At 45.1% G+C, this 219,550-nt stretch overlaps 4 protein-coding genes and 1 pseudogene across 14 annotated transcripts; 1 reads left to right on the top strand and 4 right to left on the bottom strand.

Moving 5' to 3' along the window:
• Positions 1-29,784: 29,784 nt before the first annotated feature.
• On the bottom strand, positions 29,785-115,364 carry LOC125644954 (UDP-glucuronosyltransferase 1A6-like). Of its 4 annotated transcripts, none has more exons than XM_048869787.2 (5): positions 114,462-115,364; positions 40,486-40,617; positions 40,058-40,145; positions 36,412-36,631; positions 29,785-31,054 (listed from the first exon to the last, which is right to left on the bottom strand). In XM_048869787.2, exons 1-5 carry the CDS (start codon positions 115,320-115,322, stop codon positions 30,757-30,759), a joined length of 1,599 nt encoding a protein of 532 aa, XP_048725744.1. In that variant the 5' UTR covers positions 115,323-115,364; the 3' UTR covers positions 29,785-30,756. The 4 variants fall into 4 exon arrangements, with proteins under 4 accessions (XP_048725744.1, XP_048725742.2, XP_048725743.2 ...); XM_048869785.2 differs by lacking the exon at positions 114,462-115,364 and adding an exon at positions 66,884-67,928; XM_048869786.2 differs by lacking the exon at positions 114,462-115,364 and adding an exon at positions 53,903-54,822.
• Positions 40,665-43,548, bottom strand: LOC125644956 (UDP-glucuronosyltransferase 1A1 pseudogene; annotated as a pseudogene).
• Positions 91,142-96,676, bottom strand: LOC142068587 (UDP-glucuronosyltransferase 1A1-like). The gene is made up of 2 exons (XM_075118172.1): positions 95,690-96,676; positions 91,142-91,434 (listed from the first exon to the last, which is right to left on the bottom strand). Exons 1-2 carry the CDS (start codon positions 96,575-96,577, stop codon positions 91,156-91,158), a joined length of 1,167 nt encoding a protein of 388 aa, XP_074974273.1. The 5' UTR covers positions 96,578-96,676; the 3' UTR covers positions 91,142-91,155.
• An 8,962-nt stretch (positions 115,365-124,326) lies between the features above and the next one.
• USP40 (ubiquitin specific peptidase 40) lies at positions 124,327-182,946 on the top strand. Of its 8 annotated transcripts, none has more exons than XM_048869776.2 (32): positions 124,338-124,486; positions 127,196-127,414; positions 128,489-128,556; positions 129,114-129,227; positions 129,906-130,070; positions 130,817-130,963; positions 136,250-136,385; positions 137,704-137,774; positions 138,822-138,926; positions 139,278-139,385; positions 144,670-144,991; positions 145,512-145,593; positions 147,420-147,591; positions 148,470-148,554; positions 151,066-151,136; positions 152,476-152,795; positions 155,553-155,679; positions 156,953-157,010; positions 157,792-157,845; positions 159,172-159,260; positions 159,831-159,917; positions 161,200-161,236; positions 164,784-164,848; positions 165,458-165,532; positions 166,355-166,472; positions 170,632-170,726; positions 171,948-172,066; positions 172,528-172,593; positions 172,863-173,073; positions 175,324-175,419; positions 175,867-175,961; positions 181,604-182,946. In XM_048869776.2, the coding sequence occupies exons 2-32, from the start codon at positions 127,216-127,218 to the stop codon at positions 181,710-181,712; spliced, it is 3,666 nt and encodes a 1,221-aa protein (XP_048725733.1). In that variant the 5' UTR covers positions 124,338-124,486; positions 127,196-127,215; the 3' UTR covers positions 181,713-182,946. The 8 variants fall into 8 exon arrangements, 5 of the variants coding, with proteins under 5 accessions (XP_048725733.1, XP_048725731.1, XP_074974269.1 ...); XM_048869774.2 differs by having other exon boundaries at positions 136,250-136,393; positions 137,646-137,774; XM_075118168.1 differs by lacking the exon at positions 124,338-124,486 and adding an exon at positions 124,778-125,099 and having other exon boundaries at positions 136,250-136,393; positions 137,646-137,774.
• A 13,819-nt stretch (positions 182,947-196,765) lies between these two features.
• Positions 196,766-204,460, bottom strand: LOC125644957 (anterior gradient protein 2 homolog). Its single transcript, XM_048869793.2, has 6 exons — positions 204,322-204,460; positions 201,767-201,830; positions 200,758-200,810; positions 199,073-199,149; positions 198,469-198,532; positions 196,766-196,900 (listed from the first exon to the last, which is right to left on the bottom strand). Exons 1-6 carry the CDS (start codon positions 204,458-204,460, stop codon positions 196,809-196,811), a joined length of 489 nt encoding a protein of 162 aa, XP_048725750.2. The 3' UTR covers positions 196,766-196,808.
• Positions 204,461-219,550: the final 15,090 nt, after the last annotated feature.

Raw genomic sequence — 219,550 nt, 5'->3', positions numbered from 1 at the left:
ATCTACAAAGTGAATAGCCTTACATCAAACCCGCATAAGTTATCCAGCAGCCTGTTTCTTTCTTTGTCTCTCTGTAAATGCTGATTATTATCAATGGAAATGCTTTTTTGCTGGTTTGTGCATGGTGAAATCAACACTTACCAACACTTACTGATTAAAAAATTGAATCCCTCCAAACCTCACCGCGATCTCCCTGTTTCCCAGCAATTGTGTGGCTGCAGGAGTGCCAGCAATGATGCAAAGTCTCGCTCAGGCAGTTTTGCCAGGGGGTTATAAAACCCTGTTCTGTTGAGCAAAGCAGGGCTTCATGACCCAGTGGAAAAAAACCCCGAGGATGGTCTACACTCGCTCTTACCGGAGGGTTTCAAAGCCCATGGGGGTTGGACACTGAATAGGTGCTTTTGAAAATTGCTCCCAATGCTCTAGCTGGTGCTTGGGCAACTGGAAAAGGGACATTGGTTTCTAGTGTAGACAAAGCCTTGTGCACTAGGAACAGTTCAGTTAGGGTAACAAACAGCTGTGTGATAACTTGACACTGCAGAACTGGGCCACACCCATTCCAGCAGCCTGGCAGCTCCTGCCAGTCCCTGAGCTGTCACCCTTTTCTGCTCCCAGGACTTACTCTGCAGGTTCTCCTGGGATGGTTCTTTTCCTTGGCAGAACTTGACTTTGTGACTGGCCCATTTCAGCCCGTTGCTCTCTCCAGATCTCCTCACTTAACTAGAAATAACACTCGTGTCTCTAAATGCATCTGTAGGTGATAATTAATCCCTGCCCTGCGTTCTGCAGCAGACAGTCTGGTTAAGAATATCTCGCTCCCTACTGTCAGGTGCGCCCTCCCAGACAGTCATCCATGCAAACTCAAAGAGCTGTTCTGTTGCACAACCAGTGAAGAGACTTGATGCGGCGCCTACAGTCCTGGGAACTGTATTTCCGGCTTTGCACTTGTGATCATCCTTTGGGTACCGGGACACGTGCAGGCTCTGCAGGTGGAATGCAAGATGCCATGTGGAAAGCTGAAATTCTTACCCATGGAAGTAGACGTGGCCAACTCTTTCATGGCAGTAGCAAGGCCTTTTCACTAGTGTATTGCAGACGTTGGGGCAAGTAGCTGAGAGATTTTTTGTTTTGAGGGGTTAGAAAAAATGCAGCTAATATGATGTGTTGAGTTGTGTCATTGGTCACAGGTCAGATCAACAGTACACACGCTCCCCCTCTGCGATCCACCAAGGGCATCCACCTTGGGATCCCAGCTCCTCAGCCCGCATCTCTCTCCCTCCTGATAGGGGGTCTTCCTGGCTGCCCAGCTCCCTGCCTAAACAGACCAGTATCTGTCCTTGGCTGACTCTTTGAAGGCTTAGAAGAGCTGTAATTCCTGCAATTACATTACCACACAGCTATCTATAAGCAAGCAACTTTATTCTTCTGGTGAAAATATTCCAGAGAAAACACTAAACCCAACAAAAGAACCGACATGCATGATAAAAAGCTTACAAGAGGTCATCCCAACTCCAGCCTCAGGCTCTGGTAGGTGTCAGGCCTTCAAAACCACACCTGGGGTTTCCCCTATGATTCAAGTTGGTAACTGTTTCAGATCCCCCCCGCCTGGTTACACAGAGTCATGGCCCACAACCATACCAAATTCATTTAATACAACGGACCCCTAAAGGTCCTCACACTTCATCCAATGAAGTCTCTCCAGGCCAGGGCCAGATTAATGCAGGGGCTTTAGGGGCTGCAGCCCTGGGCTAAGGGGGTCCACGGCACAGCAGGGCTCAGGCAGGCTGCCTGCATGACGTGGCCCCACGCTGCTGCTGGATGCAGCCGGCTGCTAGAATGTCTCTGTGGCCCCTGGTGGGGGGGAGGGGAGGCAGCTCCGCGCGCTGTCCCCGCCTTCAGCACCGTTCCTGCAGCTTCCATTGGCTGGTTCCCGGCCAATGGGAGCTCTGGCGGCAGCGCTTGTGGGCGTGGGCAGCACACGTTGACACGCTGTCCCCCTCCCCCCAGGGGCGCGCAGAGACGTGCCAGCAGCCGGCCGCTTCCGGGAGTGGCGTGGGACCACGGCATGCAGGCAGCCTGCCTGAGCCCTGCTGCACCATGGGCCGGGAGCCACCTGTGGTAAGTGCCTCCCAGTCAGAGCCTGTGCCTTGCACCCAAACTGCCTCCCAGACCCTGCACCCCAACCCCCTGCCCCAGGTCAGAATCCCCCTCCTGCACCCAAACTGCCTCCCAGAAAGAAACTAATATAGCAGCTGTTCTAAGGTAAGAAGTAGGCTATTTTGAATTAACTTAACTATACTTGACATGTTTTAAGACTGAAATGTAACCACAGACCAGCTTTATGTTAATTAAAAGGCAAGTTTAGTATAGTGTTAATAGCCTCAGTGCCATAATTGTGATCATTTTGCTTCAGATTAGGAAGAAGACTTGTATACAGGGCCCCACAAAATCTAGTCACCTCGGGCCCATGGGAGAGTTAATCTGGCCCTGCTCCAGGCTATGGCAGGAAATTGCCATCTCTGTCACAGTAATGTCTGGAGAGATGAGCACAGGAACCAAGTGGTCTTAAATCCTAATCCTAGCTCTGCCACTGAGTCACTCCATTGCCCTGAGCAAGTTGCTTCACCTTTCTGACCCTACTCTACTTGCGTTATATTGATGACATCTTCATCATCTGGACCCATGGAAAAGAAGCACTTGAGGAATTCCACCATGATTTCAACAATTTCCATCCCACCATCAACCTCAGCCTGGTCCAGTCCACACAAGAGATCCACTTCCTGGACACTACAGTGCTAATAAACGATGGTCACATAAACACCACCCTATACCAGAAACCTACTGACCGCTATTCCTACCTACCTGCCTCCAGCTTTCACCCTGACCACACCACACGATCCATCGTCTACAGCCAAGCTCTGCGATACAACCGCATTTGCTCCAACCCCTCAGACAGAGACAAACACCTACAAGATCTCTATCAAGCATTCTTACAACTACAATACCCACCTGCGGAAGTGAAGAAACAGATTGACAGAGCCAGAAGAGTACCCAGAAGTCACCTACTACAGGACAGGCCTAACAAAGAAAATAACAGAACGCCACTAGCCGTCACCTTCAGCCCCCAACTAAAACCCCTCCAACGCATTATTAAGGATCTACAACCTATCCTGAAGGATGACCCAACACTCTCACAAATCTTGGGAGACAGGCCAGTCCTTGCCTACAGACAGCCCCCCAACCTGAAGCAAATACTCACCAACAACCACACACCACACAACAGAACCACTAACCCAGGAACCTATCCTTGCAACAAAGCCCGTTGCCAACTGTGCCCACATATCTATTCAGGGGACACCATCACAGGGCCTACTAACATCAGCCACACTATCAGAGGCTCGTTCACCTGCACATCCGCCAATGTGATATATGCCATCATGTGCCAGCAATGCCCCTCTGCCATGTACATTGGTCAAACTGGACAGTCTCTACGTAAAAGAATAAATGGACACAAATCAGATGTCAAGAATTAGAACATTCATAAACCAGTCGGAGAACAATCTCTCTGGTCACGCGATTACAGACATGAAAGTCGCTATTTTACAACAAAAAATCTTCAAATCCAGACTCCAGCGAGAAACTGCTGAATTGGAATTCATTTGCAAATTAGATACAATTAACTTAGGCTTGAATAGAGACTGGGAGTGGCTTAGTCATTATGCAAGGTAGCCTATTTCCCCTTGTTTTTTCCTACCCCCCCCCCCCAGACGTTCTTGTTAAACCCTGGATTTGTGTTGGAAATGGCCCACCTTTATTATCATACACATTGTAAGGCGAGTGGTCACTTTAGATAAGCTCTTACCAGCAGGAGAGTGAGTTTGTGTGTGGGGGGGGGGGGGGTGAGAAAAACCTGGATTTGTGCTGGAAATGGCCCAACTTGATTATCATACACATTGTAAGGAGAGTGATCACTTTAGATAAGCTATTACCAGCAGGAGAGTGGGGTGGGAGGAGGTATTTTTTCATGCTTTGTGTGTATATAAGATCTTCTAAACTTTCCACAGTATGCATCCGATGAAGTGAGCTGTAGCTCACGAAAGCTCATGCTCAGATAAATTGGTTAGTCTCTAAGGTGCCACAAGTACTCCTTTTCTTTTTGCGAATACAGACTAACACGGCTGTTACTCTGAAATCTTTCTGACTGTTTCCCAATCTGTAAACTGGGGAGCAGAACGTTTAACCTCCAATTTAGCCAGCATGTTTTACAGATCAATGAGTTAACATCTCAGTGCTCTGTACGTATAAAGTGCTATCAAAATGCCAGGTGTTATAGAAGTATTTGAAACCCCAAACAAAGGGGTACATAGCCCTCTTACTGTTAAATGGTGCAGCATGGGCCAGTTTCTTTAGTAGCTCGAAGGCTGTGCCTCCCGGTTGATTTCAGCAGGGCTACTGGCAATGCGTGAAATTAGCATGTGTCTAGATCTGGGTAGGATCAGGCTCTGACTGTAGAGGACCAGTCCACTAGCAGGAATGTTGGTGGACACCATGAAGATAAATTTCACCATTCTAAATCTGAGAGTTGGGAAGCCAATGAGAACCCAATCTTAGCACAGCTGCCTGTGAGGAGTGTAGAGTCAAAGCAAACACATGTCTCGCCACGTTCAGATATTAACTAGTCCAACAAACATACCACCGGAGAACAATTGGCAGACCCAGCGTTCATCCCTCGAGTTGCCTGGTACCTAATTTTGAATAATGAATAAATCTGACTGAAACTGGATCTTGTTCATAGACAACTCTCAAACCAAAAAGGCAAAATTCACTGATTTGCCCAGAGCTAATGATTATGCAGACTTGGCCATCACCTGGGCTCAGATTTTGCGATTGCCCAGCCAGAGACTCAAGCTAGCATCCTTGCATTTTTAAACATTGGATTAATGGTTTTTATTGTGTTTTGTGTAGCATGCAGTTGTAGGGATTCTTATGATATATGCAAACACATCGCATTTTAACCTCAGTGATGCTTTCACTTTTGGGGCTGTGATGGGAGAGGGAAATGACATGAGTTTGGAGGAGTTTTTCCCTATAAAAGCCCTTCTATCCCGCAGAAGGCGCCAGGGTCTGAGCTGCCCTCCAGCCCTGAGGCGCAGTGAAGGATTCCCAGCCATTTGGCGCTCTAAAGAGGTTATGTTCTGAGTACAGTGAAACTGGTGCCGGTATGGTCACGTGTAAAGGGGCTGTGTCACATGCCAGTCATGGGCTCTTACTCTTTGTGATGCATCTGCGGCTTTTTCCTCCCCAAACATAAAGGGAGAGGGAAATGACTCAGAGCTGTTTGACTAGCAGTGGTTTCTAGACTGCAGGGCTTTTTGTGCGTGTCTCCGGGTGGGGGGCTTCCTATGTAGGGGAAAGGGAAAGAGCAGTTTCTCACTTGCAAATGGTGATCCACCCTCCCCATCAGATATTTATGGGTTTTTGTTGTTGTGAGCAGGGCTGGCCTTACCATGAGGTGAACTGAGGCGGCTGCCTCAGGTGCCAGACTGTGGAGGGGGGAGCCACTAGGACCCAGAGTGTAGAAAATTGTGTCTGCTGCTGGTTCTCTCTGCTCTAGATGCAGAGATGGTGGAGAGCTGTGCTGGAGGAAGGAGGGCACAAGAGACAGAACAGGCAGGCAGGCGAAAAGGTGAAAGGGAATAACAGAAAGCAGCAGGAGCTGCAGGGGGAGAGAGGAGGAGGAGCCTCTTATGTACCTCTCTAGCCCCCCCAGGAGCCTGGACTGATTAACCCCAGCTCTCAGGGCCCTTCCTGTTTCCTGCTGCTTCCCGGAACCCACTTGAGGAGAGCAGGCCGTCTACTGAAGTAGTAGGAGCCAGTTAGGCCCTTCAGACGCTGATCTCTTCCCTCACTCAGGCCCTGCTACCAGCCTGCTTGTTTGTCCCCTTCAACTGAGTGTTGAGAGCCACTCTAGCTGGCACAGAACAGCAGCCATGAGTGAAAGAAGAAAACGCCCTTCTGGGGCAGCATTCAGAAAAAGAAATAAAGCAAAGGAAGCTTTTCTATCTAAGCAGGAAGGAGCACTCCTGAGATACATAGACACAAATGTTCACGGTGGACCTTCCGGCCCCAGGGAGGATGTGAGTGGTGAGGAGATGCCTGATCTTCCACTAGAGTGCAGATGACCTGGCAATTACTGCAGCATCCATATCTCCATCTCAAATGGATGTAACCATGCACATTCCTGAAGAAAAGCATAGATCAGAGAAGAGGTGTGGTGGAGGCAAAAGAAACCGCTGCTGCTGAGTTTAGTTCCTTAAGTCTAGATGATTCAGGACCGTGGATCCACTTGAGCAGTAGCCTGAGGGACTTCCTTGTACTGCATGTACAGCAAGTGAAAAACATCATGTTCCCCAAAGACAATGAAAATAGAAGTTTCCATCCAGCATGTTACTGGTGTGAAATCCCCAATGGTGACAAAGTGGAGAGGCCTGGCTTATGTACTCAAAAACCCAGAATGCTGTATACTGTTTTTGTTGCAAGCTCTTCCAGTCTAATGTTCCAGCCACACTGGGTTCTACAGGAACAAAGGACTGGAAAAATCTGGCTAGAAATCTGGCATGCCATGAGAAGGCAGCAAATCAGCAGAGAGCATTCCATCGGTGGAAAGAGCTTGAGATGAGACTAAGGTTAAAGGTCACCATAGATGATCAGCATCAAGAGAAGATTGTATCAGAGTATCTTTACTGGCAAAATGTTCTGAAAAGGCTCATTGCCATTGTGAGAATGCTTGCGACCCAAACCCTAGCACTGCGTGGCACTTCAGATCCGCTGTATGTGCCAAACAATGGAAACTTCCTTAAAATTGTGGAGCTGATGGCTGAGTTTGATGCTGTACTCCAGGATCATCTAAGAAGGGTCACCACCCAAGAAATGTACACACACCACTACCTTGGAAAAACAATTCAAAATGAGATACAGTTACTGGCAACAAAAGTCAAACAGAAGATTGTGGCAGATCTGAAGTCAGCAAGAGATTCCTCTGTTATTCTGGACTGCACACCGGACATTAATGGTGCGTTTTGTAACAACAACAGAACCGAGTGAAAATGTCCCTGCAATGGTGACTGTCAGAGCATTTTCTAGAATTTATTGACATTAATGATACTGCAGGAGCTGGTATGACAAAAGTGCTTCTTAAAAAGCTGGAAGAGACGGGAATTGCGATAGCTGACATGAGAGGTCAGGGCTACGATAATGGTGCCAACATGAGAGGAAAGAACAGAGGAGAGCAGACATGGATCTGAGAGTTAAACCCTTGTGCTTTTTTTGTCCCATGCTATTCTCATTCATTGAACTTGGTGGTCAGTGCGGCAGCATCAGCTTCTAGTGAGGCTGCTGAATTTTTTAATGTTATTCAAAGCATCAATGTATTTTTCTCTGCATCAACTCATCGATGGCAAATTTTGAAGCAACATCTGGGAACATCCTCTCTGACACTGAAACCACTGAGTGCCACACGATGGGAAAGTTGAGTGGAGGTGATAAAGCCTATCAAACACCAAATTGGGAAGATAGATGATGCCATAGTTGCCATTATGGAGGATAATGCTATGACAGGAACTGTTCATGGGAGAACAGTGGCAGAGGGAAATGGAATCACCAGAAAAATACATAACTTCAAATTTCTGTGTGGCTTAGTGTTGTGGCATAACATACTGTTTGAAATAAATCTTGTAAGCAAGAGACTCTAAGGTGTTGACCTTGATGTATCTGGAGCAATGGAACAACTGGACAAAGTAAAGTCATACCTACAGTCTTACCTGTCAGATGAGGGATTTCAAAATGTTCTGAAGAGTACACAGAAATTGGCAGAGGAACCTCACACTGAAGCTATTTTCCACCCATTCAAGAATACAAGAGTCACTGAAGAAGACATTTTGATTACGAGGCACAGAATAATCCCATAAGAGACCCCAAACAACAATTCAAAGTTGAATTCTTTAACCAGGTGCTAGACTGTGCAATAGTCAGTTGAAGAACATTTCATGCAGCTCAAGGAACACAGCAGTATATTTGGGATGTTGTATGATATTCCAAAACTCCTCAGTATACCTGAAGAAGACCTACACCAGCAATGCAGCGCACTAGAGACAGTGCTGACATGATGACATGCACAATATTGATGCGAGTGATTTAGGTGATGAACTGAAAGCCCTTTCAAGATACATTTCAGCAGGATCAACTCCAAAGGCTGTTCTGGAATATTATGTGCACAAATAAGATGACCACCCTCTTTCCAAATGGTTTTGTTGCTCTGCACATACTTCTAACACTTCCTGTAACAGTTGCCAGTGGAGAATGCAGCTTCTCCAAGCTGAAGTTCATAAAAACACATCTACCCTCCACAATGACACAGGAGAGGCTGGTTGGCCTTGCAACCATCTCAATAGAGCATGAGCTGGCCCAGACTGTGGACCTTCAGCAGGAAGCAGTTCAAATCTTTGCAACCAAGAAGGCATGGAAAGCACCACTTTGATTATTCAAACAGATAAAAATGCCAGTGTGTGCTATGCAGACAAGAAAAGTTACATTTGCTGTTCAGGCGTTTGAAAGTTAAGTGTTACTTACAATTTTTGAACAAGGCATTTTAAGTTGTTACTTCTCCTTTACTGGGGTAGGTAGCAGAGCAGCACCATGAGAGGAGTAGAACAGGAAGAAGGCAGAATTGAGACCTTTCAAAGTTTTGGCCCAAGCAAGGGGGCATCATTTGAGCTCCCAGCCTCAGGTGCCAAAATGTTGTGGGCCGGCCCTCGTTGTGAGTTCAGAAATGTGCTAGATCTGTACCCTTCTCTCCCCTCCCCGGGAAAGGGGCCACTCCCAAGATACGGAGCTGCACTCCCCCCTGCTTTCTCCAAGTGGAGGGGATGACATGAGCTCCAGAGCAGCATCACTCCCTCCCCTCTGCCCCAGCCTGTGGAATGCCCTCCATGCCAGCAAGGAGCTGGGGCTGTGTGGGTTTGTCTGGGGTATACCAAGGCAGTGTTAATGGGAGCTGGAGACTGGCTTCTGCATAGACCCACAGGGTTAGAAGGGCCTGCCAGGGTCAACCCCCTGCCAAGAGGCAGGACTTGTTGTGTCTAAACCATCCAAGACCGATGGCTATCCAGCCTCCTCTTCAAAACATCCAGGGAAGGAGCTTCCACAACCTTCCGAGGCAGTCTGTTCCATTATCTAACTGTTCAGGTATGGTGGCAACAAGAAGAAAGTCAAGGAAAGTGTGGGCCCCTTACTGAATGAGGGAGGCAACCTAGTGACAGAGGATGTGGAAAAAGCTAATGTACTCAATACTTTTTTTGCCTCTGTCTTCACGAACAAGGTCAACTCCCAGACTACTGCACTGGGCAGCACAGCATGGGGAGGAGGTGACCAGCCCTCTGTGGAGAAAGAAGTGGTTCGGGACTATTTAGAAAAGCTGGACGTGTACAAGTCCATGGGGCCGGATGCGTTGCATCCGAGAATGCTAAAGGATTTGGCGGATGTGATTGTGGAACCATTGGCCATTATCTTTGAAATCTCATGGGGATCGGTGGAGGTCCCGGACGACTGGAAAAAGGCTAATGTAGTGCCCATCTTTAAAAAAGGGAAGGAGGAGGATCCTGGGAACTACAGGCCAGTCAGTCTCACCTCAGTCCCTGGAAAAATCATAGAATCATAAAATCATAGAATATAAGGGTTGGAAGGGACCCCAGAAGGTCATCTAGTCCAACCCCCTGCTCGAAGCAGGACCAATTCCCAGTTAAATCATCCCAGCCAGGGCTTTGTCAAGCCTGACCTTAAAAACCTCTAAGGAAGGAGATTCTACCACCTCCCTAGGTAACGCATTCCAGTGTTTCACCACCCTCTTAGTGAAAAAGTTTTTCCTAATATCCAATCTAAACCTCCCCCACTGCAACTTGAGACCATTACTCCTCGTTCTGTCATCTGCTACCATTGAGAACAGTCTAGAGCCATCCTCTTTGGAACCCCCTTTCAGGTAGTTGAAAGCAGCTATGGCTCTAGACTATTCTCAGTGGTAGCAGATGACAGAACGAGGAGGAATGGTCTCAAGCTGCAGTGGGGGAGGTTTAGATTGGATATTAGGAAAAACTTTTTCACTAAGAGGGTGGTGAAACACTGGAATGCATTATCTAGGGAGGTGGTGGAATCTCCTTCCTTCAAAGTTTTTAAGGTCAGGCTTGACAAAGCCCTGGCTGGGATGATTTAAACGGGGATCGGTCATGCTTTGAGCAGGGGGTTGGACTAGATGACCTCCTGAGGTCCCTTCCAACGCTGATACTCTATGATTCTTTTACCTGAGATTTAATCTAAATCTGCTGTGCTGTAGTTTGGACCCATTGCCTCTTGGCCTGCCCTCTATGGCAAAAGAGAACAACTTTTCTTCATCTTTTTTATGGCAGCCTTTCAAGTATCTGAACACCGCTGTCATGTCCCCCCCTTAATCTCCTCTTTTCCAAACTAAACATACCCAGTTCCTTCGGCCTTTGATCATCTGGCTTGTGATCCGTCCCTTTGATCTTCGTCACTCACCTCTGGATCCTTTCCAGCTTCTCTACATCCTTTCTATACAGCGGTGACCAAAATTGGACTCCAGCTGAGGCTTTTCTGTTTTTCATCCTTACCATTGTGACTCTGGATGTTTCTGTTAAAATAACCCAACAGCATTCTCGATTCTTAAGTCGGGGGGAAACAACTGTGAAGAGGCATTAAATGTGCAGTGCAAGTGGTGTGAGTTTTGCAAAATGGAGGCCTATTCTGAGTGAATAATATTTGGAAGTGATGCATTTGCCAAGGAACGTGATGGGATTTTAGCTGCAGAGGGCTTGTTAGGGTGCGTAGAAGCCACATGGCTAACAATCTCACCCTGCCCTTTGGAAACTCAGTCCCCTAAGGGAAGAAGAGAAGTATTCAGTCTGAAGCACTGACAGAATTCATTGCCAGGGCTGGAGCGTGGCTTACGGCCAAAGCAGATCAAGCATAGAAATTACTTCTGCTTAAGTCCTGCAGCCCAAGATCGGTACCTGGGCCTGATCAAACAGGTAAAGCTGCCCCCACTGAGTGAAGCGTGAGATCAATGAGGCATCTGGTGCCTGCTTGCTTCTCTCACACCACTCGTGCATTTGCCTTCAGGGCAGAGCAACAGCCAAACATTTCTTTAGAGGCGGAAAGTCAAAGGTTCGCTGCCTGCAGAGCTCGCAGAAGGCGTCTCGACCCTGCTTCACACACCTTCTGCAGCTCAGGGTTTCCTCCCTGTTCCTGCCTAGACATGAACTCAGGGTTCAGTTTCCCCAGCAACAGCAGATGACAGTGATGCCATGAGCGGCAAGTGCCTGGCTCGGACATTTGTCCTGCCCTTAGCTGTTACCAGGGAACAGGCTGCTGGACGAAGGCGTCGGCAGCTCAGCGAAGGGGTGTTTGGGCTTCAAAGGTTTGGCTTGGCGACATGTTCATGGGCACTTGAGTCATCCCCGCAGAGGCCAGCCCTGTTCACCAACGCTTTCCGTCTGAGGTACAGACCTCAGTGCCTTTGTAGGGAACATAATTACCAACCCGCTCCCTGATTGTCCCTCAGAGCAAAGACCCGAGCTCAGGAAAGGCTCGCTTAGGAGCTGCCTCCCATACCTACCTTGCAGGGGAGTTAAGGGGGCTGGGGAAAGTGTAGGGCACTGCCTCATTCCCCTGTATGGGTTACCTGCTTTGCTGGTCCATGTATGGGGGATGGGGAGGGCTATAGCTGCTACCAGGCAGTGTTGCCTAATGGATCGAGCACAAAAGTGGGACTCAAGAGACCCGACTCTGCCACTGATCTGCTGGGTGACCTTGGGCAAGTGCCTTTACCCCTCAGTGCCTCCGTTTCACCCTCTGTAAAATGGGGCTAATGATACCGTGATCTCCTTTGTAAAGCACTTTGAGAGATGTTGATAAGGACTACCGTAGAATCATAGAACAGCAGGGTTCGAAGGGACCTCAGGAGGTCATCTAGTCCAACCCCCTGATCAAAGCAGGACCAATCCCCAACTAAATCATCCCACCCAGGGCTTTGTCAAGCCTGACCTTAAAACCCTCAAAGGAAGGAGATTCCACCACCTCCCTAGGTAACCCATTCCAGTGCTTCACCACTCTCCTAGTGAAAAAGTTTTTCCTAATATCTAACCTAAATCTCCCCCACTGCAACTTGAGGCCATTACTCCTTGTTCTGTCATCTGCTACCACTGAGAACAGTCTAGATCCATCCTCTTTGGAACCCCCTTTTAGGTAGTTGAAAGCAGCTATCAAATCCCCCCTCATTCTTCTCTTCTGCAGACTAAACAATTCCAGTCCCCTCAGCCTCTCCTCATAAATCATGTGCTCCAGTCCCCTAATCATTTTTGTTGCCCTCCGCTGGACGCTTTCCAATTTTTCACATCCTTCTTGTAGTGTGGGGCCCAAAACTGGACACAGTACTCCAGATGAAGCCTCACCAATGTCGAATAGAGGGGAACGATCACGTCCCTCGATCTGCTGGCAATGCCCCTACATATACATCCCAAAATGCCATTGGCCTTCTTGGCAGCAAGGGCACACTGTTGACTCATATCCAGCTTCTCATCCACTGTAACCCCTAGGTCCTTTTCTGCAGAACTGCTGCCTAGCCATTCGGTCCCTAGTCTGTAGCGGTGCATTGGATTCTTCCGTCCTAAGTGCAGGACTCTGTACTTGTCCTTGTTGAACCTCATCAGATTTCTTTTGACCCAATCCTCCAATTTGTCTAGGTCCCTCTGTATCCTATCCCTACCCTCCAGTGTATCTACCTCTCCTCCCAGTTTAGTGTCATCTGTAAACTTGCTGAGGGTGCAATCCACACCATCCTCCAGATCATTAATGAAGATATTGAACAAAACCGGCCCCGGGACCGACCCTTGGGGTACTCTGCTTGATACCGGCTGCCAACTAGACATGGAGCCATTGATCACTACCCGTTGAGTCCGACGATCTAGCCAGTTTTCTATCCACCTTATCGTCCATTCATCCAGCCCATACTTCTTTAACTTGGTGGCAAGAATACTGTGGGAGACTGTGTCAAAAGCTTTGCTAAAGTCAAGGAACAACACGTCCACTGCTTTCCCCTCATCCACAGAGCCAGTTATCTTGTCATAGAAGGCAATTAGATTAGTCAGGCATGACTTGCCCTTGGTGAATCCATGCTGACTTTTTCTGATCACTTTCCTCTCCTCTAAGTGCTTCGGAATTGATTCCTTGAGGACCTGCTCCATGATTTTTTCGGGGACTGAGGTGAGGCTGACTGGCCTGTAGTTCCCTGGATCCTCCTTCTTCCCTTTTTTAAAGATGGGCACTACATTAGCCTTTTTCCAGTTGTCCGGGACCTCCACCGATCCCCATGAGTTTTCAAAGATAATGGCCAATGGCTCTGCAATCACATCCGCCAACTCCTTTAGCACTCTCGGATGCAGCGCATCCGGCCCCATGGACTTGTGCTCGTCCAGCTTCTCTAAATAGTCCCGAACCACTTCATCCTTCACAGAGGGCTGGTCACCTCCTCCCCATGCTGTGCTGCCCAGTGCAGCAGTCTAGGAGCTGACCTTGTATGTGAAGACAGAGGCAAAAAAAGCATTGAGTACATTAGCTTTTTCCACATCCTGTCACTGGGTTCCCTCCCTCATTCAGTAAGGGGCCCACACTTTCCTTGACTTTCTTCTTGTTGCCAACATACCTGAAGAAACCCTTGTTGTTACTCTTAACATCTCTTGCTAGCTGCAACTCCAGGTGTGATTTGGCCTTCCTGATTTCACTCCTGGAAGCCCGAGCAATATTTTTATACTCTTCCCTGGTCATTTGTCCAATCTTCCACTTCTTGTAAGCTTCTTTTTTGTGTTTAAGATCAGCAAGGATTTCACTGTTAAGCCAAGCTGGTCGCCTGCCATATTTACTATTCTTTCTACACATCGGGATGGTTTGTCCCTGTAACCTCAATAAGGATTCTTTCAAATACAGCCAGCTATCCTGGACTCCTTTCCCCCTCATATCAAAGTATTGTTATTTTTTCATCCTCTTCCCAGGCAGGTGTGTGGACAGTGTGCTGGCCAGGGTGAGGCGTAGGTGGATCCTCGGCTCTGTCCCCTCAGCTTGCCAGCCAGCACGGAGGGGGAAAGCCTCTGCCCTGTTGCAGGTGCTGTACAGCTCCACGCTGACAGCCTGCAAGGTGCCAATCGGCTCTAACAGAACGGGGCTGATCCCTTCACACAGCCACACTGGAAATGTTCCTTGCCCCCTGAACGAGGCTCATAGTTCAGGCCTCTATTCTGCTTGGCCGAGCCACTCAAAGATATTTAAGCCCCTGACTCCCATTGATTCCAGTGGGAGTTTGGCACCTACCTACCTTTGAGGCTCTGGGCCCCAGTGACTTAGGATCTTAGCTCCCCGGGCAAGGGGGGCTGGGGCGTGTGATGGCAGCAGCGTTTTGCTTTGGACCAGAGTCTGAAAACAAGAGTGTCACTCAGCTGAGCGTTGGGAGCATCGGCTGCTTTTAACTCCAGGGACCTGAGGGAGGAAAAGGCTGTGGCAGCCGGGAGAATTGCTGCGTGATCCCAGGCATCGATGTTACTGGAATATGTCAGAAATCTCCTGCAACGCGCCTGAGGAAATGAGTAGCTGGTAGCCTTGGAATCTGAGGCTTTTAACATTGGCCTGACTCTCCCTTCGCAGTCCGAGGTGTTGGCTTCTCTCTAAGCAGCATTGGTGCTGGGTGGCAGGGAGTGTGAAGGAATAAGGAGTTGAGGGGTCAGAGGCCCTGATGGATTGCTGCTGCGGGAACTGCTCCAGAAAACCAAACAGATGAGCGGGGAGAGAGGTTAGGCATCTGGACTGCTAAAACAAGAGCCAGGAAACCTGGTTACTGGAAATACAAGTGTGAGAGACTGAGCAGGGGAGAAGACTGCTTTGTTTCCCCAGACGTTGAAGTAAGTATTTGATCGGTTTATTAAGAAGGCTCAATTAAAGAAACTACCCCAGCTGAAAAATAGCTTGAAAATTCCTTGAGAGAGCCTGGCTGGATTAACAGCTGTACCAATTGATTAACCGTGTATTAAAACATAGTAATCCCGCATTAGCCTTTCACAAACTCTTGAGAAATGGATCCTTAATATAAAATGTGACTGGTTATTTCATAATAGTTCATTTGGTGCCAGCGGAACAAATGGAACAAAGTTTGCCCAGACGCTGTGTGAACAGTCCCGAGCGATGTCATCGCTGGGTTCTAGAACGCAGTCCTGATCCTGCAAAGCCACTCCATCCACAGTTGTGGGGACATGCCCACAGCTATGTCTATGGATATGCCAACACTGCAGTTAGACTCCTGAGGCTGGTCTGTGCCAGCTGGCTCTGGCAGCGGGGCTGTTTAATTGTGGTTTAGACATCCCAGCTCTGGGACTTCCTCACCGCGCAGGGTCCTCGAGCCTGGGTCCCAGCCCGAGGTTCGCTGCAACTAAACAATGCTGTGATTTTGCATCAGCTGGCATGGGCCAGCTGCGGGGTTTTAATTGCACTGTAGACATACCCAGTGGGGCTCCCCCCCAGGATCAGGACACCATCCAGGGAATTGGCCAGCAGATCATGGAGATCAATATTTCCAAACAGGGAGGTTACGCTCCTAGCGGCCTCCTATTTTGCACAGGAATGACTTTGCACTGACACACTGGTCTGGCCCCACTGCTCCTCCATGCTGGTTGTTGGGTTCAGATGCAGGATGATTTCTGGAGGCTTCCTCTCTTGAACCTGAGTTGATTTATATTGCGCAGTTGCCCCCAGGAATGCTTCATCACATTGGAATGTGCATCAACTTCAGACCCAGCCAGATACCTGAGTGGCTGAATCAGCAGCAGATACCAGCCCTTATTGCTTCATGTTGCCATGCAGGGAGGAAAGTAGCTCCATGCCAGCGAAGGTCTTCTGTGGTTCATTATGGTCTGAAAAAAGCCATAATGGCAGAAACCAAGTTATATTTGCTCAGGGGTTGCTACAACAGTTAGTGGAAAGTGTCCAAAGGCTTGGATTAGACCCAGGAATGTCAGATTATTTATCACTAGTATTTGAGTAGAACACAGCTGCCCCAGCCAGGCATCTGTGCAGCACCTCAGCTTGGAGAAATTCTCTGGCCTGGGGGCGGGAGGTTGGTCAGATTAGCTGAACAATGGTCCCTTCTGGCCACGGACGCTTAGTGAGAGGGAGTGCCAAAGAATTTACAATTGACATAGACAAGGTGTGGGGAGAAGATTTTATAGATCCCCATTTTACAGATAGGGAAACTAAGGCCCAGAGTGATGGAGTGACAAATAGTTTTTTCCAGTGGTTATTTGGGATCCTCACTAGGTCTACATGAGTGTGATGTTCAGCGTATGTTTGTCAGGGCTTTCGCCGTGTCAGACTGCATGGAGGAAAGGAGATGGCTCGATGGGAGAATTTCTGAATGGCAGATTTCCATTCTTTATTCCATGTATTCCATTTCTTTAATACATGTTTGTCTTAACTTTTCCATTGTGATTACCAGTGAGTTGGGTGTTTGCTCCTCCCCCTAGATCTTCTCTTCCTATAGAACCCTGCTGCTGCAATGAAGTTATCGGGGAATTTTATTACAACACAGTAACTTGTGTGACTAAAGACTGAAGCCTAAATTTGCCAGAGTGCCTTAGTGATTTTGGCTGCCTCAGGTCAGGGTGCCTAGCTTGAGACATATTGAAGGGCCTGGCTTTCAGAAAGGACAGAGCCCCCTTCCTCTACAAATCTGTCTCCAGCTGGACCCCAAAACACTAGTGTGGAACACTTCAGTCTGAGATCATAAGCAGAGGCACAAGCTTCCCTGCCAGACCCAGCTACCAGAGAGGTTGGGATGGGAGAGTGTGTCTCCTAAAGCTCAGAGATGATTAATAGTGGCACAAGTAAGGTAGGGGGCAAATATTGTCCAGCTAAATCTTTTTCCTATTTCCTTCATTGTGAAAGCTGCCCCCCGAGACAGTCCACACAATAATTCCACTGACCTGGGTGAGTTCTGGAGGATTTCAGGCACTCTTCTGGGTTTGTGGGAGATGGGCAGGGAAGGCAGGTTGTGTCTCTTCCCTCCAGGAAGAGCCCATCTTTACAGATGCAGTGCCATAGCCATGCCACTTGGAGAACTGGTCTCATCTGATCCTGTAGGCTCCTCTGGGCCAAGCCAACTTCTTCAGGTTGTGACCTGGAGGGGAGAACTCCAAGGTAAACCAGAGCTGCTGCCAGCAGCAATGATGGTGAGCCAATGGGCAGCACTCTTTCTCCTGAGTCAGAACGGGACCAACACCCAGGGGGCACTGTGCTGATGAGGGGGTGTAAAACAAGCTTAAACTGGGCAGCTCTGGTGAGGAATCAGTGTCGGGATGAGGAGTTAAAGACTTGATGTTAGAGCTGCCTCGCCTGAGGTGAGCGGCAGTTTGTAAAACTCTTAATGGAGACAAAGCAACAGAACTTTAGCGTGCGCTAAACTAATTGGTTGAAATTACAATGCTACACCGGCGCAGCTGCAGAGGGTCCGTGTTGACCCTCACCGCAGCGGCAGGAGGGGTTCGCCCATCGCCGCAGTTACTCTCTCTCCCTGAGAGGAAGAATTCTTCTATCTCCCTGGAGTTGTCCGCACCGGGGATCAGCATGGCGTAGATCTGTACCTGAGGGGTGGGGATTTTTCTCTCCGGGGCGTAGCTACGCCAGTGTACGTTTTCAGTACAGACAAGCCCTTCAAGTGGAATCTAGCTGGTGCCTCTGTTTCCCCTCTCACCTTTTGTCTGGCTCACCGACTAGGCCTGTCTATGACAATGGGTGAAATCTTGGCCCCATTAATGTCAGTGGGAAAACTCCCATTGGCTGGTCTACACTAGGCACTTGCATTGGCATAGCTACGTCTCTCACAAGGGCGAAAAACCCACACCCCTCAGAGACGTCGCTACGCCCACCTAACCGCCGGTGCGGCCGGCCCCAGGTCGACAGAGGAATTCTTCCATTGACCTAGCTACCACCTCTCAGGGAGGTGATTATCTACGGTAGCCGGAGAACCCCTCCCATCAGCATAGGCAGTGTCTACACTGAAGCACTACAGTGGCACAATGGCGCTGTATCAGGTCAGGTGTAGACGTGCCCCCAGTGTCTGTACAGCACCAGTGCAGTGGGGCCAGGATTTCACTTGGGCGTCCAGGGACTATTGTTATAAAGGTCATAACAAGCTGACCACTTTCCTGATGCTTAGGGCAAGTCTGCACCACAAAATTATGTTGACCTAAGTGACGGTGACTTACAGCCACCGCCGTAATTAAATCGCTTTGCGTGTCCACACCACGCTCCTTTGTCAGTGGTGCGCGTCCTCACCAGGAGCGCTTGCGCCGATTGAAGGGTCAATGTGGGGCATTGTGGGACGGCTTCGGAAAGTCAGTAACAGGGGGTGTTGAGCAGAACAGCATCTACCCCGACACTGGATCAACCTACCTACACCGACCTAAGCACTCCGCCTCTCCCAGAGGTGGAGTTAAGTTGGGGTAGTGGGCAAGTTACTTCAGCAGGAGTGACATTCTAGTGTAGATGCTTACACAGTTAGGACCATGTAAGCTGCCTTACCTCTGTAGTGCAGACCAGGCCTTAGTTAATTACGGATTGCCATGGCTGGGTGACCAGTGCAAGTGCCTGTCTGTTGACACAGCTGTACATCAAGAGAAATTAACCCTTTCAAGAATGCTCATGCAGGAAATCACAGGGCACCTTCAGAGACCCAGCTGGGCTCATGGCCATTGTGGAGGGTGTCCAGTTACCACCCGCTCGGTTCCAGGGAATCTTTCTTGCTCCACCGGCCTGTATTCAATGTCTGCACTAGGGCCCATGACCACTCTGGTGGGAGGGTCAGTGTTCTCAAGTCATCATGGTTGTGCTGTTTGATGATTGCATCTCCCTTGTTTGACAAGAGGCAGGAGCAGGCAGGAGCTGGCTCCTCCAGCATTTGCGCAAGGCTCTGTATCAGCCTACTCCATGTCTGCTCCCCCACATGGCAGGCTCTCAGAGCGTTTGCAATAAATTATCAGGGAGATAAGAGTTTAGTGTCTCCGAAAGTCCTGGGTATTTGCTGAAACTTCCCACAGACAGAAACCAAACCTCTTCCCATTCTCATTGCTGTAATTCCGCCAGCATAGCACGTGACAGGATATGCTCCTGGACTAGGGAGCAGTTGGAACCTATTAATTAACATTTTCTAACACACCTTTTAATCCTGGTCTAGCCAAAGCCTAAGGATTTATCTACATTTGGAAATTTACAAAATTAACTATTCTGGAGTCACTACATTTATTATTTTATTTTATGTATGATTATTCTGGAATAGCTATTTCAGTAAATTTCCAAGTGTAGACAACCCCTTACAGATCTTGACTTTTTCACACCTCTGAGTGACGTAAGCGATCATGTGGACCAGTCCTAAGAGACTAAGACCTCTTAAGATCCTCACATCCCTGCTCAAAGCTATTGTGAAGACGCTCCCGAAACCCATTCACACCATCTACATCAAAGCAACTCATCCAGAAACCTTTGCCCAGACCAGTTCCTGCTAAACCACAGAATTAGTTTTCATTTCTCATTAAAGACAACATTGAAGAGGAAACTTGTGAAAGTGCTCATTGCAACCCTGACTCTTTTTATTTTGGGAGAGGGATAGCTCAGTGGTTTGAGCATTAGCCTGCTAAACCCAGGGTTGTGAATTCAATCCTTGAAGGGGCCATTTAGGGATTGGGAGCAAAAAATTGGGGATTGGTCCTGCTTTGAGCAGGGGGTTGGACTAGATGACCTCCTGAGATCCCTTCCGACCCTGATATTCTATGATGCTATGATTATTAAAGACCAGCAGGTGCTATGTACAAACAATACCCGGCTGAAGCTAATGGAAAGGCTTCCACTGATTTGAGTGGGCTTTGGATCAGAACCTAGCTGAGTTTCCATAGTACAAGACTAGTCTGGCTGCAGTAGTGTGGGTGGGTAGGTGAGAGAGAATTCAGTAGCCCCCAAGTCACACACAATTGAGAAACAAAAGGTATTAGCTATGTGGTTAAACTTGTGTTCACCACAACACAGTGGGCAGCCTCTAAACTAAGTTGTTACTGTGCGGGACACCCAGGGGCATAGGGAATTAGGTCCTGTTCATCCCAGCAGAGACAAAGCCCCAGGGCACAGCATATACACCTCTTCCAAAGCAGCATCCAGCTCCCTGCCGTGCACTTCCCCTACCTCCAGTCTCCCCTCCCCAAACTGGTGGTAGGACTAGGAGGTTCCCTCCTCCCAGACAAACACACAGGCTGGGTCTTTAAAGGAAGAGAGAAAAGAGGTAAGTGACTCTTATCTCCCCTGCCCCAACCCCAAATCAGCAGCTGTAGCATTGCCAATCCTCCTTGAGTCAGACCCTGAAATATCCTGAGACTGGCTTAAAAATCATAGGCTTTTACCAAATAACGGACGTTGCTCATTTTCTTTGTCTTCTGGTGTCTCAGCCTTGCAGGGTCACCTTTTTCAGCTTTTCTCCCAACCATGTGGGCTAAAAAATTATTAAAAAAAAAAAAGGCAAGCTAAATTTCTCCTGCAATAACATGACTCCAGTAGCTGGGAATTCAGCAAAAGCATCAAATATTTTATTAAAGCTAAAGTTAAAAATATATATATATATAATACTTAGGTTGGGGAAAGAGTGTCTGTACATCTGGGTATAGTGCTTAGATTATCCACAAATACAAAGTTAGTTTTTAAAAGTCATAAGATACATAAAGTGCATAATCAGCAATAGCCCAAATTTAGGTGAATAGATTTAACAATACAGTTCAGATATTAGAATCCGAATACTCAGGTACATCACTCATGAAAAGTTGTGCAGAGATTTGGTTGTGGAAAGCAAAATATATCCGTGAGTGGAGATTGTCCCTCAGTAGTTGAGAATTAGGCTGGTTGTCCATTTAGAAAATACAATCCACTGCGCTTCTCATCGGCACTCTGGCTCATCCCTCCTGGTATTGCCAATGTCCGGTGATGTGTTCTACGTAGATGTCCCTCAAGCACCTGATGGAGTCCGACACCATGAGTTGCTACATCAGCCAAGAGTAGCGTTGATTGATTCCGCGTTCTCTCAGCGCTCGCTCCTCGCTGGAGTTCCATGCACCTAAGGCTCTGTGTCTGGACCTGGTAACCCTTAACTCTCAAGGTGTCGGCCAGAGGGGCATATTTTTCTACCCAGGGCTGGTGCAAGGATATTTTGCGCCCTAGGCAAAACTTCCACCTTGCCCCCCCACTCTCCCGACAACCTCCGAAAACTAGTAAACTTAGCATTTTGAACAGCCTGTCAGAACGGTAACGGCTGTTGTAATGTTTCTTTTTTTTACCTTGAAGGCATTTCAATTGTTTGCCATTGCCTCTGATGGTGTCCTATTCAAAGTCTTACTATTGTGCAAAGCTAAACAATTGAGCCTTGCCTTGCATCACCAGCCAGGTTAGGCAGGGTGACAAATCCCCCTTGCCCCAAGGGGACATTATCCCCTGGTGACTAATTTCTATTCCAAGTCTGTAAAGCAGACTTTTAAGGTAAATACGTTATTCCTTCAATATTACCCATGCACACATCTCACAAAGATTCTCACTCTTGACAAGTTACCAGCCTTGTGTAGATCCCTTCCACTTTCCTCTTGGTGGGTAAGTGCCCTGTAAGACACGTGTGGGGCGCAGTAAGTTTGTCAGGCCTGTGGTGACAGCTGTTTGTGAAGATCAGGGGGCCCTTTGCCAAGCGGGCTGGTGTCATAGTGAGCTTGGGGTAGCTGACAGTGTGGGGCAGGGCACACTCACTGGGCTGGGGGGCAAGCAGTGCCGGGATGGGGCAGGGGCAGGTACCTGTCGGTCTCGGCTGGGGCCCCGCACCTGCTGGCCGAGAGCAGCAGGAACCGGGCACCGCTCGGGGGGAGCCAGGTGGCCTGAGCCCAGGGCGGCAGCAGCAGGGGCAGGCGGGGAGCATAGGCGCCCTGGGCTTGGGCTGTCCAGCTCCCCCCCGAGCAGCGCCCGGTTCCTCCTGCTCTCGGCCAACAGGTGCGGGGCCCCAGCCGAGCCCGGCCCCTTGCGTCTCCTCCGCGGCGGCGGCACCCCCCGCCCACGTCCTCCTGGGTGGCCGCAGCAGCAGTGGCCGGGGAGTCTGAGAGGAGGGGTGGCCCTCAGCCGAGCGGTGGAGACTCCGAGGTGAAGAGGCTGCTGGCCATGGCACGGTCCGAGTGCTGGAGACTGACAGGTACCTGCCCCTAAGCAATCATGTGAAAAAAAAATTGGGGAACTGCTTTTTGGTGCCCCCAAATCTTGGTGTCCTAGGCGGCCGCCTAGTTCGCCTAGTGGTTACACCAGCCCTGTCTGTACCTTTCAAGCTCGGGCATCGTGAAAGTCCGGGGATCTGTTCTCGAAGGGCACTGTGACGTCCACCATGATGATCATCTTCTGGTCCTTGTTGGTGATGACGATGTCCAGTCGCATTTGGCTGTTGGTTCCAGGGATGGCTGAGTTTACAGCAACCCTCCGCATGGGTGGCGGGATGGCTCTAGCCAGGCGATCTTGGATGGTGTTGTCGCAGCTGCCAAGCTCTCGAATGAGATTGCAACACTGTGACCATGACTATCCCCATACATTCTTCTGCTTGTAATTCAGGGCTGATGTCTTCCTAGCCTGCAGCTGTAATGAGTGTGCAGAGAACTCCCCGAAGAGCTTAGTCAGGTGACCCCAGAACCTGGGCTGAGCAGGGCTCATAGCTGCCAGAACAGCCCATAGGAGTTTTGGGCAGCCAGGTGAAGTTAGAGACTTTACTCTTCTCTATTTGGGGTGCTGAATCGGTCTGTATCAGCCCCAGTACAGAGGAGACAGTCACCTGTGGGCTTCCCCCTCTGCCCCAGTGCAGAGCTCACCAGAGCACAGCAATGAATCTCAAATATCAACGATGAAGTCTCATTTTGAAGCAGTGTGCCTCAGAGGCCAGAGCACTGGAGTGGGAACCAGGAGACCGGGGTTCTAGTCCCAGCACTGCCTGTCACTTGGGTCAAGTCATTTCACCTCTCTGTGCTTGTTTCCCCTCCCATGCTTGGCCTGTCTTGTCTATGTGTCTGTGAAACATCTAGCACAATGGAACCCCTCTCTCAGCCAGTTCCTGGGTGCGACTATAATACTTTAAAGCTATAGTGTATTAGACCTGCATTTCCTCAGGAGGAGCTGGACAAAGATCAGTGCTTAGATACTACAGCAAAGGGTGCTCCAGGGGAAACCTCAGCTACACAGATAGCAACAGTAATAAGCATCACTTGCATTACAAACCATGGATGTTACGTTTCAATTGCACGGCTGGATTATGATGCTCATGGAGCTTCATCTTCAGTCTGTCCAGGTAACACTTGATTTCCACCACTCCAGGTTTTATTTTGTGGGGAAGGTCTCACTTCCTCATTGCACATACGGCTTTCCTTACTGGGTGAAATTTATTTGCAATGACATTCTGCTCTCTACTGGACATAAACGAAACACTGTACATTCTTAATAGGCCAGTGGAGTGTCGTTCACTCAATCTCTCATGCTCTGAATGGGATTCACCTCCTACATTATAGATTGATTTTTTTTTTTTTTAAATTTCCACACTTCTTTTCCCTGAGTGTGAGAGGTGGGCTGTATTATTTCTGTGTATTCATAATGTCTGCCTGATGAACTCAACCCCTATTGGCTTAAGGGAAACACAAGCTATGGGAGTTAATTATAGAGGGCCTGCATCTCCAGATGGATTTGCTTCAGTGGCTGTGTGGAGCCCCCTTAACTTCATGTCCATGTGCACCAGTTTCAGGGTCAGAATTTTAGTAGCTCCAATGAACTCATCTGTGTTTATATCTATAGTACACACACTCGGACACGAAGGCTGGGCTGACACAGGGAAGTGGTGAGTCTGGCCTGTCATGTTAAGGTGGGTTTTTGAAGGCAACTTATATTTTTGTCCTTAACTTCCTCATTTAAGCATTGGCAAAGTCATGGCCCAGTGCCTTGAGACTAGTTATTTGTTCACTGACATGTGTTCCTACAATGGCTATTGTTTGAGGGGTTTCGTTATTTTAAAGTGACCGTGTTAGATTTTAAAAACTGCTATTTAGAGCCCAGCTGCTTTATGCAAACTCTCAAGTGAGTAAGTCTGTTGAACGTTCCCCCGCATACAGTAAAAGTAGCAGAGGGGCAGTTCAAATCCACGGCATGGGAGTATTAAGCAGGTCGAAGTTATGCTATCAAGGTCAAATCTAAGCTACACTGAAGATGCTGAATCGGGTGATGAGCATTGTAACGCAGCCTTGCCATTGAATTAAACGAAACCTCTGGATGTTGTGATGGGACTGTCATTGCAAATCAAGCCTACTGCTTTCCAAATGGCATCTGAATCGGAGGGCAAAGAGGAATTCGAGGCTGCATGTCACACAGTCACGCAGTCAGGTCATGAAGCTTGTAATATCAAACCATGTACGCTCATTCTACTCCCCTTCCTCTCTTTGAGTAGTCCCCCAATCTGCAAGTAGTCCCACTGATTTCAATGAGGCCTTGTGTGGTGGCGTGTGTACCCCCCACAGGCAAGGGAGAGCTTAAAGTGGGCCTGAGAGACCATTTAACATACCAGACTGTATTGGGGAGGTGGGAGGGGACTATAAACCGCAGAAGCTTAGAACAGAAGGGGATGCAGGGAGAGGAGAGGAGCTCTGTAGTCACTCTGGGGCTAGAGAGTAGCGAGACCCAGAGGATCAAGCAGGAAGCCTGGGGAGAGAGTTGGCCCTGTGACCCTGTCCTGAGTAAAGGAGGAGCCAGATGGGCCTCGGAGCAGCCATTGGACATGGACCAGGCTCCAGTGGTGCACCCTGATAATGGGGCTGGGCCTGGCCTGCCAGGCAGAGAGCCCTGGGAGTGGTTCAGCTGAGGAACCAGAAAGGGATGAAAAGCCAAGCCCAAGGAGGGCAGAAGGAGGTTTACTTTTAGTGTGGGCTTTAGCAGGGAAGAGCCTGGTGTGAATCTTGTCCCCTAGAGAAGGGTGAACCTAGAGAGGTTGTGGGCAGAAGACCTGGTAAAAGGCTGTGGTAGGAATAGGGTTGCCAACCTTCCAGGATTGTCCTGGAGTCTCCAAGAATTAAAGATTAATATTCAATTAAATATTATGTCATGTGATTAAACCTCCAGGAGTACGTCCAGCCGGAATTGGCAACCCTAGGTAGGAAGAAGCCCAGGGAGGCAGCAGGGGAAGGCTGGAATAGGCAGACTTTCCCTGTAGCAAGCAGGCACCTGGTCTGGGACCTGGCGGAGTGGGAGAGCCGAGGTTCCCTACCAGCCACCAGAGAAAGTAGCTTGAAGCCTCCCAAATAAGGTAAGGACATTGGAAAGCCCTGAGCCAAGAGGGTGCAAGGACCATGGTGCTCGTGAGGACCTTTTCGTAAGGACATTTGGACTTTGGACTTTGTTACTCCGAAAGGGGTGGGACTGAATCATGGCCTGGCTGGAAGGCCTAGTTATAGGGAGAGAGACCCGTGGTGAGCTGGAGCAGCCATCCGTCAGCAGGGGGCGCTGGAGAGGAGAGAACTGTTACACTGTGCCCGAAGGCGCGGTAGTGGAGTGGTGACTTGCCTGCATTAGGAAGAGTTTGCCAGTATAGCTTTTCTGGGATAGCTAGACCGGCAAAGTCCCCTCGAGCAGTGGTTCTCAACCTTTTTGGACTCAGGATCTGTTTGAAAATGTTTCTGGCCTGTCACCACGGGTATGTTGTCGGGCAGTGGAAGCCCTGGGGCAGAGCCGTAACTAGGCATTTTTGGGCCCCGGGGTGAGCAAGCAGCTTTGCCCCCGCTGCCACAGGAGATGCTGGAGGGAGCACACAGGGTCACGTTCTCCCCCCCCCCCTAGATTTTTTTGGTTGTGTCCCCCCAGCCCAGAGAGGTTGGGTGGCCTGCTGAGATGAGCTCCCTCCCTGAGCCCTGCACCACCTGTTGTCGCCGGTCCAAGCTGCCCCCATGGCTTTGCACCCTGGGCAGCTGCCCTGCTCACCCCACCCTGGTTATGGCTCTGCCTGAGGTGGCTTCAGTTGGGTCCTGCCTGGCACTCACCCCACAATGGCGGCTCCTGCAGCTCCTGTGCGTGACATCCGGGGCTGGCTGGGCTTGGCTCTCCGCTCCAGGCGTGACATCCGGGGCTACAGTGACACTCCGGTTTGGCCATGCCCCCCCAACTGGATCCAGTGTGTGTGAGTGGAGCTGTGACCTGGCTCATGGGGTTGCAGTGCCATTCACTCACACGTGGCCTACCCCCAGCTCCTGTCGTCATGGCGTCTGGGCCACTCCTGAGTGGCGCTGGGAGCCCAGAGGTCACAGTGCCTGGAGTAGGGAGGCCAGCCCAGCCAGCCCCGGGGGACAGGAGCTGCCACGCCACCCTTTGAAATATTCTGGTGCCCCAGTTTTGGGTCCCGACCGACAGGTTGAGAAACTCTGGCCTAGAGGAGTCTCCTTTTATACAAGCCAAAGAGGTCTTATAGCAGCTCTGTGAATGAGATAAGTGATACTGGCCAAAGGGCTATTTTGATGGTGTAGCTGCATCTCCACTAGGGCTTATGCTGGCATAGCTGTGTTGGCCAGGGAGTGACTTTCCCCCACTCTCCTCACTGACACAGCTATGCTGGCAAACCCTTGAAGTGCAACCCAGGCCTGAGACAGCTGTAGAGTAGGGGATTACTCAGCCGTGAGCGAGGGCCCCAGTGATTAGCTGAGGTGCAAGTAGAGAGGGGAACTGTCTAATCCTCTTGAGCTTTCACAGGAGCTGGTGGGCTGGAAAGTGCCAGTGTTCAGAGGCTTCTTACCTTTGATCATCAGCCTCCAAGCGTCCCCCCACCCGGACAAATGTTGGTAAATCTCTTCACTGTGGTGAGTGGGAGAGCCCTGCTGGTGCACAGGGCTAGCCTCCTTTGCCTAGGCTTTGCTGCACCTTTGTGCAGGCTCCACGGACTCCTGCTGCTCTAAAATGGCAGCTCTGATACACGACCCGCTGGGCCCCACCAGCCAGCTCCGATCAGAGGCTGAGGGAACCCATGGGGGTTCACTGCAGCAGCGCTCAGAAATCCCAGCTGGTGCCCCTGGAAATTGGTAAAAACAGGGCGTTTCACCTCCCAGCATGTGATTAGCAAAGGACTAAGTGAGAGAGAGTGAAGCCACCCAGTACAGACACAGAGGGGAACGTTTTAAGGCATCGTCATGTGAGAATTGACTCTGCAGAAAGAAGCTGCTCGTGATGTCCTGGCGGAATGTGCTTCCTGAGCAGGATATACTTCCTCGGAAACTAATCTGCACCGAAGCGCTCGGCGTTGCATGGCTAATGGTGATGAGCGTGACCGTTCAGTGCGAGTCATTCATCTTTAGCCAGAACTCACTCTGGCCTGGGAGCCTAGGGCAGAAGTCCACTTAGCCATCTATTAAACATCCTTTCTCGGGGCGATACCACATGTTAGCTGTGTCACGCACTCCTGATCCAAGAAAGAAAAAAAAAGAGAGGTTGTCTTTGGTTAAATGCTTCAATCCCACCTTTAGGGCTAGAGTGGAGTGAATTTTTTTGGCTGACTGTTTACCCAAAAATGCAGTTTCAGTCAAGCCAAAACTATTCCCGAATTGGACAGACACTTGCTGATAGTTTGGCCAAATATTTTGTTTCAGGATTTAGGTGCTCTGCAAATAACGGCCGGGGGGGGGGGGGGGGCGGGGGCAGCACTGGCTCCCTCCTCCCCTTTAGCCCAGTGGTTAGGGCACTCCCCTCGGATGTGGGAGAGTGCGGTTCAATTCCCTCTTCTGCCCGATGGGCAGGAGAGATTTGCACTTGGATTTCCCACATCTGGGAGCGAGCCCTAGCCACTGGGCTGGCATATTCTAGGGCAGAGCTTTCCTAAGCTCTCCTGTTGCAGCTGTTCCACTTTGTATAAAATATATGACTAGTCATTGGGCCAGAGCAAACCAGGCTGAGAGTGACTCTATAGCCAGATGGTCAGGGCGTTCATGTGGGGAGCGGGGAGATCTTGCGTTCCTGTCCCTGCTCCAATGACAAGAGGAACTTAGTAAACCATTTCCATTGCACGAGAAGGAACAGAATACAGCCCTGCACGTGCTTTGCCTTGTTAGCTCCTGAAGGGCGCTGTAACATGTATTTCCATCACTAACCTGAGCGCACACAGAGCACTGACTATGCACAGGGAACAGGGGTGATGCGTAAGAAGTGCTGTTTATACGTCATCACCTTTCAGAGTGCCCTTTGAGGTGATGTGAAGGCTGGAAAGACATCACACTAAGCTAAGGGGGAAACCTTTTTACCATCCCAACAAACCGTGGAAAGGCAGGAAAATCTGAGTGAAGGTTAAACTTCATTTCCTTAAATGTATGAAATCATTGAGTTGAAAGATCAAACACAACCTCAACTCTGACCCCCGTTATCACTGGCCAGTGCTGCTTTCCTGTGTAACGGTAGCTGACACTCAGAACACGTACATTGATGGTTCCATGTCTCTTCGAGTCCAGGTTCATCTTTAAGATAAGAAAATGGGAGTTTTGCTATTGAGTTTTGTTATGGGACTTAAGTATCTGCTTTAATAAATGGGAATGGACTTAGGCACACTCCTAAGTGCTTTGCTGGACACGTGGGCCCATACTTTGCCATTTGTTTCCCTGAGGACTTTAAGAAGTCGTTATGTCTGCTGTGGTGTAACAGCAGGGTCTGTGATACCCTCAGATCTGGCAATAACCTCCTAGCAAGTGGTGATTGGAAAGGGTTAAATCTGCTAGGTGTGAAGGAGCAATATGGAAAGACAAAGTGAGTCTGATGGCCTGGAAGGTGGATGAAGTCTAGAAGGTGACGTGTTGGTGTAGCTCTGCCCTCGCAGGAGGGTGAAATGGAGTCAGCGTCCATAATGGAGGTACATATTCACCTGGAGCGTGATGTTAAAGGTGTACACTGACAACAGCACAACTCGGTGGGCATCCCTGGTAGACGTTTCCATGAGCAGCATGTAACCCTTGCTTGTTGTAGGTTATCTCATGAATGGGAGTTGAGATGGTTGGAATAGAAGGGGCAGTGTTCAGCTTTTGTTATGCATCCTAGCTCACGAATATATACATTTGTGGTGTATTGAAAAGTGTTAAAATTGTGATCTATAACTTTAAATTCTCAGAGGTTTCCTGGTCCTGCTTGCAGGCCAGGGGCTCTATAGGGAAGCGTGCAATCAGAAGGAGCCAGCCTGGGGCAAGGTGGGGAAAGCTATACCTCTCTGCCATAGGGAGCAGTCTGCTTTTTCTCTTTGTTTTTGGATTCTTGTGTGTGGTTGTTCTAGATTCTAAGAAATAGTCTTATTACATTGCAGCCTTCCAGCAAGATGATTTATGGCTTTATCTAATTTTTCTGTTCATGCTTTGAAACGTAACACACACAGAACTACGTTGTCTTGGTCTTTCCTGTGGTGAGGACTTCAGGAGCTCTAAGAGCTAGTCTTTATATGTTAACATGGTTTTAATTGAAGATATAGGTCTGTCATGCTCAACCACATCAAGTTTTTCTGTCCTGCTAGTCCTCGGTGCAAAGATTACTGCATGTGAGGTGGTGATCAGGCCCATACATTTCCAATGAAAAAAAAGAGAACTGTTATTAGTTTTCTTGTTTTTATTATTTGGGATTTATTTATACAGATTTTTGTTTGGTTTATTTTTAACAGAATATCCATAACAAAGATCAAATCGGTTGACTACAATGCTCCAAATTCAGTGCTCCAGCTGGGGTGAAACTTGATTGGGTGGTGGTGGCTCAATGATACTTTCAAATGGAAAATGTGTTCACGTTCAGTGTATTTGAAACACAGTTTAGACACTGACAGATTGACTTAGGCAGAACAAATACCATTCTCTATTTCCAATCAACAGGCTGCTAGGATGACATTCTATCCCTCACTTAGAACACCACTTGGTACTTCTGTGACAACTTTCATCCAAAGATCTCAAAGTGCTATCTAAATATGATGCACCAGACACTCTCACACTACAGTGATGGGCACCATAGTAGTACCAAGGTAGAAATCTTATCCCCATTGCACAGATGAGAAAACTGAGGTACAGAGAAGAACCTTGCCCCAAGTCAGATGGTGAGTGAGCAACACAGCAGGAAATAGAAAAGGAGTACTTGTGGCACCTTAGAGACTAACCAATTTATTTGAGCATGGAGCTCACGAAAGCTTATGCTCAAATAAATTGGTTAGTCTCTAAGGTGCCACAAGTACTCCTTTTCTTTTTGCGAATACAGACTAACACGGCTGTTACTCTGAAACACAGTAGGAAATGGAACCCAGAGGTCCCATTAATATTCTGAGCACTACACCATAGCATTATGGCATGAATCATCTGTAACAATCAAACAAGCTTTAAACAAAGCTTTCACAAATATTCTGAATTAATTGGAGACCAAATCAAAACATGGAACAAAAAAACACTTTTCTGCTATTTAAAGGCAATATGCTCTGAATAATTTTTGAGCTCACCGCCATAAGTTACTTACTGGGACTGTGCTCAGGAGAGCCCTACATTCCCTAAGGCCTGGAGCTGCACCCGGTCTCCAACCCCGTAGTTACTCTGCCTTGGATTTGCTCGATTTGCTCACTCTTCCTTTTTTGCAGAAACACTTCCGGCAGCAGGACAGGCAGCACTTCAGAGAGATGAACGCGGTGACGAGCACGACAGCCAGGAGAAAAGCAATGACGTCCAGAGAGTGGTACTGGATCCAGTTGAGATCGTGGGCTGCAGGCCGCAAATGCGGGGCCCCCTTGTGTCTCATCACAAACTCCACCCAGTACACCGCGAGATCAAGGGGATGGATAGGTCTGTCGAGGTGAAGGGCTGAGAGATGCATGATATTTTCTTTATAGCTACAAAGAAAAGAAATAGAATCATAGAATATCAGGGTTGGAAGGGACCCCAGAAGGTCATCTAGTCCAACCCCCTGCTCGAAGCAGGACCAATTCCCAGTTAAATCATCCCAGCCAGGGCTTTGTCAAGCCTGACCTTAAAAACCTCTAAGGAAGGAGATTCTACCACCTCCCTAGGTAACGCATTCCAGTGTTTCACCACCCTCTTAGTGAAAAAGTTTTTCCTAATATCCAATCTAAACCTCCCCCACTGCAACTTGAGACCATTACTCCTCATTCTGTCATCTGCTACCATTGAGAACAGTCTAGAGCCATCCTCTTTGGAACCCCCTTTCAGGTAGTTGAAAGCAGCTATCAAATCCCCCCTCATTCTTCTCTTCTGCAGGCTAAACAATCCCAGCTCCCTCAGCCTCTCCTCATAACTCATGTGTTCCAGACCCCTAATCATTTTTGTTGCCCTTCGCTGGACTCTCTCCAATTTATCCACATCCTTCTTGAAGTGTGGGGCCCAAAACTGGACACAGTACTCCAGATGAGGCCTCACCAATGTCGAATAGAGGGGAATGATCACGTCCCTCGATCAGCTCGCTATGCCCCTACTTATACATCCCAAAATGCCATTGGCCTTCTTGGCAACAAGGGCACACTGCTGACTCATATCCAGCTTCTCGTCCACTGTCACCCCTAGGTCCTTTTCCGCAGAACTGCTGCCTAGCCATTCGGTCCCTAGTCTGTAGCTGTGCATTGGGTTCTTCCGTCCTAAGTGCAGGACCCTGCACTTATCCTTATTGAACCTCATCAGATTTCTTTTGGCCCAATCCTCCAATTTGTCTAGGTCCTTCTGTATCCTATCCCTCCCCTCCAGCGTATCTACCACTCCTCCCAGTTTAGTATCATCCGCAAATTTGCTGAGAGTGCAATCCACACCATCCTCCAGATCATTTATGAAGATATTGAACAAAACCGGCCCCAGGACCGACCCTTGGGGCACTCCACTTGATACCGGCTGCCAACTAGACATGGAGCCATTGATCACTACCCGTTGAGCCCGACAATCTAGCCAGCTTTCTACCCACCTTATAGTGCATTCATCCAGCCCATACTTCCTTAACTTGCTGACAAGAATACTGTGGGAGACCGTGTCAAAAGCTTTGCTAAAGTCAAGAAACAATACATCCACTGCTTTCCCTTCATCCACAGAACCAGTAATCTCATCATAAAAGGCGATTAGATTAGTCAGGCATGACCTTCCCTTGGTGAATCCATGCTGGCTGTTCCTGATCACTTTCCTCTCATGCAAGTGCTTCAGGATTGATTCTTTGAGGACCTGCTCCATGATTTTTCCAGGGACTGAGGTGAGGCTGACTGGCCTGTAGTTCCCAGGATCCTCCTTCTTCCCTTTTTTAAAGATTGGCACTACATTAGCCTTTTTCCAGTCATCCGGGACTTCCCCCGTTCGCCACGAGTTTTCAAAGATAATGGCCAATGGCTCTGCAATCACAGCCGCCAATTCCTTCAGCACTCTTGGATGCAACTCGTCCGGCCCCATGGACTTGTGCACGTCCAGCTTTTCTAAATAGTCCCTAACCACCTCTATCTCCACAGAGGGCTGTCCATCTCTTCCCCATTTTGCGATGCCCAGCGCAGCAGTCTGGGAGCTGACCTTGTTAGTGAAAACAGAGGCAAAAAAAGCATTGAGTACATTAGCTTTTTCCACATCCTCTGTCACTAGGTTGCCTCCCTCATTCATTAAGGGGCCCACACTTTCCTTGGCTTTCTTCTTGTTGCCAACATACCTGAAGAAACCCTTCTTGTTACTCTTGACATCTCTGGCTAGCTGCAGCTCCAGGTGCGATTTGGCCCTCCTGATATCATTCCTACATGCCCGAGCAATATTTTTATACTCTTCCCTGGTCATATGTCCAACCTTCCACTTCTTGTAAGCTTCTTTTTTATGTTTAAGATCCGCTAGGATTTCACCATTAAGCCAAGCTGGTCGCCTGCCATATTTACTATTCTTTCGACTCATCGGGATGGTTTGTCCCTGTAACCTCAACAGGGATTCCTTGAAATACAGCCAGCTCTCCTGGACTCCTTTCCCCTTCAAGTTAGTCCCCCAGGGGATCCTGGCCATCCGTTCCCTGAGGGAGTCGAAGTCTGCTTTCCTGAAGTCCAGGGTCCGTATCCTGCTGCTTACCTTTCTTCCCTGCGTCAGGATCCTGAACTCAACCAACTCATGGTCACTGCCTCCCAGATTCCCATCCACTTTTGCTTCCCCCACTAATTCTACCCGGTTTGTGAGCAGCAGGTCAAGAAAAGCGCCCCCCCTAGTTGGTTCCTCTAGCACTTGCGCCAGGAAATTGTCCCCTACGCTTTCCAAAAACTTCCTGGATTGTCTATGCACCGCTGTATTGCTCTCCCAGCAGATATCAGGAAAATTAAAGTCACCCATGAGAACCAGGGCATGCGATCTAGTAGCTTCCGTGAGCTGCCGGAAGAAAGCCTCATCTACCTCATCCCCCTGGTCCGGTGGTCTATAGCAGACTCCCACCACTACATCACTCTTGTTGCACACACTTCAAAACTTAATCCAGAGACACTCAGGTTTTTCTGCAGTTTCGTACCGGAGCTCTGAGCAGTCATACTGCTCCCTTACATACAGTGCTACTCCCCCACCTTTTCTGCCCTGCCTGTCCTTCCTGAACAGTTTATAACCATCCATGACAGTACTCCAGTCATGTGAGTTATCCCACCAAGTCTCTGTTATTCCGATCACGTCATAGTTCCTTGACATCACCAGGACCTCCAGTTCTCCCCTGCTTGTTTCCAAGGCTTTGTGCATTTGTATATAAGCACTTGAGATAACCTGTTGATCGCCCCTCATTCCCAGTATGAGGCAGGAGCCCTCCCCTCACAGACATTCCTGCCTGTGCTTCCTGCCGGTATCCCGCTTTCCCACTTACCTCAGGGCTTTGGTCTCCTTCCCCCGGTGAACCTAGTTTAAAGCCCTCCTCACTAGGTTAGCCAGCCTGCTGGCAAAGATGGTCTTCCCTCTCTTCAGAAATGTTTTAAATACTTTTTTATTTAGAAAGTTAGAAGATTATTTATATCTACAGAAATAAATTCCACAGAGATTCCATCAGTTAACTTTCTTCTCATGCCATATGCCCTGAGGGCTTTATTCCCCTTCTGTGTCTTAAACCCTGTTAAGAAAAGGGAGACACTTTACTTAGCGTCCAGGCTGTGAACTGAGGCTGGCGGTGTTAACATCGACAAAGAAAGCAGCCAGTAGAGAAGGTTTAAGAGGAAAAATCAGGATCTTCGTTTTGGCTATGTTAAGCTTAAACTTCAGGGGGGCCTCCGGGAAGAGGTATCTCGAGGGCAGGCTGAAATGTGGGACTTGATGGGAGGAGACCAGTCAGGGCGGTTTTAAAATCATCGGCCGAGAGATAGTAGCTGAAGCTATACAAGCAGATAAGGGCACCCAGGGACATGGTGTAGAAGAGAAGGCCAAGGACCAAGCTGTGTGCATTCTGCGGGAGAGAGGCAGAGGAGACTCCTCAAAACTCCCCTTTGTTGGGTTGCCTACACAAAACTGAGAATAGCTAGGTAGTTGGGGCACTCCTTCTTGCGCTGCCTGGAAAGGTCACATTTGTTTCCTTGTCCGTCCCACGTTGCTATCTACCTGCTGTCTCTTGCCTTATATTTGTATTGCAAGCTCATTGGGACAAGACACCATCTTTCTGTTCTGGGTTTGTATACAGCACTTAGCACCGGAGGGTCCTGGCCCATATCTGGGTCTCGGCGCTATGATAATACAAATAATAAAGAGCAATAATGTACTAAGATATCCAAGAGAGACCAGTCCCAAGAAAGCCCAAGGAGAGCAGTGTCCAGTAGAAGGGAATAGCCAATGGCACTGAAACAACAGAAGAATCAAGGAGGATAAGGATGGAGTATTGGCCCCAGATCTGGCCAGCAGGGGGTCACCAGTTGCCTTGGGGAGGGCAGTCTTGAGTGGAGTGGAGAGGGTGGAAGCCAGACTGGCGAGGGATTGGAGGAAAGGAAGTCAAGACAGTAGCTATAAATCTCTGTTAGATAAATTTAGAGGAGAAAGGTGAAGAAAGAGTCAGCACTTGCAGAAATAGACAGGGTCTCTTGGAAGCCTTGAGAGTCCAGGGTGGGCTGCTTAATTATAGACAAACTATTAAAAAATGTCAAGTTCTCCTCACGCTGAAACCAATTGGCTCGTCCGCATTTACCCTGCTGTACCAGACAGCCACTCCAAATGTAACCTAATCTTGTGTGAGACAGCCAGCGTGGCAGGGTGAATCACCTCCACATGGCCCCTGGCAGTGAGTGGATCAGAATCTTTTCCTGGCTCCTTTCTGTACACGTTCCATCTGAGCTACCGTGCAAGCAAAGAGACCTCAATGGCCTGCCTTTCCTGCGTAATGCCCGGCTAAGCAGCGTTTGACTGGGCCTGGTGCTGCTGCTTGCGAACAGATAGAAAGATGAGTTGACAGAAAATTCTGGTCTATGTAGTAGATTAATGCTAGAGTTAGCTTCTATAAAACATGGCAGCTTGGCGATTTTAAGGTAATCCTTTAAGGACGTTCTGCAACAGAACCATAGCTTTGCTCGATAAACGCCAATGTATGGGAGTGACTATACAAATGAGATGACGTAATGGTGATATGGGCAGGACAGTTATTAATGCTTAGCCATCTTCGACGTTCCACAGCGTTTTGCTCATGTTCACTGTACATTACATCAAGTCAAGAAATCAGGCCAACCTCCCTCGAAAAACGTTCCAATAAAGCATTTTTGTTTGAAAACGTTCAGTGGAACCCTTGGGTTTTTTGATGAAAACTTGTGAAATGGAACAAACATTTCTCTTTTTGATTTTTTTTTCTCTTTTCTCTGCTTTTATCTCCCTTTCCTGCCTAGAAAAGGAGGGGAAAAAAGAGGACACCACCACATCTTGATTGCTGTCTTTACATTCTCCAAGAAGCTGGACGCTTTTGGCTTTAATCATGTGATGTACCTTGGAAAATTGCTTTCTTCCACTGTATATATGCCGCACCCACTTGCATCATCTCATTTGCGTACTCAAGCCCCTTCTAGATACCTATAATTAGAGTCCCTGATGAGGAAAGTCCTTTAGTAATGGGAAAAATACTAGCCCCCTGATGCTAATACACTGGTGTATAAATCCTGATTGCTGAGTGATACATAACATCCTTAATATGACAAAGGTAGTGCTTAGTGTTCAATTTAACTGGAAGCCAATGTGCCAGCATTATATTCAATAGCCCTAAAATGAAGATGCCACATTTATATCTCCTGTTACTGACCTTTTATCATTAATCACTGCATTCAATGCATCCGATAGGTCCTTAGAAGTCATTTCAAGTACATTCAGCGTCACTCCCGCACCCCGAGACTCTATCCGCTTAGCATTGTCCATCTGGTCTCCAAATAATGGCATCAGAACCATTGGCACTCCATTGCATATCCCCTCATAGATTCCATGTGAGCCTCCATGGGTGATAAAGGCACGGGCTTTGGGATGAGCTGTGAGGGAAAGGTAGACTTATTACTGTAGTAGACTGCTTGCTCAGACATCTCTGGTTAATTCTTTAAGCTGCAGGAGGCACAGTATTAGATGTGCTTTCTGTACAATGGCATCGGTGGTTATAAATATAGAATACAACAACACTGGAGTGCAGGTCACATAGGAATCGCTCCAGGACAATCTTCAGGATTACAATTATCAGTGATGGAGTGGACCTTCAGCTTAAACTTCAGCGAGACCTCTGGGAAGAGGTATCTCAAGGGCAGGCTGAAATGTGGGACTTGATGGGAGGAGACCAGTCAGGGCGGTTTTAAAATCATCGGCCGAGAGAAGGTAGCTGAAGCTATGCAAGCAGATAAGGGCACCCAGGGACATGGTGTAGAAGAGAAGGCCAAGGACCAAGCTGTGTGCATTCTGCGGGAGAGAGGCGGAGGAGACTCCTTAAAACTCCCCTTTGTTGGGTTGCCTAAACAACCCAACAAAGGGTTGCTTAAAGGTCTCAGAGGTTCCACTAGGTTTTGATAATCTTTGCAAAGCTTGGAATCGTCTGTAAAGCTTTTGAGATCTTGGAGTGAAATCCTGGCCCCACTAGAAATAATGAGAGTTTTGCCATTGACTTCTGTGAGGTCAGGATTTCACCCTTAGCCTTCAAACTTAATCTTTCTGTTCTCACTCAGATCTTTCCTTTCCCTAGACTCATCTCTCTTCCCCCAAGTCCTGTCACCCTTACTCCTCCCCTCAATCTCTAACAAACTTTGGTCATTTTCCTGTTCTCCCTCGCAATTCTCAGACCTCTCACGGGACTCCCCATAAGCTCTGACGTCAAGCAGACCCCTCCCCATTCTGGCTCCTGTTGAGAGGTCTGCAGTCTCTCTCTGGGACCCAGTGCATTCTCCGGTTTGAATTTGGCAGGTCTTGGTGCTTCACCTGTCAGCCACCTCTAGCAGGGACTGTGGACTTCTGGGAAGTGCAAGCGAACACGGGAGCTGCATCGAATAGGACATTGGTTCCAGTGAGACTGTGGGATTTAATGAGATCACCAGAGAGAAGAATGTATTTGAGGTGAGGAAGAGGGTGATTTCCCTAACTAAGGTCTGGGAATGGCTCCGACATAAGGGTGAGTTTATTTTTACAGAATCAATATGTCCACTTCTAGTAAAGATCTAATACAGGGGTTCTCAATGTTTTTCTTTCTGAGGCCCCCCTGAACAGGCTATATAAACTTCCGGACTCAGTGGGGAAGGGGGAGGACTCGGGGCTCCAGGTCAAGGGTGGGCCCTCATGCATAGGCGTAATTTGACTTCTATTGGGGGTGGGGGGGCAGGGGCTGGTGAGGCTTGGACCAGCTCTGCACAGCAGGGTCCAGGGAGGCAGCACCGTCTTCACCCCCTTACTCACCTCAGCAGGCCACCCAGCCTGTCTGGGTTGTGTGTGGTGGAGGTTCAGCTCAAAAAGTTAAAAAACTGGTGAGGGTGCAGGCAGGGGGCAGCTAGGGGCTCTGGGCAGCTCAGGGTGTATGTAGGGGGGAACTAGGGGCTCTGTGTGGGCAGGAGGGTAGCTCAGGGTGCAGGCAGGGGGGTAGCTAGGAGCTGTGTGCGGGTTGGGGGGTAGCTCAGGGTGTAGGCAGGAGGTAGCTAGGGGCTGTGTGGTAGGAAGGCTCCCCTGTGGTCGCTGCTCCCCAAGGGATCTGCCAGCCCCAGTGCGGGGTCACCCTACCTGGGCAGCTCTTACCGGCTGCGTAATCTGAGGAGCAGCCGCAACCCTGGGCACCAGCAGCAGACGGGGAAATGCCAGGGCTGCCTGCTCCATGGCACCAGCCAGAGCAGCAGCTGCCCTGCACTGCCCGACTCCAGCTTCCCATGTCTGACCTGGCCACGGGGTGGGGCCTTGGGGGCGAGAAGAGGAAGTGGGGGACATGGAGCTGCCCCCCGGAGTGCCGCATTCTGGGGGGCAGCCAGTGGGGGTGGCAGCCAGTGCTCGGGGTTTCAGCCCCGCAGTGGGGGGTGCCGGGGCTTGGGGTTTCTGTCACGGAGTCCCACAGCCCCCCTGAAAGGGCTCGTGGACCCCCAGGGGGCCACGGACCCCCGGTTGAGAACCGCTGATCTAATAAACCCTATGTACAGTAGTTACCATGTGAATAAAACAAAGCTCAGTCTATAAGTATCTACCTGGGGGGAAAATGTCATCATCTAGCAGACAAAGGTATAACACGAGGTAATGGCTGGAGGATGAAGCTAATCAAAATTAGAATAGAAATAAGGCAGAGATTTGTAGCAGTGAGGCTAATTAACCAGTGGAACCCAAGGCTGTGTGCAGACAGCCCATAGCTGCTTCGGGGGGGGAGGGGTGCAGAGTGAAGGCAGCTGGCTTCAGCAGTGTTACTGAGCATGCTCAGTACAAGCCAAGCTGCAAAGGGGCGAGGGGTGGGCATATGACCCTGCATGCCCCCGCTCCCCACGCATTGCCTCTGTTGTAGGGGATTCTATGTCACTGGCCATTTTAAAATCAAGACTGGAGGTTTTTCTAAAAGATCTGCTGTGGTTTCAAACAGGGATTAATCTAAGGAAGTCCAGTGTTATACAGGAGTTCAGACTAGATGATCACGATGGTCCCTTATTCGTAGACTTTAAGGCCAGAAAGGACCATCATGATCATCTAGTCTGAGCATCACAGGTCACGGAATCTCACCCGGCCACTCCTGTAACACACCCATAACCTCTGGCTGAGTTACTGAAGTCCTCAAATCATCATGTAAAGGATTCAAATTACAGAGAATCCACCATTTACTCTAGTTTAAAGCATCGAGTGACCCGTGCTACAGAGGAAGGCAAAAAACTCCTAGGTTCTCTGCCAATTGGACCTGGGGGGAAATTCCTTCCGGACCTCAAATATGGCCATCAGTTAGACCCTGAGCATGTGGGCGAGACCCACCAGCCAGACACCTGGGAAACAATTTTCTGCAGTAACACAGAGCCCTCCCCCTCTAGTATTCCATCACCAGCCCTTGGGGATATTTGCTAATAGCAGTCGTAGATGGGCCAAATGGCTTTTTAGGCAATCTTATCACACCATCCTCTCCATAAACTTCTCAAGCTCAGTCTTGAAACCAGTTAGGTTTTTGTCTCTGCTGCTCCCCATGGAAGGCTGTTCCAGATTTTCACTTCTCGGATGGTTAGAAAATTTTGTCTAACGTCAAGCCTTAACTTTGCTGATGACCAGTTTATATCCATCTGTTCTTGGGCCAGCACTAGTGCTTAACTTGAATCCCTCCGTGGTATTTATCCCTCTGCTGTATTATAGAGAGGCCCTTCTGGCCTTGCAATCTACAAACCTATGGTATTTATGACTATTCCCTTAGAGCTTTATCAAATTCAAAGAAACCTACTTAATTGTTGCCAGTAGCGCCCTCTCCTGCCCAGACTTACCAAGTAGATCATTCTGTGGTAGCCATTTGATTAGCTTTGTGTTGTTTGCAAGGTTGGGGGGTGCTTCTCCAGTGTACCTCCAAAGAACCTTTGGGAAATGATAAATGCAGCATTAATATTAAGAACTTGCCTCTTACAGTTCTTCTGCTGTTGCTTCTTCCTGTAAACTGTGCTGTACAGCAGAGCAGATAAGCCCATGACGGACAAAATCTGTTTTGTGAAGGTTTGTGCTGAGCAGCGGAGATGGGGTTTTGTTTTGACATAAGAGGGGAGGGGGCAGGTTTTTGCTTATTGAAGCTATTTGTTGTGTTAAGTGTTATACCACACATAAGTAAAAAAAAATAATCAAATAATACAGAATCGTAACCAGTGACTCTATTCCAATATTGTATTCAACAGCTATGCTAGAGAGATTCTTTTCCTCTTACGGTCTGAGGTATTGTTCCAAAGGCTTCAGCAATCTGCTTGGCTTTCTTCATGGGAATCTCAGAGACCATTGAGCCCAAAGAGAAGACCACAAAGCCGTGTTCCCCAGAGGCATTCACAATGCTTTCAAATTCCTGCAAATACAAAGAAACCTCCAGTCAATGCTTTCCATTCGAATCCATGTCACAGGGCCATAATTCTGGTGCTTTGCAATCAAAGGGATCTCACCTTGACTAGCCTGGAAAGGAAATAATGTTAACAGGCAAAATAATTCACTGTGGTCTGATCCTATAAACATGTATGCATGCGATCGTCCTATGGGACAGCTCCTAAGAGTAAAGATTTTGTGTGCAAGTGTTTGCAGAATTGGGGCATAAAATATGGAAATAATTAAAGGTGTAGTGTACTAAATAAATAAAATATTATGAAAGAATTCAGGTTCTGTTCAGTAAAGGAAGGTGCAATGCAAACCAAGTCATATATTTCCTGGCACCCAAAAGCAGCTAAATGCATTGTTTTCTGTTGACACACCAAAGGTGTCAGGAAATTCAGGCTTAGGTCTGAGGTTTTTCTTTTCAAATCATACAGTTGTGGAAACACGGTTGGTGTTTTTAAAGCTTAATGACATAAACAATGGCTTGAAAAAAGAGGCATTTTTACATTCCTGATTTATCGGTTCTGTCTGGATCTTAAGAATATTGAAAATCCTGTAATTTAATTTTCTTTTAAATAAAAAAAAAGCTTTCACAGTTGCCTAGACATAGACAGGTGGAAGATTTTGAGACTCGTACCGCCCAGAAAGGGCTAAATAGGAATCTGCAACTACCTGTGATGACCTAAACAAAGGATTCTGACCAAGTGAAACGCTAACTGCAAGGGCAAGTGAACCAATAAATGTCCTATTTCTTACCAATGTTTTTTCCTTAAAGCCTGGGGAAGAGGGAATGCCAGAATATTCATTTCAATTCAGACCCCTTTCAAAAGTTTTCCAGGAGGCACTGATGAGTCTTGAAACAACATGGAGCGTGAAAGGCAAACTTGTTAAATAAATATTGTGTATAGTTACGAGTTGCCCTGTCAATCTACTGAGTCTAGCACATTTTTAACCATCTCATTCTCTGTCCCCCATCAGTATTCTGAGTTCCATGCCTCTCTATTACAACTACTTTATGTGAGGATGGTTCTTCATCTCTGAATGTCAGGTGGTTAGTCTGTCAAAATGAGGCTAGTACCCACCTACCTTGTATGAAAGCTGTCAATTAATGTCTGTCCTACTCTTAGCAAATAACTTCATGAAAGGTGCCACTCTAATAGTGCAAATATTATTGTATTATTGTATTATTATATTAAATAAATACCAATATTATTTGGTATGCTGGGTGACCCCACAAGTCTCGTGAAGAAACATATGAAATGAGAATATTCTAGACAGTAAAACACTAGCCTTCCATGTCTCATTTGTGGACAACTGAGGATCTCTCATTATATAAGTGACTACTTATGACTCTAAGAGAGGATGCTTTTCTAAGCCCTTCCATGCTGTCGCTTCCTTACTTTTATTTTGTTTTAACCAATAGAAGCATTATCTAATAGTGGGTGCTAGTAGGATAGTCCAGTTTTAATTGTAAAAAAGAACTAACCTGAGATAATGGTTTCTCCTGGCCACAGTTTACGCCTCCAATTAAAACCATGTTGGGCATCACAGGCCTCGGATACTCAAACACAAAGTCATATCTCAACAGCCAAATAGATGCATGACTTAAAAGCTCTGGCACTGTCAGATCTTGTTGAAGGAACTCCCAGATCAGATCTTCATGGGATGAATAAAGAAGGGAACAACTCAAGAACTCTGCTGAGCTGACTAAGACGTTCCACACACGCTGGGGAAATGCCATGTGGTCTGTATAGCTGGTGAAGAATTTGGGGACATAAGAAGCAGGGTTTGGACACTGGGTGGCCTGAAATTCGAACCCACAGGGAATTCCCCGTGAGAAGTAAACAGAAGGTAGGGACAAATATTCGGCTACTATTTGTCCACATAGAAACATAGGATCCATCAAGACAGCATCAAATGCACTGTCTTTGAGGTAGGTGATCAGCTCTTTGTTGGACAGAAGCTGTTTGCAGGAACTGAGTAAGTGTGCTGTAATATTTCCTATTCTTGCGAATGTTTTCGTGATCTTTTCCAGGAAAGGTTGAGGTGCAAATATATGATGCCCCAGTCTTTTAAATTCGGCTTCCAAGTATTCCTTGGTGTACGGCACAGAGTATGTCTTCACTGTATAATGCTCCGATGGCTGAATCTGAACGCTTGCTTCTGGCACAACCGCTACTATTTCATGTCCTCTCTGCCAAAGCCGCCATACTACTGAGTGCATGCTGAACCAGTGACTGCCATCTAGGGGAATCATCAATAGCTTTCCCCCTTCCGAAAGGCTCCAGAGGGGCAGAACTAGTAGAAGCCAGGCAGGTAGGTGACGAACCCCTTGAAGCAGAGAAGCCATCTCCCTAGATGAAGACTTGTGCTGCAGTCCGTCAAGACAGGTTTTAGATGCATACTCAACTATTCCAGGCAACACAGAAATTGTTTTACTACCGGGCTTCCAACCCTTATTCCTTCATATCTTAAGCTAATGTTTGGTTTCCAATGAACTGTATGTTTACAGGAGCCTGAGTGAGGCATTTTTTAACTTTTAGCTGGTGAAAGGTTGGTTGTGCAATCTGGCTGGACAGCAAAGGAGCAGAAAAAATGGGAGCAATGTAGGGAAATGTTGGTTTCCTGGGTTTGGGCGTAATTTCAACATTAAGATGCTGGTGTGGGATGTTTCATTCCAAGATCTACTAGAATTGAGAATGTGAGAGAACACTTTGCCAGCATTGCATGTGGTTATTAACTTATGGTTAATTATGCATAGAACTGAGCGCATAATTGATTTTTCAGTTTTTTGTTTCCAGGTGTGTTTTTTTTACCCTTGTTTGTTTTTAAATAAATCTAGCTAAATTTCAAAATGAAACATCATTTTGAAATGAAAAATTGAAACAAAACATTTCAACTTTTGGGGGGAATTCCCCCCCCCCTTTTTGTTAGTTTGAAACTATTTGCATATTTCAATCCAAATTCACCAAATTGCATTTGTTGGTGAATAAACTATTCATCCTAAAACTCCCAGCTCTAATTATCCACTCCCTGAGGTGACTCTGTGCAGGTCAATTGGACAACAGACGCACAAAGAAGCTGTACAGCTGCTCAAGGTGTTGGTTTTGTGCTTTCTGCTCCTGCTTTAAACAAAAAGATATTGAAAATCATTAAGATTCACTTGTTTGCTGTCTACCCCATAGTCTGTCAGACTCAGCTCATGGTGGAGTATCTTGGCAATGATCCAACGGATAAGGGTGTTTTGTTGGACCACAAATGATGCTAACTTTGTTACCTGATTATTAGTATCATCCTGACTGTTTGTATTATACTCCCTCTTACTGATTCTGTCATTAGGACACAGCTACGCCACCCCTGGGGAGGAACTCCAGTATTTCAGTTTGAGAGTGGCACATATTCTCATTATGGAGCGACCCTCGTCTCACCTGAGTTAAAGGTGAAACGAGATTTCCATTTATATTCCAGTGCTGATCATGACATGCATCCCCAGTCATTGCCCAAATGAAATACACTTTAAAATGTCACAAATGTGAGCCTGTGCCCAGCTGGTTGCTTTTTCAAAAGTCTGAAACAAAATGAGTGTGCTTCAAAAATGAGGTATTTGTGTTCCCTAGAAATGATCTTCATTGCCTCTGGCTCCTATCTCAGAAATGATTTATTAGGCTATGTCTACATTAGCACTAATTATGGCTGGAACAATCCCCTGGGGGCTATTTTTGCAGCCAAGGATCAACAGAATGCAGCATGTTCCTCTTACATCCCCGACACGTCCCTATCTCCAAGCAGGCATCATAGAAACAGATATTCTGGTTTTGCAGCACTGGGGGAGTCTCTAAATGCCCCTCAGGCAGCTTGAAGTCCCTACAGCCTGTCCCGTTGTGGTAATTCCACATAACCTTTGCACAGATACCTAAAGCACCACATACCATTTTTTAAAATCCCATAATCCAAATGTCACAAGCTAAGCAAATCCCAGAGGGGTGGGGGGAACCCAAAAAACCTAAACTGTTATGACAGAGCTGATATTAGGCACCCGAAGCAGAGGGACGGGCGCAGAAGACTAGAATGCCGTTATTGTAAACAAAGAGTGGAAAGCTCAGATATTCTGGGTTAAAGTTACTCTTTTAACTCGTCCCATATAACCCTTTTGCCTCTTTTGATACGAAGGTATGGTGCAGGCACAATGGACGCTGTGGGAATCAGCGCCATGGGGACTCAGCTGCTTCCTTGTAAGAGTCTTTGATCAAAATGGCCCCACTTTTACTATGCCACCTGCAGCGCACAACTGGAAAAGAATGTATACAGCTCCAGCCCAGAGGCTCCAGAAGATGGAGCCAATGCGCTGGGAATAATAGGTTACAGCAAGCATGTCGGAGAATCATTTTCAATCAAGGCCTCAAAGGACCTTTACTTCCATGCTGTAGAAATTGTCCTGAAGCAATAACAATTGATTTAAGGACACTGACTATCCCTCCTCACTCACGCCTCCACTTTCTCATTACTTGAGTCAACGCTTGTGAGGTCATCAAGACCTTGGCTCATGTGTAATAAGCCATAAAAATGATGTTTTCACTTGGATCCCGTCGGATCTCACACACACACACAAGATAATAATTGAGCCTACAGAAAAACCCATTAAATAATTTTGTAATATTTTCAGCTTTTTAAAAATAACTTACAAACCTTGGATAATGGTTTCTTCTGTTCACAGTTGGTGCCTCCTATGAAGACCATGTTGGGCATCACTGGCCTGGGATACTCAAACACAAAGTCGTATCTCAGCAGCCAAATGGATGCTTTGCTGAACAGTTCCAGTATTGTTACCTCTCTCTGAAGAAACTCAGAAGCCAGGCTCTCATATTGTGAATAGAACAGGTAACAAAGTAAATTCTCTGCAGCATTGACTAATAGGTTCTTCACGCGCTGGGTAAATGTCATGTGGTCGGAATTGGATGTGAAAATCCTCGGGACGTAAGAAATAGGATTGGGACACTGAGTGGCTTTGAAGTCCAAGCCACATGGAAGTCCACGCATGAAGTACACGGAGGGAACTGAGAGATATTCAGCAATTATTGGTCCACATGGTAACACAGGATCCATAAGGACAGCATCAAACTTGCTGTCCTCAAGGTATTTGATCAACTCTTTGTTATATAAGAAATGCCTGCAGGCAGATGACAACATGGTTGTAAATAGTGATACGATTTTAAAGACGCTAGTAAATTTCTCTGGAAATGGCAGGCCGACAAAACTGTGATGTCCAATTGAATGGTAAAATTCATCCAACGATTCCTGTGTGTAAGGCACTGGATGTGTTTTTATTGTGTAATAGTCTGATGTTCCCATGAGCAAGGTGGCTTCTGGTATTACAACAACATGGTGCCCTCTTTTCCCAAGCACTTCCACCGCCACTCGCATGCTGAGCCAGTGACTCCCATCTTGAGGCACAACCAGCAGTTTCCCACCTTTGGCAAAACTCCACAAAGCGAGAAAAAGAGCCAGCCGAGCAGTTCCCTGCTCTCCTGACATGGCCGCTGCTGTGCTGCTAGGAGTAAAAAACCCAGCTTTCACCCCCCCAAAATCTTCCAAGCAGCATTTAAAGGCAGAAGTCGCTGAGATTGCAGCTATGTCTGTGACCTTTAAGCCCAATTAATTCTCAACTCTAGAAACCCTTCTCAGCGAATATTTTACTTGACGCACAATGCTTTAAACTGTGATAAAAGGGGGGATGTTAAACAAGACTGAACAGATGCCAGCAGTGCCACTGGAGTTTGTTACGTGCAAACACAACTCCTCTATCAGCATTTCGTGTTCTTAAATGAGTCAGCATAAATCGAGAGGTCACAGGACCTCTTAGCAGGGTTGGTGTGGGCCAGGATTGGTTCAAGAACCTCAGGGTAGGTCTACACAGCAGTTAAACACCTACCGCTGGCCCATCTCAGCTGACTCAGGCTCATGAGGCTCAGGCTATGGGCTGTAAAACTGCAGTGTAGATGTTTGTGTTCTGGGTGAAGTCGTTAAACACCGACAGGTGGCACGTGTCAGCGATGGGTGTTTAACTGCAGTGTAGACATACCCTTTGAGCGCAGTTGTGTGCTCTGTACCTGGCTCAAGCCCAGACTACTAGCCTCGCTCACCAGAAATAACCTTGAGGAAATTGCTCTCTTCCTCATCTGCGGCAAGACAGTGGTGACAGATACAACTAAGGCGGGATACAGGCGAGGAGAGCACAGTTCTTGCACCAATCCTGAAGGCTGCTGTCCACACAGTCCCTAGGTCTGAAAGGGGCAATGTGGGAGGGCATTTCCATGCTGGAATTTCGGAACCCCTTGAAGTCCTGAGCCTGGAGGGTGTACACAGAGGGTTACAGCTTTTAAGGGAGTTAGAGCTAGATCCACAAAGGGACTGAGCATTACAATGCCTCAATGCTAGGCGCTCAGTGGAATTCACAGCCCTGAGCTCGGTGCCCAGGCATTGTATGGGGAGCATTAGGGACCAAAGAAAGGGATTCTCAGAAGCCAGCAAGCCAAGCGGAGAGCAACCTAGGCTATGTCTACACTATGGACCTTACAGTGGCACAGTGCTGCTGTAAGATCTCCCATGTAGCCACCCTCCTGCCTGCGTCCGTAAACCACCCCCAAAGAGCAGTGTTAGCTATGTCATCAGAATCCAAGAAGATCAGGGTTGGAAGAGACCTCAGGAGGTCATTGAGTCCAACCCCCTGCTCAAAGCAGGACCGATCCCCAACTAAATCATCCCAGCCAGGGCTTTGTCAAGCCAGGCCTTAGAGGTTTTTAAGGATGGAGATTCCATCCCCTCCCCAGGTAAGAGAAGGGTCTCCCCCGCCCACATAGCGCTAGCCACACCAACACTTTTGTCAGTGACATTTCTTCTAGTCAGGGGGATGCTTTTTCACACCCCGACCAACAAAATGTTACCAACAAAAGTGCTGGTGTGGACAAAGCCCTAAGCTAGCCGGAAATGCTGAGGAGAGGCATAAGCCCCCAAACTCTGGGCCAGGGTGAGGTGCCTCTCCGCCTGTGAGGATTCACAGCCCTGAACCCTGTCCCAGAGCTAGCTCCTAACCCAGTCCATTCTCACAAAAAGCCACTGTGAGAGAGTGACTGACTCTGTGGCCCCTGGGGAGGGCCCTCATGCCAAACTGGGAGGGTCAAGTTCCTGAACTAAGAAATCTGTAATTGTTTATACAAAGTGGAGCAGCTCTAACAGGAGAGAGAGACAGACACCTGAGAATACCCAATAGCCTGGTCGTAGGGGCACCCACCTAGAATGTGGTTAGACCTAGAGCTGATTCACATTTCTGTGCCAAAGCAGGTGGGGGTAGGGGATTCAAACGCAGGTCTCCCACATCTCAAGTAAGTGCCCTAACCATTGGTATAATGGGACTGGGGGACACACCCTCCCACTCTTGCTTTGACCGTCTTTTATGCAGGTTAAGCATATTCTGAGTTCACCTACTGGATGGGCCACACAGCAAGTGTGTGTGTGTAGGGGGGAGATGCCTCATCTGAGAATCCTACTGGGGTTTAAGTATGAGCCACTGGGCCGAATAGTTCAGCAGGATCAGGACTTAGCACACGCCCACCAGTGGAGACTATTATTTTATCTACTTCAATGAGTGCACCTAATCAAACTGATTTGTGGACATGCTGATGTACCTCACTCACCCTGATATGATGATAAACTTCACAGTGAGCACGGATTTCAAAGACATGACTAGGGAGAGAGGCAGGAAATAAGTAGCCAAAGCAAATCGTGGCGTGATTAGCTTATCAAAACCATAATACGAGATATGATATGTAAACAATTTCTTTTGCTGTGATTTGCTCTCTGCTTTTAAAATATCTTGTGCTAATAAGATCAAGAGTCTTAGACTGTAGCTTGGATATCTTCTCACAGGTCACCCCACAGACAACAAAAGCCCTCAGTATCAAAGGAGCAGTAGTGAAGAAGGAAAGGGTCATCAGACTTCACCTCCCTTGGGTTCTCAGTCAGCAAGGCCTGGGCTAAAGAAGCCTTCTCCCAGAAGGAGCCAAGCAGGACTGCATCTCTTGTGGTTACAGGGGAGAGATGCTGAAGGACCAGAAAGGCCCTGTAACTTTATGGAGGAGCAGAAAGCAGTTGTGTTTTCAATCAGAAATCACTAAGGCCCAGACCCCCAAAGGGAAATAAGCACCTAAAGACCTTTGAGGATCTGGGTCTAGGACTCTGGTTGTCTCTCTTTGAACTCTAAGCCCTATTGACATTCAAGTTAAGTTTTTATTTAGAGAGACAATGTGGGTGAGGTAACATCTATTATTAAACCAACGTCTGCGGGTGAGAGAGACAAGCTTTCAAGCTACGCAGAGCGCTCCAATATCCTGGTACCAAACACGGCTCCAACACTGCAAACATACTTAGAAAGATTCTTATAGTTAATATATAACATTTTAAACTAGGGAAAATCAAGAACGGTAAGCAATGGTTAACTGATAACAGGAGTGTCCGTGGAGTTTAAGTGATATATTAACAAACCACCTCCCGTTATGTCAGTGAGGTACAATGATTCAGCACAACTAGCCCAATCTTTACACAACCGAGGCTGCTGAAGTTCGTAGCAGGGGTACAGTGGGTCAGGGTTGTTTGAAGAAGCTCACACAGCAATTGCCTGCATTACACCTGGCTCAAGCCCAAACTACTTCAGTGTATGGAGGAAGCCATTTCCCTCTTTTCTACATAGAAATTTCATTTACTCTCTATAATATGATTCTAGGAATGTCTCCCTGAAGCCTCAGCTGTCTGCTGACTCAGTGGTTGAGAGCTCTTTTTCGGTTGAGAATATCACCAGGTGGAATCATCACGGGGTTCTGTGGTGTTACCATCAAATTTTTAGTTCTCAGCCATTTTGGGCTATTTTTACACACACGACTTTGGAAGTGACACAAGTGCGCCGGCAGGGGCTTTCAGCTCCTTGTAGTTGCAATCCGACATCCCCTGTATGGCACTTCCAGATACCCTTCTAAGCACACCATTGACATGCATTCTGCACTGTCCTCTGCCCAGGGAACAGATGGGATGGGGGCCCCCCATAGCAGCATGGCTCATGAGAAAACCATGCTGCCAGGATGAAGTGCTACAGAGCAGCATGAAGGGGACTCATCTATTTAACATCTCAACACAGGAAATATTTGTAATTAGTCTCAGTCTAATAGATAGAGCCTGGTGGTTTTCGCCAAAGCGAATAATACTAAATACAACAACAAACAACCTATGCTACGAAATAAAACTAAAAACTCCCCCTGCAGTGGGGACTCCTGCAGCTCTTTTGCCACAGGGGGTGGGCCTACTCCCTGCTCCAGGAGCTGAGACCTGTCACGCAGGGTTGCCAAGCCATGTACTCATCATGACAGAAGGGTGACCGGGCCGAGTGGCACTGTGACCCCATGCATCAGGCTGGCGTGCCCAGGGCAGGGAATGAGTCCCCATGGGACAGGTGCCACCGCTGTGGGGTGAAGGTAGGACGGGCTCACTCTCATACCTCCACCCAGAGGCTTTCCACTCCCACCCGCCCCGTACGTCCCGCCTGGGGCCAACCACCCCCAACAGGGCCTGCCACGATAACACAAAATAAAATGAAATGCCCAAAAAGCACAATGACAAATGATAAATAAAAATAATTTCCTGGCTCTCTGATACTAGCTGCATGGATTTCATTTTGAAAAATGGCTTGTGATTTGGGTGCCTTAATTTTGAAGCAGCTACCTTGAGCTCTCTTACAAAGGCCTGGTTGTCAGAGGGTGGCTGATCAGCACTTTCTGAAAATCAGGCCTCTTTGAGCTGTCACAAATTGGGCATCCAAAAATGGAGGTCCCCAAAGTAAGTTGCTTTTCAAAAATGCAGGCCATGTGTTTTTCTCTAAACCGCATAAAACGTACATTAATAGATGTAATGCAGAAAACATACCTGAGTAATTTGTAATGATTCCAGCAACATTATGATCTAAAAAGAAATTACCTGAGATAATGTTTTCTTCTGACCACAATTGATGCCTCCAGTGAAGACCATGTTGGGCATCACTGGCCTGGGATACTCAAACACAAAATCCTATCTCATCAGCCAAACAGAGGACTGACTTAAAAGCTCTAGGACAGTCAAATTTCTTTGAAGAAACTCAGATGCTAGACTGTCAAACTGAGAATATGCAAACTTGCAAATCAAGGACTCCAGTGACGCAAATAACAAGTTTATCACACGCTGGGTAAGTGACATGGTCTGTGTAGGAAGTAAAAAAAATTGGGGATATAAGAAGGAGGGTCTGGACACTGAGTAGCCTTATCCCAACTACAGGGCATTCCACGCAAAAAGTTGACAGAAGGGATGGAAAGATATTCAGCAACTATTGATCCACAAGGTAACACAGGATCTGTAAAGATGGCATCAAACTGAACCTCTTCAACGTAGTTCACCAATTCTTTGCTCAGCAAAAAGTGCTTAGAGATGGCAAACATCATAGTACTAAAGTTGGTGAGCGTTTCGTGTGCTGTGAAAACTCTCTTCAGAATAGGTCCATCAAAAATATGATAACCGAAGGACTGGAAGTAGACATCCAAATCTTCCTGTGTGGGGGGCACTGGGTGTGTTTTCACTGTGTAATATGCTGATGTTCTCATGAGTAACTTCTGGCCCAAGAGCTACTATTTCATGTCCCTTCAGGCTGAGTTTCTCTAGCACCTGACTCATGCTGAGCCTGTGACTTCCGTCCACAGGCATCACCAATAGCTTTCCACCTTCAGCGAGACTGCAGAAAGCCAGACAAAGAAGTAACCTAGAAACAACTGAACACCATGACTGGGAGGAAGGAGCCATGTTCTTAGTAGTAGGGAGGGAAAAAGCTTCCACCACAAGGTGCTGAACACTGACTTATACAAGAGAACAATGGTCACCAAAGCTTACTCCTTACAAAGTAAATGTTTACCTAGGTTCAGACAAAGATCAGATTAACTAGGAGTATGTCATCATACACATTAAGCAATGCCAACGCTATGCAAAGGTAGGACTACTATGTTATTTTGATGGAATGCTAGCGCAGGACTTGCTCTTTGGTTCCTAAGAATTAAATTTAAAATAAGTGTTCGCACGAAGTAGAAAAAGAGGATTGGGAACATTACTGGTGGCAGGGTGGGGAGGGAAGAGGGGAAGATTTATAGAACAGAGAACATAGAAGTTGCAGAGGATTCTTCTTGTAGTTTCTTTTCTTGACACTCAGACACCTGTGAGTAGGATCCTCTTCATTCCAGCAGCAAGTAAGGGTTTTATGCTTATGAAACTTATACTAGCAAACAGCAGATGTGAAAGAGGGAGCTGCCAGAGTCCATGGACAACATGCTAATGGAAATCCCAGCACCTTTCCCCAGCATGAGGGTGCTGCCCCAGGCAGGGGCGGCGAGTTATATTCCCTTGTGGTGCTCGGGCTCCAGCAATATTCAGGGCTGGGGGCCCTGCTCCACCAATGTTTGGAGCTGGGTCTCTCCCCCAGCCCTGCCTGGAGCGGCCTCCGGTCCGGAGCGTCCGCCCCCCCCAGCCCCCACCTGCCCCCCCGACCCCCGGAGCACCCCTGCCTGAGGGAAAGCGGCGCACAAGAGCAACCCGCCAGCAGGCTGAGGCAGGTGCTGCGGCTACTGCACCCCCGGAGGGGGAGGGGGAGAGTGAGGGGGGCACACACGTGGGCACACGCTGCCCTCCCCTCCCGGCACCAGGCGCCGAGGGGGCTTCCGGCAGGAGACCTCTGGAGCGGACCCCCTTGACTCACCTGAGCAGCTGCTGGGGCTTCGGTGAGCGTTTGGCCCTGTGATCCACCCCCCCACAACCACCCCTCCTGCAAACACTGGGCAAGGGGCAGCCCCAGCCCCAGTGACGCTATGGCAGGGGAGGAAGGAAGCCACATGTGATGGCAGTCCCCTCCCCTCCAGCACCCACCACCCCCTCCCAGAGCCCACACCCCTCTCCAGCCCCCAAACTCCTTCCCAGAGCCTGCACCCCTCACCCCCTCCTGCACCCCCAGCCCCTGCCCAGAGCCTGCATCCAGCACCCAAACTCTGTCCCAGAGCCTGCACCCAGCTCTCTGCACTCCCTCCCGGAGCCTGCACCCCTCCACCCATCCTGCACCCCAGCCCGGAGCCTGCACCCAGCACCCAAACTCCGTCCCACAGCCTGCACCCCCACCCCTTTCCCACACACCCCTGCCTGCACCCCCAAACTCTGTCCCACAGCCTGCATCCTTCATCCCCTCCTGCACCCCCAAACTGTCCCACAGCCTGCACCCCAACCCCTTCCTGCACCCCCCTTCTGCACCCAAACTCCCTCCTACACCCCCACCCCTTCCCCCAGCCCAGAGCCTACAACCAAACTCCGTTCCAGAGCCTGCAGCCCCTCCCTCCGCAGCCCCTCCCATCCCCAAACTTCCTTCCAGAGCCTGCACCCCTCCACCCATCCTGCACCCCCACCCTGTGCCCCAGCCCGGAGCCTGCACCCAGCACCCAAACTCCATCCCAGAGCCTGCACCCCAGACTCCATCCCAGAGCCCAACCTCTCAACCGTCCTACACCGCAATTCTCTGCCCCAACCCAGGGCCTGCACCCCAGACCTCCTCCCCCAACCCAAACTCCCTCACAGAGCCTTAGGCAGGTGGTGGGCGGAGTTCGGGGGGAGGGGGGCGCTTTGAGCGTTCTGAGAACCACCAAAATTTCTACAAACCTGCCGCCCCTGAAGGGGACCAGTCTCTGTCATCTTTTGTGTCTACCTCTAGCTAGTAGATTTAGTCTTTTTTTGCCAGTAACTGGTGTCCTCCTGGACATTTTCAAAGTGAAGTTATTGGACCAGATCCTCTCCAGGTGTAAACTGACTTCAGCAGAGCTAGACTGATTTATGTCAGCTCAGGATCTCGCCCTTGTCTGTGATGCCAGTTAATATTAAGGAGTCTTAGCTGAAATGAGAACCAGCAGCACTTAGTGCTTAAAAGGAAAGGTGGTTTGAATTGCTCTATAATCGCTTAATTAAAAGTACATTTAAGAAGAAAGAAAAACAGCTGCTGAAAAGCTACGGAAGTGTATAATGAAGTGAAAGCAAAATCATCTTCTTCTCAACAAGATGCTTAATCCTTGCCAAACTGAAATCATTGGTATAATAATCCTATCTAGGATACAAAATTTCTAGTGAATTCAGGATCCTATCATGAGTATAACAAAAATAAAAGCTTTACTAACCTGAGATAATTCCTTCTGAACACAGTTGATGCCTCCGATTATAACAATGTTAGGCATCAGTGGTCTGGGATAGTCCATCACAAAGTCAAATCTCATCAGCCAAACAGATCCATGACTTAAAAGCTCAGTCACTGTTATCTCTCTCTGAAGAAATTCAGAGGCCAGTTTTGCATATGGCCCATAAACAAAATCACAAAGGACAATCTCCAATAAGCTAAATAGCATATTCTTCACACGCTGTGGAAATGTCATGTGGTCTGTATTGGTTGTCAATAGCCTTGGGACATAAGAAGGTGGGTTTGGACACTGAATAGCCTTATAGTCTAAACCACATGGAATTCCACGCAAGAAAAACACAGAGGGGATAGAAAGATACTCAGCTACGATCTGCCCACAGGGCATCATGGCATCTGTAAAGACAGCATCAAATTTGCTCTCTTCTAGATATTGGATCAACTCTTTGTTGTACACTAAGTGTGTACAAGTGGATAAAATCAGACCAGAGGTGTTCTTCAGCCTTTCACGTAGTCGAACAAATCTTTCCAGAAGAGGTCGTTCCTCAAAAACCTCTTGAGTAAAAGCCAGAAAATGTCCCTCCAGCTCTGCCTTTGTGAAAGGTACCGGATACGTTTTCATGACATAATTCTCGGATGTTTTTACGTATAGATTTATTTCAGGGGCAACAATGACTATCTCATGCCCTTTGTGTCTCAGCTCATCCAGCACGGCACGCATGCTGAGCCAGTGACTTCCATCCATCGGCACCACAAGCAGCCTCCCGCCATCAGCAAAGCTCAACAAGGCCAGGAAAACAAGCAGCGCTTCACTGATCTGGGGGCTAGAGTGAAACCCAGGAGCCATCTCTGCCCCAGCACAGTGGGTACTATAGAGACTAGCAAATTGCCAGTCAGATCCCGACAACTCTATCTTCTGACCTTTATCCCTACGTGCTACTCAAGTCAATGTTTAATTGCATAATGTATGTACATAAGATGAAAAACAAAGGTCTGAAACCTGAGCTGCACTTTGGCAGTAACGGCATCATGATAAACCTGATTAGCTGAGGCCTTTTTCAAGGTAAGTTACTCTCTGACTCTAATCACTGAGTCAAATCACTCTATCATTAACCACGGAGTCAAATCACGACCTTGGAATGCATAACCTCTACACAGTTGCACAAACCATCTCTGCACTGGCCAGATAAATGGGTGCATAGTTAGTTTGGTAGATAAGGGGGGGTGGCGCAGAAGAGGGGGATGAAGGAACCAGCTGTTCCTTTGGATAGGATTTTCAAAAGCAGTCAGCATGGGCTGACAATGGTAAAACTCCCCCCAGGCTTCACTGGAGATGGATTTAGGCCAGTGCTGAGTGGCTGGGAAAATCTCCCCCTTTATAGTCAAGAGCTGTGGCACTCATTCACAGGAGTTCCTCAGGCCTGCAAGCAGCTCCCCCTAGAACTTAGCCTTCTCTCTCCCCAAGGAGGGGCCTCCCGAAGGCCTCAGTAACAACCTGCCCCCCTGCTCCTGAGAGGTGGAGAGAAAAGGTGGGAAAGGAGTGAGTTCCCCTCTGTCCATGGGAGCAGTTGCAGGGTATGGGTGTCTGATACTTTGCACTTGGCCTCTGATCCCCAGAGGGAGGGGTTCTTAATGGACCTGGTTGCTGCACCGCGGCTTAGGGCTCTGTTTCAGAGCTCTCAATTAGGGACACTGCTTTGGACTGTGTGGGCTGTTCCATCCCCCTGGCTAGAGGCTCAAACTCAGCCTAGACTTTGTACAAATGTGTACAAACATGGGGCTGGGAATGAAAATGATCTCTTCCTTATGGCAAGGAAGCAAACTAAACACTGAACACGGCCTGGTCACCTCTTCTGACACACAAGATGAATGCAGCTGTTTAAAACAAGAATTTGCACTTACTCTTATGCAACCAAGCAGGGAGACCTCTGTGGTTATTCGCCACTGCCAGCACTACAATGCAGATCTCTAGCGTTCCTTCCCAAAGCTGCAGAATCAGACGCAAAGCTGTTGTAGTGACGAGTAATAAGACTCTCAGAATCCGAGTGTCAGGCATTTTTCATTTCCATTTTTCTTGACTGAGGTTAGTTCCTTAGATAGTCAGGTCAAATACTGGAGATTATTGAAATCTATTGTTTTAAAAATAACAGATGCAGTAAGTGTGTTTTTGCGATACAAGGAGACTTAGAGCTGCGTGAAACCAGCATGTCGATGACACCATAATGCACGCCACCCCACTATTTCCCCAAGCAGCCTCACATATTGAACTGCAAGGCTGATGGAAAGGACCACTGCAGTGTCACCTAGGAGAGGGCCTCTGGGACAGATGAACCCAACGCTACACTCTGGTCCTCTCATAGGAAGAAGAATGATGCCACTCAACTGGAATTCCATACACCACAACCTTGTCAATGGTATCTCATGGTCAAAAGTATCAAAGGCAGATGGCAGATCCGAAAGAATTGGCATAAATACTGGGGCTTTGTCCATCTCCGAGAGGAAATGATTGGTCAATGAAGCCTGTGCAATACATGTGCCTATTCCAGTCTAAAACCAGAATGAAAGGAGCTCCGAAAAGCTGAGCACTCCAGACAATACTTGAGCTGCTGCAAAATGACTTTCTCAGTACTATCCCCTCCGCTCCACCCCCACCTAAAAAAAAGTGTGTATAAGTGGGTAAAACCAGAGTGGAGAAAAGAAAAACTCAGACTGGATGGCAAGATAGTCAGCTATTACCTGTCCACAGCATACGCAGAAGAACCATCAAGAGAGCATAAAATTTACTCCTGCAAAGGTATTTGATCCTGTCTGTTGTGCACTAATATGTACAAGTGGATGAAAGCAGAGCAGACGAGTTCTCCAGTCTTTCATATGTTCTCACAAAGCTTTCTAAAAAAGGTTGTTTGTCAAAAACCCGAGTCAGGGAGTGATATTGTCCAACCAGCTCTTCCTTTATGAAAGGTGCTAGAAACATTGTCATGGCAACGTTCTCTGCTGCTTTTATGTGCGTATCTATGCCAGGTGCAACAATGACTACGGCATGCTCTTTCTGCTCGCGTGCATGTTGAGTCAGCACAACCCTGCAAGGAGGCCAGGAAACGAAGCAGCACGTCAGTAGCTGTGCAACAAGATTGAAATGTTTCAGAGTAACAGCCGTGTTAGTCTGTATCTGCAAAAAGAAAAGGAGGACTTGTGGTACCTTAGAGACTAACCAATTTATTTGAGCATAAGCTTTCGTGAGCTCATGCTCAAATAAATTGGTTAGTCTCTAAGATTGAAATGTTTCTCCATAAATATCCCCCATGTACAACAAAGTCAAGTGTTATGCCTAACCCCATGGCCTTCGGTACAACTCCTGCCTGCTCACTGTATATCTTGTTACAATTTCCAGTCAATGTGTAAGTTTATAACATGCCCACATTTAACAATAAACCAAAGTTAGAGGGACATGTGATCAGGTAGCTGGCCCCTGTGGCCAGGCACCTAGCCTACCTGTGACAGGCTCTGCTAAGGAGAATGAGCCAACCAAGATCCACCTGTGAGTTATTTACCTATGTGACTGGATGGCCATTCATAAGTTAAGGAACACCTGGGTCAATAAAGGCTATGAGGGCTCCATCAGAAAACCCCAGAACAGAGGAAGCTCCTGGCAGGGAGAGACATCTCAGGGGAGCTCGTGAGGAAGCTACTCGCAGTGGTGTCTCCCTGAAAAGCACAGGCCCACAGAGAGAAGGAAGAGGCCCAGAGAAAGTGTGCGCCCAGGCAAGGGACCAGCACAGCCCAGGAAACAAACCAGGAGTGGGACTTTGTGAGGAGCTACTAGGGGCTCAGCAAAGAGACACACACCCTCAGGGAAAGAGTGGCATCTGGCCAAAGGTCCAGCAGAGGCCTAAGTTCCAGACAGCAAGCTCAGCCTGCAAGTGCCCCGTGGCTACAGGGGAGAGACGCAAGACTGATTGATTAACCCAAAGGTGGAGAGTTTCTGGTGGAGCAGCTGCCTGAAGCTGTTGGTTGTTTTTGCGTTGTCCTTTGCTGAACAATAAATGAGACCCTCTGAAAAGCCCATGCTTTAATACTAGAAAGCCCTGCTTGTTGATACCCCGGGTGAGGGGAAACTGAGGCAGGGGCTCATCTGTGAAGCCACATTTGGCCTCAAGAGGACTTGCGGGGTGTGATCTCCATGTCAGTACAGAACACTTAACTGCTTCCCCAGTCTGTGTACACTCCTGCCTACTGCCTTCTCCAGCTGTATCACTGAGGTAGAATCTCCCACCTTCTAAATTCCTCCCCAGACAATATAAAGGAGTCCCAAGGAATAAAAAGGTTTCAGAGTAACACCTTGTTAGTCTGTATTTGCAAAAAGAAAAGGAGTACTTGTGGCACCTTAGAGACTAACCAATTTATTTCATAAGTTTTCGTGAGCAACAGCTCATTTCATCGGATGCATGCTGTGGAAAGTACAGAAGATCTTTTTATACACACAAACCATGAAAAAATGGGTGTTTACCACTACAAAAGATTTTCTCTCCCCCCCACCCCACTCTCCTGCTGGTAATAGCTTATCTAAAGTGATCACTCTCCTTACAATGTGTATGATAATCAAGGTGGGCCATTTCCAGCACAAATCCAGGGTTTAATAAGAACGTCTGGAGGGGGGGAGGGGGAAGGAAAAAACAAGGGGAAATAGGTTACCTTGCATAATGACTTAGCCACTCCCAGTCTCTATTCAAGCCTAAGTTAATTGTATCCAATTTGCAAATGAATTCCAATTCAACAGTCTCTCGCTGGAGTCTGGATTTGAAGTTTTTCTGTTGTAATATCGCTACTTTCATGTCTGTAATCACGTGACCAAAGAGATTGAAGTGTTCTCCGACTGGTTTATGAATGTTATAATTCTTGACATCTGATTTGTGTCCATTTATTCTTTTACGTAGAGACTGTCCAGTTTGACCAATGTACATGGCAGAGGGGCATTGCTGGCACATGATGGCATATATCACATTGGTAGATGTGCAGGTGAATGAGCCTCTGATAGTGTGGCTGATGTGATTAGGCCCTATGATGGTGTCCCCTGAATAGATATGTGGGCACAGTTGGCAACGGGCTTTGTTGCAAGGATAGGTTCCTGGGTTAGTGGTTCTGTTGTATGGTATGTGGTTGCTGGTGAGTATTTGCTTCAGGTTGGGGGGCTGTCTGTAGGCAAGGACTGGCCTGTCTCCCAAGATTTGTGAGAGTGTTGGGTCATCCTTCAGGATAGGTTGTAGATCCTTAATAATGCGTTGGAGGGGTTTTAGTTGGGGGCTGAAGGTGACGGCTAGTGGCTTTCTGTTATTTTCTTTGTTGGGCCTGTCCTGTAGTAGGTGACTTCTGGGAACTCTTCTGGCTCTATCAATCTGTTTCTTCACTTCCGCAGGTGGGTATTGTAGTTGTAAGAATGCTTGATAGAGATCTTGTAGGTGTTTGTCTCTGTCTGAGGGGTTGGAGCAAATGCGGTTGTATCGCAGAGCTTGGCTGTAGACGATGGATCGTGTGGTGTGGTCAGGGTGAAAGCTGGAGGCATGTAGGTAGGCACAGCGGTCAGTAGGTTTCCGGTATAGGGTGGTGTTTATGTGACCATCGTTTATTAGCACTGTAGTGTCCAGGAAGTGGATCTCTTGTGTGGAGTGGACCAGGCTGAGGTTGATGGTGGGATGGAAATTGTTGAAATCATGGTGGAATTCCTCAAGTGCTTCTTTTCCATGGGTCCAGATGATGAAGATGTCATCAATATAGTGCAAGTAGAGTAGGGGCGTTAGGGGATGAGAGCTGAGGAAGCGTTGTTCTAAGTCAGCCATATTCAGGGGACACCATCACAGGGCCTCAGCCACACTATCAGAGGCTCGTTCACCTGCATATCCAGCAACGTGATATATGCCATCATGTGCCAGCAATGCCCCTCTGCCATGTACATTGGTCAAATTGGACAGTCTCTACGTAAAAGAATAAATGGACACAAATCAGATGTCAAGAATTATAACATTCATAAACCAGTCGGAGAACACTTCAATCTCTCTGGTCACGTGATTACAGACATGAAAGTAGCGATATTACAACAGAAAAACTTCAAATCCAGACTCCAGCGAGAGACTGTTGAATTGGAATTCATTTGCAAATTGGATACAATTAACTTAGGCTTGAATAGAGACTGGGAGTGGCTAAGTCATTATGCAAGGTAACCTATTTCCCCTTGTTTTTTCCTTCCCCCTCTCCCCCTCCAGACGTTCTTGTTAAACCCTGGATTTGTGCTGGAAATGGCCCACCTTGATTATCATACACATTGTAAGGAGAGTGATCACTTTAGATAAGCTATTACCAACAGGAGAGTGGGTTTGTGTTGGGGGGTGGGGAGGGGGAGAAAACCTGGATTTGTGCTGGAAATGGCCCAACTTGATTATCATACTCATTGTAAGGAGAGTGATCACTTTAGATAAGCTATTACCAGCAGGAGAGTGGGGTGGGAGGAGAGAAAATCTTTTGTAGTGGTAAACACCTATTTTTTCATGGTTTGTGTGTATAAAAAGATATTCTGTACTTTCCACAGTATGCATCTGATGAAGTGAGCTGTAGCTCATGAAAGCTTATGCTCAAATATATTGGTTAGTCTCTAAGGTGCCACAAGTACTCCTTTTCTTTTTAAGGAAGAAAAAGTCTCACTGTGCTGGCTGCCCTCCCTGACTTGTGCAGGTTCCCATCTTCCAGTCCCCATGGAGGGGACAAGGAAGTGAAGTTGAGGGCTGCCGTGACCCCTTCTCCAGGCTTCAGTTGCTTCCCAGCCCCTTTCAAATGTCCATGGACAGAAGAATGGGTTTTTCTGTACTCATGTAGGCTCCATGGAGTGAAGAGGAATCTTGTTCGGAAGTTGCTCCCCCCAATCCCATGCAGGGGCTTCAGGGAAGAAGAAGGAAGGACCCTTGTTTTGGTCCCAACTCAAAACTGGAGGTGGTTGACAAATTACTTTTCCACCAGAAAATTTCAACGACAAGATAGTTTTTCAGATTTTCATTGAAAAAAGGAAAGACATGAAACGCAACCAGTTTTGCTTTAAAGCCAAAACAAATTCATTTTTCAGTTGCGGAAAATGGAACATTTGTTTCAGTTTTTAGTTTTACAAAAATCTGAGAATTTTCAACAACAAATGGAAACATTTGTGCAAAAAATGTTCCTTTTGTTGAAGTCTCTACAGCTGGCAAACACCCTCCTGTAGAGCCGAGGGAAGAGTATGCTATGGGATGCCGCAGAGCAGTGACTGAGGATGAGGTAATCATGCTAGTGAACAAGACTGGAAGTGAAACTGATCATAGAATCATAGAATCATAGAATATCAGGGTTGGAAGGGACCCCAGAAGGTCACCTAGTCCAACCCCCTGCTCGAAGCAGGACCAATTCCCAGTTAAATCATCCCAGCCAGGGCTCTGTCAAGCCTGACCTTAAAAACCTCTAAGGAAGGAGATTCTACCACCTCCCTAGGTAACGCATTCCAGTGTTTCACCACCCTCTTAGTGAAAAAGTTTTTCCTAATATCCAATCTAAACCTCCCCCACTGCAACTTGATCATACACAAAGTGTCATCAAACACAGCTACAGCAATCCTTTACTACTAATTAAATGATACACAAAGATGGACTACAAGCCGTCAGGAACAGTATCCCCGATAATGTCACGGAAAACTTGATGGCTGAACTTTGTGACTTTGTCCTCACCGATAACTATTTCACATTTGGGGACAATGTATACCTTCAAATCAGCGGCACTGCTATGGGTACCCGCATGGCCCCACAGTTTGCCAACATTTTTATGGCTGACTTAGAACAACGCTTCCTCAGCTCTCGTCCCCTAATGCCCCTACTCTACTTGTGCTACATTGATGACATCTTCATCATCTGACCCATGGAAAAGAAGCCATTGGGGAATTCCACCATGATTTCAACAATTTCCATCCCACCATCAACCTCAGCCTGGACCAGTCCACACAAGAGATCCACTTCCTGGATACTATGGTACTAATAAGCGATGGTCATATAAACACCACCCTATACTGGAAACCTACTGACCGCTGTGCCTACCTACATGCCTCCAGCTTTCATCCAGACCACACCACACGATCCATTGTCTACAGCCAAGCTCTACGATACAACCGCATTTGCTCCAACCCCTCAGACAGAGACAAACACCTACAAGATCTCTACCAAGCACTCTTACAACTACAATACCCACCTGCTGAAGTGAAGAAACAGCTGGACAGAGCCAGAAGAGTACCCAGAAGTCACCTACTACAGGACAGACCCAACAAAGAAAATAACAGAACGCCACTAGCCATCACCTTCAGCCCCCAACTAAAACCTCTCCAGTGCATCATCAAGGATCTACAACCTATCCTGAAGGACGACTCATCACTCTCACAGATCTTGGGAGACAGGCCAGTCCTTGCCTACAGACAGCCCCCCAACCTGAAACAAATACTCACCAGCAAGCACACAACAGACCCACTAACCCAGGAACCTATCCTTGCAACAAAGCCCGTTGCCAACTGTGTCCACATATCTATTCAGGGGACACCATCATAGGACCTAATAACATCAGCCACACTATCAGAGGCTCGTTCACCTGCACATCTACCAATGTGATATGAGCCAGCAATGCCCCTCTGCTATGTACATTGGTCAAACTGGACAGTCTCAACGTAAAAGAATAAATGGACACAAATCGGACGTCAAGAATTAGAACATTCAAAAACCAGTTGGAGAACACTTCAGTCTCTTTGGTCACTCAATTACAGACCTAAAAGTTGCAATTCTTCAACAAAAAAAACTTCAAAAACAGAGTCCAACGAGAGACTGCTGAATTGGAATTAATTTGCAAACTGGATACAATTAACTTAGGCTTGAATAGAGACTGGAAGTGGATGGATCATTACACAAAGTAAAACTATTTCCTCATGTTTATTCCCCCCCTCTAACCCCCACTGTTCCTCAGACGTTCTTGTCAACTGCTGGAAATGGCCCACCTTGATTATCACTACAAAAAGGTCCCCCCTCCTCCCCGCCCACTCTCCTGCTGGTAATAGCTCACCTTACCTGATCATTCTCATTACAGTGTGTATGGTAACACCCATTATTTCATGTTCTCTGTGTATATAAATCTCCCCACTGTATTTTCCACTGAATGCATCCAATGAAGTGAGCTGTAGCTCACGAAAGCTTATGCTCAAATAAATGTGTTAGTCTCTAAGGTGCCACAAGTCCTCCTTTTCTTTTTGCAGATACAGACTAACACGACTGCTACTCTGAAACCTGATTTATACCAGTGGCCGAATCTCTCATTCCCACTTAGTGACGTAGGTTTTCAAGTGGCCCATTCACGGGATCATCAAAAACTTGCTCCTTAACCAAGGTGGTAATTTTAAAAGGGTGAAGCGGAATTGTACTCAGTACATTTGGGACAGGTGACATTCTAATAGGATGTTCTCCTGTACAGGTTTCACTATGCTCATTGGATTCAAAATAAAACTAGGGTTTGCAAAAGCCTTGAAGCTTGTGAACTGTGCTGGATCTTGAAATTCCATTAGCTTGCTGAAATAAGATACTTAAACATATAGCATGTCTGGTGCAATTTATGAACCCATGCTCCCATACAAACAGTAATTCAAACATTGGGCGAAATCTTGTTTCCATTCAATCGAAAAGCTCCAATTGAGTTCAAGGTAGACCAGGATTTGACCATTATTTTCAAAGGTAGCTTTTATAATGTGTGCTATTTTGGTGATAACAGGACACAATTGTTCCCACTCAACATGTCAGTTGCAGTGAAGTTGGAGTCATCAGCAGGGCCAGATTAACCCATCACTGGGCCATAGGCAAACATACACTCTTGGGCCCCTACTTTCTAATATGAATAACAACAAACAGCTAATAAATGAAAAGAAGAGGAAAAGTACACCTTGATGATGATCCCTCCCATTCAGGTCACTGCAGTAATTCCTGTCTCAGCCTGGTCACTTTCTGCTGTTAGAGAAGAAAGTGGTTTCTTTTACTCACAGCCCTTCTCTCTCTTTGGCTCTGCTGGGAATGGCAGTGAGTCGCACTTGTGTGTGAGAACTATCTTTGCTCCCCCATTCACTGGTGTGCATCTGCATGCAGATTGAAAGTACTTCACTCACTTGACTGATTTCAGAGTAGCAGCCCTGTTAGTCTGTATCCGCAAAAAGAAAAGGAGGACTTGTGGCACCTTAGAGACTAACCAATTTATTTGAGCAAAAGCTTTCGTGAGCTACAACTCACTTCATCGGATGCATGCAGTGGAAAATACCTATATAAATCTCCCCACTGTATTTTCCATTGAATGCATCCGATGAAGTGAGCTGTAGCTCACGAAAGCTTATGCTCAAGTAAATTGGTTAGTCTCTAAGGTGCCACAAGTCCTCCTTTTCTTTTCATTTGACTGAGTGGCTTTGCAACCTAGTGCATGGTGGGGGTTGCAACATCACTGACATTTGGCCCAGCTGCCCTTCTGTCATGTAAAAAAACAAAAATCAAAAACATTTCCCTCACACACACAGCCATGAAACTGAGCCCCAGGCATATGCCTAGTTTGCCTTTGCAGACTCAACATCACTGATTTCTCATCCGATGAGAAATCAACATGCAAGACCTCAACATCTGATACCACTTAGCAGAGGGTGACAACCCCAACCCAAGGGATACTTGGCAGTTTCTGTTGCATTTGCTTTGAAAGTGGGGTGCATGAGCCCGGACACACTGAAATTGAAGATGTGTGTATGAACTCTTACGACCCAAAACTTGTAGGTTTTGCAAAGCTTTATGGGCAGTCCCAGGAGAAAACAGATGGAAGAGGGAGCAGACCTAATTTGTTAATTATGTCCCTTATCTTTTAAAATTACATGAATCATCATGACTCTTTCAGCCAAGTCTACTTTAGATATACAGTTCTATATCGCAGAGAGTCCTGTGGCACCTTATAGACTAATAGACGTATTGGAGCATAAGCTTTCATGGGTGAATACCCACTTCGTCGGATGCATGTTGTATGTGGTACAGAGCACATAATAAAGTGATTGCCAGCAGCATTTCCCTTGCACCTTCAGTATGTCCTACCAACAAATCACTAACCTGAGACAATGGCTTCTTCTGTCCACAATTGATCCCTCCAATAAAGACCATATTGGGCATCACAGGCATGGGATACTCAAACACAAAATCAACTCTCTTCAGCCAAATGGATCTATGAATGCTGGCACTGGCCCCAGGTGGCTCAGCCCCGGGAGGTGGCAGGCCGAGCAAGACAAGCTGGAGCTGGAGCTGCGCTGGGGAGCGGGGCAGGCAGACCCCTGTGGGACGTGACCCCCGAGAGCCCCCCAGCCCAGCCAAGCCCGCAGAGGAGCAAGTGGGCAGAGGAGACTGGAGGGGCAGGGACACCTGGGGTGGCCGGACAGCCGACAGGAGCACGGGCGAGGGGCTGGAGAGGAGAGGAGCCAGCCTGCGGTGGCCCCTGGGCTGGCAGTGCAAGTGAAGGGCAGCGCCCGGCCGGCTGACGGGCCCCTGTTGAGCGTGGGCCCGGCGCCAGGGTGCCTCTGGCGCCATTGTAAACCCGGTACTGGCTGTAGTGTGTCCAGTGAAGACGCTCCACGCTGACGGGGGAAGAGTTCTCCTGTCTGTGTAATAAACCCACCTCCATGAGAGGCAGTAGCTATGTCGGGGGGAGAAGCTCTTAGGTTGGTGTAACTTACGTCGCGTGGGGGGAGGGGGGCTTTTTCACACCCCAGAGCAACATAAGTTCTGCTGAGATAACCTGTAGTGTAGACAAGCCCTATACGATGACGCCATACAGAGTAATACCGCTGATGTCGCTGCTGCTCAAGTGCCTACAGATACAGTAACTCCTCGCTTAACGTTGTACTTCTGTGCCTGAAAAACGCGACTTTAAGCGGAACGATGTTAAGCGAATCCAATTTCCCCAAAAGAGTGAATGTAAATGGGGGGGTTAGGTTCTAGGGATTTTTTTTTTTTGCCAGACAAAAGGCATTATATACATTTTAAACAATTTTTAAAAAGCAATTTAACACAGGTATTAAACAGGCTGGCAGTCCCCCATCAGCTCCCCTACGCTCCCCCCTCCCCACTGCCTACCGCCTGCCGCCGGACTCCATGGATCAGCACCTTCCCCCTGCTCCCCGCTCCCAGCAATCCGCTGCCTTGCGGTGTTCAGGAGGGAGGGGGGAGGCTGCACGCCACGTCCTCGCTCCTCCCCCCCCGCCTCCTGAACACCGCAAGACAGCGGATTGCCACAGGCGGGGAGCAGGGGGAAGGTGCTGATCCGCAGGGTCCACGGGCGGGAGGCACTGGGGGGAGGGATGTCGGGGGGCTGCCAGCTGAGGGCAAAGCAGGCGGCCAAACGACATTATAGTGGAGCATTGCACAACTTTAAATGAGCATGTTCTGTAATGGAGCAGGGACGTAAGATCAAAACAACATTAAGCAAGAGGACGTTAAGTGGGGAGTTACTGTATTTTTTTTCCAGCTGCATTGGAATAATCAATGAGGCCCCAGGGCCTTCACAGCCTGCTCCATAGTTCTCATAACAATGTTAAATCACCTACATTTCACTCGCTGTCTATGCATCGCTTCACAGATGCATCTATTTTAAGAACAGAAGGAACGATTAGATCATCTTAGTCTGACCTGCTGTATAACCCAGGCCATAGAATTTCACCCCTTTACTCAGCCCAGTAACTTGTAGTTGACTACAGCATATCATAAAATATGTCTACTATATATACACACTATGGCGTGTATCTAAGATGGTACATACTATACACTATGTGGAAAAGTTAATGTTGGTGCCTTATCTTGTCTATGCTTTCTTCCTGAGCATATACGTGTTCTTATATAATATGTGAATCTCAGCCACGTACCTGAGGTAGGTTGTTCCCCTCCTCACAGTTTATGCCTCCGATGAAGACCATGTTGGGCATCACTGGTCTGGGATACTCAAACACAAAGTCGTATCTCAGGAGCCAAATGGAGCCATTTTGGTAAAGTGTTGGTACGTGCACATCTCTCTGGAGAAACTTCGAAGCAATGTCTTGGTATTTGGTGTACAAATCCTTAAACAGTGATGTCTCTAAAGAGCTAACAAAGAGGTTCAGCACTCGCTGGGTAAATGTCATGTGGTCTGTGTAGCTGGTATAGCATCTTGGGATGTAGGAAACAGGGTTTGGAGATTTACAGATTGCATGCTCTAAACTGCATGGAAATCCACGAAAGAAGTACACGGAAGGGATGGACAGATACTCTGCCAGGATCACCCCACATGGCAAAGCTGGGTCTGTGAAGAGCACATCAAATTTACTCTCTTCCAAGTACCGTATGATTTCTCTGTTCTGCAGGAGGCTGTCACAGTTATAGAATAACAAGTCCAGTACAAACATGGCACTGCTGTATGCTTCTGTGATCATAGTAGGGAAGGAGACTTCATCAAAGGGCTGGTTAGCAAAGAAACGAAGACGACGGCCTAGCTCTTCCTGGGCGTAAGGCACAGCGTACGTTTTCCTTGCGTAATGCTCTGATTCTTTCAAGCACAAATTAACTTCTGGAGCAAGCACTACTATTTCATGCCCTTTCTCACTGAGCTTCTTCACCACTGCACGCATGCTGAGCCAGTGACTTCCATCCTGAGGGATCACCAGCAGCCGCTCACCTTCCACAAACCCCGAAGACGCTAAGAAAAGAAAAAACCCTGCAGCAAACTGGTAAAGTCTGGCAATGACTGGAGCCATCTGCAAGCTGGAAGCAGATGCTTTGACTCTGCAGGTGTTAGTTCAGCTATAACAAATGGTTTCTAACACCACCCAGACTTTAGCGCTGCTTGCAACCTTTTTGAACTTACTGTCTCATTTATTTTTAAACTCTGTGGAGCTGGCAAAAGAAAACACTTCTAACGGACAAATTCTACCGTTGGATTTGCCGGCATCATTTTCAGTCAAGAAGAATGTCTTTGATTTACTCATTAACTTAAAGTCCATTTCTCTACACTTAATTGCATAGGCCCCTTCTGACCCCTGGTGCCAGCCCGTGAGAGTCAGCACATTTCATCACCCAGAGGTGTCTTTGTGGTTGTCAATCATTCATAGACTAGATCAGCAAAAGTAGTGATCTGGGTTTGTGCCGGTGCGATGCAAAAAAACCCCCTAATGACCCCACGTTTGCAGCAGTTGCTGTCTTCAAACAGTAGAGATTTTGGATTGCTAGGTTCTTCTGTCCTTCATAAAGAATTGCCCGTTTTGTAACAGGAATTGAATAGGCCATCAGCATTCTATATTGTGTCACTAAACTCTTTTTCTGATTGTCTGTTAGTGGGTGGCCAGGGCAAATACTAATATAGCCACAAGGCTGCACACACAACACAATTGCATTCAGCTTGTACTATGCCTCCAGGCTAGTCCAGTCTTCATGCCCTTTCATTCCTTGGCATCTCTGCTGAGAGTGACAGAGTACCAGTTCTATTCATAGGGTGACCAGATAGGAAGGGTGAAAAATCGGGAAGGGGGTCGGGGGTAACTGGCACATCTGGTCACCCTATCTATTCAGGATGTGGACACGGTAAGAATTGTGTGAGCCACACAGGACATTTAATAGCCACAGGAAAGTGAAAACTTCCTGCTCAGGCTGTGATCTCATCTGCTCACACAAGCTGATCAGGTTGCCCCATGTCAACATTAGAAAAGGGAAGCTCCAAAGGACGTCCAGGTTACTGAAGGTGTTGGTAATTCAGTATGTACCCCTGTGACGGAGTACACAGACCCCACGCTGATGGAGAGGGGATTAACGAGATTCTGTGGCCTTTGGACTACAACCGAGAGCAGAGGGCAGGCCTGTCTTCCCCTACTGGCGGGGATGTGAAGACCCCAGAGCCGAGGGCTGGTAGGCCCACAAAGCCTGAAGTTGGGCTGAAGCTGTGATGTGATTCTGCCACTCTAGTGCCATGCTGGACTCAAATTCCCGTGGATGGGGAAGGACTAAAAGTGGCCTGGCCGAAGGGCAAAGTCACAGGAAAAGGCAGAGCAGGGCAGGGCCAGGGCTGCTGTCGGGAAGGGGTGCCAGAGGAGGAGGAGAGCAGCGACAGCATGCCCTGCCACAGGGGGGTGCACCTGCGCTGAGGAGACTCTTCCACAGCCACTTATCCTCGTGAGCCTGCACCAGTGTCCTACCATGGGACCACTGTGCTTCTGTTAGTGCCATGGTTTCGCTGTGATGGATAGCCACGGTCCTGGCCAGCCCCAGCCACTAAAGTCTGTGTTTTTGCAAACCTATTCAAATCCCAGGGGAGCTTATTATGTTCTGCTCACTTTGTGGTAGCAATTAGTCTAACAATAGTCTTGTTTCATTTTCTGCCCCAAACTGTTTTGTGATGTTCTTGTATGCTGTTAAATCGCTTCCATGCTCCATCACAGAGGTGGCTGCCCTGAACTGGTGGCAAAGTGAATCTTGCCCATATATTGCTATGGAGTTTGCAAAGCACTTAAAGATCCTTTTGTATGAAAGGCCTTATTATGTAAACTACTGTATTATTCATGTCTGGAATTTCCATCACTGTCACACATGAACTGGTGACATGAGGCGGTAAAATGAGGTAATTTACAGGAACTCCTCACTTAAAGTCATCCCGTTTAACCTTGTTTCATTGTTACGTTGCTGATCAATTAGGGAACATGCTCATTTAAAGTTGTGCAATGCTCCCTTCTAGCCGTTTGGCAGCCACCTGCTTTGTCCACTGCTTGCAGGAAGAGCAGCCCGTTGGAGCTGGCTGGTGGGGGCTTGGAACCAGGGTGGGCTGGCAGCCCCCTATCAGCTCCCCGCTCCCCTAAGTTCCCTGTGCAGCAGCGGCTCAGCAGGCTACCAATTGCCGGCAGTTCAGCTGTCCCTCCCCCGACTGCCATGTGCTGCTCCTGCTCTCTGCCTTGGAGCTGCTCCCCAAGAATCCTGCTTGCTGTGTGGGGGGGAGGGGAAGAAGAGGGGGCTAATGTCAGGGTGTCCCCCTCCCCCCTGCACCCCGCTTACCCCATCTTCCATAGAGCAGGGGGGAGCCGTTGCCAGCGGCAGCTGTGGTCAGGTCTCAACTTGCTGATCTAATTAATAAGGCAGTGTACTTCTGACCCCACTCTTCATACTTAAAGGGGAAATCATAGAATCATAGAATATCAGGGTTGGAAGGGACCTCAGGAGGTCATCTAGTCCAACCCCCTGATCAAAGCAGGACCAGTCCCCAACTAAATCATCCCAGCCAGGGCTTTGTCAAGCCTGACCTTAAAAACTTCTAAGGAAGGAGATTCCACCACCTCCCTAGGTAACGCATTCCAGTGCTTCACCACCCTCCTAGTGAAAAAGTTGTTCCTAATATCCAACCTAAACCTCCCCCACTGCAACTTGAGACCATTACTCCTTGTTCTGTCATCTGTTACCACTGAGAACAGTCTAGATCCATCCTCTTTGGAACCCCCTTTCAGGTAGTTGAAAGCAGCTATCAAATCCCCCTTCATTCTTCTCTTCTGCAGACTAAACAATCCCAGTTCCCTCAGCCTCTCCTCATAAGTCCTGTGTTCCAGTCCCCTAATCATTTTTGTTGCCCTCCGCTGGACTCTCTCCAATTTTTCCACATCCTTCTTGTAGTGTGGGGCCCAAAACTGGACACAGTACTCCAGATGAGGCCTCACCAATCTCGAATAGAGGGGAACGATCACGTCCCCTAATCTGCTGGCAGTGCCCCTCCTTATACATACCAAAATGCCATTGGTCTTCTTGGCAACAAGGGCACATTGTTGACTCATATCCAGCTTCTCGTCCACTGAAACATCTAGGTCCTTTTCTGCAAAACTGCTGCCGAGCCATTCGGTCCCTAGTCTGCAGCGGTGCATGGGATTCTTCTGTCCTAAGTGCAGGACTCTGCACTTGTCCTTGTTGAACCTCATCAGATTTCTTTTGGCCCAATCCTCTAATTTGTCTAGGCCCTCTGTATCCTATCCCTACCCTGAATGGGCCTCTTACTGAATGAGGGAGGCAACCCAGTGACACGGGATGTGGAAAAAGCTAATGTGCTCAATGCTTTTTTTGCCTCTGTCTTCACGAACAAGGTCAGCTCCCAGACTACTGCACTGGGCAGCACAGCATGGAGAGGAGGTGACCAGCCCACTGTGGAGAAAGAAGTGGTTCGGGACTATTTAGAAAAGCTGGAGGAGCCAAGTCATAGAATCATAGAATCATAGAATATCAGGGTTGGAAGGGACCCCTGAAGGTCATCTAGTCCAACCCCCTGCTCGAAGCAGGACCAATTCCCAGTTAAATCATCCCAGCCAGGGCTTTGTCAAGCCTGACCTTAAAAACCTCTAAGGAAGGAGATTCTACCACCTCCCTAGGTAGAATCTCCATGGGGATAGAAAGTCCATGGGGCCGGATGCGCTGCATCCGAGAGTGCTAAAGGAGTTGGCGGATGTGATTGCAGAGCCATTGGCCATTATCTTTGAAAACTCACGGTGATCAGGGGAAGTCCCTGACGACTGGAAAAAAGCTAATGTAGTGCCCATCTTTAAAAAAGGGAAGGAGGAGGATCCTGGGAACTCCAGGCCAGTCAGCCTCACCTCAGTCCCTGGAAAAATCATGGAGCAGGTCCTCAAGGAATCAATTCTGAAGCACTTAGAGGAGAGGAAAGTGATCAGGAACAGTCAGCATGGATTCACCAAGGGAAAGTCATGCCTGACTAATCTACTTGCCTTCTATGACGATATAACTGGCTCTGTGGATGAGGGGAAAGTATTGGACATGTTTTTCCTTGACTTTAGCAAAGCTTTTGACTCGGTCTCCCACAGTATTCTTGCGAGCAAGTTGAAGTATGGGCTGGATGAATGGACTATAAGGTGGAAAGAAAGTTGGCTAGATTGTCAGGCTCAACAGGAGTGATCAATGGCTCCATGTCTAGTTGGCAGCCGGTATCAAATGGAGTGCCCCAAAGGTCGGTCCTGGGGCTGGTTTTGTTCAATATCTTCATAAATGTTCTGGAGGATGGTGTGGATTGCACCCTCAGCAAGTTTGCAGATGACACTAAATTGGGAGGAGAGATAGGTACGCTGGAGAGTAGGGATAGGATACAGAGGGCCCTAGACAAATTAGAGGATTGGGCAAAAAGAAATATGATGAGGTTCAACAAGGACAAGTGCAGAGTCCTGCACTTAGGATGGAAGAATCCCATGCACCGCTACAGACTAGGGACCGAATGGCTAGGCAGCAGTTCTGCAGAAAAGGACCGAGGGGTTTCAGTGGATGAGAAGCTGGATATGAGTCAACAGTGTGCCCTTGTTGCCAAGAAGGCCAATGGCATTTTGGGATGTATAAGTAGGAGCATTGCCTGCAGATCGAGGGACATGATCGTTCCCCTCTATTCGAGATTGGTGAGGCCTCATCTGGAGTACTGTGTCCAGTTTTGGGCCCCACGCTACAAGAAGGATGTGGAAAAATTGGAGAGAGTCCAGCGGAGAGCAACAAAAACTATTAGGGGACTGGAACACAGGTCTTATGAGGAGAGGCTCAGGGAACTGGGATTGTTTAGTCTGCAGAAGAGAAGAATGAAGGGGGATTTGATAGCTGCTTTCAACTACCTGAAAGGGGGTTCCAAAGAGGATGGATCTAGACTGTTCTCAGTGATAGCAGAGGACAGAACAAGGAGTAATGGTCTCAAGTTGCAGTGCGGGAGGTTTAGGTTGGATATGAGGAAAAACTTTTTCACTAGGAGAGCGGTGAAACACTGGAATGCGTTACCTAGGGAGGTGGTGGAATCTCCTTCCTTAGAAGTTTTTAAGGTCAGGCTTGACAAAGCCCTGGCTGGGATGATTTAGTTGGGGATTGGTCCTGCTTTGATCAGGGGATTGGACTAGATGACCTCCTGAGGTCCCTTCCAATCCTGATATTCTATGATTCTATGACACTCAGGTTTCTCTGTAGTTTCATACCGGAGCTCTGAGCAGTCATACTGCTCTCCTACATACAATGCAACTCCCCCACATTTTCTGCCCTGCCTGTCCTTCCTGAACAGTTTATATTCATCCATGACTGTACTCCAATCATGTGAGTTATCCCACCAAGTCTCTGTTATTCCAATCACATCATAATTCCTTGACTGTGCCAGGACTTCCAGTTCCCCCTGCTTGTTGTTTCCCAGGCTTCTTGCATTTGCAAGGTGTATAGGCACTTGGGATAACTTGCTGTTTGTGCTGCTTTCTTAGTATGAGGCAGGAGCCCTCCCCTTTCATGCTCTCCTGCTCGTGCTTCCTCCCGGTATCCCACGTCCCCACTTACCTCAGGGCTTTGGTCTCCTTTCCCCGGTGAACCTAGTTTAAAGCCCTCCTCACTAGGTTAGCCAGCCTGCTTGTGAAGATGCTCTTCCCTCTCTTCGTTAGGTGGAGCCCGTCTCTGCCTAGCACTCCTCCTTCTTGGAACACCATCCCATGCTCAAAGAATCCAAAGCCTTCTCTCCGACACCACCTGTGTAGCCATTCGTTGACTTCCACGATTCGATGGTCTCTACCCGGGCCTTTTCCTTCCACAGGGAGGATGGATGAGAATACCACTTGCGCCTCAAACTCCTTTATCCTTCTTTCCAGAGCCACTTAGTCTGCAGTGATCCGCTCAAGGTCATTCTCTATCTCTCAAACACACACAGGGTGTGTGTATCTGTCTCTGTCTGCCCTCCCTCCTTTCCTGCTGCCTTGTAGAGTCTGAGAGTTAACCTCTGAGGGCTCAGCCAGTTGCTAGTTCATCATTTAGCAGTAAGGCATTCCCTGGGAAATATCCCACCCTCTGATTCCTCCACCTTAACCAAGCTTCACAATCATCATCACTGTGTACCAGTATTAAATTGTTTGTTTAAAACGTATACTGTGTGTGTCTTTTGTCTGGTGAAAAAAATTTCCCTGGAACCTGACCCCCACATTTACATTAAGTCTTATGGCGAAATTGGATTCCCTTAACATTGTTTCGCTTAAAGTTGCATTTTTCAGGAAAAGAACTACAATGTTAAGTGAGGAGTTCCTGTATTACCAATCCCATAACATCTAGTTCACCACACGATGACTTATGTGCTTTTTTCCTTTAGTAATTAGGTTGGTAAAAGAAGCATTTGGGGGGCAGGAGGTGTAAGTTTGTTTTTCCTTTGATTAGAATACATTCCAACCAAATGGTTAAACACATAACATAACACGGCCTTAATCCTATCCCGATTAGCTTGGTTTTGTACGCATTTATTTCAGAAAAAAGAAAAGGAGGACTTGTGGCACCTTAGAGACTAACAAATTTATTTGAGCATAAGCTAAGTGAGCTGTAGCTCATGAAAGCTTATGCTCAAATAAATTTGTTAGTCTCTAAGGTGCCACTAGTCCTCCTTTTCTTTTTGCGAATACAGACAAACATGGCTGCTACTCTGAAACCTGTAATTTATTTCAGAGTATCTCAAAGATGATTTTGCCTTACCTGTTTATAAGACTCAAGGTTTTTGTTTTTAAAGACATTTATATTTTAGTATGGATTTAAAGATCCTCAACTGAATATTTATATCAAGTTGTAGATGCCATCATTGACTTTAGAGAAAATGCATAATAAAGAAGATTTTGAACGATAACAGGGACCAGAGTGAGCAATTACCATACATAGTTCATACTTACAGTACCATTAACAGGTACTGTAATGTCACTGTGTAACAGACTACCTACCAATGAGTATGTGCTTAGCTGAAGTCTGTGGCGAGATACTGCAGATCAAGGCTATGATAGAATAATTCTGGTCTCTTGAGCCCCAGAACTGCAATGGAATCTGCTAGTGTAGACCACTGTACCCTTGAAACAGGCCACTGATTTAATGGGACTTTCCACAGGTTGACGGGCCTCTGTTCGCATAGGCGCCGACTTCCTCTCTACATAGGGGAGGTGGGGAATGCTCGACACTCCCCCCCGTCCCAGGCCCATCCGCACTCCACCCCTTCCTCCAAGCCCCCACCTCTGCTCTGCCTCTTCTCGTTTCGCCCCCACCCTCACTCCATCCCTTCCCCAACCCTCCACTCCCACGCCTCTGCCTCCCAGCGCCTCCTGCATGCCATGGAACAAGGAGAGGGAGGAGTTGATTAGCAGGGCCAGCAGCAGGTGAGAGGTGGGGGGAGGGAGCTAAGCTGCCGGTGGGTGCTAAGCACCGGCTAATTTTTTTCCCTGGGTGCTCCAGCCCTGGAGTTGGCACCTATTTCTGACTGCTCATAATTCCAATTACTGTGCCTTGCTCAGTACAGTTTACTAGACATCGATCCAACTCTTACAAACTTGTAAGGAATTTGTAAAGCCATTTAATGTGCGTGATCCATGGTGCTTGCACATTAAATACGTTTTAAACTGAAGGGACACACTTGTTTCAGTCCATGTTTTCATGCAAGACCCAGATTCATTCCTCTCCCTGTGATGTCAATCATATTCCATGCTCTGTATTAGAAAGAGTGCCTGGGCTATAACCCTTTTGCACTGGCAGAGCAGTACGTTAGGGCTGTGAAGGTGTCCTCACTGTGCAGCAGAGGATTTCCCTTACACAGGTATAAAATACAATAGGAAAGTGAGGGGAGGAAGGTAGCTTTGATAGCCTGTTTATTATGGGAGCAAAATCCTGTGTGATATAATACCCGTGTAGCAGGCTCATGTCACACCGTTGCTGGGGCATGGCCTTTGCCCCGACCCCTCTCCAAAAGTGCACTGACAAGAGCTCTAGCAAAGCTGAGTCCCTGGCCCACTGCTGTGTTTTGAGGAGCACTCAATGGAGAAGAGGGGATGCTCTTTGTCCCATAAAAAAAAACAAAACAGCATTTTAAATTTACCAGCACAAACCTGAAACAGATCAGACCAGAGGGAAAGCCTAATGAACACTTCTGAATCTCTTCAGACAGTAGACAAGCGTTAGAACCTTTCAAGGCTGGATGATGACACGTTTCAGCCAGTAGAGAAATGCAGTGCTCAACACACACAAAGTGACCCTACACAATTGACCTTTCTATCAGTAAATAGAGTGCATCAGTTGTTTCCTGGATATGGAATACAAGGAAAAGTGACTTTGCAATTCAAAGTAAGCCAGGCATATGCTTCATATGTATTTCCCCCTTAACACTTAGGCTTGGTTGGTTTTCTAGTGCAAAGCTTATAAGGCCGTCTCCTGACATTTGCTTTTAGATACTGCAGTTTTAAATTAGGAGTTTGGTACATGAAATGGTGACAAGATATGATGCAAAGGTAAATATCTTTTTATATACTGTTCAGAGGTCTGTCTTTTAAAAGAGATTTCCCAGCACATACAGATTTTCAGTGCAAAAATTTCCAGGACAGACAAGAGAACACAACAGGAGTTAACTCAGCCCTGGTCTACACTAGGACTTTAGGTCGAATTTAGCAGCATTAAATTGATGTAAACCTGCACCCGTCCACACGATGAAGCCCTTTTTTCGACTTAAAGGGCTCTTAAAATCGATTTCCTTACTCCACCCCTGACAAGTGGATTAGCGCTTAAATCGGCCTTGCCTGGTCGAATTTGGGGTACTGTGGACACAATTCGACGGTATTGGCCTCCGGGATCTATCCCAGAGTACTCCATTGTGACCGCTCTGGACAGCACTCTCAACTCAGATGCACTGGCCAGGTAGACAGGAAAAGAATCGCGAACTTTTGAATCTCATTTCCTGTTTGGCCAGCGCGGCAAGCTGCAGGTGACCATGCAGAGCTCATCAGCAGAGGTGACCATAATGGAGTCCCAGAATTGCAAAAGAGCTCCAGCATGGACTGAACGGGAGGTATGGGATCTGATCGCTGTATGGGGAGAGGAATCCGTGCTATCAGAACTCCGTTCCAGTTTTCGAAATGCCAAAACTTTTGTCAAAATCTCCCAGGGCATGAAGGACAGAGGCCATAACAGGGACCCAAAGCAGTGCCGCGTGAAACTTAAGGAGATGAGGCAAGCCTGCCAGAAAACCAGAGAGGCGAACGGCCACTCCGGGTCAGAGTCCCAGACATGCCGCTTCTATGATGAGCTGCATGCCATTTTAGGGGGTTCAGCCACAACTATCCCAGCCGTGTTGTTTGACTCCTTCAATGGAGTTGGAGGCAACACGGAAGCAGGTTTTGGGGACGAAGATGATGATGATGATGAGGTTGTAGATAGCTCACAGCAAGCAAGCAGAGAAACCGGTTTTCCCAACAGCCAGGAACTGTTTCTCACCCTGGACCTGGAGCCAGTACCCCCCGAACCCACCCAAGGCTGCCTCCTGGACCCAGCAGGTGGAGAAGGCACCTCCGATGAGTGTACCTTTTAAAATACTATACATGGTTTAAAAGCAAGCATGTGAAAGGATTAATTTGCCCTGGCATTTGCAGCTCTCTTGGATGTACGCCCAAAGCCTTTGCAAAAGGTTTCTGGGGAGGGCAGCCTTATTGCATCCACCATGGTAGGACACTTTACCACTCCAAGCCAGTAGCACGTACTCAGGAATCATTGTACAACAAAGCATTGCAGTGTATGTTTGCTGGCGTTCAAACAACATCCGTTCTTTATCTCTCTGTGTTATCCTCAGGAGTGAGATATCATTCATGGTCACCTGGTTGAAATAGGGTGCTTTTCTTCAGGGGACACTCAGAGGTGCCCGTTCCTGCTGGGCTGTTTGCCTGTGGCTGAACAGAAATGTTCCCCGCTGTTAGCCACGGGGAGGGGGGAGGGTTGAGGGGGTAGCCACGCGGTGGGTGGAGGCAAAATGCGACCTTGTAACAAAAGCACATGTGCTATGTATGTAATGTTAACAGCAAGGTTTACCCTAAAAGAGTGTAGCCATTGTTTTATAAAATGTGTCTTTTTAAATACTGCTGTCCCTTTTTTTTCCTCCACCAGCTGCATGTGTTTCAATGATCACAGGATCTTCTCCTTCCCAGAGGCTAGTGAAGCTTAGAAAGAAAAAAAAATGCACTCGTGATGAAATGTTCTCTGAGCTCATGCTGTCCTCCCACACTGACAGAGCACAGACGAATGCGTGGAGGCAAATAATGTCAGAGTGCAGGAAAGCACAAAATGACCGGGAGGAGAGGTGGCAGGCTGAAGAGAGTAAGTGGCAGGCTGAAGAGAGTAAGTGGCGAGCTGAAGACAGGGCTGAAGCTCAAATGTGGCGGCAGTGTGATGAGAGGAGGCAGGATTCAATGCTGAGGCTGCTGGAGGATCAAACCAATATGCTCCAGCGTATGGTTGAGCTGCAGCAAAGGTAGCTGGAGCACAGACTGCTGCTACAGCCCCTGTGTAACCAACCACCCTCCTCCCTAAGTTCCATAGCCTCCTCACCCAGACGCTCAAGAACGCGGTGCAGGGGCCTCCGGCCAACCAGCCACTCCACCACAGAGGATTGCCCAAAAAACAGAAGGCTGGCATTCAATAAATTTTAAAGTTGTAAACTTTTAAAGTGCTGTGTGGTATTTTCCTTCCCTCCTCCACCACCCCTCCTGGGCTACCTTGGTAGTCATCCCCCTACTTGTGTGATGAATGAATAAAGAATGCATGACTGTGAAGCAACAATGACTTTATTGCCTCTGCAAGCGGTGACCAAAGGGAGGAGGGGAAGGTAGTTAGCTTACAGGGAAGTAGAGTGAACCAAGGGGCGGGGGGTTTCATCAAGGAGAAACAAACAGAACTTTCACACCATAGCCTGGCCAGTCATGAAACTGGTTTTCAAAGCTTCTCTGATGCGTACCGCGCTCTCCTGTGCTCTTCTAACCGCCCTGGTGTCTGGCTGTGCGTAACCAGCAGCCAGGCGATTTGCCTCAACCTCCCACCCCGCCATAAACGTCTCCTCCTTTCTCTCACAGATATTGTGGAGCGCACAGCAAGCAGTAATAACAGTGGGAATATTGGTTTTGCTGAGGTCTAAGCAAGTCAGTAAACTGCGCCAGTGCACTTTTAAACGTCCAAATGCACATTCTACCACCATTCTGCACTTGCTCAGCCTGTAGTTGAACAGCTCCTGACTACTGTCCAGGCTGTCTGTGTACGGCTTCATGAGCCATGGCATTAAGGGGTAGGCTGTGTCCCCAAGGATAACTATAGGCATTTCAACATCCCCAACAGTTATTTTCTGGTCTGGGAATAAAGTCCCTTCCTGCAGCTTTTGAAACAGACCAGAGTTCCTGAAGATGCGAATGTCATGTACCTTTCCCAGCCATCCCACGTTGATGTTGGTGAAACGTCCCTTGTGATCCACTAGAGCTTGCAGCACTATTGAAAAGTACCCCTTGCGGTTTATGTACTCGCCGGCTTGGTGCTCCGGTGCCAAGATAGGGATATGGGTTCCGTCTATGGCCCCACCACAGTTAGGGAATCCCATTGCAGCAAAGCCATCCACTATGACCTGCACATTTCCCAGGGTCACTACCCTTGATATCAGCAGATCTTTGATTGCGTGGGCTACTTGCATCACAGCAGCCCCCACAGTAGATTTGCCCACTCCAAATTGATTCCCAACTGACCGGTAGCTGTCTGGCATTGCAAGTTTCCACAGGGCTATCACCACTCGCTTCTCAACTGTGAGGGCTGCTCTCATCTTGGTATTCATGTGCTTCAGGGCAGGGGAAAGCAGGTCACAAAGTTCCATGAAAGTGCCCTTACGCATGCGAAAGTTTTGCAGCCACTGGGAATCATCCCATACCTGCAACACTATGTGGCCCCACCAGTTTGTGCTTGTTTCCCGAGCCCAGAATCGGCGTTCCACCACATGAACCTGCCCCATTAGCACCATGATGCATGCATTGCCAGGGCCCATTGCCAGGGCCCTTTCGGAGAAATCTGTGTCCATGTCCTGATCACTCACGTGACCACACTGACATCGCCTCCTCGCCCGGTATCGCTCTGTCAGGTTCTGGTGCTGCATATGCTGCTGGATAATGCGTGTGGTGTTTAATGTGCTCCTAATTGCCAAAGTGAGCTGAGCGGCCTCCATGCTTGCCTTGGTATGGCGTCCGCACAGAAAAAAGGCGCGAAACGATTGTCTGCCATTGCTCTGATGGAGGGAGGGGCGACTGATGACATGACTCACAGGGTTGGCTTACAGGGAATTAAAATCAACAAAGGGGGTGGCTTTACATGAAGGAGTATTTCAGGCAGGACTTCACGGAGGGTTCCAATAAGAAATGGTGCACTTAAGTAATTGTTCTTATTGGAACAAGCAGGTTGGTCTGGCCTCTGATTGATGCATGGCTAGATTTACCTCGCTGCACCTTCTCTGTGAGTGACTGCAGTGTGACCTCGAGGAATGAGTCCCCTAGATGGGGGGAGGTGGGGAAGCAAATGAGTACAAAACAAATCTGGTCTATTTCTTGTTTTAATCCACTCCATCTATCTTTTACATCTTTGGCTGGCAGCAGACGGTGCAGAAGGACTGCAAGCCATCCACATCTCATGGCTGCTCGGCAGAAGATGGTACAATAGGACTGCTAGCCATCCTCATCTCTTGCCTGCCCGGCAGAAGATGGTACAATAGGACTGTTAACAATCCGTATCGCCTGCCTGCTCACCATAAGATGGTTCAATAGGACTGACTGCAGGACTAAAGAGAATGACCTGGTCAAGTCACTTCTAATGTAGTCCCTGCACCTATTTCTGCCCAGGTGCTCCTGGCCGATGTGGCCAGGAGCACCTCGGACATGACAATGATGGCTACCAGTCCTATTGTACCATCTGCTGCCACAAGGCAAGGGGTTGCTGCTGCTGTATAGCAATGCAGTACCACGTCTGCCAGCACCCAGGAGACATACAGTGACGGTTACCTGAGCAGGCTCCATGCTTGCCGTGGTATGGCATCTGCACAGGTAACTCAAGAAAAAAGGCGCAAAACGATTGTCTGCTGCTGCTTTCATGGAGGGAGGGAGGGAGGGAACGGGGGCCTGACGATATGTACCCAGAACCACCCACGACAATGTTTTAGCCCCATCAGGCATTGGGATCTCAACCCAGAATTCCAATGGGCAGCGGAGACTGCAGGAACTGTGTGATAGCTATCCACAGTGCAACACTCCGGAAGTCGACGCTTGTCTCGGTCCTGTGGAAGCACTCCGCCGAGTTAATGCACTTAATGCACTTAGAGCATTTTCTGTGGGGACACACACACTGGAATATATAAAAACGATTTCTAAAAAAACGACTTCTATAAATTCGACCTAATTTCGTAGTGTAGACATACCCTTAGATTAAAAAGGTGCAGTAAAGAGATTACCAAAATCAGAGAAATGAAGTTGGGTGGGAAGAGGACTCCAGAAAGAACAGAGCAATGAAGAGATGGCCCCAAATTTGAACGCTGCTCTCCCAGAACCCTGAGAAAGTTGTGATTCAATGCAAGTCCACCCTGTAAACTCGTAGCCACCTCTGGAAAAAATATCACCTATTTATGCAGAAAATGTTCAAGAGGGACAGAAAAGGAGCTATTTGGAATTATGGGCAATTATTCAGCAGTCCTAATAAAGAGGAGACAGAACTCAGTGAACTGGGAAGAGGCTGCTTTTCCCCTCTTTTGATGGAAATGGATCTATATTTTTAGATTGGATAAGAAATAGGGGATCTTTGCTCTGTCCCTTGAGTCAAAAGGCTAAAGGATGAAGTACTCATTGTGGCGCTGCACCCCCTATTCTTCACGTGATATTATGATATGATATAGCATAATTACGATGCATTTTATGCAAGATAAATCGTGTGAGGTGTCATTGGAAAAGTTATGATTTGCTGAATATGATTATCCTATTTGTATGCATGTATCATTTTTGTATCTGAAGTTATGAATATTGCCTACGAATCTGTATTTCAAATGTAGTTACACCTGGGTAATGCCCACTAGACAAGATGCTTTTAGTCTAGATAGCTGGGTGGAAAGGGCCTATTCAGAGCAATGGGCCATTAGGAAAAAGCAGTAGGCCTTAGAAGAAGCTTGTCTCCCACCTGGGGAGCCTTCCTGAGAACACTACAGACAGCCTCCGAGTAATGGCTGCTTTGACTCTACAAGGACATGTGATCAGACCACATGGTGCTGGACTCCATCTTGGGATGTCAATATATTTCCACAGATTGGTCTGGGAACCAAGCTTTGAAACAAAGAGTTCCTACCATATGCAAAAGCTATATAAGGTGGGAAGTGGCATCAGGTGGTGTACTTTGCTCCCCACACAAGAAGTCTTCTGGAAACACCTGCGGAACAAAGACAGAACTGGGGGAAGTGCTGGACCCAGGCTAAAGGGATTTCTAGCCTGTAAATGAAAAACCTGGGGATTCCAAGCTGTAAGGCAAGTGCAGCTTGCCCCTTAAGAATCTGCAGCTTGCTTGTATCTTTTCTTAGGGTGAGAATCTGCTAATTCATAACCAATCTCTTTAGTACATTAAGCTTAGTTTGTGGTTTTGTTTATTTGCTAGGTAATCTGCTTTGATCTGTTTCCCATCGCTGATAATCACTTAAAATCTATCATTTGTAGTTAATAAACTTGTTCTTGCTTTATCTAAACCAGTGAGTTGGAGTGAAGCGTGTGGGAATCATAACTCAGGGGCAAAGGCTGTTGCATATTCCTCTCCACATTGAGGGAGGGGGTGAATTTTATGAGTTTACGCTGTACAGTTCCCTGTGCAGCACAAGACAGTACAATTTTTTGGTTTATATTTGAGAGAGGGTGCGTGTCTGGAAAGCTGGGAAATTGGCTGCTGTCTGCTGCATGTATTTGAGTAGTTTGGGTGAAGCTGCTCTCTCAGGTAGCTCAGTTTAGGTATGTGGGCCACCTGCTGTCGTGTGGGGTGATAACAGGGGCTGGGTTAGGCTGGCTGTGTCCCCAAGCAGCATGAGCAGGGCCAACCCAACTGAGTGGTTAGAGGGGCCCAGCGGTTCCCACAGCTCCCAGACTGCATCACGGGGTGACAACCCGTCCCACTCATGTCAACACTTTATAGAATGAAAAGAATAAACAGGCTACCAAACGCAGATTATCCTTTCAACTTTCCTATCGAATTTGAAATGCCACAGTTGGCCTGAGACTCTCAAACGCAAAGTGATATCTCCACAACCACTCAAAGCAGAGTCATGCAGCTCCACCTTGTTTAAATCACTTCAGAAAGAGCCATTTGTTCAAACTTTATCTAAGTCCTTAAAAAGGAACTGTTCTTTGGCACGGACTAATACGTTCAGCACATAGTTCAATAGGTAGATACCATGTTGGATGTACGGCTAGTTGATACCTCAGCACATTAGAGGCAAACAGGGTTTCTGTTTAGTGCAAGAGAGAGAGGAGGGCTGTCAGGGACACTGGTTAAGACCCTAGTGTAGGCTAAATGAGTCTAGATGCTGAAAGGCAAAAGAGGCCCAGGAGGACTGTATATGCACTGCCTATGCTGTAGATCGAGGGGAAATCTAGAAATGGAGTGTGCTGAAGAAGGGAGACACTGCAAAAATCACCCTACAGAGCAATGCTACAGCTATGTGAAGCCCTTCAAAGTTACTCTCTGCAAAGTGAGGAGCAATTTCTGTGTTCTGTAATTTCTGTTACAGTTGTCGAAAATAACAATGGGCAAGATCCTCTCCTGCAGACAAGCTGTGCTGGGTGCCAGCTGAGGAGCTACTGTGAGGGTATGACTGGGTGACTGCTGCTCGAGCTGTCAGACCTGAGCTAGCTTAAATCTAGCCAGCTTGGGATCCGGAGAAGTGCAGCTCCAGACACGGTAATGCCAGGGTACAAAATATAGGGGAATAACAGAGTAGGTCATGCTGGTGGGGAAGAGGCACTGCATATTTTAAAAAAACCCAAAACATTGTCAGATAAGGTGAAAAATCTTAAATGAATCAAATTGTACCACAGAATCTCTCTGTCTAGAAATTCCAGGCGTGAAACAAGAATATAGCATCAGTAGGAATATACAACCAACCACTTGACCAGGATAGTGACCGTGTTTGTGAAGTACAAAGGGAAGTTAGAAGAGCTACAAAATCAGCAAATGCAATAGTAATGGATCATTTCAACTACACTCATGTTGACTGGATAAATGTCACCTCAGGGTGTGAGGCAGGGATAAAATTTCTACCATTAATAACTACTTCTGGGAGCATCTAGTCCAGGAACCCACAAGGTGATATAACTAAACCAACTAAACCCCCAGTATAGATGCAGTTTGCCAACACAGGAGTTCTTTTATCAGCATGAGCCTGGTCTACGCTATAAAGTTAGGTCGGTTTACGTTGACTTGAGTCAACCTAGTTGCGCATGGGTCTATCCTAAACTTTGTCTCCCTCCGATGTAAATACCCCGTTACAGAGACACAGTAACACAACCTCCCTGAATGATGCAGAGCCACAGCTGACCTACTTCAGTCAACGCAGTGTGAGTGCAGTCACTGCATTAGTTGTGTCAACCCTAACAGTCTGCCTGCAGCTGACTCACAGAGCCGCAGTGACTGCGTTGAACTCACAGCGTTGAACTCCACTGTGCAGGGGTCATAGAGACTGGTGGCCCCTCCTGTGCCCTTTAAAACACCTACGTGTTTTTGAAATTCCTTTCTCCTCACGCCTAGCAGCTCACCTTTGTTGTGTGCAATTGGCCATGCCAGCCTCACACACAGAGCGCTAATAGAGTTGCTTCTGCCTGTAACGGGCAAGAAATACGGGAGTTCCTCGGCTTGTGGGAAAAAGAGGTGCAAGCACAGCTGTGGAACAGCTAAAGAAATATTGACGTCTATGAGCATATTGGACGGGGAATATTGGCAAAAAATCGCCGCAGGGATGAGCAGCAGCTCCGTGGTAAAGCAAAGGAACTTCACAAGGCATACCATGAGGTGAGGAGGGGCAACAAGAAATCTGGCACTGGTATGCAGACCTGCCACTTTTACAATGAACCGCGTGCCACACTTGTCGATGACAGCAGCAGCAGCGGGAGAGACAACTGAATTCCTTGGAGGTGCCCAAGACAGAGGAATGGGGTTTTTTTCTCAATATCTTCATTAACGATCTAGAGGATGGTTTTCACCCTCAGCAAGTTTGCAGATGACACTAAACTGAGAGGAGTGGTAGATACGCTGGAGGGCAGGGTTAGGATACAGAGGGACCTAGACAAGTTAGAGGATTGGGCCAAAAGAAATGTGACAAGGTTCAACAAGGACAAATGCAGAGTCCTGTACTTAGGACAGAGGAATCCCATGCACTGCTATGGACTAGGGACCAAATGGCTCGGCAGCAGTTCTGCAGAAAAGGACCGAGGGGTTTCAGTGGACGAGAGGCCGGATATGAGTCAGCAGTGTGCCCTTGTTGCCAAGAAGCCTAATGGCATTTTGGGGTGTATAGATAGGGGCATTGCCAGCAGATCGAGGGACGTGATCATTCCCCCCATTCGACATTGGTGAGGCCTCATCTGGAGTACTGTGTCCAGTTTTCGGCCCCACACTACAAGAAGGATGTGGAAAAATTCGGAAACATCCAGCGGAGGGCAACAAAAATGATTAGGGGACTGGAACACAGGACTTATGAGGAGAGGCTGAGGGAAGTGGGATTGTTTAGTCTGCGGAAGAGAAGAATGAGGGGGGATTTGATAGCTGCTTTCAACTACCTGAAAGGGGGGTTCCAGAGAGGATGGATCTAGACTGTTCTCAGTGGTAGCAGATGACAGAACAAGGAGTAATGGCCTCAAGTTGCAGTGGGGGAGGTTTAGGTTGGATATCAGGAACAACTTTTTCACTAGGAGGGTGGTGAAGCACTGGAATGGGTTACCTAGGGAGGTGGTGGAATCTTCTTCCTTAGAGGTTTTTAAGGTTAGGCTTGACAAAGCCCTGGCTGGGATGATTTAGTTGGGGACTGGTCCTGCTTTGATCAGGGGGTTGGACTAGATGACCTCCTGAGGTCCCTTCCAACCCTGATATTCTATGATTCTAAGGGGAGAGGCCATTCATGAGTTAGTCATAGGCGGCATGCAGGATCTGCTCTAAGAGGCAACTATAGCTGCATTGCTTGAAAATAGTGACCCTAATGCAACTAAATTTAATATCTTTGTAGTGGGGAAAATATCAAAAAGCCCCACCAGAGTACCACTTAATTTTAAAAAGGGGAACCACATGCGAATGAGGATGCTAGTTAGGTGGACATTAAAAAGTGCAGTCCCTAGGGTAAAATACCTGCAAGCAATAGGGAGACAATTAAAAAAACACCAAAATAGAGGCTCTGACTAAATGTAGACCCCAAATCAAAAAGGAGAGTCGGAAGACCAAGAGAGTGCCACCGTGGCTAAACAGGAGAATAATGGAGGCCATTAAAGGAAAAAAGGCATCCTTTAAATTTTGGAAGTTGAATCCTAATAAGGAAAATAGGAAAGGGGCATCCATTCTGGCAAGTCCAATGTAAAAGTATATGCAGGCAGGCCTTCTGAACTTCTTTCTTGGAACTTGCAAAAGATCCAAAAACTAACAGTAAAAATATCTTTGAAGACTGTCAGAGTTAGGAAACCCTGCCAAACAGGTAGGGGGGCCACTGGAGGGCAAAGGTATTAAAGGCGCACTCAAGAAAAACGAGGCCATTGTGGAATAGCTAAATTAATTCTTTGCATCAATCTTTACTGCAGATGATGTGGAGGAGATACTCATGTCAGAGCTATTCTTTCTGGATGACAGATCTGCCGTACTGCCCTCAACTGATGTGTCAGTAGAGGAGGTTTTAGAATAAACATGTCAACTAACATATGGATAAGGGTGATCCAGTTGATACTGTGTTGATACAGAGAGCCTTTGACAATGTCCCTCACCAAGGGCCCTGAAGGAAACTAAGTAGACATAGGATCAAGAGAAGGTCCTCTCAGGGATCAGTGACTGGTTGAAAGATAGAAAACAAAGCATAGGAATAAATGGTCAGTTTTAACAATGGAGAGATGTGAAGAGGGGGATCCCTTAAGGACCTGTACTGGGTCCTGTGCTGTTCAACATATTCATTAATGATGTGGAACAAGGGGTGAACAGTGGTGTGCCAAAATTTGCAGGAGACACAAAATTATTCAAGATAGTTAAGTCCAAAGCAGACTGGGGAAGCAGAGTGAGTGATGCTGGCAGACCAGATGCCAGCTCATACAAAGGCCCCTAGGCCTCACTGAACACTTTCAAATGCGTAGCTGGAAACCAGTCTTACTCATCTGTGTGTTAGTACTATTAAAATAGATGTTAGAATTATAAGAATGTGTTTAGTGTTTGAACTTTATGAACTGCTAGTGAATTGCTGCCTGCATTAATCTCACTTATAATATCTGTATTCCATGTTATACGTTTCAGAGTAGCAGCCGTGTTAGTCTGTAGTCGCAAAAAGAAAAGGAGGACTTGTGGCACCTTAGAAACTAACCAATTTATTTGAGCCTAAGCTTTCATGAACTACAGCTCACTTCATTGGATGCATTCAGTGGAAAATACAGTGAGGAGATTTATATACATACAGAACATGAAATAATGGGTGTTGTCATACACACTGTAAGGAGAGTGATCACTTAAGATGAGTCACAATATTACTACAAAAAGACTTCAAAAACAGACTCCAATGAAAGACTGCTGAATTGGAATTAATTTGCAAACTGGATACAATTAACTTAGGCTTGAATAGAGACTGGGAGTGGATGGGTCATTACACAAAGTAAAACTATTTCCCCATGTTTATTCCCCCCCTTCGCCCCCCACTGTTCCTCAGACGTTCCTGTCAACTGCTGGAAATGGCCCACCTTGATTATCACTACAAAAGGTTTTCTTCCCCCCGCCCCACTCTCCTGCTGGTATTAGCTCATCTTAAGTGATCACTCTCCTTACCGTGTGTATGATAACACCCATTTTTCATGTTCTGTGTGTATATAAATCTCCTCACTGTATTTTCCACTGAATGCATCCGATGAAGTGAGCTGTAGCTCACGAAAGCTTATGCTCAAATAAATTGGTTAGTCTCTAAGGTGCCACTAGTACTCCATGTTATAAGGTAATAGTTAAGTATTTTGCTCTGTAACTATTGTAACCCTTCTGCCCATCAGAGTTGGCAGCAACAAGGGCCGGGTTCAGGATCTAGGGGTTCCGTTCCAGTAACACAATGCAAAACCAGCTCATGCTCCCATCCAGTGACCTGGGACAAATATACACCACCCCCCTCAGGCGCCTCTAAGAGGCAATACTTCCCCTCTTGCAAGCACAGAGTCTGAATGTAGCAAAAGCCTTTTAATAACAAAGAGAAAAAATGTGGCATTATGTTAGGGAAACATCACCAACAGGATTCATCACACAACCCACGAGCAAAAACCCATCCCAAGCAAATTGGGTTGTGTCCTTTCCCTTTGGTTCTCGAGTCCAGTAACCCAAAAGTCTCTGTCTCTGTCCTTGGTGAGTCCAGAGTTCAAAAGTTCATCTAAAGAGTTTTAACCCCCCCCCCCCCCACACACACACACACAGTCTATGTGGAAATGGTCGGGGAGCATGGGGAGTAAAGGGTCACCTTACATGCGCCAATGGCTGACTGCCCTGCCTCTCCATGGGTTTCTGCTGCAGCCTTCACTGCCAGCCACGCACCTCCATCAGCTCCTCCTCCTCCTCCCCAGTAGCCATCCTGCAAGCCGCTCCACCAGTTGCTCCTCCCAGGTAGCTGTCCTGTGAGCCACTCACCAGTATATCATCAGGCTCCCTAGTACTTAACACAGTGCTCAGTGATTTTAGGTCACAGGAGGGGAACCCCAGTGTGGGTGCACCATTGGCCCAAAGTGAAATCAGCACTGCAATCTGTAACCAGACACCTAATAGAATTAAAATTAGCTCTGCTATTACACAGGGGAGAGAGGCAGTGGAGCAGTTGGCATTTAAGACCCGCAAAAAGACCCCAAAGTACAAATGCCTATCCACAGCCCCTCTTTCTATTCATTGAGTTTTGGAACCCATGTCCCTTGCCTAGTGAGTGCTACTTAGTTGATGGCAAGTCCCTCCATCATAACAAAAAGCCGAGTACAGGTCCACTGTCCTTGATTCACATAATCAGGATAATAACACTTTATTCTTCCTGCCCCAATAACAGAGAAACTGGGGATCCCACAGCAGCCAAAGTGACCATCTAGGCAGGGTGTGTGTGCCTATGCAAATGAGATCAGCCCCTGAAGTTCTTTTCCACAACCTGCCACAACTCACAACCAGCTGTCAGGGTAAAGCTCATCCTGACTCTGCTTACACTATGAAAGTGTTTGCTGTGAAACTGTAAACCCACCCTGACAGGAGAGCAGCATTACTGAGTGTGACATACTAGTTTACCACAAGAGGTGTCATCTCCTGCCCAACAAAAGAAGGCTTATAGACACCAGACAAACCATTGAATGAACAAAATACTTTGTTATAGACACCAGACAAACCATTGAATGAACAAAATACTTTGTTGATTGCTTCCCCCACACCCATAAAGAGGGGACATGCACAAATTCTCATCCCATCACAGCTTAAACTCTGGGGGAAGGGGGACTGAATATTGTGACTTTTGGTGTACGGGCCCATCTATGACAAAGGCAGGTTTGGCTGGGTGGCAAGGTAGACTGGAGTGCCCAAGGGGACTGTGACTCCATGGTTAGACTGTCCTAGCACTTGAGTAGTTCACACTTGATACTTGGTTGGTGAAACCTAAGTACAGAACTCACAATCAGTTTGGGGTTTATGTCCTGGTGTGTAACAAACTGTGGTTGGTACTCATGGTTGTGAGCCACAGTCTAGACAGCCTGAGAGAGACCTCACAAAACTGGGTGACTGGGCAAAAAAAAAAAGGCAAATGAAAGTCAACACAGATAATTGCAAAGAAGTGCACATTGGGGGGAAAAAATCTAAATTATACATATTCAATTATGGTCTGTAAACTAGCTGTTAACACCCAAGAAAGAGATCTTGGGGTCTCTATAGACAGCTCTCTGAAAATTTCCACTCAATGCACAGCAGCGGTCAAAAAGGCTAATAAGGTGCTAGAAACTATTAGGAAAGGGTTAGAAAATAAGACAGAAAATATCTTAATGCCTCTATATAAATCCATGGTGCGTCCAAGCCTTGCATACTGCATGCAGTTCTGGTCGCCCCATCGCAAAAAGAATTTAGTGGAACTGGAAAAGTTTCAGAGAGGGGCAACAAAGATGATCAAGGGTATGGAACGGCTTCCGTTAAAGAAGATGTTAAAAAGATTAGGGTTGTTCAGCGGAGGAAAGGGATGACTAAGGGGGGATCATGACTGGTGTAGAAAACGTGAATAGAGAAATGTTATTTAACCATTTTCCACAATACAAAAACCAGGGGGTCGTACAATCAAAATAGGTATCAGGTTTAATGCAAAGAGGAGGAGACACTTTTCGACACAACGCATAAGTAAGCTGTGGCGCACATTGCCATGGAACGTTGTGAAGGCCAAAAGTATAATTGGGTTCACAAAGGAACTGGATAAGTTCATGGAGAACAGGTCCATCAATGGCTTTTAGCCAAGATGCACAGATGCAACCCCATGCTAAGGGCAACCCTAGTCCTCTGACTACCAGAAGCCGAGGGTGGAAGACTCGACAATTGCTTTATTCTGTTCACTCCCCCTGAAGCTCACGTTTGGCCCAATGTCAGAGACAGGATACTGGGCAAGGTGGACCATTGGGCTGATGCTGTATGGTAGCTCTTATGCACTTATATGTGTTCTTTAGGTAGAAAATGCATAAGGATGCAGAAGAACCTCTTCCTGTGTTCAAGGCATTGTATACATTTCCCTACTATGCTGCTTAGATTTCTCCAAGAGAAAACCAGTACCTAGTAATAACAAGAAGTGTTTCCAGTTGAGTTCATTGTGTTCGTGCTGAGCTGCGACATCCATTCTGAAGTGTCAACAGTACACAGAATGGAGAAAGGAGAAATCCTGTCCCACACAGGTAAATAGGCTAAAACCCTGAGACTATCCATTTATCTTTCTAAATATTTATCCTGTGTCGCTTACCTTTCTGCCAAAGAGATGTTTTAAACCAACATTTGATTGCCAAAACCTGAAACACAACTGGCTTTTCATGTGTGAGATTTAAAGCTTTTTCAGTCCTCTGACTTGTGCCCAAAATAAAGCTGGCAAATGTTTCTCCACTCTGCAGTGTTATCTGTATTTTCCCTCTGCTTGTTTTTTTGTCCCTATCCACAATGTTTTGACTGAATTGCATGACCCCACTGACCTTTCCCCTGCTCTGACTTTATCTGGGTCATTCCAAATCAACATATGTACCATCACCTGTCTGGGTGATTCCTCCACCAGGTCGCTGCCTCTACTATTTGTATTTGCTTCATCACTTTTGCCCTTGCTGCCCCTCACGGCTGCAACATCAAAGCAGGAACGTGCTTGTGAAAGAAGCACACAAAGGCATGATGGCGACTGGCACTGTTGGTGGAAAGGAGACACAGTAAATACAAATGCTGAGACCTAGGAAGAGGCTAAGTTGTGAAGGCCCTTAAAGGTGAAGGCAAGGTGCTTGTATCTGATATGGTGAAGAGGGAACCAATGAAAGGACTCCTTGAGTGGGGTGACCTGGTCAACAATGATGGGCAGCAGCTTTTCTTGTGGACCTGCATTGGGTGACTTAGGTTTCAGGAAAAGCAGAAGAGGAGGAGAATCCAGTAGGTAGATGGGAGGTAACGAGGCCCCGGATGTGATTTTTAGTGGTGTGGGTAGTGAGAAAGGGCTGAATCGCAGAGATGCTGTGGAAGAAGCAGCGGCAAGTTTTAGCATGACCTGGATGTGTGGTTCTAGAGAGGGGACTAATTTGAGATGGCACCAGGTTATAGGTCTGAGTAACGGAGAGGATGCTGATGTTGCTACCAGTGAGAGAGGAAGAGGGGAATGCTTCAAGGGGTGGAACAGAACAGTTTGGTTTTAACCATGCTAAGGTTAAGCTGGGAACTACAGAGAGACAGGCCGAGCTGTGGAGTTGGATGGAGGGGAACAGGTCAGGAGTAGACAAACAGATTTTTAATCAGCAATGTATAATTGGTAATTAAAGCCAAGTGAGTTGATACGGTCACGTAAAGAAAGGGTGTAGAGCAGGGGTGGGTAAACTACAGCCTGTGGGCTGGATCCGGCCCACCAGCCATTTTAATCCAGCCCTTGAGCTCCCGCTGGGGAGGGGGAACTGGGGCTTGCCCTGCTCCGGCGCTTCAGCCGGGGAGCAAGGTCGCGGCTCCCAGAAGCAGCAGCATGGCCCTCTCTGGCTCCTATGCATAGGGGCAGCCAGGGCACTCTGCTCTGCACGCTCCCAGCACCGCCCCCAAAGCTCCCATTAGCCGGGAAGCACACCCAGTGGGAGCTTCAGGGGCAATGCCTGCATTTGGGGCAGTGTGCAGAGGCACCTGGCTGCTCCTCTGCATAGGAGCCAGAGAAGGGACATGCCGTTGCTTCTGGGAGCTGCTTGAGGTAAGCACTGCCTAGAACCTGCACCCCTCAGCCTCCCCCGGTGCCCCAACCCCCTGCCCCAGCCCTGATCCCCCTCCTGCCCTCCAGATCCCTCAGCCCCACTCCAGAGCCCACACCCCCAGCCAGAACCTGCACCTCTTCCTACACCCCAACCCCCTGCCCCAGCCCAGAGCCCCCTCCCTCACCCTGAACTCCTAATTTCTGGCACCACCCTCGATCCCGCACCCCAACCATAGCCCTCACCCCTTCCCATACCCCAAATCCAATTTTGTGAGCATTCATGGCCCGCCATACAATTTCTATTCCCAGTTGTGGCACTGGGGCCAAAAAGTTTGCCTACCCCTGGTGTAGAGGAGAAGAGGCGGTGGCCAGTGATTGAGCTCATTGGGACTCACAGGTGACTGATATGCAGTATCCCTTCAGGAGGGTGGAACTAGGGTGACCAGATGTCCTGATTTTATAGGGACAGTCCCGATATTTAGGGCTTTGTCTTATATAGGTGGCTATTACACCCCTCCGCCCCGTCCCGATTTTTCACCCTTGCTATCTGGTCACCCTAGGTGGAACTGAGGCATTTCAACTGCATCAGTCGAACAGGGCAAAAATTGGGGATTGGCCCTGCTTTGAGCAGGGGGTTAGACTAGATGACCTCCTGAGGCCACTTCCAACCCTGATATTCTGTGAATCTATGAACAGTGATTGTAGTACTGCTCTCCTGAGCTTGGCGTCTGACCTAGCAGCTAAGTCTGAGGCACAGTGCTTGACAAAGGCCCATGGGTTACTCCATATTGCTGCCTTGCAGGTCTCTGACCTTAGCACACTTCTGAAGCAGGCAGAGGATGGCGCTTGTGCTCTGGTGGAAGGAGCCTCAGCAGAAGAGGTATGCCAGGCAGCTGATACTGCAGCGAGACACACTGTGTTCTCCGGGAGGAGATGGCCTCACCGTGGATGGCCTGGCTGTAGCTATATACAGACAGGGTCACACTGTGAATATCTTTGTCTTGTTAATATAATAAAGCAAAGTCCTGGAAACTTTCAGTGGGTGCAACTCCTTTTCTCCCAGTGTTGAGTGTGACTCTGAGAAGAAGACAGTCAGGTGGCTTGATTATGTTAGATGAAATTCTGAGACCACCGTGTCCCTGTGAATGACTTATGTGGGGTACAGCCCTAAGTGCCAAGTGCTCACTCGCTCTTCAGGATGACATCACAGCCAGTAGGCGGACCAGGGAGGTGATGTAAGCAGCATTCTGAAAGAGGTTCTAAGAGGTTCTGTTCTCTGGCTCTCTGTCTTGGCACTCAGATGGTGTCCTCCTCCTTTGGTGAGACAGTAGTGTACCATTGTCTGTTGGGGCCTGGTGTGTAAATTGCCAGGGACTGTAGTGTGGAAGGTCCTGAGGAAGGCAGTCTGAAGAAGGCCACAGGGCTAGAATTAGGTGGGGGCTAATAGGCACCTATGTAAGAAAAAGTCCCAAATATCGAGACTGTCCCTATAAAATTGGGACATCTGTTCATCCTATTCTGAAGCATCTTGCACCAAGAGATGTGATACTGGATTAGAAGGAGTGGTGATCTGATTCAGTGTGGCAATTCCCAGGGCTTATATGCAAGAAATGGGAGGATGTTAAATTGCATTCCTTTTGACTATACAGCTTACCCTGGATTTAGCCCAGGGTCTATGCTGTTAGCTCCTCTTGGAGATTCTGCTGGCAGAAAGTCTGCCACTACAGGCAGACAGCCAGCAGCAGCAGCAGCTTCCCCTTTATTGACCCTCTCACAAAATGGGTGGGGCTAGCTACAGAAAGCTATGGCCAGGGAGACTGGGGCCCGTGCAGATTCAGTCCATCCCCTGAGCAGTGCCACGTGGCAGGACTACTTCTTAAGCCCTAACTACCACTTAGAAGTGTTCCACTTCAGCAGAAGCTTTTTAGTATGTGGCTGGTGGTACCACTGTCTGTCCTCCCTCAAGGCAAATCTCCCCTGGAGCCCAGGAAGGTGTAATTTATACCTTGATTCAGTTTGTGCTAACGAAGCTGTCCCATGTCTGCTCTAATTCCTGCAGGCATGAAAAAGACTTTGAAAACCATGGTAACTTCCCCCACAAATAACACATAAGTCTGTAGTTCCCCTTGCCTCCATCCACTTTTCAATGTAAAAAATTCTTTGCATTCTTATAGTGGCTTTCATCAGAATATTTCAGACAATGAGAGAATCTCACACAACTGTTTTACAGACACACGTTCCAGTCTAATGCCAGTCCTGTGAGGTGGGTACTGATACCTATTTTACAGATGGCAAAACCAAGGGACGGTGACAGATCATTGATACATTCAATAATACAATTCTTTCTTTGAGGATGTTTTGTGTGTAGCCTACTGTGCCTCTCCCTCTCATCCTACAACTGCTTCCAGTGCTGAAAAGGCCATTCAAATAATCATTTGTCCTAACTGTCCCAATTTGGACAGAACGGTCCTGGCTCTCGAACCTGTGACCAGGAGAAACACTTTTCTTTTAACTTGCAGTTCTCCACTGTGGACCATAGAGACTATTGCTATCAAACAATTACCTTTTAATACAATTAACATCTAATGTAGTAAAGGTTGGCTGGCCTTAGTGCAAAACATGTTCCTCTACCATCTTTGGCTTTGCACTGGTTCTCCGTGTGTTTATGATCACACCTACCACACTAAATGCACAATATATTGCAAAAAGAATGGAACACTTTCATATTTGGGCCTGTCATGTGAGAGGCAGGGACAAGGAACACACAAAGCCATGAGTGTGTTTCTAATGGCATCCTGCAGGAATCTGTTCTTGGCCCTATGCTATTTTTATTAATGACCTGGAAGAAAACATAAAAATCATCACTCATAAAGTTTGCAGATGACACACAATTCAAGGAGGATGTTGAAAAATTGGCGAGGGATCAGAGAAGAGCCTCAAGAATGATTAAAAGATTAGAAAACATGCCTTATAGTGATAGACTTATGGAGCTCAATCTATTTAATTTAACAAAGAGAAAGGTAAGGAGTGACTTGATTACAATCTATAAGTGTCTACCTGTGGAACAAAAATTTAATAATGGACTCTTCAATCTATAACACAATCCAATAGCTGGAAATTGAAGCTAGACAAATTCAGACTGTAAATAAGGCTGGACTTCACACTTCTGAGTGCCCATGTCATGATTTGGCCCAGTCTTGATAAAGGGCAAACAGAGTGTACATACCTGAGATAGGTGCTTTTTCTCAGCACAGTTTAATCCACCAACAAAGACCATATTGGGCATCACTGGCCTGGGATACTCAAATACAAAGTCTAGTCTCATTAGCCAAACAGAGCCTTGATCTAAGAGATTATGCACAGTCACTTCTCTCTGAAGAAACTCAGAAGCCAGCTGTTCAAACGGCGAATAGAGAGTAATGCAAGCTGCCAGCGCCAGTGTGCTGTGTAGCAGGTTCTGCACACGCTGGGTAAAGGTCATGTGGTCTGTGCTGCTAGTAAACATTCCTGGGACATAAGAATGTGGACTTGGACACTGAGTTGCCTTGGATCCTAAGTCACATGGGAATCCACGTAAGAAAAACACAGAAGGGAGAGACAGATACTCAGCAACTATTGTCCCGCATATGCCAACTGGATCTGTGAGGATGGCATCGAATTGACTTTCTTCGAGGTACCGAATCAGTTCTTTGTTGCTCAACAAACTTTCACAGCTTTGGAAAAGCATCTGGAATGCTCGTGCTAGACTTTTATATAGTGAAATAACAACATTTAGAAAAGGTTGTTTAACAAAGCGATCTTTACCAAAAGTCTCCATTAGTGCATCCATGTGTTCGTCTTTGTAAGGCACTGGATAGGTCTTAATGGTGAAATTCTTGGCTGATGTCAAAAACAGATTAGTTTCTGGTGCCACAAGGACTATCTCGTGCCCATTTTGATGGAGCTTCTCCACGATAAGACGCGTACTCAGCCACGCACTTCCGTCCATAGGCATCACCAACAGCTTCTCCCCTTCAGCAAAGCCCACAAATATTAACAGAGGAAGAAACTTTATCATGGGTGGATAAAGAGGTCTAATCCCAGGAATCATCTCGGTGTAAGAAAAGCAAAACATTCTCCTGAGAAAGATTTGAAAGCAGAACCCAAAACGAAGAGCTGCAAGGTCCCTGACTGCTACTTTGATTTGCTTGCATTGCTGTGAAATGGCATTAGCTTCTCTGGTCAATGTTTACTGTTTCACAATTAACAGTTTCTAGGAAGCAGTTTATAAGCAATAGCCATTTCAAATGGGAGATTATTGGCCTCAAGGTGGCAGCTTCACCTTATATGGATCTGCGTAAATGTAGTGAATAACTCTCTTCTCTCTTTTCCACATGAGCTGTTAGCTATGCCACAGTTAGGTAGTTTCAAGATCCCTGCAGTTAACGTTCTTTTCCCCATAGTCCTTCTAGACATTCTCTTTTTACAAAGCTAGACAAAGGGAAACACACTGTGAACCACGGTAAACATCTGATGAAGTGAGCTGTAGCTCACGAAAGCTCATGCTCAAATAAATTGGTTAGTCTCTAAGGTGCCACAAGTACTCCTTTTCTTTTTGTGAACCTATAGTATGATAACCCAATTTCAATTTGATTTTTTCTGCATCTTGAACATTATGGGCCAGAGTTTCAGCAGCTATAAATTGCCATCATTTCACTGAAGTCAGTTTACACCAGCTGAGTATTGGCTTTTTTTTAAATTTGGGTAGCTGAGACAGAAGAGCTATCAAATTAACTGCAGAGCAATAACTGTCCAAGTGGAGGACAGAAGGTTTAATCCCCCAAATAAGCAGTTAAAGCAACTGATTTCATACCAGAGACGACTCGTACCAGCTGATACTGGGGGGGCACACTGAGAGGAACTGAGGAGGAATCTTCCAGCCCCACCTCCCTTGGCCAGGGCAGCCAATCCCACTAGCTCCTGGGGGGATGAGGCCACAGGAGCGGGGAGCACGTGCCTTTGGGTCTGGCCAGGCTGGCCCCGGCCTGGGGAGACTCACACCTCCACAGTGTCTCCTGGAGCTCCGGCACCCTCACGGACACCTCAGCAGGGGAGGCTCGGGCAATACCCCTAACTCAGGCTCAGCGTGGAGGAAGCAGGACAGAGCTGCTTCTCATGCCAGCTCAGGGTGGCCGCTCAGGGTTGTTGCCTCTGTACAGTGCAGAGGCTGCCTGTGGCCCACTCCCTCCACTCCGTGCCTGGGCCCGGCTGCCAGGGACAGGGGCCAAGTGAGCCGGAGCCCCCTCATCCTCAGCACACCCCGGTCTCTGTTTTTCATTTGTTACCTCCCACCCCCATAACCATTTGATGCCTGAGTCTGGTGGCTCTCCAGCTGCCCATCCCTAGTTCTACAATAGGTACACCTCACAGCAGTCAAGTGAGGAGGGGCATCTCCCAAGCCAGGTGTTTACATGAAAACAGCTTCAAGTAACTATCACTTGTCCAGCCCAGGAAAAGACAATGATGGACCATTAGAGTTAATGGAAAGATACTGAGACAACTGGAAATTGAAAAGAACATTCCAATTCCCAAGCCAAGAGGGAATTTCCTCACTCTGAATAACCATGAGTAACCATGGACTGAGAGGAAAAAAGAGAAACTTTTAAAAGCAAGCTTGGAATTGAAGTTTTTTTTATCCAGAGCCTGTGGGGGAGGCTGTCCATGAATGCTGGATCCCCCAATAGCTCGGAGTTATGCCAGGAAACTGTTTGAAGGCAATAGGTAACTTTTATTAGAAAAGGGATTTTATCTAATATATAAGTGTGCAAACCGTTTGGAGTGCGTGTGCCAAAGCAAGCTGATATCTGGGCAGCTGGTTTCACGCCTTCAGGGGTAATGAACTAGAGTGGAACAGTGCAAATAGCTGGTCATTCAGAACTGAGGCAAGATGGATTTGGAGAGACTCCCGGATGGAAGGATTGTTGGTATCACCCTGTGAAGAGTAACTGGACTGGTGAGAGGCAGGCGAGATCTTATGCTTGTGGACTGGCTACTGGCATCAGGAATCTGAACCATAGTTGCATGGCACAGAGGCCCCCAAGGTTTCAGGGCAGGCAGTGACAGAGCCCCTTACTGGTCTGTGGTCCCCAGAACATCACAGTCCGCCAAGTAGGGAAAGTCTGGTGGGGGCAGAAGAATGACTCATTCCTCCACTGGACTCAGAATTCTGCCTCAGTTGTGGTTCTTGCCGTCCTGTGCATACGGTTATCATATGTCTGGGTTTCCCCAGACGCAGCTTCTTTTTAGAGCATACCTCTTCCGTCCGGGGAGATTTTTCAAACAGGCAATGTCCAGGGTTTTTGCAGAGCAGAGGCTGCATCTCAGAAAGAGCCCCGATTGGTCCGCTTCCTGATTGGTCCCTCCCCAGCATCTGTGGCTGACTGGGCCATTCTTCTGCAGCTGCATTTGCTGGATCTCATCCCGGCCACCCAGGCCCCAGCTCGCAGCCCTGGGGAGGGGGTCCCACAGGGAGGCGCTGACCGATAGCTGTCTCTGCATCTTGGGCTTGCGCCAGCCAACCTACCACTGTGACAGGGAATGACAAACACCTACAAGATCTCTGTCAAGCTTTCTTACAACTACAATACCCGCCTGCAGAAGTAAAGAAACAGATTGATAGAGCCAGAAGAGTTCCCAGAAGTTACCTACTACAGGACAGGCCTAACAAAGAAAATAACAGAACGCCACTAGCGGTCACCTTCAGCCCCCAACTAAAACCCCTCCAACGCATTATTAAGGATCTACAACCTATCCTAAAGGATGACCCAACACTCTCACAAGTCTTGGGAGACAGGCCAGTCCTTGCCTACAGACAGCCCCGCAACCTGAAGCAAATACTCACCAACAACCACATACCACACAACAGAACCACTAACCCAGGAACTTATCCTTGCAACAAAGCCCGTTGCCAATTGTGCCCACATATCTATTCAGGGGACACCATCACAGGGCCTAATAACATCAGCCACACTATCAGAGGCTCGTTCACCTGCACATCCACCAATGTGATATATGCCATCATGTGCCAGCAATGCCCCTCTGCCATGTACATTGGTCAAACTGGACAGTCTCTACGTAAAAGAATAAATGGACACAAATCAGATGTCAAGAATTATAACATTCATAAACCAGTCGGAGAACACTTCAATCTCTCTGGTCACGCAATCACAGACATGAAGGTCGCTATCTTAAAACAAACAAACTTCAAATCCAGACTCCAGCGAGAAACTGCTGAATTGGAATTCATTTGCAAATTGGATACTATTAATTTAGGCTTAAATAGAGACTGGGAGTGGCTAAGTCATTATGCAAGGTAGCCTGTTTCCTCTTGTTTTTTCCTACCCCCCCCCCCCAAATGTTCTGGTTTAACTTGGATTTAAACTTGGAGAGTGGTCAGTTTAGATGAACTATTACCAGCAGGAGAGTGAGTTTGTGTGTGTATGGGGGTGGGGGGGATGTGAGAAAACCTGGATCTATGCAGGAAATAGCCCGACTTGATTATGTAAAGAGTTGTCACTTTGGATGGGCTAGCACCAGCAGGAGAGTGAATTTGTGTGGGGGGGTGGAGGGTGAGAAAACCTGGATTTGTGCTGGAAATGGCCCACCTGTTGATCACTTTAGATAAGCTATTACCAGCAGGACAGTGGGGTGGGAGGAGGTATTGTTTCATATTCTCTGTGTGTATATAAAGTCTGCTGCAGTTTCCACGGTATACATCTGATGAAGTGAGCTGTAGCTCACGAAAGCTCATGCTCAAATAAATTGGTTAGTCTCTAAGGTGCCACAAGTACTCCTTTTCTTTTTGCGAATACAAGCATTGCAAACTTTCCTCCACTAAAGGCAGCTTCGCTTTACTCCGATTGGAAAGAATGGGAGGCGGTGGCCATTTTGGAAGAGGCCAGTGGAATTCTTTGTATTAGAACATTATTCTTTGACCTTTCTTGAAGGGGAAACTGGGGTCAGACCATCCTTCCATTCTGTGTTTCTACAGCAATTAAAACAGTAGGGCCCTGATTATGATTGTACCCCCTTCGGCGGTACTGTATTACAAATAAATGATAATATCAAAAACCTTCCGACAAGCCTAAGCCAAAGCCTGTTGAAGTCTTTGTATGGTAAGCAAAATTAAAGCCAACACAGAATGAGGCAAACCAAGGAAGAGGCCGACATGTGCATGCAGAAACTTTGACTGTGTGAGTATGTTGGCTCCCATTAGAATCAGTGGCAAAACTCCCATTGTCTTCAGTGGTCACGATTATGCCCTTAAGGTCTTGCACAGCTGGGTCCTGATTCTGCAAACACCCTGGCTGCCCAACACTTTGCAGCAACAGGCTTCCATGCGGCAGAAGTGCCCTTAATGTAACAGAGTTTGAAGATATAGGGCCCAATTCTGCAAGGAGCTGAGGACTTTTTAAGAAGTGCTGAGCACCCTTCTCCCCTTATTTAATTCTGTGAGGTTTGTCAGTGTATCTGAGACTTTCTGAGTGGATCCATTCAAACATATCATGAGGCTTTTTCAAAATAAAATCAACATCTCTTAGTTTGGAGAGGCAGACACATCACAGCGTGCCTGAACACAAGGCCCATAGGCTGGGCAGAGGCTATGATTCTGGTGAAATGCCTGGGACTTTGAGATAAGGAGTAAATTACAAGAGCAGTGAGAGGAATTGACAAAATCCATTTGATCTTCCTACTCTGATGTATTTTTCCTGCTGTTAATTATGATTTTCAATGGATAGAACTGGCATTTGTACCAGTGAAAGAAAGATGGCTATAGACAGCAAACAGATATCAGGCGCTTCTGATATTTATCTGTTACTTAGCTCTTATAATTTAACCATCTGATTACAAACTGGTTCTTTGCAGTCTTCTGCCAGAAAGAGGTATATTTATTTATGGAGTTGGTGGAGATGGGTAGCTATCTGTACCAGAACAAAGGGGCAAAAGTGCTAAACTTTGGAAAAGCATGAGTGGTGATTGAAAGAACATAATGAAAAATCGAGATTAGAGCACTGCAGTCTTTTAATGGGAATGCTTATCATACAAAGTTTTACAAATATGGAAAATAAGCTCATTAAATAACATGTATTTGCAAATAATGTGCATATGACTGCAAACTTCAACTGCAGGTCAATACACCCTGCCCCAAGCAGTGGCAGGGGTAGAAAGTAGAGCTGCACAAAAGTTGTGGGGTGGGTGATGAAGCATGTTTGTGGAGGAGGTAGGTGCAGCTGGGTTTATGGATGTCTGAGTGCAAGATGAGGTAGCTGAGGACTATGGGGGGGTGAAACAGGTTTGTGGCTCTGTCTTTAGGAGGAAGCTAGAGGAATGAAATCTAGGGGAAGAAGCTGGGGACAGCTGATTTTGCGGCAGTGTTCCAGAGGAAGATGGGGGCAGCTGAACCTGTGGATGAGTGCTGGGTTAGGAAGCACAAAGCCAGTATGGGGCCTGCTTCGCCTTCTGTCCCCATCACCTCCATTTGCTGCCCCTGCTTCTTCCCCACGCAGGTTCAACAAGGGGAGCAGTGAGACAGAGGCTACTCGACTGCCTGCTCAACCATTGTGATATTGAAGGTCTTGAACCGATGTCTGAGAGTCCCCAGAGAGCTGCCACATCCTGGCCTCCACCCAATGGCTACTGAAACTGGGTGTGCAGAGAAGCGACTAGGGCTATAGTCCCAGCCAAGCACCATCCACGCGGGAGCTCTGATTGGAGGATCGCCCGGCTCTATCGACTGGTTCAACGACGCTATTTGATCCAGGAGGAGGAATAGGAAGTTTGTCTGAGCAACAATGCAGCTGTTGTGGCTGCATTGGATCCTGCTTGTGCCTGCCTCCTGCACCCTGCCCTGTTCCTGCCTTTGCTCCTCTCCCACCATGCTTGATCCTTGCATCTCCTCCTGCCTGTACACCTCGCCTCCCATCCCCAGGGACTTCCAAGCAGGAGGCTCCTGGGAGAAGCTCCAAGGCAGAGAGCAGGAGCAGTGCACGGCAGTGGGGGGGGAGGGAAACCTGAACTGCCTGGCACTTGACAGCCTGCTGGGTGGCTGCTGCACAGGGAACTTAGGGGAGCTGATGGGTGGGCTGCTGGCCCACCCTGGTTCCAAGCCCCCCCAGCTTGCTCCAACGGGCTGCTCTTCCTGCAAGCAGTGGCCAAAGCAGGCGGCTGCCAAACAACGTCATGAGGGAGCATTGCACAACTTTAAACAAGCATGTTCTCTACTAGATCAGTGACGTCTAACAACTCACTGCGGGGAGGGATAGCTCAGTGGCTTGAGCATTGGCCTGCTAAACCCAGGGTTGTGAGTTCAATCCTTGAGGGGGCCATATAAGGATCAGGGCAATTGGGGATTGGTCCTGCTTTGAGCAGGAGTTTGGACTAGATGACCTCCTGAGGTCCCTTTCAACCCTGATATTCTATGATAATAACATTAACAGGGGTGATGTTAAGTGAAGAGTTACTGTACTCCTCAGTCACATGCACCCAATTATTAGCTGCCAGGAATTGTCTTTCCTAGTTTTATGCCAATTGTACTTGACGTTAGTGATCTCTCTTTCTAAAAACAAGCCTACTGAATCACTGCCATTTACACATCTTATTAAAAGACACCACTGTTCTAGGCATTTTATAAACCGGCAGTAAGAAATGGCCACTGTCCTGACTTTACAGTCTATAAATCCTGCTGTGACTATGCTACTGGGACTGTTTCTTGCAGGGCCAGCCTTAGTGAAAATGGTGCCCTGGGCAAACTTGTATTTTGGCGCTCCCCCCCTCCCCTTCATCCCTGGCTCCTACAGGCTCCCTGGGCTCTACCTGCCCCCATCACCTCTGGGCCATTACCTATACTTCATATGGAATGTCCACAGGGAAGTCCATTCAGTGTAGATGGGCGTCTCCCATGGTCCACTGTGAGTTACAAGTCCTTTGATGAGCCACGTACTTTAACTCATCCCTTCAAGATGTGCTGGCTAACTATCTTGTGGGCATTACCCCAGGAGCAAACATTTGAAATCCAGGTATAGAGCCAATACTCATAACTTCAAATACAAAAATGATACATGCTTACAAATAGCTTGAACATATTCAGCAAATCATAACCTTTTCATAGACATCTTACATGCCACATTTTGTACAAGATTAGTAGCAAATATATAACAGTGGTTGCAACAATGATCTACAGGGTCATGTTTTAATCAGATAACGTCACAATGAGTAACGACTACAACTAGCAAATTCCTAGGCCACTGTCAGCAGAAGCGCAGAAGCAAGAGTGGCATGGTATATGGTGTATTGCCACACATACTTCTGTGCTGCTGCAGTGGCTTGTGGTGCCTGGCACTTGGCCTGCAGCTCAAGGCAGGCTTTGCGCTGTCATATGGGAGCTGCATCTTGCCAGAGCCCACGGCCCTCCTGCAGCCCCTAGCCACTCCTGGCTCACCACGAGCATTTTGACAGGAAGTACCAAGCACTGCAGTAATAACAACAACAACAATAATATGTGTGTGTGTGAGAGCGAGAGAGCCTGTGTGTGTGTGTGTATGTGTGTGTGTTGGGGGATTGTGTAACAGAGTGTGTGTTGGAGAGTGTGAGACTCTATGTGTGTGTGAGACAATCTGTGTTGGGGGACTGTGAGAGCCAGTCTGTGTGTGAGAGAAACAGCGTGTGTGTGTGAGACTGTGTGTTGGGGGACTGTGTGAGAGATGGTGTGTGTGTTGGGGAGTGTGAGACTGTGTGTGTGAGAGAGACAATCTGTAGGGGGACTGTGAGAGACAGAGTGTGTGGGGGGGTGTTAGGGAAGTTTGAGCCTGTGTGTGTGTGTTAGGGAAGTTTGAGAGACAGTGAGCGCACTGTCACTTTAAGTCCTGCCCCCGCTCCACTCATGTGAAAGTTTTGCTCCTCCTGGCCCCAGCCTGGTGGTGTCGTGTCCCGTCCCCCCCCTCCCCGAGACTGCACCGTGCAGGGCTGTGGGCAGGGAGGGACTCGGCTCCGCTCCGGGCAGCGAGTAGTGGGCTGCACCACCCGTGACTGGCCACGGCCACGCCACTCTGGGCTCCCCAGGGCTGGGGCAGAGCTGGAGCCCTTGGCTGGCCGGCTGAGGAGCGAGCGGAGGAGGGGCCAGGGGCTTGGGGTTGGGGAGAAGCCCGCCGGCCCAGCGCAGGGGAGGGACCGGAGAACAGAGGAGTCTGGCCACAGCCAGCCAGGGGAAGCCCGAGCCCCTTGTGGTGCCCTCTGGCTACTGCGCCCTGGCCATGGGCCCCGTTTGCTCAGCCCTAAGGCCAGCCCTGGGTGTGCACATGGGGGTCAGGGGCCACAGGGTGCTTTTGAAACTGTCACAAGAGAACCTAACACCCTAAATTGGCCCTGCCCTGCCCTCAGGGCCTGTGCAGCACCCACAGCACTTGGGAATGGAGACTTAAACACTGGGCCAAAATCCTCAGCTGGTGTAAGATAGCATGGCTCCCAAGGAACTATGACAATTTACCACAGATGAGGATCTGGCCACCTGTTAGAAACTCCTCTGCATACCCAAAGGGGATACAAATCTTTTGTCGTCATCCCAAATGCCACTTTTGGCTACGCAGGCCGTGGGAAAGTTTTGCCATGGTGTGTACTCCTGACCTAAACAATCCACCTGGAAGCTGAACTATCCAGTGTTATATGAATTCAATTTTAATTGTATTCAAATAAAGTCAGAAATTCTTATCATTTTTTCCAAATGTTCCAGATTATTCTTTGCTACTGATAAGTGTTTAATATTATAAAAAGGATGTATTAGCCAAATCCTTTTATTAGAGAGCCAAACCCTGAGGCCTTTGTTCCATTTTTACTAGGGCAAACTCCACCAGAAGTTTCATCTGGTGAAGGACCCTGGGATTTCTATGATGTTCACTACAGAAATTCTACAGATGTTTAAAAACCAAGTTCAGTTAGCTAGCTTGAAGAGTTGAAGGGTCTTCTTAGTTCAACTTCATGATCTTTGCCTTGAGAAAATCATGTTAACTTTGTTCAGGGACTTCCTAGAAAAATCAATATTGTATTATTGTATCAATATTGTATTATTATTATTATTATTATCAATCCTGAAGCACTTGCATGAGAGGAAAGTGATCAGGAACAGCCAGCATGGATTCACCAAGGGAAGGTCATGCCTGACTAATCTAATCGCCTTTTATGATGAGATTACTGGTTCTGTGGATGAAGGGAAAGCAGTGGATGTATTGTTTCTTGACTTTAGCAAAGCTTTTGACACGGTCTCCCACAGTATTCTTGTCAGCAAGTTAAGGAAGTATGGGCTGGATGAATGCACTACAAGGTGGGTAGAAAGCTGGCTAGATTGTCGGGCTCAACGGGTAGTGATCAATGGCTCCATGTCTAGTTGGCAGCCGGTATCAAGTGGAGTACCCCAAGGGTCGGTCCTGGGGCCGGTTTTGTTCAATATCTTCATAAATGATCTGGAGGATGGTGTGGATTGCACTCTCAGCAAATTTGCGGATGATACTAAACTGGGAGGAGTGGTAGATACGCTGGAGGGGAGGGATAGGATACAGAAAGACCTAGACAAATTGGAGGATTGGGCCAAAAGAAATCTGATGAGGTTCAATAAGGATAAGTGCAGGGTCCTGCACTTAGGACGGAAGAACCCAATGCACAGCTACAGACTAGGGACCGAATGGCTAGGCAGCAGTTCTGCGGAAAAGGACCTAGGGGTAACAGTGGACGAGAAGCTGGATATGAGTCAGCAGTGTGCCCTTGTTGCCAAGAAGGCCAATGGCATTTTGGGATGTATAAGTAGGGGCATAGCGAGCAGATCGAGGGACGTGATCGTTCCCCTCTATTCGACATTGGTGAGGCCTCATCTGGAGTACTGTGTCCAGTTTTGGGCCCCACACTTCAAGAAGGATGTGGATAAATTGGAGAGAGTCCAGCGAAGGGCAACAAAAATGATTAGGGGACTGGAACACATGAGTTATGAGGAGAGGCTCAGGGAGCTGGGATTGTTTAGCCTGCAGAAGAGAAGAATGAGGGGGGATTTGATAGCTGCTTTCAACTACCTGAAAGGGGGTTCCAAAGAGGATGGCTCTAGACTGTTCTCAATGGTAGCAGATGACAGAACGAGGAGTAATGGTCTCAAGTTGCAGTGGGGGAGGTTTAGATTGGATATTAGGAAAAACTTTTTCACTAAGAGGGTGGTGAAACACTGGAATGCGTTACCTAGGGAGGTGGTAGAATCTCCTTCCTTAGAGGTTTTTAAGGTCAGGCTTGACAAAGCCCTGGCTGGGATGATTTAACTGGGAATTGGTCCTGCTTTGAGCAGGGGGTTGGACTAGATGACCTTCTGGGGTCCCTTCCAACCCTGATATTCTATGATTCTATGATTCTATGATTAATGTTCAGCTAATGATAAACATTCATCAAAGTTGAACTGACCTTGTCTTATGGGGAATGATGTGCCATAGCCCTGGTGAAGTCTGTAGGTGTTTGGTTAGCAGAAGACAAGATCTGGCATAAAGGACCTGATCGAAAGCCTACTGAGATCACTAAAACAACACCCATTGGCTTCAGTGGGCTTTGGCTCAGAACCTAAATCTCCAAACACACTGAATGGAGTCTACTCATAGAATGTGCTCCCCTGGGCATAGTCCTGCACCGGGGTGCTGGAACTAAGGTTGCTGGGGGTGTACCAGCACTCCCTGGCTTGATGTGGTTTCCACCATATCCAGGGTTTACAGTTTGGTTCAATGACTCTCAGCATTCCCCACTATACAAATTGTTCCAGCGTCCCTGCCTGCAGCTGTTTGCACACTGGGTACAGGATGTCTTATGTAGGTCCCCATTCCCATCTGGATAAGTGCCCTCCGGAATGCTCTTGACAGTGCTAGTGGCTCAGAGGGAGACATTCGAAACAGGGCTAAAGTAGAGTGTAGGCCAGGAGACAAGTGTTCAGTTCCCCACTCTTTCTTGGATTCTGTATGTGACTTTGGTCAAGTCACTTACTCTCTCTGTGCCTTAGTTCACCAGCTGTAATATGGAAATACTTCCCTCCTTCGCAGTGGGGACTGGAAGGATATATTCATATAAGAAAGTAAGATTCTCAGATAGATAGCTGCTCCCTCACTGTACTATGTACCTAGACAGAGAACTTTTGTCCAGGCAATATTCTTCACATATTTGCACCATTTTGTACTGCTCTTACAACATGGCCTTAATTGCTAAGGATTTTTTTTTTTTAAACTAAGACCTGTGCTTAATGGCAGCACTTAAGGTTAGCTGTTAGGTTTTCACAGTTCATGATGGATGGCACATTGTTATGAGTAAGCCCAGAGATGTCCCCAGTAGAAGGCCATAAAATTGCTAAAGGATAATGAGAGAAAACAATATGCTGACATAATTAAAATTGGGAGGGCCAAGTTTTCATGTGCGATACAAGGCACCAAGTCATAGATGCATGCCTACAATTAGAACTGCTTAGGTTTTTCCTGTAAAAAATTTCAAACAAATTTTCATTTGAAATTTTCCTTTTCTTTGAAAATGTTATTTTGAACTGGGATTTTCATTTGGATTCAGTTTTCAAAAACCAAAACTGTTTTGACAATTTTTTCCTTCCCCCTGCCTTTTCCCAAACAATGAAATAGAATGACTGATGTCTAATTTAGTTTTGCTTTTTGAGGGGATTGGAGATGGGAGTTTCTCACTTACTTTTTTCCATACTAAACCCTTCAAAATGTTTCCAGCTTTGGAAAAGTTATTGAGTAATAAAATTTCATTTTTATCAATAACTTTTCCTAAGTTAAAAGAAAAGGAGTACTTGAGGCACCTTAGAGACTAACAAATTTATTAGGGCATAAGCTTTTGTGAGCTACAGCTCACTTCATCGGATGCATGCAGTGGAAAATACAGTAGGGGGATTTTATATACACAGAGAACATGAAAAAATGAGCGTTACCATACACACTGTAACAAAGTGATCAGGTAAGGTCAGCTATTACCAGCAGGAGGGGCAGGGGGCGGGGGAAACCCCAAAAAACCTTTTTTAGTGATAATCAAGGTGGGCCATTTCCAGCAGATGACAAGAATGTGTGAGGAACAGTGGGGCGGGTAGAGGAGGGGAAAATAAACATGGGGAAATAGTTTTACTTTGTGTAATGACCCATCCGCTTCCAGTCTTTATTCAAGCCTAATGTAATGGTGTCCAGTTTGCAAATGAATTCCAATTCAGCAGTCTCTCGCTGGAGTCTGTTTTTGAAGTTTTTTGTTGTAATATTGCCACTTTTAGGTCTGTAATCGAGTGACCAGAGAGATTGAAGTGTTCTCCGACTGGTTTTTGAATGTTATAATTCTTGACATCTGATTTGTGTATATTTATTTTTTACGTAGAGACTGTCCAGTTTGACCAATGTACATGGCAGAGGGGCATTGCTGGCACATGATGGCATATATCACATTGGCGGATGTGCAGGTGAATGAGCCTCTGATAGTGTGGCTGATGTGATTAGGCCCTATGATGGTGTCCCCTGAATAGATATGTGGACACAGTTGGCAACGGGCTTTGTTGCAAGGATAGGTTCCTGGGTTAGTGTTTTTGGTGTGTGGTTACTGGTGAGTATTTGCTTCAGGTTGGGGGGCTGTCTGTAGGCAAGGACTGGCCTGTCTCCCAAGATCTGTGAGAGTGATGGGTCATCCTTCAGGATAGATTGTAGATCCTTGATGATGCGTTGGAGAGGTTTTAGTTGGGGGCTGAAGGTGATGGCTAGTGGCGTTCTATTATTTTCTTTGTTTGGCCTGTCCTGTAGTAGGTAACTTCTGGGTACTCTTCTGGTTCTTTCATTCTGTTACTTCACTTCAGCAGGTGAGTATTGTAGTTGTAAGAATGCTTGACAGAGATCTTGTAGGTGTTTGTCTCTGTCTGAGAGGTTGGAGCAAATGTGGTTGTATCGTAGAGCTTCGCTGTAGACAATGGATGGTGTGGTGTGGTCTGGATGAAAGCTGGAGGCATGTAGGTAAGTATAGCAGTCAGTAGGTTTCCAGTATAGGGTGGTGTTTATGTGACCATCGCTTATTAGCACTGCAGTGCCCAGGAAGTGGATCTCCTGTTTGGACTGGTCCAGGCTGAGGTTGATGGTGGGATGGAAACTGTTGAAATCATGGTGGAATTCCTCAAGGGCTTCTTTTCCATGGGTCCAGATGATGAAGATATCATCAATGTAGGGCAAGTAGAGTAGGGACATTAGGAGACGAGAGCTGAGGAAGCGTTGTTCTAAGTCAGCCATAAAAATGTTGGCAAACTGTGGGGCCATGCGGGTACCCATAGCAGTGCCGCTGATTTGAAGGTACACATTGTCCCCAAATGTGAAATAGTTATCGGTGAGGACAAAGTCACAAAGTGCAGCCACCAGGTTAGCCGTGACATTATCGGGGATACTGTTCCTGATGGCTTGTAGTCCATCTTTGTGTGGAATGTTGGTGTAGAAGGTTTCTACATCCATAGTGGCCAGGATGGTGTTTTCAGGAAGATCACCGGTGGATTGCAGTTTCCTCAGGAAGTCAGCAGTGTCTTGAAGATAGCTAAGAGTGCTGGTAGCATAGGGCCTGAGGAGGGAGTCTACATAGCCAGACAATCCTGCTGTCAAGGTGCCAATGCCTGAGATGATGGGGCATCCAGGATTTCCAGGTTTACGGATCTTGAATAGCAGATAGAATACCCCTGCTCAGGGTTCTAGGGGTGTGTCTGTGCAGATTTGCGCTTGTGCTTTTTCAGGGAGTTTCTTGAGCAGATGGTGTAGTTTCTTTTGGTAAGTTTTGGAAAGTTAGAGTGGAAATAGGAAATAAAGTAAGAGGGGGAAAAACTGAAAAAGAGGGGAAAAATCCTGGACATTTATTTTATTGCATTCGGTGGGGAAGTGGTAGGAGGAGGAAACAAACATTTCAAATATTTTTTGGTTTCCAAAATTAAAACAAAAATTTCAAATTCAAAATTTCCCATTGAAAAATTGAATAGTTTAGTCAAATAACATTTTCCTATAGGAAAAAACTGGGTTTGATAAAACCCCATTTTTGTGTGGGAAAAAAACCTCACCAGCTTTACCTACAAGTAAAGACACAATGCAAAGGTGAAGGTCGTGCTCTCTTTTCAGCAATGGAGTTTTAGGGGCCAAACTGAGCCAAATTTTGCCATATCTGGATGAATCTGTTTCACAGCTTTCATAACTCCATGTTGAGTGAGGTTCATCTGTTTCCAAACTTTTAGTAGTTCAATAGGAACATTGAAAGGTGGATAAGGAATTGGTTAAAGGGGAGACTACAACGGGTCCTACTGAAAGGTGAACTGTCAGGCTGGAGGGAAGTTTCCAGTGGAATTCCTCAAGGATCGGTTTTGGGACCAATCTTATTTAATCTTTTTATTACTGACCTCGGCAGAAAAAGTGGGAGTGTGCTAATAAAGTTTGCAGATGATAGAAAGCTGGGAGGTATTGCCAATTTAGAGAAGGACAGGGATATCCTACAGGAGGATCTGGATGACCTTGTAAACTGGAGTAATAGTAATAGGATGAAATTTAATAGTGAGAAGTGTAAGGTCATGCATTTAGGGATTAATAACAAGAATTTTAGTTATAAGCTGGGGACGCATCAATTAGAAGTAACGGAGGAGGAGAAGGACCTTGGAGTATTGGTTGATCATAGGATGACTATGAGCTTTTTTCATGGCCAGTGTGATGTGGCCATGAAAAAAGCTAATGCGGTCTTGGGATGCATCAGGAGAGGTATTTCCAGTAGGGATAAGGAGGTTTTAGTACCGTTATACAAGGCACTGGTGAGACCTCACCTGGAATACTGTATGCAGTTCTGGTCTCCCATGTTTAAGAAGGATGAATTCAAACTGGAACAGGTACAGAGAAGGGCTACTAGGATGATCCGAGGAATGGAAAACGTGTCTTATGAAAGGAGACTCAAGGAGCTTGGCTTGTTTAGCTTAACTAAAAGAAGGTTGAGGGGAAATATGATTGCTCTCTATAAATATATCAGAGGGATAAATACCGGAGAGGGAGAGGAATTATTTAAGCTCAGTACCAATGTGGACACAAGAACAAATGGATATAAATTGGCCACCAGGAAATTTAGACTAGAAATTAGACGAAGGTTTCTAACCATCAGAGGAGTGAAGTTTTGGAACAGCCTTCCAAGGGAAGCAGTGGGGGCAAACGATCTGTCTGGCTTTAAGATTAAACTCAATAAGTTTATGGAGATGGTATGATGGGATAACATGGTTTTGGTAATTAAATATTCATGGTAAATAGGCCCAATGGCCTGTGATAGGATATTAGATGGGGTGAGATCTGAGTTACCCAGGAAAGAATTTTCTGTAGTATCTGGCTGGTGAATCTTGCCCATATGCTCAGGGTTTAGCTGATCGCCATATTTGGGGTCGGGAAGGAATTTTCCTCCAGGGCAGATTGGAAGAGGCCCTGGAGTTTTTTCACCTTCCTCTGTAGCATGGGGCATGGGTCACTTGCTGGAGGATTCTCTGCTCCTTGAAGTCTTTAAACCACAATTTGAGGACTTCAATAGCACAGACATAGGTGAGAGGTTTTTTGCAGGAGTGGTGGGTGAAATTCTGTGGCCTGCGTTGTGCAGGAGGTCAGACTAGATGATCATAATGGTCCCTTCTGACCTAAATATCTATGAACCTATGAACTTCCACCAGAGTTTATCTTTAATGACCAGGTAGTTAATGAATGTGAGACGACCTGTGCAAAAGTCCATGTAGATGCAGAATATTAGTCATCCCATCCCCTAAACTCAAATGTCCTAGACAAAAATGCACTTAGAACTTTGAACTATGGTAAACTAGCTGAAAGCAGAACCTGTGAAACCTTTCCTTTTGGTTTTATAATATTACTTTTGGAAACCAGGCAATAAAGAAAGAACATGCTGTATGGTTTCAGAGTAACAGCCATGTTAGTCTGTATTTGCAAAAAGAAAAGGAGTACTTGTCTCTAAGGTGCCACAAGTACTCCTTTTCTTTTTGTGAACATACTGTATGTAAATTAATGAATAATAATCCTCAGCTGGAAGGAGGAATTGGACCAGTGTGGACCTGTTATTAATTTCCCAGGTTCACTCAACAGCTCAATAATTGCATTTTGAGTTTCTTCTTTCTCAAGTTGCCAAAACACAAGCTTTCCTGTTTTATTGCCTAGTCCTTTGTTCTTGCTGTAAGACATTTTAATGTTTTTTCTGCCTTTTCAAGAGACATCGACTATATTTGTGTCTACTATTATTTAAAGTAATGATCACTCTTCTCTCCAGCATATATATATATAAATTGGTGAAGAGAATACAATAAACTAATGAAGTTTACAATCTGTTTCTCCTCCTTTTTATATATGATTTTTATGTGACTATCTTATAATGTGACCGCTTAGGATTGATTTAAGTGGCTCCCAGTAAACTTGTCGTGACCCTACCATATTACCTTTTGTCTTGTCACATTTTAATTTTCCCTTTTATTATATGTGCACTTTGACTGTATTAATCTCTGTGGGTCTTATTCATAAAAATAAATAAATTCAAATAAAATTTTGAAAGGCATTTAAAAAAAAGCTGAAGGCTTTCTAAGGTCAGGACAGGGGTCATTCAATAAAAAAGAATTATATCCATTCTAAATATGCAAACCCCAAGTTCAAAAATCCCCATACTCTGCCCTAAGAAGGTGAAATCCCAGAAGTCTAGTAATATGCATCTCTTATGAGTCTGATTCAAAGGCCATTAAACTCAATGGAAAGAGTCTCAATGACTTCAGTGGGCTTTTGCATCAAATCCTAAATGACTAAATATTGCATGTGAAACAAGAAAAGGGTTAGAAAAGTTTAAAGAAACACATTGGCCGCAAAGAGATTCTAATGCAAGGTAACAAATCAGATCACTATTATAAAGTATTTCATGTATGCAGTGTTCTTGTAGCTGTGTTGGTCGCAGAATATTAGAGACACAAGGTAGGTGAAGTGATATATTTTATTGGCCCAACTTCTGTTGGTGAGAGAGACAAGCTTCTGAGAGCTCTTCTTCAGGTCCCAGACCTCAAGAAGAGCTCTGTGTAAGCTTGATAGCTTGTCTCTCTCACCAACAGAAGTTGGGCCAATTAAAAATATTATCTCCCCAACGCTCTCTGTAAAGTATTTCAGTAACTTTACCAGACACTAAAGGGCATCTGGCAATGCAATAAATTTGCTGTTGCTTTGTGACAGAGAACAGATGTTCAACTCCACCTACTGTTCTACAAGTTACATAGTAGCGTGTAAAAATTATTCAAGGTTTTAAAAAATACCTCAGAACAAACATCAGACAAATTGTCTGACAAAGGAAACACAAAGGATAAAAATGTATTCTTAACTGAACTTTGTTCATCTGTACATCTCTAAAAATCCACTCTTCCAGGCTAATTAGCTTCCAACTCAAATTGACATTTGGCTCTCATCGTGATCTACAAAGTAACCTGGATATTCTATGATGGGAAACATATGATGCATGCATGTGACCAAAACACATTTATAGTGTTTGAGAACAGAATAAAAACCAGAAGAGATTCTAAGATTTTCTAAAAAAAACTCTTGTTAAATTGAAGAATTTTAAGCCTGAAATGATACAAATGAAGCCAGAACTATATTTCAGGACTGAACCGAGGACTATAGTTCCATTTTAGAGCTTGCAGAAAGACAGTGTCCTTTTTCCTCCTTGATATGCTTGGAGAAATCTTAGCAATTTAAACGGAAGTTATGTGCCCATGCCAAGAGAAGTATGAATTCCATATCAATCTGCGGAAAGATTCTGCCAAAAAGTAGTTAAATAATTCCCCCAAAGCAGTCAGTAAATGTTCATATACTATTTACTCACATTTCATTCATGTCACTTAAAAGCACTGCATTTGTCAATGTTTGATGTGAAGAGAAAAAAGAACACCATACCTCATGCAGAGCTTTTCTCGCACCGCAGTTTATGCCTCCAATAAAGACCATGTTGGGCATCACTGGTCTGGGATACTCAAACACAAAGTCATATCTCATCAGCCAAATCGATGTAGAACTCAGAAGGTCCAACAATGTCACATCTCTTTGCAGAACCTCAGAGGCGAAGCTTAGACCTTGTGCATAGAAACTATTGCAATATAAGAATTCTACAGAGTCAACTAAAACGTTTTTCAATCGTTGGGCAAATGTCATGTAGTCTGAGTTCATTGTAAAAATTCTTGGGACATAAGAAAGAGGATCTGGACATTGATTCGCTTTGTAATGTAAATTGCATGGTAATCCTCGCATGAAGAACACAGATGGGAGTGAAAAATAATTAGCAATTAGTGCTCCACAAAGAGAAATGGGATCTGTGAGGAGAGCATCAAAGTCACTTTGTATCAGATATTGCATCAGTTCCTTGTGGTTAAATAAATTCTTACAATTACTAAATATCAGATTGAAAATTGCTACTGAAGAGTTATGTATTGATAGAACATTAAATGGAAATGGTTGTCCCTTTAGGTGAGCATCAACATATGTCTGTAAGCTTACATCCATATCTTCCTTTGTATAAGATACTGGATATGTTTTCAAGGTATAGTTCCCTGTTATTCCCAGCTGCCAATTTACTTGAGGTACAACAACCACCACTTCATGTCCTCTCTGACTGAGGTTTTCCACTACCTGACGCATGCTGAGCCAGTGGCTTCCATCCATGGGCACAACCACCAGCTTCCCACCTTCTGAAAAGCCAGCAATCATCAGGAGAAGCATCCATCCAGCAAGCTGATAGCGAAGGAGAAGGGCAGTCAACATCTTTCTGTTGGAACTCAAAACCCAAATAAACCTTCCTTCTTCAAGAGAAAACAAATTTCAGGAGCAAACACAAAGATTTATAACTGTTGGCTTCTGCTGCATTCTCCATGTGATCTAGTGAATGATTATTAGATCTAGTTTGTTTCCAGATAATGATGGTCAGAGGAATTTTTAAAGCTGTTGAGGGAGGGCCAAAATGATCTTATGAATGATCACAGAAGTTCACCCTTGAAAAGATTTCTCGTATTTGCATCAGTGTGCCCAGGGTGGTGTTTACAGATAGATACTGAGATCAGTGGAGTTCAGCCAGGGAGAAATTTGGCCCCTAGTGTTTAAGGCAGTGGTTCTCAGACATTTTACAACAAACACCCACTTTCAGTAACGCAAACCATTTCAGGACCCACCTTCAAGTGTGCTAAAGACACTATTCATACATGGCCAGTACTAATGAAATGTACAATTATAATAGACTTTGCTTTGAATCATTTCAAGAGATGAATTAACATGTTGCTAGCTTATGCAGTTCTGGAAAGACTGATCCAAACTGAAATTAGAGTGACCTGAGAATCACCCCCGCAGGGGGACAGGGTCTGGAGGAAGGCATTTCAAGTGCAGGGATGGGGTACCAACTACCAAGTGAAGCTCCCAGCCCGTTCCCCTTGAAACCACATTTCCATAGCCTGTATAAGCAAAGCCCTCAGAACAGCCAATAGCTGCTGCCGTCTCCTCATGAGCAGCTCTATGCTGGGCTGGGCACCGTAGGGAGATGGGAGCAAAGGAGGAGAGAGTCTCTCTACCCTCAGTACTGCTAGCACCATTGCAACCTGCTGGATCTCGTGAGGAATCACGGCAGCCACGATGTATGCATGAGGGAGATGGTTGTCGTAGCTGCAGCAAGCTGACAGAAAATCTAATGGAAAATCCCAGGCAGCCATTTGCATTTTTAAGATTGTAAATAAGATGAGACTTTCAGGCCCCACTTAGACACTCTGCAGGACCTGAACTTAATGCCTGCTGGGAGAAAATTAAATTCTGGTAGACAGTCAGCATAGTTCACGCAGCCAGAAACCCAGATAATTTCCCCAAGGCAATAAGAAGACGTTCTATAAATACATTGTGAACAAGAGAAAGACAAGGGAAAGCTTAGATCTTATACTTAGCAGGGAAGGAGAGATAATAACTGATGACATCAAGAAGGTCTAGGTGTTTAATGCCTATTTTGCTTCAATCTTCACGAAAAGGTTAATTGTGACCAGATGCTTAACATAATTAATATTAACAAGGGGGAACAAACACAAGCCAGAATAAGGAGAGAACTGGTTAAAAATGTCTAGATAAGTTAAATGTATTTATGTTAGCAGGGCCTGATAAAATTCACTCTTGAGTAATTTAGGGACTAGCTGAAGCTATCCCAGAACTATTAGGATTATCTGCAGGAACTCATGGGGGACAGCTGAGATTCTGCAGGACTGGAGAAGGGCAGACATGGTACCTATCTTTAAAACAGGGAACAAAGAGGACCTGGGAAATTACAGACCAGTCAGCCTTACTTTGATACCTAGAAAGATACTGGAAGAAATTATTAAACAATCAGTTTGTAAGCACCTGAAGAATAATAGGGTGATACGTAATAGCCAACATGGAATTGTCAAGAACAAATCATGCAAAACAAACTAATTTCCTTCTTTGACAGGATTACTGGCCTAGTGGCTGGGGGGAAGCTGTAGATGTAATATATCTTGACTTTAGTGAGGCTTTTGACACAGCCCCTATGACAGTCTCATAAGGAAACAAACGTGATCTAAATTAAATTACTACAAGGTAAGTGCAGAACTAGTTGAAAAAACATACTCAAAGAGTAATTATCAATGGTTTGCTGTCAAACTTGGACAGTGTATCTAACAGTGTCCTGTAAGGGTCTGTTCTGGGTTTGGTATTATTCAATATTTTCTTTAATGACTTGAATAATGGAGTAAAGAGTATGCTTATAAAATTTGCAGATGACACCAAGCTGGGAAAGGTTGCAACAATTTGGGGGAACAGGATTAGAATTCAAAACACCTTGACAAATTGGAGAATTGGCCTTTAATCAACAAAATGAAATTTCATAAAGTCAAATGCAAAGTACTACACTTAGGAAGGCTAAATCAAATGCACACATACAAAATGGAAAATAAGTGGTTAGTCAGTAATACTGCTGAAAAAGATCTAGGGGTCATAGTGGATTTCAAACTAAATATGAACCAACAATGTGATACAGTTGTGAAAAAGACTAATATTCTAGGGCAGGGGTGGGCAAACTACGGCCTGTGGGCCAGATTTAGCCCACCAGCCATTTTAAGCAGGCCCCCAAGCTCCCGCTGGGGAGTGGGGTCTGGGGCTTGCCCATCTCCGGCACTCCAGCCAGGGAGCAGGGTCGGGGGCTGCTCCAAGCGGCTCCCGGAAGCAGTGGCATGGCCTCCCTTCAGCTCCTACGCACTCCAATGACCCCCTCTGGCGCTCCAACGAGAACTGCAGTGGACGGGGCAGCATGCAGAGTCACTTGGCCATGCCTCTGCACAGGACCTGGAAAAGGAACATGCCGCTGCTTCCGGGAGCAGCTTGAGGTAAGCGCCACCCAGAGCCTGCACCCCTGAGCCTCTCTCCATGCTCCAACCTCCTGCCCCTGCCCTGATCCTCCTCCCGCCCTCCAAACCCCTTGATCACAGCCCAGAGCACCCTCCAGCACCCCAAACTCCTCATCCCCACCCCAGAGCCTGCACCCCAAGCCGGAGCCCTCACCCCTTTTCCCCCCTCCCCAACCCCAGCCCAGAGCCCCCTTCTGCAGCCTGAACTCCTCATTTTGGGCCCCACCCCAGAGCCCGCACCCCCAACCAGAACCCTCACTCCCTCTCGCACCTCAACCCCAATTTTGTGAGCATTCATGGCCTGCCATACTATTTGTATTCCCAGATGTGGCCCTCGGGCCAAAAGGTTTATCCACCCCTGTTCTAGGGTATATTAACACAACTGTTGTATGTAAGACATGACAGGTAATTGTCCCAATGTACTTGGCGCTGGTGAGGTCTCTGCTGGAGAATTGTATCTAGTTTTGGGCACCACACTTTAAGAAAGATGTGGACAAACTGGAGAAAGTCCAGAGGTGAACAGCAAAAATTATGAAAAATTAAAAAAGCAGATAAATTTGAAAGGTTAAGAAAATTTGGTATTTTAGTCCTGAGAAAGGAAGACTGAGGGAGGACCAGATAACAATCTTCAAATATGGTAAGGGCTGTTATAAAGAGGATGGTGATCAATTATTCTCCATGCCCATTAATGGTAGGACAAGAAGTAATTTAATCTGCAGGTAGATTTAGGTTAGATATTAGAAAAAGCTTTGTATCTATACAGATAATTAAACTCTGAAATAGGCTTCCAAGGGAGGTTGTGGAATCCCTGTCATTGGAGGTTTTTAAGAACACACTGGACAAGCACCTGTCAGGGATGGTCTAGGTCCTGCCTCTGCATGGGAGAATGGATTAGATGATTTCTCGAGGTCCTTTCCAGCCCTACATTTCTATGAACTTTTGGGCAGTCCGGTCAGAAAATGGAGTTTGTTTCTGTGGAAAATTTACACTTTTTTATGAAAAAAAATCTAAAACTCAAGTATTTTGGCCCAGAACAGAAGTATTCCAATTAGGAAGTACTGCCTCAGTGCCTCCATAGAAGTTTTAATTTTGGTTTATCATGCACCCATTCTCCTCTGTAAGCCAGACTCTCTAGTCAGACTACATCTCCCATAATGCATCAGGGTTCCCTCTTGGAGAGGAGAAGCGAGTGCGTCTTGAGAGATGTAGTCTGGCTGGAGAGCCCTACCCATAGAGGAAAATGGGGACATGACGAAACTCAACTACAACTTCCATTAGGCACAATGGCTGCAAAGCCAACTTGTCATATTTTGCATTTTGGATGAAATATTTCTCTTTCTGAGCACTTGGTTTTCTGACAAAATCAAAATTTTCCATGGAAAGTAGACACCACAAATTTCATTTAGCCAAATGCCAATTTTTCCATCAACAAAAAAGTTTGAATAGAAGATTTTCACCTATTCTTATGCATGGGGTTGCTTTCTTCCCTTATTACCCTGCCAAACTGTGTTTGTGATGGTATATTCACGGAAGATCTTGCCAGCTATCTTATAGCACCCAAGTTACTGGAAACATGGCTGGGAATTGCGGATGCTGCCATATGGCCCCATGCACACTGGGACATCCTCATTCCCTATGGTGACCACAGTTCCAATGTACTGGATTAGTCCTGCTTTAGTGATATTTCCTGTCATCCTTCTTAGTTCTAGGTGTAACCCTTCTGCCAGGTGGAGCCAGCAGCGACAATGGCCGGGTTCAGTGTCTAAGGGTTCCTTTTCAACAATACAACACAGAACTGGCTCAGGCCCCCCACCCCCCAGTGACCTGGGACAATTACACACCACCCCCTGGGCACCTCTAAGAGGCAATACTTCCCCTCGCGCAACCACAGAGTCTGAGTGTAATAAAAAGAGGGAAGTAACACAGCATTAATTTGGGAAAACACTGCAACTAGGGTTCATAAACATAAGTAAGTTGGGCAGTCCTTTTCCCCTCAGGTTCTTAAATCCAGCAACCCAAAAGTCCCTTTTGCATGCCTATCCCTTCTCAGTACCCCACTCACAGTTGCTGTCCTTGGCCAGCACAGCCCCAGAGTTCAGAGGTTCATCGGCACAGTTCACCTCCCACCCTGTGTGGAAGAGGGGGATAAGGAGGCACCTTATATGTTCCGCTGCTTGGGCACTCGCTCATCACCCCAATGGCTGATTGCCACGCCCTGCCTCTCTACAAGGCTCTGCTCTGGCCCTCTCCACCAGTTGCCCTGCTAGCCCCCCCCCTTAACATAGCTCTCAGTGATTTCAGCTGTTAAGGGTAGGAGCCTTACTACTGGGGCACATAAGGCAGTTTCTTGCAATAGAGACACTATCTCAAAGTAAGTCTAACATTTTAACCTAGGTATCAGTGATTTCAGCTCTAGACCATAAAATAAAATTCCTCATTAAATCTAAATTAGCTCTTTTATTGTACTATAAACAGATAACAGTTCAAAGAAAACCTACACCACCAGATACTACTGCTCATCCCCCACCTTCTCTTAACTCACTGTGCTCTGGAACCCATGTCCCCTGCCGAGCGAGTGCCATTTAGTTGAGGGTGAGTTCCTTCATCAGGGTATGCCAGGTACAGTTCTGCTGCCCTTGGTTCACACAACAAGGATAACAACCCTTTACTACTCCTGCCCCAATAACAAGGAGACTGGTGATCCAACATCAGCCACAAGTGATCATTTGGGGAAGGAATCCCATCATGCTAAGCATCTACACAGGGTGGGTGTGTCTATGCAAACAAGATCAGCTCCTGAAGTCTTTTCCACAGCTCACCACTAGATGTCAGAGGAGAGCTCATTCAGACTGCTTACATCTGGAAGTTTCACTTGAACCCTGCAATGTCTAGTCATCTCTTCCCCTTGGGCAGTGCTGAGTAGAGGAGTCCAGAGACAACAGTTCCTGCAACACAACAGGAGAGGTGGAACAGCTTTGGGACCTGGCAGATTTTCAGCAGGCAAAGGAGTAGAGTGGCTACTTTAAGGGTAGGGTAGGACACGCAGGGGCCAAGGGGTGGGTGGAGAAGCTGGGAGACCAAGGGCCCACTCTGCTAGCAGGAGAGGTACAAATAGGTAGGGGCAGGATGGTTGATAGGAAGAGTAAGCATGATTTTAAGGGAAGGAGAATTGTTTCACTGTGAGGTATTGTTTAAAGCAGGGGTGGTCAACCTGTGGCTCCGGAGTCAAATGTGGCTCTTCGTAAATTAATATGTGGCTCCTTGTATAGGCATCGACTCCGGGCCTGGAGCTACAGGCGCCAACTTTCCAGTGTGCTGGGGGATGCTCACTGCTCAACCCCTGGCTCTGCCACAGGCATTGCCCCCACTCCACTCCACCCCTTCCCACCCCCTCCCCTGAACTTGCAGTGCCCTCGCTCCTCCCCCTCCCATCCCAGAGCCTCCTGCATGTCAAGAAACAGCTGATTGGGAGGTGCGGGAAGGGAGGGCGAGGTACTGATTGGCAGGGCTGCCGGTGGGTGGGAGGCGCTGGGAGCGGGGTGGGGGAGCTGCTGATGTATTACTGTGGCTCTTTGGCAATGTACACCATTAAATTCTGGCTCCTTCTCAAGCTCAGGTTGGCCATCCCTGGTTTAAGGGGATGGAGTCTAATAATGGGAGCAGCATTGCTTGAGAGGAGGTGTTTTCATGTTGGGAGGAGAGTGGGTTTGGCAGCAGACAATCTTTTTTGCCTCAGCTGATCATCGTAAAAAATAACACAGGCTCACCAAACTTCTTATCTAGTTATAGCTCATTGAGATCTCATGTATTGGCTGCAGTTGAAGATTTTTTAAAAAGGTTAATAGTAATTTTTGCTGTTATCCTTCGTAATTGAAATTTGTCCTTCAGTGGAGGTTGACAAATAATGTTTTTCTACAGAGACTTCCATATGCCTGTCTTGTCCTATTGTTCCCAATAAATGGGGCTGAAAGTGTCCTTAACTAAACCCTCTTTGAGAATGAGCACTGCCTCCCATTGTTCCTAAGAGGAGGCTTGCTTTTTTAAATTATCTGCCGTTAAATGGTGCAGTGCTCCATTAATGATCTCCAGTTTATTTCACTTCCTCAATAGTAAATTAGTCTCTGGGAAGGATGAGGTAATTTTAGATAGGTTTTCCCTAATCCCTTTAGCAATGAGAGTGTCTTGCATATCACAGTCCTGTAATAGGGCCTTCTGCTGGCTCAGTTGCAGCGAGCCTGGGTAAGGGAGACTGATCCAATGCAATATAATTTTAAAGAGGCCACTGGACCATTTTCAAGGCACAGGCTCAGAGTTTCTGCCACAGACGCTTGAAGGCTTGCAGGAATAACATCCCAATCCACACTCAAAAAGGTATGAAAGTGACAGAGGGAGAGCCCCATTTTGGTTCAACAAAAGTATTTTCCATGCACTGTGGATTGTTTTGGAATAGCCCTTGCTAGTAAATCAAAGATTCTACACTGCAAGCTCCTTCCGCATTATAACCTCTTTGGAGCAGGGACCACCTTTATTCCTGCATTTTGTACAGCACAGAGCACACACATTGTCAGCAATTGATTATTGCCAACCCCATGCACTGAAAAATTACAAGACAGGCATCCCAAAATCATGAGATTGGATTAAAAAACATGATTTAAAAATAAACAAACATTGGGTCTTTTTATTTGCCTTCTGGTATATTTACTTCTCGCTTTCAAGTTCTGCCTCCAACCTCCAGTGCTAGAAAACTCTCGCAGTGGCTTTTTTGGGATTGTGGGGGGATGGGGAGATGAGATTCTACTGCAACCTCCCGACTTCAGGAGCTGAGTCATTAAGAAAATCACTAAATATCACAAGACTCACGATAACACTGCAGGACTTGGCAACACTTGTGTTTGATACATACTAGTTTCAACAACTGGGAGAGGCAGACCCAGAGCCTGTGAGAATTTGTTTAGGGAATGTTTGGTAAGGGCTTTGTGTGTGGTGTATGCAGATAGCATGTGCCTGCCCTCCACTGTGATGAGAAGAACAGGACTTGAAGAAGAACTTGTGGCACCTTACAGACTAACAAATGTATTTGAGCATAAGCTTTCATGAGCTACAGCCCACTTCATCGGATGCATGCAGTGGAAAATACAGTAGGACGATATTATATACACAGAGAACATGAAACGATGGGTGTTTCCACGCACACTATAATGAGAGTGACCAGTTAAGGTGAAGGAGGACTTGTGGCACCTTAGAGACTAACCAATTTATTTGAACATAAGCTTTCGTGAGCTACAGCTCACTTCATCGGATGCATACTGTGGAAAATACATAAGATGTTTTTATACACACAGACCATGAAAAAATGGGTGTTTATCAGTACAAAAGGTTTTCTCTCCCCCCACCCCACTCTCCTGCTGGTAATAGCTTATCTAAAGTGATCACTCTCCTTACAATGTGTATGATAATCAAGGTGGGCCATTTCCAGCACAAATCCAGGTTTTCTCCCCCTGTGGGGAGTGGGATGGGGGGAGAGAAAACCTTTTGTACTGATAAACACCCATTTTTTCATGGTCTGTGTGTATAAAAACATCTTCTGTATTTTCCACAGTATGCATCCGATGAAGTGAGCTGTAGCTCAGGAAAGCTTATGCTCAAATAAATTGGTTAGTCTCTAAGGTGTCACAAGTACTCCTTTTCTTTTTGTGAATAGAGACTAACACGGCCGTTACTCTGAAACCAGTTAAGGTGAGCTATTACCAGCAGGAGAGAAAAAAAAACCTTTTGTAGGGATAATCAAGATGGGCCATTTCCAGCAGTTGACAAGAATGTGTGAGGAACAGTGTGTGTGTGTGGGGGGGGGGGGGGGGGGATTAAACATTGCCAACCAAGTGTTCCTTGATGAACCACTTAATTTGAACAAAAAGAAAAGGAGTACAAGTGAGCTGTAGCTCACGAAAGCTTATGCTCAAATAAATTTGTTAGTCTCTAAGGTGCCACAAGGTACTCCTGTTCTTTTTGCGGATACAGACGAACATGGCTGCTACTCTGAAACCTGCGATGACAAGGGATGGGTGGCATTTTATGAGTCTTTATACCACATTTTCTGAAATTTTCTCCCCATTAGATTAAGTCTCACACAGAAGCCACCTTTCGCCAGAGAGACTACATCTCCCAGCAGGTATTGCGGTAACTACTCCTAGGCAACTACACCTCCCAGCGGGCTTTGCGGCAACCACTCCGAGTCAACTACACCTCCCAGAGAGCCTTGCGCCCGCCGCTTCCGGTCATATGCCTCTACAGAGGGTGCTGCGGGCCCACTCGCCGGTTTCCCTAGCGGAGGCCGCTGACTCCAGCTGGCGCGTGGCCTGTGGGACTTGTAGTCCGGGCTGCGGGAGGCGGCGATGCAGGTGCCGAGGGAAAGACTCCAACTCCCATCGCGCCCCGCGGGAGCCGGCTGATAACGGAGCCAAAACAACCATGGCGGCGGCGAGCTGGCCGCGGTGCTGGTGTCGGCGCAAGCGTGGCTCCGCGTCCCGGCTGTGAGCGGTGAGCGAGCCCGGGGACTCCCCCTCGGACCTCCCTGCCGTGCGGGGACCTCCCACGCTCGGGCGGGGAAGCCGCAGCTCAGGGTGGGGGAGGGGCGGAGACGCTTCCGCGGCGCGGGGGCGGCTGTGGGGCGCTGAGGCACCGGGACCGCGCCGGGCCGCTCCGCTGGCTCCTGCGCGGCGCGGGGACGAGACCCCTCAGCGGGGCGTTTGCGTCCCACCGTCGCGGCGCGGGGACTGGGGCGGAGCTGGGGAGGGATTTGCGGGGAAAGGTGGATGTCCCCGCCGCGGAGAGGCGCGGCAGGCAGCGAAGCGCTGCGCCAGACCGCCCTGGCCTCAGCGCCTGAGGGCGGTTGGCTTCGGCGCGTGCGGGGCGGTTGGTGTTCTAAGGGGCGCCCGGCCAGGATCTCCGCCGCCTCCCCGGCCACTCGCCCGCTGCGCTCAGGCCCCCCTCCCCCTGCAGCCGTGAGGGAACACCTCGCCGCGGGGGGAAGTGCTTGTTCGGACCCCTGGTTGTAACAAACCCAGAAATCGGATTCTGCCGAGCCTCGTTCCACTGGCGTGGCGTTGGCGGGGCCCACCCTTTCAAGCGCCACGCGCGCTCCTGCGGCCAAGTAACGACCTTGGTGTGGGTTGATCCCGTTGGTTGTTTGGTGACAAGCAGCGATGAGCTGCCCAAATCTTAACAACCGGTTCCCTTTGAAAAGTGCTGATGTAAGGGATGTGCCCCAGTATGTATTTTTTGTGCCGACAGGGTTTCCATACGTCTGTATTTTCCTGGGAGGAATTTTTAAAATTTTTAAAAATTCCTCCCGGACGGCGATTTAAGAACCAAAAAGCCTGACCTGTCCGGGAAAATACAGGTGTGTGTTAACCCTGCCTAAAGTTCTTTTTTAAAAAGATGGGACTGAACTAGAAATGAGCTCTGTTTCACATGTGTGGGTCCCTGTCACTCCCGGGGGTGTGCTAGGGTGACCAGATGTCCCAGTTTTATAGCGACAGTCCCGATTTTGGGGTCTTTTTTTATATAGGCTCCTATTACCCCCCCACCCCCTGTCCTGATTTTTCACACTTGCTGTCTGGTCACCCTAGGGTGTGCACATGTGTGGGTCCCAGCTGCTTCCTGCCCCCCTCATTGAAGCAGGTGTGCAGGGTAACTGCCTTGGGAACTGCAGGGCACCAGTGGACGTAGGGCCAGCTGCAGACAGGGGCGTGGGGCAGGGCTAGCTGGAGGCAGGGGGTGCAGGGCTGTCTGCGGGCAGGGCAGGGGGTGTGGAGCTGGCTGGAGACAGGAGGGTGTGGGGTTGGCTGGAGGCAAGCGGGTGTGGGGCTGGCTAGAGACAGTGCAGGGGCTGACTGGAGGTAGGGGCTGTCTGCAGGCAGGGCAGGGGGATGCAGGGCTGGCTGGAGACGGGCTGGCTGAGGGCAGGGCAGGGGGTGCAGCAGGGGCTGGTGCGGGTAGGGCAGGGGGTGTGGCAGTGGCTGGCTGCGGGTAGGGGGTGCGGGGGTGGCTGGAGATGGGCTGGCTGCCGGCAGGGCAGGGGGTGCGGCAGGGGCTGGCTGCCGGCAGGGCAGGGGGTGCGGGGGTGGCTGGAGACAGGGGCTGGCTGCAGGTAGGGGATGCGGCAGGGGCTGGTGCGGGCAGAGCAGGGGGTGCGCCAGGGCTGGATGCAGGCAGGGCACGGTGTGCGGGGGTGTCTGGAGACAGGGGCTGGGTGGCTGCGGGCAGGGCAGGGGGTGCGGCAGGGGCTGGCTGCGGGCAGGGGATGCGGGGATGGCTGGAGATGGGTTGGCTGCGGGCAGGGCAGGGCAGGGGGTACGGCACGGGCTGGTGCGGGCAGGGCAGGGGATGGCTGGAGACAGGGGCTGGTGGCAGGCAGGGCAGGGGGTGTGGCAGGGGCTGGCTGCGGGCAAGGGGTGCGGGGGTGGCTGGAGGCAGGGCAGGGGGTGGCTGGAGACAGGGGCTGGCTGCGGGCAGGGTGGTGGGTACTCACGGGGAGAGCAGCAGCACACAGCAGGAGCTCCAGGGCCAGGGGAGCAGCAGCAGCAGCAACAGGGCTTGTGTCCAGGGCCAGGCGGCAGCCCACATGGCTCCTGCAGCGCAGCGCCCCGGGCAGCCGGAGGAGGAATTACATCACTTCCCGGCCGGAGCCCATCAAAGCCTCAGCGCCCCCTGCAGGGAAGTGGGTTAACAACCGGTTCTAAAAACTGCTTCAAAATTTAGCCAGCTCATCACTGGTTACAAGTCTGTGCATGTTTTGGGAGAAGTGCCCTGTTTTTACCAAAATCAGAATAGGGTGTTTTTTATTCCAAAAGAAGTATCCACCTAAAGACTTGAAACTAAACCGCAAAGGTATCAATAAAAGCTGATATTTTGGTGCAAGTTTGTGTATAGACAAGGCTTTGGTCACTAAGATTGGAATAAAATTATGAAATGTCCAGGAACTGAAATCTGTGGATGTTAAAAAGTACAAAAACAATAACAACTTTTAAATTATCTTGATTTATAGCTAAAAGTTGATATCTTTGTGATTTATAGTAGATGACTAGATAGAATGGGTGCATCAGTGATTTCAGTGTTGACATAGTTAGGCCAAGGCTGAGAACTTCTGAAAACACTATGTTCAAGATTCAATTAGCATGTACTGCATAACCAATTAATATTGCAGTTTTTGTGCTAAATGGTGATTTTTTTATTGGATTTCTGAAGGACTATAGTGTGGCTTCACAATGTTTGGAGACTTATTTGAAGAGGACTTTTCCTTTGTGTCAAATAATCAATGTGGAAAAGGGAAGAAACCAAAGTCCAAAGATACTGAGCCTCCTGCTCCAAGGGAGTTCACCAAATTAAGTGGTATCAAAAATCAGGGCGGGACCTGCTACCTCAATTCCCTTCTCCAGACTTTGCATTTCACGCCAGAATTTAGAGGTATGGTATCTTAAAATTTAACTTTCTAAAGTAACTTTAAAATTAACCATGTTTATTACAGTAGTGCCTAAGGGCCAACCAAGAGTGGGGCCCCATTGTGCTGTCCACTGTACAAACACACAGAAGAAGACAGTCCTTGCTCCCAAACAGCTGTCAAGCTAAATAGACCAGACAGACCCAGGGTGGAAGGAGGAGTAGAACACGCCAGCAGAGTGAAAGATGTGATGGCAGTAAACACTGTGTTCCACGCTTTCCCCCCCTTCTTTGGGATGGGGGGTTCATTGAGGATATGCTGAATAAAAGAAAAGGGAAGGACAGGAGAGAAGAGGGGCAAGTATGGAGTGAAGCTGAGGTGGAGATACTGTGGAGGGAGGGGAGGGTTGGAGTAAAAAACCAAGAGAACAGAGAAAGTCCAGTCAAATCTGTAGAAAGCTCTCTGAATGTCCAAAAGAGCAAAAGTCCCTGCTTTTGCCCCTACCAGCAACATGTCATATTAACACTGTTTTACTAGAAATTCTGCATTGACGGTTGTCAGTTTTTTATAAAATGTTACCAATGGAAAGCCAATTTCAAAAGCACTTTAGTACTGTTCACTCCAGATAAGCTGTAGCAGCCAAGATGAAAACAAAGAGCAGGTGGTCCATAAAGTTAATATCTCTCTCCTCTGCAAAAAGGCATATAGCATGTCTTGATATTTTATGTATAATTCACATCATAGAGACACAAATGTGCTTATAACTTCTTTAAAATAGGGTGCCATTTCACTTTGGCTGTTGCCGCTCATTCACTTTTCACGTAACCATTAACTTATGAAGAAGCAGTGTTTGAAGACATCTAACCATTTGTATGTTTCTTAATATTGATATTTAATTTGGGCGGGGTGAAAATAAATTGGTACAAAAAAGTGCAAATGTCATTCAGGAATAAACTTCTTAAGGTATTTAAGGACTTCCTGGGATGTTTTTGATTGCTAACTGTACAGCATGTTAACTTTTCATAGAAATAAACTAAAATATGATGCATATGAATGTAAAGCTTCTTTATTTTAAAGTCATGTTTCCTTTTCCATTACAGAAGCACTGTTTTCCCTGGGCCCTGAAGAACTTGGTTCTCTGGAAGATATCAATAAACCTGATGTAAAGGTGTTAAAATCTACTCTTATTATCCTCTGCTGTAGGTTGATTCAGAAAAGTGTGGGGTTGAATCAAGAGGGAATACAATTTCTGACCATACTGGGAATATAAATTGCTGGTGAAGTGAGTTTTCTTTGTAAATCAAAGCTACAATAGCTGTCCTAGCTATGATTTAATTAAATCTAAAACAATGTTCTTTTGGGGTTTTTTTGAGGTACTAAAATGGGAAAAATACAAAAGAAAGTTACTTGTTTATAATATGATAAAATCATTAACCTAAATTTAATCTTCTTTCTGTATATTAGTTTACCACCATTGAAATAATAAATTTGAATTTCTCAAGAGATACTTAACTGAGAAGGATGAACAATTATGTAGATTTTGGAAAGATTTATCCATATTTATAGAATTGTGAAGTAGGCCAAGTTATAATTAGAACATAAGTGCTACTGGGTTGACGGTGGCTTATTCTCACTTCTGTGCTAAATCCTAATTCATTTTATTTAAAGTACTGGTTTTGAAGTTGCTTCCTGAACCTTTTTTTTTTTTTTTTTCCAAACGTTTAGGTTCGAATAATTCCATTACAGTTACAACGCTTATTTGCTCAGCTTTTGCTTTTAGATCAGCAGGCTGCATCTACAACAGACCTCACTGAGAGCTTTGGATGGAACAGCAATGAGGTACAGTATGGTATCTGTAAGGACCCAGCTTGTAAGAGTTTCTTCCAAAAGAGAGAGAGGATGACTCTTGGGCACTTGAAATATTTTGATACGTGAGAAAGTTTCTTAGAATTTTTCAAGCTGGGGAAATATATTTTTAATTTGGTAAATATTCTTTTTTTGTCTGTATCCCCACTGACAGCACATACTGTTTCCTGTGGAGAACAAGAAAATGGGTCTCTGCAGATATAAAATATATTTTAAAAATATTTTTGTAGTTTTTCATTTTTTGCAGGATACTGTTTGCCTGATGACTTAAGGCTCAAAGTCCTTTAAATAATTAGGCATATACTTTATGAAAGGGAATAGTCCCACTGAGTTCAGTGGGAGTAGAGTGTATGGCCTGGACTATGTTATGCAGAACTATGTTATGCTATGTTATGTAGCAGAAATAATGGAAGTAAATTAAGGCTGGAAAGAAGTAGGGAAAAAAACAAACTTTTAAGTCAGCACAGTATTTCTCTCTTGGTAGTGGGCATCTCTCACATTGTATCTTGCTTCCTTTTAAGGCCTTTGTTATGTGTCCAATGTAACTTTTGATTATTGCTTTTAGAAAATGCTTTAGTCATCATAATATAAAAAGCAACAGACTGCACTAATAAACCCTTTCTTAAAAATGTGTCCTATGTTGTCTTGCAGGAGATGAGACAACATGATGTACAGGAGTTAAATCGGATTCTGTTCAGTGCTTTGGAAACTTCCCTTGTGGGGACTTCTGGCCATGACCTTATTAATCGGTTGTACCATGGGACTGTTGTTAACCAGATTGTTTGTAAGGAGTGCAAGAATGTCAGTGAGAGACAGGTAAATTCCTAGGCATGTTCCAGGATAGCTTTGTGAGTGTTTAATAGCATAGCTTGTTGGGAACTTGTTAAGCAGGTTACGGTTTATTGAAGATGTTAAATTTTCTGTACGTGTAAATGCTTGCTTAACCTCACAAAGTGTTCCAAGCTAATTAAATATTTTGACCATTCTAATAATCAATTTATTGGAACCATGCAGCTTTTATGGGTTAGGACTCTGTAGACTTCAAAACACATGGAAAATACTCAAGGCGTATTTGTTCATACTGAGCCTTGACTGGTATTTTCTAAGCTCTTCCTAAGGTGAGGGCATAAGTCATCAGAAGAAAACAGTAGCACTGTGGCAGTTTCTAGCTGAGTTACTGTGCATCGCATATGGTAGATATGGTTAGAGATGTAAGTAATGTTACTACAGTGAAACTCCATTTTTCATTCACATTTTACAATCTATTTTTACTTTTTCTAATCTGATATGTTTTTTACAACTAGGATTTCTTACGAAGCTAAATTATGACAGAGGAATTAAACAGTTTTAAAAAAAAAAAAATCCTAAAAAATACTAGTATTGCTGAAATAAAGTGATGAGAGAGATTCCCTTAATCCAGAAGCATGACTTGTGTTAATGTGTTTCTTTATATGTAGCAAATCTGCTATTGTGCCTGCATGCAAATGTGCTGTAGTATACCAAATATCAAAATCTGTTTACACAACTTATTGGCTTTGGTTCTCTGCTGTACTATTGTATAGGAGGATTTTTTAGATCTAACGGTAGCAGTGAAGGATGTATCTGGCTTGGAGGAGGCCCTGTGGAACATGTATGTGGAAGAGGAATATTTCGAAAATGATAACTTGTACCGATGTGGAGCGTGCAACAAATTGGTTGAAGCAGCAAAGGTAATGGGTTAGCTGGTCCATAGCATCCAGTTTGACAGCAGTTCAGGAATTTGGATAAGATTGGCATTGGTACTTTACGTTAGGGAGGGCTTTGGCATTCTTTGCCAAATTGATTAATATATAAACTCTTAGCAGTCACCTTAAGCAGAGAACATGTGAAAAGACCTCTCATTTCCCCCCCCCCGGTATGAGAATGGTTATAGAAAATTTTTAAAATATTTTATGTCTTGTGTTAACATATACATTATTGCAGTTTCTTACTAGGTCCTGGATGGATGGGGTAAGGTTTGGGCGGTATGAAATATCAATTCATCATCCAGTAATAATTTTCCAGTGATTTACAGCACCACTGCAACACATAATAGTTTAGCCTGAGTTAGTATCCAAGTGTTCATTCAGGCTTAGCAAATTGTAAGATTTTTTTTCTGAATGAGTCTGTCAGTGTAGAAGAGCAGATTTCTTCACTTACCTCAAAATAATGCCCATTGTGGCTGGAGGCAAGAGGGGCTAGGACAAGCTGCGGCTAAACAACTTGGAGTAGATCAGAAGACCACAACTGGCTGGTGCAAACAATTTTGTTAAAAGTAGATTATGAACGAATCTTACTTTCTAGCTAAGACTGATGGCTCTGCGCAGGGTTTGACAAATCCTCTCCTCAAAGGCTACTAAAATTTCCCTGGCAAATGGGAGTGTTTCCTAGCACTTTTTACAGAATTAGATTAAACCAGTTGTTAAATGCCTGTGCCTGCTGTACATTAGCACTTCCACTCTTGCTGGTGGTGGATCTGCACCAATGCAGAAATATACTTCCAAGTTGTCTCAGTGTAGACATACCTTCTGAACCATGAAGCTGCTTTTTGACCAATACTCTGATCTTGGAGCTGGAGTAGACTCTGCTCTTTTCATGCTTCTTCTGGTCCTGTCTGCACCTCCATGTGGGTAAAACAGATGTAAATGCATTGGCTGAACCTCTTTGAGCCTCCAACATTTCTATCCTTTGATGTGGGGGAATTCTGCGTCACTGCACAGTGCAGAATTTGCAGAAATTAATGTGCACGCAGAGTTTCCTTTTCCATTCCCACAGAAATGGGCTGCAAAGATGCTGACTGCCCCTAGGGGCCGCTGGACCTGTCAGAGCCTAGTTCGCATCTAGAAGATAAGGCTGGCGGGAGGGGAGGGAACTGGAGGTTTCCCAGCAGCTGCAGTTCACAGCACACCCTAAAGGGTGGAGGTGGTGGTGCACAGGAGACTCTGTGCAAGCCCAGGACCCAGCATCAGGCTTTCTCCCTCTGGATCCCTGGGCTCTAGGAGGTGTGAGTGTCTGGGCCGGCATGGGGAGGCAGAGAAGCAGGAACTGGGTTGTCATAAGGGTTTTTTTAACTCTCTACTCCTGGGGGAATTTTTGTGTGTGTCTGTATTGTTACGGATATGCTTGCTCACAGGTATTTTGAAATAATTACCAAAATTGAAACTGGCATGATTATGTAGTGCTATTTTGTCAAATAAAATTTGCAGAATTTTAAAATATTTATGCAGAATTTTTTATTTATTGGCACAGAGTTCCCCCAGGAGTAGGAAATGCACTGATCAGCAAAAGGGAAAACAATCTCAAGTTTCCCTGTGTTGAGCAGGCAGGTTAACTACTATAAAAGCTGACTTGCGACCCTTATAGGGCGAGAGCCATACATGTTTAATGCATCTTGTACACTATATGAAAGCTTCTTTTAACTTTTAAAACAAAGAACATATGAAATGGGTTAATTTTGTATTTGAAATATATATCAGTAGATGTGATTTGCAAAATATGTCTAACTTACAAGTTAAGTATTAATTGAATTTGTTAACAGATATCGTTGTGTTCAGATACTAAAAATATAAAGTGCATGTTGCATATGGTGTATATGTACAATGATAAATATTGACCTAGATTCATATCTGCATTAATATATTTAGGAATAGTTTCAAATATTTTCTGTATGGGAAAGCCGCTTTTTTTTTTTTTTTTTTTTTTTTGCGCAACGGAAGTACACCTCTACCCCGATATAACACGCGGTAAAGCAGCGCTGTGTGGGGCGGGTCTGTGTGTTCCGGTGGATCAGTGCGTCACCGTGTCTGGCTCTGACACGCTGCTCTGAGTGGCATGTTAAGGACGCCGGGAGGGGTTGGATAAGGGGCAGAGGGTCTCGGGGGGTGGTCAGGGGACAGGGAGCAGGGGGGGTTGGATGGTTCAGAGATTCTGGGGGCGGGGCGGTCAGGGGACGGGGAATGGGGGCGTTGGATAGGGTGTGGGAGTCCCAGGGGGCCTGTCAGGGGGTGGGGTTGTGGATAAAAAAGGGAAGGAGGAGGATCCTGGGAACTCCACGCCAGTCAGCCTCACCTCAGTCCCTGGAAAAATCATGGAGCAGGTCCTCAAGGAATCAATTCTGAAGCACTTAGAGGAGAGGAAGGTGATCAAGAACAGTCAGCATGGATTCCCCAAGGGCAAGTCATGCCTGACTAATCTAATTGCCTTCTATGATGAGAACTGGCTGTGTGGATGAGGGGAAAGCGGTGGACGTGTTGTTCCTTGACTTTAGCAAAGCTTTTGACACGGTCTCCCACAGTATTCTTGCCAGCAAGTTAAAGAAGTATGGGCTGGATGAATGGACTGTAAGGTGGATAGAAAGTTGGCTAGATCGTCGGGCTCAACGGGTAGTGATCAATGGCTCCATGTCTAGTTGGCAGCTGGTATCAAGCGGAGTGCCCCAAGGGTCGGTCCTGGGGCCGGTTTTGTTCAATATCTTCATAAATGATCTGGAGGATGGCGTGGATTGCACCCTCAGCAAGTTTGCAGATGACACTAAACTGGGAGGAGAGGTAGATACGCTGGAGGGTAGGGATAGGATACAGAGGGACCTAGAGAAATGAGAGGATTGGGCCAAAAGAAATCTGATGAGATTCAACAAGGACAAGTGCAGAGTCCTGCACTTAGGACGGAAGAATCCCATGGACTGCTACAGACTAGGGACCGAATGGCTTGGCAGTAGTGGACGAGAAGCTGGATATGCGTCAACAGTGTGCCCTTGTTGCCAAGAAGGCCAATGGCGTTTTGGGATGTATATGTAGGGGCATTGCCAGCAGATCGAGTGAAGTGATCGTTTCCCTCTATTCAACATTGGTGAGGCCTCATCTGGAGTACTGTGTCCAGTTTTGGGCCCCACACTACAAGAAGGATGTGGAAAAATTGGAAAGAGTCCAGCGGAGGGCAACAAAAATGGTTAGGGGACTGGAACACAGGACTTATGAGGAGAGGCTGAGGGAACTGGGATTGTTTAGTCGGCGGAAGAGAAGAATGAAGGGGGATTTGATAGCTGCTTTCAACTACCTGAAAGGGGGTTCCAAAGAGGATGGATCTAGACTGTTCTCAGTGGTAGCTGATGACAGAACAAGGAGTAATGGTCTCAGGTTAAAGTGGGGGAGGTTTAGGTTGGGTATTGGGAAAAACTTTTTCACGAGGAAGGTGGTGAAACACTGGAATGCGTTACCTAGGGAGGTGGTGGAATCTCCTTCCTTAGATATTTTTAAGGTCAGGCTTGACAAAGCCCTTGCTGGGATGATTTAGTTGGGGATTGGTCCTGCTTTGATCAGGGGGTTGGACTAGATGACCTCCTGAGGTCCCTTCCAACCCTGATATTGTATGATTCTGTGATAGTGGTCGGGTCAGTCAGGGAACAGGGAACAGTGGGGTTGGGTAGGGGCTGGGGTACTGGGGGTGATTAGGGACGAGGGGGTCTCTGGAGGCGGTGGTCAAGGGACAAGGAGCTGGGGGGGTTGGATGGATCGGGCGTTCTGAGGGGTCAGTCAGGGGGCGGGAAGTGACTATTAATAACCGAAATGCTCAAGGCCAAAGCAAGTTCGGTATAACGCAGTTTCACCTATAACACGGAAGATTTTTTGGCTCCCGAGGACCGCGTTTTATCAGCGTAGAGATGTAATTACGTTTTCACAGACATTTAGAGGTGTCTGAGAGCTGCTCTGTAAGCAGCAAGCTCAAACCAGCAATCTTGTCGAAACATTAATACCAAAAATTATGGTGTCTTTATTTTTGTCAGATATGCTGAATTTGCAAATCAGTGCAACTCCACTTGTACAAGAGCTAGACAAGCGGAGAATCACTGCACTCTTGAATCTTCGAGTCAGATCATGGTTGGTGGCATTTTACACCATCATCACCTGACTGTAAATGTCTGTGAAGGGCACAAGATGGGAAATGGCAAGTGGATCCATAGAATCATAGAATATCAGGATTGGAAGGGACTTCAGGAGATCATCTTGTCCAACCCCCTGCTCAAAGCAGGATCAATCCTCAATTTTTGCCCCAGATCCCTAAATGGCCCCCTCAAGGATTGAACTTACAACCCTGGGTTTAGCAGGCCAATGCTGAAACCACTGAGCTATCCCTCCCCTCCATGTAGCAGTGGATCAGTCACCCATGACCCTGAATCACCACTGCCCAGCATACTGTGCAGGGGAGCCCTTAAAGGACTGTCCTGTGCTGTCCAGGAGGTGTGCTTCCCCAGCTCAAGCTCCTTAAACCATTCCTCACACCCTGTGCAGTTAATTGTATCTGCAACTCCTGCATGCACTTCTTCCTCTGTGGGGAAGAGGGCAGGATTATTCATCTCTAAAAGACTGTAAACCGCTTTCATTCATCTCAGCGGACTGTAAACTCTAGGCTGTCTGTGTGCTCTGTCCTTCAAAACTGGTATGTCTGAACTCCCTGTCTGAAGGAGTCAGAGATGTTTTTCTGATTGGCCTCATAACCTGTCAGAGGGAAGGAGAAACATTTAGACCAGTACTGGATGACCTGTCAAGGAGTGGATCTGAATAAAAGGTGGTATAACATCTACTACTTATTACTTGGGTCTCCCTTGAAAGTGTCAGAGAATTGACTAGTGATTGTGTTGGCACTTACTAGAACTAGTCACTATATGTTCATCTGTTCTATGACAAGTAACCGTTTCACATAATATGTAATGTGGTGAAAAACATCTTTCGATGTGCTATTCAGAATTCTCCTTTACATAGTTTGCTTTAATTTTTACTTTCCACTGTCATTACCTTTGGGATCTTCTTTTTAATGGATGATATCCTCTTACAAAATCCATAATGGCTGATTGCTTTCTATTGAAACCTTCTGGGAAACTTTTCTCCTGACAGCCTGAGAGAGTTGTGTTCAGAATGGAGGACATTCTGCTTCTTTCCAGTAATAAACTCATACTTAAAACTTTTTTATTCATTTTACAGTCTGCTAAACTACGTAAGTTGCCGCCCTTTCTTACTATCTCGCTCCTGAGGTTTAACTTTGACTTTGAGAAGTGTGAACGATACAAGGAAACAAGCTGCTATACGTTCCCTATCAGGATTAACCTCAGACCTTTTTGTGAGCAGGTTTGAACAATTTTGTCTTAATTTGTTCTCTGGCTGAATATGTAGGAAATTTATCTCCAGGATGAGCCATATTTTATTTTACCTTTTTGGTCAGGTCACAGACTATTTACAGAAGAAACTGTATGGCTTTCCCTCTGTCTGCAATCTATCCTTCCAAAAGAGATCTCTTTTAATAGTGTTTGTGGTGCGAAAATGTGTAGTACTGACAAATGGGAAAAATCAGTAATAGATAAAATTTAATTGAACATTCCCAGGCAAAAACCTCATTACCTGAAAGTTAGTTGTTGCATTACATTAATTTTTAGGTTGGTATTATCTAATAGCATTATATAGAAACTCAGTTGTATATTGTCACACCATGATAGTTTATGCACTCTTAGAAATCTATACAGATGAATAGTCATATTAGACATTCATATAACCAAAACATAGTTATTAACAAAACAAAGCCTTTACGTAATTATCTTTAGTCCTTAAACTATGTAAATAATATACTTACTGCAGACACACTTTTTTAAAATCTGCTTTCCTAAAATCTTAATCACCATGGTTTTGGTCTTTAAAGTTCTGCAAACTGGCAGTTGAGGAAGAATTTTTCAACATTCTTTGGTGGAGGAGCTTATTATTTGCTTTAATTTAATTTTTGTAAAGGTTAGGCTACATGTGAGTTTTTTTGTTAAGCTCCGCAACGTTTCAAGAGTTAACAAAGCCTTTTAGAGGGGTCAGTGAAATTAGACATTCCCGCTTTCCCCCCCACCAGCATTTCTCAAGAAGTCACTTTTAACTTAGAACTTCTAAACTATTTACTTGTAACTTTCCAGAAAATTGCAACTATGACTTGAAGTGGTGTAAACTTGTTTCTGATACACATTTTTGTTTCCAAAGAAAAGTATTTCAACAGCATTCAATTGAAATATTCAACACAATATTGGCTAATGGAGCTGCTAACTATACTTCAATAAATATGAATAGTACTTTCAGGGAGAGCCGAGTTGGCATGTTTCAGCAGTTGAATAAAACCTACTTTTATGTTGACCACTGTTACTGAAAATATTTTACTTCTAATGTAGTTAAATGCATCTTTGGCTTGGTTCAAATGTATCTTTAGCTCTGGAATAATGGTGGTTAACGGAGAACTGCATTGATTGATCCTTTTCCCCACTAAAACACCTGAAGTTTTGTCCACAGTGTAAAATCCTCCTTGTAGTTGTGTAAAAGTCTTACAGGCTTTATTAATTTCCTCTTGTTTTAGACTCAGTTGGATGATTTGGAGTATATGTATGAGCTCTTCTCTGTTATTATACACAAAGGTGGCTGCTATGGAGGACACTACCATGTTTATATCAAAGATGTTGATGCATTAGGAAATTGGCAATTGAAAGTAAGTCTAGAACACTCATTTTGTATGGCTTTTCTCCTGGTTGTCGAAAACATTGTATTGTACTAACATTGACTGTACTAAAGCATTAAGTACACTTTGTATCAACAAAAATAGTCTAGTGAGGCATTTACTCAAGCTGTCCTTCATGGCCTTTGTCATGCGCTCAGCTGATGTGAAGAGACCCTTTATTCAGTCAAGGAATGATTTCTTCTAATTGGAGACTGGAAACGGTATCAAACCTTGTGACTAGATTTGGTTGTCTATTCGCTATCCTGCTGAGTTAGATCACATCATATGATTTAGAGAGGGATTTAAGCTCCAAGGGGCCTATCAAATTTACAAAGCTAAGCCTTTTAGAGGGGTCAGTGAGCTAAGCCTTTTAGAGGTGTCAGCTTCATCTGTGAGGCTGACCAGCCCATATCAAAAATTGCCAGTGACCTCAGCATCTATAAAAGTCAATGTCCTATACAGTATGAGGTTTGATAGTCCTCTTCAAAAATTTTGTTACACTGTAAAAGCTCATGGAATTTCCGTTCACTGAACCTTGTCTGCACTGGCAGTCTTTGAATCTAACATTTGACATCTCATCTGACAGGCTGCATCATGAGGTTTGGGGAAGGATGTGGAAATTAGGAGGGGCAGTAACTGAGTGATCAGGAGCCATCTATAGACAAAAGTAATAGGGCCAGCCTTGCATGCCAAAGTGTTTTGCCACCCAGTGTGGAAATTGTATTTTGCTCCTCTGAGCATCCAAGTTAATTTAAAAAAAAGGAGGTGGGGGGAGTGGAGCAGCCAAGCAGCATGATGCCTGCCCCTATGGCAACCCTGTTGGTGAGTAAGTGTGTGTGTGGTCTGATACGACCTCTTTAATGACATTTTCTCCACCTTTAACTGCTACAGTTATGCATGGGTACCCATAATTCTGAAAGAGAAAAGAATCTGCTAGAAAGCCAAAGGAAAATACAGGTCTCTGTTTGAAATAATAGTATTTACTAATCTTTATTTCCATAGCCTTGTAGTAAGGACCCCATCAATGATCTTTTTCAGGAGGAGGAAAGCAAACTGATGACTGAAGAGAAGGTTCAAAAACATACTGAAAATTCCAAAGAAATGGAGAATCCACTGACAATCCTGAAAGGGATTTTATCAGAGGTATGGTATGTAAACAGATCTTTACTGCTCCCTGTTAATTACTGATCTGGAAGGGCGGGGGAGGGGGGAATACACAGGGCGGGTAAGTGAAAAGAATCTAAACTTGTCCTAGTAATTCAGCAAGGAGCATGAGACTGAAAGTGTGAAGTTGATTTTTAATATAAAAGTAGCCATCCACTGGATTTCTCTGAATACTTGTTTGGCCACTCCATTAGTAGCCTTAAGTAGTTTACCCAAGCTGTTGCAAAGGTTAGCAAAACCCATTAGTTTATTGCATACTTCTTGGTTGGTGTGTTTGAGGTTTTTCCCACCACTTCTTCATCTCAAAGTCTGTTAACTGTGTTCCTTTAGGAAGAATCTAAACAAATTCCTGTGGATCAGTTAGGGCAGAAACTATTGGAGAAAAAAGGAATGTCCTGGAACAAAAAATACAGGAAACAATATGGACCAATACGAAAGGTAAGAAAAACAGTAAAACTCTAACAGGTGCATTTAGTTAAATTTTCGCTAAACCTATTACTAACAAATCACTTCACATTTTTCAGTTTAAGAAAAATTTTTAAACTTGTGTTCTTATAAAATTTCAAATGTTAAGAACAATAAGAGAAACAGTGGCTCTCCTTTCCCAGCAGGCAATCTGTAATGTAAGTCTAATATATGAATGAAAATGCATATAGCAATGTATTTAGAAATGTCAGTACATATAGAAATATTAATGGTGATTTAAAAAATACAGTACACTTGAATTAGCAACTCAGTAGTCATGATTGTAATGAGACTCTTATTCATTGGTAGTTTAGAACCCATCCAAAAAATTACCACTTGTAGTAAATTCTCAGGCTTGCCAGCTCAAGAATTGCATTGCAATAGTAAAGGAAACTGCTGCATTTGAATTTTGAGTTTGAACTTAATTTTAACCTTTTGAATGATTCCTCTTAAGAGTTGTGACACACAGGCCCATTGGTGGGTCATCAGTCTGTGTAACTCTTGTCAGGCCAGACAAATTCATGACACCTACCACTTTGCTGTCATAGTATTTATCTATAAAGGATGTTGTGTGAGGTATCAAATGAAAGCTTATATTATGCTGGTCATAAGTATTGCCAGATATATGTATGCATGTTATTTAAGAAGGTGTATGCATGTATTGAAAATATGTTTAGAATCTGTGTTCCAGACAGGGTTGATGATCCATCTATCTATCCATGCCCTGTCACCCAATCCCAGCTTCTGGAAAACAGAGGCTAGGGACACCATTCCTGCCCATCCTGGCTAATAGCCATTGATGGACCTATCTCCCTTTTGAACCCCATTATAGTATTGGCCTTCACAACACCCTTTGGCAAGGAGTTCCAGAGGTTGACTGTGCGTTGCATGAAAAAATACTTTCTTGTGTTTGTTTTAAACCTGCTATCTATTAATTTCATTTGGTGGCTCCTGGTTCTTGTATTATGAGAAGGAGTAAATAACACTTCCTTATTTACTTTCTCTATACACTCATGATTTTATAGACCTCTATCATATCCCCCCATAGTCACCTCTTTTCCAAGCTGAAAAGTCCCAGTTTTATTATTTTCTCCTCATACAGAAGCCGTTCTATACCCCTAATCATTTTTGTTGCCCTATTCTGAACCTTTTCCAATTCCAGTATATCTTTTTTGAGATGGTGTAACCACATCTGCATGCAGTATTCAAGGTGTGGGTGTACCATGGATTTATATAGAGGCAATATGATATTTTCTGTTTTATTATCTATCCCTTTCTTGATGATTCCCAACATTCTGTTCGCTTTTTTGACTGCCATTGCACATTGAGTGGATGATTTCAGAGAACTATCCACAATGACTCCAAGATCTCTTTCTTGAGTGGTAACAGCTAATTTAGACCCCATCATTGTATATGTAGAGTTAGGATTATGTTTTCCAATGCACATTACTTTGCATTTATCAACATTAAATTTCATCTGCCATTTTGTTGCCCAGTCACCCAGTTTTGTGAGATCCTTTCGTTGCTCTTCACAGTCTGCCTGGGACTTCACTATCTTGAGTAGTTTTGTATCATCTGCAAATTTTGACACCTCACTGTTTACCCCCTTTTCAGATAGTTCATGAATATGTTAAATAGGACTGGGCCCAGTACAGATCCCGGGGGGACACCACTGTTTACCTCTCTCAATTCTGAAAACTGACTATTTATTCCTACCCTTTGGTAACTGGTTAAAAGACAGGAAACAATCTATGAGAGAACCTTCCCTCTTATCCCATGACTGCTTATTTTGCTTAAGAGCCTTTGGTGAGGGAACTTGTTAAAGGCTTTCTGAAAATCTAAATACACTATATCCACTGGATCTCCTTTGTCCGCATGCTTGTTGACCCCCTCATCGGATTATCTAAAGAGATGAATAAGGCTAAAATCAGGCTCTTAGTACTGTACTTTGAAAGAATCCGCCTATTAAATATTACTACTAACCATGGTCCTGTGCTAATACCCACCTCCTTCCCCCACCCAGCCTACAACAAATAAGGTTTTACATATAGGCAGCTCAAAAAGCAATGTCTCTTTAGGCAATAGAACTGTATTTCCTAAAGTATGTGTCAGGCAATTGACTGTACATAGTCTATGTCGTCTTCCTTTCTCACTCCTGTTTTTATATTATCTTTCTGTCTATTCCCTTAAACTTACAGCCAGAAGCTGGGATTGGGTGACAGGGCATGGATGAGCAGCTTTTTGCCAGACAAGGGGGTGTGAAATCACCTATCCACGCTGTCTCTATTGTAAATTAAACACTGGGAAACCAACACAAAGGAAGCTGCATTTGAGAAAGTCCAACAGGAAATGTCAGGTTGGGGGATGTGAAATCAACATGGAAAGACACCAGAAACTAAAACCATAGGGAAGTTGTCTTGTTTCTGGCATCAAAACAATTAATTTTGGGGAAATATAAGGAGAAGCAAAAAATACATGTTGTTATCCATTTCACTGAGCAACACCCTTGGCAGAGGGGGGGTGGTTCATGAAAAATCTGGATCCAGGTTAAGCCTGAAAACTAGCAAGTTCTGTAAGGCCTGGTCTACACTGTGGGGGGATCGATCTAAGATACGCAACTTCAGCTACGAGAATAGTGTAGCTGAAGTCGACTTATCTTAGATCGACTTAGAATCACTTACTTCGCGTCCTCATGGCGCAGGATCAATGGCCGCCGCTCCCCCGTCGACTCCGCTTCCGCCTCTCGCCATGGTGGAGTTCCGGAGTCGACAGCAGCGCGATCGGGGATCGATTTATCGCGTCTACAGTAGACGCGATAAATCGATCCCCGATAGATCGATCACTACCCGCCGATCCATGGCCTAGAAAAGGTTTCAGGTGAGAAACTGCTTTAGATAAGATTAACTTGCTAGAGCTAAGTTCTGGTCTTGTAGAAGCAGGTTGTTTTTGTATTTATTATTCTTACTGAACCATCACTTGAATTCGTGACTCTCTGTTCATTGTTAATACACTTATTTTTTTCAGAGTAACAGCCGTGTTAGTCTGTATTCGCAAAAAGAAAAGGAGTACTTGTGGCACCTTAGAGACTAACCACTTATTTTTGGTTTTATTATAAACAGAGTGTGACTCCTTAGCTGAACCAGACAGGCTGGTATGTCCACTGTCTGTATGGAGACAGCGAACTTGGTAATTTCTGTGAGTGTCCGGTGTCAGGAGCTGGATACTACAGGGGAATGCTGTTCAAGGGGGCTCAGGGATTGGGGTGCACCTAAAGTTAATCTGCAGGGCAAAGTAAAGGCTGACACAGCTTCTGATGAGATTGTTTTGGTGGCCAACAGACTAGAGTGACAGGGAGCTGACACCCAGTTTAGCACTAGCAAGTCTCTCTCTAGCTGAGCAATCAGGTAAGAAAATGACTTACAGTCCTGAGCACTCCCAAGAAAGCTTCACTGAACTGCAAAACTATTTTCACATTTTGAATAATTCAAAAATAGTTTAAATTGTGAAATTCAAACCGCTCTCTTAGAGGAGTAGCTTCTTTGCTGCAATTGAAAGTAAACTGAGAAATAACCTATGAGCTAAAAAGCATTCTGAACATACACAATGATTTCTGTCATGATTGAATGTCTGTTAACAATTATAATGTGCATGTACATATGTGTGGGTTTTCATGATGTCAGTACATCTAGTGTACAGATCTGTCTTATATGTTCTGATTAATGCATGTGTGCTTATTTGAATGAGACTGTATGAACATACACTGAAATCAACTCATTTGATACTTCAAGAATGTGCTTTTGTTAGTGATCAGAAATTACACTTATCTGAGGTTTGGATTTACTATATAAAGTGCTTATATTGTAAGCTGACTGGGGCAGGGAGTGTCTTTCTGTGTATTTGTACTTCACTTGGTACAATCAAGGTTGGGACCTCTGGATGCTCCTGAAATATAAAGGCCAAAAAACACTAGTCCTATGGATGAATGACAAATTTAAAGTCCACAAGCTCTGATTTGGTATGATGCAGTGGTATAAAGTATTAATTTTCATCCATGAAAAATCTTGTTCTGGTTTATCATCTTTCCTCTCCCTGTTGCTGCCCTATTCCCCACCCAACATTCCACTTCAATTTGTCTGTTTGCTGGGCTTGATATCAGTGCTGTTTTTCAACACTCTGCCATGTTACTTATCTATCCTGTTTGTCTCCAGAGGTAGGCCACTGTAACAGAGGATCCTCTCTTAAATTGAGGAACGATATTAGTTCAACAACAAAAACCTTGCAACATGGGTTTTATTCTGGAGACTTGCTGAGAATGACATACAATAAATAAAAACTAAATAGGGAAAACTCTGGGAGTTAGGAAACAACCCCGTCCTTTGGTCATTTTTGTGCAGTTCTACTTTAACAAAGGTTTCAGAGTAGCAGCCGTGTTAGTCTGTATCCGCAAAAAGAAAAGGAGGACTTGTGGCACCTTAGAGACTAACCAATTTGTTAGTCCCTAAGGTGCCACAAGTACTCCTTTTCTTTTAACAAAGGTGTTTACTATGTCTGTTTGCCAAGTAGCTGTTAGTTTTCTGTATTCACTTCGGGATCCTGTTTGGGCTGTCAGTCCCTAACCTATCTTTATTATTTCATACTTTAATTTACTGAAGGTTTTTTTTCCTGTAGTTCTCACTGTAGACTTTTTTAGGAGGTGTCAGGTAAGCAGGACTATGGCAAAAGCTGAGAGAGACCAGGGTTCAAGTTCTGTGAAAGCTACAGTGTGCTAATGAACCAAGCTGTATTCTGTTTACACTTTCTGCATTCTTCTTCAGAAGGCAGGAGCAAAGCACTTTTGAAAAACTGGGGTCCTTATATGGTGTCAAGTTGAGTACCAAATGATTTGAGGCCAGTAACTTTAAAATTCCTGACTTTAGTCTGATCTCACTCTTGATGCTGTATTTTTTTCTTTGTTTGTGGTAGTGCTTATAGTGTGGCTGGCCCTTTCCAGACAAGAAGGGAAGTTCCTGCCCTAAGAAGCTTGCAGCCTAAGGATTGACACATGAGGGGGAGGGGAGCAACAAAAGGGGTTTTCTATACAAATCAAGATAACACACTATAGGAAGCATGGTAGAAGCAGGTTTTTCAGAGATGCCTAAAAGTGGGTGTTATTTCAGGGAGGTCAAGCCATGCAAAGGCTTGCAGGTGACAGATGCAGCTTTGCACAAGTAATAGACGTTTCCTTCATTATGACAGTACTGTTTTTCTTTCTTTTCAGTATTTGCAGAATCATTCTCAGATATTTCGACTTAGTCCTGATAATAAGGTTAGTCTAAAGGAGATGTACCATAAGCTCCAATTTGGGTCAGATTCCCAAGGACAAGGTCTGCAAAGCTCTTCTCAGAACAATGATGTCCAGTGGACTTCAGAAAGTCTATGTACAGTACTAAAGGACAGCGCTTCTGGTTCCCATTGGTTTGACTTGAATGATTCAAAAGTCCAGCCCATTAAGGAGAAGGATATTGAGAAACAATTTCAGGGTAAAGAGAGTGCCTACATGTTGTTTTATCGAAAATCCCAGTTGAAAAGACCATCTGAAGGTATGAAAAATACTAACCATGACAGATTCTTCTTCCCTCCACAAAATTACTTTTACTTCAGACAAACAAACCGAACAACCCAGCAGTGGAGTTCTTGTATATATTTTCTGTTCAGAAGGAATAGAAAAATCCTCTCACTACATAATGGAGGAAAGGGTTAGCAGGAGATTTAATGGGGTGGTGTGAATGGTAGTGATAAATTAGGCAGCTAATGGTCTCCAGATGCCAAGATTTTCCAGCATCTTCCACAAACTGGCAAATTACCTCACTATTGTAATGAAAATACAAGCAACAATTTTTATAACAGTTACATCTAGTATTTCATTAAGTAAGACTTAATGGAAACAGAAATAAAATGTGCATATTGTATCTACATGTAATTTAAGAGAACCCACCACTTTCTTCATTAAAGACTTTAAAAGATTACCATATTTGGTGGCCTGGCCTTGAGCATCTTCTAACCCTGTCAGTGTGGCTTTATACAACTAAATCCAAACTAACCAGCTTGCTTTGGTCACAGCACAAGCAAATCCAAGATATCGGGTTCCTGGCCATCTCGTGAATGAAATGGATGCTGCCAACATCGAACTGCGGAAGAGAAGGTATGTAGTATCTTCATCATCACTTTTTCATTTGTAGATCTCAAAGTGCTTTACAGAGGAAGGAAAATATCATTATCCTAATTTAGCAGATGAGAAACACTGAGGGTACGTCTACAGTACAAAATTATTTCAAAATTATTCTATTCGAATTTTTGGAAGCTATTTTGTACATTCGGTCTTCTGTGTCCACACTAAAGCGCGTGAATTCGGTGGAGTGCATCCACAGTACCAAGGCTAGCATTGAGTGTCAGAGTGGTGCACTGTAGGTAGCTATCCCACAGTTTCCACAGTCCCCACCGCCCATTGGCATGTTGGGTTAAGCTCCCAGTGCATGATGGGGCAAAAACATTCTTGTGGGTGTTTCTGGGTGTGTTGTCAGTCGCTCCTCCCTTTGTGAAAGCTGCCAACAGTCCTTCAGGTGAATTGTAAATTTTTTGTTTCCAACTCCCCTGCTGGTGAATCTTGGATTAAGCATGTAATGGCCTTTTAGCACCTCGCTGGCAAGCCAGGGTGCCTTTGTCTTTGAGAAAATGGTCTGACAGTGTTTCCCAGAATTACAGCATATTTCAGTAACAAGCATATAGTAAACTCATAATTTAATGTGCAGTGTTACACATGTTTGAACAGGATAATAATATTCAGCAGATTGAGTTTTCAAATGATACTTCAGAAGCAGTGTTCTCTCTAATTTTTCCCACCCATGTGCGGAATGAATTTTGTTCTGTGCACCAGTATGGAGGTGAGGTGTGACACATCACCTCCATATTGATGCACAGAACAAAATTCATGTGGTGGGGGTGGGGCCGAGGGGTTAGGAGTGTGGGAGGGGGGCTCAGGACTGGGGCAGAGGATTGTGGGTGGAGGGGTGAGGGCTCCTGCTGGGCGTATGGGCTCAGTGGTGGGGCCGGGGAATGAGGGGTTTGGGGTGCAGGCTACCCGGGGGCTATGGTGGGGAGAGAGGACTCCCCCCAGCTCTCTCTCCCCCAGTAGCAGCACTTGAGCTGGGGGGGAAGAGGCGCCTCTCCCCACGCCGCAGCAGGTCCGGGTTGGGGAAGGGGTGCCTCTCCCCTGGCTGCAGCAAGTCCAGGACAGGTCTATGCTGGGGCCGGCAGGGAAAGGTGCCTTTCCCCGTCGCAGCCCTGAGCCCCTGCGGGGCTGTGCACCTTAGAGGAAACTTAGCTTATAAGGAATATTTTGTACACAGCATACCATAATCATATAACGGGATGAACATGGGGTTCAGCATGTCATATGGGGTATAGAGTGTAGTCTCTGTCCCCTTTTGAAATTAAGGGCTCATCTTTCTCCACTTGCTCTCCTGGGGGCTTTGTTTACCTTGCATGTAAATGTGCTTTTCTTTGGGTGATGCCTGGCTTAATTTACATCAGAGACACCTTCAAACAGGCAGAACCTCATTCCTTTCTCTGGAACAGGCATGGTTTAGGCCCTGCCTGCCAAATACTTTTAAAGAGCATATTTGCAGCACATATCTTTGAGGTCCTTTGTGGGTTTATTGTATATACATCATGCAAAAATTTTAATCATCAGTGAGTTACTAGTTTTCCAAATATCTATTACATGTCACCTTTTGGGTGTATATCATGACAACAGTGTGCTGTCTGACACTGGGTGGTCTTAGGGTCACTGGGCCTGTGCACATTCCCACCTGTGGCTCTGGTGCTGATATAAAGCTAATCTGAGAGCTCAACACCATAGTGTGCCAATCCCGTAAGAGTGAATGCAACTCTAGAACAGTCAGCAGTAAATCACCTTTCATTTTAGCCTGTTGGTATTGATATGTTTTGTTGATGTGTTTTTTTAAAAAGGATGGACTGTGACTCTGCAGACAGTAATATTGATTTGCACCTCCATTTGGGCTCTCACTATAAACTTTACCATGGGGCCCTACACCCATCGCTTTCTCAGAAGGAAAGTATGCTGGATCTGACTATTGATAAAAGAAAAACCCTAGGAGATCTGCGACAATCGATATTTCAGGTATTTACTTTTTTAAGAGTGTTAATCCAAACATTTTATCTTTACCTGAGTTACAAAGACAACTTTAAAATTGTGGATGCGACTGTGCTTTGTATGCCAAGAAGAAATTTTCTATAGTATTTGACGTTTTGCTATCGGAAGCCATGGAAATGATGAAACAAGCCCTTTACCATCGTAATGAAAATAAAAGTTAAAGTTGACTTACAGACTTGTACACTGTGGATGGGGATTGAAGTCTTGAAAACCACCTGACTAATTCTTGACGTTTTGTGTCTGCAATCTGGGTATTGCTGTTTCCAACTGCATATTAGGAGGGAGCTTGCTGACCTGGACTGGAAAAAGAGTTAAGAAAATACTCAGCAATTAGAGTTAGCATATGCTGAAAAGAAGTCCTAGAATTTTTTTGAAACTATCAAACTGGGAAATCTAACTCTTTTTTTTCCCCCAGTAAACCAAAGAAACATCACAATTCCCAGAGAGTGGTCAGGTTCAGTTTCACAAATAGCACAGGAGTTAAAAATGGCTTTGTTTTAGAACTCAAGTCACTTTTTATTTTCATTGTAGAGTGCAGACAAAATATTTTCAAACTTTGGCACAAATGCCTGATCTGAACTTTGTTGGCTAGGTAATCATTTGTGACAGTTGGCTAAAAATATTTGAGTGCAAGACTAAAAAGTGCTCTAGCATACTGCTTATCTGCTTTGCAGAGAGAATGTAAATATAATGCATGAAACTCTGTCCTCATTGAATTCATTAGTAAAACTCTGTTCAACTTCATTTTGGGGGCCAGGATTTCACCCTTTACAACCAGTTTGAAACTTTGAGGGGTTAAACTTTTGCTTTTTTTCACAATTGGTTGTTTTATTTATACCCATTAGCTGTTGGAATTTTGGGAAGGAGACATCATTCTCAGTACTGCAAAGTCTCTACCAGCAGGACTTCATCTTTACCAAACACTTGATGGTAAGACCTGCATAAAACAAGGCTTCATTGTCTATTTACATGCTCTGTACCTCGTTTAGGGAATTTTGAAGATGTTTCATTTATTAATTTATTGGAGAAATAGATTATTACATTTTATTAACTTCAGTGTTCAGTTTGACCTATTTGCAAATCCACTGCAGTCTCTTCAGTCTTGATCTTATTTATGGCAAACTTAACTTAGGTTGTAAGCTGTGTGGGACGGGCTGTTTTTCATCTGTGTTCAGTGCCTACGATGGGGGGGACCTGGTCCATGACTCAGACTCCTAGGAACTACGATAATACAAATAATAAATAACATAATATTAAAACATAATACAGTTTTATGATCCTTACAGTGGCTCTTCTGTGAAACCTTTAGTGGGAAGCAGGATGAAAGTGTAGGTCTCTGTGATTTGCAGACATGTAAGATTTTACTGTGATATCCGTTTGAATGTTTGTCTTATTAGCATTTATCTATTAGTTAAAAAGGTACAGGATCTGAGAGGCAGGATAGTAGCTAACAAGTGGACTGGACATTTTAAATTGAATGTCTTCATGGAAGTGTTTCAGAGTAACAGCCGTGTTAGTCTGTATTCGCAAAAAGAAAAGGAGTACTTGTGGCACCTTAGAGACTAACCAGTTTATTTGAGCATGAGCTTTCGTGAGCTACAGCTCACTTCATCGGATGCATACCGTGGATACTGCAGCAGACTTCATATACACACAGAGATCATGAAAGAATACCTCCTCCCACCCCACTGTCCTGCTGGTAATAGCTTATCTGAAGTGATCATCAAGTTGGGCCATTTCCAGCACAAATCCAGGTTTTTTCACTTCAGATAAGCTATTACCAGCAGGACAGTGGGGTGGGAGGAGGTATTGTTTCATGATCTCTGTGTGTATATAAAGTCTGCTGCAGTATCCACGGTATGCATCCGATGAAGTGAGCTGTAGCTCACGAAAGCTCATGCTCAAATAAATTGGTTAGTCTCTAAGGTGCCACAAGTACTCCTTTTCTTCATGGAAGTGAAAACTTGAAGAGGAAAGGGTTTTTTTTATGTATATAAATACCACAATACACAGTTCAGTTAAGATGTAATCAGTTTGGCTTTCATTAGTCTTGACACTTACAACTTTATATGGCTTTGTCATTCTAGATATTGGGACAGATTTTTTTTAAAAATCTGACTTGTTACGTGAAATACAATATCTATGGCTTCAGGTTTTAATTGGATATAAACCCATGGTATGCCCACATCTTAAATACTGCGTGCAGATGTGGTCACCCCATCTCAAAAAAGATATATTGGAAAAGGTACAGAGAAGGGCAACAAAAATGAGTAGGAGTATGGAACAGCTTCCATATGAGGAGCGATTAATAAGACTGGGACTTTTCAGCTTGGAAAAGAGATTACTAAAAGGAGATATGATAGAGGCCTATAAAATCATGACTGGTATGGAGAAAATAAATAAGGAAGTGTTGTTATTTATTCCTCATAACAGAAGAACTAGAGGTCACCCAATGAAATTAATAGGCAGCAGGTTAAAAACAAACGAAAGGAAGTATTGCTTCACACAATGCACAATCAACCTATGGAACTCTTTGCCAGAGGATGTTGTGAGGGCCAAGACTATAATAGGATTCAAGAAAATGAAATAAATTCTTGGAGCATAGGTCCATCAGTTGCTCTTAGCCAGGATGGGCAGGGATGGTGTCTCCAGCCTCTGTTTGCCAGAAACTGGGAATGGGCGACAGGGGATTGATCACTTGATGATGACCTGTTCTGTTCATTCCCTCTGGGGCACCTGGCATTGGCCACAGTTGGAAGACAGGATACTAGGCTAAATAGACATTTGGTGTGACCCAGTATGGCCATTCTTATGTTCTTATGATAGGCCTTGGTCTGTCTGCCTCAGAAAATTAGGTTTTTGCCAAAAATACTCAAGTAATTTTTATAGCATAAATGTCAGAAAACAGAAGCTAAACAAAAAACTGTTGTAAGTGTTCTTGCAAATTTTAATGTAATCCTTGTAGATTTAAAGTAATTGTCATTTAATCTGTATTATGGTAAGAAAGTAAAACTAGTTACGTGCAAAAATTAAGCACATCTATGTCAAATACTGGCTGTAAGGATACAGTACATGGCTACTTCAGCATTTAGCATTATTACTTAAATTTAAAAATGTACTTTTAAATCTCATGTGGGAAGTTATTGACCATACAGATTGGTCAAATAGAGTTTAATGTCATAGTCCTGCAAAAGGATTTGCCTAGGTGTACCCTTATGTCTATCAGTAGTTCTGTTGACTTAGTGGGACTCCTCAGGGGCATATGGGCCTGGATCACTTTACACAACTGGGCCCTGAACTTAGCCTTCTGCATCTGTTCTTCATAGCAACTTTACATCTAGATAGAACATCCAAATATGAATGAAGTCTATTCTGTGTCCAGTTTGCCAGCTGACATGGGTGTTACCTATTGGGAAAATCTTGATGGTTTGATCTTTTCAGGAGATGAGATGACACTGGGTGGCATTGGACTTGCCGATGGAGCAGATGTCTTCGTGTGGAATGGCAAGGAGGTAAGACAACAGGAAAATAAATCATATTCTACAAATCCTGAGAATCTGATTTTTAATCTTCAAAAAGGTTTCTGGTCATTTTAAATCCCTTTTAATACTTTCTTGAGGAGTGCTGGTGATATTTGGCATCAGTGATGCCGCTCCAGCCTCGTTCACAGATGGCTCTCTCTATGCTGCTTGTGACTATACCCTTCATTTACCTCAAGGTACATTTATTTTCCTGGTAGGATATGGATGTGTAAACAGACTGTACCACCTACAGTGTGTGATAGTCAATGAGATTCCCAGGTGATTACTGTATAGATTTTTGGAGGAAAAAAAATTCCATACCAATTAAGCTAAAGCAGATTTTTAAATTTGCTGTCTGCTAGGTCAGTTTATGATGCAGTAACAAACGTTTGCTCAGCTGCACAACATCCAGCAGACAGCTAAATTTGCATCAGTGATTGATACCATCTATAAAAGAATAATTCATTGAACACAGCACACTCTCCGTGGATTGTTCTCTTCTTTTGAACATAAAGGCCTCTGCTTTGTTTCAGCACCTAAAATGCAACAGTTATGTAGTAGTAGGAGATGGCTTGCCCTCAAAAGTATTAATTTCTGTAATCTCAATACTTTATTTTTCTATAATAGAGTAAGATACTAGGGAATCTTTTAAACCTTGTTGCAAAATGTGTCTCCATTTCCAATTAAAATTTCACATTTTAAAAAATTGTATATTAAGGATGTATCCAATAACTAATGAAAACAAATTTAATGTTAACGGTCTCAGCTTTTGTTCTTGACATGCACATTTATTTTTGTTCCCTTGCTAAACTTAAAAATAGCCCAACTTTAATTTTTTGGGCTGCCTTGGTCTTATTCTTATATATTTTTGTATTGAATAAAAGTGTGTAGTTCATAAATATCTTGAAGGGGTAAATCAGTGAGGATTGACAATGATTATTCATCTGACTGAAGCTTAGATTCAGTATGTTAGTGTTCAGATCCAGGTAATATAGCTGCAGGTATTCTCTAGATTTCTGTGCTAAAAGATTAAATGGGTCCATTATCGTCCCAATTTTTTTTCCTTTACCACCAGTATTTTCAGGATGGATGCAGAGTTACAGCAATCCCTGGCCTCCTAGCATTATATCCCCTTCTTGACACCTCTGATATTCTTTAGCAAGCTGTTCAGGTGGAATTCAGTCAGGGGGAGGCTTAATTCTAATGAGGTGGGGAAAAAAGCAAGACTTCCTTGTCCTGAATGACTGAGCAACTAGAACCATCCATACTTTGTAGGCCTCTTGCTATTGTTGATTACCCTTCATCTGCAGATATTGCACACTTCCTACAGGTTGGTGGTATGGAGGTGTTATCAGGTCTTGACCATGAACCCGTGCTCCTAAATGTTCTTCGGTTGGCGGGCTATAATGAAGGAGGAAAAGGTCAGCATTTCATCGAATCCCAGCATGCCGTTCCATGCAGTGCAGAACTGAGCACCCTGTGGAAAGCCTTACCATTGCCAGGAGGGATCATCTTAATGAACAGTTCGGGATCTGACAAAGAGGTGGAGAATTGGAAGGTCGTTCCTGAGGAGGATATGAAGAAGACAGTCAGAAGTGTTGGCCTGACAGATGGAAGCTCAATATTAGTTTTAGATAGCCATGACCAAAGGTAAATTTCATAATTGTGTTTCTTTCCTGTGAAGGACTTGTTTCAAAGTTAGGAGGCAGTTAACAAAGCAGAATTCCTTTGACTAGAATTACATTGTTACATGTTCTTGTTGCTATTCTTGTTAGTCATTTTTGCCACCACCATTAATGTGATGATCTCAGGGTTGTGTAATGGGGGTGCTTAGAAGTTGGGGGAATTCCAAAAAGTTATGATTGCTACAGCAACATTAACTTTGCCATGCTGAACATCCTTTGTGCATTTAGGGTGTATGTGAAGAAGAGAGGTTTACATTTTAACATGGAAAAGAGCAATAAGAAGCTCTTTATGTATGCAGCTTGGCTGAGGTAACGCTTCTGGAATTTCATGGGTGTTTAAGTACTTAATGCAACATCAGGAATGGGAAATTAATTGGCATTTGACTTCATAGGATATCTTTAAGGAGCTTGTATGTGGTGGTGGGAGAGGAGAATTGTAACAATTGTCCTGGGCAGCATACAGCTGTGTTGGACTTGCCAGTAGACATTTTCAGTTCTCTGAAACAGCCAAATGTGCACTTATATGGAAGGCTCTGTGCATGAAAATGCAATTAGTTAAGTGCACTCCTGCAGATATGGAAATTTTCAACTGCAAGTACCCATGGTGTAAATTTTGACTTATTGGTTACAGTAAAGTTTTTAAACATTTTAAATATAAAAAGTGAAGCAACAGGTTCTCCATTGGGGACAAGTACTCCTTTTCTTATAACTAGAACAGTTATGAGTAGTGACACCCGGTGCTTTGCTGTAAAACACTACTACTTAACTAGCACTTATTAAAGGGCAAAAAGTAAAAGTTCAGTTTTAAGCACAAAATGGTTTTCCTCTTAGGAGGGAAGTGCAATTAATACTAATGCATGTGTCCAAACTTACATTTGGTGTATACATAGTAATATATGCCTCAGTTTCAAACATTTATTGGGTTAATTACAAAGACTTTTTTTTTTTAATTTTGGTCATACTGGTTGTATTTTACTCATTATTGTCATTGTTATGGTAGTGCACGGGGGGCCTGCCCTTTTGTTCTGGATACTCTATATGGACAGAGTAAGAGACAGTCCTTGCCTTGAAGAATGTAAATCTTAATAGACACGGCTGGTAAAGGGTTGGAAAAAGGAATATTGTCCTCTTCAGACAGACGAGGAGCTGAACTGAATAGTGACTTTGCCCATGGTCATACAGGAAGTCTTTGGAGAGACCCAGGAATTGAACCCAGATATCCTGAGTCCTACACCAGTGCCTTAAACCACAAGGACAAAAACAATTGGCAAATGGCAAGATCTGTCAGGAGTTGAGTAAATTTACACAAGCAGATTGGCTCATTAATCATCCCTCTTAGATGGAATGCTACTGATATTGCACCACTTGCCATTTTGCTGAGCAAGAAGTTCTGATCGTGGAAAAATTGTATGGTTGCTATCTAGTAAGATCATGTTGGCTTAAGCCCACCAAATTAATTTCCTTTGTGTATAAAAACAAATAGAAACCTGGGCCTCTGGAGGTCAATGTAGCTCTTTTAGTACAGGGGCTGTGGGTAAAATTTGTCAGAATGACTGACGTAGGGTATATGTGCACTAGACACGTTGCTGTTGTAGCATAAACTCGTACTACAGAGATGGAAAGTTTTCTTCCTAGCACTGTCTACACTGTAGATTACATTGGCTTACCTACGTCTCTCAGGCATGTAAACTTTTCATACCTATGGCATAGCTAGGTTGACTTAACTTTCTAGTGTAGACCAGCCCAGAAACTCCTACGTCCCATTTTTAAAAATAACTTAAAAATAACATTGGCTTTTAATGAGACTTAGCCGTGGTCTACACTACAGAGTTAGGTCGACGTATGGCAGCTTACATGGACCTAACTCTGTAAGCAACTACACTAAAATGTCTCACCTGTCAATGTAACTTGCCCACTATGCCAACTTAATAACTCCACCCCCATGGGAGGTGTAGAATCAATGTTGATTTAGTTAGGTTGACGCAGTGTCAGTGTAGACACTGTGTTGCTTTACTTCGACTGTTGCTGCCTTTCAGAAGCCATCCCATAGTGCTTGTGTCAGCAGGGCACGTCCTCACCAGGAGTGGTGCAAGCGCTCCTGGTGAGGACGTGCCCCACTGACACAAGGAGTGTGGTGTGGACTCATAGACTCCTAGAATATCAGGGTTGGAAGGGACCTTGGGAGATCAACTAGTCCAACCCCCTGCTCAAAACAGGACCAGCCCCCAATTTTTGCCCCAGATCCCTAAATGGCCCCCTCAATGATTGAACTCACAACCTTGGGTTTAGCAGGCCAATGCTCAAACCACTGAGCTACCCCTTCCCCCCATGGACATGCAAAAGCGATTTAATTACTGCGGTGGCTGTACGTCGCTGTAACTTAGGTCAACATAATTTTGTAGTGTAGACATACCCTTAGACTCCCTACTGCCTACATCCCTTTTGAAAATTGAAATTAGGTTCCTTAAGTTCTTAAGGCATTTTTGAAAAATTTACCATATAACTATTTCTGTTTGTCCAATACCTACCACAGAAGGATACTGACTGGGACCTTTGGGTGTCACCATGTTATAAGCGTAGTAATAAGACCTAGTTCATATATAAACAATAAGACACTGTGGCATTTAGCAGTCTTCCTCAGTATAAGTAATGTACATTTTCCTTGTATTCTTCACTTACATATAGTACATAAATCTGCGCTCTAAATATATCTTGTTTGCAGCTTGGTGAACATGGCAAGTGGCAATTTGACTGCTTTTACACATGATATCAGCTGGCTACAAGTTAAAAATTTCTGCCGGTTGGAAGCTGAAGAGAAGCAAGTTAAAATTACTGCAACCATTGAAACAGTGAGTAAAGGAGTTACAACTGTTCAGGGATATAACAGAATTCTTCCCTTACTCTGCACAGCTTCTTCAGTTCAGTTGGGTTAATCACAGGGGGTAAAATCCTGGCCCTATTGAAATCAGTGGCAAAATTCCCATTGACTTCAATGAGACCAGGATTTCATCTTGGGAATTTTCAGTTAAGTACACTGGCTTATGTTGGAAAAACAGCAAGGGTGGCAAGCTTGGCATTGTCACCCACAAGAGCCGGAATAATATTGTGTAATTGTGACAGGCACATGCATGTCTGCTTTGAAGAAACTTTTTTAATTTCTTTAGGTTGTGATGCATTATGTAGACTAAAATTCACTGAGGTAGACTGTAGTAAAAGTCCACAACAGCTTTTCTAGGGGCCATCATGAAAACAATGTGTTGCATGAGACTGTGCTGGAGAACAAAACTTTTAAATATCTCTTTATGAAGAAAATAGTTCTTGTTACAAGGGTACGATGGAAAAAAATGGTGGACTGTGTGTTTTAGTGTGTTTTAGCATGATCTTAACAGTAAAGAACAGAAGGAATTTGTGCATTTAATCTAAAGCTATTTTAATTATTCAACTTAGATTTTGGTTTCTGTGTAATTCCTCTCTTTTTTAACATATTCACGTCTGCATCCTTTATTGCTTCTTTTATGAGTATTTTACATGTTAATTACTTTCTGTACACCATCTCAAACTCCCCTATCTTCTGAATCTTATTCCCATCTCCTCAAACCATTTTCTCTGATTTCATCACCCACGTTATTTATACACCTGAGTTGTCTTCTTAATCTCCTACTACATTAACTACAACTTCACTTTCCTAAACTTGTCATAAGATATAAATCCTCTGAGACTTCTCTTGCTCTTTCTCCCATTATTGTTGAATGCTATAGAAAGAATATTAAACATTATGTGCAGCATAGTGCATCAGTTTCTAGTTCTTTGTTTGGTGCATTTTCTTTTGCACTGTAGTCTGATGATATTATATTCACTTTTGGGGGGTGGGGGGGGTGGGAAGGGCTGCAGCTGATGGTTTTAAAAATCCCAAAATGTGACTATGTAAATCGGAGAAAATATCTCCTTAATATATTACCAATTTGCAAAATGCTACAGCAAAATCAAAGAGAAATTAATGCACTTTAAATGAAGAGTAATGTCTGTCTTAGTGCTTGAATTCCATACACACACACACACAGCTTGCATTCTGTTTTTTGCATAGTCTATTATATTACATAGTCACTAATAATTCTCTCTTAGGTGATGTCAGATATCAAAATTAAAGCAATACAGGAGCTGCAATTAGGGGAAGATCTAGGTAAATAACTGTTCAATAATTATTTTGTTGGTAATATGGTTATTTCAGTTTGCTGGATGGCTTTTATAGTTTACAAAAGGGAGATTACTTGAGATATGGGAGTTAGTCTTTAGTATTAAGACTTTTTAATAATTTTTCTCTGCTGCAGGATGTAAAGGATTTGAGACTCCTTTAGTTGTGAATAAAATGACAAATCTTCCTGGCTAAAAATACTACAATGTACCAAACTAACTGCTGTTGAAAACATACGTATGTTAGGAGTACCTTATTTATATCCACCCACTACTTTTCCTAGAAGCCATTTTTTTGCAGGTCCAAGAACTTTGTCATCTTGTTTAAAAAAGCAAAACAAACACATCACAAATGAAAGCAATTCTGAGACTGGTAAATTGCCTTCCTGTAAGACTTATACTTTCTGTCCCTCCCTATAAGATTTATTTCAAGGCATTTTTAAAAATGTGTATCCAAAGTTGGGAACTTTGGCCAATCACAATATTCAAGCCATTATTGCTAAGGTAGCTGACTTTTTAAAAAGGGAAAGTAATGTCCAGCCAGGAGGCTAGGCTAGCAGTGTTTTCTTGACCTCTGGGAAGTGCTATCAAGTTGTGATTTTAGTGCTGTACCTTAGGGACAAAAAATTTTCTACTATGAGATGCCTCTACTTAGCTAAACCTGTTAGTCTGTTAATTTTCAGTCCTCTATCACTCCAAACAGCTGAGCCAAATTCAATTTGATTTTAATCTATTTAGTCCATCTTGTCCTCCTTTTTCCTCCATTGTAGTGAACGATAGCTGTCTCAGACCTATTAACAGAAATGGGAAGCTTCTCTCTCCAGGTAAGCCTCTTTAGTAATCTGTCAGATAAAATTAAGGAGAAGATGCATAGCTGCTATATTTCTCATTTAATAGAACATACAAATATAGCTGGGTGAATAATAGATTCACTGTCATTCATAGTGGAAGTTCATAGTCATTCATAATTATAATAAATAGTCATTGTGCCAGGGAGAAAGTGAGAGTTGTTCTGTAGCGTGGTGGCTAGGCCGCTCTCTTAAGACATTGGAGACCCAAGTTCCAGGTTCTTCTCTTACTGTTGATACAAAGTGGAGCAGCTTGAGAGAAGAGATGGACAGAGACCCACCCCAAAATACCCCATCAGCCGATGACTAGGACATGCGCCTGCAGTATGGGACACCAATGTTCAAATCACTTCTCCCTGTCAGGAAGAGAGTGAATTGGACCCTTGTCACTGGACTAAACGTTAAAAGGAGGGCTGTGGGGTTGCCACCGCTGCTGCTTCAGGCTGCTTTGTGACTCCAGCCCAAAAACTCGAAATGTTTTGCTAATGTTGAAATGAAACTGTTTGGTTCTTATATTACCGAAATATTTCAGTTTTTCAGTAATGTCGAATCTATTCATGAATTCTTATTGTGTTTGCCAAATGGTTTCAGGTTGGCCAAATAAACTATTCATTGTAACAATTTCACCCAGCTCCTATATACAAGTCTAATATCACATTAAAGTGATGAGTAGCATTTCATGGTGTTCCCATACTTAATTAAAACAGGAGCCTTTTTTCCAATAGTAATATTTGTCTGTTAGCATTTCCGCTATCAGATAAATAAACCATTTGTCTTTTTTTATTACTTGCATCTAAATTCACTAATATTAAATACTGTACTACCAATCATGTATTCATTAGGAACTGGATGCTGGATCACTGCAGAAATGCACAAAAGGTGAACAGCTACCCAATACAATATACTGTATGTAGATGAAAATAACTATTAGTTTTCACTAAGTAAGCCATGTAAATAAATTTATAAAGAAAATAGAGTAATTTGAATCTTGCTAAAAATATGAGTCCATAGCTCCTTTCATTTTTAAGGCTGCTTGCTAACTGTTTCAGGAAAAGTAGAGTCCCTCTTTATGGATTTATAACATATATTCCTATAAACATTACAAACTAAATGTTTATATTGTTAAATAATTAAAGTTGATACACAATAGGAGGATTTTAGAATGGATTGGATAACTAAGCATGAATAAATATATTAACAGTTAAGTGTTTGCATCATCACTTTCATGACCATGCTGGCAACACTAGTATTTTTTGGAAACAAACTTTTATTGTGTTTTCCATATTTTTCTCCTCTCTAAAGTGCCTGAGGATTATACTGTCAAAGAAGCAGAACTAAAGATGGGAAGTCTTTTGGGACTGTGTCATGGAAAAGCTCCAACTTCCACTCAGGTAAAAGAGTAGGGATACACAGAAAGAGGACTTGGCGCAAAAGAGCTTTGATCATGTTTACATTTTCCAATATTCATCATTTGTATTTTCTCATCATAACACTTCGTAGAGTTAATGGCAGTATAGGAGAAATGCTCATTCCTTTTACGAAATATGCTAATTGGCTTACTCACTTTAGAGACTTAGGGGTAGTAGGAACATTGTCATTTACTCGGCTCAGCACCTTCCCTGCCTTATTTCATTTTTAACTGTAAGATGTACCTGGTCTGCCTATTGTATGTTTTGCCACAAGAGGATTTCAGTGCTGTTTGTTTTGTTAGAGAGACAACCCTGCTGTAATTAACCAACATGCATGTGCAGTGAATACAAAGAAAACTTAACCCTGTTTTCATTCTTAACTATATCTTCTGAGAGTTTAGATAAGTAATTATGATAGACTACACCATATTTGTAAGTAGTCTGTCTTAGCTTTATTCTGGAATTAAAAATCATGTAAATCTATTATATGTGTATATAAAATCATGCTGCATGATCTCTGAGCTTTAACTTGACATGCTATCCTTTTCTTAGCTCTTCTTGTATTTTGTTGTTGGGAGTGATCTGCAGGGAGGCCCAGAGATGGAGATAATAGTGGAAGAGACTGCATCTGTGAGAGAGGTAAGTATTGGAGTCTTTCATTTTGCATGGATACTTTAGCACTCCAATGCAAGCTCCTCTGCACCTGGATACTTCTCGCTTGCTACTGTGTATTGCTTCAAAATAGCACCCATATTACAGCAGGTGCCCCCGGGAAAATTGATTTATTGGGGAAAATTTCAAAAGTAGGAAAGGGGAGAGAAATGTCTTGAGTTCCTTAAAGATGGTGGGGAGAGGATACTGCCCATGGACTGATCAGAATCCAGCTGGCTTAGACATGGTCATGTGATCATCTTTACAAGTAGTGTCACTTTATTATGTGGGACCATGTAATACTATGACAGGGTTGATCACGATTAAGTGGGGTGAAAGCAGCTGGATCTGCAATTTTATTGTAGAATTAGTCATTTTAAAAACTGAAGCAAGGTCTGTGAGCAGAGCCTATTGTGGAAGAGGAAGAAGGTAGCTTTTGGTAGTGGCTGACTCTTTTTGCTAGAGTTGGCTTCAGAGCAGCACCTTGCTCCAAACTAGGAAGTGGATACGGGTCTTGATATCAAACAGTGCTTTAAAATATGTTTTAAATTGTTGTGGTTATGAAGCTCTAATGTTTAATATCTTTAACTTTTGTGTTTTGGAGTTACCATGTCTTTAAAACATGTACATGCTGCTCCTCTGGACTTTTAAAGCAAAGTGTTGGTGCTGAACATAAGGACACACACAATGTGGGTTCAAAATCTTTTGGAAGACACTTAAAAAAAAAAAAAAACTCTCTCTCTCTATCGCCAGCCCACCCCCATAGCAGGTGCCCTGCTGCTGCCACAGCAGTTCTCATTGTGACTAGCATAAACTCTTAGTATCTACCATGCACATAGTTAGACTAAAAGTAATCAGAGGGAGTTGGGCTTTTTAAGATTCTGGCTTTATTTTAGTAAAGGAAACCTGTGGGAGGAAGTTGTCGTGTCAAACTCCTACACAACAGAAGTTCTTTCATAGAAGTGATAAATTGATAGCACAAGTCTATTTTCTGACAGGCTGTGAAAGCTGCTTCTTATAGAATATTAAAATTTTGTATGTATACATTTATACATGAAAACAATTTTACATTCTAAGGGCCCAGATATGGCTTTCCAACAAGCATCAAGTAAGGGTTTGAGTGCAGTTGTTCTATCCATTAAGATAGTAACAGATCAGGAACCAGACTGTGACTTGGTCACATGTTGGAAAATCTAGTTTTGTAAATGAAATTATTTTTCAATTTATGTACTGGAGTTAAATATCACCATCTATTTTTCTTTTCTTTCAGTGTCTAAACTTAATGCTGGAGAAATCTGGGTTACCAGGTTAGTTGTACCAGGTAGTTTGTCTAATATGTTCAGTGTTTTCCAGATTTCTTTTGCACACCCTACAAGCTTAAAAAGTAATTGTTTAAATTAAGCTCATTTGCATCATTGTGAGATGCAATGAAAGAGAGAGAGGATTTATAGAGGCTGGAGAAAATGAATGAAGGTCTGGAAATAAAGTTCATGCCAGTCTAAATTGGGCAAAAACTCACCCTTGACTTCAGTGATCACAATAAATAAAAAGAGATCTTTAAATCACTTTGCCAAAGCAAACTGTAAAAGTGAAATTAATGGTAAAATTGCATCTGTGAACATGTGCTTTGGACCATTCCATTATTAAAGGTGCTAAATGAAATGAGCATGCAGAAGCTATTTAGTGATTGACTGTCTATATTGGTGGTTTTGTCAGTACAGCATTTTTCATTGCTGCTGGTTGAAAAAAAGGAGAGAAAAAGGAGCGTACCATCATTTCCTCTGTCTTGAGCACTGAAATTAATATGTATTAAATGCAACATTCTATGTTAGTGTAAAGTGAAGGTTGAAAATTTAAACACAAGTCAGATAATAGGAAAGTTCATGTTCAAAAAACATTTTCATCTACATTCATTTACTTGTATTAGGATACACATTAAGCAGCCAAACTAAAACTTCTCTGTGTGTGTGTACGCACCACCCAGTAGGTAAATTCATGTTTGAAAAACGTTAGCCTCATTAATTTCTGTAAGTATAGATTTCCCTGCCATGAAAGCAATGGTACTGTGTTCTTGTGTGTTACTTTATATCACCAACCCTGAAAAGCTGAAATAGGCCTTAATTTGAACTTCATGTATAGGTGCTCTCTTTCTAATAAAATGTGTGTTTCAGATCACTTGGATTCTTTTTTTCCTCACTTAAAAAGACTGTTGGACATGCTTTTTTTCTTGAACTTTATTAAAATAATTCTGTTTGGATTTAGGGGTTTTAGTTAGGTCAAGTTTTAGACCTTAAAATGCATACATATATAAATATTTTTATAATACTTTCCTCAGAGGAAAAATTCAAGAACAAACATAACTGCTCTTCCGTAATGCTTTGTGCTCACTCTGCTCTTTCTATCTATCTATCTATCTATCTATAACGTATTATAATCCCAGAACTAGTGCAAATCAGCCCTGAATTTTTGCAGGTAGTAAAAATACCCTTTTCTTACAGCAACAGTTGTATTCATTTTTAAGAGGCCATCATCAACTTTAATTGTACATCTGTTTGAAAATATACCTACAAGTAACGCTTAACATCTTTGTAACTGAAAACTAATTTTTATCAATTTTTAAAATTTTGTTTTCTTTGTATTTGACAGCATTTTTTTAAGCGGACAATTCACTTCTCTTCTATATCTTATTCAGAGAATCCTATAATAGCAGGGTTGGAAGGGACTTCAGGAGGTCACCTAGTCCAACCCCCTGCTCAAAGCAGGACCAATACCCAACAAAATCATACCAGCCAGGGCTTTGTCAAGCCTGACCTTAAAAACCTCTAAGGAAGGAGATTCCACCACCTCTCCAGGTAACCCATTCCAGTGCTTCACCCAGTGAAAAAGTTTTTCCTAATATCCAATTTAAACCTTCCCCACTGCAACTTGAGACCATTACTCCTTGTTCTGTCATCAGCTGCCACTGAGAACAGTCTAGAGCCATCCTCTTTGGAACCCCCTTTCAGGTAGTTGAAAGCAGCTATCAGATCCCCCCTCATTCTTCTCTTCTGCAGACTAAATAATCCCAATTCCCTCAGCCTCTTCTCATAAGTCATGTGCGCCAGCCCCCTAATCATTTTTGTTGCCCTCCGCTGGACTCTCTCCAATTTTTGCACATCCTTCTTGTAGTGTGGGGCCCAAAACTGGACACAGTACTCCAGATGAGGCCTCTCCAATGCTGAATAGAGGGGAATGATCACATCCCTCGATCTGCTGGCAATGCTGCTACTTATACAGCCCAAAATGCTATTAGCCTTCTTGGCAACAAGGGCACACTGTTGACTCATATCCAGCTTCTCGTCCACTGAAACCCCTAGGTCATTTTCTGAAGAACTGCTGCCTAGCCATTCGGTCCCTAATCTGTAGCAGTGCCTGGGATTCTTCCATGCTAACTGCAGGACTCTGCACTTGTCCTTGTTGAACCTCATCAGATTTCTTTTGGCCCAATCCTCCAATTTGTCTAAATCCCTCTGTATCCTATCCCTACCCTCCAGCGTATCTACCTCTTCTCCCAGTTTAGTGTCATCTGCAAACTTGCTGAGGGTGCAATCCACACCATCCTCCAGATCATTAATGAAGATATTGAACAAAACTGGCCCCAGGACCGATCCTTGCGGCACTCCACTTGATATCGGCTGCCAACTAGACATGGAGCCATTGATCACTACCCGTTGAGCCCGACGATCTAGCCAGCTTTCTATCCACCTTATAGTCCATTCATCCAGCCCATACTTCTTTAACTTGCTGACAAGAATACTGTGGGAGACAGTGTCAAAAGCTTTACTAAAGTCAAGGAATAACATGTCCACTGCTTTCTCCTCATCCAAACAGCCAGTTATCTTGTCATAGAAGGCAATTAGATTAGTCAGGCATGACTTGCCCTTGGTGAATCCATGCTGACTTTTCCTGATCACTTTCCTCTCCTCTAAGTGCTTCGGAATTGATTCCTTGAGGACCTGCTCCATGATTTTTCCAGGGATTGAGGTGAGGCTGACTGGCCTGTAGTTCCCCGGATCCTCCTCCTTCCCTTTTTTAAAGATGGGCACTACATTAGCCTTTTTCCAGTCAACCAGGACCTCCCCCGATTGCCATGAGTTTGCAGAACCATTGGCCATTATCTTTGAAATCACATCTGCCAAGTCCTGTAGCACCCCCGGATGCAGTGCATCCAGCCCCATGAACCTGTGCTCATCCAGTTTTTCTAAATAGTCCTTAACCTTTTCTTTCACCACTGAGGACTGCTCATCTCCTCTCCATACTGTGCTGCCCAGTGCAATAGTCTGGGAGATGACCTTGTTCGTGAAAATAGAAGCAAAAAAAGCATTGAGTACATTAGCTTTTTCCACATCCTCTGTCACTAGGTTGCCTCTGCCATTCAGTAAGGGGCCCACACTTTCCTTGACCTTCTTCTCGTTGCTAACGTACCTGAAGAAACCCTTCTTGTTACTCTTAACATCCCTTGCTAGCTGCAACTCGAAGTGTGATTTGGCCTTCCTGATTTCACTCCTGCATGCCTGAGCAATAATTTTATACTCCTTCCTGGTCATTATTATTAGTTTCCTCTGGTTAGGGGAAGAGAGAGAAACATTTATAAAATGGGAAAATGTGGTTGCAAAACAACAAATTGTTTTAGGGAGTTGAGCATGTATGGTATCTGTAACTAGTTTTAATTTAAATTTGGCATCCATTTAATCTCTAACATTTTGTCAAAGTTGAGAAATGTATGAATTACTTACCCTTGGGAAGAGTGTGTTTACATATTATTTTGTAATAGTGATATTTTGCTGCATGTTTTCAGTGTTCTGCTTTTTGCAGGTGACAACTGGCATTTGAGAAGAATTGATTGGTGCTATGAAGCTGGAGAGGCATTAAGTGAGGAAGTAAGAGAACCCTATGTTTTACATTAAAAAGCAAATATGTTAAGGGCTCCTAGGTCTGTGGTATATTGGAGATCACATCCTATTTTATGTTGTTGGTGATTAGGCAAGAGTGAGAATGTGTGCAGAATATGTAACACACAGAGTATTTGCCTTGTAGTGATTTGCTGTGGCTATTGTTAAAGATTTTCCATACAATTGTTTCTTGAAGCCTAGGATTTGGTGTGTTAGGAGGTTTGAGATCTACTGATAACTGCTAGGTATTATTATGTATTGATAACTTAGGGAGCTTCAGAGGAAATGGGAACCAGAGAGCAATAGGACACCTGTTATACTTGCAACACAGACCCATATAAAGGGATGACTTGTACGTTGGTGTGGATATTTGGTCAGGTGGTGGCACAACACGGTACTCCAAATTCCTGCTCCGTCTAGTGCATCTGAATAGTTATTGAGTCTCCATCAAGTAATCAGCAGCCAGATGAAGTTTAAAGTGCTCTTGTATGGAAAAACAAGCCCCTGTGGCTTTAAGGCCTGCACACCCAGCACGCTTTTTACAAGTGAAAAAACTCATTCACTTAACAAAATACAGTATGCTTTCTGCTCCCTCAGGGTGCCAGACTGAAGGAGCTTAATGTCTGCAGTGGAGATACTTTGGTCATAACTGAAGGGAAACTGCCACCCAAGGTAAAATTTTCACTTTGTGTCATGCTACAGTTTGGCAGATCCTAAGCCATTTAGAACTGTATAAATCAAAAACAAAGCCTGAAACTCCACTCGGTAACCAACAGGCAGCCAGTCCAGATCTCTGCACAGTAAAGTGCACATGATGAGAGACACTACTTAGATCACCACATTTTGTATCCGGTTGTTCACAAATGGTTTTAAAATGTGTGGAGCGCATTGCAATAGGCTTGAAGTGAAGTGACCAAGAAGTGTGTGATGATAGGTCTGCCCCAGAAAGATATGGTTGCAACCTTCTGGTCAGATGTGGACAGAGAGCGTCATCCTGGTCATTTCCACTTCCTGATCAACTAAGGGCAGTTAGGAGTCTAACCAGAGCCCCATAATGTGAAGCAATGTCACCAAAGATGGACAAACACCCTTGTCAGAGGGGCAGATGTCATCTTTGAAATACAGTCTGATGCTTTTCCCCAAACTAGCAATGTCACTTAGGTCTTATATTAATTAAGCCTCAGTCAGCTAGTTCTTACCATGTCTCAGTCTCTACAAGACTCTGAGCAAGGGGTTCATTGCACTTATTGGAGACAAAACTGGGTGACATCATTATGCTGTTACCAGTTTTGTCACTAACCGTTTCCCTGGGCCCTATACAGGTAGAACAAGCTAGAATCCGAGGCCCATGCAGGAGTCCTTTACACAAAACAAGATTAGAAAAACAATGAAAATGGAAAATTAACATTGCAGATTAATACTCTTCTTCTCTGTTGATGCAAAAATCAAACTTCTGTACTATTACAAGTAAGTTATTTTTCATTCACTGTACAGGGATTCTTGAAAGTGCCTATCTGGTGGTACAAGCCTTTGATGCACTTTGGACACCAGGAGACCATGCAGGATCAAATGAACTGCATGATGGGGGCATTGCGAGTATCTCCAGCAGGAGGTGAGTTCTTGGTGTTCAGAAATAAAGGTTTCCATGAACTTCTTGAGTAGAGAAAGTTGCCTTTTGCAAAACCAAATGGCCATCCCATATTTACCAAGTAGGCAACAATATTTGTAGAATATTTTCTTGAAGGGCCTGATGTTTTATGGGTTATAACAGTCTTCTTCTGATCCTTGTAGTAGGAAGAGAGCCTAAGACATAAGCCCTTGTATTAGAGGCTTGGTATTAGGTAGGACCTGCTCACAGAATCTGGCAAGAACAGGGCTAGTAATGCAAAAATACACATTCCTAAGAGGTGCTAAGCACAAAGTACTTACGCAAACACATCCTGATATCAAGTTGTACCAGAACATTCCAATATTAAGGATGGTACATAAACATTTCCCAAGAATAACAGGAACACACTGATCCCTCCTAAAAGAGAGCACGTAATAAAAATGTTTTAATTGAACCAACGTGTACAAGGTGATGGGTAATAACTAGCCACCTCGGGGCAGTAACTAACTGTGTCAGAGCCAGTACTAACTTGTTTGTATTAGGGTATAAAAATGTATTTCAGAGGGAGTATCTTTGTCCAGCTGAGGGGGGAATGGAAAGTCCTGCCATTTACTGAGTTGCGTCCATTGTCATGGGCATACATGTCTTAGTATTCTCATAGAGTCTGCCAGGTGCTATTACCGCACTTTGTTGACAATAAATCTGGCAGGGTGCCTTCTTACCTTAACGGATCTTGTGGTTATTGGGCGGTTCACTCCAGTTCTGCTGTGCTGGCTGTTTGTGCAGAGCTGGGGCAGCATACAAAAAACCCACACAGATGCAGCCGAACATCTAACCACAATCCTTAAACTCTGTACACTGCCCCACAGTTTGGATTATGGGGGTGTGAATATCAGTGTGCAGCAACGTACAGCTCTGTAACTCCTCCCATGTGAAAGCTACATTACATTAACTTAGTCCTATTTGAAGAGGATTACATTAATGCGAACTAGGAACCTTCTAGTTTGCACCCACAGCACTTCAGTGCTGGTTGCTGTTCACACCCCTGTAATCTGAACTGTGCGGTAGTGTAGATGAGCCCAAAGTATTGCTGACAATGTAACTTTTCATAAGCTGCAAAATGATGGGTGAGTAAATAGGGCATAGCTACTAAGGGTGATGCATACATTGCTTTCTTCTAGAAATGTTTGCTCGTTTAAAATTGATAAAATCAAACAATACCAGTTAAGGTAGGAAGATTAAATGAAGTGGGGAAGGAATAAAATAAGGTGGAGAAATAATGCAAACTGGAAAAAACCAAAGCTACTTTCCACCTCTTCCTGCTGCCAAACGAAGGAAAAAACCCTCCTCTTCAGTACAGAGTTCTGTTGCATTACAGAAGAACTCAGTATTCTCTGTCTTTTCTTGTTACTCTCCTCCCTGCTTCAAAATTAGCATAACTGGTCACTAAATAATATATCCCACTCTTGCTATGTAAGATGTGGAGCTGTACCAATCTTCTTGGAATGCTGTTCAGATAATAGCTTTCATTGGGGCTTCCTTGTCCTAGTACCTGTGTTGTTGAACACCGTTTTAACATATATTGGCAGAGGGGAAAATCATGTTATTTTACACTCTGTCTTGGTTTCTGATCTACTTAGTAAGCACATACTTTCTTTCTAATTAAGAAGTTATAAGGAGGCAAATCTTACACACCACTCATTTTGAGGTAATTGGTTCAATGTTGCCTTTGAGGTTTTAAGAATTTTTTCATTTGTGGTTGACAGTAATCAGTCATAAGCTGAAATTTTCAGTATTAAGACAGGCTGAATTCTTTCCAGTTTTGCATCCTACTAAAGGTATTAGAGTTTTATGAAATTATATAATAATGTTAGAGAGAGGATGGTTAATTAAACAAATGAAAGTGAAATCTCACATTTATTGAACACTGAATTGACCATTCATTAACTGTTATGATTTTTAGCAAGGTATTGTATTAGCTGGCTGTATTGTATTTAGCAAGGTATTGTATTAGCTGGCTGTATTTCAAGGAATCCCTGTTGAGGTTACAGGGACAAACCATCCCGATGTGTTGAAAGAATAGTAAATATGGCAGGTGACCAGCTTGGCTTAACGGTGAAATCCTAGCAGATCCTAGCGGATCTTAAGCATAAAAAAGAAGCTTACAAGAAGTGGAAGGTTGGACATATGACCAGGGAAGAGTATAAAAATATTGCTCGGGCATGTAGGAGTGAAATCAGGAGGGACAAATCACACCTGGAGCTGCAGCTAGCAAGAGATGTTAAGAGTAACAAGAAGGGTTTCTTCAGGTATGTTGGCAACAAGAAGAAAGCCAAGGAAAGTGTGGGCCCCTTAATGAATGAGGGAGGCAACCTAGTGACAGAGGATGTGGAAAAAGCTAATGTACTCAATGCTTTTTTTGCCTCTGTCTTCACTAACAAGGTCAGCTCCCAGACTGCTGCGCTGGGCATCACAACATGGGGAATAGATGGCCAGCCCTCTGTGGAGAAAGAGGTGATTAGGGACTATTTAGAAAAGCTGGACGTGCACAAGTCCATGGGGCCGGACGAGTTGCATCCAAGAGTGCTGAAGGAATTGGCGGCTGTGATGGCAGAGCCATTGGCCATTATCTTTGAAAACTCGTGGCGAACGGGGGAAGTCCCGGATGCCTGGAAAAAGGCTAATGTAGTGCCAATCTTTAAAAAAGGGAAGAAGGAGGATCCTGGGAACTACAGGCCAGTCAGCCTCACCTCAGTCCCTGGAAAAATCATGGAGCAGGTCCTCAAAGAATCAATCCTGAAGCACTTACATGAGAGGAAAGTGATCAGGAACAGTCAGCATGGATTCACCAAGGGAAGGTCATGCCTGACTAATCTAATCGCCTTCTATGATGAGATTACTGGTTCTGTGGATGAAGGGAAAGCCGTAGATGTATTGTTTCTTGACTTTAGCAAAGCTTTTGACACAGTCTCCCACAATATTCTTGTCAGCAAGTTAAAGAAGTATGGGCTGGATGAATGCACTATAAGGTGGGTAGAAAGTTGGCTAGATTGTCGGGCTCAACAGGTAGTGATCAATGGCTCCATGTCTAGTTGGCAGCCGGTGTCCAGTGGAGTGCCCCAGGGGTCGGTCCTGGGGCCAGTTTTGTTCAATATCTTCATAAATGATCTGGAGGATGGTGTGGTTTGCACTCTCAGCAAATTTGCGGATGATACTAAACTGGGAGGAGTGGTAGATACGCTGGAGGGCAGGGATAGGATACAGAGGGACCTAGACAAATTGGAGGATTGGACCAAAAGAAATCTGATGAGGTTCAATAAGGATAAGTGCAGGGTCCTGCACTTAGGACGGAAGAACCCAATGCACAGCTACAGACTAGGGACCGAATGGCTAGGCAGCAGCTCTGCGGAAAGGGACCTGGGGTGACAGTGGACGAGAAGCTGGATATGAGTCAGCAGTGTGCCCTTGTTGTCAAGAAGGCCAATGGCATTTTGGGATGTATAAGTAGGGGCATAGCCAGCAGATCGAGGGACGTGATCGTTCCCCTCTGTTCGACATTGGTGAGGCCTCATCTGGAGTACTGTGTCCAGTTTTGGGCCCAACGCTACAAGAAGGATATGGATAAATTGGAAAGAGTCCAGCGAAGGGCAACAAAACTGATTAGGGGTCTGGAACACATGACTTATGAGGAGAGGCTGAGGGAACTGGGATTGTTTAGTCTGCGGAAGAGAAGAATGAGGGGGGATTTGATAGCTGCTTTCAACTACCTGAGAGGTGGTTCCAGAGAGGATGGTTCTAGACTATTCTCAGTGGTAGAAGAGGACAGGACAAGGAGTAATGGTCTCAAGTTGCAGTGGGGGAGGTTTAGGTTGGATATTAGGAAAAACTTTTTCACTAGGAGGGTGGTGAAACACTGGAATGCGTTGCCTAGGGAGGTGGTGGAATCTCCTTCCTTAGAAGTTTTTAAGGTCAGGCTTGACAAAGCCCTGGCTGGGATGATTTAATTGGGGATTGGTCCTGCTTTTGAGCAGAGGGTTGGACTAGATGACCTCCTGAGGTCCCTTCCAACCCTGATATTCTATGATTCTATGATTGTATAGAACAATACATGTGGTTATATAATGTCATTTTTCTTTGACTGTATCTACTGATCTCTTTAAAGATTCCCCAACATATGTCCAGTCAGACATCGGGCTTTGTTATGCAGGCAATGTGGAAATCTCTGGAGAAGCTTTTCTGGAGGATCTGAAAATTCAGGTTAGATACTATTCTTTGTATATCACCATGCTACTGTGATTCTATGAGTGAGCTATATTAATATATATTTTTTATTTCCTTTTCCCCTCATCTCCAGTATGTTCTGATATGGCATTTGCTTATATGCCATGTTCAGTGGTAAGTACCAACAGGCAATATGAGCATGTAGCTCAGACATTTTCCTAGTATCTGTTTCCTGCAGTTGCCATTCTACCTTTTACATGTTCCCAGCTGCTAGTGTCATGCTGCACTTCATCTGAACTTTACCTTTTATGGTTTGCAGGCCTACTTTTATCTTGTTATTGTAAAAGTGATAAATAAGAGAAACACACACCTCTACAAACACTATCAAAAGAACCACTTTCCATTTCTACATTGTTCCTGTATTAGTTTTTTGTTTCATATGTTGAATTTAATGATTCAATAAATGCTTTTGGTGCTAAGAAGGCCTGGTTATGTCATTTTGGAAGATGTGGATTTGGCCCTGTTGAGTGGAATCTAAGATGCATTTTAGTAATTATTCCTGATGCCTTAACAATTGTAGCAAGCTTTTGGACTAGAAAACATAACTAACTGAATAGATTTTTATAAATTCCACTGCAAAGGGCACATTATTCACCCAACTGGTTGTTCCATTTTCACTGCATGGGGAAGGGTGACTATCATCTTAACTGTGCTCCATATTACATGTCACTTTTAGGTTAGACTGGAACAGCTTGGTTTCAGCCAAACGCTTTTCGTATGGCCGACTAATATGAAAGGCCATGCTGAACATTTACATCCTTTATGCACATCAAAGAAACCAACTCAGAATGGAAACAGCGGTGTGCATTTGATATACCTTTTGCAGAAGAGTAGGGAAAGCTTACTCTGCATCTGGCTGAAGTGATCATGTCTCATCTCATTCACTTTTAAAACCAAAATATAAACAAGTCTGTAAGTGTTTTCAAAGAATCTCAGAAACTATATGTTAAACTGAGGAATGTTGGGGAGGGAGTTCACTCAGATTTGTTTTGGGGCTGAAAAGGAAATCCGCCCCTTGTAGTCCACACCAGACAGTAGTTAAGTGGACAATAGAGTAGAAGTAGATCTGTGTAAATTCATTCTTTATATTTCTAATTGCTTAAATACTGCACAGAGGATCAGTCAAATGGGTTACATTGTGTGGCATTACTACATCTTGGCAACTAAAATTATTGAAGAGATGTTTGGTTTTTTCAGGCCATGACCTTGCCATTCTTCCAGGAGCTCAGTGTCCCATCACCCGAGTTTCTCAGAGCCTGGACATTGGAAAGTAAGCGCCCAGGCAAGCTTTTACGAAACAACCAGCAACAACTCAAGTAGGTTTCTAATTGAACACTTAACCTTCAGTCTGTTGCAACGCTACATGACTGGATTGTGAGATGGATTGGTGGAGAAATATACCAGTTCAGTCAGTATTAACAGAAAACCCATTCCTGGTAATTTCAGTGTTTTGAGTTGAGTAACTGTTATAAATTAGATGTTTTTCATCTGGAATATCATGTTTTTGTTTTTGTTTTTGTTTTTTTATCAGGTTACGTTTATTGGTTATGCTGACTTTTTCTTTAGAATTTTTGAAATGCAGTATGCACCTGATTGGATTTTTTTTTCCTCGTGTTGCTTTCAAACAGGCTATGACTTTAGTTTCCAACTCAACATAAGATAGTTTTGCCATCCCTTTAAACTGTAACTTGTCAAATTATAACACATGATTTTTAAATATTAAAAAAACAAAACCAAGGTGTAATCTTAATAAAACTCATTTGTCTTTCTTTATTAGTGAATATAAACTGGGAGGCAGAACAGAAATCTGTATTGAGCCTTTACAGAAGGAAGAGAATCTGGGGTAAGTACTACAAATTCCTATTAGTATTTTATTGATGTATGTTACTAGATGAGACTTAATCTAGCAGTTCTTAACTTAAAACTTTCAGTCAGGGTTCCAGCCAGTGCTTTGTTCTAGGATATTTATTTCACAAACAGATTATTTTACTTCTTATTTCCCAGCAGAACTATTCCTTAGAAGGAAAAGAATTGATCAGGAATGTGCATGGCTCCTGGAAGCTTGATTCGCAAGAACTTTGTTACCCCTTATTTTATTTTTTCTGATCACAGCCCCAGTGACTTGCTGCTTCGGGTGCAGATGGGCATACCTGGGGAGAGGGATTACTACCACTCTGTGGATTTGGTGTGGGATATCTCCAAAGAATGCACAGCATGGGCACTGAGGCATAGACTTGCTGCTCACTATTCTCTCCCTGTGGAGAAAATCGAAATTGCAAAATACTTCCCTGAGAAGTTTGAGTGGATGACAGTCTCCAGCTGGGTAAGATCTGAAATGACAGAGGAACTAATTTGGGACTGGAATGACAGATGCCAACAATTTTACTTTGTGCAGAGACTGTTAATATAAAAGTAAAGTAGGAAAGTTTAAATACTTTTGAACACACATTTCATTCAGTATTACCCATCAGGTGGATTTGGAAGTGAATGGGGTTGGTTATTCTTTAAGGGCTTGATCCAACTCTTCCTGATTTCAGTGGAAGGACAATAAGAGTTCAGTTACATCCTATGCCAGTAGAACCGGGGTGCCATTTATGAGCCCCCACGCCATTTCATACCTGAGGTCTGCTCACATCGCTCACCCTAACCCCAGACAGAGCTCTTAACTGCAACACAACTTGAGTGTGATATGTGATGAATTCTGTGCTGCTCACAGCTTCCACTTTTGTGGCAAGGAGTTTGTCTATGAACAGAGGCAGGGTGATTAAGATAACAAACAAAAGACTTGTCATTAAGTTAAATTAAGGATCATTAGATGATCCTGAAAGCATTGCCAGGTACTCTAGTTAAAAGATAGGAAACAAAGGGTAGGAATAAATTATGAGAATGGAGAGAAGTAAACAGTGGTGTCTTCCAGGGGTCTCTACTGGGACCAGTACTGTTCGACATATTCATAAATGATCTGGAAAAAGGGATAAACAGTGAGGTGGCAAAATTTGCAGGTGATACAAAGTTACTCAAGATAGTTAAGTCCAAAGCTGACTGCAAAGAGTTACAAAGGGATCTCACAAAACTGGGTGACTGGGCAACACAATGGCAGATGAAATTCAGTGGTGACAAATGCAAAGTAATGCACATTGCAAAGTATAATCCCAACTACATATACAAGATGATGGAATCTAAATTAGCTGTTACCCGTCAAGAAAGAGATCTTGGAGTCATTGTGGATAGTTCTCCTGAAAACATCTGCTCAATGTGCAATGGTAATAAAAAAAAGTTAAGAGTGTAGGGAATCATTAGGAAAGGGATAGATAAGAAGACAGAAAATATCATATTACTTCTATATAAATCCATAGTACGCCCACATCTTGAAGACTGTGGGCAGATTTGGTCACTCCATCTCAAAAAAGATATATTGGATTTGGAAAAGGTACAGAAACTGGCAACAGAAACGATTAGGGGTACGGAATGGCTTCCTTATTAGGAGAGATTAATAAGACTGGTTTCAGAGTAGCAGCTGTGTTAGTCTGTATCAGCAAAAAGAACAGGAGTACTTGGGGCTCCTTAGAGACTAACAAATTTATTAGTGCATAAGCTTTCGTGGGCTACAGCCCGTTTCATTGGCTGCATAGAATGGAACATATAATAAGAATATATTATTATTATAAGAATATATATATATATATATATACACACACACAGAGAAGGTGGAAGTTGCCATACAAATTGTAAGATGCTAATTAATTAAGATGAGCTATTATCAACAGGAGAAAAAAACTTTTGTAGTGATAATCAAGATGGCCCATTTAGACAGTTGACAAGAAGGTGTGAGGATACTTAACATGGGGAAATAGAGTCAATATACTGAACTTCCACCTTCTCTGTATGTGTATATGTATATCTTCTTACTATATGTTCCATTCTATGCATCCGATGAAGTGCGCTGTAGCCCACGAAAGCTTATGCTCTAATAAATTTGTTAGTCTCTATGGTGCCACAAGTACTCCTGGTTTTTTTTGTAGTTAACTGATTATAAATGCAGTATAATCTAGACCTCCTTTGTTGGAGGGATGTGGGAAATTTAAAGTATGTGTATGGAGAAGAGGAAGGATAAGTGGGAAACCTCATGGTGAATGAGGGTACGGGGACCTCTGGAGGAAAACTTGTTGACATAGGTACATATGCAATTCTAAGAATAAATAAGACTCTTCAGTTGCTGAAGAGCAGCTGCCCCCAGGAGTTTTATACCTTAGAAGGTTCAGAGGGGTAGCCATGTTAGTCTGGATCTGTAAAAGCGGCAGAGAGTCCTGTGGCACCTTATAGACTAACAGACGTATTGAAGCATGAGCTTTCGTGGGTGAATACCCACTTCGTCGGATGACATGCATCCGACGAAGTGGGTTTTCACCCACGAAAGCTCATGCTCCAATACATCTGTTAGTCTATAAGGTGCCACAGGACTCTTTGCCGCTCATACCTTAGAAGGTGAAACCAACAAAAATCAGTTTAAGAATCTCTGAAATCTCTAGGCTTAGGACATGTGAACACTTTTTGATACTTTGGTTTTATTCAGACCCAGCAAATTTCAAAGAGGAAACGGAAGAAAAAACAGGAGAGTTTGCAGTCAGCACCCTTTCACCTGAAAGATGGAGACATTATCGGTGTAAAGGTAAACTTAAGAATTAACACAGTTGTGAAAATAGCTGGGATTTAACAGCCAGTTGTATTAATGAACAAGCATGTAGCTTCAACAGTAATAATATCCACTGTGTCCTGATTTCTGCGTCATTCTTCTGTATTCCTTTGCATGGGTATGACAGAGACTGCATATAAACATCTGTCACAACTTTGTGTGAGAGTGGGGACAGGGCACTGTTCCTGTTGCTGCCTCTCCTAATGCTCGTTACCAGCCTAATGGAAGAGTGCGTAGGGTACTGTGGGGATCCCACCACCCTGTATTATTTCAGATTCAGTAACCCAAGTGGTTTGGTGCAAAGATTGTAAGTTTTAAAAAAAATGTTCAATCAAATGAACTATATTAAACTACTAAGAGGCTGATATAATATATTATGAGAACTAAAAATAAACTAATGCACTCAATACCTTCTGGCAACAGAATCTCCTACTTGAGGATGGTAAGGACTTCAGTACTGTGAGAGATGATATTGGAAAGGAGACGCAGAGGCAGCTTGCAATGGAAAAAAAGAAAAGGTATTTATTACAGTATTTTTGTGTTCTCAGATATGTAAAGGGGTTTACCAGCTTTCACAGATTTTTAGTGCTGTGATATTTTGTCTGAGGCAGAAGATGTAACTAAGGATAGTCAACGCCTAGTAACAGTCGTCAGTCCTGACAGGACCAAAGGAGGTGCACTGAATAAAAGTAAAAAACTTCTTGTTTTTAATACTATGTCTGCACCATGAACCCATTCAACATGTGGGGCTTCAGTTCTTCTTTGAGTGATGGTCCCTGTTGTATTCCACTGAGGGTAATGTGCATGTGCCCAGAGCTTTTCAAAGTAGTAGTGTCTGCTGGTCCGTGCATGTGCCCCTGCATTGCCCCGTGGATTCACCTGAGGACAGGTGAACCGACTGCATCTTTAGTTCCTTTTCACTACCGCATGGTCCAAGTTGGAGCTTCAGCTGTCCTCTCATCCTTGGTGATGCATTTTCCAAACTTTTCTCAAAAAAATGTTTCTATTCTTTATGTAGTCAGGATTTTGTTGTTTTGTGTAGTACTTTTCTTGTTTTTGAAAGTCTTCAAGTCTCCAAACTCAGAACGTTGCCTTGGTGGTTCCCCGCCAAAAAATTCCCTGCCTCCAGCAACCCGCCTCTGAGTACTGGAGTATGACAGAGAGGCCAGGATTCCTGCCCTTCTTTGTTCTCCCCCAACGATGAACACCAGCACTGTCTGTAGTGCTTGGGGGAAGCCCACACTATGTTCAGATATAGCATCTGTCTCTCCTTCCCTGCCTATACACGGGAAGGCAGAGCCCTCCACTTTAAGAAGTACCTCCTGGAGGTCACCATCAGGCCATAGTCAGACCCTGGCCGGGGAATCCTCCCTCCCCTCCATACATCACCCTGAACACTCCAAGAGTACACCTCCTGCCACGGAACCCCAGACTGGCTCCACCAGTACCAGTGCTATGCACCCATGCCAGAGTCGAGCCATGAGTCACTGACGCACGCACATAAACATGGCAGTAGCTCTTTCTCCAGGTCTAAGAAAGGTGCTCTGCTGTCCATGAGCTCTGGCCAAGAAGGGGCACCATGCTCCAAGACCCACAAGAGTGACAAAAGCCTGCATTGCTCGCCAGATCCACCAGTCCTGGTTATGGATCAGCACACCCGGGCACCAGCTCCACCGGCATCCAGTGAATGCCGGTCTTGGAACCAGTGAATCTTACTGGCCCTGGTTCTGTCCATCGATCGGGTGCGGTTGACTCCAAGGAGACTTTCAACCACTCCCGGGCCTCATGAACTGTTGACAATGGGAGACATGCACTCTCTGCGTGCCCCAGTATTCTCTCCTCCTAAGAGGGGCCCATCTCCGTACACAATATTCCACCTTTTGGCTATGTTCATATGACACTCTTGGGTCCGTCCGCACCACCATTGATGCAGGACTCCAATTCCTCCATGGAGTCTGATGGCCCAGACATTACATATGGCCCGCCACTTCCGTAACGAAGACATGACTATCAGAAGGTCCCATGGCAATACCCTCCCTTACCTTAACCCAGGAGCCTCTGGTATCTCTGGACTACACAGCTGTAACAGTATGGCCAGAATCAACCAGGCTGGCCATATTGGCGCTCGTGGCCCTAATATTTGCCTTCAGAACTGTCCCGTTCAATACAGGAGGACTCTCCCATATCACCAACCTGTTCTTCTCTAAGTAGATGCTCAGAACCAGGATTAGATGATGCCCTGATCAGCCGTACTGGCGGATCCAGAGGAAGTCCCTCAACATCCCTGGATGAGACTGTGTTGTCAATCTCCCCCTCTCCCCCAGCCAGCTACCATCAATTTCAAGAGCCTACTACATAGGATAGCTCATGCCCTTGAAATACCGTGGGAAGAGATGCAGGACAAGCAGTGCCACCTATTAGACATTTTTCATACTTCGATACTGGCCAGAGTGGCCCTACTGAGCAATGAGGACATTCTGCAACCTATACCCACTGTGTGGCAGACCCTGGCCATGTGTGCCTCCAACTGCGAAAGGGGCAGACAAAAGGTACTGTGTCCCACCCAAAGAGTGCGAGTCCCTGTTCTCTCTTCCTCTGCCCAACTCCCTGGTGATTCAGGCTGCTATGCAGCTTGCTATACAACAGCACCCACGCTCCACCCCAACTGACCAAGAGGGCAAGAGACTGGACCTTCTCTTCAGCCAGCCTCCAGTTCTGGATCTCGAACCTTCTGGTGCTAATGGCCATATACGAGTTCTTACACTATGGACAGATGGTAAAATCCACAGATAAGCTACCAGGATCGTTTTGAATTCCAAGCTAGTTTAGAGCAGGGGTCTCCAAACTCAATTTACCTTGAGCCAGTGCCAGTCCTCAAATCCTCCCAGCAGGCCAATAATGTCACTCATGCTGCCCAGAACCCACCCCTCAAAACTCCACCCCCCCCCCACCTGCCTAAGACTCTGGGAAGGAGTTTGGGTGGGGGAGGAGAGTCACAGAATCCATGACTTCTGCAATCTCCGTGAAAGAGTCGCAGGCTTAGTCATGAGGAGCGAATCCTGTTTACACTCCTCAGGTGGGCTTCAGCAGGGGAAGTGGGGCAGTGGGGCGGGGCCTCAGGTGGAAGGGACAGGCAGGGCCAGGGACTAGCTTCCCTGAGCCCACGGTTCACCTGGTGCCCATGCCGTTTTGACTTATAACTGCCCCATGAGTCTTCACAAAGATTTTTCTTTATGGTAGCGGGTCACCTCCAGCAACAAGGAGTCCTTGTCTTTCTGTACCTAGATGACTGGCTGCTGGTGTCACAGTCCAGAAAAGAAGCTCAGGAATGACATCCCAACTTGTTTTACTCTTCCCTAAGAATGAGCATCAATGTAGAAAAATTGACTTTGCTCTATATACAATTCCTAGAATTCATAGGAGCGTGCATCAATGCAGCCTCCACACATGCCTATATGCCAAAAGACAGGTTCCAGCGCTTACTGGACCTGATCATCTTTGGTGACTTCAGTCCCTCTGTCTCAGCCAGAACTTGCCTTTCCCTCCTTGCTAACATTGTAGCGTGTATGTAGATCACACCCTTTGCTCATCTACACCTCCGCTATCTACAACTCTGGCTACAATCTACTCCACCATGTGCCCATCCATGGACATCCCTCTCACCATTCCACCGGAAGTCATCTGTTCCTTTTAGTGGTGGACAAACCCACTCCAGGTTTGCTCCAGGATACCTTTCCTCCTGTCTTCACCGAGTGTTTACAATTATAACGGATGCATCATCCGAGGGCTGGGGCACCCACATGAGAGATCGTATGACACAAGGCACTTGGATTGCCCAAGAAGCCAGGATGCACATCAACATTCTCAAACTACGAGCAGTATGCAAGGCATGCCACATATTCTTAACAGCTGTCTGTTCTCATCATGTCCTGGCCATGTCTGACAACACCACTGCAGTTTACCACATAAACAAGCAAGGTGGCACACGGTCCCCAGCACTGTATGCGGAAGTGGTACGCCTCTGGAAATGGTGCATGTCATATCATATACTCCTGGCTGCAGCCTACCTTGCAGGAACCCAGAATGTGATTGCCAATACTCTCAGCAGAAACTTTGCAACCAACCGCAAATGGGTGCTGCACAATGCAGTTCATGGATGTTTTCAGCTTCTGGGGAACTCTGACCAGAGACTCTTTGCATCTCACACCAACACCAGTTGCTCCAGGGGAGGTCTTGGTACCCACTTGTATAGGGAACGCACTGATTGTTGACTAGTTGGACTGGAACAACAGTCTTCCCTCCCCTGCCACTCCTACCACTCATTTTTCACCAACTCAGACGGGAGAGGGCGACAGTCATCCTGCTTGCCCCATATTGGCTTTGTCAGTTCTGGTTCCCTCTTCTTCTCTGCATGTCAAAGCATCCCACGCTCCCACTACCAGTGTTCCCCAAGTTACTTATTCAACACGATGGCAAACTCAGACACCCTGATCCAAGGGCACTCCACCTGACAGCTTGGTTTTTTGGATGGACGCCTCTGCTAGCACAAGGCTGCTTGCCAACAGTCTGTGATATCCTCTCCAATAGCAGAAAGGATCGCCTTGTGGAGTCTTATCAGGCCAAGTGGTCTCATTTCGTTGCCTGGGCCCAATATAGAGGTCATGCCCCCGAAGTTCTGGGCATCCCTGTGCTATTGAACTACCTTCTGTCTTTAAAGGCCTCAGGGCTTGCCCTCAGCACCATCAAAGTGTACGTTGCAATCATTAGTGTCTTCCAGCCTCCTGTGGAAAGGCATTCCATCTTCACCCACCCCTTGTTTGCCAGATCTTGGAAGCCCCGCCCCTCTTTGAACCTCTGGCCTAGCTGTCTTTCTCTTCTCTCTAAGAAAGTAACTTTCCTAGTTGCGATTACTTCTGCAAGGAGGGTTGGTGAACTGGGGCCTATGATGGCAGATCCCCCATTCACCACATTCCATAAGAACAAGGTCTCCTTATGCACCTACATCCCAAGTTTCTACCAAAGATGGTTTCCTGCTTCCACCTCAATCAACCTATACACCTACCCACTTTCTTTCCCAAACCACATACCTCAGATGAGGAATGGCAGCTTCATTCCCTCAATTTCGGTAGGGCTCTGGCCTTTTACCTGCGAAGAACCAAACCATTCCAGAAGTCTTCCAGACTGTTTGTTGCTGGAGCAGAGAGAACTAAAGGGCAGGCCATCTCCATCCAGAGAACCTTGAAGTGAGTCTCAGGATTCATTACGCTCTGCTATCAACTATCAGGATAGTCCCCACAAGGTGGATCCGGGCCCGTTACACAATAGCACAGGCATCATCTATGGCCATGCTCCAGGACGTACCCCTTGCGGACCTATGTAAGGCAACCAGGTGGAGTTCGGTACACATCTTTTCATTATGCGCTAGTGCATGATTCTGTGATGGATACCGTGTTCGATGCAGCAGTCCGCCCCTTCATGGTTCCGTCCTCTTCCTGGCACCCTCCTTGAAACTAGGTACTGCTTGTTAATTACCCTCTGTGGAATACAATAGGGGCCATCACTTGAAGAAGAAAGGGAGGTTTCTTACCTGTAACTGGAGGTTCTTCAAGATGTGTGGCCACTAGCTGTATTCCAATCCCAGCCTCCTTCCCCTCTGCTGTGGATATGGTAGGTAGAGAAGGAACTAAAGATGTGGTCGATCTGCCCCATCCTTTATCGCCTCAGGCGAAATCACGAGGTAATGCAGGGGCGCATGCACAGACCAACAGACATTGCCACTTTGAAAAAATCCAGTTCTAGGTACATGGTATGTATGCATTACCCTCAGTGGAATACAGATAGGGACCACACATCTTGACGAATCTCGTGTTACATGTAAGTAACCTTCCCTTCTCCCCTAGCTTGCATTTTGTGTGTCCATTCTGATTTTGTAGCATGTTTCACCCACTTTGCACAGGTTGACCTCCCAAGATACAGAGCAATGGAAAAATCAGCCCTTTGTTCATCTGGGGCACACTTAAATACACAATTAGCAAGTGTCAGAGTGCAGTGTCATCTTTGCCAAAGTAGTAATCAGGTTCCAAATTGATTTACAGCTTCCTAGAAGTACACTATTAGCACTACAGCTTAATGCTAATATCACCGTGTGATTTTCTTATAGCCGACAAGCACAGCGTTTACAGAACGATGTTTTCTCTGAGGGGAAGGTAGCTACTAAGCATCGTAAACCGGAAGTGGCTCTTTCCATCAATGTGGGAATCTTCAGATAGCATTGGACAGGTGATTTGCGAGTGACCCTTGCCAATGATGTACTGAATTAGAATGGAGTACCTCAACTGGACCGGCAGAGGGATGCTCTTCTCAGAAGTGTCCTGAGTCTCTGCTGAGACAACTGGCTATAGGACTCAGGACAGCTCTGGATTTCCTGTAATCTATATTGGTGAAGTGCTTTAGCATTCCTTTATCAATGTGGAACTTACTCTCAGGCTAGATAAATGCACTTTATCAATGAGAAAATGGATGACTATATTACATAATCTTTCAGTGACTATTTTGTAATAATCATATGTATTTTTCTCTGACATTGCTATCCTATACCATCACTACAAAACTATTTTTTCATGCAGGCATGTAACTTCTAAAAGGAATTGTTTGACTCTTTTGACTTCTGAAATCTTAGGTTCTGTTCACATGCCTGGTTGATAAATCTGAGCTTTGACAGTTTAAATCAAAATTGGGTTCATGCTCCCCCCTCTCTCTCTGCAGCCATTTTGTTGATAAATATAATTTCTGCAGCACTAGTAATTCTAGCAGTAGCCCAACAGCGAACTGCTAATAGTTTTCCATCTGAGCCCTGCAGAAGTGACTGATTTAAACAGTGTATGTGACATTTCAGTACTTGCCTTCTCTGTTACGTTAAATCTTTCCATTGTGCAGCAAGTCCAAACTCTACTCCTTGCCATATAATGAAGCTCTCTCTGTTCATCAGGAACATGAGCAGAAACTGATTTCAGCATTTCCTTAATCTCTAGAACAAATACACTAAGCTGGCCAAAGTAAGAAGCAAATGGGTTCAAAATCTATAAAACTCTGGAGAGCTGTGTCTGTAAAATAGAAATATATAGTCACTGTGCTGGTTTTCTTCTCTAGATGCCTCATCCTTTTTCATTATAGACTAAGTTATTAAAAAGTTGAGGAGAGAAAGAGAGTATTTGATGGAATACTGAATTTTTTTTTACTCAGGAAAAGGTTATTGTGATTATTTTAAATTAAATGGACCTTTGTAATTTTGCTTGACTGACTTGATAGCCCTCAATAGGTTAAAAGAAAAAAAAAAAGGCAAAAAAAGGTTTCCCCTCTGGGTGTTGTACAGCTGGGAATACATCCCCAATAATACAAGGGGTATGTACAACCGAAACAGGATACGTGGTTGCTTCTAATACCAGCTAAACACTGTGCTGTCCAAGGCTGTTGTGGGTTATTGTAAATAAAACATTCACTGCATTATTGTCAGTAGTTCTTGCTCGATGATGAGACTACACTTTTCTACCACTGTGTGGGGTAACTGGGATCATTACAGTTAATTAATTCTCAGTATCTTTGTCAAATATTTTTCAGTGCTTACAATTACTAAACTCTTTTTTTATATGTTCCCTTATAGTACATGCATCATCATTTGATTTGCCGTCAGGTTCAGTGGTTTCTTCATTTGGTGTTGATACACTGAATTAACCAAACACTGGAGCATATATCGTTTGTAATAAACTGTACTTTTTTTTAAACATATCTGTGATGATAGGCTGAGAATAGGATATATAAATTACAAATAACCACATATCCTTAACTGAGCTACAATGAAGTGTTCATCACGTGCTACAAGTTTGCCTCTCTCTGTTAGAAGGCTGGGAAAATTAATTATCTGATCAGATACACTACAAAACCTTGCACTCATGGCTGGAAAAGCCCCTGTAAACTATTGAAAGGAAGTGTTCAAACAATTTCTGAAAAAGAAAGTTAAATGTTTTCATTATAATTCAACTACTGCTGCCAAAGTGACTGGATACAGTACCTGTATTGATTTAGAGTATGCTACTAAATCTTGTATCGTTTATTTTGTAAGTATAGTAATCTTAGTAGTAGAAGACCTCATTATGGTGACTATTAAAACTTTGGGAGAGAAGTGGGAAAATCCTGCTGTTAAGGTGAGCAGAATTCTTCTGTTTTGGACAGAGTTTGAGTAACTGAGTCCCCTGCCTTCAGGCTCTGATTCAGCCAAACACTTCAGCATATGCTTAACTTTCAGCATGTGAACAGTCCGGACTCACTGTGGCTGCATATGTGCTTTAAATTAAGTAGGTGCGTAAGTCCTTTCTTGAATTGGGGCATTAGTCGGGGGGAGGAAGGGGATATTTTAATCTTAAATAAAGAGTAGAACCAAATAATTAGAGCCAAGTGCAGTTGAATTATGTAATGCTAGATTTATGGAAGGATTCTCTCCTAAGACTTGGCAGAGGTCAGCAAAGTTGTCTCCCTCAAACTGACCTTGTTTTCCAAAGCCTTTTTCATTTTACATACATTTTGTTAAGCCACACATTTTTCAGAAGACACTTCACATAATGAGTACCAAGATTAAAATTTTGATAAATAAGGAAAGAATTTGTGTGCTTGCAAGCTATTTCATTACATTATATTTAATTTGCTGACATTTTTATTACTCTATTCCTATGTTGGACAGTTCTACTATCCTTTCTCTTTCCACCTTCCTTTAATAAGTGAAGTTTATACTTTTCAGAAGACATGAAGCTCAGAGAAATTTAGATATAGATTAAGTACTTAAGGGGGTGTTGTAATATGTGCCTTTATTGAAGTGTAGTGTACCAATGACTGCACTGGACCAATACTGGGTTATTGTTTTTAATGCTGGCTTGAAAGACTTTAAGAGAAGTCATTGTGGATCAGCCCACAACAAGGATTTTTGTTAAAGGGGAAAATACCTTTTTAAAATTGAGTTTTCATGATTCCACAGTTTTACAGTTATGTTCCAATGTGAGGAGAAGTGTTGCTCCTTATTTCCCAAGTATGCTTCAGAAACTGAATAAAGAATTGTTTGTTTATTTTTTTATATATATAAACAAACAAATGTTTCACTCATGCTCTTTGTACCATAGCATACATTTTAGATTGGTTACCAAACCACCAGAATAATACTAATGAACATGGAGAAAAAATAAATGAATGACTATCCAAAATGTCTGAAACACTCAGCTATTTTAAAATTTATTTTCAACAAGTAAAATAAATAGCTTGGATGAATAGGAGGTGAGATTCTGTGAAAAGAACTATTCATTTTGCTAGTTTTCATAATGCTCCAAGATGTGTATCTAGGCCTGACTATTTTATATTCATCCCAATTTTCAAACAGACTTACTTCCTAGTACAGCAGTCTGATCCACACTGGCAGATCTGGGTGGAGCTCCACTGGCTTCTCTCCATTGAGTTTTCCTAGGCATGTTCCATTGCATGACTGAGGCTTTGTGTATACTGATAACTGAAACTGTTTGAAAACGAGTATTTGTGGCACCTTAGAGACTAACAAATTTATTTGAGCGTAAGCTTTCGTGAGCTACAGCTCACTTCATCGGATGCATTCAGACTGCTGTAGCTCACGAAAGCTTATGCTCAAATAAATTTGTTAGTCTCTAAGGTGCCACAAGTACTCCTTTTCTTTTTGCGAATACAGACTAACACGGCTGCTACTCTGAAACTGTTAGATTTTCCCCATCTTCAAAAAAAGACTGCTAACTTATTGCCCCATAAATTTAACTTCCCTAGTATACTTCTGTTAATCTGTTCATTCTCTCTCTCGAAATATCACAAACCTTCTGGAGATCAGTGAACCCTTGAACATTGAACATGATCAGTGAACCCATGAACCCATTGTCCCTAAGCCCCTCGTTAGCCTCATTAAAGACTGAGGCAAAGTATTTGTTTAGATATTGAGCCATGCGTAGATTATCCTTAACCTCCACTCCATCCTCAGTGTTTAGCAGTTCCACTTTTTCTTTTTGTTTTCTTCTTATTTATGTGGCTATAGAACCTTTTACTATTGCTTTTAATTCCCTTTGCAAGGTCCAACTCTACATGGCTTTTGGCCTTTCTCACTTTATCCCTACATGTTCTGACCTCAATAAGGTAGCTTTCCTTGCTGATCCCTCCCATCTTCCACTCCTTGTAGAATCATAGAATATCAGGGTTGGAAGGGGCCTCAGGAGGTCATGTAGTCCAACCCCCTGCTCAAAGCAGGACCAATCCTCAACTAAATCATCCCAGCCTGGGCTTTGTCAAGCCTGGCCTTAAAAATATAAAATATAGTCTTTCTGCTTTTTCTTAATCATCTCTCTGAGATGCTTGCTCATCCAGCTTGGTCTACAACACCTGCTTATGTATTTTTTCCCCTTTCTTGGGATGCAGGCTTCTGATAGTTTCTGCAATTTTGACGAAGTAATTCCAGGGCTCCTCCGCCTTTAGATCCACAAATTCTTCAGTCCAATCCACTTCCCTAACTAATTTCCTTAATTTTTTTAAGTTAGCCCTTTTGAAATCAGAAACCCTAGTCACAGATCTATTTTTGTTTATCCTTCCATTCAGTTTGAACTGAATTAGCTCATGATCGCTCGAACCAAGGTTGTCCCCTACAACCATTTCTTCTATGAGGTCTTCACTACTCACCAAAACCAAATCTAAAATGGCATCCCCTCGTCGGCTCAGCAACTACTTGGTGAAGGAATCCATCAGCTATTGCATCCAGGAAAATCTGAGCCCTATTATTATTACTAGCACTTGTCCTCCAGTCTATATCTGGTAGTTAAAGTTTCCCATGATCACACAATTCCCTCAGTGTTTACTTAATTAAAAACATTAAAGAGGTGTCTGTCCATATCCAGATCGGATCCCGGCAGTCTATAGCACACCACAAGCACTGTGCCAGGGGAGGCTGTAGTAGCTTTCTTCCCCAATGTGATTTTTGCCCAGACGGACTGTCTTATCCATTCTATCACTTATTTCTTTACAGTCTACCTCATCCTCGATATACAATGCTACTCCACCACCTTTACCTTTATTTCTGTCTTTCCTAAACAGCACATACCCTTCAACACCTGTACTCCAGTCATGACTACTATTCCACCATGTTTCTGTTATCCCTATAATATCTGGTTTCACTTCCTGCACCAGTAGCTCTAGTTCCTCCCATTTTGTTACCTAGGCTCCTCGCATTGGTGTACAAACATCTTAATTTTTGCTGTTTGGCTTCGGTCACATTCTTTACCTGATTAGGCACAGACATTCTACTGCCAGTATGACCTATTGGACTGGTATCTACACTACCCTTCCTCCTTATGTCCATTCTCCTACCCACGGCTGTATCCTTTCTTACTTCATTTTCTTCCCTCTCAATTTTAAAATCCAGCGTGGAGATTACATGTACATCTCCGAACCATCTCACCCAAATTCCTAGTTTAAAGCTCTCAATCAGTTGTGCCAGCCTCCATCCTAGAAGTCTATTTCCCTCCCTACTCAGGTGAAGTCATCCCGAGAGAACAGTCCTCTGTCCATGAATGCTTCGCAGTGGCCATACATCCCAAAGCCCTTCTCATAGCACCACTGCTTGAGCCATCTGTTGATAGTTATAATCTTGTCACACCTTTGTTGCCCTTCTCTAGGAACAGGCAGAATCCCACTGAAGATCACCTTAGTCTCCATTTCCTTAAGCATCTTCCCCAGCCCGGCATAGTCTCCCTCGATACATTCCAGCGAGAATCTAGCCGTATCATTTGTTCCCACGTGAAGGACAATCAGTGGATTCTTTCCTTCTCCCACTAGGATCCTCTTCAGCCTCAGGTCCACATCCTGTATCGTAGCACCCAGCAGACAGCACACCCTTCTGTCCTCTGGATCAGCTCTGGTTACAGGCAGTGATGAGCTGCCAAAATCTTAACAACCGGTTCCCTATAAAAAGTTCTGATTTAAGAGAGGTGCCCCAGTATGTATTTTTTTGTACCAGCAGGGTTACCACGTCCGTATTTTCCCGTATTTTAAAATTTAAAAATTCCTCCTGGATGGCGATTTAAGAACCAAAACGCCTGACCTGTCTGGGAAAATACAGGTGTGTGTTAACCCTGCCTAAAGTTCTTTTTTAAAAAGATGGGCCTGAACTAGAAATGAGCTCTGTTTCACATGTGTGGGTCCCCGCCACTCCCTGGGGGTGTGCTAGGATGACCAGATATCCCAATTTTATAGGGACAGTCTCGATTTTGGGGCCTTTTTCTTATATAGGCTCTTATTACCCCCCACCCCCGTCCTGATTTTTCACACTTGCTGTCTGGTCACCCTAGGGTGTGCACATGTGTGGGTCCCAGCTGCTCCCTGCCCCCCTCATTGAAGCAGGTGTGCAGGGTTAGTGCCCTGGGAACTGCAGGGCACCAGTGGACGTAGGGCCAGCTGCAGACAGGGGCATGGGGCAGGGCTAGCTGGAGGCAGGGGGTGCAGGGCTGTCTGCGGGCAGGGCAGGGGGTGTGGAGCTGGCTGGAGACAGGAGGGTGCGGGGTTGGCTGGAGGCAAGCAGGTGTGGGGCTGGCTGCAGGCAGGGCAGGGGGATGCAGGGCTGGCTGGAGACGGGCTGGCTGCAGGCAGGGCAGGGGGATGCAGGGCTGGCTGGAGACGGGCTGGCTGCGGGCAGGACGGGGTGCGGCAGGGGCAGGCTGCGGGCAGGGGGTGCGGGGGTGGCTGGAGATGCGAGCAGGGGGTGCGAGGGTGGCTGGTTGGAGGCAGGGCAGGGGGTGGCTGGAGGCGGGGGCTGGCTGCAGGCAGGGGGTGGGGGGTGGCTGGAGGCAGGGCAGGGGGTGCGGCAGAGTGGTGGGTACTCACGGGGAAAGTAGCAAGACGCAGCCCAGGCCCAGCAGAGCAGCCGGGGACCCACCAGGCAGCAGCGGAAGCCCCAGGGCCAGGGGAGCAGCAGCAGCAGCAGCACCAGGGCTCATGCTCAGGGCCAGGCGGCAGCCCACATGGCTCCTGCAGCACAGCGCCCCTGGTGGCCGGAGGAGGAATTACATCACTTCCCGGCCGGAGCCCATCGAAGCCTCAGCGCCCCCTGCAGGGAAGCGGGTTAACGACCGGTTCACGTGAACCAGCTCCAGCTCACCACTGGTTACAGGCCTGTCTATCCTTCTTAGTTAGGAGTCCCCAGTCATGTAGACTTGCCTTTTCCTGGTAATGGTGCAATTCTCTGGTCTATCCCCTGTTCCCCCTGGCTGCAAGTCCTCTCGATTCCTATTGTCTCTTGCAATCCTCTGCAATCCATCCCATATCCTCCTGGGTCTCATATTTGGTGGTGGTATCTCCATTAACTCTTCCCCTCTTCCTATAGGACTAGCTGCTTTTCTCTTCTTGCTTGCCCTCTCACCTTTCAGTGACCACCTGCTGAGCCCCTTCTTCATTTTCCAACTCTGCAAACCTGTTCCTGAGCTCTATTTCTCCTTCACTAGCCCGTCTTTTCCTCTGCCTGGTTCTCTTAGTCACATGCTTCCACTGTCCACTTTCCTCACCCAGCAGTCTGCCCTCAGAGTTCTTTGGTCCTGCTTCCATCTAGAAGTCTGAGCTTTTCCCTTCAGCCTCCTCATGTCTTTGCTCCATCATCTGCTCGACCCCCCCCTTCTAAACTCAACCAGACTTTCCACCTGCATCTCTAAGCCTTGGATCTTTTCTTCCATCAGCTCTATCAGGCGGCACTTCATGCAGACGAAACTTTTTTCAGGTACCTCCTCCGGGATCATGCACATGCCACAGCTTCCACATCCAGTCATCCTCATTGTGTCTTCCATGACATGGGTCACTCCCACTACTGCCTCTGTGTCTGTCACCTAAGCCCTGTTAATCCAGGAAACACAAACCAAACCAAAACACCACCACCCACAGCAAAACAAACCCCCCACGAGCACCACAACACTGCCAGACCACCACACACTCCCTTCACTAGCCTGTCTGTTCCTCTGCCTGTCTCTCTTAGTCTTCCCCCCCAAACTCCCCTTGCACATTCCCGCTCAAACTCCCCTGTTGCAGCTCTGTTTGCTGGCTGCTGCAGCTGTCTATGCTGCTGCCTGCCTGGCTGGCTACCTTTATAGGACTCCTAGTCAGAGAAGCCCCGACCCCTAACCAGGGCTCAGCTTCTCTCCCAGCACACTGCCCCTACCAGCCTCTACAAATACCAATACCTACAAATACCTTCTCCTCCAACAGAACTCCCACTTTTTATCTTTTATCTGCCCCATCTTTGTACAGCCCTGACAAGACTGCTTCTGGAGTATTGTATTCAGCTCTGGGCACCTCATTATGGGAAAATTTTTGTTTTTTCTTATAACTTCCTACAGTTTACCTAAGTGATTAGGGAGCTGGTGGAACTCACTTGTTCAGAAAGCTAGTTATTTAATTCTTTAATTTTTTCTAAGTGACCACCAAAAAGATGTTAGAGTCTACACATATCTGAGGGAGGTAAACTCCAAGAAGGGAGAGGAGTTAGGGTAGCACAGGGACAAATGTGTGGCAACACTGAGAGAACATATTCAGGCTCGATTCAGAAGAAACTTCTTGACATTATAGACAATGTGGCAGTGAAGCCCTGAATAGGGGGTGAATGGATTTTAGAACAGGGGTTGAATGGGTCTGGCTCGGTGAGCCAGTAACTTTTGGAGGCTGCCATCATACTCCCCTCCTGTCACCCCCGCCGAAGCCTCTAGGCTTTCAGTTAAAATTTATTCCAGTCTTTATAGTAGCAAATACACAGTTCACAATCTGAAGGCTCTTTAACGTAGCGATGTCTGCCTGAGTCTGCAGACAGCCATAAAGAAGCTTAGAGATGTAAACTGCTCCCATTTACCTCCAGTGGAGAGTTGATGCTGAACCGGAACACTAACGGGAGAACATTCACTTTCCCTTCCTGCTCAAAGCAGGCAAGAAAGAAGGATGGCAATCCACCATCAGAATACACATGAAAGAAAAGGAATAATGATAATGATCCATATGAAGATCTGCAGCACACAAAGTGGTATCTTGTTCTGGTATCTCTTAGGTGAAGCTTTGTTTGTGGGTGGAGCTTATGCATACCACTACTTTTTTCCACTGCATTTGACCCATGGATTAGGTAACTTTAATTTCATGCTACCTAATCTGTGGATCCAGTGCAGAAAAAAGTGGTAGTACTCACGAGCTCCACCCACAAACAGAACTCCACTCAAGAGGGTTCCATCTTTTTTTGTGCTCCTTTCTTAAGGAGTTCAGAAAAGAAGAGTTGCTGGAATGCTGAGTCTGCTGCCAAGGAAGACAGCCTCAGGCTCTCATCACTAGCAAATCTATAAACCTTTATACCGTATAGCTCTTGTTGCAAGTTTTAACTGACCCCCTCAAAACAACTGACTTTAGTGATCAGTAGGGGTTAAATACCTGGCTTTGCTAAAATTCCCTTTCTGATCGTCTAGGAAAATTTATATCAAGTGAGAATAAAAATTGGCCTTCAGCCGTCATGCTTGCTTCATCACTGACACAGAAAAAAAAGTTTGTTTGAAATAACTGAACATGGGTTAGTCCACTGATTAACCATTTTCTGTCTGTTTTTATTCTGCTACAGTAGCCAAATCTTGGCCATTTTTTCTCCCAGCTGTTATGAAGTTCCAAACCTTCCTTTCTGTACCTGCAACTAGACATGACATTCCTGCCCTAATCATATCTTGTCTTCCTCCCAACTGAAATCATCTTCCTTACCCATCGATCTGTCATCCACCTCTTTGAATCCTCCACTGTATCGAGGTAACATTTTCTCCTTGCCCTCTATAACGCCACCTCCATCTTTATATTCAACCTATAATCTGAGTGTTGCTCTTGACGACCCCCCACTCCTCCAGCAATTATGCCATCTTTGATGTCCTCTTCTACAACTATCTCCAGGTGGTTTTCCTCCATGGGCTGCCATGCATGGCCCACCCAGCCTCCACCCTTTTGTCTTCCAATCCCTCCTTAATTCACTTCCTCCGTGACACCCAAAGGAAGTGTCAGTGGTCACGGTGTAACCAAGTGTGTTAAATGCATTGTAAAAAAAACCCTAAACGTGGCTAGTCTAAACCAGCAGGTTACCATATGATTGTGCTGCTGAAATATTGACCTTCCTTATAGATGTTTACATTCACTCATCACGTCACATCTAAGTGTAGATTGTCAACGGGTAGTGATCAATGGCTCCATGTCTAGTTGGCAGCCGGTATCAAGTGGAGTGCCCCAAGAGTCGGTCCTTGGGCCGATTTTGTTCAATATCTTCATAAATGATCTGGAGGATGGTGTGGATTGCACCCTCAGCAAGTTTGCAGATGACACTAAACTTGGAGGAGAGGTAGATATGCTGGAGGGTAGGGATAGGATACAGAGGGCCCTAGACAAATTAGAGGATTGGGCCAAAAGAAATCTGATGAGGTTCAACAAGGATAAGTGCAGGGTCCTGCACTTAGGATGGAAGAATCCAATGCACCGCTACAGACTAGGGACCAAATGGCTCAGCAGCAGTTCTGCAGAAAAGGACCTAGGGGTTACAGTGGACGAGAAGCTGGATATGAGTCAACAGTGTGCCTTTGTTGCCAAGAAGGCCAATGGCATTTTGGGATGTATATGTAGGGGCATTGCCAGCAGATCAAGGGACGTGATCGTTCCCCTCTATTCGACATTGGTGAGGCCTCATCTGGAGTACTGTGTCCAGTTTTGGGCCCCACACTACAAGAAGGATGTGGAAAAATTGGAAAGAGTCCAGCGGAGAGCAACAAAAATGATTAGGGGACTGGAACACATGACTTATGAGGAGAGGCTGAGGGAACTGGGATTGTTTAATCTGCAGAAGAGAAGAATGAGGGGGGATTTGATAGCTGCTTTCAACTACCTGAAAGGGGGTTCCAAAGAGGATGGATCTAGACTGTTCTCAGTGGTAGCTGATGACCGAATAGGGAGTAATGGTCTCAAGTTGCAGAGGGGGAGGTTTAGGTTGGATATTAGGAAAAATTTTTTCACTAGGAGGGTGGTGAAACACTGGAATGCGTTACCTAGGGAGGTGGTGGAATCTCCTTCCTTAGATATTTTTAAGGTCAGGCTTGACAAAGGCCTGGCTGGGATGTTTTAGTTGGGGATTGGTCCTGTTTTGAGCAGGGGGTTGGACTAGATGACCTCCTGAGGTCCCTTCCAACCCTGATATTCTATGATTCTATGAACTCTCCAGTTCAGGGGCACCATCTCTGTTTGTGTGGATGCTGTAAAATATACTTCAATAAACCTAGATCTTTATTCTCATCCCACTGCTCCCTAGAAATGCTAATGTAATTTAGAGAACGTTCTTAATGCCAAAAAAAAGTTGAATTTTTAAAGAGATTTCATAGCCTTGTGTTTTCCTCTCAGATACTTATCGCAGGGATCAGGTTCTGTTTTTCTCTTTGAACATAAGTGTGGGTTTGGTCTGAAAAGTGATCATGTAAACATGACTGCGATGGTTTGAGATATTTGGAATCTATTCTGACTCTGGGATGGTGAATAAAGTCATTAAAGATTCAGCAATAAGAATTTGGTCATGTGTGACCCAAAAATAATCTCTGATTTTCAGATCCGAATCTCAGGTTGCAGAACTGGCAGTTAAATTAAATCGTTATGAATTGAGCAGATTTGATGGGAATCATAAGCATGGAACTCCACACTGTTATTCCCAGTCACTTTTCTGAGTGTAGCCATGCTTATATCAACCAACCAACCATATAAAGGATTAAAGAAAAAGTTGGACTGGAAAGAAAATCAACTGAAGATGCTTTTGCGTTGTTCTTTGATAGTAAAGACTTCGTGTTTTTAAAAACAGGTAACATTTCTGAGACCTAAATTAGTCATGGTGGAAATTCACAATGTAATGTGATACCTTGCTCTTACCTAATGCTTTTCATCAGTAGATCTCAAAGCACTTTACAGAGGAGGTCAGCATCATTATTGCCATTTAATGGAGGGGGAAACAGACATAGGAAGTGATTTTTGCCCAAGGTCACCCAGTAGGCTAGTAGGTAAGGGGTAAGTACAAAACTTGGAAAATGTATACAGCTTGCCCTTGTGTGCATTTTAATCTGTTTAGAATTTTACACATCTTAATTTTTACTACACAACTATGGAAGAGTATATTTAACCATAGCTACCTTCTGTGTCGAGGACTTAAGCAAGATGACATGAAAAAAGTAAAGCAGACTTACAGCTTATAAAAGACTCATATGGTAGATGTGTCCAATCAGAGTACTGGGATGTGATTCATAACCAACTATTAGACTGTTGGATGTTTATTACCAAAGAAAACATTGGTTAATCTTCTCTTGGAGCTTTCTAGCAGAAATGGTCACGTGCAAAGAAATGAAGAATTACTCATTTGCGAGATTCGTTAGCAGCTTCTCATGGGAAGAAAAAACCAATAGCCCATAATTAGAGAGAAATGGTTAAAATATAGGTTTATGTTTTGGAAAAATTAATGGAAGTATATACCCTCCAAAATACAGAGCAGAAATGGATACTTAGATATTTGGTTACTATTTATTCAATAATTAAAGTAAACTGGCCCACAAAAAAACATTGCATTTGACACTTTTTTTAAATATGAAGTTTGAAAGACATCAGACATGAGCAAAAACAGAATCCTGATGCTTGTATAGTGATTTGTAAACTTGCTAACTTCCTAAATAAACAGTTACTTACAAGAAAGAAGTGTACTGTTCAGATGTTCCCCATCCAGCACACAGGGTTCACATAAGTTTGACTTTGCCATAGAGTTATTTCAGAGAAGATTGAATGTATTCTAGTCTAATCCCTCAGTACCACCACTTCCTCTATATTAACCTTTTTTGAAAAAGCCACTATCTACAGAACATTTGAAAATGCACTAATGCCACTAAACTTCCAGATTTGTATTTTCATGTTTTCTGCACTATCAGGGTTGTCAAACCCTGGCTTTTGCTGTGCAATCTGTCCACTTCCCTGGCATGTGTAGATCTGGTCAGGCCCGTTGTTCATAGTTCTGTGTGGAGAAGTGTCTTTGCTCGTCTCATGTTTTCAATCACTGTAGAAAATACTGGAGTTACTGAAAGCACTGACATGTTGTTGCTGTGTGCATTTGTTAATGTGCAGTACAGACCAGATGGCTACATTATGTGGGAGTGAGAAATAAGACTATACTATGCTTTGAATCTCCTGACTTTTAAATGGTTTGTTTTTTCAAATAATTACATCTTTCCAGCAATTTTTACATTGATAACTATTCACAACCATAACTGTATCTTAGCAAAGCTTGTTTGCATGAGGATTTTTCTGTAGAAAATATTTTAAAACACTGATTTGTAAACTTGTTGTAGATTTTTTACTTTTTCTGATGGGACTATATTTTAACTCTGGATTTAGTGTAAACTCACATTTAGAGCAACACACACACTTCTCAGAGTAGCAGCCGTGTTAGTCTGTATTCGCAAAAAGAAAAGGAGTACTTGTGGAACCTTAGAGACTAACAAATTTATTTGAGCATAAGCTTTCGTGAGCTACAGCTCACTTCATTGGATGCATTCAGTGGAAAATACAGTGGGGAGATTGATATACATAGAGAACATGAAACAATGGGTGTTTACCCTACACATTGTAACGAGAGTGATCATTTAAGGTGAGCTATTACCAGCAGGAGAGCGGGGGGGGGGGGGGGAGGGAGGGGACCTTTTTGTAGTGATAATCAAGGTGGGCCATTTCCAGCAGTTGACAAGAACGTCTGAGGAACGGTGGAGGGGAGGAATAGTTTTACTTTGTCTAATGACCCATCCACTCCCAGTCTCTATTCAAGCCTAAGTTAATTTTATCCAGTTTGCAAATTCATTCCAATTCAGCAGTCTCTCGTTGGAGTCTGTTTTTGGAGTTTTTTTGTTGAAGAATTGCAACTTTTAGGTCTGTAATCGAGTGACCAGAGAGACCACTGTTCCTCAGACATTCTTGTCAACTGCTGGAAATGGTCCACCTTGATTATCACTACAAAAGGTTCCCTCTCCCCCCCCACCCCTCCCCCTCTCCTGCTGGTAATAGCTCACCTTAAGTGATCACTCTCATTACAGTGTGTATGACAACACCCATTGTTTCATGTTCTGTGTATATAAATCTTCCCACTGTATTTTTCACTGAATGCATCCGATGAATCATAGAATCATAGAATATCAGGGTTGGAAGGGACCTCAGGAGGTCATCTAGTCCAACCCCCCGCTCGAAAGCAGGACCAATCCCCAATTAAATCATTTGGGTACTTGACCAAGAAGGTGTTACCCCGGGAGCAGAACTCCGCAGCCATCGAGAACGAATGCTTGGCCATGGTGCGGGCCCTTAAGAAACTTCAGCGATGAAGTGAGCTGTAGCTCATGAAAGCTTATGCTCAAATAAATTTGTTAGTCTCTAAGGTGCCACAAGTACTCCTTTTCTTTTTACACACACTTATGTTTTAATCAGTATTTCAGTAGCAGGGTTTGTAACCTTGAAACAGAGCAATTCAATTAACATATTACTGACCTGCACAAGTGCACTGTTGCCAATGCTTGTGATTTTTCTTTATCATAGGTTTTAAAATGATTGTTCTTTTTCTTAAAGTCCCAGCTCCTTGAGTTATGTGACTGTGACAATCTCATCTTTCATTTTACAAAATAAGTTTCTAGCCCTCATGGTTTCAGAGAAAAGCTTGAAAATGATCTGCCAGGTACCGTAAAGGTTTTAAAACCAGAAGGCAGAGAGAGAACCCAAAATACAACTTTAAAGACCTCGTGGTTTTTTAAGGGGCAGTCTCATTATATTAACACTCAGGATTGGTAATATTCAAGTGGGAATCGTTATCCACTTTAGTGACTTAAGTGATAGAAATTTCAAACTGAGTCAATTTCAAACTAATACTGAAGTTTGCAAAAACCTTGAACGCAAGCAGGTAAGCTGCTGTGGCCCGCACAGTCTATCACATCTCTACAACCAGCTTCCTGAGGAAGTTTTCAGAGGTTCAGATAGTGTCAGGGAAGTTGTCAGAAATAAAGAGCTCAGCTTTCCAGCAATACTCAAAGGTACTTGTTCCCACTGAGGGTTAATGAACAAAGCAAACACAATATTTCAAAAACAAGCTGTTTGAGAGGATGTTCCATTAAAATAGGTCCCTTTTCAAAAATTAAACTCTCAAATCCTTATTTCTTTATAAATACCATGTCTTGTTATAAGCTTGAGATGAAACTAACACTGTTTCATGTAAAATGTTGCTTATTTCACTCACAGTTTGCAATATCTTCTGGTTCATATGCATACATTCTGTTCTTATACTTTCCTGTCAGATCGGCTCGAACTGTCATAGAGGGATCTTGAGGGGAAAAGTCCAAAATGTTAGCAATGGAGGCCTTTAGGAAGGAGCAGTGCTGCTTAATTTTGGGGGGTGGGGTGGGGGTGGAGGGAGGAGAGGGGAGAGATTCAAGCCTTTAAAAACGGTGTTCATTAGCACAGCACTTTGACGCTGTGTTTAGGCTAGGGTTTCTCAGGGAAAAGTTTTTGGTGGCCTCAGAGTGCAGCCACGAAATCTTGCCAGTGGCCGCTCTCACACTTTTTCCTAAAATACTTAATTAGCTTTAGGAAAGCCAAATAAATATGCACACATTCACATCCAAATGATTGAAATTTATTTATTGTTGGCTAGTAAGTCTGTTGTGAAAAGTGATATTAATAAACATACAAGTATCACTTTTCACAGCAGACTTAATGAGCCCTGGCAGGCCTTGGGACAAATTAAGCTCTGGATGGAGGGTTGGGGGAGACAGTGTGGGGCTGGAGCCTGAAGTCCTGGGCCCAAAGCCCCATGGCCGGACGACAGGGTCCAGGGACAGAGCCTGAAGCCATTTGGCTGGAGCCTGGGGCCTACCACTGTGCAGCCAGAGCCCAGGACTTGCAGCCAGAGCTTGCTGCCCTGCTACCCGAGGGCTGAAACCCAAAGCCTGGGAAAGTGGGGAACTCACTGGCTGCCTGCTCCTACAATATTCTGCTCCAGGTGACTCCACATGGGGGCAGGGCCCAATCCTGCTGCTGGCCCCAGCAACCAACACCAGGGTGGTACATCCAGGATCAACAGGGAGGGGGAGGGATTTCTACTTTGCCCTCCCCCCCCTTCACAGCCCAGAAAGCTGTGGCTGCAAGTAAAGCCCCTGGTAGCCACATCTGAGAAACACTTTAGGCTAACAGCCCTGTGGATCTCAGAGCTTAATCTCTGCCTTAGATTGACTCTTGGACAATAAACTGGTTAGATGCATCTGAACTGCCATTCTGAGCTTAGTAATGATGCCAGGTACGTGTGGCCATTAAAAAGGGTCGGTCTTTGTCCCATTCATGCCCAACAATCTCACATTGGGTTTCCCCTAGAACTATTGCTTATGAGGCTAGACCCTGTCACTGGGAAGCCCAATGAATCCTTAATAAATATTCAGATATAGGCAGGGAGTCTAATCCTTATCCATTTTCACACACTCCAGCATGGTGCCATGTTGGGTCTGTATCATGAGTGTATAGAGGACCAGCTCCTTAACTGGTATAAGTTGGTATGTTGATGTCAGTGGCGCTACACTGATTTATACCAACTGAGGATTTTTAAATAAGGTGACTACTGATTTTTGGGTGGCCAACTTTACACCTTAAAGGAGCCCAATTTTCAGACAGTGCTGAGCAGCCATCCTCTGAAAAGCAAATCTTTTTTAAATGTCTCAGGTTAGGCAAGAAAAATCACTAACCACTTTTTCAAGTCTTGGTCGTAATGTCCAAACCTTAACTATTTAAGTATAACTTGGAGAAATGTGGGTTTCCTGCTGACCAAGCAAGAAATCTGTGCTACACATCACACAAGGCAATTGTTCCATTTTGATTATCACAAAGAATTGGGAAGCTCACCAACAAAGAGGATCCTAGGGACATAGTGGCCATCAGGGGCCAGGTTGTCATCTGTGCTCGAATGCTGAAAGAAAGTTAGTTAATTTTTTTTGTGACAGGTCATTATCAGAACAGCTGTCTCATCAGTCAAAGCAACAGAAATGGAACAAACTAATCAGTCGTCTTTATTTCGCTTCAAGTACAATTTGTGGGGTGGTCTATGGAGTCTCCCTCCTCCCCCTGCATATAACACAGCACCAATAGTTAGTTACATAGGGCTTGCTGTCTTGGATCAGAACAAGGTCCCACTCAATTCAGTATTCTGTTACTGACCGTGACCTGCCGATAGAGGTCCTAAGAAACCTAAGAAAACTATTTGAGACTAGATAACATAAATATATCTGGATTTGAGAGTAGTAATGTCTCTGTCTTCTCCTCCTAAAAAAGGAATTTTTACCAAACCCTGTTGTGGGTTTCCAGCAACTTGGAAACCACATATTTGAATGAAAATAAAATAATTAATAAAAAAGCCCAAAGAAGTAAATTTCTGATTTGATATTAAGACTCTTTATTCTGCTTCCCATCATATATTTTGATAATTATGACTTTTAAATTATGATCTTACCACCAGATTAAGCATAATAAAATCCTCTTGAGCCATCTTTTGGATCTCTGGGCTGGAAACAAAAGCTTTCTTTAAAGCTAAAAACAAACAAAAATAATTTAGGTGGGGAATTTGATCTGCAGCTCACTGTTTTCCACTCCGGTGTATGTTTTATATCCACTTATAGTGTTCCTAAAACCATCAATTTATGGTTAACATCTTCAGACTATCACATGCACATGTTAGATAAGGCTTGGATAATTCAGGTCTAATAAACTAAGCAGCAGGAAAAAAAATCTGTTGTTTGCCTGTGAAGCTAGTTGCTGCTTGATGTAATGTAAAATAGTTCATTCCCTTTGTGGGACTCAATCATAAATCTAACTTGACTTCCTCCAGTAGTCACGAGCATTACAAGACAGAATAGGAATCATGCATGTATGTATGTTTTATGCTGCATAGAACTAAAACCACTATAATAACAAATACTTAAAATGTTGCAGGAAATATTGAGGTCAGAATTTACATGTGATCCTCAAGTTTGTTCTGAATGACCTACAGTGGGATGAAAAGCTAATAGAGCAGTGACTCTTCTCAGGTTTTCTTTGGCAAAAAAGGATCTTCCTAGATAATGGAAAGGTACCAATATTCCCTCTTGGAATGACTGACTGGTTTATAAATATAAATGGCCTTGAAGGCTCGAAGGTCCTGTCTTAAAATGCCACACCAGACTGCGGTCTCAGGCCTTATGGTGGCATTATAGAGCAATTAGAAGTCACTGCACTTCTAAGAGATGCCATCCTACAGATGAGATGTTACATTTGGAGAGAAGTCCCATCTAAAGTTATTCTAGATGTTTTAGACCACGTTGATCAGAGAATGGCTGTTGCAGGTCATTGGCAAGTCACTTCTTTACCAATATCTAACTCATCTCATTTTCAGAATACCATAAGCATGAAGGTCCCTTTATCAATAATAAAAATAATTAGCAGCTAGCGATGCCTGTAATTAAGGTTGCATGACACTTGCCATTCTGGCCCTGTTCTGTACTTGCTTATTATTTTGCCAAACTTCAGCTGTTAGAGCTGAAATTTCTCATGCTAATTGTGAATTGAGGAGCCAGAGCTCTGCTGGACCAGCTCTCTGCGCAGAGATGGGAAAGCACAGGGAGAGAACACACCAAACACGCAAGCCAACTAACAACATCACGGTTGCAAAGTCAAGCACTCCAAAGTTAGGAAATGCCCGAATTAATATTTTTGCCCCCTTGTCCCGTATGTGATGATGCAATCTTTAATGATATGATCACATACTGTTTTTGTAATGTTGTATATACTACATAACTATGAAACAAATAACAGAATATCTGAGACCTTTTTCTGATAAAATTATAATCCCTGATTAATATAAATTGAGCTTTACCCTGGCTGGGTCTGGGTGAAAGAAGATGCAATGACTTCATGTCCCTTGTCAGTGTCCTCTGAGGAAGTTTAGGTGCCAAGGCTATTTTGGATGCTGATCCAAAAAGCTAACAGGTTTACCCTCCATAAACAGTGCCTCAGACACTGAAGTTTTGACCTAAAGCAGGTTGCTAAAAAGGTGTTGTGGACCTTTTATTCCATACTCTTATCTATAAGCCAAGCAGAGTTTATTGCTCCTGTTTTGGAGGATGTTTCAGGAGGTCTTAGAAGGGTTTCCTTTTTTCTCACCTTGGCTATAAGGGCATTCTTCTAAGTGGTGGATGACCATCACAGGTTTCTTGCTAAAAGAATATGAAAAAGGTGGCATGTCAGATCATTTATAGAAAACACTAACATATAAGCAACTATGTTGTTACAGGGCTATAATTGCATTGGGGTTCTGATGCTGCTAAAAACCACATCCAGGAACTATGAGAAGAGCTTGATTGGTTTGTCAGTGGATCTTCCAAGTATACTTCCCATACTAAGGTTTTGTGCATTGCTTAGCTGTTATAAGTGGAATGTCCCTTCATATTCCAAGTCACAACAATATGGCTATTCGATCATATGGCTGCGATGATATACAAAGAAAGGATTATGTACAAGGGTTCTAGTGAAACCATAACACGCAAATGAAATTTAATGAAACCAGGAAGGAACTACATTCCTATAACTCTCTTCAGCCTGATTGATTTTATAGTATAGAAGTCCAAGACTTTTGAAGTGTGAAAGTTTTGAAGCATGAAAGCTTTCAGTTAGAGCAGCAACTGTATTAAAATTAATCTGATAAATACTGTGGACCCAATCCTGCAAGGTGCTCATCTCCTGGGAGGTCACCTCCCACTGAAGTTCTATTCAGCTGTTCTTTAAATCAACAGGATTGAAAGGCACTTGTCATCTTGGAGAATCAGGCTTGTACAAGGAAAACAAAGATGAGTCTTTGTCAGGGTGTCAAATGACATAAGTGGAACTGTAGTTCCTAGAATGTTCATGAGCTTTAGTTTTTCCAAAGCCGCTGTGGGCAGGGGTTGCTTTTTACAATATATTGGTACAGTGCCTAGCTTCAATGGAGTATCAGTTCTGAGTAGGGCCTCGCTCACTGCTGGAATACAAATCAACCATAACACAATCATAGTCAATAGTTTTGGCATCATATTAGCACATTTTGCCTATTTAAACAATAGCTTCTTGTAGAATTATCACCAGTGTCCCTAAGTAAACCCTTTTATGATGCAGCAAAAGAATAACTAAAGATTACCTGTTTCTTGATATAGCTAAAGCTTCTTCATATGTCTGAACCCATTCAATTTCATCACCCCATCCTATAGAGAAGATAGATTGATTAATTTCTTTTGTGTACAAATGGTACAGTTGATCTCTGGAGCAGGTGGATGTCCACACTTTGCTGACCAATGTCGCCAAAGGCTAAATGTTGTCTACTACTCATCACTCCTGTTATCCAGGACAAAGGGGAATGAAGAACTTGGAATCTCTCTGGGGGGTGAAGCTTGGAAATAAAAGTTTGGAACCACATAAAATGCATTTAAGCTCTGTCCAGTCTATGTCTTACCTGCAGAGTATTGAACAATTTCCACCAGACACCTGGTAGACTACGGGATAGGAAAGTTACTCTTCTACAGATGCAGCCACTCACGTGCTTCACTAACACACGTGCTTTTGTTCTACTAGATGATTCCTCCAGGTGGACACCCATCTGTACTCCCTTTTCACAAGCACTGAACTATTCCATTATCCCTTCATTTAAAACATCTCCTTTCATGGAAGATGGCCCCATTCTATACATCTTTTTCTTTATCCACACTACAATAATGAGCCCATTTACTTAGCATACAATGGGTATAGGAACAAGAGTTGCCACAATTCATAAATGCCTTCCAATCTCTTCCTTGTCTCTTTTTTTATAATAATCCTTTTTTTCCTCTGTATGTGTCTATGTGAAGACTGGGACCTTTGTGGTCTTACTAGATTTACTCATTTTCTTGATAAGACCAGTCAGGTATATGCCTTTGATCAATTATATGACAATTACCCAAATATACATTATTTCAATATTTCCAAACGTCTACATTTTACAGGACAGTTGTGCTTTAGTGATTAGATACACACCAACTTTGAAGAACATTTAAGAAATCTAACAACAGAAGCAGGTTATCAAAAATCTACACAATACTTTTCAAAACTGATGACTTCCACTCTACAAATATTGCTGTCCTCCCCCTGGTCCCCGGTCTTGTGCCTGGCCCCTAGGAAGGAAAGATGCTACCCTGACTCTCAGCAGAGGAGCAGCTCAGGAAAGGAAGAGTGGAGCTGGCTGCAGTCAGGAGCCATAGCTGCAGATGTCTGCCTGCCAAGATGGGCAGGAGGGGATGGCACAAGTGAACCTGCTGGCAGAAGGCTACATTTGCTTCCTGCCTACATGGAATTTAACCTCTTAGTAGTGGATTGGCAGCCAGCAGGATGGGCAGGGTGAGCAACTTCAGACTCCCTTCCCTCCCTGTCATAAATATAAAGGGAAGGGTAAACCCCTTTGAAATCCCTCCTGGCCAGGGGAAAGCTCCTCTCACCTGTAAAGGGTTAAGAAGCTAAAGGTAACCTCGCTGGCACCTGACCAAAATGACCAATGAGGAGACAAGATACTTTCAAAAGCTGGGAGGAGGGAGAGGAACAAAGGGTCTGTCTGTGTGCTGCTCTTGCCAGGGACAGAACAGGAATGGAGTCTTAGAACTTTTAGTAAGTAATCTAGCTAGGTATGTGTTAGATTATGATTTCTTTAAATGGCTGAGAAAAGAATTGTGCTGAGTAGAATAACTATTTCTGTCTGTGTACTTTTTTTGTAACTTAAGGTTTTGCCTAGAGGGGTTCTCTATGTTTTGAATCTAATTACCCTGTAAGATATCTACCATCCTGATTTTACAGGGGGGATTTCTTTATTTCTATTTACTGCTATTTTTTATTAAAAGTCTTCTTTTAAAAAACTGAATGCTTTTTCATTGTTCTCAGATCCAAGGGTTTGGGTCTGTGGTCACCTATGCAAATTGGTGAGGCTTTTTATCCAACATTTCCCAGGAGAGGGGGGGGTGCAAGTGTTGGGAGGATTGTTCATTGTTCTTAAGATCCAAGGGTCTGGGTCTGTAGTCACCTAGGCAAATTGGTGAGGCTTTTTACCAAACCTTGTCCAGGAAGTGGGGTGCAAGGTTTTGGGAAGTATTTTGGGGGAAAAGACGCGTCCAAACAGCTCTTCCCCAGTAACCAGTATTAGTTTGGTGGTGGTAGCGGCCATTCCAAGGATAACGGGTGTAATATTTTGTACCTTGGGGAAGTTTTGACCTAAGCTGGTAAAGATAAGCTTAGGGGGTTTTTTCATGCAGGTCCCCACATCTGTACCCTAGAGTTCAGAGTGGGGGAGGAACCTTGACACTCCCCTTCATAGCCCGTCTAGATTTGGGTCTGGAAGCACTGTAGTCCCATACAAGCTGAAAGCTGGGGAAGATATCTCAACTTCCCCAAGGGCCAGAGGCAGGATTTATTGGCCTTCAGGGCCCAATCAAAGTGCACCTCTTTAAGTAATGGTTTGGGACTATATTTCTGAATGTCAGTGAGGGAAGGTCTCCCAGCCACTGACTGTAAATATTGGGAAGCAACAGAAGTCATTTGACTACCTGGGTGCATGGGTGATATTCATGTTTATACATTATTTTTGCTAAGGTAAGATGCCCAGAAGTTATGTAGATGGGCATCACATGGAAATACTAATACAGATAAATGCTGTGCTCAGAGACTTCACCATCTCACCTCGGGAGAGAGTTTGAGGCATCCTTATCCGCGTGACGTTCTCCTCCTCCTGCTCAGGGACCTTCTGTAGTTTCCTCTGGGCAGCTACCACCAGGGCATTGCAGAGGAGGAGAGAACACAGTAACTGAAAGGAGTGCATGTTTTCTGGAAAGTAAATTCAGAAGTGTCTAGTGTTAAGAGAGAAAATCTTTAGACAGCTTCTGCATAAGACAATACAACTTTGAAATGCCTATAAGCCATGTCTCATGGACACCTCACTTCAGCAAAAGTTACTCGGGAAGCATTGTTTCTGGTCAGAGCACCTTGTTTCATTATTGTTGGAGCAAACAATTATGAATAACTCAACAGGATCTTGGGTCTCCATCTATACTGAGCCACGGGATCTTGGACCTTAGCGATCCACTCCTCAAGAAAACTAGAGGAGCTTTCCTGCATTGACAGACATTTCTACGTATCTTATTACAACTGCACCTCTGAATTTTTTCTTTCACTTGGAGGTCAAAAGTTTCCAACCTCATTGCCTAAAAATAGGCTTCCAAGTCCACTTTAATCAAAGTGGCCTGGTTTTCAGAGGTGTGCTGGTCATTTGTGTGCTGGGGTTGCTCAGCAGCTCTGAACACAAGACTTTCTATTCATATGCTTGTAGCCAAAAATGAATCAGCTACATTTGACAATGTTGGTTTGACATTGCTGCATGGATCCGTGTTGTCAAATACCCCAGCAACAATCCTGTACAGCTCTTGAAATAATTTTTTTTACAGATTTTTACTTATTTTAATTTCTTTGTTACAGTTTTTAACCTACAGAATAGCAATGACAGCTGTAGGAACTTCAGCAAGGAGCACATGTACACCTTGGAAAGGAAATGCATATCCTTTTCAGGAAAAAGACAGTCCTATAAAAATGCATTTTCTTAGAATGATTTTCTCACCTGGAACCTTAGGCTGAGGTCTCGGAGCAGAGAGTGAAAATGCACCTCTTCCAGTTACTCATCTGCAGTAGGAATAAGTAAGCTAACAGCTATTTATACCCCTGTATTTGCTCAGTTAGTGAGGATGAATGTCAACTGAAATTCCAGGATATCCTGCTCCTGACAAAGTGCAGAACAGCCTTTCTACAATAGCTTTCTTTTAATCGACACAGCCGTGTGCTTGGTTTTAATCATGGGATAGTGATTAATGAAAGTATTCACTATAGTGTTTATACTAGACACACCTTCGTCTATCATGTTTGCTTCCCTAAGTATGGGCTATGTGTCTCTAAGCCACGAGCTGGTCTAAGATTTTGGTCTAAGTGCATATGAAAAGTTTATTAAGAGGAAGTCACATATGTAATTTCTTTTTTTAGTTTCATAAATTCTTCCAAAGAGTTAGTGTAATTTCTGTTCAAATCCACTTGAATAACTTTTTCAATGGATATTGTTTGTTAGCATTCTGCAGCATCTCAAAGGTGCCTTATAATGTAATCAATTCTGTTTTCATTTTTGTATATTACCATAGCTTCAGCTACACAGGACTGAATTACCGTAGAATGGCCAGCACTCTGCATCAGCCTGGTTGGCTGTGTCAGTAAACTCTCACAACTACTGTAGATTGTAAGGATAGTGCGTGGAAAGCATCTGGCCTCTCTTTTGACATCCATTGTAACCCATTAGACCAGCTGTCCATGCCCACAGTGTACTTTCATTTACAAACGTCTTTAGTTTAAGGTGCTTTAGAAGAGATTAATTATTAAGGAAAATAAGCTACCACAATGTGAAGGGCAAAATCCTGTTGTGAACGGAACCATGTTGAAGCCATAGAAAACAGCAGTATAATAAAAGAGCTGATCCAGGGGAAGAGCAGTAAATGAATGGGATAATCTAGGTGGTAGCATGAAGATTAGTGTTACAATACAAACCGGGGTCCTGTAATGTCATAAACGAGGGGTGGCTAAACTTACTGACCCTCTGAGCTGCATACGATAATCTTCAGAAGTTCGAGAGCTGTAAGACAGGCACAATCTGCCCTGCAGGGCGGTGCCTGACCCCCCCTCCCTGCAGGACAGAAAACCCTAGTCCCATCACCCTGCTGCAAGGCAGAAGCCCCGAGCTTCTCCCCCACACCTTGCCAGCCCACTCCTCAGGGCACATTTTGACTGTAAAAGAGCCACATGTGGCTCACGAGCTGCAGTTTGGCCATGCCTGTCATAAACCATGGCCAAGGGAGTCTTCCAACCCCCCACAAGGGATTATAGCCTTGTTCTTTAAAACAATATTTTTTAATATATTTCACCCGAAATACTACATTAAAAGAAAATGATTGAGGTTGCAAAGTCAAGCACTCCAAAGTTAGGAAACGTCAGATTTACAGTTGCCTTTGTAACCATCATTTGGCCCCCTTGTTTATCCATCCGGGGCACTGACTGAGCAAAAGGACAGCACGTCAGCATGTAATTAAAGACCGTTTCACAATGCATACGCACGAAGGGCTGAATTAAGATTGCCCAGGCAACTGTATATCTGGCATTTCCTAACTTTCAAGTTCTTGACTTTGCAGCTGAAATAATGGTCTTTTAACAGGTTTTCTGAATGTGTAGTTTCCTAAGTGTGCGTGTTTTAAGCAAAAAATTCTCCTTTGTGCCTGAATCTTCCGTAGAGTTGAACCCAGAGCCTTCAGCACAGATTGCTGCCTAAGCTACAGGTAGCAGTAGGAGGAGGCTATTGTTCCAGATGGGACGGTGGGGGCAGGGTTCCTGCCCATCTATCTCTTTCTGCCCGGGAGTTGGAGGAGCTCCTGGCTCGGTGGTTCCACTGGGGACAGTATCAATGGCCACATGCAGTGGGTCTGCAGATGTATGGGGGAGTCCAGCTAAGCTCTCCTCCTCCCTTCTGCTTACTATAGCCACGTGCTGGTGTTCCCAGTCCAGTGTGTGATGCTGCTGCTCGGCGGGAGCCTAGCATGTTCAGTGATTGTGGCGTGCTGCCAACATTTCCCTGAGGAAAGTGAGAGAGGAGAAGGGAAATGGTGATTACCAATTTACAGCTCAGCAAAAGCTGAATGGCATTTCCTGAGACGATGAAAGGACACTTCTCAGGCCCCCAGGGATTATCAAAGGCCTGCTGCGAATGAGGGAGATGGGACTGCTGCTCAACAGAAAAGTCACAAACATCCTGTATAACTGAAATTGTTAGGCAGCCCGAATGATAGAATCATAGAATGTAGACCTGGCAGAGACCTCGAGAGGTTACCTAGTCCAGTCCCCTGCCCTCATGGCAGGACCTGGCTATGTCTACACCATGGACCTTACAGTGGCACAGTTTTACCAATACAGCTGTGCCGCTGTAAGGTCTCCCGTGTAGCCGCTCTTTGCCAGCAGGAGAGAGCTCTCCGGCTGGCATAATTAAACCACCCCCAGCAAGCGGTGTTGTTGCTGACATAGTGCTGTCCACACCAGCACTTTTGTTGGTGAAACACATGTTGGTCAGGGGTGTTTTTTCACACCCCCTGGCCGTGACCGACAAACGTTTTATTGACAAAAGTGCTAGTGTAGACAAAACCCATTACCTAGACCATCCCTGACAGGTGTTTGTCTGACCTGCTCTTCAAAATCTCCAATGACAGAGATTCCACAACCTCCCTAGGCAATTTATTCCAGTGCTTTACCACCCTGACAGGAAGTTTTTCCTAATGTCCAATGTAAACCGCCTTGCTGCAATTTAAGCCGTTGCTTCTTGTTCTATCCTCAAAGATTGAGAACAATTTTTCTCCCTCCTCCTTGTAACAACCTTTTATGTACTTGAAAACTGTTATCATGTCCCCTCTCAGTCTTCTCTTCTCCAGACTAAACAAACCCAATTTTTTCAATCTTCCCTCACAGGTCATATTTTCTAGACCTTTAATAATTTCTGACAGGTTTCAGAGGGGTAGCCGTGTTAGTCTGTATCAGATGCATGATGAAGTGGGTTTTAGCTCACAAAAGCTTATGCCCAAATACATTTGTTTGTCTCTAAGGTGCCACAAGGACTCCTCATTGTTTTTAATTATTTCTGTTGCTCTTCTCTGGACTTTCTCCAATATGTCCACATCTTTTCTGAAATGTGGGATCCAGAACTGGACACAATACTCCAGTTGAGGCCTAATCAGCACGGAGTAGAGCGGAAGAATTACTTCTCATGTCTTGCTTACACCACTCCTGCTAATACATCCCAGAACGATGTTTGCTTTTTTTGCAACAGCATTACACTGTTGACTCATATTTAGCTTGTGATCCACTATGACCCCCAGATCCCTTTCTGCAGTACTCCTTCCTAAGTGGAGTATTTTGCATTTGTCCATATGGAATTTCATCCTATTTACTTCAAACCATTTCTCCAGTTTGTCCAGATCATTTTGAATTATAATCCTATCCTCCAAAGCACTTGCAACCCCTCCCTGCTTGGAATTGTCCACAAACTTTACAAGAAGAATAGGAGTACTTGTGGCACCTTAGAGACTAACAAATTTATTTGAGCATAAGCTTTCGTGGACTACAGCCCACTTCATTGGATGCATAGAATGGAACATATAGTAAGAAGATACATACAGAGAACATGAAAAGGTGGAAGTAGCCATATCAACTGTAAGAGGCTAATTAATTAAGATGAGCTATTATCAGCAGGAGAAAAAAACTTTTGTAGTGATAATCAAGATGGCCTATTTAGACAGTTGGCAAGAAGGTGTGAGGATACCTAACATGGGGAAATAGATTCAATATGTGTCATGACCCAGCCACTCCCAGTCTCTATTCAAACCCAAGTTAATGGTATCTAGTTTGCATATTAATTCAAGTCAGCAGTTTCTCGTTGGAGTCTGTTTTTGAAGATTCTCTGTTGCAAAATTGCCACCTTTAAGTCTGTTACTGAGCGATGAGAGAGGTTGAAGTGTTCTCCTACCGGTTTTTGAATGTTATGATTCCTGATGTCAGATTTGTGTCCATTTATTCTTTTGTGTAGAGACTGCCCGGTTTGGCCAATGTACATGGCAGAGGGGCATTGCTGGCACATGTGTACTTTAAAAGTGTACTCTCGATGCCATTAGCTAAATCATTGATGAAGATATTGAACAGAACCAGATCCAAAACTGATCCCTGCGGGCGTATGCACCAATTCTGCGGGTGGTCCAGCTACAGCTGTTTGCGGCACCACCGATCAGCTGTTTGGTGGCTGCCTGGATCAGCTAATCGGCGGCGCTGCCAAACAGCTGGGGGTGTGGCTTGCAGGAGGGCAGAGAGCAGTGAGTGGAGGACGGGGCCTTGGAGAGGGGGTGGAACGAGGGCCCGGTCTCAGGGGTGGGGGCAGAACAGGGCAGGAAGAAGCAGAGCGAGGACGAGACCTTGGGGAAAGGGGTGAGGTGGGGGTGGGGCTTCAGGGCAGAGTGGGGCTGGAGCACCCCCGGGGAAAAATAAAAGTCAGCATCTATGCCTGCAGGACCTCACTTGATATGCCCTTCCAGCATATCATATGTGAACCACTGATAAATACTCTCTGGAAACAATTTCCAACCAGTTATGTTCTATCTAGGTTGTATTTCCCTAGTTTGTTTGTGAGAAGGTCATGTGAGACTGTATCAAAAGCCTTACTAAAGTCAAGATATACCACGTCTACTTCTCCCCCCCCCCCCCATCCACAAGGCTTGTTACCCTGTCAAAGAAAGCTTTTAAGTTGGTTTGGCACAATTTGTTTATAAATCCATGCTGTTAGTTAGCACCTTATTATCTTCTTCTACGTGTGTACAAACTGATTTCTTAATTATTTGCTCCATTATCTTTCTGGGTACTGAAGTTAAGCTGGCTTTCACTATGTTAGATGTCCAATTGCTACTAGCCTTTTTGGTGACACAAAACAAACAGAAAATACAGGGGTCACTACCACAAGGAGTGAATCAAAGTTCTGCATCCGAGATCTTCACAGCTGACCTCTCTCATTTTTCAACCATCCTCCATTCCCTTCTACTGCTCTCTTCTCTTTCAGATACCCAGCAATGGTGTCCTCAACCTCCTCCAGCTCTTTACCTTGCCAGCATCACTGACTGGGTGAAATGTAGTAATTGACAGGTGTGGTGTCTCCTATATTTTTGCCGTGTATTTATTCTTACACTCCACTACATCCAATGATCTTAAATATATTAATGACTTGGGGTGAGGATGAAGGTGGAGAGCAAGTTGCTGAAGTGTGCAGATATCACATTTTGGTTAGGAAAAATAAAGGTGAAATTCCAGCTGGATTTTTAAATATCTTGGAGGAGTTGAGCCAGAGGATGAATGGTAAAATGGAATAAATAATCCAAAGAATTAAATTACACTAGACCAAGTGCCCAATCTTGGATAGATTACTGTGTCCAATTTCAGCTACTTCACCTCAATAGAGAGAGTTTGCAGTGTTGCTGTAGCTGTGTTGGTCCCAGGATATGGGAGAGACAAGGTGGGTGAGGGAATATCTTTTATTGGACCCAATTCTGTTGGTGAAAGAGACACAGTTCTGAACTATACAGAGCTCTTCTTCAGGTCTAGGGGTGGTACTTAGTGTGCCACGCTAACTACAAGGTGGAACAGATTGTAAAGCATAAAGAGTTAACACATGTTGCAAGAGACCATTCAAGGTTTCAAAAGGCATGTGGTGTACCTCATCCAGTGCACTAAATCCCCAAGAACAACTGTGTGGGTGAAACCAGAAAATCACTATGCTCTCGAAGGAACTCACACAGAAAAATGATGAAAGACAAAAACACCATATTAACCACATATTACAAAGCGATCGCTCCATATCTGACTTTTTAATCCACATTCCCCAAAGGAAACCTGCATGACACCTTCAAAAGATGAGCCAAGGAACTTGAATTTATAACTTGACTGGACACTAAAAATAATCAGCTCAGTAAAGACACCAGATTTATGGTTCATTACAACACTCTGTAACCCACTAATCCTCCTTTGTCCTGTGACTGCAGAGGCATTAACTGCTCACGTCACCTTGAATGGTCTCTTGCAACACATGTTAACTCCTTATGCTTAACAATCTGTTCCACCTTGTATTTAGCTGTGACATTCTGAGCCCATTTCCCAGAACTGATGAAGAGCTCTGTGTAAGCTCGAAAGCTTGTCTCTTCCACCAAGAGAAGTTGATCCAATAAAAGATATTACCTTGCCCACCTTGTCTCTCAATGGAGAGAGAATAGATTCAGAGAATGGCAGTACCTGGAGTCTTGTTGTAACATGTTACTTCACTAGGCACAATGGGAACCGCATCTCCTGATTGTGCAAGCAGGTTTGTTTCATCTATACCCATTAGTTACAAAGTCCATTTTATTTGATTCAATAGAATAAAACAAACAAGATTTTCTATTAACATTCAATGGTGTATACGTGTTACAATATGAAGGCTGGTTATCATAGTTTGGGTCTTTTTCTGAGCAACCAAACACAGATAAGCCAGCCAGATTTGTTCAAGGGATCGGACCGGTCCCTCTAATCAATAGCTTGAGCAGATAAACGTAAAAGAGAAACAAACTGCTTTTAAATGTTTGGCACAGAAATTGAATGTAAGTGATCAAAAGGAACAGGAAGTGTTTATCCTGGAAACCAAAAAGTCCTACACTTCTAAGCGTTATCTCTGGGCACAGTGTATTTGCTACCATGGTATTTTAAGGCATGTTTGCAGGGCGACTAATTAGGAGCTTTCAGATCTGAAAAACAACCCATACAGGCAACTCAATCTCTTTCTTGGTTTCCATCTAGAGCAAAACAGAGGCAATAGCCTTTTTTTATCATGCTTATGGGAGAAGAAGAGGGAAAAATCAGCTTTGCCTGTAAGTGGAATAAGCCAAAGAAGCAGTTGCGGTTCAGGGACACATTTCACTAGCCAGACCACTGCTGGGTGCAGCAGTTGAGAAATGGACCCATTGTGGAGCTGAAATCTTACAGGAACTGCCAATAGCCAAAAAAGAAAAAAAATAGTGTCAAAGCAGCGTGGCTAAGTCTCGAAGTCCCGTATAGGTCTCATGATAGATATGGAAGGTCACTTCTGAAAACACTAATTAAGCCTTGTGGGCCAGATCCTGAGATGGTGTATGCAGCTCCATTGAATCTGGCCCCATCTTTCAATACTAAAGCTAGTTTTAAACTATACTTACAACTGCTTGTTGCATCCATTCACTGAAATGCTTACAACTAAACCACTTATTCTTTCTAGCTGTCTTGCTACAATGTGTTTTACCCTAATCCAGATTTTCAAATGTGCTTGGTCCATGACAGCTTATTGTTTTCATCCAGCCTGCTGAACACTTCTTTTGAGGTGCCCAAATAGGAGCAGAACAGCCACGACTATTGATGGCTATTTCTACACTGCAGCTGGGTTCGAGCCTCCAGATCCAGGTAGACAGATTCAAGCTAGCAGGGGCTCGAGCTAGCTCACTAACAATAGCTGTGTGGGCACTGTGGCTCAGGCTGGGTTTTCAAGACTGGGACAGTGGAGACAAGCAGCCTTAATTAACTGGTAGAGAAGACTGGAAATATATGTAAAGAACGTTTTCTCACTGGAAACCTTAAATTGTCTTTGAAATTAAAAGCTTAAATGAAAATGATCATTTAGGGTCTGGGCTCTCAACAACTGAAAGTTTGATTAAACAACGCCTTGGGCGGGATCTGCTAAACCAGGGGTGGGCAAACTTTTTGGTGGGGAAATTGCATGCAGGGCCATGAATGTAGGGCTAGGGCAGGGAGTTGGGGTGCGGGAGGGAGTGCGGTGTGATGGCGGGGATGCAGTGTGCAGGAAGGGGCTCAGGGCAAGGGGTTGGGTCCCAGGAGGCTGGTGTACCAGGGGGCTGAGGTGTAGGAGGGATGCAGCAGGGGGTTAGGATGCAGGAGGGGTGTGGTAGGGGGCTCAGGGAAGGAGATTGGGGTGCAGGGTGCAGCAGGGGGTTCGGGTGCAGGAGGCATTTGGGGTGCGGGCTCTGTCCCGGCACTGCTTACCTGGAGCGGCTCTGAGATGGCAGTGGTGCGCAGCAGGGCTAAGGCAGGCTCCCTGCTTGCTCTGGCCCCACGCCGCGCTGCTCCTGGAAGCGGCTGGCACCATGTCCCTGTGGCCCCTGGGGGAAGGGGGACAGAAGGCTCCACGTGCTGCCCTCGCCTGTGGGTACCTCCCCTGAAGCTCCCATTGGCTGCGGTTCCCCGTTCCTGGCCAATGGGAGCTGCTGGGGGCGGTGCCTGCAGGCAAGGGCAGCGCATGGAGCCCTCTGCCCCCAGGGGCCGCAGGGACGTGGTGCTGGCTGCTTCCGGGAGCGGTGCAGGTCCTGCAGCGCCAGAGGGGTGGCAATCCCGCAGGCTGGATCCAAAGCCCTGACAGGCCGGATCCGTCCGGTGAGCTGAAATTTGCCACCCCTGTGCTAAACAAATACATTGTGTGTGTGCAGAGCCACAATATATGTTGTTTAAAATAATTGACTAAAGTCCAAGTTATACACTGAGTAGCAGTTCATAGAATCATAGAAGATTATGGTTGGAAGAGATCTCAGGAGGTCATCTAGTCCAACCCCTTGCTCAAAGCAGGACCAATCCCCAATTAAATCCCCAATTGGTCCTGCTTTGAGCAGGGGGTTGGACTAGATGACCTTCTGGGGTCCCTTCCAACCCTGATATTCTATGATTCTATGATTCTAAATCATCCCAGCCAGGGCTTTGTCAAGCCTGACCTTAAAAATCTCTATGGATGGAAAAAGAAAAGGAGTACTTGTGGCACCTTAGAGACTAACCAATTTATTTGAGCATAAGCGTTCGTGAGCTATAGCTCACTTCATCGGATGCATAAAGTGGAAAATGCAGTGAGGATGTTTTATACACACAGACCATGAAAAAATAGGTGTTTATCACTTCAAAAGGTTTTCTCTCCCTCCACCCCACTCTCTTGCTGGTAATAGCTTATCTAAAGTGATCACTCTCCTTACAATGCGTATGATAATCAAGATGGGCCATTTCCAGGGTTTAACAAGAATGTCTGAGGAACGGGGGGGAGGGGGACGGGACATTTTTCTGTTGTAATATTGCAACTGTCATGTCTGTAATCGCGTGACCAGAGAGATTGAAGTGTTCTCCGACTGGTTTATGAATGTTATAATTCTTGACATCTGATTTGTGTCCATTTATTCTTTTACATAGAGACTGTCCAGTTTGACCAATGTACATGGCAGAGGGGCATTGCTGGCACATGATGGCATATATCACATTAGTAGATGTGCAGGTGAACGAGCCTCTGACAGTGTGGCTGATGTTATTAGGCCCTGTGATGGTGTCCCCTGAATAGATATGTAACCCTTCTGCCCGTCAGAGTTGGCAGGAACAAGGGCCGGGTTCAATATCTCGGGGATCCATTCCAATAACACAATGCAAACCGGCTCGAGCCCCCACCCAGTGACCTGGGATAAATATATACCACCCCCGCTGGGCGCCTCCAAGAGGCAATACTTCCCCTCTCACAAGCACGTAGTCTGAGTGTAACAAAAAGCCTTTTAATAACAGAGAGAAACAACGTGGCATTATGTTGGGGAAACACCACCAACAGGATTCATAACACAACCCATGAGCAAAAGATCCACCCCAAGCAAATTGGGGCATGCCCCTTTCCCTTTGGTTCTTGAGTCCGGCAACCTCAAATCACCCAAAGTCCCAAAAGTCCAATGACCCAAAAGTCTCTGTCCCTGGTCAGGGCAGCCCCAGAGTTCGAAAGTTTATCTGTGGAGCTTTACCTCCCAACCTGGGTGGAGATGAGACGGGGGTAAGAGGCACCTTACATGATCTGAAGCTGACCGCCCCACAGCTCCATAAGCCTCCACTCCACTCCGCTCCGCCAGCCGACCCACGAACTCCTTCGCTCAGCTCCGCTCCGCAGCCCACAAGCAGCTCCCGCCGTCCCTTGAACTGCTCCGTGTCCCACCAGCAGCTCCCGCCGTCCTATGCACTGGTCCACCAGCCTGTCCACAAGGCACTCCAGCCGTCCCGCAAACTGCTCCACAATATATCTTCAGGCTCCCCCACTACTTAACACAACACTCAGTGATTTCAGCTCTTAGGTGAATTCAGCTTGTAGTAGGGGAGCCTCAGTGCCAGTGCACCATTAGCCCAAAGTGAGCTCAGCAGCCTGCAACTAGACTCCTAATAGAATCAAAATTAGCTCTGATATTCCACAGTGGAGAGAGGAGGAAATGCAATTAGCATGTAAGGCCCTCACCAAGGGGCCCATACCACCAAGTATTAGTACTTGTCCCCAGCCTCTCTCCATTCACAGAGTTTTAAAACCCATGACCCTTGCCTAGCGAGTGCTACTTAGTTGATGGTGAGTCCCTCCATCATAACAAAAGGCCAAGTACAGTTCCAAGCACAGTTCCCATAATCAGGGTAATAACAATTTATTCTTCCTGCCCCAATAACAGAGACACTGGGGATCCCACAGCAGCCAAAGTGACCATCTGGGCAGCTATGGCCTCATTCTAGGCGGGGTGGGTGTGCCTATGCAAATGAGATCAGCCCCTGAAGTTCTTTTCCACAACTTGCCACACCTCACCACCAGATGTCAGGGTGGAGCTCATCCTGACACTGTTTACAGATATGTGGGCACAGTTGGCAACGGGCTTTGTCGCAAGGATAGGTTCCTGGGTTAGTGGTTCTGTTGTGTGGTATGTAGTTGCTGGTGAGTATTTGCTTCAGGTTGGGGGGCTGTCTGTAGGCAAGGACTGGCCTGTCTCCCAAGATTTGTGAGAGTGTTGGGTCATCCTTCAGGATAGGTTGTAGATCCTTGATAATGCGTTGGAGAGGTTTTAGTTGGGGGCTGAAGGTGATGGCTAGTGGCGTTCTGTTATTTTCTTTCTTAGGCCTGTCCTGTAGTAGGTGACTTCTGGTACTCTTCTGGCCAAGTACTCCTTTTCTTTTTGCGAATACAGACTAACACGGCTGTTACTCTGAAATCTATGGATGGAGATTCCACCACCTCCCTAGGGAACCCATTCCAGTGCTTCACCACCCTCCTAGTGAAATAGTGTTTCCTAATATCCAACATAGACCTCCCACACTGCAACTTGAGGCCATTGCTTCTTGTTCTGTCATCTGCCACCACTGAGAACAGCCTAGCTCCATCCTCTTTGAAACCCCTCCTCAGTTAGTTGAAGGCTGCTATCAAATCTTCCCTCACTCTTCTCTTCTGCAGACTAAATAAACCCAGTTCCCTCAGCCTCTCCTCGTAAGTCATTTGCCCCAGCCCCCTAATAATTTCCATTGCCCTCTGCTGGACTCTCTTCAATTTGCCCACATTCTTTCTGTAACGGGGGGGGGGCAATAACTGGACGCAGTACTCCAGCTGTGGCCTCACCAGTGCCGAATAGAGGGGAATAATCACTTCCCTCAATCTGCTGGCAATGCTCCTACTAATGCAGCCCAATATGCCGTTAGCTTTCTTGGCAACAAGTTCACACTGTTGACTCATATCCAGCTTCTCATCCACAGTAATCCCCAGCTCCTTTTCTGCTGCTTAGCCAGTCGGTCCCCAGCCTGTAGCAGTGCATGGGATTCTTCCGTCCTTGTTGAACCTCATTAGATTTCTTTCGGCCCAATCCTCCAATTTGTCCAGGTCACTCTGGACCCTATCCCTACCCTCCAGCATATCTACCTCTTCCCCCAGCTTAGTGTCATCTGCGAACTTGCTGAGGGTGCAATCCATCCCATCATCCAGATCATTAATGAAGATGTTGAACAAAACCGGCCCCAAGACCAACCCCTGGGGCACTCCGCTTGATACCGGCTGGACATCGAGCCGTTGATCACTACCCACTGAGCCCAGTGATGTAGCCAGCTTTCTATCCACCTTATAGTCCATTCATCCAATCCATATTTCTTTAACTTGCTGGCAAGAATACCGTGGGGGACTGTATCAAAAGCTTTGCTAAAGTCAAGGTATATCACAGCCACTGCTTCCCCATTTCCGCAGAGCCAGTTATCTCATCATAGAAGGCAATCAGGTTGTTCAGGCATGACTTGCCCTTGGGAATCCATGTTGACTGCTCCTGATCACCGTCCTCTCCTCCAAGTGCTTCAAAATGGATTCCTTGAGAACCTGCTCCATGATATTTCGAGGGACTGTAGTTCCCCAGATCCTCCTTCCCTTTTTTAAAGACGGGCACTATATTTGCCTTTTTCAGTCATCCGGGACCTCCCCCAATTGCCACGAATTTTCAAAGATAATGGCCAATGGCTCTGCAATCACATCAGCCAACTCCCTCAGCACTCCTGGATGCAGTGCATCTGGCCTCATGGACTTGTGCTCATCCAGCTTTTCTAAATAGTCCTTAACCTGTTCTTTCACCACTCAGGGCTGCTCGTCTCTTCCCCATACTGTGCTGCCCAATGCAGCAGTCTGGGACCTGACCTTGTCTGTGAAGACAGAGGGAAAAAAAGCATTGAGTACATTAGCTTTTTCCGCATCCTCTATTACTAGGTTGCCTTCCCCATTCATTAAGGGTCCCACACTTTCCCTGACCTTCTTCTTACTGCTAACATACCTGTAGAAACTCTTCTTGTTACTCTTCACATCCCTTGCTAGCTGCAACTCCAATTGTGCTTTGGCCTTCCTGATTACACCCCTGCATGCTCAAGCAATATTTTTATACTCCTCCCTAGTCATCTGTCCAAGTTTTCACTTCTTGTAAGCTTCCTTTTTGTGTTTAAGCTCACCAAAGTTTTCTCTGTTAAGCCAAGCTGGTCACCTGCCATATTTGCTATTCTTTCTGCACATCAGGATGATTTGTTCCTGTGCCCTCAGTAAGGCTTCTTTAAAATAGTTGTGTGCATCCTTGTTCTCTGGGCAGATTTTGGCCCTTGAGGCGTAATAATTATTTTTAAAACATTGAATATAAGGGATGGAAAGTTCAAAAGAAAGTTCCAAGGAAGTCTCTCCCTAGCACATGGCAATTCTCTCCTAGTTCTAAGTTTTCTGCTTACTTCTCTTGATTTTGACTTGCCTGGCATTGGGTGGTTGTTTCGAAGGCAAATGATTTTTAGTGTAAGCTTTTTAAAAATTCCACACTGTAGGGTTTTCTGAAACCCCACAGTGTATTATGCACAGCTATCAGGTGCTTGTTTTTGGGTTTTCAATGTAGGCTGAAAACAGAATGCTCCACTGTTAGTGTCTGGGGAACAGTGTTGCACTTGGAGCTCATCCTCAGCTGATTATCCACTATGATCCCCACATCTTTCCCAGAGTCACTGCTTCTTAGGATAGAGGCCCCCATCCTTCTGGCCTACGTTCTTTGTTCCTGGACATATCTATTTAGCCATATTAAAATGCATGTGTGTCTGCTTGTGCCCAGCTTAGCAAGCAATCCAGATCACTCTGTATCAGTGACCGGTCCTCTTCATTATTTACCACTCCCCCAGTTGTTGTGTTCTATATCCACATTTTCTGCTTCTATTAGGGTGCTCCCAGAAATTTGAACGGAAACACTTCGCTCAGCTCTCTACCCCACCGATAAGAGCTCTCTAGACTTCATATTTCTCCCCTTTTCACAGATCCCACCCCTCACATCACATCACAAGTTCCCATCTTAATACAGTGGGATAGAATGGAGCTCCCAACCAGCGACAGTTCTAGCCGTTGGCCCCAAAAAGGAAATAGAGACCAAGTCCAAGCCTCAAGCCTTCTCCGTGTCATTGCTCCAGGACATGGCCTTCAATTCCAAGTGCTTCTCTTTGGGTCCAGAGGGATTTACACAGTCTTTGTGGCTTGTTAGCCTCTGACTCTCCAGCTAAACCGACCCATCCTTTCTCAGGGTACCACCTCGCCATCCAAATAAACACTAAAGTTTACATTTAACAGAACCCCTGAGGACTCTTCCTCCCAGTCCTTCTCAGGCATTGCAGACACTCCATGGAGAGCCAGTGGCAGAAGTCCAAATAAACCAGACAGTTCCAAAGTAAACACAGTTCCTCCTCCCCAGTTTCTTCTTCCCATTCTTCTGGATTCCTACGAGACTCCTTCCAAAGCCCTTGGATGTAGGAAACTGTCACCACCTCCTACTCTTCCCAGGCGCCAGAGGTCCTCTGACGCGGAGTTGGTCTGGGAATCTCGTCACTTTCAGATTGTTTCAAACTAAAAAAAAAGAGACAAACTATTTCCCTCCAAGCTCTTTGTGCTGAAGTACCTGCTCTCATGAGCGCAGTGGCAAACTCTCCTGCT

This window comes from Caretta caretta, chromosome 11 (assembly GCF_965140235.1).
Source record: "Caretta caretta isolate rCarCar2 chromosome 11, rCarCar1.hap1, whole genome shotgun sequence".
Taxonomy (NCBI): domain Eukaryota; kingdom Metazoa; phylum Chordata; order Testudines; family Cheloniidae; genus Caretta; species Caretta caretta.
This window is presented reverse-complemented; position numbering and strand designations above follow the sequence as displayed.

What these genes read in the sequence shown, in the direction of transcription:
- LOC125644954 (XM_048869785.2), bottom strand. Translation starts at nt 67,747, where the DNA reads ATGGCTCCAGTCATTGCCAGACTTTACCAGTTTGCTGCAGGGTTTTTT. An exon ending in AGGGGAACAACCTACCTCAG is followed by an intron (nt 40,618 to 66,883) that starts GTACGTGGCTGA and finishes TTGTATTTGCAG; the next exon opens with GAATTTGAAAGCATTGTGAA. An exon ending in ACCACAGAATGATCTACTTG is followed by an intron (nt 36,632 to 40,057) that starts GTAAGTCTGGGC and finishes TTTCCCTCACAG; the next exon opens with CTCATCCCAAAGCCCGTGCC.
- USP40 (XM_048869774.2), top strand. Translation starts at nt 127,216, where the DNA reads ATGTTTGGAGACTTATTTGAAGAGGACTTTTCCTTTGTGTCAAATAAT. An exon ending in TTACTGCAACCATTGAAACA is followed by an intron (nt 155,680 to 156,952) that starts GTGAGTAAAGGA and finishes ATTCTCTCTTAG; the next exon opens with GTGATGTCAGATATCAAAAT. An exon ending in GAGACATTATCGGTGTAAAG is followed by an intron (nt 175,420 to 175,866) that starts GTAAACTTAAGA and finishes TTCTGGCAACAG; the next exon opens with AATCTCCTACTTGAGGATGG.
- LOC142068587 (XM_075118172.1), bottom strand. Translation starts at nt 96,577, where the DNA reads ATGTTTTGCTTTTCTTACACCGAGATGATTCCTGGGATTAGACCTCTT. An exon ending in AGAAAAAGCACCTATCTCAG is followed by an intron (nt 91,435 to 95,689) that starts GTATGTACACTC and finishes TTCCACCAACAG; the next exon opens with TGCCAGTCGCCATCATGCCT.
- LOC125644957 (XM_048869793.2), bottom strand. Translation starts at nt 204,460, where the DNA reads ATGCACTCCTTTCAGTTACTGTGTTCTCTCCTCCTCTGCAATGCCCTG. An exon ending in TTAGCTATATCAAGAAACAG is followed by an intron (nt 200,811 to 201,766) that starts GTAATCTTTAGT and finishes ATATTCTTTTAG; the next exon opens with CAAGAAACCTGTGATGGTCA. An exon ending in AGAATGCCCTTATAGCCAAG is followed by an intron (nt 199,150 to 200,757) that starts GTGAGAAAAAAG and finishes GTTTGTTTTTAG; the next exon opens with CTTTAAAGAAAGCTTTTGTT.